The sequence below is a fragment of the Anolis carolinensis genome, unplaced genomic scaffold (assembly GCF_035594765.1).
Source record: "Anolis carolinensis isolate JA03-04 unplaced genomic scaffold, rAnoCar3.1.pri scaffold_15, whole genome shotgun sequence".
NCBI lineage: Eukaryota > Metazoa > Chordata > Lepidosauria > Squamata > Dactyloidae > Anolis > Anolis carolinensis.
In genome coordinates, this window is record NW_026943826.1 from 5,562,605 (window position 1) to 5,850,962 (window position 288,358).

Consider the following 288,358-nt stretch of genomic DNA (forward strand, 5'->3'; position numbering starts at 1 on the left):
TTAAAACAAAAATACAGGATAAAAATTGCATTTAAAACACATAAATGGCTGGATGGTCATCTATAGGGAGGGCTTTGATGGTGTCTTCCTTTATGGCAGAAGGGAGTTGGACTGGATGGCCCTTGAGTCCTTTCTAACCCTAGGGTTCTTCTATTATTATTATTGACACAAATTAAACAACAAATGAGATTATTATTATTATTATTATTATTATTATTATTATTATTATTATTATTATATTGAATGGTGCCTTCCTTTATGGCAGAAGAGGGTTAGATGGGATGGCCCTTGGGTCCCTTATAACTCTAGGGTTCTATTATTATTATTATTATTATTATTATTATTATTGACATAAAGACAGTATGACACAGCAAATGAGAGATATATTATTATTGTTGTTGTGATTATTATTATTATTATTGTTACTAGCAACTCTAGAGTTCTATTATTATTACTCTTATTATATTGGATGGTGTCTTCCTTTATGGCAGAAGGGGGCTGAACTGGATGGCCCTTGAAGTCCCTTCCAATTCAATAATTATTATTATTGACACAAAGACACAGCAAAAGAGAGATATATTATTATAATTATTATATTATATTGTTGATATTATTATTGTTGTTGTTATATTAGATGGTGACTTCCTTTATGGCAGAAGAGGGTTAGACTGGATGGCCCTTGGGTCCCTTCTAACTCTAGGGTTCTATTATCATTATTATTATTATTATTATTGACACAAAGACAGAGTATGACACAGCAAATGAGATATATATTATTATATTATATTGTTGTTGGTATTATTATTGTTGTTGTTATTGTTTTTGTTACTATATTAGATGGTGTCTTCCTTTATGGCAGAAGAGGGTTAGACTTGGGGTCCCTTGGGGTCCCTTCCAATTCTAGAGTGTTATTATTATTATTATTGACATAAAGACAGTATGACACAGCAAATGAGATATATATTATTATTGTTGTTGTGATTATTATTATTATTATTGTTATATTGGATGGTGTCTTTCTTTCTGGCAGAAGAGGGTTGGACTGGATGGCCCTTGGGGTCCCTTCCAATTCTAGAGTGTTATTATTATTATTATTATTGACATAAAGACAGTATGACACAGCAAATGAGATATATATTATTATTGTTGTTGTGATTATTATTATTATTGTTATATTGGATGGTGTCTTCCTTTCTGGCAGAAGAGGGTTGGACTGGATGGCCCTTGGGGTCCCTTCCAATTCTAGAGTGTTATTATTATTATTATTGACATAAAGACAGTATGACACAGCAAATGAGATATATATTATTGTTGTTGTTGTGATTATTATTATTATTGTTATATTGGATGGTGTCTTCCTTTCTGGCAGAAGAGGGTTGGACTGGATGGCCCTTGGGGGTCCCTTCCAACTCTAGGGTTCTGTGAATGCCACATTTGTGATGAATACAATCGGGAATATTGATCGATTCTTGTGGTTCCGCACCTGGCAATCCTCCACCGCCGTCTTGAAGAACTTGTCCAGCAGGAGGTTCTGGAGGTCAGGGTTCCGGTCAAAAGCTTCCTTGATCTTTCCCAGGAACACACTGGAAGAAAGACACGCATGAGGAGAAGAGGCTCAGCCTGGGAAAGGTACGCGGGAACTGCAAAAGTGGCCTTTGTGCTCCTGGAATATATTCAAGACTTGCTTGACTGCAGAGAGTAGCATTCTCAGAACATCAGTAGAGCAGAAGCTGAGCATGCATTGTATTCTATTTTTGCACAGGTATTGTACTTGTTCTCCTCACCTTCGGATGATGCAGCCTCCCCTCCACATCAGGGCAATGGCTCCGTAATTCAGCGACCACCCAAACTCTTTGGCCGCTTGCCGAAGCAGCATGAAGCCCTGCGTGTAGGAAATGATCTTGGAGGCGTAGAGGGCCTACAAAGGAAGCCAATGTCAAGAACACATTGTCAAGCCTAAGCTCCTTGGACAAAAAGAAATGCCTGTCACATGTCATGGCTCAGCTTCCTTAGCCCGTCTCTTAAGATCCACATCAACACCTACCTCTATATACTTGAGTATAAGCTGATCCAAATATAAGCCGAGGCACCTAATTTTATCACAAAAAACTGGGATAACTTATTGACTCGAGTATAAGCCGAGGGCGGGAAATGCAGCAGTTACGGGTCAATTTCAAAATAAAAATAGATCCCAATAAAAATTCATTCATCGAGGCATCAGTAGGTTAAATGTTTTTGAATATTTATCGTATTTCAAAGAAAGCAATAAACTAGCTCTATAAGTGGAAAAGTATACAATACGGTATCAACAATAACCTAATAATAATAATAATAATAATAATAATAATAAACTTCATTTGGATCCCACCCTATCTCCCCATGGGGACTCAAGCCGGCTTCCAGCATAGAAACAAGCAAACATTCAATGCTTATATAAACAATGCAGAGCTAGATAATTATTATAATTATCTATAATTATAATTATATATTATAATTATAATTATCTATAATTATAGATACTAATTTCACATATGCATTTCCTCCTGAAACGTTTGCAAATCCCTCTGTGTGTGCATTTCCTACAATATTTGCAAGCCCTATATATATATATATATATATATATATATATATATATATCATATCATATCTATCTATATATTCATATCTATCTAGGAGCCTCCAGTGGCCTAGGGGATAAAAGCCTTGTGACTTGAAGGTTGGGTTGCTGACCTGAAAGCTGCCAGGTTCGAATCCCACCCGGGGAGAGCGCGAATGAGCTCCCTCTTTCAGCTCCAGCTCCATGCGGGGACATGAGAGAAGCCTCCCAAAGGATGGTAAAAACATCAAAACATCCGGGCGTCCCCTGGGCAACGTCCTTGCAGACGGCTAATTCTCTCACTCCAGAAGCAACTCCGGTTGCTCCTGACACAAAAAAAAATCTATCTAGACATGTCTATATATATTTGTGTGTTCATTTTCTCCCTGTAATATTTCCAAGCCCTATATATAGGTAGGTAAGAATATATTCATATCTATCCAGACATCTCTCTTTATATAGATATTTGCAGATACTTGCAAACATATGAGGGTAAATTCAAATATAAAAATAATGTATATGTATGGCTACAGATACACAAGTACATGGATCTATATGTATAAAGGATTTGCAAAGACCTGCAAACATATGAGGGGAAATTCATATATAAAAATAATGTATATGTATGGCTACAGATACACAAGTACATGGATCTATATGTATAAAGGATTTGCAAAGACCTGCAAACATATGAGGGGAAATTCATATATAAAAATAATGTATATGTATGGCTACAGATACACAAGTACATGGATCTATATGTATAAAGGATTTGCAAAGACCTGCAAACATATGAGGGTAAATTCATATATAAAAATAATGTATATGTATGGCTACAGATACACAGGTACATGTATCTATATGTATAAAGGATTTGCAAAGACCTGCAAACATGTGAGGGGAAATTCATATATAAAATTAATGTATATAGATAGATACACATATAAAGGTACATAGAGATGGCAAAAGCTTGCAAGGGGTTAATGCCTATATATCTGTAGGAGAGTTTAACAAATATCTCAGGGGAAAATGCTTTCATAAAATTAATGAATACATATTTTTCTTTTTCCTGACTTGCAAGGGTGTCTTTCTCTTTGCAAAACCTTCCCTTGATTAAGACTGAGGGAGGCTTTGCAAAAGAAAACACACTGATAAGGGAGGCGAAGAGAGAAATAGATCACATATTGCAAGCAATAGCGTGCGGGCTCCGTTGTCGGCCTTGACCCGATTATAAGCCGGGGGAGGCTTTTTCAGTTCATAAATAAGGGCTGAAAAACTCGGCTCATCTTCGAGTATATACGGTACTTAACCTTTCAGCAGATGTGTGTGGCCACATGTCCATTAGAACTGTATTTTCCAACCAGTAATGCACAATTGGGTTACAGACCATGCCTTTCTATCTAACAGTGCATTATCTACATAACAGTATACACTGCTGGCAAAAGATGCACACCCTTCCTGTGCTATTTGGGGAAACAAACGCAAAAAATAGATCCGGCAGGAGAGGCCCAACTCACTTTGCGGATGTCCTCCAGAAACGTGGCCTTCTTCCCGCTGAAGGCCGTCGTTTTGGGCCCGTTCAAGACTTTGCTCGCTTGCAAGCGTTCCTCTTTGAGGGAAGACAGGCATCGGGCAAAGACGGCCTCCCCTTCGGATAAAGAAGGACCCAACCACAGGAATCGTCAGTACAAGGAAATACACTTTCCTAATCCCACATAAATAGGCCCTATTGCAATGGTTCCCAAACTTATTTGGCCTGCCGTCCCCTTTTCAGAAAAAATATGACTCAGCATCCCCTGGAAAGGGGGCGTGGCTTAGAGGGGTGGGCGTGGCTCCTGCGCAAGAGGGCGGGGCTGAGCCTCTCCCCTAGTCCAAGATGCAGGGCTGGGAGGGGGAGGTGGGCGGGGCCACAAATGGGCGGCCAGCACTGGGATGGGCGGAGTTACAAGCTTTGAGGCAGGGCTGAGCTTCTATCCCTGTCCTGCGGTGCCTGCCAGGACACAGGGGGCGGGGCTAGAGGAGGGGGCGGGGCCTCTTCCCAAGTGTCTGACAGGGCTGAACCTCTATACCTCGTCCCCGTGTTCTAACAAGCCTCAGGCTCCTGGGAAGAGGCCCCGCTCCCGCCCCTAGCCCCGCCCTCTGTGTCCCAACAAGCACCTCAGGAGAAGTATAGAGGCTCAGCCCTGTCTCACGCTCTCGTGAAGAGGCCCCGCCCCTAGCCCCGCCCTCTGTGTCCCAACAAGCACTTCAGGAGAGGTATAGAGGCTCAGCCCTGTCTCACACACTTGGGAAGAAGCCCCGCCCACTCATCTAGCTCCGCCCCCTGTGTCCCAACAAGAACCTCAGGAGAGGTATAGAGGCTCAGCCCTGTCTCACGCTCTCGTGAAGAGGCCCCGCCCCTAGCCCCGCCCTCTGTGTCCCAACAAGCACCTCAGGAGAGGTATAGAGGCTCAGCCCTGTCTCACGCTCTCGTGAAGAGGCCCCGCCCCTAGCCCCGCCCTCTGTGTCCCAACAAGCACTTCAGGAGAGGTATAGAGGCTCAGCCCTGTCTCACGCTCTCGTGAAGAGGCCCCGCCCCTAGCCCCGCCCTCTGTGTCCCAACAAGCACTTCAGGAGAGGTATAGAGGCTCAGCCCTGTCTCACGCTCTCGTGAAGAGGCCCCGCCCCTAGCCCCGCCCTCTGTGTCCCAACAAGCACTTCAGGAGAGGTATAGAGGCTCAGCCCTGTCTCACACACTTGGGAAGAAGCCCCGCCCACTCATCTAGCTCCGCCCCCTGTGTCCCAACAAGAACCTCAGGAGAGGTATAGAGGCTCAGCCCTGTCTCACGCTCTCGTGAAGAGGCCCCGCCCCTAGCCCCGCCCTCTGTGTCCCAACAAGCACCTCAGGAGAGGTATAGAGGCTCAGCCCTGTCTCACGCTCTCGTGAAGAGGCCTCGCCCCTAGCCCCGCCCTCTGTGTCCCAACAAGCACCTCAGGAGAGGTATAGAAGCTCAGCCCTGTCTCACGCTCTCGTGAAGAGGCCCCGCCCCTAGCCCCGCCCTCTGTGTCCCAACAAGCACCTCAGGAGAGGTATAGAAGCTCAGCCCTGTCTCACGCTCTCGTGAAGAGGCCCCGCCCCTAGCCCCGCCCTCTGTGTCCCAACAAGCACTTCAGGAGAGGTATAGAGGCTCAGCCCTGTCTCACACACTTGGGAAGAAGCCCCGCCCACTCATCTAGCTCCGCCCCCTGTGTCCCAACAAGAACCTCAGGAGAGGTATAGAGGCTCAGCCCTGTCTCACGCTCTCGTGAAGAGGCCCCGCCCCTAGCCCCGCCCTCTGTGTCCCAACAAGCACCTCAGGAGAGGTATAGAGGCTCAGCCCTGTCTCACGCTCTCGTGAAGAGGCCTCGCCCCTAGCCCCGCCCTCTGTGTCCCAACAAGCACCTCAGGAGAGGTATAGAGGCTCAGCCCTGTCTCATGCTCTCGTGAAGAGGCCCCGCCCCTAGCCCCGCCCTCTGTGTCCCAACAAGCACCTCAGGAGAGGTATAGAAGCTCAGCCCTGTCTCACGCTCTCGTGAAGAGGCCCCGCCCCTAGCCCCGCCCTCTGTGTCCCAACAAGCACCTCAGGAGAGGTATAGAGGCTCAGCCCTGTCTCACGCTCTCGTGAAGAGGCCCCGCCCCTAGCCCCGCCCTCTGTGTCCCAACAAGCACCTCAGGAGAGGTATAGAGGCTCAGCCCTGTCTCACGCTCTCGTGAAGAGGCCCCGCCCCTAGCCCCGCCCTCTGTGTCCCAACAAGCACTTCAGGAGAGGTATAGAGGCTCAGCCCTGTCTCACGCTCTCGTGAAGAGGCCCCGCCCCTAGCCCCGCCCTCTGTGTCCCAACAAGCACTTCAGGAGAGGTATAGAGGCTCAGCCCTGTCTCACGCTCTCGTGAAGAGGCCCTGCCCCTAGCCCCGCCCTCTGTGTCCCAACAAGCACCTCAGGAGAGGTATAGAGGCTCAGCCCTGTCTCACGCTCTCGTGAAGAGGCCCCGCCCCTAGCCCCGCCCTCTGTGTCCCAACAAGCACTTCAGGAGAGGTATAGAGGCTCAGCCCTGTCTCACACACTTGGGAAGAAGCCCCGCCCACTCATCTAGCTCCGCCCCCTGTGTCCCAACAAGAACCTCAGGAGAGGTATAGAGGCTCAGCCCTGTCTCACGCTCTCGTGAAGAGGCCCCGCCCCTAGCCCCGCCCTCTGTGTCCCAACAAGCACCTCAGGAGAGGTATAGAGGCTCAGCCCTGTCTCACGCTCTCGTGAAGAGGCCTCGCCCCTAGCCCCGCCCTCTGTGTCCCAACAAGCACCTCAGGAGAGGTATAGAGGCTCAGCCCTGTCTCATGCTCTCGTGAAGAGGCCCCGCCCCTAGCCCCGCCCTCTGTGTCCCAACAAGCACCTCAGGAGAGGTATAGAAGCTCAGCCCTGTCTCACGCTCTCGTGAAGAGGCCCCGCCCCTAGCCCCGCCCTCTGTGTCCCAACAAGCACCTCAGGAGAGGTATAGAGGCTCAGCCCTGTCTCACGCTCTCGTGAAGAGGCCCCGCCCCTAGCCCCGCCCTCTGTGTCCCAACAAGCACCTCAGGAGAGGTATAGAGGCTCAGCCCTGTCTCACGCTCTCGTGAAGAGGCCCCGCCCCTAGCCCCGCCCTCTGTGTCCCAACAAGCACTTCAGGAGAGGTATAGAGGCTCAGCCCTGTCTCACGCTCTCGTGAAGAGGCCCCGCCCCTAGCCCCGCCCTCTGTGTCCCAACAAGCACTTCAGGAGAGGTATAGAGGCTCAGCCCTGTCTCACGCTCTCGTGAAGAGGCCCTGCCCCTAGCCCCGCCCTCTGTGTCCCAACAAGCACCTCAGGAGAGGTATAGAGGCTCAGCCCTGTCTCACGCTCTCGTGAAGAGGCCCCGCCCCTAGCCCCGCCCTCTGTGTCCCAACAAGCACTTCAGGAGAGGTATAGAGGCTCAGCCCTGTCTCACACACTTGGGAAGAAGCCCCGCCCACTCATCTAGCTCCGCCCCCTGTGTCCCAACAAGAACCTCAGGAGAGGTATAGAGGCTCAGCCCTGTCTCACGCTCTCGTGAAGAGGCCCCGCCCCTAGCCCCGCCCTCTGTGTCCCAACAAGCACCTCAGGAGAGGTATAGAGGCTCAGCCCTGTCTCACGCTCTCGTGAAGAGGCCTCGCCCCTAGCCCCGCCCTCTGTGTCCCAACAAGCACCTCAGGAGAGGTATAGAGGCTCAGCCCTGTCTCACGCTCTCGTGAAGAGGCCCCGCCCCTAGCCCCGCCCTCTGTGTCCCAACAAGCACCTCAGGAGAGGTATAGAAGCTCAGCCCTGTCTCACGCTCTCGTGAAGAGGCCCCGCCCCTAGCCCCGCCCTCTGTGTCCCAACAAGCACCTCAGGAGAGGTATAGAGGCTCAGCCCTGTCTCACGCTCTCGTGAAGAGGCCCCGCCCCTAGCCCCGCCCTCTGTGTCCCAACAAGCACCTCAGGAGAGGTATAGAGGCTCAGCCCTGTCTCACGCTCTCGTGAAGAGGCCCCGCCCCTAGCCCCGCCCTCTGTGTCCCAACAAGCACTTCAGGAGAGGTATAGAGGCTCAGCCCTGTCTCACGCTCTCGTGAAGAGGCCCCGCCCCTAGCCCCGCCCTCTGTGTCCCAACAAGCACTTCAGGAGAGGTATAGAGGCTCAGCCCTGTCTCACGCTCTCGTGAAGAGGCCCTGCCCCTAGCCCCGCCCTCTGTGTCCCAACAAGCACCTCAGGAGAGGTATAGAGGCTCAGCCCTGTCTCACGCTCTCGTGAAGAGGCCCCGCCCCTAGCCCCGCCCTCTGTGTCCCAACAAGCACTTCAGGAGAGGTATAGAGGCTCAGCCCTGTCTCACGCTCTCGTGAAGAGGCCCCGCCCCTAGCCCCGCCCTCTGTGTCCCAACAAGCACTTCAGGAGAGGTATAGAGGCTCAGCCCTGTCTCACGCTCTCGTGAAGAGGCCCCGCCCCTAGCCCTGCCCTCTGTGTCCCAACAAGCACCTCAGGAGAGGTATAGAGGCTCAGCCCTGTCTCACACACTTGGGAAGAAGCCCCGCCCACTCATCTAGCTCCGCCCCCTGTGTCCTAACAGGCGCCTCAGGTGCTCAGCCCTGTCTCCGGCACTTGGGAGGAGGCCCCGCCCCTCCCCTGGCCCCGCCCCTGACTCCTAATAGGTAGCACCCATTTTAGGAATCACTGAGATAGATTATTACTATTTATTATATTATGTCTTATTAGTATTATAATATACACACACACACACACACATGCACACAGGCTTTCCCCGAGCTTCAGGCAGCAAAACAAAACACCACAGAGGTGTTAACCCTTCCCTATGCTATCCAAAGATAGAAAGACAGATAGATATATTTGGTCCGAGTTACACTTAGAAAATGTCCCTGTTCCAGCTTACATACAAATTAAACGTAAGAACAAGCCTACAGAGCCTCTCTTGTTTGTAACTTCGGGACTGTCTGTTTGCTGAACTGATGATAGATAATCCAGTTGCAATGCCAAGCAGGCTCCTCTAAGAACACTGTGGGGCTTTTAAACAGGCATGCAACGGAATGAGTCACAACTGAGCAGCAGCACAAAAGAAACAAAGATAGAAGAGAGAGAGACAAGAAGAATAAACAAAGAAAAGGTCCCACCAATGACTCATATTATGGCACTCTCACTGGGCAGGTACAGAAAGCTCCCCTTGCAGGTACATAGCTCTTCCTCTGTCCCTCCTTACGCAACCCATTTCCTGAGAAGTACGAGTGACTCTGCTCTTTCAAGGCAGGATATTGCAAGTCATGCTGATCCAGACAAGGAAGCACGGATTTCTTAAAAGTTGGGCTATTTGCATAAGGATGTGTGTGTGGGTTGCTCAAGGCATCTTGATATTTCATAGTAGATAAATAAAACTATTCAGTGTCACAAGAAAGACTGCAGCATCTCTATCACTGATCCCCAAACTCCAGGTTGTTGGACTTCAACTCCCAGAAGCCTCAGCTATAAATAAACTTTTTGTTAATCTTAAAGATTGAAGTCTAGATCTTTTCTTCCTAAGCTCTACATTCTTCACAGCCTTCTGCAATGCTCTGCTTGCTGTGAGCTGAATGCTCAACTATAAGTATCCCTTTTTTGTATCTTTCCCTCCTAAGCTCTACATTCTTCACAGCCTTCTGCAATGCTCTGCTTGCTGTGAGCTGAATGCTCAACCATAAGTATCCCGTTTTTTGTATCTTTGCCTCCTTAGCTCTAAATTCTTTATAGCCACATGACACTTCACAATCTGCTTGCTGTGAGCTGAATGCTTAACTATAAGTATCCCGTTTTTGTATCTTTCCCTCCTAAGCTCTACATTCTTTACAGCCACATGGCACTTCATGCTCTGCTTGCTGTGAGCTGAATGCTTAACTATAAGTATCCCGTTTTTGTATCTTTCCCTCCTAAGCTCTACATTCTTTACAGCCACGTGGCACTTCATGCTCTGCTTGCTGTGAGCTGAATGCTCAACTATAACTATCCCGTTTTTGTATCTTTGCCTCCTAAGCTCTAAATTCTTTACAGCCACATGGCACTTCACACTCTGCTTGCTGTGAGCTGAATGCTCAACCATAAGTATCCTGCTTTTGTAGTTTTGCATGCTCTGCTGTATTTTTGGGATGTTTTTCCCTAATCTAATACAAAATCCCTAACTATTTGAAGAGCAAATAAATACCGATGAGAGTGACGGGGACCCCGTACTCCAAGGCCGAGATGGCCGTCCACTTCCCGGTGCCCTTCTGTCCGGCGCTGTCCCGGATTTTGGGGAGCAGGTGCTTCCCATCGGCGTCCCGGAACTTCAGGATGTTGGCAGTGATTTCAATGAGGAAGGAGTCCAGTTCAGTCTTATTCCAGTCCTCAAAGACCTGGAGATGAAGGAAAGGAAAGAGGTCATCCGATGCATAAGCTTTACCTGTGCTACAACTATTTTATTGACACCGGCATCTCATATATATATATATATATATATATATATATATATATATATATATATATCAAAATATATCTTTTTTTAATTTTTATTTTTTAAAACACAAATAATACATATTGTACACCTACAAAACATTTACAATTCCCACCACCAACACGAGGATTGTTTTCTTTTACATATTCATTTCTTTTTGAGATGATCTTTATATCTTTATCTTTATACATTCCCATCCTATATACTATATAACATTTGTATCTTATTTCTTATGGCTTGATCTCTGGATTGATTCATGATATAGTTCTTTACTCTTGTCCATCTTTCTTCCATTTCTCTCATTCTATCTTCATTGATTTTTAAAACATTTAATTTCACATTCATAATTTCAAATTCCATTTGCTCCACCATATACAGTAGAGCAGAGGTCCCCAAACTTTTTAAACAGGGGGCCAGTTCACGATCCTTCGGACTGTTGGAGGGCCGGACTATGGTTGGCCACTGAGCAATAATAACAACAACAACAACAACAATAAAAAAGAGGGTTGGAAGAGACCCTTTGGGCCATTGAGTCCAATTCCCTTCTGCCTTTGTGCACCGAAAGCACAAGCAAAGCACCCCTGACAGATGGCCACCCAGCCTCAATGTTAATAATAATAATAAGAATAAGAATAAAAGGCCACCCTACTGGGAAGTGCACGCATCATCCGAAAATACATCACACAGTCCTAGACACTTGGGAAGTGTTCAACTTGTGATTTTGTGATACGAAATCCAGCATATCTATCTTGTTTGCTGTGTCATACAATATAATATAATATAATATAATATAATATAATATAATATAATAATAATAATGGTTGGAAGAGAAGAAGAGACCCCTTGGGTCATCTAGCCCGGGCTGTGGCGCAGGTGGGAGAGCAAGCCAGCTGCAATCAGCTGCAATGAATCACTCTGACCAGGAGGTCATGAGTTCGAGGCCCGCTCGGAGCCTATGTTTGTCTTGTCTTTGTTCTATGTTAAAAGGCATTGAATGTGTGCCTATATGTGTAATGTGATCCGCCCTGAGTCCCCTTCAGGGTGAAAAGGGCGGAATATAAATGCTGTAAATAAATAAAATAAAATAGCCCAACCCCCTTCTGCCCTTGTGCCGTGGGGGCCGGATAAATGGCTTTGAAGGGCCGCATCTGGCCCCCGGGCCTTAGTTTGGGGACCCCTGCAGTAGAGTCTCACTTATCCAAGCTAAACAGCCCAGCATAAGCTTGGATAAGTGAATATCTTGGATAATAAGGAGGGATTAAGGAAAAGCCTATTAAATATCAAATTAGGTTATGATTTTACAAATTAAGCACCAAAACATCATGTTATACAACAAATTGGACAGAAAAAGTAGTTCAATACGCAGTAATGCTATGTAGTAATTACTGTATTTATGAATTTAGCACCAAAATATCACGATGTATTGAAAACATTGACTATAAAAATGCATTGGATAATCTAGAATGTTGGATAAGCAAGTGTTGGATAAGTAAGACTCTACTGTATTATTATTATTATTATTTCCTAGGTATCCTTTCAATCGAGAGGTTACCAGTTTGTTCTTCGATTAGGAAAACCATCCAAACCTTTCAGCAAAGCTCAGGATCCCAGCTTTGCCTCTTGGACATACCTTGGCCATCTCATCGTGGTCCATGCCCAGCACGTCTTTCATGAGGTGATAAGCCTCACAAATCAGTTGCATATCTCCATATTCAATCCCGTTGTGCACCATCTTCACAAAGTGTCCGGATCCTTCGTCCCCGACCTGTTGGGATCCCCAAAAAAGACAAAGGAATCCGTTACCTCCAACACAAAGCCTTCTCCTTTCCTCCACTGCTGGTCCAGGTCATTGTTTCCATTGCCAGCACTCCATAATAATATACATGTTCAGACAGAAAGAAAATATAGGTAGAAAGATTAGAAAAGAAGAATGGGAAGAAATATGGGGAAAAAACCTAAAATATAGCTGTGCAATAGATCTGAAGGAGAATTGGATCAAAATGGCCTATAGATGGCACATGACGCCACAAAAATTAGGAAAATGCTATAAAAATATTAAAAATAAATGTTGGAAATGTGAAGAAAAGGAGGGCACCTATTACCATATGTGGTGGGGATGCGAGAAAGCAAAAATTTATTGGAGAAAGATTCAGGAAGATTTAGAAAAAATATTAGAGGTAAAACTACCAATGAAACCAGAACTATGGCTATTAGGTATACATGAACAAAAACTAGAAAAGAATAAAGATAAACATCTATTCTTACTAACAACAGCAGCAAGAATCTGTCATGCAAAGTTATGGGGGAAAAACGAAATCCCAAAGAAAGAAGATTGGCAGGAAAAAATTCAAGAAATTAAAAACATGGATAGGCTTACTTTTCTACTCGCAAAAAGTAAGGGAAACCCAATAAAGGAGACAGATTGGGACAGTGTAACAAAATATTTAGGAGGAAAATAGAAGATAAAGATAAAACAAATAAGAGAATAAAATAATAATAACAACAATAAAGATTAGAAAAATAATAATAAATAGTAATTAAATTAAAAATAAAATAAAATAATAATAATAATAATAATAATAATAATAATAATAATAATAATATAGAGATAGGTCCAGATAAAGTAATAGAATAAACAAGAAGTAGTAGAGAAAGAGAAGGGAAACTATCACTGGAACAGGAAAGAGAGAAAGAAGACAAGGAGAAGGAGAGAAAAATGGAAGAAGAAAGAAAAGGAAGAAAACCTCCAAGAAGATGCCTGGAAGTCAAAACTATATAAATTCTTTTTTAATTGTGTTTTTTAAATCTTTTCTAACTGGACCCCCCCCCCCCCTTACTCACTTGCCACATTCCCCCTATTTTCATACCTAATACTATTTTATCTTTTTTTCCTCTTTTTCTCTCTCTCTTCTATCTTTTCTTTTTTATTTTTTCCTATTTTTTTTCCTTCCCCTCGTCGATTTATTCTTTTTTTAATGTGTATATTGAAAAAAGCTTTAATAAAGATTAAATTAAAAGAAAATAATATACACGTTGAGCCCCATTCTTCAGCAATACTGGGTGTTCATAACAAGCCCAACTTACCCAATCGCAACAGGGTTCTCCGGTCCCCACTTTGGCAGCGATGCTCTGAAATATCGTCTTGATGTGAGGCCTGAAAAAAAAAGGATATTTGAGGAAAGCGGAGGAGGAGCTACAAGGGAAGGGCTTTGAAGGCCAACAGAAAAGAGACGCTCACCAAGCCTCCTTGGCTCCTCCAGGCATCAGCGAAGGGCCGTATCGGGCCCCTTCTTCGCCGCCACTGACCCCGCTTCCCACAAACAAGATCCCCTTCTGCTTGAGGTCCTTGCAGCGTCTCTGGATGGAGAAAAGAGAGATAATGGCTATCCCAGAGAGCAAGGGCATGGGGCCAAAGTCATGTTATACCTCACCTCAAACCACAAGGAGAGGTGGGAAATACACAATTTAATTATTTTATTATGACACAGCAAACAACATAGATATGCTGGATTTCGTATCACAAAATCACAAGTCGGACACTTCCCAAGTGTCTAGGACTGTGTGATGTATTTTCGGATGATGCGTGCAGATCCCAGCAGGGTGGCCTTTTGCAGTTGGCAGATCGTGATTTTGTCAATGTCTATTGCTTCCAAATGCCGGCTGAGATCTTTTGGCACGGCACCCAGTGTGCCCATCACCACCGGGACCACCTGCACTGGTTTCTGCCAGAGTCTTTGAAGTTCAATCTTGAGGTCCTGATAGCGGCTGAGTTTTTCCTGTTGTTTTCGTCAATGCGACTGTCACCTGGGATGGCAACAACAATGATCCAAACCTTTTTCTTTTCCACAACTGTGATGTCTGGTGTGTTGTGTTCCAGGACTTTGTCAGTCTGGATTCGGAAGTCCCGTATCTTTGCGTGCTCACTTTCCAATACTTTTGCAGGTTTGTGATCCCACCAGTTCTTTGCTGCTGGGAGGTGGTACTTGAGGCATAAGTTCCAATGAATCATTTCGGCCACGTACTTGTGCCTCTGTTTGTAGTCTGTCTGTGCGATTTTCTTACAGCAGCTGAGGATATGATCTATGGTTTCGTCGGCTTCCTTGCACAGTCTGCTTTTTGGGTCATCAGCTGATTTTTCAATCTTGTCTTGAATTGCCTTTGTCCTGATGGCTTGCTCCTGGGCTGCAAGGATCAGGCCTTCTGTCTCCTTCTTCAGGGTCCCATTCGTGAGCCAGAGCCAGGTCTTCTCCTTATCAGCTTTTCCTTCAATTTTGTCAAGGAACTTTCCATGCAATGTTTTGTTGTGCCAGTTGTCAGCTCTAGTTTGTAGTGCGGCTTTCTTGTACTGATTTTTTGTCTGCTGTGCTTTGAGGAGTTTCTGATTTTTGACTTCAATCAAAGCAGGTTCTTCACTTTGCTTGACATATTCTGCCAGGGCATGTTCTTCTTCTTTGACTGCTTGTTTGACTTGTAAGAGTCCTCTGCCCCCTGATCTTCTAGGCAGATATAGCTGGTCAACATCACTGCGAGGGTGCAGTGAATGATGAATGGTCATGAGTTTTCTTGTTTTTCTGTCCAAATTGTCCAGTTCCGCCTGTGTCCAATTTATATTTATTATTATTATTATCATCATCTTAGGTATGAAGTAGGTGACGACGGAAATGGTACACATACCGTGCTGTCCCTGTACTCCGAATTCCCTCCGTCGATAATGATGTCTCCAGTGCTCAGCAGAGGCACCTGTCAAAGACCAGAAGAAGAGAGCTGGGTTTTTATTTATCTACTCACGTTTTGCTTTTGAACCGCTAGGTAGGCAGAAGCTGGGCTAAAGGCCAGGAGCTCACCCCGACCTAGACTTCTGATTGACAAGATTTACTGCAGCTGGTGGTTTAACCTGCTGTGCTAAAACCCAGCCCTCTTGTATCTCCTCGTGTCTGCACTGCATTTCATAAAGGAATGAAGAAGCAGGCCTCTCCTCACCAGTTTGTTGATGAAGTCGTCCACCGCGCTCCCGGCCTTCACCAGCAGAATGATCCTCCGGGGTTTCTTCAGCTTGGAGACCATTTCTTCCAGGGAATGAGCCCCAATCACTTTCGTCCCTTTGGCCTCATTCGCCAGGAAGTCATCGACTTTGGAGACGGTCCTGTTGAAAGCACAGACCTGGGAGAGGAAAAGGAGACCAAAGGAGCATTGTTTTGAAAGGTTCAAGGCAATTTCTTCAATGCAACCTGGGATTATTATTGACTTGAGTTTATTGATTTAGAGCAGTGATTCCCAAAGTGGGCGCTGGAGCGATCCAGGGGGGCAGTGATGGCACCTATTAGGAGATGGGGGCGGGGCCAGGGGAGGGGCGGGGCCTCTTCCCAAGTGCCAGAGATAGGGCTGAGCACCTGAGGCACCTGTTAAGACACACAGGGGGCGGAGTTAGAGGAGTGGGCGTGGCTTCTTCCCAAGAGCCTGAGACAGGGCTGAGCCTCTATACCTCTCCTGAGGCACTTGTTGGGACACAGAGGGCGGAGCTAGGGGTGGGGGCGGGGCCTCCTTCCAAGAGCCTGAGACAGGGCTGAGCATCTATATTTCTCCTGAGAGGCCTTTTAGGACTAAAGGGTGGGGCTAGGGGCAGGGGCGGGGCCTCTTCCCAAGAGCCTCTGTATACCTCTCCTGAGGCGCTTGTTGGGACACAGAGGGCAGAGCTAGGGAAGGGGGCGGGGCCTCCTTCCAAGAGCCTGAGACAGGGCTGAGCCTCTATGATTCTCCTGAGAGGCCTTTTAGGACTAAAGGGTGGGGCTTGGGGCGGGGCCTCTTCCCAAGAGTGCGAAACCTCTGTATACCTCCTCTGAGGTGGCTGTTAGATCACAGGGGCGGGGTATAGAGGTTCAGGCCCCGCCCCCTCCTCTAGCCCCGCCTCCTGTGTCCTAGCAGGTGCCGCAGGACAGGGATAGAAGCTCAGCCCTGCCTCAGAGCTCGTAACTCCACCCATCCCAGTCCTGGCCACCCATTTGTGGCCCCGCCCTCTTGAGCAGGAGCCACGCCCACCCATCTAAGCCACGCCCCCCTTTCCAGGGGGCACAGAATCATATTTTTTCTGGAAAGGGGGCGATAGGCCAAATAGGTTTGGGAACCACTGATTGAGAGTATTTATACCCTTGCCCTTCTCACCGCAAAGGGGACTCAGAGTGGCTCATAGAACACAAATACGGCAAAGTCAATGGCGATGATACAATGACCAGGACAGACAACACAGACAGAGGTACAGGCAGTTTTTCCCATCTTATTTCCGGCATCTTGGAGGCTGTGCTCAACTCCAGCCACAGGGGGGTTGTTGTCATTTCTTTTTCCATGCTGAGGAGCTTCCTCCCGATCGATGTCCTTAAGGGCGTCTTTATTACCTCTACTATTCTATGATTCTATGCTAAAAGCGGTACCTATTTATCTACTCGCATTGCTGCTTTCAACCTGCTAGGTGGGCAGGCGGGTGCTCACCATGACTCAAGCTTGAACTGCCAACCTTTCAATCAGCAGGATCTTTCTACAGCCCAGAAGTGCTAAGCCCGGCTGTTTGGGGATGATGGGAATCATTTCTAGCCTCTTTCACTCACCACAAAACCATGGTCGTTCATGTTTAGGATCAGGTTCTGGCCCATGACGGCCAATCCGATCAAGGCGATGTCTGCTCTGGAAAAGAGGACACAGAAAGGGGCATTTGCGAGTGGATTTGTTGCTCCATGAGATTTACGGAAAACATTATCACAAAGTGGCTCAAGCGAGTGAGTCCAACTACAGAGAAAGTCCAAGCAAAGAATATCTCTCCCAAGTCATTAGTCAATATTTTGCAATGTGCAATTCCCTTCCATCTAATTCCAAGATCCAACACCCAAACTTTCCTATTGGTTGTGCCAGCTCATGTCACATAAGGTCTGATGACATCCAAATAATTAGAAATGCAAAGAGAAAGTATCCGGAGAAAGTATGAGGTCAGGAAAGGAGGGCCTTGGACCAATGTGCATTGGTTTAATTTACAGACCACTCTTCTTCCGATACGGGACCCATGATGGCTCATAAGTTAAAACAAAGATGTAATTCAAACAATGGATCATAGAAATATATTTTTAAATAACTTTATAAACATTAATTAATTAAATTACGATGATGAAGATGAAAATGACCCTAATATCCGCAGGGATGTGTTCCCAAACTTTATGTGGATCTATGAAAACGTGGATAATAGCGAACCCTTTTGAAATGAAAGATTCCCTACCAAAGAATAACATAGAGTTGCGTTGGAGGATCCAGAAACTTAAGAAGCTGTAAGGCGAGGTGGTAATGAATACAATATTATTATTAGTATTATTGCTAGAATTTTCTGGGCGTTACAGCAGAGCATCCCAAAATATGAAAAAAAAAGGATACTTATAGTTGAGCATTCAGCTCACAGCAAGCAGAGCGTGAAGTGTCATGTGGTTGTAAAGAATTTAGTGCTTAGGAGGCAAATATACAAAAACAGGATACTTATAGTTGAACATTCAGCTCACAGCTAGCAGAGCGTGAAGTGCCAGGTGGCCGTAAAAATTTAGAGCTTAGGAGGCAAAGATACAAAAACGGGATACTTATAGTTGAGTATTCAGCTCACAGCAAGCAGAGCGTGAAGTGCCATGTGGCCATAAAGAATTTAGAGCTTAGGAGGCAAAAATGTGGAGTTCTGTCTTTAAAAGGTTTATTTACAAAAATAATATCTACTAGTATATATCTTAGTAGTAAAGAACTGGGTCCTAGCTACTCTATACTCCATAGCTACTGGGGTTCGAAAGAGAGGGGAAAATCTCCAAACACTACATCTCTCCAGACACACAAGCAGAGAGAGAACTCAAAACACAACACACACCAAGACACAGATGTAAAAGTAGAAGTCAAAGACAAAAAGCATGTACAGTAGAGTCTCACTTATCCAACGTTCTGGATTATCCAACACATTTTTGTAGTCAATGTTTTCAATACATCGTGATATTTTGGTGCTAAATTCGTAAATACAGTAATTACTACATAGCATTACTGTGTATTGAACTACTTTTTCTGTCAAATTTGTTGTTAAACAAGATGTTTTGGTGCTTAATTTGTAAAATCATAACCTAATTTGATGTTTAATAGGCTTTTCCTTAATCTCTCCTTATTATCCAACATATTCGCTTATCCAAAATTCTGCCGGCCTGTTTATGTTGGATAAGTGAGACTCTACTGTACTTGCAAAGTATCCATTTTACACAACCAATCTGAATGAAAACAGAAACAGAGAGGAGAGAAGAAATAGATACATTCCATTGTCATTCAGGAGACAGGAGGAAGCCTATTCTAAGATAACTTGTCCTCATTGAGGACTAGAGACGTGGGCAGCGTGAGGTTAAATTCCAACAATTATTACAACATATTTTGTTGAGTGTCGTACCGGATAGCAAACCCGGAACAGAAGACATTGTTTGTTGGGTAACAAATGCACCCAGGGCTTCTCAAGAAGGAGAAGGCGTGACTCTGGTTGCAAAAGGTCCTTCTCCTTTTACTACAGAAGCGTAGGCAACTTGATATCTTGCCACAGAGGATAATAGGGAAGTAAGCAGGATTATTACCTAATCCGGTGTGGTTCTATCTGTTTAACCTTATCAACCCAGGAGGAATGCCAAGGAGATGCCAGCGATGGACGTGGGATGGGATCGATAGGTTGCCAACGCTTTACGCAAGAAAAAGGACTTCCTCAAGCAACGGGAAAGAGAGAACCAACGACAAAAGGAGAACTCGAGAACCAGATTTAGACGGGGCCAAATGAGAAGGCTCCAAGAGATACAACCGATTAAATCAGCCCTGCTTTCCAAACATACCTTGCGAGATCCATCACACCACAACAAACCGCCTGACTTTCAGTTCAGTTCAGCAATTTATTACGGTCTATGACCAGAATATATAGAAATGGGCACAGGTGCCCGAAAAGGAGAATCGCAGTTCCCATAAAAGTCAGATAAAAGAACAAGTTAAAAACATGCTATAATAAAAACAAATTAAAAGCAGACTATTAGCAGGGTCAGCTAATAGTAAATATCGGTCCACCAAGAGGCTCTGGAGGGGGATAGAGGGAGCATTTGCAGTCTTTCAGTTATAACAGATTGCTCTGGCTACAGGCCCTGTGGGGTCAGTCATCGTCCGTCTGATGGAAATTGCTGCCGCACAGAACCTGGCGACACTATAGGTTATTGCAGAACAGGAGTCCGAGAGCAGCAGAGAGGTGTAGTATCTTTCAGTGCGGCCTGGATGTTTTAAAAGCCAAGGAGTGATGAAATTGATTCTAATATCTCTATAAAACATACACTGGAGGAGCACGTGCTCAGTAGTTTAACCGCCTGACTTAAGAGTCTATGTTTTGCAATTCAATTTAGTAGGACACTATACAGCCTGTTCTGCATCCACCCCATTCCATGTTTTCCACAATCCTGCTGAGTTGTGATTATCCCCAAACTGCGTATCTATCTATATATATATAAAAGGGTAATGAAATTTCGGCCTAGGACAAAACAACAAAATTACACATCCCAGAAACACTAAACTTGGCAACACAACCCCTCATCCATGCTTCTACGTTCATACAACAAAAAGAAAAGAAAAATAAAGTCCTAATTAGAGGGAGAGGAATAATTGTTTTTATCCAATTGCTGCCAGTTAGAAGGCTAAGCTCTGCCCACTTGGTCTCCTAGCAACCCACTCAGCCCAGGGGACAGGCAGAGTTAGGCCTCACTTAGGCCTCTTCCACACTGCCTATAAAATACAGATTATCTGATTTTAACTGGATTATATGGCAGTGCAGACTCAAGCCCTTTCACACAGCTATATAACCCATTTAGAATCCTATATTATCTGCTTTGAACTGGATTATCTTGACTCCACACTGCCATATAATCCACTTCAGTGTGCAGTTGGACACAACTGGATTTAATGTCAGGAGAAAACCTTTACCTTTTACTTTAACTACCACCAATTCTTCAATACTTTATTTCCCATACCACCAGACTTCGCTACAGCAACGCGTGGCCGGGCACAACCCCTCATCCATGCCTCTACGTTCATACAACAAAAAGCTCCAGCTAATCCAGAAAATGGCCAGGCTTTGAGGTTGCGAGGCTATTCACTGCTATTCCACCTGGCCAACAAAGGATTCCCATAAGCACAGGAGACAAGATGGAACTATCTTCCTTGATGATGGATCTGGACCAAACTTAGCATGCATACCCGATATTCCCAAATTTGAATACTGGTGGGTTTTGAAGGAAATTGGCCTGGACATTTTGGAGTTGTAGGTACTGGGATGTATAGTTCACCTGCAATCAATGAACACTCTGAACTCCACCAAAGATGGAATTGGACCAAACTTGGCACACAGAGACCCCATGACTTGCAAAAAATACTGGAGGTCTTTGGGGAAAATTCACCTTGATTTGGGAGAGTTGTACTCATAGTTCACCTACATCCAGAGAGCAAAAATGAGTCTGCACAAAAGAGCAGGGTTGAGACGGAGCCCAGGCTTGTAAGATCTCCGCACGACTCTCTATTGTACGTTCTATTTGATTTACCGTAAATCCGATGCCACCACTCCCAGAAGACGGGGTCACGGAAAGGGAATGGATCCAGAGCCCAACCCACCTTTAATCCAAGCCTTGGGCGGGGTGTTGATTTAGTTGTATAGCCAAAGGCCTGGCTATTCAATCAAAACAGGCCCTCAAACATGTACGGGCGGCACCGTGGTTGGTTTGCTTCGTTCTCCTTTTTGTCTTTCTTACCCCACCTTTAAGTTAAAAACACAACCCGCTCCCTCCCAAGTAAAGGTCTGTGCAAACTCCAACTCTGTTCTCCTATTTAAGGCTTTAAGCTAGGGCAAAATATGTCAGCTTTATTACTAGCAGTAGCAATATTTTAAATGAAAAGTGGCTTGCCATTGAGAGTTAAGACCTAAAGACCCTGGCTCCAGATCCCCTGGTTAGTACTAAGATGGGAAACTACCAACCAATCCCAGGGTCCGTAGGCTATATTTCAGAGGAAGGAACTGGCCAAACCAGCTTTCGGAGTCTTTCTGGCCTAAGAAAACCCTATGAAACATCAACAGGTGTCTTGAAGGCAGACCAAGATCTGATCCTGATCTTCTTTTCTCCAAATGCTGCTTCCAGTGAATGGGGAAAGAAAGGGCAGGCAGGTAATAAATGAACAATTGTTGTGGTTGTCATTAAGTGAGTCTCACATACTCCCTTCTTATTCCAATTATTATTATTATTTGAGGCTCACATACTTGCTCCTTTCTTACCCCAATCATCATCATCATCATCATCATCTAGGCTCACATACTTGCTCCTTTCTTACCCCAACCATCATCATCATCATCATCATCATCATCTAGGCTCACATACTTGCTCCTTTCTTACCCCAACCATCATCATCATCATCATCATCATCTAGGCTCACATACTTGCTCCTTTCTTACCTCAATCATCATCATCATCATCATCTAGGCTCACATACTTGCTCCCTTCTTACCCCAATCATCATCATCATCATCATCATCATCATCTAGGCTCACATACTTGCTCCTTTCTTACCCCAATCATCATCATCATCATCATCATCTAGGCTCACATACTTGCTCCTTTCTTACCTCAATCATCATCATCATCATCATCTAGGCTCACATACTTGCTCCCTTCTTACCCCAATCATCATCATCATCATCATCACCACCATCATCATCGAGGCTCACATACTTGCTCCCTTCTTATCCCAATCATCATCATCATCATCATCATCATCACCACCATCATCATCGAGGCTCACATACTTGCTCCCTTCTTACCCCAATCATCATCATCATCATCATCACCACCATCATCATCGAGGCTCACATACTTGCTCCCTTCTTATCCCAATCATCATCATCATCGAGGCTCACATACTTACTCCCTTCTTACCCCAATCATCATCGAGGCTCACATACTTACTCCATTATTATTATTATTATTATTATTATTATTATTATTATTATTATTATTATAGGCTCACATACTCCTGTCTTCCCTAAATTATTATTATTACTATCATAATCATCATTATTTCAGGCTCAGATACTTACTTCCTTCTTACTAAAATTATTATAATTATTATTATTATAGGTTCACATATTTACTCCCTTCTTACTCTTATTATCATCATCATCATCATCATCTTAGGCTCACATACTTACTCCATTATTATTATTATTATTATTATTATTATTATTATTGGTTTGCACTTATAATAATAATAATTTGAGTAAGAAGAGATTATCATCATCATCATCATCATCATCATCATCATCATCTCAGGCTCACATACTTACTCCATTATTATTATTGGCTCACAGACTTACTCTCTTCTTACTTATTATTATTATATCATCATCTGACGCTCACATACTTACATTATTATTATTATTATTATTATTATTATTATTAGAGGTTCATAGACTTCCTCCCTTCTTACTAAAATCATTATTATTAGAGGCTCACATATTTATTCTCTTGTTACTCGAATTATTATTATTATATCATCATCATCATCATCACCATCACCGGCTCACATACTTGCTCCTTTATATTATTATTATTATTATTATTATTATTATTATTTGAGGCTGACATACTTCTTATTCTTCTTATTATTATTATAAGCTCACATACTCCCTTCTTACTCAAATCATCATCATCTCAGGCTCGCAAACTTACTCCATTATTATTATTATTATTATTTGAGGCTCACATACTCCATTATTATTATTATTATTATTATTATTATTATTATTATTATTATTATTATTATTAGAAGCTCACATACTCCTTACTCAAATCATCATCATCGTCATCATCTCAGGCTCATATACTTACTCCATTATTATTATTATTATTATTATTATTATTATTATTATTATTATTGTTATATTATATTGTTATTATTATTTGAGGCTCACATACTCCATCATTATTATTATTATATTGTATGACACAGCAAACAAGATAGACATGCTGGATTTCGTATCACAAAATCACAAGTCGAACCCTTCCCAAGTGTCTAGGACTGTGTGATGTATTTTCGGATGATGTGCGCAGATCCCAGCAGGGTGGCCTTTTGCAGCTGGCAGATCGTAATTTTGTTAATGTTTCCAAATGCCAGCTGAGATCTTTTGGCACGGCACCCAGTGTGCCCATCACCACCGGGACCACCTGCACTGGTTTCAGCCAGAATCTTGAGGTCCTGATAGCGGCTGAGTTTTTCTTGTTGTTTTTCGTCAATGCGATATTATTATTATTATTATTATTATTATTATTATTATTATTATTATATTACTACTGTATTATTATTATTATTATTATTATTATTATTATTATTATTAGAGGCTCACATACTCCATTATTATTATTATCAGAAGCTCACATACTCCCTTCTTACTCAAATCATTATCATCGTCATCATCTCAGGCTCACATACTTACTCCATTATTATTATTATTATTATTATTATTATTATTATTATTATTATTATTATTATTATTATATTACTACTGTATTATTATTATTATTATTAGAGGCTCACATACTCCATTATTATTATTATCAGAAGCTCACATACTCCCTTCTTACTCAAATCATTATCATCGTCATCATCTCAGGCTCACATACTTACTCCATTATTATTATTATTATTATTATTATTATTATTATTATTATTATTATTATTATTATTATTATTATTATTATTGCCATCATGGTCACCTGAGGCTGACACATACTTACTCCCTTCTGACTCTAAAGAAGTTCCGCCTAAAGCGCCTCATTGCCCAGAAAGGGTATTTTCACACCCACCCACCCACCAGCCAAGGGCTCTGTAAACAAAGAGCCCTGGGGCGGGAGCGCGTTCCATGCCTGGGGGTTCCATGGGGCGCCTGGCCCTTCTCCAGCCCCCCGACCTCCCCTTTGGGGCGCCCTTGGGGCCACTTACTCTGCCATGGCGAAGAAGGGCTCCCTTTGGAATGACTCTGCAGAGAGAGGAACTTGTTTCCTGGTGTCTCGGGTGGAAAAGCTTCCCCTTCCTCCCAAGGCCAGCCCACGAAGCACAGCCCATGTGGGCTGATCTAGAGAGGCTCAGCCCCTTAAAGGCGCAGCCACCCTAGACTTCAGCTCCCACTCTCCCCCAAACAGAGGGGTTTCCCACTCTCTCATTGGGAGGGAGGGAGCTGCAGGGTTTCCCACTGGTTCATCTAATCTAGTGGATCCCAAACTTATTTGGCCTGCACCCCCTTTCCCTGGAAAGGGGGCGTGGCTTAGAGGGGTGGGCGTGGCTCCTACTCAAGACTGCAGGGCTGAGCCTCTCCCCTAGTCCAAGATGCAGGGCTGGGAGGGGGAGGTGGGCGGGGCCACAAATGGGTGGCCAGGACTGGGATGGGCGGAGTTACGAGCTCTGAGGCAGGGCTGAGCATCTATCCCTGTCTGACACAGGGGGTGGGGCCTCTTCCCAAGTGCCTGACGGGGCTGAACCCCTCTACCCCATCCCCGTGTTCTAACAAACACCTCAAGAGAGGCTCAGCCCTGTCTCGCGCTCTTGGGAAGAGGCCCCGCCTCGCCGCCAGCCCCGCCCTTTAGTCCTAAAAGGCCTCTCAGTAGAGGTATAGAGGCTCAGCCCTGTCTCACACTCTTGGGAAGAGGCTCCGCCCCACCCCCAGCCCCACCCTTTAGTCCTAAAAGGCTTCTTAGTAGAGGTATAGAGGCTCAGCCCTATCGGGCTCTTTGGAAGAGGCCCCGCCCCTAACCCCGCCCTTTAGTCGTAAAAGACCTCTCAGGAGAAGTATAGAGGCTCAGCCCTGTCTCGCACTCTTGGGAAGAGGCTCCTCCCCACCCCCAGCCCCGCCCTTTAGTCCTAAAAGGCCTCTCAGGAGAGGTATAGAGGCTCAGCCCTGTCTCGGGCTCTTGGAAAGAGGCCCCGCCCCTAGCCTGGCCCTTTAGTCCTAAAAGGCCTCAGGAGAGGTATAGAGGCTCAGCCCTGTCTCGGGCTCTTTGGAAGAGGCCCCGCCCCTAGCCCCACCCTTTAGTCCTAAAAGGCCTCTCAGGAGAGGTATAGAGGCTCAGCCCTGTCTCGTGCTCTTGGGAAGAGGCTTCGCCCCCGCCCTGCCCTTTAGTCCTAAAAGGTCTCCCAGTAGAGGTATAGAGGCTCAGCCCTGTCTCGGGCTCTTGGAAAGAGGCCCCGCCCCTAGCCTGGCCCTTTAGTCCTAAAAGGCCTCAGGAGAGGTATAGAGGCTCAGCCCTGTCTCGGGCTCTTGGAAAGAGGCCCCGCCCCTAGCCTGGCCCTTTAGTCCTAAAAGGCCTCAGGAGAGGTATAGAGGCTCAGCCCTGTCTCGGGCTCTTTGGAAGAGGCCCCGCCCCTAGCCCCACCCTTTAGTCCTAAAAGGCCTCTCAGGAGAAGTATAGAGGCTCAGCCCTGTCTCGTGCTCTTGGGAAGAGGCTTCGCCCCCTTCCCTAGCTCCGCCCTCTGTGTCCCAAAAAGACCCTTAGGAGAGGTATAGAAGATTCTCAGCCCTGTCTCCAGCACATGGGAAGAGGCCCCACCCCTCCCCTGGCCCTGCCCCGTGTCCTAATAGGTGCCATCACCGCCCCCCTGCATCACTCCAGTGCCCACCGGGGGGCAGTAGCAACCACTTTGGGAATCACTGATCTAATCCAAGCCTTGCTGAGGAAATCATGGAACAGGAGCAAAGAGAAGCTGTGCCATTGGGAGACCTTGGATGAACAAGACTCTTGCTCACAACCTCGAGGATGCCTGCCATAGATGTGGGCAGAACATCAGGAGAGAATACTTCTAGAACATGGCCATACAGCCCGGAAAACACACAACAACCCTGTGATCCTGGCCATGAAAGCCTTCAACAACACATCAAGACTGTTTCGGATGACCAAGTGCAAAATCCACAGACTCAATTGCCAGGATATGTATTTCCTGTGCATAAGAAAAGGTGTCTAATGGGCAAGTTTGCTCTGGATGCGTCATCGGCAGGATTCAGTTTGCTCTCTGGCTGTAAACTACAACTCCCATTATGGTGATTTAGTCTCCTCAAACCTCTCTAGTAGGTAGACTGAGTCATGGGGGTTTTGTATACCAAGTTTGGTCCAGGTCCATCATCGGTGGAGGCCACAGTATCCCTGGTTGTGGGTGAACTTGTTAGGGAAGTAAGGAGAGAATTCCAGGAGAGCAATGAAACAAGCCTTTTATCATCACAGATGATAATAAGGCAAAACAGCCGTAGGTACCCACATTTCATGGGTCCGTATCATGCAAATGACTGTCGCAACATATGCATAGCAAACAAAGAATTTTATATCTAAGCTTATCTAGAATTGACCAATGGCTGAGGATCTTCCTCACCTTCCATGCATACTTGGTAGAAGTGATGCCAATGACCTAACTTGTTTACTCTGAGCTTTCTTCTCTCTTTGGAACTTTCTGAAGGAAGGCACCAGCTCACAGGAAAAGGCCTATGTTGCACATACTACTTTAGTTCATAGTTTAGTGCTTATATTGTCTATATAAAGGCTATATGATATATGCAGAGGCAAAGCTATGTTAGGCAAAAGTTTACTATTTTTCTGGCTTATGGTCCCTACAATGTCGGTGAGGGTTTAATTGAGACTTACTCAGCTCTCTGTCTCAATGTCCCCTCCGTCGGCAATCTAGCAATCTACTTAGACACACGGACACACATGGAGATGTCTGCCGAGCCCGATGATTCAGAACGTTTATTGCTCAGTCATCAAATATTGGCATGTCAGGTATGCATGCCAAGTTTGGTCCAGATCCATCTTTCTTTGGTTTCACAGTGCTATTTGGATGTAGGTGAACTACAACTCTTCCAAATCAAGGTGAATTTTACTCAAAGACCTCCAGTATTATTTGCTGGTCTGTACCAAGTTAGGTCCAGGTCCAGGACCTGGGGTTCAGAGTGCTCTTTGATTGCAGGTGAACTTCAAATCCCAGTACCTACAACTCCCAAATGTCAAGGGCAATTCCCGTCAAAACCCACCAGTATTCAAAATTGGGCATATCGGGTATACATGTCAGGTTTGGTCCGGATCCATTGTTCTTTGGGTTCACAGTGCTCTCTGGATGTGAGTTACAACTCAAGGTGAATTGCTCCCGAACCTCTTGAGCATTTTTTGTTGGTCATGAGGGTCCACTGATGCTGATCTGTCTTGATGCAGAGTGCACTACAACTTCCATCATGTTGAGTCAGTCCCCCAAACACTTCCAGTATGTTCAGTTGTTGATCAGTTCTGCTCTGTTTGCTGTGTGCCATAGAAAAGGGTAGGAAAAGGTTCTGGGAGAGGCAGTGGGCGGGATCATGCAAATTCAATACCAATTAGGAGAGTAAGGAATACTGAGATGTCTGTGGTGGTGGAAAAACAGAAAATCTAGGATGTAATTGTCCCTGTATGAAAGCCTTCACTTGGGTGGTGGTCAGTCTTGTCTTTATGGAGGACACTGGCACGGTCAGCTGTGGCGCAGCTGGTTAATAGCCAGCTACAATAAATCACTATGAGTTTGAAGCCAGCCCAGGTCAGATTGAGCACAAGACCATTAAAATAGCCCTGCTCGTTGTTGATCTAAGCAACACGAAAGATAGTTGCATCTATCAAGTAGGAAATTTTGATACCGCTTATCCGGGGAGGGAAATTTAACTAATTTACTACATCATAAAAATAATCCAGCAGTATTTGGAATGGGGAAGTATCCATCAAGGACTCGGTGTCACAGTGGATGATGGAAGACTGCAACATAAAAAAAATACAACTTATATGTGTGTAGATATGAATCCTCCAATTGTGGTTGGATGGTGTAATGAAGTGTGATTTTTTTGGTTTACAGATGCCATGTTTAATTGTGTTTTAAAAGGGTCAATATTTCAGTTATTACATCTCTGCACTCAAGAGTTGGTTGCCATGGAGAAGTGGGCGGAGCCAACTGCCATTTTGGTGGAGAAGTGCAGGTTTGAAAAAGCAGTTAGTCTGTGCCCTGATGAGGTACAGGGAAGACTGACCCTCAGTTGAAGGGATCAGGGAGACTCAATTGATTAATTTTGAGTCAGTTTAAAATAAGTTTGGTGACTTATTTTAAGGTAATCTGTCTCCTGATGAGGAACAGATAATCTGTGATTGTAATTCACAGGGTGACTGCAGTTTAAAGCAGCAGAGAAAGAAGTGACATTTTAGGAAGTTTGAAACACCTCATTCTAGCTTTGCAACTGTTAATCAAAGTGCCTCTAAAGAGAAAGTTACTGTAACCATTAAGCTTTGCATCTGAATAAACGTGTTATTGTTCTTCAAACATCTCAGCTTCTGTCACATATATTACCATCAAGAGTAAACAAGAAGAAGGAAGAAAAAACAAAATGTAAAAGGTCTCCTCTCTGAGACAGTTGGTGGCTGCATCTTCCCATAGTGGAGTCAAGCGTTGATAATCCCCTTTACATCTGGTGATCGCATTATAAACATCTTTACATTTGGTGGCAGCATTTAAATAAAAACATCTTTATACTGGTGGCAGCGGTTATAATTATATATATATATACTAGCTGTGCCCGGCCACGTGTTGCTGTGGCGAAGTATGGCGGTATGGCAAATAAAGTATTGAGGAATTGGTGGTAGTTTAGGTAAAGGGTAAAGGTGTGGAGTCCAGATAATCCAGTTAAAGCAGATAATATAAGATTATATGGGTTATATAGCTGTATGGAAGGGCCTTGAGTCTACACTGCCATCTAATCTAGTTAAAATCTGATAATCTGTATTTTATAGGCAGTGTGGAAGAGGCCTAAGTGAGGCCTAACTGCCTGTCCCCTGGGTGAGTGGGTTGCTAGGAGACCAAGTGGGCGGAGCTTAGCCTTCTAACTGGCAGCAATTGGATAAAAACAATTATTCCTCTCCCTCTAATTTGGACTTTATTTTTCTTTTCTTTTTGTTGTATCAACCTAGAGGCGTGGATGATGGGTTGTGTTGTCAATTTTCGAGTTTGTGGGGTGTTTAGTTTTGTTGTTTTGGCAGTCGCCAGGATTCCATCACTCTTATATATATATATATATATATATAATGTAATATAATATAATTATATATAATAATTAAAAAATCATTCTCCACAGATGGCAATCCATGAAGCCAATAGTGACGGTTGATGGGCATTGTAGTCCAACACATTTCCCCCTGCTCCTGATGTAAATAAAGAGAGCAGACAGCACATTTACTTGGTAATGCACTGGTTTTTTAAATCTTTATTTGTTGTTTTGTTCGCCTCGTTCACTAACAGGTTTCGGTGGTGCCAGGTTACCATACACAGAGTTAGATTAAGAGTTATCGGCATTGCACACCTAAAGGCTATACAGCAAAATGGATCAGAATTAGTACAAATACATGAACTGTATTTACATTTTGTATACCCCAAGCTCCGAACGTCAGATATATATTTACAAAATAAAACATGGAAGGAGGGGAGGGCCGAGGGCGGGAAAGACGACAAAACCGATCGGGATGGAGGTGTGTTGCCTTCGCCAGAATGAGATCCTTTTTTTGGGAGAAAGCGGGATTCTGTTCGAGAAGGACATCAACGTTGTACATTTCGGGCAAAAGGATACGTGTGTTTGCGTGAGGAAAGAAACAACTTATTCAAAACGTGTGACCGACAAAAAGGAATGTAGAATGTGTGGAAATTAGGTTATTAATAAATAGGAGAATAAATAGGTTCTGAGTGTGTAATACTGAAAAGGAAAATATATTGTTTGGGACTTCCAGAGAGATACAAAAGCCTTCAACAAATGCCAAGGAGCACTTCAAGTATGATAGAACCAAGTTGGATCATCTGCTCTTGGAATTCAGAAACGCAACATGATAAAGTCAGTTTCTCAATGGCTGTTTATGTTCGAATGCGGAAGCACAAAAATCAAGATACATTCCTACCATGTCGAGAAAAAAAAATACATGGACACACACAGATTTAGGATGAGTCACAACGAAGAAGTAAAAAACGAACGTTACGTTCCGGATACATTCAACAAAACCCAGAGCAGCAAAATTAGTCTCCTTCCCAGTCTTTTTAACATCCAAAAAAGCAACGTAATCCAGGCAGTCGTCATGCCGGGGATCGTACCGCTTGGTGCATAGGAAGCATGAACCCCAACGGGATCCGGCCTTAGTGTGCAAGTAAAATATAAACGCATAAATATAGAAACATTTAGGTAATAAAGCAGCAGGAGAAGAATGTCTTTGCTTTGGAACGCCACTGGTTTGGGTCCCAGGAAAACGACTGATCCTATCTCTCCCCCTCTTCCCTTTAGGAACTCCATGAAACACTGGCCAGAAGAATTAAAGTGCAATGCTTAAACAAAAGAAGCGGGGGAGAGAGAGAAAGAAAAATGCATTAAGAGTTCAACAAGCTAATATTTTGGAAATTGCATCCCCATTGCCAATGCAATCTGCCTGGTTTCTGAAGATTCCCCTAGACTGAGAAAGCTACAAATCCGACATAGGAGGAAGCAATGCCAACTGACAAGCGGGCTTCAGGTTTGTGGTCCATGCTCCGTGGGTTGGCTGGCCCAGGGCATGGCAAGGAAGCTGCTTTCAGTGGCATGTTTTTGGTGGCAACCTAGGAGCTGACTGACTCCAGGTTGCCAACCAGCTATGCCCTGACAACCAGCTATGCCTTCAGAAGCAGATTCTCAGGAGGAAACCATGAAAATGAACAAAATCTGGCTACCAGTATTAAAAAAAACTCCAGAACAGTAAATAAGGAGCAGCACTCTGAAAACAGAATAATTCCAGACAGGGATCAATCGGGGCAGCTAACGACTCTGAACAAAGGATTCCCCCAGGCCGGGATGTGAGGCTGGGAAGGCCAGTTAGTGCTAACAAAGGGTTGTTGTATGTCTTCTGGGCTGTATTCTCTCCTGACATTTTGCCCACATCTATTGCAGGCATCCTCAGAGGTTGTGAGGTCCGTAGGTCCGTTGACACAGGGACTACGAATACACAACACTCACGGGCGCTTAACTCTGTGATGCATTCTAACTGCGACATAGGATTCCAGCCAGCCTTCCCATATACATATACCTCACAACCTCTGAGGATGCCTGCCACAGATGTGGGCGAAACGTCAGGAGAGGATACTTCTGGAACATGGCCACACAGCCCGAAAGACATACAACAACCCTGTGATCCCAGCCATGAAAGCCTTCGACAACACAATGTTGTGATAGGAGGGCAAGAAGGGAGCCATGGCTCTTAACCTAGGTATTCCCATACAGCCTGGGAAACATACAACAACCCTGTGATCCCGGCCATGAAAGCCTTTGACAACACAATGCTAACAAAGTTGATTAACTACAACATTCACACTGGCCTCCAACTGATAAGAGCTCTTCTCTCACCCAGGAACTTCCACAGATATATAAACCTTCCTTGCTTAGTTTCTTCATACCTCACAACCTCTGAGGATGCTTGCCATAGATGTGGGTGAAACGTCAGGAGAGAATGCTTCTGGAACATGGCCATACAGCCTGGGAAACATACAACAACCCTGTGATCCCGGCCATGAAAGCTTTCGACAACACAATGCTAACCAAGTTAACTACAACATTCACACTGGCCTCCAACTGACGAGTTCTTCTCTCACCCTGGACTTTCCACAGATATAAAAACCTTCCTTGCTTAGTTTCTCCATACCTCACAACCTCTGAGGATGCCTGCCATAGATGTGGGTGAAACGTCAGGAGAGAATGCTTCTGGAACATGGCCATACAACTCGGAAAACATACAGCAACCCCAGATTCTCAGCCCTCTCCTCAAATTGTATCATTTTGATTGGAATCACAGAGTACTTTAGGATGGAGTATTCCTACTTCGTTTTTTTGGCCGGGAGATGCATTTGGTCAATTATAATATTGGAACGGGCAACTGTAATGTCAAGGATTATAGTTAATCTTAAAACAATTCTGAAAACTATCACTCAACTCTAGAAACAATACGTCAAGAGCAAATTTCCGACCTGAGCTCCACATACAAACCGATCTGAGGAGACGTGAAATTGGTGACCTTTACATAATACACTGCTATTCATTCTGAATGATCCTCTTAAGAAGATACCCTTAATGCCCATACGTAACCTCTGTATTTATAGCCTGCTCCAGGGTAGTGTTCTTTCCAAAGCAAAGACGTTGCAAATGAGTTGCATTCCACGTTTTTCAAAATAGAATTAAAGAAAACCTAAAACACATACGGTTTTATCTTAGTGTGCACACAGTATTTCTCGGAAGAGCTCCTCCAGGGTTCTCTGGATTCGTACAAATGGTCTACCTTTGTTTTCACTCAAAGGTGAGTGACTTAGTATCTTAAATCCATCACTTAAATCCGTCACAAAATCCGCTTAGCTCCCGAACCTTGGTTTGTGCACAAAGACGCCGGCGGTGCATAGTGTGCCGATATGTACACAATTAGACGAGCACAAGGGACATAACAAAGCAAAAATACATGCACAAACCATGTCCCACGCCATGATTCCCTGATATAAGGACCCATCAAAAGTGTCAATCTGGATCCATGTCTTGTTTCTAAGGTGAATTGGGCGACCATCCTGACTGTGTTGCATTGCAAGCTCCCTAAAGTTTCCTGATAAAATATAGTTTCCCAGAACGAAGCAAGGCTGACATGTTAATGTCAACTCAGGGCTTCCATCCAATGAGTCCCTTTCTGGGTTGACCAAACTGGAGGAACCATCTGAGATACCTCTGAAGGAGATAAGACATCTGAGATCTCCTTTGGACACATGTGTCATGATCTCTAATCTTTGACATCTCCAGTCGGCTGACAAAGAACAGATGCCAGCCATAAAATGGGCCAGCCATAAAACCTCAATTACCCTCTGGTATGTGAGAGCCCTTATATAAATGGGCCAAAGAGTAGGTTCTGGTATTCGGTACAATAAAAATCTGTTGGAATCTACCAGCGTGTCTTGGTGCTTCAAGGGTCTTGGACAAATCTAATCCACTGTCATGATCTCCAATCTTTGACATCTCCAGTCGGCTGACAAAGAACAGATGCCAGCCATAAAACGGGCCAGCCATAAAACCTCATTTACCCTCTGGTATGGGAGAGCCCCTATATAAATGGGCCAAAGAGAAGGTTCTTGTATTCTGTACAATAAAACCTGTTGGAATCTACCAGCGTGTCTTGGTACTCTTTCCTTTGGAAGACTGACCCACAGCACAACTGGGAGCAAGAACCCGACAACATGAACCTGCGGCTGAAAATGCTCTTCCCAGATAACTTTTTCCACAAGACAAAGATGGTCCCTTTGAAGAATATGTAGACCTCACAGCCATGAGAAACTTTGATCCAGAAGTTCAGAAGGACAAGTTCGGATGAGGAGAGGTCAACTTCTAGACGCCATATAAAATACTTCCCTGCATTTTGAAACCTAGCACCTCAGGAGAAAGCGGTAGAATTCTGTTCCACCCGAGTTCGGGGAAATATTTTTCTCTGGAATAAACAACCATCCCCTCCAACAACTCAACTTGCAATCCTGATGTTCTTCGCCGCAAATGCTAGTTTATCATAATAATAAGCAAGAGTATTAAGGGAAACTTGACACAGAACGGGCAAGAATGAGATCTCTGGGTGAAGCCAACTATTTCATGCTTGTTATATGATACTAGTTGTGCCCGGCCACGCGTTGCTGTGGCGAAGTATGGTGAGACTGTACTGTATATTGATAATCTTATATTATCTTCTTAGAACTGGATTATATGAGGCCCCTTCTTCATAGCTGTATAAAATGCACACTGAAGTGGATTATATGGCAGTGTGGAGTCAAGATAACCCAGTTCAAAGCAGATAATATAAGATTATAAATGGGTTATATAGCTGGATGGAAGGGCCTTGAGTCTACACTGCCATATAATCCAGTGCAAATTAGATAATCTGTGGAAGAGGCCTAAGTCTGCCTGTCCCCTGGGCTGTGTCTTGTTACACAACTATCTGCACTTTCTGGAAGAGTTAGAAGGGAAGAGCTTCTCAAAGAGGGTTGAATCCAGGCTCTGCTTTCTTCTTACTATGGCTATTTACTTCTAGAAAAAAGCCCAGCTTCTGAGTGAAACTCCCCTCCGTGTCTCTCTGCCTGGATCCTGAAACTGTGCCTTGGCACCGGATGATTCAGAGATGTGGTTCTCCCCATCTTTTTTTGAGCATTGACCACTTTGTCCACTCTCCAACATTAGTACTAAAAGGGTTATGAATCTGTTTTTGGTCAACTTTAGATTCAGTTTGGTTATTTGGGGTGTTGATTCAGAAAATTGCATTGGATAGACCACATCAACTTTAGTTTCTGATACCGAACATATGCCATCCAGTAGTCGCCATCTGCTCACCTACAGAAAACCATATTTAATAATCTAGAGCTGATGTGGTCTATCCAATGCAATTTTCTAAATCTGCACCGCAAATAACCCCTTCGTGTCTTCCATGTGGCCACTTGGGGAGGAAGGAGGAGGAGAAGCAGCAGTCAGGAGGCTTGTCAAGCTTTTCGTGGGCAGTCAGCCTCTCCCAACCTGACATCCCTGATGCCTTGGCACTATAAGAGGGCTTCATGAGACCAGTCGTTCTCGTTGCAACGGTGTAGTAATGGTGAAGCCGCAGATCATATTTTAGTTCCTCAGGAACCACAAGTTGGGAACCACTGATTCAGAGGAACAACTAATAAAATGGTTTTGTATTGAGAAGCTATGGAGGAACTTTGTTGTGTCTAAATTGATTCAATGCAGATAGGGCAAGGACTGAGCATAGATAATTATCATTATCATACAGTAGAGTCTCACTTATCCAACACTCGCTTATCCAACGTTCTGGATCATCCAACACAGTTTTGTAGTCAATGTTTTCAATACATTGTGATATTTGGGTGCTAAATTCGTAAATACAGTAATTACTACAAAGCATTACTGCGTATTGAACTACTTTTTCTGTCAAACTTGTTGTATAACATGATTTTTTTTCGTGTCAGGAGCAACCTGAGTTGCTTCTGGTGTGAGAGAATTGGCTGTCTGCAAGGACGTTGCTCAGGGGACGCCCGAATGTTTTGATGTTTTCACCATCCTTGTGAGACGCATGGAGCTGGAGCTGATAGAGGGAGCTCATCCGTGCTCTTCCCCAGTGGGATTCAAACCTGGCAGCCTTCAGGTCAGCAACCCAACCTTCAAGTCACAAGGCTTTTATCCCCTAAGCCACTGGAGGCTCCATTGGATATGCTGGTTAAGACTGCTGGGAGTCATAGGCCAAGATGTCTGCAGCGCTAGCCCTGTCGGCCCTTTCTTAGAGTTAACCTCACCAACCTTCCCATTAAAATGAACCAAGGGGACCAGTCGTAAAATTCGTAAATACAGTAATTACTACATAGCATTACTGCGAATTGAACTACTTTTTCTGTCAAATTTGTTGCATAACATGATGTTTTGGTGCTTAATTTGTAAAATCATAACCTAATTTGAAGTTTAATAGGTTTTTCCTTAATCCAACATATTCGCTTATCCAACGTTCTGCCGGCCCGTTTATGTTGGATAAGTGAGACAGTACTGTATTAATAATTATATGAGCTGCAGCAAAATTGACAATTCCCTTTTTGCAATGGCAACACCCTAAAACAGAGAGCAGCCGAAAAAGTAATCCAACATTGTGTTGTGGAGGAGACCATCCAAATTCATCGTTCAGAGGAAGAATAGTGGAGGCTCCTTCTTTGGAGGCTTTTAAGCAGAGGCTGTCTGGCCATCTGTCGGGGGTGCTTTGAATGCGATTTCCTGCTTCTTAGCAGGGGGTTGGACTGGATGGCCCTTGAGGTCTCTTCCAACTCTACTATTCTATGATTCTATGATTCTATGAATAGAGGGATCTTGGTCATACTCGACTGATGAGAGATTTTTAGCAGCCCAAACGCAAGAAACGTCAACTTGTGAGCAGCAATCAAGTCACTTTCCAGATCAAATATCCAAAAGACATAGACAAAAACACATAATCAACATTGATGCGACCAGGTGAGAGACAGAGCGTCCCGAGAAATAAAAAGAAAACAAAAGTGTTTTTCCCTTCTGTTAAAAAATAATAATCGTGCATATAAATCCGATCTCCACCCCGACCCCCTTGGTTTCTTTCTCCAGTTTGGCCACATGCTATTATTAGAGGTAAAAAAAAATGGAAATCATCATCATTAGACGAAGAAAGTGAGAAGGCGGGAAGAGAAGAGGGGGAGAACAATGGGGTTAAGTGCCGAAGAGGAGGAGACGGTGGACGACTGGGGGGCAAGGGAGGGCGAGCCACAGGATTACATACGAGAAAAGAGAGAGGGAGTCAAGAGTATCACAGAGAGATGAGAGGTAACACTTTTATCTATATCAGATGGCGTGTTAGAAGGGGCAGGAAAATAGAGAGGGAAAGCCCCAAAAGTGGACTCAGTACTTCAGCGGTCCTGAGCGCCTTCGGGCCAATTTGGACCTGTAGAGGAGGAAGAAGAAGAGGAGGGTCAGGGCGAGAGCACCGCCTTCAGCAATTCCCTTTTCCCACCAGGCCTCATACTCTCCCCTAGTCCAAGATGCAGGGCTGCGAGGGGGAGGTGGACCGGGCCACAAATGGGTGGTCAGGACTGGGATGGGCAGAGTTACGAGCTCTGAGGTAGGGCTGAGCTTCTATCCCTGTCCTGGGCACAGGGGGCGGGGCCTCTTCCCAAGTGCCTGACAGGGCTGAACCTCTACACCCCACCCCCGTGTTCTAACAAGCGCCTCAGGAGAGGTATAGAGGCTCAGTCCTGTCTCACTCTTGGGAAGAGGCCCCGACCCCACCTCTCGCCCCACCCTTTAGTCTTAAAAGGCCACTCAGGAAAAGTATAGAGGCTCAGCCCTGTCTGGCGCTCTTGGAAGAGGCCCCGCCCCCACCCCTAGCCCCGCCCTTTAGTCCTAAAAGGCCTCTCAGGAGAAGTATAGAGGCTCAGCCCTGTCTCAGGCTCTTGAGAAGAGGCCCCGCCCCTAGCCCCGCCCTTTAGTCCTAAAAGGCCTCTCAGGAGAAGTATAGAGGCTCAGCCCTGTCTCGCGCTCTTGAGAAGAGGCCCCGCCCCTAGCCCCGCCCTTTAGTCCTAAAAGGCCTCTCAGGAGAAGTATAGAGGCTCAGCCCTGTCTCCGGCTCTTGGAAGGAGGCCCCGCCCCCTTCCCTAGCTCCGCCCTCTGTGTCCCAAAAAGCGCCACAGGAGAGGTATAGATTCTCAGTCCTATCTCGGGCTCTTGGGTAAAAGCCACACCCATTCCTCTAGCTCTGCCCTGTGTCCTAAAAGGCGCCTCAGGGGCTCAGCCCTGTCTCCAGCACTTGGGAAGAGGCCCCACCCCTCCTCTGGCCCTGCCCCCGTGTCCTAATAGGTGCCTCAGGAGAGAGGTAGAGGTTCAACCCTGTCTCGCGCTCTTGGAAGCAGAATTCATAAATCAATTTTTCTAAATCTTTTTTCTTTTATACTTTCACTGCCCCCTTACAGTTATTCATCGTTCCCAAATGCACCTATGGCCATCACCGCCCCCCTGGATCGCTGCAGCGCCCACTAGGTAGCGGTAGCACCCACTTTGGGAATCACTGGACTAGAAGGTTAGTAATAAGTCACTTCCTGACCCAAAAATTACCCTTCCAAAAACAACTAGGGAACACTAGTGCAATCTGAGAGAGCCGGGCTGTGGCGCAGCTGGTTAGTAGCCAGCTGCAATAAATCACTACCGACCAAGAGGTCATGAGTTCGAAGCCAGCATGGTTGGACCATTAATAGCCTAGCTTGCTATGCAGATCAAGAGACAGTTGCAACTGTCGAGTAGAAAATGTAGGTACCACTTTATGCTGGGAGGCTAATTTAACTAATCGATGACACCATAAAACCTTCCAGCAGTGTGCGGAAGAATGAGGACTCAGTGTCACAAGTGGATGGTGAAGCAGCAGCTCCCCCTGTGGCCGGAATCAAGCAACTCTCATGAAGCTGGAAAATGTTAAATTCCCTCTGTGTCTGTCTATATATGTCGTATGTCTAATAAGGGCGTTGAATGTTTGCAATGTATATGGGCATTGTGATCCGCCCTGAGTCCCCATCGGGGTGAGAAAGAAAGGTGGAATATAAATACTATAAATAAAAAAATAAAAAATGTTTTTAAACAAAAACTTTCAAGAAATTTCCAATTTATGTGTGTGAGAGCCAGTGGCAATACACATTCTTCCTGTCGCTTCCTCGGACTACTGGCTTCCTTTTGGCCACTTCCCTCCTAGGAGAGGAGAAAAAACCCAACCTGCCGCCTTCCTAAATATCTGCATTTCCCCACTACGTTCTTCCATTTCTTCTCAGCTCAGCTTCCCATTAACCAAGCCAAACCAAGATGGCAATTCTAGCCCAGCCTAGGAGATCATCTTGTGCTGCTTACCGTATCGTGCCGGCGAGAAGCGGGTTGAAGGCGTAGAGCCAGTCGTTCATGTCTTTGTCATTGATGGCTTGGAGGAGGACTCCTCGGTGTCTGGTACACACGGCAAAGGTGTTGGGTGTCTAGAATGTCAGCAACCGCAAAGAGAACATCAGGCTTAAACCTCGACTTAAAGAAGCAATCAAAAACATCCAGAGAAGGCTAGATAATGAGGCAAATGGGCTCTTCCTTCCCTCTATGTTTCTATCTATCTATCCATCCATCCATTTAGAGTGGTTGCAACTGATGGAAAATTGCATTGAATAGTTTCTGACACAGACATACACCATCCAGTAGTTGCCACCTGCTTGTTAGTGTTTTTGTTGTTTCAGTGTGAAATGTTCAATCGATTGTTGCTGTTGGATTGTGTATATGTGTTCCGGCAAGCATTCCAGAAGTCCAGGAGTTAATTACAGCCAGCCCTGATTGATTGCCTGGAGGGCCAATGGGTCAAGACTTCCGTTGTTGTTGTTATTATTATTATTATTATTATTATTATTAAACTTTATTTGTACCCCGCTAGCATCTCCCGAAGGACTCGATGCGGCTTACAAAGGCCAAGGCCTCAACACACAATATAACAATACAAACAAAGGCAAATTAAAAGAATTAAAACAGTATAAACCACAAGCAATAACAATACGCTAATACACAATAGGACTGGGCCGGGCCAGAGTAATGGGTACAAGATTAAAAGTGCTGATGTGACAGGTGATATATAAGGCTTATATATAAGGCTTTCAGCTACCTGGACGGAACATTCTTCACGAACTGTGGAATGCAAGGAGGTGCCTGCTAGCAGTGATAACGGACTCATTGCCACACAGAGATTATGACGAGACTTTTGCATCGAATGTTAGTTGCATAACATTGAGAACTTTGTTGACGATAGCTGCTTCTAGGAATATGAATGTTAAACATATTCATGTTTAACATTCATATTCCTAGAAGCAGCTATCGTCAACAGGACTCGCCAAGCCGAGAGGACGCACCAAGTTTTGCCCTTGCCGAGGCAACATGTGTCCAGAGAGTGACGGTATTTAGTGTTGTATATAACTTGTAAATAAAGCCTTTAGAACTGCTGGGATAAGCAGATAATTAATGAGTGATCTGACTGATGAGCAGAAGGTGAGGCCTGACTCATCAATCGGTCAGAGTGATGATTCCTTGCCACTGCTTGCCACAGAAAACTGTATTTAATAATCTAGAGCTGATGTGGTCTATCCCATGCAATTTTCTGAATCAGCACCCCAAATAACCCCAGGAACAGGCCAAAAAACAAAGACACCAAGGTGCCTCCGCTTTCAGATTTCACTTAGAATGGCTCCACTCAAGGGGAGGGAGGAGGAGGAGGAGGAGAAGCAGCAGACAGGAGGCTTGTTGTTGTGCCTTTTGTGGGTAGTCAGCCTCTCCCCTCTTGACATTCCTGTTACCTCGGCACTATAAGAGAGTTTCGCGAGACCAGTCGCTCTCGTTGCAATGGTGTAGTAACAGTGAGGTCGTGGACCGTATTTTAGTTCTTGGGGATCATTGGTGGTCCATGGATCACAGATTGGGAACTACTGATCGACATTATTGATCTACTCTGTCTATCTATCAAAGTGCAAATGACCTTCACAGTGGCCTGACAATCTATGTGCCTATCCATCTGTCTATCTGGAGCAGGAGCAACTGCAACTGACCTTCACCATGGCCTGCTGGTCCTCGCTGTACTCCACCTGAGCGGTGGAGAGGTTGATGATCCCTCTTTCCACGGGGTCCTTGTCACTGTTGTAGATGAAAACGTAGGGGCGGCGGACCACCACAAAGTGCTTGGCCCACGACGGAGAGAGGGGCTCCTTGAAGTGCAAGTAGCCTTTCTTGGAGACCACGGAGCTGGAGGAGGCAAAGCACAAGGAGGAGGAAAAGACATTCAGGACAGAGGTCCAAACTGGGAATTGCAGTTAAAACAAAGGAGAGTGAAAGATGTAGAAAAAGCTCTAATAAAGTCAGTTGACAATGCAGCCCTATGTGGGAAATGATTTTGAGGCATGTCTTCAATGCCCTCTGGTGGCAAATTATTTATGAATAATACATATTTAGAAAAATCTTGGCTAGTTGAAAATATTTGTGCAGCACAAAACTGGAACCCTTAACAGTGTAAATATTATAATATATTGTATATACATGTAATATTAATAATAATATTATGATGTAATACAATGTAATAATAATTATAATTCACTATTATAATTGTATCTCAGACGGCATTTGGAAACAATAGACATTGACAAAATCACGATCTGCCAACTGCAAAAGGCCACCCTACTGGGATCTGCACGCATCATCCGAAAATACATCACACAGTCCTAGTCACTTGTGATTTTGTGAAACGAAATCCAGCATGTCTATCTTGTTTGCTGTGTCATACAATAAAATAATAATAATCATCATCATCATCATTTAGATCTGCTATGTGAACGTTACCTTGACTGATTGGTTGTTGTTGTTGTTGTTGGTGTTATCATCATCATCATCATCATCATCATCATTATTCAGATCTGCTATGTAATTGTTACCTTCACTGATTGGCAATTGTCCCAAAGTTTGGCCAATTTCATCAATGAATTTATTAATTAAGGTGAAGTTTTGGGGAGAAAAAACAAATCCTTGCAAACAAATAATGCGAACTTGGGGAGCTCACCCAGGTCGGATTTCCTCAATGTCAGGAACCAGGTTCAGGAACTCGTTTTTGCCGGCCCTGGCCAAATAAGAGGCTTCAACCGGTGGCATCAACTGGAACGGCTCTCCTTCCGGACCAGGACTAGAAGTGCGGGAATTTGCTTCAGGGGTCCTTAAGATTAATAGAAAGAGAGAAGAAAATCAATCCTAAGAGAGAGGAAGCCATGCGCATCATCTGGACATCATGCTCTGTATTGACCCAGATTGCTGCACAGACAAATAAATAAACCAGAGTGCGATCTCCCAATTTCTTGACATATTTTGTTCCAAAGTTTTCTTTCCCACAAAACTCACTTCTGATCCACAGAGTTGCACCTGGAATCCGCCAACGAGGGGCAGGTCGAGGAGGGCGTGAGGGTGGCGCTGCTGAAACTGGACACCGATGGGTCCCTCCCGATGGGAGAGATATCAGAGAGCTAAAAGGACGAAAGAGATTATTATTATTATTATTATTATTATTATTATTATTATTATTATTAACTACATTTATATCCCGCTCTTCTCACCACGAAGGGGACTCAAAGCGGCTTACAAATCAAATGAACATCTATATATATGAAATAGTGATGGAATCCCGGCGACCGACAAAACAACAAAACTAAAGGCCCCCCAACCTTGAAAATTGACAGCACAACCCCTCATCCACGCCTCTAGGTTGATACAACAAAAAGAAAAGAAAAATAAAGTCCTAATTAGAGGGAGAGGAATAATTGTTTTTATCCAATTGCTGCCAGTTAGAAGGCTAAGCTCTGCCCACTTGGTCTCCTACCAACCCGCTCAGCCCAGGGACAGGCAGAGTTAGGCCTCACTTAGGCCTCTTCCACACTGCCTATAAAATACATAGACCCCCTCTACCCTCACCACTTTCACAGTACACAAACAACCAAATGCATACTAAACATAAAGACAACCATACAACAGACATTCAATACCACCACTACCTCAACCATTTCTCACCAACACCACCAGACAACGCCACAGCAACGCGTGGCCGGGCACAGCTAGTACAATATATTATTAGCATAGCACCATATAACCATTAAATATATTAAATAATATATAATTAGTATTATTATATTGTATTATTAGTAGTAAAATATTGTATTCCATTATAATATTATTATCAAGATTGGAAGTGACCAAAGTGAGAGACAGTTTTGGAAAACAGCACCTTGCAGAGCAGGCAAACAAACCACCCCAAACACAAGTACAAACTGGGCTTCCCCTTCAGATATTTCATATTTACCTTACAATCACTGATGCTGTTGTAGACCTGGTTATAGTCACGGTTGAACGTGTGAGTAAGAAGCTGCAGGCACTGAAAATGACAAAAAAACAAGTTATTATTGTTATTGTTGCTATTATTTACTAAATTACCGTATATACTTGAGTATAAGCCGACCCAAATATAAGCCGAGGCACCTAATTTTACCACAAAAACTGGGAAAACTTATTGACTCGAGTATAAGCCGAGGGTGGGAAATGCAGCAGCTACGGGTCAATTTCAAAAACCCAATAAATATTAATAAAATTGCATTATTTGAGGCATCAGTAGGTGAAATGTTTTTGAATATTTATATAAAACTGTAATTTAAGGTAATAAGACTTTAATAAGATAAGACTGAATACCTATATACTCAAGTATAAGCTGACCTGAATAGAAGAAGGCCAGGACCCTCACTCGAGTATAAGCCGAGGGGAGCTTTTTCAGCCCTAAAAAAGGGCTGAAACACTAGGCTTATACTCAAGTATATACAGTACTATGATTATGATTATTTATTGAGCTGCTTTGAGCCTCATTCCAACCTAGTTGGAAACTAAAGGCAGCACATATTATTATTATTATTATTATTATTATTATTATTATTATTATTATTATTATTATTATTATTATCTATATATATAAAAGAGTGATGGCATCACGGCAACCCACAAAACAACAAAACTACAGGCCCCCCAACCTCGAAATTTGACAACACAACCCATCATCCACGCCTCTAGGTTGATACAACAAAAAGAAAAGAAAAATAAAGTCCTAATTAGAGAGAGAGGAATAATTGCTTTTATCCAATTGCTGCCAGTTAGAAGGCTAAGCTCCTCCAACTTGGTCTCCTAGCAACCCAATAAAAAATAAAAAACACTAAAAAATAATTAAAAACACTAAAAATTAATACAATAAAATACTATAATAAAAGAAAATAACTAAAAATAATACAAGAAAATAATAAAATATAATAAATAAAAAGATAACTTACAATAAAATTAATAAAAAATACAAATAACATCAAATAAAAATTACACAACAATTTTTAACCAATACCACCACCGCTTTGCCACAGCAACGCGTGGCCGGGCACAGCTAGTTATATACATAACAAGATTTGTACGCAGCAAACAACATCACGATGCTGGCTATTGTATTCAATCACACGTCGGATACTTCCCAAGTGTCTAGAACTGTGTGACGTATCAGCTAATAGTAATAATAATAATAATAATAATAATTATTATTATTATTATTATTATGGTTTTTAATAATCTATCCTGTATTTATTACGATTTTACCATTTATATGTTTTAAATGCAATTTTTTATCCTGTATTTTTGTTTTAATTGATATATTGTATTACTGTTTTATCTTTTTATAGTGTGATTTGTATTATGTTGCCTATATTTCGTCCTATGTTGTTTGGGCCTCTGCCCCATGTAAGCTGCCCCGAGTCCCCACGGGGAGATGGTGGCGGGGTATAAATAAAGTTTTATTATTATTATTATTACGGCCATGAAAGCCTTCGACAACACAATAATTGTAATAATAATAATAATAACTATTATTGTGTTGTCAAAGGCCAGAATCACTGGGTTGCTGTGAGTTTTCCAGGCTGTTTGGCCAGGTTCTAGATGTGGGCGAAACATCAGGAGAGAATACTTCTGGAAAATGGCCATGCAGCCCCGAAAACTCACAGCAACCCATTATCATTATCATCATCATCATCATCATCACCATCATCATCATCATCTTCTGCTTTGTCTCTCACAGAACAACAACTCTTTATTGATTAGTCAATTTTGACCATATCAAAACATGTGAAACATACAAAACGTACACACTTACCCATACATACAGTAAAACCATGTAAAACCATGTATAGATACAAAGCGTCCCGGCCTACTAACCTACCAACCCACTCCTAGGTAGTTGTGCAAATACAGAATAAAAAGATTAAAGTTAAAATTAATTATTCCCTTAAGGTAAGGTTTAAGCGGGGGCAAAGGTAAGTAAAACTAGTGGCTTGTCCATAGTAAATTTTAAATTTGGATTTTGTTATTGGCATTAATATCACAGCTCTTCTCGCGGATGGCCAGGGTTTTTTGCATTAAAAGGGTCAGTTTTAAAATAGAACTTTTATCTGAACCCTGTAGAAGGATGTGCGATTACTCCTTATTTTCTAAATGAGGATGGTTCTCCAGCAGAGGCTCTAAATAGAAAGATCGAATCCTGTTGTAATAGGGGCATTTTAAGAAAAAGTGTTCTGAGTCCTCCACTTCTGCATCTGCCTCACGGCACCCACAGGTTCTCTTCGTATAGGGGATATTCTGATATCTACCTAGCTTAGACTTAATGTCGAGTGCTTTGTCTCTCTAAAAAGAGATGCAAAGCTTGTAAAAGAGACCCAAAGCACAGAAGAAAAGTAAGAGATGAACAAGAGCTTCTGTGTATGCAGGTGGGCTGGTGTCATTTAGCTTTCTCCCTAATCTTCAGCTAGCCCTAATACTATAATGTGACTGGGATTTTTTCTTCCAGCTCAAACAAAACCGATATGTCTTGGTGGTCCCTTCCAACTCTACTTTTCCTTGTACAGTTGCCATGAGAAAAAAAAACCTTGGTCTAGATGGAAATGTGTATCACACGTTTGTTTGGGGGGATTTTCTGCTGTAGTTCTGTACCTTGGTGGCCAACTCTTTCTCTCGATCCACCAGGCTCTCGATGTCCGTCGAGTCGTAGCCGCTGCTCTCACTGGGCGTGATGGCGCTCTCAAAGGTGGTGGAGGAGATCTGGGAGGAGATGCTGGTGGAGGTGCTGAGGGTCCCGCTGCTGAGGCTCGGGGACAGTGAGTCACTCAAGGACTTGGGGAGGCTGTCCCCGAGCTTCTCGCGCAGCAGCAAGAAGTGGCGAGTCTTCTCGACCTAAGCGAGAAAGAAATGACGTCACAAATGCCCTCAATGAGATATAACCCAGGGCAGGGGGAATCTTTTTATCCCACCCGCTGCTCCAAATTTGTAAAGAAACTGCCACCAATTTGGAAAGATGCAGCCACCAAAGACACAGGGAGATGTTTACTTTTACTTTAAAGGGTAGCGTAACTTGGTTTAGAGTATATGCGACAGAGGCTTAGATGTTGGAAGAACAATAACAAGTTTATTCAGGCACAGAGCTTAGTGGTTACAATGTTGTTTCTCACTTAGATATTCTTATTAACAGTTACAATTCTAGAATGAGATGAATCAACTCTCACAAAAGAAGTATCACTTCTTTTACTTAAAGTAGTTAAAACTTCTTCCTCTGCTCCTTTTCAACTGTTACTTCAATGGATCTCTGTGAGTCCAGCTGGGATTGGTTCCCAAAGTCTGAAACTTGGACTATCCGGTGACTTCAAACCACAGTCACCCCTGTGATATACTATCACAGATTCTCTGTGCCTTTCCAGGACACAGACTACATTAAATAAGTCACCAAACTTATTTAAAACCAACTCAAAATGAACAATTGAGTCTCCTTGATCCCATCAACCTAGAATCAATCTTCCCTGTGCCTCATCAGAGCACAGACTGACTTTCTTTTTTAAACTCTGCACTTTCTTCCACTAAACGGCAGTTGGCTCCGCCTACTTCTCCATGGCAACCAGCCTCTGAGTGCTGAGATGCAATAACTGTAATACTTACCCTTTTAAAACATAAACACACAATTAAACATAACATCTGTAAACCAAAATTTGTACTTCATTACACCCAGGTGCCCACCTCATGGAGTAGCTCCAGTTTTTCCAGTTCCCACTGGTGCTCCAGAATGAGGCTGTCCCCTCGGGGCCTCCAGCCCGCCAGGTTCTCCTCTCCCCGGACGTAGGCCACGGAAGTGTCCAAGACTTTTCTCCTTCGCCTCTGCATCCCTGAAACGCAAACCAAGGAACAGGGCTCGAGATCAACAGCCGTGATCTATGTCAGCTAACAGGAGGGGCAGCTCCCTGTTCACTCCCTTCAAGCCCACTTTGGACTCCCATCACTTCTCGGCCACCTCTGTGATTTCCAGAAGATAAAGAGCACCATATTGTGAGATGTCATTTGTTGGCTTAGAGGGATGGAAGAGAGCATCATGTCTCCTTCCAAGCCAAAAAAGAGCTGCATCTTTAGGACAATACAAATTTAGTATATATAATTATAGATCTAGAATTATAGATCTATATCTAGCGCTGCTTTGTTTATATAGACATTGAATGTTTGGCTGTTACTATTTTGGAAGCCGGCCTAAGTTCCCATGGAGAGATACATAGGGCAGGATACAAAGGAATTATTATTAATAATTAATAATAATATTGTTGTTGCTGTTGTTGTTTTATTATTATTATTTTATTGTTTATACTATATTGTTTTTGTTGACCCTACTTTTTATTACAGAGCTAGTTTACTGTTTTTCTTTGAAATATGGTAAATATTCAAGAACATTTAACCTATTGATGCTTCAATTAATGTAATTTTATTGGCATCTATTTTTATTTTGAAATTTACCAGTAGCTGCTGCATTTCCCACCCTTGGCTTATACTCAAGTCAGTAAGTTTTTTGTGGTAAAATTAAGTGCCTCGACTTAATCGGCTTATAATCGAGTACGTATAATATATTTATTTATACCCTGCTTTATCTCTCCTGAAGGAGACTCAAAGCAACTTAACATAAAAGCATTCACATACTATTTAAAAATACAATTATGCAAACATTAAAACAGAATTACATATAAACAGTATTTAAAATTTCAGATAAAATCCATTAATACAGTAGAGTCTAACTTATCCAACATAAACGAGCCGGCAGAACATTGGATAAGCAAATATTTTGGATAATAAGGAGAGATTAAGAAAAAGCCTATTAAACATCAAATTAGGTTATGATTTTACAACTTAAGCATCAAAACATCATGTTATACAACAAATTTGACAGAAAAAGTAGTTCATTACACATTCATGCTATGTAGTCATTACTGTATTTACGAATTTAGCAACAAAATATCACAATGCATTGAAAATATTGACTACAGAAATGCGTTGGATAATCCAGAACATTGGATAAGTGAGACTCTACTGTACTTGTAAATAAATTGTGAAGTAGTTTAGATTGAGATATAATGACTGCTCCAAGATTCTTTTTAATAATATTATTATTATTATTATTATTATAAATAAATTTATAAATTTATATAATAATATAAAATTATTATTACAATATTTAATATAATAATTAATATAATAATAATAATAATTGATTGCCCATCTCTGCTTATGGCTTGAGGTGGGAAACAACACATCATAATAAAAGATAATCCAAGTGAGGACTTTAACCCAGTTCTCCTCAGTCCTATCCACCATTCTAAGCATTGTGCTGGCTCTTGTTTATGAACATTACTTTGCATTTATGTGAAAGTGCACAACACGGCTGCTCACCTGGGCTCCCCGTATCTGACATTTTGCACAAGCTCAGCTCATAGATGCCAGTTATGCGGTTGCTGTTTCCGGAAAGGCAGACAGAGAACACAAAATAAGTAACAAGGACAAAACAAGAAAATAAGTAAATTCACCAAACTCAGAAGAAAAAGGCTTTTGGAATCACGTGTCAATCTTTTACTTGAAGATGACTGAATCAGGGACTTTCTGCAAGCAAGGTCTCTGAGCCATGGATGCCACTCTAAAGGTGCCCTACTTCCAATTCAAATAATAGTTTGAAACTTCCCTTTTCTGTCATCTGCATGCACCAGGCAAAATAATAATAATAATAATAATAATAATAATAATAATAATAATAATAATAATAAGTCCTAGACACTTGGGAAGTGTTCAACTTTTGTGATTTTGTGATACGAAATACAGCATATCTATCTTGTTTGCTATGTCATACAATATAATAATAATAGTAATAATAATAATAATAATAATAATAATAATAATAATAATAATAATAATAACTACAAACTAGAGCTGACAGCTGGCACAACAAAACATTGCATGGAAAGTTCCTTGAAAAATTCAAGGAAAAGCTGACAAGGAGAAGACCTGGTTCTGGCTCACAAATGGGACCCTGAAGAAGGAGACAGAAAGCCTGATCCTGCAGCCCAGGAGCAAGCCATCAGAACAAAGGCAATTAAGGCCAAGATCGAACAATCAGCTGATGACCCAAAATGCAGACTGTGCAAGGAAGCTGACAAAACCATTGATCATATCCTTAGCTGCTGTAAGAAAATTGCACAGACAGACTACAAACAGAGGCACAACTATGTGGCCCAAATGATTCATTGGAACTTATGCCCCAAGTACCACCTCCCAGCAGAAAAGAACTGGTGGGATCACAAACCTGCAAAAGTATTGGAAAATGAGCATGCAAAGATACTGTGGGACTTCCGAAATCAGACTGACAAAGTTCTGGAACACAACACACCAGATATCACAGTTGTGGAAAAGAAAAAGGTTTGGATCATTGATGTTGCCATCCCAGATGACAGTCGCATTGACAAAAAACAACAGGAAAAACTCAGCCATTATCAGGACCTCCAGATTGAACTTCAAAGACTCTGGCAGAAACCAGTACAGGTGGTCCCGGTGGTGATGGGCACACTGGGTGCCGTGCCAAAAGATCTCAGCCGACATTTGGAAACAATAGACATTGACAACATTACAATCTGCAACTGCAAAAGGTCACCCTATTGGGATCTGCGTGCATCATCCGAAAATACATCACACAGTCCTAGACACTTGGGAAGTGTTCGACTTGTGATTTTGTGATACAAAATCTGTTAATGTGGGATTTGTGTACTAGTAGTGTTTAAATGAAATTTGTGTCTGGCATGTATTGCATACAGGTTGCATCATCCAGAGTATGCTATAGTCTGTAAAGAGTTAATGACTGAGAAGCTGTGTTGACCTTGATGAGTGGCTGGAACCTTGGGAGTATCCAGACTCAAGTGTGTTTGTACATTACTGATTGCAGTCAGTTGAGATCTTGCTCTGTTCTGAGTTGTGTCTGCTTAGAGTGAAAGCCAAGCCTGTGTTCGTCTGCAAATTCTGTTTTGTCTTACATAGTAAAACTTTGTATATACTTTTTAACATCGTTTCTGACGTCTCTTCGTTTCTGCGCTCCATTGACAACATACAACTGCTGCTACGCTGCGAATTACTCAGCATATCTATCTTGTTTGCTGTGTCATACAATAAAATAACAATTTTATTCTTATATGCCGCCATCATCTCCCCAAAGGGACTCAGGGAGGCTCACACGGGGCCGAGACCAACAAAACATGGGTTACATGAATTCAAACAATACTTGAATTAAAACAATATAAACCAAATAAATATACAACAGGCAAGAAAAAAACGACTTACGAATCTGGGGATTTGGAGTAACCGCTGCCGAAGAGGCTGCGCAGGGAGCGAGGGGGCGAGATCTTGGCGTCTCGCGAGTAGAAGACCATGCAGATGTCCTTGGTGATCACCGCCGGCTGGATGCAGTGGTCCAGCTGAAACAAAGAAGGTGCCAGGTATTTATCAGTCACTTCTTTTGGTTAATCCAATGGACGAACAAGTGAGTATTTGATGCCTCTCACAAGTCTGGGTTGAGTCTGACAACCCCAAGAGTTGTAAACGTCCTTTTTTGTTTCAGGACGTTTGGGGCCAGGAGATGCACACTGACCTCGAGATAAGCCGAGAGGGTCATGTAGATCTTCTCGCCGTAAGGGGTCACCCGGTTCAGGAGAAGGGAGTTGTGGAGGGAGCTGTCCCAGACGGCCTCGAAGCGGTAGAACGTCCTGAAGGGAGCAGGAGACATACCTCAGGCCCAGACAACACACTCCTGGCCCAAGGAGCATTTCCAGGACCCCAGTTTATCAAATCACAGGGAGGGAAAAGTTTTGTGGCTGCAAAAAAGCCCCACCGGAACCACAGAACCTGGGGGAATCCTTTGTTGGGCGGTTAGCTGAAAAGAACTCTTGTCTTTTTGAGGCATGTGTGAATGCTGCAATTAATCACCTTGATTAGCACTGAAATGCCTTGTAGCTTCAAGGCCTAGCCGATTCCTGCCTGGGAGAATCCTTTGTTAGATGGCGTCAGCTGGCCCTGATTGTTTCTGATCTGAAATTCCCCTGTTTTCAGAGTGTTTTTCTTTATTTGCTGTTCTGATTTTAGAGGGTTTTTTTGTTGGATTATGGTTGTATGTGTATAAAATGTAAATCAAGTGTTTCTGCTGTTTTGCAAGAGTGTGTTTCAGTAATGAAACAGTTAACAGCAAGTTAGTTTTGACTGACAGCCTGTTGTGACTGCTGTTGACCTATCAGGCATGATTTCCGGCCTTGGAGGTCAGGGACTTCCTTCGGACTGAGGAATGTGTTTCTTATCTCTGTGTGTGTTGAGCTGGTGCTTGCCGAGGTGAGAGGCTGAAGAGAAATGCCAGCTCAGAGAGATGGCTTTTGCTGTGGTTTGTAAATATGTATTATAGTTATTGAAATAAATGTTTGGACTTTAGAGATGTCTTTGAGTCTGACATTGAACACAGGAATTGGTGTGGCAAATGACTGCAACCAATTCATCAGGGTGCTGGTGTGCAGAAGATCGATGGTGTTTGAAGAAACCCACCCGGCACGCACCCTGACCTCCACACCGACATTTTTTAATCCTGGTAGCCAGATTTTGTTCATTTTCATGTTTTTCTTCCTTTCTGTCGAAAGGAAGAAACCACCTCCCAACAAACCCCTCCCGACAAACAATTCCCCCAGGCAGGAATCAGCCAGGCCTTGAAGTTGCAAGGCTTTTCAATGCTAATCAGGGTGATTAATTCTGTATTATGTATATGTACTGATTGTTTTTATGATGTGTAAACCGCTCTGAGTCCTTATCGGAGATAGAGCAGTGTCATGGAACCCAGTTACAGGGCTTTGGTAATTCAGCCCTGTAACTGGGAGTCATAACATAAACAATCCCAGGAGCACCTGGCAGAAGAAGATAGAATATGCCTGGGAACTTGGGGCCGAAAGTATAAACAACTATAATTGGTCTAGTGTGTGAAAATGGTAGTAATGTGATATTGGGGGTGGGACTTGATGATGATATTTACGTGTGGTGTTACGTGGCATCAAAAGTTATAAAAATAGTTGTATGTAAACATTGGGTCATTCCTGACTTTTCCAAAGTCATGTGTTCTTCAATAAAGATTGGATTTGAGAGCAGCCATCTCTGATCTGCGTTCAGACTGATCCTTTGAAGTGAGCAGGACAATTAAGTCAGGAATCCAGTTCTCACCCTCCTGCAAATTTGCAGTGAAGTGATAATGAGCAGGGAAGGAGATCAAAGCCATGACGGAGCAAAGGGGCCTCCGCTAGGAGCTCTGCCGTTGGCAGAAGAGACATTGCAAGCCATAGCTTCCTCTACGGGGTACCCCAAGCCGGACGGCGTGACCCAGAGGATTCCCAGAGGGGGAAGAGGCGTTCCGGCGGCGGCAGAAACCAGTTGGGGATCTGGAGGAAGCATGCCGGAGACCGTGGCCCTGCGGTTATCCATCCTGGAAACTCACTTATCCAGGCTGTCGGATACCGTGGGGAGAATAGTGCCAATATTGGAAGAGAATCTCCAAAAAGAGCACATCCGATATGGCGCCGAGAGAGAGCCAAGCAAAGGAGGCGATTGGAGCCAGAGGGGACAGCGAGCTTCAACGCAGAGTCCCGCGGCGGCAAGGGACGAGGGAGACGAGGAATACTGGCAGGAGCTGGAGTTCCGAGACAGAATGGCGCGCGAAGTGGAGCGCCAGCGAGCTCTGGGAACTCTGAGGCCGCCATCTCCAACAGAGCTCCCAACCCCCCGAATGGGCGTCGGGGTGGAAAGGCCACTGGGGCCAGGGATCGGGTCCAGTGGATTTGCAGACGAAGGCGGAGAGGAGCGGGGGATCCAGGAAGAGGAGGAGGATGTGCCGTACGACGAGGAAAGGCGAGATGAGGGGGCTACAGCGAGGCCAGTATGCGGATGGGCGGAAGGGCCGACAGCGGCGGCAGACTTTCGGGAGCCGCGCAGAATGACCACCGGAGTGGGGCGCGGCGTGTTCCAAGGAGCCACCCGAGGAAACCTGATGCAACCCTTCCCCATGCCTCCCAGACAGCATCAACGGGCCGCAGAATGGATGCCAAGAAGAGAAGATCTCAAACTGGAATACGGAGGGGAATCAGATGAACTGAACTTTTTTCTAATTAGCATCAGAGGATACATGGAAGACAATGCACACACATTCCCCTCCGAAGCAAGCAGAGTTCGAGCCATCGGCAACACACTAAAGCGAGGAGCAGCCAGCTGGTACGTGCAACTCCATGCCAGACACGACCCATGCCTGAGGTCAGTGCCCCGCTTCCTCGCCGCACTGGAAAACCGATTCAGAGACCGGCTAGAGCAATTGAGGGCTCGAGACCAGCTGAAAGGAATAAAGCAGAGGGACAAAACAGTGCCCGAGTACGCAGAGGAATTCCTACACCTCGCGGAAAGGGTACCAGAGTGGTCTGAAGTGACCAAAGTGGAGTTATTTAAAGAGGGACTACGCCCCGAGATTTTCAGCTGGGCAGCGCACAGAGATGACCCCGAAACGCTCCAGGGATGGATTCAACTAGCGGGGCGCGTTGAATCCACCCTAGCCCAAGTAAAGCGCTTCAGGAGCAGCGGCGGCCAGCAAAGACCGGTGGCGAGAGGTCGAGGAGAAACGAGGAAGCAGGAAAGACCTGGAGGGAGGCCGGGGATTCCCTCCAGAGGAGACGACAACAAACCTAAACCGGGATGCTTTGTATGTGGGAAGACGGGCCATCGAGCAGCAGAATGCTGGGCACGGAAGGGGGAGCCGCCAAAACCCTCAAAGCCCAAGCCAGCAACCGGGAGGCGTGCGGAGGAGGAGGTGCAAGCCCCAGAATCTTCAGAAAAATTGGTGAGTCGGGACAAACGCATGATAGTAGTGCCAATCTGCCTCTCGGGGCTAGAGGATCGGGCCACCTGCAAGGCATTTGTGGATTGTGGTTGTTCCAGGAATATTATAACTCCAGAGTTAGCAGGAGCGTTGAAATGCCAGCAGATGGCGCTTGACTCCCCAATTGCATTTTCGCAGCTAGACGGATCAGTTGCTACTGGGGAAGTATCTACAAAGGAAATACGGGAGGTCCCATGTAAAATAGGCAAATGGGAAGGAAGAATATCCTTTGTGATAGCCCCTATTGCCACATACCACGTAATATTAGGGATACCATGGCTCGAACATGCAAATCCCGAAGTAGATTGGAGAGGAAAGAGCCTAGCATTTAAAGAACAGCAGACGCAATGGGAGATAAGCAAGATTGCAGAAGAGGAGGACGAGGGAGATGAAGAAGGTGAAATAGACCCACTGCTATTGCCACCTGAATACAGAGACTTTGTGGATGTGTTCAATCAGAAAGAGGCAAGTAAATTACCTCCCAAAAGGAATATAGAAGTAGAAATTGAAATAACCCCCGGAGCAAACTTACCAAAACCAAAAGTGTATCCCATGTCTGTGCAGGAGAAGGAGGAATTGAGGAAATACATTGATAAAAACCTGGCGCGGGGCTTCATTAAGCCATCCAATTCTCCTCTCGGGGCCCCAGTGTTATTCAGGAGAAAGAAAGACAACTCCCTAAGATTGTGCATTGATTATCGAAATTTGAATGCAATTACTAAGGACAATAAATACCCTATGCCCTTAGTAAAGGATTTAATTACCGTATTGAAAAAAGGGAGCATATTTACTAAACTTGATTTAATTGAAGCATATCATAAATTAAGGATCAAACCGGAAGATACTTGGAAAACTGCATTTTCCTGCGCATTCGGCCATTTTGAATATAAAATTTTACCTTTCGGTTTAAAAAATGGAGGCGGGTGCTTTATGCAGCTTATAAATGAAATATTGCACCCATTGTTGTACAGAGGGGTATTCATATTTCTTGATGATATCTTGATTGTGACTGAAGATAAGGAAAAGCACGTGAAATTGGTCCGGGAAGTTTTGCAGAGACTAAGAGAAGCAAAGCTGTACGCAAAACTGTCCAAATGTGAATTTAATAAAACTCAAATTGACTTTCTGGGGTATCGGATATCTCCAGAAGGGTTAGCTATGGATCCAGCTAAAGTATCAGATGTAAAAGAATGGGGAGTGCCTCAAACAAGGAGGCAATTGCAATCGTTTCTGGGGTTTGCAAATTTTTATAGATCCTTCATAAAAGGCTTCGCGCAAATAACTGCACCCCTTACTGAACTTTTAAAAACAAAAGGGAAAGGAGAGACAGCAAAAGTAAAAGCTCCTGGCGCCAAACTAAGTTGGACGCCAGAATGCCAAAAGGCATTTGAAACCCTAAAAGAATGCTTCACAGAAGGACCCATTCTAAAACACCCCGATATCAGGAGCCCTTTCATAATCCATTGCGATGCCTCAGACTGTGCGTATGGGGCAGTACTATTGCAAAAGGATCAAAATGGGAACTTAAAACCCTGTGGATATTTGTCCCGGAAGTTCAGCGAAACTGAAAAATGTTGGCCGATATGGGAAAAAGAGGCACTAGCCATATTAAAAGCCTTAGAATGCTGGCGACACTTTCTCGAAGGAAGCGGAATCCCATTTGAAATTTGGTCTGACCATAAGAACCTCCAGTATTTAAAGTCCCCTCGAAAATTGTCCCCCAAACAGATTAGATGGGCACAATACTTCAGCAGGTTCGATTTCCAATTAAAGTTTTTTCAGGGGAAGCAGAATGTCTTGGCAGATGCTCTTTCACGCATGCCTCAACACGAAGGAATACCCACAGCAAAAGAGGGAACAATATTCTCTGACAAACAATGGGGTTTAGCTGTCAGAACAAGAGCACAAACCCAAAAGGAGAACACTGCTATGGTTGAACTCGACGGAAAAGATAATTGGGGAAACGAGCTGAAACAGTCTTATGAAGGAGACCAGTGGATCGCATCCAATGCAGAACAGGGGGAGCAGAAGGGGGGATTTTGGTTTGTGAACAAGAAACTGTATATCCCAGCAACATTAAGGATCAAGATTTTGCATCGTTTTCACAACAACCAGAGCGCTGGTCATACAGGAATTACAAAAACAACAAAAGCAATAGCAAAACATTGCTGGTGGCCAGGGATGAGGAAGGACATAAAAAATTATGTTGTTCAATGTGATGATTGTGCCAGAAATAAATCGAGAGGAGGGAAGCCAATGGGATTATTACAAACAGTAGCAGAACCTACCAGACCTTGGGAATGTGTAGCTATGGACTTTGTGGGGGAACTACCGGTTAGCAAAGGACATCGTTATATTTGGACAGTATTAGACCTGTTTTCTAAACAGGCCCACTTTATAGCACTGACGAAACTACCATCAGCCGAGAAACTAGCTGAATTGTACATAAACCACATTTACAAACTGCATGGATGTCCCAGTAGAGTGGTCAGTGACAGAGGAGTACAATTCACAGCAAAATTTTGGGAAAAATTCCTGGAAATGCTAGGAGCAGAAAGGAGTTTAAGTTCTGCTTTTCACCCCATGACAAATGGGGCGGTAGAACGTACTCAGCAGACACTTGGGCAGTTCCTTCGAATGTACTCTAACATGAGACAAAATGACTGGTCTCGGTGGTTGGCTTTTGCAGAACTAGCTTTTAATTCGACTATACATTCAGCAACAAATAAAACCCCCTTTGAAGTAGTTTACGGGTATGAAATACAGCCTCTGCCCCAGCTGCCGAGATGGACAGAGAATGAGGGAACAGAGGCAGGGAAATGGAAAGCGCAAATGATGGAATGCTGGAGTCAAGTGACTGCATCCTTAAAAGAAGCACATAAAAAGTATAAAGTATTCGCAGACAGAAAGAGGGTGGAAGGTGATAAATTGGAGAAAGGAGATTTAGTGTGGCTAAGTACCCAAAACATCAAACTGGGGCTACCTTCGAAAAAATTGGGCCCTAAATATATTGGACCATTTAGAATACAGGGTGTTATCAACGAGGTGACTTTCCAGTTGGCATTGCCAAAAAGCTTAGGGAAAATACACCCTGTATTCCATCGTAGCTTACTGAAAAAATACATGGGTACTTTGGACAAAATGGACACATAGAATTATTGTTTTGTTTCAGGCTTGTGATGAGAGAAGAACCGAAGAGGAGGACGAAGAAAAGGAGGGCACCATGTCATGGAACCCAGTTACAGGGCTTTGGTAATTCAGCCCTGTAACTGGGAGTCATAACATAAACAATCCCAGGAGCACCTGGCAGAAGAAGATAGAATATGCCTGGGAACTTGGGGCCGAAAGTATAAACAACTATAATTGGTCTAGTGTGTGAAAATGGTAGTAATGTGATATTGGGGGTGGGACTTGATGATGATATTTACGTGTGGTGTTACGTGGCATCAAAAGTTATAAAAATAGTTGTATGTAAACATTGGGTCATTCCTGACTTTTCCAAAGTCATGTGTTCTTCAATAAAGATTGGATTTGAGAGCAGCCATCTCTGATCTGCGTTCAGACTGATCCTTTGAAGTGAGCAGGACAGAGCAGTATGTTGTTTTTGTTGGTTGTTGTTTATTTATTTATTTATTTATTACAATATTTATATTCCACCCTTCTCACCCAATAGGGGACTCAGGGCAGCCTACAATAAAACACATATATAAATTGTACAATACATTGTAAATCAATTTAAAAGTTATTAAATTACATCAGACATTCATAAAAACACTTATAAAATACAGATGGGCATGTTCGAATCTAAAAGACTGGGTCTGTCAATTGAGTTCCAGCGTACATACAGTAGAGTCTTGCTTATCCAACATAAACGGGCCGGCAGAACATTGGATAAGCGAATATATTGGATAATAAGGAGAGATTAAGGAGAAGCCTATTAAACATCAAATTAGGTTATGAGGTTACAAATTAAGCACCAAAACATCATGTTATACAACAAATTTGACAGAAAAAGTAGTTCAATATGCAGTAATGCTAAGTAGTAATCACTGTATTTATTAATTTAGCACCAAAATATCACAATGTATTGAAAACAAAAATGTGTTGGATAATCCAGAATGTTGGATAAGTGAATGTTGGATAAGTGAGACTCCACTATAATAGTAATTAGTGCTGCTAATTGTTATTCGAAAGCCTGGCCCCACAACCAAGTTTTGACTTTCCTACGGAAAGATAGGAGGGAGGGAGCCTGCCTGACTTTACTGGGGAGGGCGTTGTTGTTGTTGTTGTTGTTGTTATTGCAGCATTCATACTTGCCTCTAACAGACAAAGAGTTCTTTCTCCCACCCTTGACATCGTTCCACAGATATATAAACCTCCCTTACTTAGTTTCCAACAGTCCTCACAACCTCTGAGGATGCCTGCCATAGATGTGGGTGAAATGTCAGGAGGGAATGCTTCTGGAATATGACCATACAGCCCAGAAAACTCACAGGAACTAAGTGGCTGACATTCTGGAGTAAGGAATGTAAGAGGTGGCAACCACTTTCTACACCAGTGATGGGCAACTTTTTGCACTTGGTGTGTCGAAATTCGTCAAAAAACAATAGGGTTGCAGGGCTGCTGTGAGTTTTCTGGGCTGTATGGCTATGCTCTAGAACAATGATGGGCAACCTTTTGCGCTTGGTGTGTCAAAATTCACTAAAAAACCTACCATGACTTGGGTGGTGTGTCACCTTGAGAAAAAACCATAATTTCGCAATATGTATAGTTTAAATAACAAAAATGTATAATTGTAATATATAACTGTATTTAATAAATCAAAAACTATTTACTACCATGATCTCCATGTACAACAATCTATGGTACTTCTTGCATTTTAAGCTTCACAAAGTTTCCACACTGATTTCTCTCTATTCTAGTTTCAATATAGTCATGAATAATGAATAATATAATGATATAATATAATAGTAATAATATGATATTATACTACAATAAAAGGTAAAGGTTTCCCCTTACGTTAAGTCCAGTCATGTCTGACTCTGGGGGTTGGTGCTTATCTCCATTTCTAAGCCAAAGAGCCGGCGTTGTCGGTAGACACCTCCAAGGTCATGTGGCCATTGGCATGACTGCATGGAACGCCATTACCTTCCCGCCTGAGCGGTACCTATTGATCTACTCACATAGGCATGTTTTCAAACTGCTAGGTTGGCAGGAGCTGGAGCTAACAGCAGCCGCTCATGCCGCTCCCGGGGATTGAACCTGGGACCTTTTGGCCTCCAGCTCAGTGCTTTAACGCACTTCGCCACCAGGGCTCCTATACTACAATAATAATAGAATAATAATAGAATGATATAATTATAATATGATATAATAGAATGATATAAAATATATTAATAGGATAATATAATAATAGGATATAATAATAATATCTCTCTATATAAATGTGCTGTTCATTTGTAGGATGGAGTAAACAAAAAAACAACTGGATGAAATGACACCAAATTTGGCCAGAAAACACTTAACAACCCAAGAGGTGACCACCGCGTGTCAGCAAAAATGGCTAGACGTGTCAGTGCTGACACGCGTGTCACAGGTTCGCTATCACTATTCTACACAAACCAGAGTCCTTTCCTGCATAGAATGGCTGTCACAAGGGACTAAGAAAGGGGTAAGTCTTGTTCCACATACAAGTAGATTTTTCTCACAAAGAACTGTTTCCTGACATGCTGAAAGTCCCATGTTCTTAACCAGAGCAGAGGACTCTTCAACCACATATCAAAAGTATATTTTACGACATCTCTAACTAAGCACATTGCAAGAACAAAGCACAAGGAGGAGGCAGAAGGGTTGCAGGAAAAGGAGAGAGAAGACACAACACAAATACCACCAAGGCATTCAACTCAGACCGCTAAACCCTCCTGAACGACAATACCGCCTAAGATTTTGCTTCTGAGTGCAAAGTGAATCAAATTTCAGGCATAAAGACCGTATCCTGGTGCAAAAAGAATGAACTCTTGGATAAACAAAGATGTCTATTCTAAACAATGTAATGAGCTATACAAAACACAATATACCGTAAGACTGAGCATTGATTCTGTGAATGTAATATGTATATGATGCTCTAATAAACATATTGTGTACTACTTATGTTTTGAACTATTATTGTGTTTTGTATAGCTCATTACATTGCAAAAAGAATGAAAACAGGAATATATTCTGAGCACCTGAACCGAAAGGAGTCAGTTTCTGACACTTGTGATTAAAACCACAAAGAGAGAGGAGAAGCCTAGCAAAACTCACAACGTCAAGACATTATGGCAGGAACAAAGCAAAGGAGCACAGGGAACATAAGAAGGAAGAGAGGGGTGAGTTGTGCTTGTGTTCCTTAGAACAGAGCGACAAACTCCAAGGAATAGGAAAGGATCTGCTAAGGACTCATGGTTAGGGAAATGACATAAAGTATTCCGAGCCAGAATCTTTATGCGCAAAGGAGCAAACTGAAAAATACCTAGGCATATCCTTATCAAGGAAGAGCCTGTGAAGACATAGAAAGCGTTCATTAGTGCAGCCCAAAAGCCAGAAACAACCGAGAGGAAAAAGAAAAAGACAAAGAGCAAACAAACGGAACAGCCAAGCAGCAACCCAAAAAGCACATTGGCACTGAGCGCACAAGACACATTTATTCACACACACACCCTGCAAGATGTGCATACCATTACTGGCATTAACATTAAATAAATACAATTTTTCAAACACAGAGGTGGATTTCCGACTATTGATGGTATATTTATTTGCTGCCATTTTGGGAAACCCTTGAAGCCTCGCATGTGTATTCTTAGGGGCAGAAAACTGCCTCCACTTGGTCCTCCTTCCAAAAGTTTCAAAAGTTTGCCACTGCAATAGACTTAACAGGGCTACTATTCTGGAAATTGTGGCTACTGCTCTGGATATTGCCAGCCAGGTCACCATAATAGTAATATACTGTATATACTCGAGTGTAAGCCTACTTTTCCAGCCCTTTCTTTAAGACTGAAAAAGCCCCCCTCGGCTTATACTCGGGTGAGGGTCCTGGTTGGCTTATATTTGGCTCAGCTTATACTCAAGAATATGTGGTATATTTATTATTTTTCTCTATTATTATTGATAATATTACATTTATTATTTTTCTCTATTATTGTTGCTATTATTACATTTATTTTACTCTATTATTATTATTATTATTATTATTATTATTATTATTATTATTATTATTATTACTTTTTATTCTGTATTTGCACAAATACCTAGGCCTGTAGGCCGGGATGCTTTGTATCTATACACGGTTTTACTGTATGTATGGTAAGTGTGTACGTTTTGTATGTTTCACATGTTTTGATATGGTCAAAATTGACTAATCAATAAAGAGTTGTTGTTGTTGTATTATTATTACATTTATTGTTTCACTCTGATCTTATTATTATTATTGCATTTATTATTTTACTCTATTTATTATTACATGTATTATTTTTCTGTATTTATCATTATTTTATTGTATGACACAGCAATTACTGTGTTTATCATTATTTTATTGTATGACACAGCAATGGATTTCATATCACAAAATCAGAAGTCGAACACTTCCTAAGTGTCTAGGACTGTGTGATGTATTTTCGGATGATGCGTGCAGATCCCAGCAGGGTGGCCTTTTGCAGTTGGCAGATCATAATTTTGTCAATGTTTATTGTTTCCAAATGCCGGCTGAGATCTTTTGGCACGGCACCCAATGTGCCCATCACCACCGGGACCACCTGCACTGGTTTCTGCCAGAGTCTTTGCAGTTCAATCTTGAGGTCCTGATAGCGGCTGAGTTTTTCCTGTTGTTTTTCGTCAATGCGACTGTCACCTGGGATGGCGACATCAATGATCCAAACCTTTTTCTTTTCCACAACTGTGATGTCTGGTGTGTTGTGTTCCAGAACTTTGTCAGTCTGGATTCGGAAGTCCCACAGTATTATTATTATTATTATTATTATTATTATTACATGCATTATTTTACTCTATTATTATTAAAAGGATACATAAGCACATTTACATTGAAGAAGATGAGAATAGTGATTTGATCAGAGTTGGACAATCTTATTTGAGCTTTGTGTAAATATTCAAAAACATTTAACCTACTGATGCCCCAATTAATGAAATTTTATTGGAATCTATTTTTATTTCTGAATTTTACCACCCTCGGCTTATACTGGAGTCAATGTTTTCCCAGGTTTTTTTGTGGTAAAATTAGGTGCCTCGGCTTATATTCTCAAGTATAAGCTGATCCAAATATAAGCCAACCAGGACCCTCACCCGAGTATAAGCCGAGGGGGGCTTTTTCAGTCTCAAAAAAAGGGCTGAAAAACTAGGCTTATACTCGAGTATATACAGTATATATAACTTGTAAGCCACCCTAAGTCTCCTTCGGGATGCGAAGGGCGAGATATAAGTGTTGCTAATAAATACATAAATAATAATACAGTAGAGTTCCGGTTATTCGACATAAACGGGCGGGCCAAATGTCGAATAACTGGTATCTGACAGATAATAGGGAGGCCCTATTATCCAGCAAGCCGGTTGTAGGAAGTGCCCCGTGCACGTTGCTAGGTAGATAGCAAGCTACCTAGCAACGCGCAGGAGCGCTTCTGCCCTGCCTCTTGGGAGGCGCCCGTGCGCGTTGCTAGGTAGATAACAAGCTATCTAACAACACTCAGGGGTGCCTCCTAAGCCGAGTGCTCACTGCTCCACCCGTTGGGAAGCGCCCGTGCGTGTTGCTAGGTAGCTTGCTATCTACCTAGCAACGTGCACAGGCGCCTCCCAAGGGGCAGAGCAGCGAACACTCGGCTTAGCGAAGCGCCTGTGCGTGTTGCTAGGTAGCTTGCTATCTACCTAGCAACGCATACGGGCACTTCTCTGCTCGCCGCCCTGCCTCTTTGGGAGGTGCCTGTGCACGTTGCTAGGTAGATAGCAAGCTACCTAGCAACGTGCATGAGCACCTCCCAAGGGGCCTGGGACGTCGGATAATACGGAGTGTCGGTTAACCAGAAGTCGGTTAACCGGAACTCTACTGTAATAATAATAATAATAATAATAATAATAATAATAATTATTATTATTATTATTATTATTATTATTATACTGTACCCCTTAAATTTAAATTCCAATTTGCTTAGATCTAGAGTTGGCTGCCCATATGCTTTAAGAGTACTGTTTTGCCCAAGTCATACATTCCAGCACCCATCCCAACCTTCAGAGACTTTGGACCATGAGTCCTACTGGCTCAATGGACCATGTCCGTGGATGATAGGGGATGTAGTGCAGGATTGCCTGGCAGCAAAGGTCATCGTTGGACATCCTTACCTGTTAGAGCTGTGTGAAATCCTCAGGTATTTCGCAGAGATGATATTCAGAGACAAGATGGCATCCACGGCGCCTTCATCCACTTCTGCTTTGTTTCTGATGCGCCCTGAAAGAGTGGAGAGTCAGCTTGTTTTTCCTTAGAATGTGTTAGATTGGAAATGAGACTTGTTGCGGTGAGAGGAACAGGGAAGTCGGAAAGGCTTTCATGGCTGGAACCACTGGATTGCTGTGAGTTTTCCAGGATGTATGGCCATGTTCCAGAAGCATTCTCTCCTGACATTTCGCCCACATCTATGGCAGGCATCCTCAGAGGTTGTGAGGTCTGTTGAAAACTACGCAAGTGGGGTTTACATATCTGTGGAATAATGTCCAGGGTGGGAGAAAGAACTCTTGTCTGTTGGGGGGAAGTGTGAATGTTGCCATAGGCCAGCTTGATTAGCACTGAATGGCCTTGCAAATTTAAAGCCTGGCTGCTTCCTGCCTGGGGGAATCCTTTGTTGGGAGGTGTTAACTGGTCCTCATTGATTGAAGCTGCAAGGTTCAAGTATTTTATATTGTATTGTTTTAAATTTATTTATTGTACTCTGCTAAATTGTTTAACTGTTTTAATTGCTTATGATTTATCTTTTTTGTCCTGTATATTGGCATTGAATTTTGCCAAATTGTGAGCCACCTGAGTCCCTTCGGGTGAGAAGGGCGGCATAGAAATGATGGAAATAAATAAATAAGGCTATTCAATGTCATTCAATGGCCAATTGCAACATTCACACTTGCCTCACAACCTCTGGGGATGCCTGCCATAGATGTGGGAGAAACGTCAGGAGAGAATACTTCTAGAACATGGCCATACAGCCCGGAAAACATACAACAACCCTGTGATCCGGGCCATGAAAGCCTTTGACAACACATTCACACTTGCCTCAGGCAGACAAGAGTTCTTTCTACCACCCTGGACATTCCACAGATATATAAACCCAATCCTCAGAGGTTGTGAGGTCTGGATTTCCTGAGGCAGGAAGCAGCCAGACTTTGCAGGTACAAGGCCATTCATTGCTAATCAAGGTGGCCAACTGCAACATTCACACTTGCCTCCAACAGGCAAAATGTTCTTTCTCCCACCCTGAACATTTCATTGATATAGAACCAACACTTCTCTAGTTTCCAACAGACCACCCAACCTCAGAGGATGCCTGCCATAGATGTGGGCTAAACGTCAGGAGAGAATGCTTCTGGAACATGGCCATAGCCCGGAAAACTCACAGCAACCCAAGGAGAAAATACTTACCAACCACCAGCTCTCTCACATCTTTCCAGTGCAGCTCGTTTCCTTTCTCGTGGATAATTGTGACGGTGATCCTGCGCTGTATTCCCTGAAAATATAAGCACAACAAAGCTTTCATTTCATCTCCAAAGAGTTCCGACTCCGTTTACAAAACCAGCTTCTTCCCTGTGAACCCAGTCAAATCCACCATTGGATATTTTTCTTGCTAACTCTTGGAGATACTGTCATACCTGATGAAGCAGGAACGTTCCTTGGCAAGGCAAACCACTGGTGTGGTCAACTATAGCCGGAATGTATCTGCGGAGAGGAAGGTATAATATCCACGTTAGACAGCAAAGGGATGGAAGTAATCGTGACAATGATTAAGGATCCTGTCTTCCAGAGTTTAGGGCAGCAACGCTCGAAAGAGAAGACCATAAAACAGTGATTCCCAAAGTGGATGCTACCGCCCCCTGGTGGACGCTGCAGTGATCCAGGGGGGCGGTGATGGCACCTATTAGGGGGCGGGGCCTGGGGAGGGGAGGGGACTCTTACCAAGAGCCTGAGACAGGGCTGAGAATCTATACATCTCCTGAGGTGCCTGTTAGGACACAGTGGGCGGAGCTAGGGAAGGGGGCGGGGCCTCCTTCCAAGAGCCTGAGACAGGGCTGAGCCTCTATCCTTCTCCTAAGTGGCATTTTAGGACTAAAGGGCGGGGCTGGGGTGAGGGCGGGGCCTCTTCCCAAGAGCCTGAGACAGAGCTGAGCCTCTATACATCTCCTGAGAGGCCTTTTAGGACTAAAGGGCGGGGCTAGGGGTGGGGGCGGGGCCTCTTCCAAGAGCAAGAGACAGGGCTGAGCCTCTATACCTCTACTGAGAGGCCTTTTAGGACTAAAGGGTGGGGCTGGGGTGGGGGTGGGGCTTCTTCCCAAGCGCCCGAGACAGGGCTGAGCCTCTATACCTCTCCTGAGAGGCCTTTTAGGACTAAAGGGCGGGGCTAGGGGTGGGGGCGGGGCCTCTTCCCAAGAGTGCGAGACAGGGCTGAGCCTCTGTATACCTCCCCTGAGGTGTTTGTTAGAACACGGGGACGAGGTATAGAGGTTCCGCCCCATCAGGCACTTGGAAAGAGGCCCCGCCCTCTCCTCTAGCCCCGCCCCCTGTGTCCTGGCAGGTACCGCAGGACAGGGATAGAAGCTCAGCCCTGCCTCAGAGCTCGTAACTCCGCCCATCCCAGTCCTGGCCACCCATTTGTGGCCCCGCCCACCTCCCCCTCCCCATCCCAGCCCTGCATCTTGGACTAGGGGAGAGGCTCAGCCACACCCTCTTGAGCAGGAGCCACACCCCTCTAAGCCACACACCCCTTTCTAGGGGGCGCTGAGTAATATTTTTTCTGGAAAGGGGGTGGTAGGCCAAATAAGTTTGGGAACCACTGATCTAAAGCGTGACATGCCTTCAAACTGTTTGAAGACAGCCCTCACATCTTCCCTTCTCATAAGCTAAATTTACCGTCCCCAAAGGATTTGATGTCAAGATCTCTCATCAGTATATCTGTTCCTCAAATCTCCCAAAACCAGAGTCTTTTCCCCTTAAAGGGAGATTGGGGCCTCCAGTGGGATCACAACATCATCTGACAAAAGTACTGCATTTCTCATTTATAAATATATAATATACTAGCTGTACCCGGCCACGTGTTGCTGTGGTGAAGTATGGTGATATGGGAAATAAAGTATTGAGGTATTGGTAGGTAGTTAAGGTAAAGGGTAAAGGTTTTCCCCTGACGGAGCTTAGCCTTCTAACTGGCAGCAATTGGATAAAAACAATTATTCTTCTCCCTCTAATTAGGAATTTATTTTTCTTTTCTTTTTGTTGTATCAACGTAGAGGCATGGATGAGGGGTTGTGCTGCCAAGTTTAGTGTTTTTGGAATGTGTAGTTTTCTTGTTTTGTCCTAGGCCGAAATTTCATTACCCATATATATATATATATATATATATATATATATATAGATAGATAGATAGATAGATTGTATATACAAATAATATTGATAATAATATTATCATGTAATACAATATCATACTACTAATAATATAATAATATTAATTATATAATTTATATTAAATGTACTACTAATAATATTACCATATAATGATATAGTACAATATAGTAATAATAATAATAATAATAATAATAATAATAATAATAATAATAATAATAATAATTTTATTCTTATACCCCGCCCCATCTCCCCGAAGGGACTCGGGGCGGCTTACATGGGGCCAAACCCGAACAGAACAATATAAAAACAAAACAATAAAACCAATCAATCAGACAATAAAAGTAAGTCATAAAAAACCACATACAAGATAAAGAGTTAAAATCATGGCTTGGGTTTATATTGTGCTATGCTAATAATATATTGTATGTACATTTGATTTGTAAGCCGCTCTGAGTCCCCTCCAGGGTGAGAAGAGCGGGATATGAATGTAGTAAATAAATATTATATTATACATATATACATATATTATACATATATATATATATATATATATACACACACACACACAATAATTTTAAATATATAATATATTGTATATACATACAATATTGATAATAATATAATGTAATACAATATTATACTAATAATCATGCAATATAATAATACAGTATAATAATATTAATTATATATTATATATTAAATGTAATATAACTAGAAGAACATTTTATTGATTAGCCCTTAGGCCATAACAAAGTACCAAGACAAACAACCAGGCTCGAAAAGACCTGGTATGTAATATTACTAATAATATTACCATATAATGATATAGTACAATATAGTAATGTAATGCTTATATTGTGCTATGCTAATAATATATTGTATGTTCATTTGATTTGTAAGCAGCTCTGAGTCCCCTCCAGGGTGAGAAGAGCGGGATATAAATGTAGTAAATAAATAAATAAATAAATAAATAAATAAATAAAATATTCGTAGAACATCCCAAAATATATACGAAGGAAACGAGGTTGAACTTACTCCCCAGTTGGCTCCAATTCACTGATCTCAAACCAAACCAGAAGGTCGTATTTGGTCACGCTCTGCCCTAAGCTGTGCTTGCTTAACGTGTTCAGCTTGGTCGCTGGAACTGTAAGAGGAAGAAAAGGCCAACTTATAAAAAGACAACGTAGGATGCACAAAAACGTACCACAAAACTATCACAAGAGGACTAGAAGGGCCTCAAACTTTAGGACTTTTTCTTTTCTTTTTGTTGTATCAACCTAGAGGCGTGGATGATGGATTGTGTTGTCAAATTTCGAGGTTGGGGGGCCTGTAGTTTTGTGGGTCGCCGTGATGCCATCATTCATTTATATAGATAGATAGATTGATTACAGTTCCAAAGCTGAGTTCCTAGATGATCGTTTACTGCAGACACTTTGTTTTGAAGCTGCTAACCCCAGTTACCTGGACTGGATGAATCGTGACACAATTGAATATAGGTAATTCACTGGCCAACACACATGTTGGTGCCTCAAATGTTAGACCTGTTGCTGGGCATATTTAACCCGCTGATTCCAAAAATGGTGCCAGCTTCCCACATTAGTTCTTGTTTTAGAACAATGATGGGCAACCTTTTGTGCTTGGTGTGTCAAAATTCACCAAAAAACCTAGCATGACTTGGGTGGTGTGTCACTTCGAGAAGAAAACCATAATTTCACAATATATATAGTTTAAATAACAAAAATATATAATTGTAATATATAACTGTATTTAATAAATCAAAAACTATTTACTACCATTGTTTCCATGTACAACAATCTATGGTACCTCTTGCAATTTCCACGCTGATTTCTCTCTATTGTAGTCTCAATGTAGTCATGAATAATGAATAATATAATAATAATATAATAGTAATAATATAATAATATACTACAATAATAATAGAATAATAGAATGATACATACATATATGTGTGTGTGTGTGTGTGTGTGTGTGTGTGTAATGTGCATAATTCCCATGGAGTAAACAACAAAAACACTGGACCAAATCACACCAAATTTGGCAACAAAAGACATTAGTCATCCAATCAATCTGCATGCGGCAGCGTGTCAGCAAAAATGGCTAGGCGTGTCAGTGCTGACACAAGTGTCATAGGTTGGCCATCACTGTTTTAGAACCATACCATAACCATATTGAAGAAACTAGACCTGATTTGGTCTACCTAATGTAATTATTTTTAATTTTCTATGTTAATGTGTATAATTTTGTACTTTTATTTTGATGTGTTTTATTCTGTTTATTGTATTACCTGGGCTTGGCCCCATGTAAGCTGCCCCAAGTCCCTTCGGGGAGGTGGAGGCAGGGTACAAAAATAAAGTTATTATGATATATAATAATAATAATAATAATAATAATAATAATAATAATAACAACAACAACAACAACAATAATCTTCTTCTTCTTTTAGGAAGCAGCTGAAGACCTGGCTGTGGGACCAAGCATTTGGCCCATCCTAAGATATGAGTTGATATGACCTGATAGATCCTGTGAATTAATATTAAGTCGAACACAGACTGGCCCTGACTTTGGCTCAAAACTTCCCCTGTTGAGCCAAACCGGTCACATGGTTTTAAGTTTTACTTTGATTTGGATATCGGCTTTTATTTGTGTTTTATGTTTGGTTTTTACTACATGTTGTTGGGTCCCCCTGGGGTAGAATAACGATATATAAAAATAAATAAACAAATAAATAAATAAATATTATTATTATTATCTGAATCTGGCCCCCAAATAACTCCAGGAACAAGCCTAAAAAGCAGGATACCGAGATTTTATTGTTGTTGGACATATAAAATAAATAAATAAATAAATTATTATTATTATTATTATCATTATCATTTGAATCTGGCACCCAAATAACCCCAGGAACAGGCCTAAAAAGCACAACATATAAAATAAATTAATAATAATAATAATGTTATTATTATTATTATTATTATTATTATCATCATCATCATCATCATCATCTGAATCTGGCCCCCAAATAACCCCAGGAACAGGCCTAAAAAGCAGGATACCGAGATTTTATTGTTGTTGGACATATAAAATAAATAAATAAATTAATTAATAATAATAATAATAATAATAATAATAATAATTATTATTATTATTATTATCATCATTTGAATCTGGCCCCCAAATAACCCCAGGAACAGGCCTAAAAAGCACAACATATAAAATAAATTAATAATAATAATAATAATAATTGTTATTATTATTATTATCATCATCATCATCTGAATCTGAATCTGGCCCCCAAATAACCCCAGGAATAGGCTTAAAAAGCAGGATACTGAGATTTTATTGTTGTTGGGTTGTGATATTTATAAAATCCTAGAGTTGGAAGAGACCCCAAGGGCCATCCAGTCCAACCCTCTTGTACCTGAGGGACACCATTCAAGCACCCCCAACAGATGGCCATCCAGCCTCTGTTTAAAAGACTACAAAGAAGGAGCTTCCACCAGACTGCGAGGCAGTGAGTTTGACTCTTGAGCAGCTCTTACACTCAGGAAGTCCTTGGAATCTCCTTTCCTGCAATATGAACCCATTCCTTGTTTATTAGGACAAGACATGACCTGACTGGGGCCAGGGCTGAGCCCGAGGAAGGGGTGGCAGGGGTTGTTCCTACATCTATGACAGACGGAAGGTGGCTACTAACCATCTCGCTTGGGGAACCGCTCAGTCTGACAGCTGGGGATTGGCAGAAAGAGGAATGGAGGCAGCTGGTCGGCCCCGTCCTGGAAGGCTGCCACGGCCGAGGAGGCCAGCACGTTGGCGTGCTCCGAGAAGGTGTCCAAGACATGCACGTTTACATAGCCAGACATGAGATACCTGATCAACTCAATTTTTCTCTCATGGTCTGGAGAAAGGGAGCGGAAGGACCAATGGGCAGAGGAGGGGAGTATGAGGCAAGCAGGCAATGGATGGCAAGGCAAGGAGGGGCGTTTCGAAAGGGGATCAACCGAGGAGGTGGGAGAAAAGAAGGGGGAAAGAAACAGAAGAGTTCATCATGCGCCATTGAAAATGAGACAAAACGAAAATCCAGGGATCGTTGCGGCAAGCTTTGGGGAGGGGAGTGTCATGAGTGTTAACTGGAAATGGATTGACACCGTTTAAGTAGGACAGAGCTCCCCGAGAACCAGACCGAATCGTTTACTACGATCAGGACAGCTGCAACCTCTCATCCAACCCCATGAAGCAACTTCCTATAAAATAGTTTTCGACTCTAGGAGATGCAGAGAGATGTTGCAGTCCTAGAATCAATCACAGAGTGGCTTAGAATAATAGAATCCTAGAGTTGGAAGAGACCTCATGGGCCCTCCAGTCCAACCCCATTCTGCCAAGAAGCAGGAAAATCACATTCAAAGCACCCCCAACAGATGGCCATCCAGCCTCTGTTTCAAAGCCTCCAAAGAAGGAGCCTCCACACACTCCGGGGCAGAGAGAAAGTTCCACTGCTGAACAGATCTCTCACACTGAGGAAGTTCTTCCTTATGTTCAGGTGGAATCTCCTTTCTTTCCTCCTCCCTGTGACTTCCCCTCACATCTTGATCCATGGTCCTCATCATGTCTCCTCTCAGCCTTCTCTTCTGCAGGCTAAACATGGCCAGCTCTTTCAGCCGCTCCTCACACGGCATGATCTCCAGACCCTTGATCAGGGGTCCCCAAACTTTTTAAACAGGGGGCCAGTTCACGATCCTTCGGACCGTTGGAGGGCTGGACTATAGTTGGCCACCAAGCAATAATAATAATAATAATAATAATAATAATAATAATAATAATAATAATAATAATAATAATAATAAATCACACGGTCCTAGACACTTGGGAAGTGTTCGACTTGTGATTTTGTGATATGAAATCCAGCATATCTATCTTGTTTGCTGTGTCATACAATAATAATAATAATAATAATAATAATAATAATAATAATAATAATAATAATAAATAACAATAATAATAATAAAAAAGAGCTTTGGAAGAGAGCCTTTGGGCCATTTAGTCCAACCCCCTTCTGCTTTTGTGCACTGAAAGCACAAGCAAAGCACCCCTGACAGATGGCCACTCAGCCTCAATGTTAATAGTAATCATAATAATAAATACATCACACAGTCCTAGACACTTGGGAACTGTTCGACTTGTGATTTTGTTATACGAAATCCAGCACATCTATCTTGTTTGCTGTTTCATACAATAAAATAATAATAATAATAATAATAATAATAATAATAATAATAATAATAATAATAATGAATACTAAAAACAACAACAGTAATAATAATAATAAAAAAGAGGGTTGGGCCATTGAGTCCAATCCCCTTCTGCCTTTGTGCACCAAAAGCACAAGCAAAGCACCCCTGACAGATGGCCACCCAGCCTCAATGTTAATAATAATAATAATAATAATAATAATAATAATAATAATAATGTGATTTTGTGATACGAAATCCAGCATATCTATCTTGTTTGCTCTGTCATACAATATAATAATAATAATATTATTATTATTAATAATAATAATAATAATAATAATAATAATAATAATAATAATAATAATAATAATGGTTTTAAGAGAAGAAGAGGCCCCTTGGGTCATTTAGTCCAACCCCCTTCTGCCCTTGTGCTGTGGGAGCCGGATAAATAGCTTCGATGGGCCGCATCCGGCCCCCGGGCCTTCGTTTGGGGAACCCTGCCCTTGATCCTTTGAGTTGCCCTCCTCTGGACACATTCCAGCTTAGAGTCAACATCTCCCTTAAATTGTGGTGCACAGAACAGAATGGCTATTAAAAGCCACACAGGGATGTTTTTCCTTTCATACTAAGCTGAGAAGACAATCTTAGGAAAACAGTTGCATAGTTTCTCTTTGCTTCCAATTTCAATGTATGTAACAGGGAGGAAAGATGTTCCTACCTGGCTTTGAGAGCGGCATGGGAGGAGGGAAGTATCGCCGAGAAGGCTGCGGAGGGCTGCAGAAGGAAAAGGAGTTATTCCACTGGTGAGATTGCAACTTCTAGCTTGCATTTTTACAGAAGTACAACACAAATGAAATAATAATTTAATCCAGCACTGTGGAAGGTGCAGTTTATATTTGTGACCTCTCAAGGACAACTGATTGGGTAGCATGTGAACAGAGTATTGCACTTTCATTGGATCCAACATGGTTCTATACACATTCTGCTTTCATCAGCCTTAAACAGGGACCAAAGTGGACAATATGTGAGCAAATGCTGCGTTTAAAAACTGTCTGAGCGATGTGTGATATTATTTTACTTCCACCTGACTCAAAAGAGGCCCATATTCTGGTACCTGTTGAGATCCTGTCCTTGAAGATGGAGCGGATGTTGCTGATAGTGCCCAAAGACTTCAAACACTATAGGCTTTGTCTTAATGTATTCCACGAACGATTCTGTCACTTCCACAGAAATCTAACAGAGGAGAAAAGGGAGATCCCATCAGTCTGCTTGAGAAAACAATCTGCAACACTAACCAAATTACTGCTCATGTCTTGAAATTATTGCTCATTGTATATACACATAATATTGATAATATTATAATGTAATACAATATAATAATAATCTATATATACAAAAGAGCGATGGCATCACGGCGACCCACAAAACAACAAAACTACAGGCCCCCCAACCTCGAAATTTGACAACACAACCCATCATCCACGCCTCTAGGTTGATACAACAAAAAGAAAAGAAAAATAAAGTCCTAATTAGAGAGAGAGGAATAATTGCTTTTATCCAATTGCTGCCAGTTAGAAGGCTAAGCTCCTCCAACTTGGTCTCCTAGCAACCCAAAAATAATAATAATAAAAAACACTAAAAAATTACTACAATAAAATAATATAATAACAGAAAATAACTAAAAATAATACAAGAAAATAATAAAATATAATAAATAAAAATATAACTTACAATAAAATTAATACAAAAATGCAAATAACGTCAAATAAAAATTACACAACAATTTTTAACCAATACCACCACCACTTTGCCACAGCAACGCGTGGCCGGGCACAGCTAGTACACTATAATTGTATATTATACATTACATGTAATATTACTAATAATATTGCAATATAGTGGTATAGTACAATATATAGTCATATATAATGCTTATATTGTGCTATGCTAATAATATATTGTATATAGATATAATATTGATGCTAATAATATTATAATGTAACTAGCTGTGCCCGGCCACGCGTTGCTGTGGCGAAGTATGGTGGTATGGAAATAAAATATTGAGGAATTGGTGGTAGTTAAGGTAAAGGGTAAAGGTGTGGAGTCCGGATAATCCAGTTAAAGCAGATAATATAAAATTATAAATGGGTTATATAGCTGTGTGGAAGGGCCTTGAGTCTACACTGCCATCTAATCCAATTCAAATCTGATAATCTGTATTTTCTGGCAGTGTGGAAGGGGCCTAAGTGAGGCCTAACTCTGCCTGTCCCCTGGGTGAGTGGGTTGCTAGGAGACCAAGTGGGCGGAGCTTAGCCTTCTAACTGGCAGCAATTGGATAAAAACAATTATTCCTCTCCCTCTAATTAGGACTTTATTTTTCTTTTCTTTTTGTTGTATCAACCTAGAGGAGTGGATGATGGGTTGTGTTGTCAATTTTCGAGGTTGTGGGGTGTTTAGTTTTGTTGTTTTGCCGGTCGCCAGGATTTCATCACTCTTTTATATATATATACACTATTATAACTGTATATTTATATTACATGTAATATTACTAACAATATTGCAATATAATGTTATAGTACAATATAGTAATATATAATGCTAATATTGTGCTATGCTAATAATATAATATATTGTATGTACATATAACTTGTAAGCCACCCTGAGTCCCCTTTGTGGTGAGAAGAGTGGGATATAAATGACACTAATAAATAAATGTCCACCACTTTCCCCCATTTTCTTAAAAAACACTTCAAAGCCATTGGTGAGAAGGAGTTTCTCCAAAATAGGTAGCATTCAGTTTCACTTACATTCTGGACATGATAGAAACCCAGAGGTGTCCCACGGCCGTTGTTTTTGAGGGGTTCCGTAGAGAATGCTTCATCATGTCTATGCAGAAAGCTACGGCAACAAGTAAAAGAAATCACCATCAGAAACCTTTCTCTCTTTGGACCTAAGTATTTTTGTGCAATGGATCTGGTGATGCCTATGGAGCCCTTTGTGGATGGCAAGCAATTCTAGCCGAGGGTCTAATAATTACGGTAATTTCAAAGTTCCAAGGAAACTAAACAATATCTTGAGATCTCAGCAACAACTTAAAGTGATTTGATGTTTGAAAGCAGCACCGGAGCAATGCAGATTCTCATTGCAGTTACGTACTTGAACTGGCAGAAGATGTCTGCATATTCCGGAAGGATCCCACTGGCTTGGAGCACAGTCACACGGAATGTGAAGACGCTGCCCAGCTTCAGGTGGTCTCCAACCTCTTCGGTGAAGCCTTCCAGGGCTGTCTTGCCATCCATCAAGGTGCCAGACTTGAGGTCTGCGATAAAGAAAGCAGGAAATAGAATTGTTCCATGAAGATAGGACATCTTGAGACTTTCCAGTATTTTATAGGCAGTGTGGAAGAGGCCTAAGTGAGGCCTAACTCTGCCTGGATTCAAGGAAAAGCTGATAAGGAGAAGACCTGGCTATGGCTCACGAATGGGACCCTGAAGAAGGAGACAGAAGGCCTGATCCCTGCAGCCCACTACTTCCGTCTAGCTCAACACCAAGCTTTTCTTTACCTATTTTAAGAAACCTCATAACATGAAGACTCTGTGCTTTCATGTTATTTTCTTTTCCTTTCTTCTCCCCATTTCTTTTTGTGTTCTTTTTATACTCAAGGCCGGAGGGCAGTGATGTTGTTACATAAGCGGCTCTCAAGAGTCTTTCTAGTTGTACGGAAGTATACATCTCGAAACTGAATAGTAAATCTTTCTGATGTACCCTGCCGCTGTAAAATGCATACACCAAACACAGGGTACAAATATCAACATACAGTGGGAGTAGAAGGCAAACCCAAAATTCATGGTTCAACCAGTTCCATATTGAAATTTGGGACCACCTAATAATAATAATAATAATAATAATAATAATAATAATAATAATAATAAGCAAGCTCAATGGAGGCAACACTATCAAGGCCATAAACACCTGGGCCATACCTGTCGTAAGATATACTGCTGGCATCATAAACTGGACACAGGCGGAACTGGACAATTTGGACAGAAAAACAAGAAAACTCATGACCATTCATCATTCACTGCACCCTCGCAGTGATGTTGACCGGCTATATCTGCCTAGAAGATCAGGGGGCAGAGGACTCATACAAGTAAAACAAGCAATCAAAGAAGAAGAACATGCCCTGGCAGAATATGTAAAGCAAAGTGAAGAACCTGCTTTGATGGAAGTCAAAAATCAGAAACTCCTCAAAGCACAGCAGACAAAAAACCAGTACAAGAAAACCGCACTACAAACTAGAGCTGACAGCTGGCACAACAAAATACTGCATGGAAAGTTCCTTGACAAAACTGAAGGAAAAGCTGATAAGCAGTAGACCTGGCTGTGGCTCACGAATGGGACCCTGAAGAAGGAGACAGAAGGCCTGATCCTTGCAGCCCAGGAGCAAGACATCAGGACAAAGGCCATTCAGGCCAAGATCGAAAAATCAGCTCATGACCCAAAATGCAGACTGTGCAAGGAAACCGACGAAACCATTGATCACATCCTCAGCTGCTGTAAGAAAATCGCACAGACAGACTACAAACAGAGGCACAACTATGTGGCCCAAATGATTCATTGGAACTTATGCCTCAAGTACCACCTCCCAGCAGCAAAGAACTGGTGGGATCACAAACCTGCAAAAGTATTGGAGAATGAGCACGCAAAGATACTGTGGGACTTCCGAATTCAGACTGACAAAGTTCTGGAACACAACACACCAGACATCACAGTGTGGAAAGGAAAAGGGTTTGGATCATTGATGTTGCCATCCCAGGTGAGAGTCGCATTGACAAAAAACATCAGGAAAAACTCAGGACCTCAAGATTGAACTTCAAAGACTGGCAGAAACCAGTGCAGGTGGTCCCGGTGGTGATGGGCACACTGGGTTCCGTGCCAAATGATCTCAGCCGGCATTTGAAAACAATAGATATTGACAAAATTACGATCTGCTAACTGCAGAAGGCCACCCTGCTGGGATCTGCACGCATCATCCGAAAATACATCACACAGTCCTAGACACTTGGGAAGTGTTCGACTTGTGAACACTTGTGACTTGTGATTTTGTGATATGAAATCCAGCATATCTATCTTGTTTGCTGTGTCATAATAAAATAATAATAATAATAACAATAATAATAATAATAATAACAACTTTATATTTGTACCCCACCTCCATCTCCCCAAAGGGACTCGGGGCAGCTAACATGGGTCCAAGCCCAAACAATTACAGTAAAGCAAAATAAAATGCATACAAGACACGCAACAGCACACGGTAAAAATAATGATACAATAACATAGTAAACACAGCAGAATTGTCCAAACACAAATCAAAAACATGAACGGCACTGCAGACTAATTCCACCAGAGAAGTCAGCCATAGCACAGCACATGACGAATCAACCTGAACACAGCATATTATTTGAGAACACAGAAATGCTGGACCACTCTCACAACCACCATGGCAGACGACACAGAGAAGCCACTGAAATCCACAAGCATGTGGACAATTTCAACAGAAGGGAGGAAACCATGAAAATGAACAAATTATGACTACCAATATTAAAAAAAACTCTAAAATCAGGACAGTAACACTCAGAAAACAGGGAAATTCCAGACAGGAAACAATCAGGGCCAGGTAACACCTCCCAACAAAGGATTCCCCCAAGCAGGAAGCAGCCAGGCTTTGGAGCTGCAAGGCCATTCAATGCTAATCAAGGTAGCCTATTACAACATTCATATTTGCCTCCACCCTCCAACAGACCTCACAACCTCTGAGGATGCTTGCCATAGATGTGGGCAAAACATCAGGAGAGAATGCTTCTGGAACATGGCTATATAGACCGAAAAACTCACAGCAACCCAGTTCCACATTGTTTACATACCCAAGTCAGTCATTGGATTGATTTCTTCAGGAGGCGTGATGACTTCCGAGCTCTGCCCCTGTCCTTCCACGATTCTCAGTTCCTCCAATGACAATCCAGAATGGGTCATCGCAACGGAGGAGAAGTTACTCTAAAATAAAGAAAGGATCTATGAGTTGAGCTTCCTGTTCTCTTCCTATGGTAGAAACTACAGTAGAGTCTCACTTATCCAAGCTAAACGGGCCGGCAGAAGCTTGGATAAGCGAAAATTTTGGATAATAAGGAGGGATTAAGGAGAAGCCTATTAAACATCAAATTAGGTTATAATTTTACAAATTAAGCACCAATGTGACGGCGCGAGTGGCGTCATCTATATGTCAAACTGTAAGTTGCAAGATTTGAATTGTTGTACAATGCCTGATTTTGCCTTTACCCTGTAAATGTAGTTGGATTGATTGGTGATTCATAGTTGTCAATCAATGTTGTTTGCACCAGTTATATTGCTCCCTCAGCTCAATTGTTTGACTCCACCCTTTCCTGGAGTAGGACAGTGTTTCCTTTTTCATTCCACCATCAAGCTTTCTATCAGATGGACCTGAGAGAGGGACTTGGCTCTAAAAGCCCTTGATTAAGTTACCTCTCAGCACCAGTTCTGAGGTTCTTACCCTTGAGACTTATGCTTCATGTTCAGGGCCAACCTGGACGACGTTGAGGAGTCTCAAGCGCCTTCAAATCAGTTCTTTGGCATCAGAGGAAGACTGTGTCTTCAAACATAGACCATTTGGACTGAGGCTGAGGATTGCTCCGGCATTCACAGCCATTGAGAAAGAGGGACCTGGAAAAGCTTCTCAGCTGCAAAGCTCCTTGGACTTAAGACAACCAAAGACTGTAATGTATACTTTCTGTACTGGTACAGCTGTACCAGAACCTTCTACTTTCTTTATTGCTGCAAATGTTTGCATTCATAGGACAGGCCACCTGTCAATCACCATTAAGTTTGGTTCCGCCCCTTGTTCAGGGCTCTGGGAGGGAAGGAGCCATTTTTAAGTTAGTCTCACTTAGGAAGCTCAGCTATAGGACGTAGACCAGCTCGTCCCGTAGAAAAGCTTCATATTTCAAGAACACCAGGAATATAGACAGTCCGGGGATACAGAACAGCAGCACAGAAACATCTGCAAGGCTTGGCTGGTAGGTTCACTCGACACCCAGACGCATTTGGAGTCGGCAGTGGGTCCCAGATCAGCTAGGCCCAGATAATAGACAGCCTGGGAGAGGTTATAAGAGGGTTTTCACAGTTATTCAAAGCCAATCGCCTGTCCCTTGGGGACAAGACTCCTTGAAGATTTATTATTTGTTCGTCAATAAAGACTTTGTTATTTCTTTAAAGACTCAAAGGCCATCCTTTCAAGGAAATCCTCAACAACCTTTCTTTAGGCACCTTGGCTTCCCACTGGACGTAAAGTGTACGTCCTATATAATAGACAATCAGTTACAGGCCCAGCGCGTGACAGAACACTTTCTTTTACCCCTTTGAAACTTCCAGCTTATTGGGATAACCTTTTGTGAACAATAAAACCAGTTTTGAGTTATCTACAGTGTTTTGGTCCTTGGGAGTTCCAGTTTCCCTAAAGGAGGGCAAGAAGCAATCCCCTGGGGAAAGATGTCATGTCCATGCCTCTTTCGCTAAGAGTTATAGCCCCAGGCACGATGGCACACCAAAACATCATGTTCTACAACAAATTTGACAGAAAAATAGTTCAATATGCAGTAATGTTATGTTGTAATTACTGTAGTTACTAGGCATGTCCGATCGATGAAAAAAACGTTTCAATTCTCGTTTCTAAAGTAGGGGGCGCTGGCGCTTCGATATAGAAAGTATTTCCGATTTTTTCACCCAAAAGTTTCGGATATTTCCGAAAATTCATAATGATTCTAAATGTTTCTAAATTGACGGACGCGCATGCGCAATCACCAAAAAAAAAAAAGGAACCCGAGGGGGGGACGGACTTTTACAGGGCTCTCCCGCCCTCATTTCTTGAGCTATCCTCATCAAATTTGCAATGCCCTTGCAAATTGTGCAAAGATACTATGAAAACTAGAAATTCCCTTGCTATATTTGTAAGCAAGAAGGACACTGGAAATCAATGGTGTCTCTGGCTATGTAATCCCACAAGCCTCAACCCAATGCCTTCAATGGACCAAGCAATGCCCTGGCAAGGAGTGCAAAGATACTTTGAAAACTAGAAATTCCCTTGCTAAGAGAAAGAGCCAGCAACAAAACCCTTTGCGTCCATCATGGAAACATCTGATTGGCCAGGGAGCGGCAGCCCTGTTAGGCTGAGCTAAGCTCCCATTCAAGGTAGGTTGCAGAAACAAAAACAATTTTTAAAATATTTTAAAAAATATATTTAAAAAATGGGGGGGGGGGGGGGAATTAACGAAACATTAAGAGACAATTAGAGAATGGGCCAAGAATGGTTCGAATTACATTGCTGGTTGCGCTGTGAGACAATGTCTCGGAATGCGTATCAAAAAGCGAGAACAATCCGAAATAATTCCAATATACGATTCAAAACAATTTTTTGGACATGTCTAGTAGTTACGAATTTAGCACCAAAATATCACGATATATTGAAAACATTGACTACAAAAATGGCTTGGATCATCCAGAACCTTGGATAAGTGAGACTCTAACTGTAGTTGATACAGGTTGAATGCTGAGTTGAAGTTACCTTATTAAAATACTCGTTATCGAAAGAGATCTTGGCCGTTCCAGACTGCCGGACGCCAGATCCATAGTCAGGGGCTTCCTCGTCAGCTTTAATTTAAAAGAAAATGAGTAAAATAAATGTGAGAAAGCACTCCAAGGAACAACTGGGCCTCAAACCAACCAAATTCAAACCTGTAATAAAGGGTTAGGATGGTTCGGACCCACTTACCGGCAATGGCTTGGACGGCGACACGGAGAAATCCACGCACTTCTCCTTTCTCGCTGACCACGGCCACTCGATGGATGAGTGGCACGGGATAAAGGAGGTTGCTCAAGTACACAAAGGCCCTGGCGGAGGGAGCAAAAAGTGGGTGACAAGATCACAACCAAGTACAAGTATTCAACTTTTCATTGGCTCACTAAATAGGCCTAAGACTTTGGACTCAGACATCTCACACTGGATTATTGGCACCACTTGCATACTCAACCTGCAGCTAAGATTTGTAGAAGAGCATCTAAGCTCAACAGAAGCGAGCTCAGCTCTCATGATGTTGGTTTATCCAAGATGGTTTCTGAAATGGAACACAGCTATTGACGTGGTTCGGCGCATCTCTAACAAGTCAGCTCCGTGGTTGACAAGGGCCATTTAGAAATGCCTCAAGGAAACTAAATGAAGGATGTTATAGGCAAGCATTAAGAATTGTCAGTTTTTCTTCACAATATGTTCTGAGCAGGCATTTTTGAAGGTAGTCAAGACTCGAGTATATACTCGAGTATAAGCCTAGTTTTTTCAGCCTTTTTTTAGGACTGAAAAAACCCTCCTTGGCTTATATATATATGGTATATTTATTATTTTTCTCTATTATTATTGGTATTGTTACATTTATTATTTTACTCTATTATTGTTGTTACTTTTACATTTATTTAACTCTATTTTTATTATTATAAATACATTATTTTACTCTATTTATTATTATATTTATTATTTTGCTGCATTTATTATTATTACTACAGTAGAGTCTCACTTATCCAAGCTAAAGTCTTTGCAAATCCTATATACATATAGATATCTAGAGATTTCCATGTAAGGTAGAGTCTCACTTATCCAAGCTAAACGGGCCGGCAGAAGCTTGGATAAGCGAATACACAGGCATTTCCCCCTGCATGCCTTTGCAATCTCTATGTACCTAAATATTTGTATCTATCTATATACATAAATTTTATATATGAATTTCCCCCTCATACGTTTGCAAGTCTTTGCAAATCCTATATACATATAGATATCTAGAGATTTCCATGTACAGTAGAGTCTCACTTATCCAAGCTAAACGGGTCGGCAGAAACTTGGAAAAGCGAATATCTTGGATAATAAGGAGGGATTAAGGAAAAGCCTATTAAACATCAAATTAGGTTATGATTTTACAAATTAAGCACCAAAACATCATGCTCTACAACAAATTTGACATAAAAAGTAGTTCAATATGCAGTAATGCTATGTAGTAATTACTGTATTTACGAATTTAGCAACAAAATATCACAATGTATTGAAAACATTGACTACAAAAATGCGTTGGATAATCCAGAATGTTGGATAAGCGAGTGTTGGATAAGTGAGACTCTACTGTACCTAAATATCTGTATCTATCTATATACATTAATTTTATATATGAATTCCCCCCCCCCCCCCATATGTTTGCAAGTCTTTGCAAATCCTATATACATATAGATATCTAGAGATTTCCATGTACAGTAGAGTCTCACTTGTCCAAGATAAACAGGCCGGCAGAAGCTTGGATAAGCAAATATCTTGGATAATAAGGAGCAACTAAGGAAAAGCCTATTAAACATCAAATTAGGTTATGATTTTACAAATTAAGCACCAAAACATCATGCTATACAACAAATTTGACAGAAAAAGTAGTTCAATACACAGTAATGTTATGTTGTAATTACAGTATTTACAAATTTAGCACCAGAATATCATGATATATTGAAAACATTGACTACAAAAATGTGTTGGATAATCCAGAACGTTGGATAAGCGAGTGTTGGATAAGTGAAACTCTACTTTATATGGTATATTTATTGTTTTTCTCTATTATTATTGGTATTGTTACATTTATTATTTTACTCTATTATTGTTGTTACTTTTGCATTTATTTAACTCTATTTTATTATTATTAATACATTTATTATTTTACTCTATTTATTATTACATTTATTATTTTGCTGCATTTATTATTATTACTATTATATTTATTATTTCACTGTTATTATTAAAAGGATACATAAGCACATTTACATTGAAGAAGATGATAATAATGATTTGATCAGAGTTGGACAGTCTTATCTTAAATTTGAGCTTGATGTAAATATTCAAAAACATTTAACCTACTGATGCCTCAATTAATGGAATTTTATTGGTATCTCGGCTTATACTGGAGTCAATGTTTTCCCAGTTTTTTTGTGGTAAAATTAGGTACCTCGGCTTATATTCGGGTCGGCTTATACTCGAGTATATACGGTAAAATTCAATAACGTGTTGTCGAAGGCTTTCATGGCCAGAATCACTGGGTTGCTGTGAGTTTTCCAGGCTGCATGGCTATGTTCCAGAAGCATTATCTCCTGATGTTTCGCCCACATCCATGGCAGGCATCCTCAGAGGTTGTGAGGTCTATTGGAAACTAGGTAAGTGGGGTTTCTATATCTGTGGAATAATGTCCAGAGTGGGAGAAATAGCTCTTGCCTGTTAGAGGCAAGTGTGAATGTTGCCAGTGGCCAGCTTGATTAGCAATGAATAGCCTTGCAGCTTCAAAGCCTGGCTGCTTCCTCCCTGGGGGAATCCTTCGTTGAGAGGTGTTAGCTGGCTCTGATTGTAAAGCAAAAAAGGTAAAGGTTTTCCCTGACGCTAAGTTCAGTCATGTCTGACTCTGGAGGTTGGTGCTCATCTCCATTTCTAAGCCAAAGAGCCGGCGTTGTCTGTAGACACCTCCAAAGTCATGTGGCCAGCATGACTGCATGGAACACCAATACCTTCCCACTGGAGCGATACCTATTGATCTACTCACACTGGCATGTTTTCAAACTGCTAGTTTGGCAGAAGCTGGGGCTAAAAGCGGGCGCTCACTCCGCTCCATGGATTTGAACCTGGAACCTTTCGGTTTACAAGTTCAGCAGCTCAGCGCTTTACCACACTGAACCATCAGAGGCTGATTATAAATAAATTTTAAAAGTAAATAAAGTAAATACTTTACAATAAATTGTAAAGTAAATAAGAACAACACTCAGAAAACAGGGAAATTCCAGGAAGGATACAATCAGGGCCAGCTAACACCTCCCAACAAAAGATTCCCCCAGGCAGGAAGCAGACAGGCTTTGAAGCTGCAAGGCCATTCAATGCTAATCAAGGTGAACAATGGCAACATTCACTCTTGCCTCTAACAGACAAAGAGTTCTTTCTCCCACCTTGCACATTACTCCACAGATATATAAACCCCACTTGCCTAGATGTGGGTGAAATGTCAGGAGATAATGCTTCTGGAACATAGCCATAGAGATCGCAAAATTCACAGCAACACAGTTTCAATAATGTTGCCCAAGTTGGGGACGTTTATGAGTTCACATGATATGACATAACATGTATTTCATATTTTGAAGGTACAAGGAAGACAGAGTTGTACAGAATTAATCTGCAAGAAGCAAGAGAGCAACTATTAATTAACTTTTGTTTCAATTTGTCCAAAAGAAATTTAAATTTTTAAGCAGTATGGATTAATATCAAATTGCCATTTCCATCTCCGGTCATTATTTTACCAGGACTGACAGGAGGAGGCTTCTGTGTCACAAAGGACTAAACCTATCCATGTGCGGACATGCCTGCTCAGAAAATATGGCCGGGTATTTTGCGAGAAATTACAGACTACAAAGATTTATTTTCCCCTCGCCCCACTAGATGGATGTTTCCTGAAATGAAGAGGAGTTGAGTGATGTAAAACACAAGCTGAAGTTATTAAATGTGCATTAACACAAATGTTGACAAAATGGCAAAATGTTCATTAACACAAAATGTTGACCAAAAAAAAATATGTATTAAGAAAGCACTAGCAACAACAGCAAAATGAAAACATGAACACAATCAGCAACAAATCAGTTCACAAATACAGCAACGGGGATCTACTTTTTTTCAGTCTGCTCGGAAAAGAGAAAATAATGTATTGTCGGCGATTCCAGAAGGAAATAAGTATAGTCAAAGGCTTTCATGGCCAGAATCACTGTGAGTTTTCCAGGCTGTATGGCCATGTTCCAGAAGCATTTTGTCCTGACATTTCACCCACATCTATGGCAGGCATCCTCAGAGGTTGTGAGGTCTGGATTCCCCCAGGCAGGAAGGCTATTCAATGCTAATCAAGGTGGCCAATAGCAACATTCACACTTGCCTCAAGCAGACAAGAGTTCTTTCTCCAATCCTGGACATATATCAACCCCACTTGCCTAATTTCCAAAAGGCCTCACAACCTCTGAGGATGCCTGCCATAGATGTGGGAGAAACATCAGGAGAGAATGCTTCTGGAATATGGCCAGACAGCCTGGAAAACTCACAACAACCCAGAAATATTTATAAATATGAAAAATGATCGAACGGGTCTGAAAATCAACATCTCCCCTTAACTCTTTGCCACTAACTGCCTCCAGATACAGAAAGTCTTACAACTTCAGCGAATTATTATTATTATTATTATTGTTGTTGTTGTTGTTGTTGTTGTTGTTGTTATTGTTGTTGTATGACACAGCAAACAAGATAGATATGCTGGATTTCGTATCAAAAAATCACAAGTCGAACACTTCCCAAGTGTCTAGGAATGTGTGATGTATTATTATTATTATTATTATTATTATTATTATTATTATTATTATTATTATTTTATTGTATGACACAGCAAACAAGATAGACATGCTGGATTTCATATTATTATTATTATTATTATTATTATTATTATTATTATTATTATTATTATTATTGCTTCCAAACACTTTGAGATCCTGGGTGCAATACCATTAAAGAGCTGGCGTTGTCCGTAGACACCTCCAAAGTCATGTGGCCGGCATGACTGCATGGAGCGCCGGTACCTTCCCGCCGGAGCGGTAACTATTTCTCTACTCACACTCTGGGGGTTGGTGCTCATCTCCATTTCTAAGCCGAAGAGCTGGCATTGTCCGTAGACTCCTCCAAGGTCATGTGGCCATTGGCATGACTGCATGGAGCGCCGTTACCTTCCCACTGGAGCGGTACCTATTGATCTACTCACATCTATTCCCATCCCAATTTGCACTTCCAAGAATTTGCAGTCACCTCGTGTTTACAATATTTATATGGTGCACCTTACCCAGTCTACTTCTACAACCTCTCCGTTTTAATCCATGTTTTTATTAGTTCTTGTCATTTGTTTTTATTGGCTAATGTTTAAATTTTTATAATTGTGCATGTTTTTTGTCTATTGTTGTGTTTTATATTGCTATTGTTTTTATTCGGGCTTGGCCCCATGTAAGCTGCCCTGAGTCCCCTTTGGGGAGATAGAGGTGGGGTATAAAAATAAAGTTATTATTATTGTCATTATTATTATTATTTTATTATGGAACAGCAAACAAGATAGATATGCTGGATTTCATATCACAAAATCACAAGTTGAACACTTCCCAAGCATTTAGGACTGTGTGATGTATTATTATTATTATTATTATTATTATTATTATTATTATTATTATTATTTTATTATGACACAGCAAACAAGATAGATATGCTGGATTTCGTATCACACAATCACAAGTCGAACACTTCCCAAGTGTCTAGGACTGTGTGATGTATTATTATTATTATTATTATTATTATTATTATTATTATTATTAATATGACACAGCAAACAAGATAGATATGCTGGATTTTGTATCACAAAATCACAAGTCGAACACTTCCCAAGTGTCTAGGACTTATTTATTATTATTATTATTATTATTATTATTATTATTATTATTTTATTGTATGACACAGCAAACAAGATAGATATGCTGGATTTCGTATCACAGAATCACAAGTCGAACACTTCCCAAGTGTCTAGGACTGTGTGATGTATTATTATTATTATTATTATTATTATTATTATTATTATTATTTTATTATGACACAGCAAACAAGATAGACATGCTGGATTTCATATCACAAAATCACAAGTCGAACCCGTCCCAAGTGTGTAGGACTGTGTGATGTATTTTCGGATGATGCGTGCAGATCCCAGTCGGGTGGCCTTTTGCAGTTGGCAGATCGTAATTTTGTCAATGTCTATTGTTTCTAAATGCTGGCTGAGATCTTTTGGAAGGGCAGCCAGTGTGCCGATCACCACCGGGACCACCTGCACTGGTTTCTGCCAGAGTCTTTGAATTATTATTATTATTATTATTATTATTATTATTATTATTATTGGCATGTTTTCAAACTGCTAGGTTGGCAGAAGCTGGGGTTAACTCCGCTCCCTGGATTCGAACCTGCGACCTTTCAGTCCGCAAGTTCAGCAGCTTAGCGGTTTAACATGCTGCTCCACCTCCATATATTTTCAGCATTTACTGAAAATAAACCAGCATTTGCAAGGCTTGCTAAACAGATTTTGCTTTTTTTTGTGTGTGTGGAGTAGAGATCAAGCATTTTCTGCAAACACTGAATGTGTAAACACCTAAAACAGCCACTAGCTGGCATTCAGAAAACCAACTAAGATAGCACAGAATTCCGAAGATTATTTACAACATAACTTGAAGCAGCCATTCTATTGCTCATGGAAGGAGTAAGGATTTGGGATTTCTGCAAGGGAGCACAACAGCAGACTGAAAAAGGTAAAGGGAAGCTATATTAGCAGAAAGATTGGTGAGGTGAACGTCCACAAATAAAATAAAAACAAAACCAAAGACAGAAATAAAAATTTAATATCAAAAATTTATGTCGGAACGGAATGACAAACAGAACTCAAGAAAATGATCATGACGGCTTTTTGTGGGTTCTTGAGATAAACGCAACATCAGGGGCCGGGGTTTCCAAATGGGAAAAAGTGCTGCAAACTTCCCATTCTCCTGATTCTGGTTCTCTTCTTCCTCACTTAGGATCCTACGTAGTTAAAGCAATACTATTCCGCTTTAAATGCTTGACTTTGCACTGATTCCCAAAATACCTCCCTAAACTACACATCCCAGGAATCACAAGATGTAGCCATAGTTAGCCATCTCCATTTAACTGCTTTACTGTCAGACTCCCAGCCTTTGCCCTAAATTTGGGACTTTTTTTGTAATGGGGAGATCGGTGGTATTAGTTTTTCTTCATACTTGGTCCAGATTTCTAATATATTTTTTAAAAAGGGGTTCCCTATTTTATTATACCACTAGCTTTGCCCGGCCATGCATTTCTGTGGCTTATGCTTTCAGAGTGTTGTTCTTTATTTACTGTCCTGATTTTAGAGATTATATTGTTCTGTATTATTATATCACAGTAATTATTACATATTATATTTATAATCTTATATTATCTGCTTAGAACTGGATTATATGAGGCCCCTTCTACACAGCTGGATAAAATGCACACTGAAGTGGATTATATGGCAGTGTGGACTCAAGATTATCCAGTTCAAAGCAGATAATATAAGATTATAAATGAGTTATATGGCTGCCTGGAAGGGCCTTGAGTCTACACTGCTATATAATCCAGTTCAAATCAGATAATCTGTATCTTATAGGCAGTGTGGAAGAGGCCTAAGTGAGGCCTAACTCTGCCTGTCCCCTAGGCCAAGTGGGTTGCTAGGAGACCAAGTGGCCGGAGCTTAGCCTTCTAACTGGCAACAATTGGCTAAAAACAATTATTCCTCTCCCTCTAATTAGGGTTTTCTTTTTCTTTTCTTTTTGTTGTATGAACGTAGAGGCATGGATGAGGGGTTGTGCTGCCAAGTTTAGTGTTTCTGGGATGTGTCTCTTTGCTGTTTTGTCCTAGGCCGAAATTTCATTACCCTTTTATATATATAGATTTCTTCTCCAAATTCCTGATTTTCCCTATGAAGAAAATGCTTTTCCGTACTGACTGTGTAGAATAAGTAAAAAATACCTACTTCTGCACCAATGAGACCCATCCATTCTGCCAACTGGAGCAATGTGCAGGAATTAAATCCATTTAAATTTATAAACGTCCTTTGGGGAGTATTCATTTATGCTGCTCCAAAGACAGATTTACTGCAGGCTGTATACCCAGGGTGGGTACATTTTATACTGAAATGGCACAAATAAATTACTAAAACTTAGTAGATGCTGGCATTGGAACAACTTGAATTATTTATGTCACTTTTGCTGGAAATGAGAAGGAAGTACAAGAAGTACCAGTACTGTAATCATGGACTGCCATAAATTATGTGGGTACTTCTGACATCTTTCACAAAGTATTTCCCATACTCAAGAGCCACACGGACTAGAAACATGGCTTCTTCTTCTTCTTCTTCTTCTTCTTATTATTATTATTATTATCTATATATATAAAAGAGTGATGGAATCCTGGCGACAACAAAACTAAACACCCCACAACCTCGAAAATTGACAACACAACCCATCATCCACACCTCTAGGTTGATACAACAAAAAGAAAAGAAAAATAAAGTCCTAATTAGAGGGAGAGGAATAATTGTTTTTATCCAATTGCTGCCAGTTAGAAGGCTAAGCTCCGCCCACTTGGTCTCCTAGCAACCCACTCACCTCACCCAGGCGACAGGCAGAGTTAGGCCTCACTTAGGCCTCTTCCACACTGCCTATAAAATACAGATTATCAGATTTTTACTGGATTAGATGGCAGTGTAGACTCAAGGCCCTTCCACACAGCTATATAACCCATATAATCTTATATTATCTGCTTTAACTGGATTATCTGGACTCCACACCTTTACCCTTTACCTTAACTACCACCAATTCCTCAATACTTTATTTCCCATACCACCATACTTTGCCACAGCAAAGCGTGGCCAGGCACAGCTAGTTATGTTATAAAGGCCTAAAATATTTGTTTCATCTTTCTATACTCTGCCGCACAATTGCAGAAGCACAGAACATAGAGAAATGCCTCAAAATGGGGCAAAAATTTGTGTCCAGAGGGGAATCTTTGGCCCTTTAGCAATTTCAGACTATAATACCTACAATCCCTTACCACTGGATTTTTTTTTCGTATCAGGAGTAACTAGAGTTGTTTCTGGAGTGAGAGAAGTGGCCGTCTGCAAGGACGTTGCCCAGGAGACGCCCAGATGTTTTGATGTTTTTACCATCCTTGTGGGAGGCCGAATGGAGCTGGAGCTGATAGACGGAGCTCATCCACGCTCTCCCCGGGTGGGATTCGAACCTGGCAGCCTTCAGGTCAGCAACCCAACCTTCAAGTCACAAGGCTTTTATCCCCCAGGCCACCGGAGGCTCCATTGAATATGCTGGTTAAGACTGCTGGGAGTCATAGGCCAAAATGTTTGCAGCGCTAGCCCTGTCAGCCCTTTCTTAGAGTTAACCTCACCAACCTTCCCACTAAAATGAACCAAGGGGACCGGTCGTAAAACGGGTGGTGCCCACCGTTGAAGAGGTCCGAATCCCGGGTGGGATTCGAACCTGGCAGCCTTCAGGTCAGCAACCCAACCTTAAAGTCACAAGGCTTTTATCCCCTAGGCCACCAGAGGCTCCATTGGATATGCTGGTTAAGACTGCTGGGAGTCATAGGCCAAAATGTCTGCAGCGCTAGCCCTGTCGGCCCTTTCTTAGAGTTAACCTCACCAACCTTCCCACTAAAATGAACCAAGGGGACCGGTCGTAAAACGGGTCGTGCCCATCGTTGAAGAGGTCCGACCCCTCCTCGGTCCCAGCGTCAGAGCCCGTGTCGTCCACAAAGGCCTCGTCGTCAAAGTCCTCCATCTCGTCCTGCTGCTCGTCGGCCAGTTCGGTGATGTCGGAGTCGGCCGTGGAGAAGGTGGGGGACGGCGTGCGGTCCGCCAGGCGCTCGTTGACGCAGCCGTGGAAAATGGGGGAGCTGGGTATATACATCGGTGAACGGAACACGTTTGGTTAAGACGGCAAGGGTGGAGGGAGAAAGAAAGAAAGAAAGGACAGGCTTCGCGGGACAAACTGACGCTCATTTCCGAGCCCATGTAAAAGGAATGGAGAGGCATTGGGAAGAGAAAGACTTCAGAGAGAAGCAGGGAAGCATTCAATAGGAAGCATACACGGGGCTGATGTGTATTGTTCTTTATAGGTCATTGCAAGAGGCTCATTACAACACCTTTCAGTTTCTACCTGAAGATCATAAGACTTTTGACATTCTAGTGAATGAGAGCAGACTGAAGTTGCTGCATTCTGGAATCTACAATACTGTTTATTTCTTAATACTGTTAAGGTTTAATTCTATTTTAATGTTTGTATATGTTTAGGTCCTGGTTTTTATTGTGAGCCGCTGAGTAGCAGGTTACAAATAATAACAATAATGTGTTGCTGAAGGTGGCTTGCTGTGAATTTTCCGGGCTGCATGGCCATGTTCCAGAAGCATTTTCACTTGACGTTTTGCTCACATCTATGGCAAAAACTTGGTGGTTCGAGCAGGTCTTTGAACAAGATTAGTTTCAGTGTGCAACAAAGCAGACCCTGCTCTGTACACTATTTACCTCTTGGCCCTACAATATGCTGCATAAGTTGATTATTACAGTGTGAATTAGTTCATCTGTATTAAAACATCAATGAAATTGAAATATTTTTAAAAGAGAGAAATGCTCTGCTATTTCACTTGTGAGATTTTCAATTCAATTTTAAGAAGCTTTGCTTCGCCATTTTATGCATGCTTGCCTTTAGAAAATGTACATACAAGATTGGCCCAAAGATAAATGACATAGTAAGAATTTCTAGAAAGATGGCTGTCAATTATTAAAGGCCGGGCTGTGGCGCAGGCTGGAGAGCAAGCCAGCTGCAACCAGCTGCAATGAATCACTCTGGTCATGAGTTCGAGGCCTGCTCAGAGCCTATGTTTGTCTTGTCTTTGTTATATGTTAAAAGGCATTGAATGTGATCTGCCCTTAGTCCCCTTTGGGATGAGAAGGGCGGAATATAAATCCTGTAAATTAATAATATTACAATATATAATAATAAAATTAATAATATTACAATATATATAGTACAATATGGTAATTTATTGGTAATAATACTGGTGATTTATTATATGGTAATTTATTGCCAGTATTGTGCTATGCTAATAATATAATATTGTATGTAAATTTAATTTGTAAGCCGCTCTGAGTTTCCTTCGGGGTGAGAAGGGCGGGATATAAATGGATTAAATAAAATAAATAAATAAATAAATAAATAATCTACCCCTTAACCTCACCCTGAGGTTCCCGATCCCTTGATGAAACGTTTTGACTGTAGCTATGTCTATTTTAACTGAATTGTTTTGCCTTTTTTATTATGTGTTTATTACGTTTGCAGTGTTTCAAGTTGTTGTATGTTGTTTTGACAATTTACTGTTTTTGCATATATGTTGGAAACCGCTCTGAGTCCTCTTGAGGAGATAGAGCAGTATATAAATAAAGCATTATTATTATTATTATTATTATTATTATTATTATTATTATTATTATTATTATTATTATGGCAGCAATCCTCAGAGGTTGTGAGGTCTGCTGGAAACTAGTAGGGTTTATATATCTGTGGAAGAAGAACTCTTGTCTGTTTGAGAAAAGGTTTTTTTGTGTATCAGGAGTAACTTAAGAAACTACAAATCACTTCTGGTGTGACAGAATGGGCCATCTGCAAGGACGTTACCCAGGACGTTTTACCATCCTTGTGAGAGGCTTCTCTCATGACAGAGAGAGCTCACCCGCCCTCCTCGGATTCAAACCGCCGACCTGTTGGTCAGCAGTCCTGCCGGCACAAGGGTTTAACCTGAATGTTACAATTAGCCACCATGATTAGAATCGAGTGGCCTTGCAGCTTCAAAGCCTGCCTGGGGGAATCCTTTGTCAGGAGGTGTTAGCTCTAACAACCACCGTGTCAGACTGCGCAGAGAAACCATTGAAATCCACAAGCATTTGGACAATTTCAACAGAATGGAGGAAACAATGAAAAGGAACAAAATCTGGCTACCAGGACAGTAAATAATGAACAACACTCAAAAACAGGAGAATTCTAAACAAGAAACAATCAGGGCCAGCTAACACATCCCAACAAAGGATTCCCCCAGGCAGGAAGCAGCCAAGCGGTGAGGCTGCAAGGCTATTCAATGCTAATCAAGGTGGCCAATTGCAACATTCACACTTGCCTCCAACAGGCAAGAGTTCTTTCTCCCGCCCTGGACATTATTCCACAGATATATAAACCCCACTTGCCTAGTTTCCAACAGACTTCACAACCTCTAAGGTTGCCTGCCATAGATGTGGGCAAAACGTCAGAAGAGAATGCTTCGGAACATGGCCATGCAGCCAGGAAAACTCACAGCAACCCAATAACAATAATACCATATTTCTTCAATTGTAAGATGTCATCGATGGTAAGACACACACCATACCACAAACAAAAATATATAAGATACACCTACATAATGTGTTATTATGTTGTTATGAAATGTATGTGTTGTTTTTATGATTGGAAACTGCCCTGAGTCCCATCCGGGAGATAGGGTGGTATATAAATTAAGTTTTTATTATTACTGTATTATTATTATTATACACCTGTGATTCTAAGATGAACCCTGTTTTTAGATCTATATATATAAAAGGGTAATGAAATTTCGGCCTAGGACAAAACAACAAAACTACACATCCCAGAAACACTAAACTTGGCAGCACAACCCCTCATCCATGCCACCACGTTCATACAACAAAAAGAAAAGAAAAATAAAGTCCTAATTAGAGGGAGAGGAATAATTGTTTTTATCCAATTGCTGTCAGTTAGAAGGCTAAGCTCCGGCCACTTGGTCTCCTAGCAACCCACTCAGCCCAGGGGACAGGCAGAGTTAGGCCTCACTTAGGCCTCTTCCACACTGACTATAAAATACAGATTATCAGATTTTAACTGGATTATATGGCAGTGTAGACTCAAGGCCCTTCCACACAGCTATATAACCCATTTATAATGGACTTAATGTAAGGTAAAACCTTTACCCTTTACCTTAACTACCACCAATTCCTCATTTCAGTAGAGTCTCACTTATCCAACACTCGCTTATCCAACGTTCTGGATTATCCAACGCATTTTTGTAGTCAATGTTTTCAATACATCGTGATATTTTGGTGCTAAATTCGTAAATACAGTAATTACTACATAGCATTACTGAGTATTGAACTACTTTTTCTGCCAAATTTGTTGTATAACCTGATGTTTTGGTGCTTAATTTGTAAAATCATAACCTAATTTGATGTGTAGTAGGCTTTTCCTTAATCCCTCCTTATTATCCAACATAATTGCTTATCCAATGTTCTGCCAGCCCGTTTATGCTGGATAAGTGAGACTCTACTGTATTATTATTATACACCTGTGATTCTAAGATGAACCCTATTTTTAGAGATACTTATATAGGGGGAAAGTGCATCTTACAATTGAAGAAATACCACAACAGCAACAACAATAGCAGTAGTAGTATCATGTTTCAAGCTCCAGTTATGTACTAAACTAGAATGAATATCAGAGAGAAGACAACTGTGTATATTCAGAAAATTACAGGCAAACACAAAACTTTCTATATTTTTTTCAAATTCCGCACAGATTTTCTATCTAACTCATCTGCTGAGATTGGTAGATTGACTGTCAGAAAACCAAGCGTGGCATTAAAACCTCATTTTAAACCCATCCTTTCTTTCTCTCAGGAAAAGCGGCGTTTCAAGCACCTAATCGGCAAAAGGAAACAGAAAACACAGAGACAAAAAACCGCAAGACCATTCATGCCCGGCTGCAGGAATGGTTTGCCGTGAATGGAGCAAAACATCGGTCTTCAGATCCGCAATGAATGGGAGAGGTGGAATGGCCAAACAGGGGAGGTTCTCTTTCCCAGACTCTCCAAAAGCAGCCCCTTGACTCAGAGGGACTCAAAACGCTTTCGCTCCACAATGGCACACACATCATAAAAATGTCAGGATGGATCTGTCACTCTCCTGAATTACTGAACTGAAAACGGATAACCCAGCAATTCTTCCATTGGGCATCATAGCTGTGCGCTTACAATACTGATGTAAAGCAGGCTGTTCGTTCTCACCTACCTCCCAACTAGCTTGAACCAGTGGAAACGGTCGTAGAAGGGGTCGCTGCCCGTCATGGTGCTCTCGCCATCCTCGGAGGCGCTGGAGGCCATTTCTCCGGCTCGGTCATACATCTCCCGCATCAACTCCAACCGCTGTCTACAGAGCAGTAAAAAAATGATTGCAAAACAATGTCAACCCTGAGCCAGAGAAATGGGGTTCACTTCTTGAGAGTGGGAAGGGCCCATTTGCATACATAGATGGGTAGATGGAGAGATATTATAGATAGATGACAGACAGACAGACAGATATTATAGATAGATGAGAGATAGATAGATAGATAGATATTATAGATGACAGACAGATAGATAGATAGATTGATAGATAGATGGATAGATAGATGGATAGATATTATAGATAGATGACAGACAGACAGACAGACAGATAGATATTATAGATAGATGACAGACAGACAGACAGAAGACAGACAGATAGATAGGGTCCCAAAGTGTTGGAATTTAATTCTCAGAGAGTAATGTAAAGTAGGGTGGAGGAAAGCCTTGAGCTCATTGGAGGGAAAGGTTATAGATAGATAGATATTATAGATAAATGACAGATAGATAGATAGATATTATAGATAGATGATGATAGATAGATAGATAGATGATAGATAGATACATACATACATAGATGGGTAGATGGATGGAAAGATATTATAGATAAATGACAGATAGATAGATAGATAGATAGATAGATAGATAGATAGATAGATAGATAGATGATAGATAGATACATACATAGATGGGTAGATGGAGAGATATTATAGATAGATGACAGACAGATAGATATTATAGATATATGATAGATAGATAGATAGATAGATAGATAGATAGATAGATAGATAGAAGGATGGATAGATATTATAGATAGATGACAGATGGATCGATAGATATTATAGATAGATGACAGATACAGTAGAGTCTCACTTATCCAAGCTAAATGGGTCGGCAGAAGCTTGGATAAGCGAATATCTTGGATAATAAGGAGGGGTTAAGGAAAAGCCTATTAAACATCAAATTAGGTTAGGATTTTACAAATTAAGCACCAATACATCATGTTATACAACAAATTTGACAGAAAAAATAGTTCAATACGCAATAATGTTATGTTGTAATTACTGTATTTACGAATTAAGCACCAAAATATCACGATATATTGAAAACATTACTACAAAATTGGCTTGGATAATCCAGAAACTTGGATAAGCGAGGCTTGGATAAGTGAGACTCTACTGGAGATAGATAGATAGATACATAGATGGGTAGATGGATAGATGGAGATATATTATAGATAGATGACAGACAGACAGATATTATAGATAGATGAGAGATAGATAGATAGATAGATAGATAGATAGATAGATAGAGTGGGAAGGGCCCATTTGCATACATAGATGGGTAGATGGAGATATATTATAGATAGATGACAGACAGACAGATAGATAATATAGATAGATGACAGACAGACAGACAGACAGACAGACAGACAGACAGATAGGATCCCAAAATGTTGGAATTTAATTCTCAGAGAGCAATGTAAAGGAGGGTGGAGGAAAGCCTTGAGCTCATTGGAGGGAAAGGTTATAGATAGATAGATAGATAGATAGATAGATAGATAGATAGATGGATAGATATTACAAATAGATGACAGATAGACAGACAGACAGACAGACAGATAGATAGATTTAAAAGGTAAAGGTTTTCCCCTGACGTTAAGGGGATGGATAGATACATACATACATAGATGGGTAGATGGATAGATATTATAGGAAATTACATTTATAACTCAGGAACAGAAAACATGGTATAGACACCACCAAGGCACATCTAGACTGACCCGCTTCTTCTGGGCAGAAAAGCACTATCCAAACTCTCCTGACGTCCATTTGCTATGCCTATTTTTACAGTTTTGTTTTCAGAGCACCCCATCCAGCAGAATCAAAACACAAAGGGTAAGAGAAGAGACGGTAATGGGTTTTCAAATAAAATACAATCTCGATGCTTCTTTGCCAAATGATCTCTACGTACTTGAGCTTCTCCAGAGACCAGTAATGAGTGGCTCCATTCTTCAGGTCCTGGACTTCCACGGCTACAACTGTCCGAGGGAAGGGCCGGCGGTCATTTCGAGTCTTCTCTGTCTCGGGCGGCAGGAGCTCCGGAGGCAACGGGGAGTAGAGTGTGTCCGTCAGCAGGACAAACTGGAACTGGACCTGGCAGGCGAAGAGGAAGAGATTTTATCAGGATCCAAACCATTACAAGATCTATGAATGGCTGCCCAAGAGGAGAAGTGGCTTCCAGGCTTCCACGAGGCAATCAATTTTAAATGAAAGACTGTAAAAGTATTTCCTAAGTTGGTATCTTCTAGTTGCGTTGTGACTGCAACTCCTAGAATTCCCAGCCAGACTTCTGAACATGGAGATGCCACAAAAGCCATCAAGGTCCAGGTGTTTGGGACTCCAACTCCTAGCTTGTCCAATGGTCAGGAATTCTGGGAGCTAAAAGCCAAAACGCCCGGAGAACCAAAGGTCAGTCACCATTGATTTAGGTGTTTCTTCTCCTATGGAAAAAATAAGAGCTGGGAGGAAGATACCCATGTTTGCAATGAGATTTTGTTTACAAGTGACCAGACTCCACCCAAACAGAGAACTGCACACACAAGAGCCTTTGTACTTGTGTGTGCAGTTGTTGTGTTGTTGTTTCGGGCTTGTCCCTGTTGTGAGTCACCCCGAGTCCCTTCAGGGAGATGAGGCAGGATATAAAAATAAAATTATTATTATTATTATTATTATTATTATTATTATTATTATTATTATTATTATTATTATTATTTTATGACACAGCAAACAAGATAGACATGCTGGATTTCATATTACAAAATCTCAAGTCAAACTCTTCCCAAGTGTCTAGGACTGTGTGATGTATTTTCGGATGATGCACGCAGATCCCAGTCGGGTGGCCTTTTTCAGTTGGCAGATCGTAATTTTGTCAATGCCTATTGTTTCCAAATGCCGGCTGAGATCTTTTGGCACGGCACCCAATGTGCCGATCACCACCAGGACCACCTGCACTGGTTTCTGCCAGAGTCTCTGAAGTTCAATCTTGAGGTCCTGATAGTGGCTGAGTTTTTCCTGTTGTTTTTCGGCAATGTGACTGTCACCTGGAATGGCGACATCAATGATCCAAACCTTTCTCTTTTCCACAACTGTGATGTCTGGTGTGTTGTGTTCCAGAACTTTGTCAGTCTGGATTCGGAAGTCCCACAGTATCTTTGTCTGCTCATTTTCCAATACTCTTGCAGGTTTGTGATCCCACCAGTTCTTTACTGCTGGGAGGTGGTACTTGAGGCATAAGTTCCAATGGATCATTTGGGCCACATAGTTGTGCCTCTGTTTGTAGTCTGTCTGTGCGATTTTCTTACAGCAGCTGAGGAGATGATCAATGGTTTCGTCGGTTTCCTTGCACAGTCTGCATTTTGGGTCAACAGCTGATTTTTCGATCTTGGCCTCGATGGCCTTTGTTCTGATGTCTTGCTCCTGGGCTGCAAGGATCAGGCCTTCTGTCTCCTTCTTCAGGGTCCCATTCGTGAGCCAGAGCCAGGTCTTCTCCTTATCAGCTTTTCCTTCAATTTTGTCAAGGAACTTTCCATGCAATGTTTTGTTGTGCCAGCTGTCAGCTCTAGTTTGTAGTGTGGCTTTCTTGTACTGGTTTTTTGTCTGCTGTGCTTTGAGGAGTTTCTGATTTTTGACTTCAATCAGAGCAGGTTTTTATTATTTTATTTTATATTATTATTATTATTATTATTATTATTATTATTATTATTATTATTATTATTATTATTATTATTATTTGTACTTCTTATACACTGCATCCGAGGAATGATCACAACAATGTATACCAGAAGCAGAGCTTAATCAAAGCCTTTTGCAGCAGAACAACAGTTCTATGGCACCTTAAAGACTAATGGTGGGCAACTATACAAGGGCCAAGAGACAGATTTGCACCCTTTTCTCCCCTTACAGTAAGTCCAGTTAATTATGTCCACTATTTTAGGGTGCTTTTTACTTTTCAAAGCATAAGAACCTCCCCTCAATTTCTAATCAATCTCGTCTTATAAGGCTTGTCTTATATATGTCTGTTATGCTTGGGTAGCCCCATGTAAGCTGCCCCGAGTCCCTTCGGGGACATGGTGGCAGGGTATAAAAATAAAATAATAATAATAATAATAATAATAATTATTATTATTATTATTATCATCATCATCATTCACCTCTAGATGAAAGGGGCATTCTATCATGGTAGCCCAGATGAAAGTGTCCATACTGTGTGCTTCAAATGCTCCCTACCTTCTTTTTCAGCTCTACGCTGATGGCGTTGCCTTCCTTCAGGTAGACCGCATTGCCCCACAGTTGATCCCGTAAGGAGGTGAACTGGTGAAACTTCCATTTCCGGAAAGCCCATTGGGCAAGTTCGTACTCGTGCTGAGTCCAGGGTACTATGGGAAAAGAAGATTTTTGTTCCCCTAAGGCAGTGGTTCCCAACCTTTTTTTGACCAGGGACCACTCTACAATATTAGTACCAAAAAGGTTACAAATCAGTTTATGGTCAACTTTAGATTCAGTTTGGTTATCTGGGGTGCTGAGTCAGAAAATTACATTGGATAGACCACATCAGCTCTAGTTTCTGATACGTAACAGTTGCCATCCAGTAGCTGGCATCTGCTCGCCCACAGAAAACTGTATTGAATAATCTGGAGTGGATGTGGTCTATCCAATACATTTTTTTTAATCCCAGTTAAAGGTAAAGGTTTCCCCTGACGTTAAGTCCAGTCGTGTCCGACTCTGGGGGTTGGTGCTCATCTCCATTTCTAAGCCGAAGAGCCAGCGTTGTCCGTAGACACTTCCAAGGTCATGTGGCCGGCATGACTGCATGGAGTGCCATTACCTTCCCGCCAGAGCGGTACCTATTGATCTACTCACATTGGCATGTTTTCGAACTGCTAGGTTGGCAGGAGCTGGGGCTCACTGCGGGTGCTCATTCCGCTCCCTGCATTTGAACCTGGCACCTTTTGGTCCGCAAGTTCAGCAGCTCAGGGCTTTAACACACTGTGCCACCGGGGCCCCAGAAACAGGCCTAAAAACAAAGATACCAAGATACCCCACCCCTGCTTCCAGGTGCCACATGGTACGGCTCCACTCACGGGGAGGGAGGAGGAGGAGAAGCAGCAGTCAGGAGGCTTGTTGTTGGGACTTTCGTGGATAGTCAGCCTCTCCCCTCCCTCCATGCCCATTGCCTCGGCACTATAAGAGTGTCTTGCAAGAATCATAGAGTTGGAAGAGACCTCATGGGCCATCCAGTCCAACCCCCTGCCAAGTAGCAGGAAATCGCGTTCAAAGCACCCCCGACAGATGGCCATCCAGCCTCTGCTTAAAAGCCTCCAAAGGAGCCTCCACCACAGGGCAGAGAGTTCCACTGCTGAACAGCTCTCACAAGACCAGTTGCTCTTATTGCAACGCTGTAGTAACGGTGAAACCACAGACCACAGTGCCCTAGGGACTGTGATTTATTTTTATTTTTGCCTTATGTCTGGGCATCTTTTCTCTGCCTCACAGTGAGGTATATTTCCAGACTGCTTCAAATGCACCCAGTACTCACCCTCTTCCTCTTCTTCCTCCTCCTCTTCCTCTGTGGTCTCAGCAGCCAAAGACCGAGTCTCCACCTGCTTCTGCAAGGCCTGGAGCTTACTCTCGTAATCCTGAAGGAGACAGAGGAGAGACCGTATAGAAAAGACAGACGGAGGACAGAGAGAGGGGGAAAGTTGACAGGCGGAGGAACATAGAAAATACGTGTGACAAACGGAGAGAGAGCGGTCACGGGAAAATCCGTTCCGAGAAACCAAATCAGGTCCCACAGCAGTGCAAGACTTGAAACAGAGACTCTCTTACACTACGACTCCCAAAATCTCTTACTGTTTATATCCTGGCTGGAGCTCCTGGAAGCTGAAATGGAAATATTTAGTGGGCCAAGGCTTCCCTAACCACTCCCACGAAGGAATTTTGGTTTGTGCAGTAAGATGCATTTAAACACAAGTAAATCTGGGTTGCTGTGAGTTTTCTGGCCTGTCTGGCCATGTTTTAGAAGCATTGTCTCCTGACGTTTCGCCCACATCTATGGCAGGTATCTTCAGAGGTTGTGAGGGCTGTTGGAAACTAGGCAAGTGGGGTTTATATATATCTGTGTTGGAGAAAGAATTTTGTTGAAAGCAAGTGTGAATGTTGCCATTGGCCAACTTGATTCCCCCAGGCAGGAAGCAGCCAGGCTTTGAAGCTGCAAGGCTATTCAATGCTAATTAAGATGGCCAATTGCAACACCCACACTTGCCTCCAACAGACAAGAGTTCTTTCTCCCACCCTGGATATGATTCCACAGATACAGTAGTCTCACTTATAAAAGCTATAAACGGGCCACCAGAAGCTTGGATGAAGCTGGAAAAATGTTTAAAAAATGCCTCTGAGTCTGTCTATTGTATGTTGTTTGTCTGTTGGCATTGAATGTTTGCCATATATGTGTTCATTGTAATCCGCCCTGAGTCCACTTCGGGGTGAGAAGGGCGGAATATAAATACTGTAAATAAAAAGGAGGGATTAAGGAAAAGCCTATTAAACATCAAATTAGGTTATGATTTTACAAAGTAAGCACCAAAACATCATGTTATAAAACAAATTGGACAGAAAAAGTAGTTCAATATGCAGTAATGTTATGTTGTAATTACTGTATTTACGAATTTAGCACCAAAATATCACGATATATTGAAAACATTGACTACAAAAATGGCTTGGATAATCCAGAAGCTTGGATAAGCGAGGCTTGGATAAGTGAGACTCTACTGTATATATAAACCCCACTTACCTCGTTTCCAACAGACTTCACAATCTCTAAGATGCCTGTCATAGATGCGGGCAAAACGTCAGGAGAGAATGCTTCTGGAACATGGCCAGACAGCCTGAATAAGTGAGACTCTACTGTATATATAAACCCCACTTGCCTAGTTTCCAACAGACTTCACAATCTCTGAGATGCCTGCCATAGATGTGGGCAAAACGTCAGGAGAGAATGCTTTTGGAACATGGCCAGACAGCCTGAATGAGACTCTACTGTATATATAAACCCCACTTGCCTAGTTTCCAACAGACTTCACAATCTCTGAGATGCCTGCCATAGATGCGGGCAAAACGTCAGGAGAGAATGCTTTTGGAACATGGCTATACCGCCCGGAAAACTCACAGCAACCCAGTGATTCCACCCATGAAAGCCTTCGACAACACAAAGGAGTAAACAACACTACAGCTCCCATCATCCCCAGGAAGCATGGCCAAAGGCAGCACTACTGGAGAAGGATAATTTATTACAATCAACAGATCAGACAAAAAGCACTACTTGAGATGGGATCTGTAGTCCAGTATGTCTGAAAGGTAGCTGCTTTGGTCTAAAGAAACATGCCACGTCTGAATATCTCCAAACAATTTCTGCAACAAGGGCCGAAATGCAAATGCAAAAGGAGCACGGCCGCAGAACATTTTGGAAAAATCTACATGACTTTGAAAGAACAGCATTCTTCTGATATTTCCATTTTCCCTCATGGAAAGAAGGGGTGTATTTTTTTGCACACAGCGCCTCAGGCATCAGCTCCATTGATCCCAGTCTCTTTCATGAGCCATGAAATCGGCACACACTGATTTTTCCAAAAGACTTAATAAATCAAAGGTTTAAAGAATGAAGTGAGTTGTAGCCGTGAAAAGCTTAATGTGCGTGTAAGTATTAAATCTCCCTTGATTGCGATTCAGAAATTGCTCCAAGGCTATTCATAACCAAACTGAGGGTTGTCAGGAAGGAGGTTTCATTTACCAGCCCCACCTCAACATTTGGACAATGAAAAGAAACTGTCGGTTGAAATATATATACTTGTTTCTTGGCAACGCTGCACAGTTCATGCTTCCGGCTGCGTGATTTTTCTGGAGTTTGTGCGGTTCGGCATAGGTCGCACCCCCTAAAGTTATTGCCAGGAGGCCAAAAAACTGTTAATGTGGGATTTGTGTATAGGTAGTGTTTAAATGAAATTTGTGTCTAGAATGTATTGCATCATCCAGGAAATGCTATAGTGTGTAAAGAGTTAAGTTGGTAAGAAGCTGTATTGACCTTGGATATGTGGCTGGAGCCAGATAGTAGTGTCCAGACTACAAGTGTGTTTGTATATAGCTGATTGCATCAGATGAGATCTTTTTCTGCCTGCTGAGAAGATCTGTGCTGAAGTCTTATGTCTATTGTCTGCAAGTCTGTTTGTCCAGTAAAACTTTGTAAATACTTTTTACTTCGTCTCTGATCGTCCCTTCGTTCTGCGCTCAACTGACATCATACATCTGCTGCTACACTGCGTGCATTACTCTGACAAAAACTCCTTCATTAAAGGTCCTAATATTGTATTTAAGATTATTAAGCTTTCTGCTTTGAAAGGTTTCAATGGAACCCAAGATAGAATCTCAATATTCAGGATCTGTAAGGAGACACATGCCTTTCAACCTGAGCCCAAATCCAATGTTTCTTTTGATGCTAACCAATATCTTCTTGTGTACCCCTACTATTAAAAAAGACCCCTAAAAACACTTTCCTTAATCTGTTTTGGACTATTTTGTAGATTTATTACTTAGTCAATGTATAGCACTTCATTGTATCTATAACGATAATCTTGATGTACAGATCCCATAGCCAGATCAACTCATTTTTATGAACTTACAATTTTATATAATCATCGTCTGTAATGAATTGTCACATCAAAGAGTACACAAAATTCTCTCTCTCTCTCCTAGATCTTAGTTGACTATATGGAGGGAGGATTTTAATGGAGAAGCAAGGACTACACAGAATTTGACCACCTCGACCTACCACCATGGTTGCAGTGAATCAACCAGCTGCTGAGATGCTCAGATTTGGTCAAACATCTCTCAAGACACTCACATTTGGTCAACCAGCCCTAGAGATGCTCACTTTGGTCAACTAGCTCTTGAGATGCTCACATTTGGTCAACCAGCTCTTGAGACTCTCACATTTGGTCAACCGGCACTTGAAATGCCCACCTTTGGTCAACCGGCTCTTGAGATGCTCACATTTGGTCAACTAGCTCTTGAGACGCTCACATTTGGTCAACTAGCTCTTGAGACTCTCACATTTGGTCAACCAGCACTTGAAATGCCCACATTTGTCAACCGGCTCTTGAGATGCTCACATTTGGTCAACTAGCTCTTGAGATGCTCACATTTGGTCAACCAGCACTTGAAATGCCCACATTTGGTCAACTAGCTCTTGAGATGCTTACATTTGGGCAACAGGTTCTTGAGATGTTCACATTTGGTCAACCAGCTCTTGAGATGCTTACATTTGGGCAACAGGTTCTTGAGATGTTCACATTTGGTCAACCAGCTCTTGAGATGCTCACATTTGGTCAACCAGCCCTAGAGATGCTCACATTTGGTCAAACAGCTCTTGAGACACTCACATTTGGTCAACCAGCCCTAGAGATGTTCACATTTGGTCAACCAACTCTTGAGATGCCCACCTTTGGTCAACCGGCTCTTGAGACGCTCACATTTGGTCAACTAGCTCTTGAGACGCTCACATTTGGTCAACAGGCTCTTGAGATACTCTCATTTGGTCAACTGGCCCTAGAGATGCTCATATTTGATAAACCAGCTCTTGAGACGCTCACATTTGGTCTAGTAATCAAGCACCCCCTGGATGTCTTGTGGGCTCCCCCAAAAGCAGAAGTGGTCAGAGGTCCACTCTTCATTTTGAGAACAATGTGAGTTCAAAATAAGGTATGGGTACTGAACATAGTTTTAATCAGTATTTCTTATGAGGGATGGGTCACGTGTGACAAAAATGCCCTTTGGTGCCTGCGTGTCGCTTGTGTACCACATGGTTCCTATCTGTGGAGCAGCGGTTAGAATACCTGCCAAAGAAATCACCTCTTGATCCCCGGTGAGCTTGGGAGAGTCCCTGCTGACCTCTAAGCCTAACCTACAGCTATGAAAATAATAAAAATTGGGAGAAAGAAAACCACATACCATATGTCACCTTGAGCCCTTGGAAGAAATGGCAATTTGTAAATATGGCAATATTAATGTTTGTCTATTGCAGTGGTTCTCAACCTGGGGTCCCCAGATATTTTTGGCCTTCAACTCCCAGAAGTCCGAACAGTTGGTAAACTGGCTGGGATTTCTGGGAGTAGGCCAAAAACATCTGGGGACCCCAGGTTGAGAACCACTGGTCTAACTGAGACAGTCTACCAACAGGCTATGTGGTGTTGAGGGCAAAAGAGATCTACCTAACTTGGCAGGTCTTGAAGGAAGAGGTATTTCTGGAAGATGATTCTATGAAAAACAACCTTGAGGGCTCTTTCTGGGATAGAACACCTATTGCCTTCTATAGTTGTGTTGGTCGGGAATGACAAACCATGTAGTCCCAACATAACATAAATCTTCAGTCAGATCCAGAAAGCCTTGAAAATCTTCAGTGGTTCTCTTCCTGAGTCCTAGAGCCAAAGATACGAGGGCTATCCAGAAAGTAGGTTACGTTTTGGATTTTTAAAAGGACAAAGTACAGTAGAGTCTCACTTATCCAAGCTTCGCTTATCCAAGCCTCTGGATTATCCAAGCCATTTTTGTAGTCAATGTTTTCAATATACAGTAGAGTCTCACTTATCCAAGCTTCGCTTATCCAAGCCTCTGGATTATCCAAGCCATTTTTGTAGTCAATGTTTTCAATATACAGTAGAGTCTCACTTATCCAAGCTAAATGGGCCGGCAGAAGCTTGGATAAGCGAATATCTTGGATAATAAGGAGGGATTAAGGAAAAGCCTATTAAACATCAAATTAGGTTATGATTTTACAAATTAAGCACCAAAACCTCATGTTATACAACAAATTTTTACAGAAAAAGTAGTTCAATACGCAGTAATGTTATGTTGTAATTACTGTATTTACGAATTTAGAACCAAAATATCACGATATATTGAAAACATTGACTACAAAAATGGCTTGGATTATCCAGAGGCTTGGATTAGCGAGGCTTGGATTAGTGAGACTCTACTGTATCATGATATTTTGGTGCTAAATCCGTAAATACAGTAATTACAACATAACATTACTGTGTATTGAACTATTTTTTCTGTCAATTTTGTTGTAAAACATGATGTTTTGGTGCTTAATTTGTAAAATCCTAACCTAATTTGATGTTCAATAGGCTTTTCCTTAATCCCTCTTTATTATCCAAGATATTCGCTTATCTAAGCTTCTGCTGGCCCGTTTAGCTTGGATAAGTGAGACTCTACTGTATAGGAGAAATCATTTACCATATGCAGCTGAAAGACACATCCCAAAACTACAATCTCATGTAATCCCCATTGAAATTTAGCCACGTTTCTTATAGATAAATGAGTTTGAAAAGTACTGCACCAGTAAATTCCTTGCTTGTGTCCTCAGCTCTTCCCCCTTCTCCCTTCCTGCAGCGTAGCCAAAACGCTGCACTGCCAGCCACGCCCCCATTGTTGGAAACGGAGGAGAGAGGTGGCAAATTTACTGGGGCAGTACTTTTCAAACTCATTTATCTATAAGAAACGTGGCTAAATTTCAATGGGGATTACATGAGATTGTAGTATTGGAATGTGTCTTCCAGCTGCATATGGTAAATGATTTATCCTATACTTTGTCCTTTTTAAAATCCAAAATGTAACCTACTTTCTGGATAGCCCTCGTATGATTCATCTTATGGCAGGTGACTTCATGAGTCAACATGGACTTTCTTTCTACTCATCTTATATCTATTGCCAATCAAAATTGTTGGGTAATGCTATGGAGAGGAAAAAGGATCGCAATATATCTCTATTCAGTGGCTTCGTGCCATTTTGTTTCATGAGAAAAGCCAGTGGCCCCTTGGGCATGCAAGGTCCTGCTCCACACAGAAGAGCAGACGAGAGACTTACAAGAGTATTTCATCCTTTATTGAAAGCACTTGTTAAAATGCACAGGCAGTTCTGCTTTCCACAAAAGGCAGTCTTACTAAAAAAAACAAACAAATATGGTCAATGCCACTTTTTAAAAAAAGAATAATAAAATGAACAAGTTCTAAAATCCCATCGTTTCACTAGAAGAGTCAATTCCTCCTTTACAGTAATTTCTGAACAGATTTTGCACATGGAAACTCTCGGAATAAGGCAGTCTTTCAAAAACACTTTCTCCGATGATACACAGAAGTGGGGAAAGCACAGAAGTGAATGGAAAGAAAGATCTGCTTGAATAGTTCTCCAAAGACACATCACATTTCTCTCTCCAAAACTGACAGATCGATTGCTTGATTGACCCCAGGAAGAAAATGGTCAAGAGGAAGGCAGATGGGAGCAAATGTTTTCAAAAATCACATTGTCACTCCCTGCACCATCAGGATCAAGTATGCCACTGATTCAAATGAATTCTTAATAAAACACAGCATCTGGCACACTAGGTTGTGACCAGTCCTTAAGAAGGTTATTTTCTGAAACAAGAACTTCTAGATCACGTCAAACAGACCTTTGCCCTACAAGATGCAAATATGAAGCATCTTCTTCCTTGGATAAAGTAAAAGTAAAGGTTTCCCCTGACATTAAGTCCAGTCATGTCTGATTCTGGGGGTTGGTGCTCATCTCCATTTCTAAGTTGAAGAGCTGGCGTTGTCCATAGACACCTCCAAGGTCATGTGGCCGGCATTACTGCATAGAGCGCTGTTACCTTCCTGCCGGAGCGGAACCTATTCATCTACTCACAATCTGGGGGTTGGTGCTCATCTCCATTTCTAAGCCGAAGAGCCGGCGTTGTCCGTAGACACCTCCAAGGTCATGTGGCCACTGGCATGACTGCATGGAGCGCCGTTACCTTCCTGCCGGAGCGGTACCTATTGATCTACTCACATTGGCATTTTTTCGAACTGCTAGTTTGGCAGATGCTGGAGCTAACATCGGCCGCTCACAGCGCTCCCGGGGTTTGAATCTGGGACCTTTCGGTCTGCAAGTTCAGCAGCTCAGTGCTTTAACACACTTCCTTTGCTAGTGAAACAATATATTTCAGCAACTATACACATAATAAAAGTGAAAATCTGTCTATGTGTATGTGGCGGAAGTGTCCACTTCCACAGATAGCCTCCCGCCTCCACAAACAGCTACAACTCACAGTGCTGAGGAGCCATCAAATGCACTCCCTCCAGTTACACTATAAGGTACAGCGAGCACCATAAACATGTAGCCCAAACCTGTCAATGTCCTCCGCAAACACTACGGCCCACCACCCAAGGAATGTAAAATTGGGGACAATCTAGGAAACATGTAAAATTCATAGATTGTATGTGTCTCCTCCACTAAATGTTCTTTACTCTCCCCACTGGTGTGGAATTTGCATGATCCCGCCCACTGCCTCTCCCTTAACCTTTTCCTTCTCTTTTCAACTCTGTCTGCATAACAAACAGAGCAGAACTGAGCAGCAACTGAACATACTGGAGGAGTATGTGGACTGAGTTCACATATAGTTCACCCTGCATCAAGTCAGAGCACTGACAATGGACCTGGACCACATTTGGCACACAGACCCCGCATGACCAGGTTTTCGGGGAAATCACCTTGATTTATAGTTCACTTGCAATCAAAGAGCAATCTGGACCCACCAACAATGGCCCTGGACCTCACTTGGCACACAGAACTATGACCAACAAAAAAAAATGCAGGAGGGCTTTGGGGGAAAATCATCTTGATTTATAGGAATTATAGTTCATCTACCGTGAATGCGAACAATAGATCTGCACCAAATTTGGCACGCTTACCCAATATGCCCACATTTTAATACTGGTGGATTTGGAATGGAATTGGCCTTGACATTTGTTAGTTGTAGGTATTGGGAATTATAATTCACCTGCAAACAAGGAGCACGCCGAACCGATGATGGACCGGGACCTAACTTGGCACACAGAACCCCCATGACCAACTGAACGTAATGGAGAGATTTGATGGGACTGACCCACCATGGTGGGAGTTGTAATTCATCCTGCAATGATGCATCTAGAGCAAACTTGCCAAACATGACGAACTTTAAATGTTCATGGAGTTTCAGGGGATTAACCTGGCATGATGTGAGTTGTAGTATACCCACAACCTTATGCATTTTGTAAAATAAAAAATGACATCTTCTAATAACCCAGGTAAGCCAGGATTATGAACACATTAAACTGATGCCCAGTTTTGAAATCCTCCCTCTTCTCTTGACTCAAGTACAACCCTTGCTTCTTCAAAACAAAATCAAGGCAGACTTTTGTCTACAGAAAGAGTTAAGTGTTAAGACGTTACATATTTTCATGAGAAAATTCTCCAGTTGATATTTCACTTCTGGTGAGGGCATAGACTTGGTAAAGAGTTGAGATCGCACATTGTGAAATCAACTCGACAAAAGTCATGGAAACTGAAGAGAACAAAAAGGACTAATGAAGAATCATGGCTATACACACAAAAATGTAAACTGGATGAAGTGCTAGCAACATCTCCACGGCACCAATCTAGGAAGCCTAAATTGTCTGGGAATCTGCTGTCAATTATTAGTGTTGGACTAAATTATTATGAGTTTTCCAGGCTGTATGGCCATGTACCAGAAGCATTCTCTCTTCACATTTTGCCCACATCTATGGCAGGCATCCTCAGAGGTTGTAATGCCTATCATAGATGTGGGCGAAACGTCAGACTGGAAACTCCATACAGCCTGGAAAATTCACAGCAACCCAGTGATTCTGGCCATGAAAGCCTTCAACACTAAATTATTAGTGTTGAGGCATGGGTGACCTTAGTCAAGCCATATTCAGCCTCAGAGGAAGGCAATGGTAAACTGCCTCTCAATAAAGTTGGCCAAGAAAAGCCTAAGAGAAGGCACTATAAGTCAATGGAGTCAAACTAAAGGCACACATCAGCAGTCCCCATGAAATGATTGCCAAGGTTCCTTGGGAGTTACACTGAATTCAAGTCTGTTTCCCCCACATGCAGAATAACAAGTAAAATATCTCACTGGTATCTGTTTAAAAAATAAAATAAAACACACAGAAATCAGAGAACTGAAATCCTTTAGGTGCATTAAACTAAAGGCAACATATAAAGCTGGGACCACAACTTCATTTAGACAGCTTTCGGTGGTCGTTGCAACTTTTCACACTCATTCTTAACAAAGGAAGCAAACAGGTTTGCTTTTTCAAAAGAAGGCACAGATGACGTTTTATTAATATCTACGCATGTTAATATTGATATCTCAATTTGGGGAAAGAAAGGTCAGAAATGAGCGACGTCTTATCAGCTCAAGCCCAAATGATTTATGGATGACTGAAAACATGATGGAAAACCCAACTGGAATCCCAGTAACTTTTGACTAGTAACGGGAAATTGATCAGTTTGGCTTGTTTATGTATTAAGACATTACAAACCTCACTGTCCTGAGTATCAAGAAATTTGCAAATGTGAGCATGCTTCTTCAAAAATAAACCGAAAGGCCTTATCCCCAACTATTACAGTAGAGTCTTGCTTATCCAACGTAAAAGGGCCGGCAGAATGTTGGATAAGTGAATATGTTGGATAATAAGGAGAGATTAAGGAAAAGCCTATTAAACATTAAATTAGGTTATGATTTTACAAATTAAGCACCAAAACATCATGTTATACAACAAATTTGACAGAAAAAGTAGTTCTGCACCAAAAACTACTAAAAGTAGTTAGCACCAAAAAATCATGATGTATTGAAAACATTGACTACAAAAATGTGTTGGATAATCCAGAACGTTGGATAAGCGAGTGTTGGATAAGTGAGACTCTACTGTAATGAACTTTCTCAGAGAAGCCGCTGTCCACCATTTTCAGCACTGACACAACTGAATAAGAGGGATTCGAATTCTTAATTCCAAAAAAATTAAGTACAGTAGAGGAGTCTCGCTTATCCAACATTCTGGATTATCCAATGCATTTTTGGAGTCAATGTTTTCAATATATCGTGATATTTTGGTGCTAAATTCATAAATACAGTAATTACTACATAGCATTACTGCGTATTGAACTACTTTTCCGGCCAAATTTGTTGTCTAACATATTGTTTTGGTGCTTCATTTGTAAAATCATAACCTAATTTGATGTTTAATATGCTTTTTCTTAATGCCTCCTTATTATCCAACATATTTGCTTATCCAACTTTCTGCCAGCCCGTTTATGTTGGATAAGTGAGACTCTACTGTACTATAAACTTAGATGAGTGAATACATCAGTGTGGCTTTGAGTCTAGCTTTTTTCCCCTCCATCTCAAATATGAAGAACCTCTGCACATTCCACTAAATTGTTACTAAAAAATTAACGAAAATGAAACTTTAATCCATGCCTAACTACGGACCAACTCAAAACGTACAGGCAACGTTTTACAGTCAAAAGATGATTGGTTTTCTTGTTGATTGTCCAAAGGGCAACAGAAATATGGAGAATGGATATCCCATGTAATAAAAACAAAAAGTATCCCCAAACGTCCTCCTCAAGCCTGAAACAAGCATCATCAACAATCACAACTCCACAGGTTGAACATTTTTCACAGGCAAGAATAGGTAAATATAAAATGCCGGCCTTGTGCTTTGCATACAAATCACTCAGTTGTCTCTGAAAAGGGATCACCAGGGTAAAGAGCTCCCGTTTTCCAGAATGAGGGATCTTCTGAATCCAGTGTCTCAAACAGTTGTTTCTCTGCTGGCTTTGAGGTTAGGTGCAGAGAACTGTCGCCTCATCCGCGGAGGGGTCACAAACTGGTTATAGTGGTTGGGCTGCTCCGCCTGCCTCGCACGATCGCCCGCAGCACCGTTGGTCTCCATGTTTGGGCCGTAATTGCAATAGGAGTGGCGGTGCTGATGCATATGACGCTTCTGCTGAAACGTCTGGAGATCTTGGCTTGGGTGTCCACCACCACCACTGAACGAGGACAACGATTCGGAGGAGTCAGACACCTGACGGCGGGGGCCTTTCTGCTGGTTGTTGAGGGAGTTGCTCCTCCAGCGGAGTGGAGCTGGTGGTTCTGGCTGCGGAGGCGGTGCATTCAAGGGCTGCCTTTTGATCTGGATATTCTCTTGGCCCTGCATATACCAAAGCTCCTTGGGAACGTGAGGTTTCCCGGCCACGTCTTTGTTCTCCTCTGGCGGCTCTTTCTTCTCTTCCTCCTTCGGAATCCGCACCTCAATGATCTCATCCTCGGTGATGATGATGTGTGTTCCAGGACTCCAGGAGTTCCGATGTTTGGGGTTGCTCTTAAACGGGAAGCGCGGCTTGCGGTTCTCAGGCGGGATGAACCGGTGAGGCATGTTCTGTCGGCGAAGCTGTTTGGTGATTTCTTGCTGCTGCAGGTTCTTAAAGCGGATTTGCTCTTGCCGCATCCAGTGCATCCGCCCTCGCCTGAAGGCAGGGTCTTCCTCCATTAACTGGGAAACACGGTTGTCTTTGGCGGGCGGACCGTTTCCATCATTTTTCACATTCCCTTTTGCTTCTGCCACACAAGCAGGATGAGGCTCTTCCGTCTTTGGGGCTACTGTGGCCGCCTGAGCCTTGGGTTCCTGAGAGCTCATCAGGGGCAACACCTTTTCCATTTTGAGCATTTTGTTTCGGAGGACTTTTATCTCCTCATCCTTCATGTTGTTTTGTTTCTTCACTTCATGTAAGATGTCTTCGAGCTTGTCGATGTGCACCTTAAGGTCATCTACATCAGCAACGCCCTTCCCGTTGAGCAGAACGTCTTCTAACTTCTCATCGCCGACCCCCACCGTGTCCCAGACGTCTCGAGCAACGGCTCGCCATGAATCGCGTTCGTTGGGGTCCTTCTTCCCATACAGGCCGCAAAGCTCTTTCATTTTCACAATGGCCAAGGCCTCGATCTCCTGCCGGGTGTGCCGAAAGTCGTTGAGGGCAACCTCATAGCAGATCTCCTTCACGGCCTGGATCTTCAAGTCAGAGACCGTAACCCAGCGGGAGTCTTTGCTAAGGCGCCGACGCTGAGGGATCTGATACATTTTGATGGGCTCTCGCTTCTTGCCACTGCTGGGGAGGCCACATTTTTTAACAATGGTTTGCAACTTGCTGGGGGGCAGCTTCTCTCTCAGGGAAGTGATCAGTCTCCAGCTCTCTTCGCAAGACCGCTTGTCCGAATCATCCCCACTATCAGAGTCTGCGTCCTTTGGAAAACAGAAAAATCGAGAAGTGGCCCCAAAATAACTAAAATTAAAACCGGGGAAATGAAGGGAAATACTGAACAAATGGAAAACATAAATATTCAAAAAGCACAACTGAAAAGCTAAGTGGCAAGGAAAGAATCAAACAGAACAAATGCTAACTTAAGGTTCCAGACTTAAGCTTCTAGGATAAAGAGCTCTTTTTATCTTTGGAGTCCTTCAGTTGTTTTCTTTAATCCATCCACAGCTAACTTTCATGGCACACTTCATTAATTGTTCTAGAATATTCCAAGATTTGGCATAATCCATATGAAACGATTAGGATGAAACAAAATCAAGTACCTGGTAGGAAGGTGGAAGGAATACTTGACTCGTGCTACAAAGGAGTGCAAGAAACCCAGCCACGCTTTTTTTTGGTCTTGGTTACTTCTTGCATTATTCCAGTAAAACAAAGTCTTCCCTCCGTAACGAGTGCACCCAACAATCATTGCAGGTTAAATCACATTAACACTGGTTAGTAACACATGGTGCAGGGATGTTCAGGTTTATGGTCCGTTCTACTAAGAAAGCAGCCAAAAGAAGTGTTAGAAGGTGAGAGAGAAATCAAGTCAGCAACAGCCACTAGGAAAGTGTTAGAAGTAAGGAGAACGTTTACAGTTCCAAGAGCAAATCGCTACAAAGCAATAGGACTAGCCGAGGCATTCCCTAGGGATCTTTACTTTCCATTGGCCGCTGACAATTCTGACTGAAAGCTACCTAAGATCATTAGAATAAGTAATCTTAACGACCCAGTAGACTTTTGAAAGACATTTTATAGCTCTCCTAGGAGCCTTTTCAGGTAAAATACAATAAAATACAATAATTAATAATAATTAAATTAATAAATAATATTTATTTGAATACAATAAAAGTCATGCGATTTTAGGAATGTTTTCCAAATACAGTAGAGTCTCACTTATCCAACATAAACGGGCCGGCAGAATGTTGGATAAGTGAATATGTTGGATAATAAGGAGGGGTTAAGGAAAAGCCTATTAAACATCAAATTGGGGTATGATTTTACAAATTAAGCACCAAAACATCATGTTATACAACAAATTTGACAGAAAAAGTAGTTCAATACACAGTAATGCTATGTAGTAATTACTGTATTTACGAATTTAGCACCAAAATATCACGATGTATTGAAAACATTGACTACAAAAATGCATTGGATAATCCAGAACGTTGGATAAGCGAGTGTTGGATAAGTGAGACTCTACTGTACATTTCAAAACAAATCTCTTCAACCAACTCCAAGAATCATGCTGGCTTATTTGCGTTAGCTCCTCTGCTAATTGGCAGTGGTGCAATGGGTTAAACCCTTGTGCCGGCTGAACTGCTGATCTGAAGGTTGCTGGTTTGAATCCGCAAGATGGGGTGAGCTCCTGTCTGTCAGCTCTAGCTTGCGTGGACATGAGAGAAGGATCCCAGTAACACATTCGGGCGTCCTCTGGGCAACGTCTATGTAGACAGTCAATTTTCTCACACCAGAAGCAACTTGCAATTTATTCTCAAGTTGCTTCTGACATGATAAAAATACTCCAGTATAACAGAATAGTGCTTCTGGATCAAAACCCATTATCTTGGAATTTCAGGCAATGCCTTCTAATTGACTTTGGGGCCTTTCACTCCACCCACTCACCACAAAATCTGTACAATATGTTGCCTTGGAATTTCCCAAGGTGGACGAAGTATGGATTTGAAAGATACAAGTCCACTGAACTGCAGTGGAAATGGAAGATACCCAAGTGGGACACACTGCATGCTAAATATAAGAAAGAAAGAAATGCAAGATCTGATCCCAACTCTTCTGACCACAAAAATGTGAACATCTCTAGTGGCAAGGAACTTGATCTCATTCAATTCTTGGGGAATGACGACAGGAGCAAATGCAAAACGTGAGGAAACTACATAGAAGGCCTTATTCCGACCCACTTTCCAGGACACACCCGGTCCCAATTAATTCCCAGTCTGCTCTCCAGATTAGCCTCTAATCCTACATAACCACCTCTATGTCAGGTCAAGCCCAAATCTGGGACATTCAATTAATACCCATAGTATTAATCCACTGGCCCTGCTTGATCTGCCTTCCTCAGCATTCATATATTCTTATCTGAGCATCTCCCTCCTGCTTTTTTTGCCTTGGCTCCTCAAACCCTCTTCCCATCACAGAGGGACTTCCAACAGCTCTTGTTCTCATTTGAAGGTCTGCTGAATCGTAATCCTATAAAATGGGGTGGGCAAGAGCAATGGGAGCCAATGGTTACCTCCAGCAAGCCACACCAGCTGAGAATCACTTCTGATTCCAAGGTCCAGTTTCCAGCAAGGCTGTTTCGGGAACGTGTGTAATGATATAATATTTTTCTGGAGTTTGGGGCAACGGTTCCTCTCAAATGTATAAGAATTGAGATCACAAGGGCTTTGAATGAAGTTTTAATGACGGCTGAGGACACACAAACAATCCTAGCGGACATGTAGGCTGCAGCAGCAGCAGTTGGAAATAGTAACCTCTCAAGCCTTTCACTATTTATTTGTTAACATATATATTTGCTAACCTGTATTCTGTGTATGTTGATTTACCAGTATAACTGTATCTCTCTGGTGTGGGAGGGGTTATAGACATGTGATTGTACTGAGCATGTTCAGACTCAGGACTCCATTTTGTAGTCAGTTTGCATCATACCTCGGTGGAGGTGGATGCATGTCTGCGTTACACCTTGGTGGATGCATGTCTGCTTTACACCTTGGTGGAGGTGGATGCATGTCTGCTTTACACCTTGGTGAAGGTGGATGCATGTCTGCTTTACACCTCGGTGGAGGTGGATGCATGTCTGCTTTACACCTCGGTAGAGGTGGATGCATGTCTGCTTTACACCTCGGTGGAGGTGGATGCATGTCTGCTTTACACCTCGGTGGATGCATGTCTGCTTTACACCTCGGTGGAGGTGGATGCATGTCTGCTTTACATCTCGGTGGATGCATGTCTGCTTTACACCTCGGTGGATGCATGTCTGCTTTACACCTCGGTGGATGCATGTCTGCTTTACACCTCGGTGGATGCATGTCTGCTTTACACCTTGATGGAGGTGGATGCATGTCTGCTGTACTCCTTAGTGCAGGTGGATGTATGTCTGCTTTACATCTCATGGAGGTTGCTGTTTGGACTTCAGTAGCAACGTATGAATTGAGTATACTATACTTAAAGTGTGCATAGACCTGGTGTGTCATATACTTAAAGAGTATACCTAAAGACTACTGATTAAGAATGATACCCTATGTACAACACACAGAAAACAACATTCTATGTATAACTGAATTTTAATAAGAAATGTGCTTGTATGATGAATTAATACAAGATGTTTGTGAGTAAACAAGATATGTTATTTTTCAAAGAAGACCTTGTTTGTTTGTTTTTTTAATCTCTGAGTGCATATTTTAAACTAAGAGGTTTCAAGGGAGTGTATATCTTTAGGCCAACTGCGACTATAATTTCATCTTCAAAGAAACAACCATCCTCTGCTAACCAAATCTATTTTTGTACTGGCATGTCTTTGTCCTTGGCAGTTCAAAGACATGGTTCTTCAGACTAACAGATAAGTAACCTGTGTGCCATTACATGAATGCTTATGAATATCACTTGTTCAAAGGGTTGACTTCTAACAAGGTCATGCTTTTCTTGACTAGTGGTTTTCAAATGGTGGTCTCCACATGTTCATGGGGATTCACATTTGCCAAACAGATATGACATCATTTTTTCTTTTCAATAAGGTTATGATTGACATTTATTTTCAAAGAGATATGTGCAGAGACTGGATGCAATTTTTTTTCAAATAGCATCATCCCCACCCATGATCTAAAAGAAAGAAGGAATGGCTTTATTGTCAGAGCTGGAGATTGCATCATGCACTGTCTGCTGTCCACTATGCGAGTGTGTAAAGAGTTAACTGTGTATTGCATCAGACAGCAGAGGTGGTTATAAATAGCTCCCTGTGTTATCTGTTCTCTCCTCTCTGCTCTCTGCACTCTGTCTGTATATATTGTCTTAAGAGTTTTCCGTTTGTCAGTAAATCTTTTGTAGAAAGCCAAACAGGCTTAAGCCTCTTTATTGGTGCCAGTGATTCTTCGTTGATCTTCTGCTGCATGTGTGTTTATCCAAATTGCGCGCTCTGACATTTATAGCTGAGACTTCTGTGTCTTTTTTTATAGCAAACAAAGTCATGATAATTTTTGTCTTTTTCGCATTACCAAAATCAGAGTCTTTCTTTTCTGCAACAACTATCTGCATTAGACCAAAACTCTTATCAGCTGGTGGGGATTATGGGAATTGTAATCCAATGCATCTAAAGGATGAGAGTTTGAAGGCGGCTATTCTAGCGCCCAAATCATCACATGGTCAATTTGTCAATAAACCTAGAATATGCACCATCATCATTATCCCTTGCTAATATTTCAGACCATGCAGGGCAGGGCAGAGAGGGTAAGTCATGCATAGTTGCAGCAATCCTTTTTAAAGACATCACAGGCACATCGAAATCCCTCCTCAGAAACACAGAATTAGTACTTGGTGATCATCCAAAACCAAACCATGCCAAAGCCTTCATGGCAATCCTTAAGTTGAAAGACCAAACAGAGGATAAAGGGAGGGGAGGAATACAATACAACATACAACAGTAAACTAAGAGATTGTTCAACTGTGGGCCCAAACCTGCCACAATTTCTCCCCATTGACCATGCTGACTGTGGATTTTAGGAGCCAAAGAACAAAATATCTGGCTAACATCTGTGTCATGGGATCTGTCCAACTTAAAGCCATAAAAGGGCTTCAAATGAATATATCTCCTGTCCTCAAGATTCAGGGAAGACGGAAAGGGACATTTGCAAAAACAAATATGGATACCTACCAGTCTCTGTTGCTCCAGTAAGAGATCTGCTTCTTCTTTTTCCTTCTTGTACAGAATCTCCATTTCTTGAAGTCTGAAGAAAGAGGGAGAAGACAGGGATCATGATGGGGATAATAATAATAATAATAATAATATAAAACTTTATTTATATACCGCCCTATTTCCCGAATGGGACTCAGAGCGATTTACAGTCATAAAAGTAAACACAAACATTACATACACATTATTAAACAAAGTAATACAATTATAACAATAAATCACACAGATCAAGGGGACGGGAACCATAAAACCAATATATTAAAATGTATCATTTTAGGCTACGGAAATCTTGTGCAATAGAAATGGGACCCGTAATTAGGAAGAGTAGGAACAGATTAAGAATGCCACAGACAGTGAAACCTATACACAGAATAAAAGTGAAAATATGTCAATGGCCCTCCCTCCAATGACACTGCAGGTTATAGAGAGCGCCGTGTGTAAGAGCGCTGCCAATGTCCTCCACAAACACCATCCTGCCCACCACCCAAGGGAATGCTTTCCTATAGGGACACTTTCATCCTAGATTTCGTGTATTTCCTCCACCACAGACATTCCAGTTATAGAGCGCGCCATGAACATGTCAAAGAGCGCTGCCAATGTCCTCCACAAACACCATCCTGCCCACCACCCAAGGGAGTGCTTTCCTATAGGGACACTTTCATCCTAGATTTCGTGTATTTCCTCCACCACAGACATCCTAGTTATAGAGCGCGCCATGAACATGTCCAAGATCTCTGCCAATGTCCTCCACAAACACCATCCTGCCCACCACCCAAGGGAAAGCTTTCCTACAGAAACACTTTCATCCTAGATTTCGTGGATTTCCTCCACCACAGACATCCCAGTTATAGAGCGCGCCATGAACATGTCAAAGAGCGCTGCCAATGTCCTCCACAAACGGCCAGGCTTTGAAGCAGTGAGGCTATTCACTGAAATTCCAATTAGCCACAGCAACGCGTGGCAGGGCACAGCTAGTAATATATTAATATATAATACTAATATTATGCTATATTAATAATATAATATATTGTTTATACATACAGTAGAGTCTCACTTATCCAAGCCTCGCTTATCCAAGCCTCTGGATAATCCAAGCCATTTTTGTAGTCAATGTTTTCAATATATCGTGATATTTTGGTGATAAATTCGTAAATACAGTAATTACAACATAACATTACTGCCTATTGAACTACTTTTTCTGTCAAATTTGTTGTATAACATGTTTTGGTGCTTAATTCGTAAAATCATAACCTAATTTGATGTTTAATAGGCTTTTCCTTAATCCCTCCTTATTATCCAAGATATTCGCTTATCCAAGCTTCTGCCGGCCCGTTTAGCTTGGATAAGTGAGACTCTACTGTATATTGATAATAATATTATAATGTAATACAATATACTGTATAATGATAATACACTATTATAATTGTACATTATATATTACACTAGCTGCTTAGAACTGGATTTTATGAGGCCCCTTCTACACAGCTGGATAAAATGCACATTGAAGTGGATTATATGGCAGTGTGGAGTCAAGATAATCCAGGTCAAAGCAGATAATAAAACTGCCTATACAATACAAATTATCTGATTTTAACTGGATTATATGGCAGTGCAGACTCAAGGCCCTTCCACACAGCTATATAACTCATTTATAATCTTATATTATCTGCTTTGAACTGGATTATCTGGACTCCACTCTGCCATATAATCCACTTCAGTGTGCATTTTATACAGCTGTGTAGAAGGGGCCTCATATAATCCAGTTCTAAGCAGATAATATAAGATACTTTATTTCTCATACCACCATACTTCGCCATAGCAACGCGTGGCCGGATATAGCTAGTCTATATATATATATAAAAGAGTGATGGCATCACGGCAGCGGACAAAACAACAAAAGTAAACACCCCACAACCTCGAAAATTGACATCACAACCCCCCATCCACGCCTCTAGGTTGATACAACAAAAAGAAAACAAAAATAAAGTCCTAATTAGAGGGAGAGGAATCATTGTTTTTATCCAATTGCTGCCAGTTAGAAGGCTAAGCTCCGCCCACTTGGTCTCCTAGCAACCCATTCAGCCCAGGGGACCCTTTACCTTAATTACCACCAATTCCTCAATACTTTATTTCCCATACCACCATACTTCGCCACAGCAACCCGTGGCCGGGCACAGCTAGTATATAAAAAACGTTACCGTTTTTCCATTTCTTGCTTCATGTCAATCCCTTGTTTCTCCAGTAATTCCCTCTGGGCAAAAGTCCAGTCCACTGGCTCCGACGGAGTCTCCGCAGACGGAGTCTTCTCCCTTTCGGCCCGAGCTTGTTCAGGGTGGTTGAAACGGAAGACGTGGTTTTTGCCCATAATAATACGATTTCCTGGATGGGAAATAAAAAGGCAATGACAGAAGGGTTTGTAAGAACTCAGGAGAGCCTTCCCCTGCTTTTCAACTCTTTCCAGCAATGGGATCCAAAGCTGTGATTCTCACCTGAGCGTAGCTGAACTGGCTGCACCACCCTCTTGCCATTGACGTAGGTTTCTGATCGTTCGCACGGCTCCAGCGTAACGATAACTAGGAAAGGAAAGGGCCTTGTGTCAGTAAAGGAGAAAAGGAAGGAAATACATCAAGAGGTCTTTGGGGTATCAATGAGACTGTGGAATAATGTTGTAGAAAGAACCAGAGAGAAGTCTGCCATGGGAAGGTCAAGGGTAACCATGAACCACCCTGGGCCAGAGTGAAGAAGACATCATTCCACCATGTCTCCTATGTCAATATAATAATATATAATACTAATATTATGCTATACTAATAATATAATATATTGTTTATACATATATGGATAATATTATAATGTGATACAATATAATAATGACAATACACTATTGTAATTGTACATTATATATTACACTAGCTGCTTAGAACTGGATTTTGTGAGGCCCCTTCTACACGGCTGGATAAAATGCACATTGAAGTGGATTATATGGCAGTGTGGAGTCCAGATAATCCAGGTCAAAGCAGATAATATAAGATTATAAATGGGTTATATAGCTGTGTGGAAGGGCCTTGAGTCTACACTGCCATATAATCCAGTTCAAATAAGATAATCTGTATTTTATAGGCAGTGTGGAAGAGGCCGAAGTGAGGCCTAACTCTGCCTGTCCCCTCATTCATGAGAAGATGGAAGCTGTGAGCTGATACATTATTGCCATTAACAAAATCCAAACTTACTACAAATTTACTATGAACAAGACACTTGTTTTACTTACCCCTGTCCTCGTTTAAACCTTACCTTAGGAAATTACTAATTTTAACCTTTTTACTCTGTATTTGTCTAGGAGCGGGTTATTAGGCCGCAGGTCGGGATGTTTTGTATCCTTACATGGTTTTATTGTATGTATGCATAAGTGTGTACGCATTGTATGTTTTACATGTTTTGATATGGTCAAAAGTGACTAATCAATAAAGAATTGTTGTTGTTGCCTGTCCCCTGGGCTGAGTGGGTTGCTAGGAGACCAAGTGGGCGGAGCTTAGCCTTCTAACTGGCAGCAATTGGATAAAAACAATTATTCCTCTCCCTCTAATTAGGACTTTATTTTTCTTTTCTTTTTGTTGTATGAACGTAGAGGCATGGATGAGGGGTTGCGCTGCCAAGTTTAGTGTTTCTGGGATGTGTAGTTTTGTTGTTTTGTCCTAGGCCGAAATTTCATTACCCTTTTATATATATATAGATGTAATATTACTAACAACATTGCAATATAATGGTATAGTACAATACAGTAATAAATAATACTCATATTGTGCTATGCTAGGCTGGAGAGCAAGCCAGCTGCAACCAGCGGCAATGAATCACTCTGGCCAGGAGGTCATGAGTTCAAGGCCCGCTCGGAGCCTATGTTTGTCTTGTCTTTGTTCTATGTTAAAAGGCATTGAATGTTTGCCTATATGTGTAATGTGATCCGCCCTGAGTCCCCTTCGGGGTGAGAAGGGCGAGATATAAATGACGCAAATAAATAAAATAAATACCAGGAGAAAACTCAGTTGCTCAGAGGAAGACTCCCTATTCTGCAAGCAGAAGCTTTCTGGTCCAGTCCCCATTCTCTCCAATATAATTTTAAGGTCTCGAAGTGCTAACATGGGAAACAAACACTAAAGGGCAAAGAGGTCCTTGGTTTTATTGTTTTTTTGATCTTGTTTAATGTAGTGTATATTTTCTTTTATTGTGTTGTTTAATGTGCTATGATTTGTTGTTCTATTATATTTTGTTATATTGTATTGTTCTGGGCATGGTCCCATGTAAGCCGCCCCGAGTCCCCGTTGGGGAGATGGTGGCGGGGTATAAATAAAGTTTATTATTATTATTATTATTATTATTATTATTATTATTATTATTGAAGCAGGAAGCTCACCATTGCCATTATTGTTCCTCTCGCTCCGGAATATGCAGTGCTCTTCCTTAATGTGGGCCCCACTCAGCACGATGTCTTGACGCCGTTCTGCATCAGCCTGGCCTACCCTGCATTCAACAAAGAGCATTTCCAACATTTTAGAAACAAATATATGGGTTGCTTTGAATTTTCTCGCCTATATGGCCATGTTCTAGAAGCATTATCTCCTGATGTGTTGTCGAAGGCTTTCATGGCCAGAATCACAAGGTTGTTGTGTGTTTTCTGGGCTGTATGGCCATGTTCCGGAAGCATTCTCTCCTGACGTTTCACCCACATCTATGGCAGGCATCCTCAGAGGTTGTGAGGTCTGTTGGAAACACTCTCTCTCTCTCTCTCTCTCTCTCTCTCTCTCCCTCTCTCCTGTGTATGTGTGTGTGTGTGTGTGTGTGTGTGTGTATACACACACACACACACACACACACATACAGTAGAGTCTCACTTATCCAAGCCTCGCCTGGATTATCCAAGCCATTTTTGTAGTCAATGTTTTCAATATATTGTGATATTTAGGTGCTAAATTCGTAAATAAAGTACAGTAGAGTCTCACTTATCCAACGTAAACGGGCCGGCAGAAGCTTGGATAAGCGAATATCTTGGATAATAAGGAGGGATTAAGGAAAAGCCTGTTAAAAATCAAATTAGATTATGATTTTACAAATTATGCACCAAAACAACATGTTATACAACAAATTTGACAGAAAAAGTAGTTCAATGCACAGTAATGTTATGTTGTAATTACTGTATTTACAAATTTAGCACCAAAATATCACGATATATTGAAAACATTGACTACAAAAATGCCTTGGATTATCCAGAGGCTTGGACAAGTGAGGCTTGGATAAGTGAGACTCTACTGTATACTGTATGTGTATGTGAGATATATATATATATATATATATATACACACACACACACACACACACACACACACACACACATACACTAGCTGTGCCCGGCCACGCGTTGCTGTGTCTGAGTCTGGTGGTGTTGGTCAGTCTACATTAGGTTGTATTGATGCTGTGACCTCCACCCTTCTTTATACTCACATTAGTAGTAGTATTTGAAGTCTGTTACTTTCTTCAATTTTTGTGTTGATTGATAATTGCTTGAGATCCCTGTTGTCTTTGGTTTGTTGTTAGTTGTAATGTCTGATTCTGCTGAGTGCGGTTTATATTTTTATTGTGGTACAATAGTCTTTTTTTTTTGACTGTGTAGGTGTTTATTATTATTGTTGTTGTAGTGGTCATGAAGGTTGGATAAGTTAGATGCTACTGTATTGTTTTTTGGAGGCTCAGTGTAGCACTGACTGGCCTGTCAGCCTCAGTGCCTGGCTGTTTCTTGCCTGTGATGGTGTTGATTCTTATTGTTGTTGTTGTTGTCATTGTTATTATTGTAATTGTTTTTTGGAGGCCAAGTGTGAATGTAGGGATTTGGGAGGTGGATGAGTTGTGTTGTCAAATTTTGTATTTGTTATAGTCACAATGCGTTGTTGTGAGTTTTGTGGGTCCGGATTGTGGTTTTGTGGTGTGGTTGTGTTGTTACAACCGGGAGGGAAGGTTTTTGCGTTGTGTTGTCAAGTTTTATATTTCTGGGGCGTTTAGTTGTGTGCCACGTTTCGTATTTCTGGGGCGTTTAGTTGTGTTGTTATAGTCACGATGCGTTGTTGTGAGTTTTATGGGTCCGGATTGTGGTTTTGTGGTGTGGCTGTGTTGTTACAACTGGGAGACAAGGCTTTTGCATTGTGTTGCCAAGTTTTGTATTTCTGGGACGTTTAGTTGTGTTGTTATCGCATGATGCGTTGTTGTGAGTTTTGTGGGTCTGGATTGTGGTTTTGTGGTGTGGTTGTGTTGTTGTAACCTGGAGGCAAGCCTTTTTCATTGTGTTGCCAAATTTCGTATTTCTGGGATGTTTAGTTTTGTTGTTATAGTCACTGCGCAAACAACTTTATCATTTTATATATATATATATATATATATATATATATATCTATCTATCTATCTATCTATCTATCTATCTATCTGTGGAATAATGTCCAGGGTGGGAGAAAGAAAAATAAACCCCACTTGCCTAGTTTCCAACAGACCTCACAACCTCTGAAGATGCCTGCCATAGATGTGGACAAAACGTCAGGAGAAAATGCTTCTGGAAAATGGCCATACAGTCCGAAAAACTCACAGCAACCCTGTGATTCCATGAAAGACTTCGACAACACCACAAACATAGAATCTGCAATAAACTGGCTTCAGCACTGAGGGAGAAAACCACAGTTTGCAACTGTCAAGCTGGGAAAATGTATATACACACACACAAACACCATGCAGGGCAGAGCAGAGAAAAATCCTTTTTTAAAGACATCACGGGTGAGAAATCCTTGGGCACATCACTGCATTTGACTAGTAGCTATTGCTTGAGTATGTTTTAATGTATTATATGTTTTATGATTTTATGTTTATATGTTTTAAATGTATTTATGTGATTGTATTATATTGTGTATTTCTGGGCTTGGTTCCTATGTGAGCCGCCCCGAGTCTCTTCGAGGAGATGGGATGGGATATAAGAATAAAGTTGTTGTTATTATTATTTAAAACACAACAAGATGAGTCCACAGCAGACACTCTGCTGGCTGTTGTGTTGTTGTTGTTGTTGTTGTTATTTTATTATGACACAGCAAACATGATAGATATGCTGGATTTTGTTTCACAAAATCACAAGTTGAACACTTTCCAAGTGTCTAGGACTGTGTGATATTATTATTATTATTATTATTATTATTATTATTATTATTATTATTATTATTATTAGCTGTGCCCTGCCACGCGTTGCTGTGGCCAATTGGAATTGCACTGAATAGCCTCACTGCTTGAAAGCCTGGCCGTTTTCTACATAGGGTATCCTTGCCAGGCCAGGTTGAATGAGATGGAGTAGCCTCGTGGTTTCCAAAGTCTGGCTTTGAAGCTGCAAGGCTGTTCAGTGTTAATGAAGGTGGTTGATATATGTGTGGAATAACGTGCAGTGTGGTAGAAAGAACTGTTGTCTGGTTGAGGCAGGTGTTGCCATGGGTCTCCTTGATTAGCATTGAATAGTCCTGCAGCTTCAAGGTCTGCCTGGTTAGTACTTGGAAGAATCCTTTACTGGGACGTGTTAGCTGGGTGTGATTATTTAAGTTGTTTAGCATTGAGTGGTCTTGTAGCTTCCAAGCCTGGCTGCTTCCTGTGTGAGGGAATCCTTTGTTGGGAGGTGTTAGCTGGGCCTGGTTGTTTCCTGTGTGGAATTCCCCTGTGTTCTGAGTGTTGTTATTTATTTAGTGTCCTGATTTTAGAGATTATATTGTTGTGTATTGTTATTAGAGCACAGTAATTATACATTATATTGATAATGTTATATGATTTGTCTGGAACAAAATTATATGAGGCCCCTTCTACACAATTGTTTAAAATTCACACTGAAGTGGTGTTTTTGTGTGTGTGTGTGTTTTTGTTTTTTGCTGTGGCCTAGGAGGCAGCCTGGCTTTGAAGCTGCAAGGCTGTTTAGTGTCAATCAAGGTGGGTCACAAAGGAGTTTTGGGGTTTTTTTTGGCCCCATGGAGGTTAGGGATGTTTGGTTTGTTTGTAAGAACATAGAGATGTGGATGAGGAGTTGTGTTGTCAATTTTCTAGGTTGGGGGTCTTTAGTTTTGTTGTTTTGCCCGGTGGAGCAATGCCATTCTCCTTTTATATATATAGATCATCATCATCATCATCATCATCATCATCATCATCATCATCATCATCATCCCTCCTAGGGATCTTGATGTGCCCAAATCCTACAAAAACAAAAATGATCCTTTGGACCTAGAATTTATTTCTTATTAAAATATCGCATGTAGTGGAGCTAGTCCTCCTTCTTCTTCCCAGAAAACCCAGATATGAACTTCTTTCAAGAAATATAAAAAGTCAATTCAGACTGAGCATCCCTTATATCTTGGAGATGGCACTGCTACTCCAGAGCTTAGGACACAATGGAGCAACAATTCAAATTACAGCAATAGATATTCCATCTAAACATTGGGAAGAACTGGCTTGCTGTGAGTTTTCCAGACTGTATGGCCATGTTCCAGAAGCATATTCCAGCCCGGAAAACTCACAGCAACTCTATGATTCCAGCCATGAAAGCCTTCAACAACATATCAGGAAGAACATACTGATGGTGAGAGCTGTTTGACGGAGGAATCTGCAGTCTGAGAGTCTGACACAAAACTGCCATGACTTGACGTGGATGTTAAGAGTGACACTGTATCACTTCAGGCATCCTGACATGCACTAAGGCAGCCCACACCTTCCTTACCTGGTTATACCATCTTTGATGTAGTAAAGGAGGCACTCCGACATGAGGGGGTCTTCATTGAGGTTTACAAGATGAGGGGTCTGAAAAGAGAATTGTGATTTGTTTAAAGCAAACGATCTCTTCTCCCGGCATCACAAAGGGAACCAATGCATTCAGAGGCTCAAACACAGCTCCAAGTGTATCCTTTTCCTCCCAGGAAAAATTGCCTCTTGAATAAACAAACATTATTCCAGTACAGAATGAACCCAAATTCACAATATATCTAAGCAAAGAGACGGTACATCCCTCCACATGTTTTTGGACTTTAAATTCTTATCAATCTTATGCAGTAGCAGCTAGTAATGAAAGGACCAAGGCATTGACATCTCCAGCCCATCCCCTGTTCAGGTATCAGCCAGCACACCGATGCCTTAAATCAATAAATAGTTTTCTAAGATCCACAGAGATTCTCGCAGGAACACTTCAGCAAGCGAGAGTCCAAAAGTGGCAGGCTAAAACCCGGAACCTCAATCAGTGGCTGACGCCGGATGAGAGACTCCCTCCTGGGTAGACAGAAGACTGGGCAACTTGAGCAGATTGCGCTCTGGCATCACGAGATGCAGAGCCAACCTTAAGAAATGGGGCCACAAAGTGGAGTCCACGACATGCAAGTGTGGAAAAAAGCAAGCCACAGACCACCTATTACAATGTAGTCTGAGCCCTGCCATATGAACTATGGAGGGCCTTCTTACAGCAACACCAGAGGCACTCCAAGTGGCCAGCTACTGGTCAAAGGACATTAATGATAATAATAATAATAATAATAATAATAATAATAATAATAATAATAATAATAAACAACGTTATTTGTATTCCACCCTATCTCCCTGAGGGGACTCAGGGCGGATTCCAACATACAATGGCAAACATTTAAACATTCATTTAGTATAATGGCAAGTTGTTGTTGTGTTTTTTTTAAAATAAACAATTTTTTGTTTTCAAATATATTACAACTTGTACCCTTGGTTTATTTATTTATTTATTTATTTGCAACATTTCTACCCTGCCCTTCTCACCCGAGGGGACTCAGGGCGGCTTACAACAACCGGCAAAATTCAATGCCAAACCGATCAATAAAACAGCAACACATTTAAAACCATTAACAACTATTCATAAAATACAACACATAAAATACATTAGTCAGCTAAAACATATAGTTACTTAAAACCACTTTTCCACGGAACCATTGCACATAAACCTAAGTTCAGACCATGTAAATATATTGCTTATTCATTAAATGCTTGCGCACAAAGCATTCTGACATGATAAATAATGCAGAGATTAAAGATATGGGAGCTGCAGTATAGCAACATGTGGAAAGACATACAGTCCCTACACCTGATCAATTTCATCAGTCAGATATTACATTCAAAAGTTTGATCGTGATCGGCAACTAGGAGCACTGTGGGTAAAATCAGGCCATTTTTTCATTTTGAGTAAATATGTCAACATCGCAGGCTTCCAAAACCTACAAAAGGAAAATCTAGAGTTCTAAAGAGGTAACTATCTACATGTAGGAAACACGCTCAATAAAGCCTAGAGCTACGACAATCGCTAAACCAACCTTCTTTGGTGAAAAGACACCACTGGAATCGGCAAACAAGTCACAGGGCCTTGGAGTGAAAATCTAGCCAATGGAATGATGGCAGGAATAGATGAGAGGAAAAGCAAAGCATCAGAATAAAAACAAAAGGAAGTTGGAGTCGATACTCATGCCAGGAGCTCTAGATTGTGAACTATGGCTTCAATAGGTCAGACCAGCAAATTGTGAATTGGGGAAGAGAAGAGAAAGCTAGAAGAACTGCAAGGAGAATTACAGTAGAGTTCCGGTTAACCGACACTCCGTATTATCCAACGTCCCAGGCCCCTTGGGAGGCGCTCATGCACGTTGCTAGGTAGCTTGCTATCTACCTAGCAACGCGCACAGGCACCTCCCAAGAGGCAGGGCGGCGAGCAGAGAAGTGCCCGTGTGCGTTGCTAGGTAGATAGCAAGCTACCTAGCAACGCGCACGGGTGCTTCGCTAAGCCGAGTGTTCGCTGCTCTGCCCTTTGGGAGGCGCCTGTGGGCATTGCTAGGTAGATAGCAAGCTACCTAGCAACACGCACGGGTGCTTCCTAAGGGGCGGAGCAGTGCGCACTCAGCTTAGGAGGCACCCCTGAGCGTTGTTAGGTAGCTTGTTATCTACCTAGCAACGTGCACAGGGCACTTCCTTCAACCGGCTTGCTGGATAATAGGGCCTCCCTACTATCCGTCAGATCCAGTTATTCGACATTCGGCCCGCCCATTTATGTCGAATAACCGGAACTCTACTGTAAAGCAATTAAATAAGCGAAAGGATGATCAGAGGCTGCAAATGTGAGCACCTCTGAAAGCAAACCCAAGACTATTTCAACCACTAAACTAAGCCTTTTTGGTGAAAATGCCCCAGTGGCATCAGTAAATATATCATTAAGCCTTGCAGTGAAAATCTAGCCAAGGGAATGGCAGTGAGTATAGGCACAAGGAAAAGAAGAAAATAATAATAGATAAAAGTAAAGTATCCCCTCCTAATGAATACAGTGTCAGAAAGGATTTTCTACCTTCTGTCCGACACTAACCCTGCAGTTACTCATAAGGTGGCCCTTTTTGCCCTGTCCGCCCAGAAAATCTGGGCAAAACTGATCTCCGATGTCGCGGGTGACTGTGCCGGGGATGCTTTTAACTAATAGTGGTTTTTTATATCCAAGGTGTTCCCTGCTTGGGTTTTAATAATGCTGTACTTACTTGGTTTTATCTTGTTTTTAATAATGTTGGTGCTAATCCATGAAATATGTAGTATTTGAAGGGTATATCCTGACATTGATATTTGCAGCATTTTAATGTTTTCATGATTTATATAGGGTTTTAATGGCATGTTTTATATTGTATTTGATGGTCTGACTTTTGTGTATTTGTTTGTTTGGCTTGCATGCAAAAAACCTATGGTCTAAGCCAGGGGTCCTCAAACTTTTTAAGTGGAGGGCCGATTCACAGTCCCCCAGACTGTTGGGGGGCTGGACTATGATGAAATAGTACAAAATTAGGATTGTTGTTGTTGTGTGCCTTCAAGTCATTTCAGACTTAGGTCAACCCTAAATCTAAAGTTTAAGACAGAGGCCAGGTCAATGACCTTGGAGGGCCTTAGTTTGGGGACCCCTGATCTAGACGATCTCATAAGACCATAGCTAAGCAAAGAGACCTCCAAAGAACATCTAGATGGTCTCATAACACCATAGGTAAGGAAAGGGACCCTCAAAGGCCATCTTGACAGTCTCATAGGACCATAGGTAAGGAAAATGACCTCCAAAAGCCATCTAGATGGTCTCATAAGCAAAGAAACCTTCAAAGACCATCTAGACGATCTCATAAGACCATAGGTAAGCAAAGAGACCTCCAAAGACCATCTAGATGGTCTCATCATGCCATAGATAAGGAAAGGGACCCTCAAAGACCATCTAGATGATCTCATAAGACCATAGGTAAGCAAAGAGACCTCCAAAGACCATCTAGATGGTCTCATCATGCCATAGATAAGGAAAGGGACCCTCAAAGACCATCTAGACAATCTCATAAGACCATAGGTAAGCAAAGAGACCTCCAAAGATCATCTAGATGGTCTCATCATGCCATAGATAAGGAAAGGGACCCTCAAAGACCTTCTAGATGATCTCATAAGACCATAGGTAAGCAAAGAGACCTCCAAAGAACATCTAGATGGTCTCATCATGCCATAGATAAGGAAAGGGACCCTCAAAGACCATCTAGACAATCTCATAAGACCATAGGTAAGCAAAGAGCTCCAAAGACCATCTAGATGGTCTCATCATGCCATAGATAAGGGAAGGAGCCCTCAAAGACCATCTAGACAATCTCATAAGACCATAGATAAGCAAAGAGACCTCCAAAGACCATCTAGATGGTCTCATCATGCCATAGATAAGGAAAGGGACCCTCAAAGACCATCTAGACGATCTCATAAGACCATAGGTAAGCAAAGAGACCTCCAAAGACCATCTAGATGGTCTCATCATGCCATAGATAAGGGAAGGGACCCTCAAAGACCATCTAGACGATCTCATAAGACCATAGGTAAGCAAAGAGACCTCCAAAGACCATCTAGATCTCATAAGATCTCATAAGACCATAGGTAAGCAAAGAGACCTCCAAAAACCAGGTAGACTTGGGTCAACCCTAAGTCTAAAGTTTAGGCCAGAGGCCAGGTAAATGACCTTGAAGGGCAGCATCCGGCCCATGGACCTTAGTTTGGGGACCCCTGGTCTAAGCATTAAATACATTTGGATTTGGATAGGTAAAAGTAAAGGTTTCCCCTGACATTAAGTCCAGTCATGTCTGACTCTGGGGGTTGGTGCCCATTTCCATTTCTAAGCCAAAGAGCCGGCGTTGTCCGTAGACACCTCCAAGGTCATGTGGCCATTGGCATGACTGCATGGAGCGCCGTTACCTTCCCGCCGGAGCGGTACCTATTGATCTACTCACATTGGCATGTTTTCAAACTGCTAGGTTGGCAGGAGCTGGAGCTAACAGCGGCCGCTCCCGCCGCTCCCGGGGTTTGAACCTGGGACCTTTCAGTCTCCAGCTCAGTGCTTTAATGCACTTCACCAATCTATATATATAAAAGGGTAATGAAATTTCGGCCTAGGACAAAACAACAAAACTACACATCCCAGAAACACTAAACTTGGCAGCACAACCCCTCATCCATGCCTCTACGTTCATACAACAAAAAGGAAAGAAAAATAAAGTCCTAATTAGAGGGAGAGGAATGATTGTTTTTATTCCAATTGCTGCCAGTTAGAAGGCTAAGCTCCGCCCACTTGGTCTCCTAGCAACCCACTCAGCCCAGGGGACAGGCAGAGTTAGGCCTCACTTAGGCCTCTTCCACACTGCTTATAAAATACAGATTATCAGATTTTAACTGGATTATATGGCAGTGTAGACTCAAGGCCCTTTCACACAGCTATATTACCCATTTATAATGGACTTAATGTAAGGTAAAACCTTTACCCTTTACCTTAACTACCACCAATTCCTCAATACTTTATTTCCCATACCACCATACTTCGCCACAGCAACGCGTGGCCGGGCACAGCTAGTAATAATATAAAATAATAAAACTTCATTTATATACCGCCCTATCTCCTCAAAGGACTCAGGGTGGTTTCCAATACCACAGCAAACATACAGCAGTTAAAACCATACAGTACTCAGAACATTATAATAAAAATAAAACTAAGCAAAGCTGAACACCAACACTTAAGTCTTATACCAATAATTACGGCTCACGAACTAAGGTTGCAGTATATCTGTAGCTATACACACTGCACAATACAAAGCTACGAGAATTTCAAGGAACAGAGGGCTAAAGAAGAAGGGAAAGGGTAATAATCACAGGCTTTCACTATCATCAGGATTATAGGTAAGGAAGAGGGAAACGTTCCTATTTTCTATTTCCATTTCGGCACCAACCTGGTCCACAGCAAACACATCAAAAGCCTCATCAAACAGAGCGGAAGAATTCCGAGGAAAGATCTTTACGGAGGTGATGCAGAATGTGAGACAAAGAGAAGGGAGGAAAGAGAGTGTATGGCAAGGCTTATGGCAAGGGAAGAAGCTTTGGAGGATGACTTGACAGGTATACATGGCACTGGTCTTGGTTCCCCAAAAAAGAGAGTCATCTGACCACACTGGCAAAAACTTGGTTAAAGCTCAGTGAAAAGGGTATCTGGACCAAGAAATGAGGGCATGGCAAAAGAAGAACTTGGCAATATTGGTGCCTTCTATCTGTTTTCGACTACAACTCCCATATTTCCGAACTGCTTGCACTGATACTTGTGAGACTTGCAGCTCAAAACATCCCAAAAGCACCATGTTGCCTATCTCCAGATGAAGGACATATGATACAAACAACAATACCTGTGCATTGTTGACTGTATTTATTTATTTATAGCATTTATATTCCGCCCTTCTCACCCGGAAGGGGACTCAGGGCGGATCACATTACACATATAGGCAAACACAGGGCAGGGCTGTGACGCAGCTGGCTAGTAACCAGCTGCTATAAATCACTACTGACCGAGAGGTCATGAGTTCGAAGCCCGGGTCGGGTTAAGCCTCCGACCATTAATAGCCCCAGCTTGCTGTTGACCTATGCAGCCCCGAGAGACAGTTGCATCTGTCAATTAGGGAAATTTAGGGACGCTTTATGCGGGAGGCTAATTTACAACACCATAAAAAACTGCCAGCAAAACACGAGGAAAGGAATGAGGAAGTACAGCCACTACTGGACGGTGAAGCAACAGCTGGAATCGTGAAGCTGGAAAAATGTTTAAAATGCCTCTGAGTCTGTCTAATGTATGTTGTTTGTCTGTTGGCATTGAATGTTTGCCATATATGTGTTCATTGTAATCCGCCCTGAGTCCCCTTCGGGGTGAGAAGGGTGGAATATAAACAAATAAATAAATAAAACATTCAATGCCTTTTAACATAGAACAAAGACAAACATAGGCTCCAAGCGGGCCTCGAACTCATGACCTCCTGGTCACAGTGATTCATTGCAGTGATTCATTGCAGCTGCTCTCCAGCCTGCGCCACAGCCCGAATGGCTCCAAAAAAGCTTTGAGATTACCGTATAATAATAATAATAATAATAATAATAATAATAATAATAATAACAAATTTATTCTTATACCCCGCCCCATCTCCCCGGAGGGACTCAGGCGGCTTACATGGGGCCAAGCCCGGACGTAACAATATAAAAGCGAACAATGCAATAAAACCAACAATCAACGATAAACAACAATATTGATAAAAACAGTCATAAAAAGTCAGCATACAAAATAGATATTAAAAAACACGAATTGAATTTACGAATCTGGGCCAAGGTGCAAAATATGTCGAGGTCATCAGGGAGCTGGCGTAGTCATTAAAGTGCTAAGTGTAATACTGAGAAGCACCGTATGTGCTCTTACCATAAACAGTTCCAGAATAATGCTATTTTCACATTTTTGAAAATCCATTAATAGCGTAGAACCCCCCCTTGACGTTCATCGATGCCAATTATTGCCTGTCTTGATAAAACTATTAAACACTGCATACCTTTTTAGGTGAGAAGACGCCTAGCGTTCCTCCATCTTCTCGTATGGCAACTCCCATCTCGGCCAGCAAGGCTTCTCTGCAGAGAAAAGAAGAAGAAGAATGAATTGAAATATATTCCGTTTCAATACATTTGGAGAAGGAAAGCCATGACTGAAGAACCTGAAATATTCTGACTTCTATATTAAAGACTTGTATCCTAAACCATTCTCCTTCTCTACCATTATTTACGGTATTTATTTATTTATTTGCTATTTATTTATTTATTAATCTTGGATGATTAATTCTTTCAATCTTTTTCTCATGGGGCCATTAATTACAATGTGAAAAGGTGACAGAATTCCCAAGCATTATGGGTAGACCCCAGCCAACCTGACCTGCACCCTTCAGAGCTTCCAAAGAGGTTGCTACGACATCCTACAGCAGCTCTTTTGCTCTCACTTTTCTGTTGCTAATGCCAATATTTCAGTTAGGATTTACAACAAACTGTGTGTGATTATTTCGGGAGATGCCTAACCTCTCCATCCTAATGGCCTCCGTCTTGCGCAGTTTCTCCTCCCATGTCTCATTCAGCTCCGCAATGATTTTCTCAGATTCCTGAAACAAAGGCAATGGAATTAGTGATTTATTTGGGGGGGGATATCAAAAGACCTCATATCCCATTAGGACATTTGAAATGAGGAACTAACTTTTTTTTGGCCAAAAGCCAATGGTGTTAAAATGGCAGCCAAAGAAGCTTAAACCCTGAAATCCTGGATCCAATTATCTACTCAGCCAATGAGTCACTTCTGGCCACTTTGCAAGATGTACCTGTGTTTAAAAAGCCCGAAGGAGCTGCAAGCAGGACAGTGAATAAACAACAACACTCAGAAAACAGGGGAAGTTCAGACAGGAAACAATCAGGGCCAGTTAACACCTTCCAAAAAAGGATTCCCCCAGGCAGAAAGCAGATAGGCTTTGAAGCTACAAGACTATTCAATGCTAATCAAGCTGGACAAATGTGGAAGATGGGGAAGTACTCCATCAAGGACTCGGTGTCACAGTGGATGATGCGGCAGCAGCTCCCCCTGTGGCTGGAATTGAGCATGCCCTCATGAAGCCAGAAGCTAGGAAATGTTGAGCCCGGGACAAGGCTGAGAATCTATACCTCTCCTGAGGCACTTGTTGGGACACACAGGGCGGAGCTAGGGGAGGGGGCGGAGCCTCTTCCCAAGAGCCTGAGACAGGGCTGAGTCTCTATACCTCTCCTGAGAGGCCTTTTAGGACTAAAGGGCGGAGCTAGGGGAGGGGACGGAGCCTCTTCCCAAGAGCCTGAGACAGGGCTGAGCCTCTATACCTCTCCTGAGAGGCCTTTTAGGACTAAAGGGCGGAGCTAGGGGTGGGGGCGGGGCCTCTTCCCAAGAGCCTGAGATAGGGCTGAGAATCTATACCTCTCCTGAGAGGCCTTTTAGGAGTAAAGGCTGAGGCTAGGGGTGGGGGCGAGGCCACTTCCCAAGAGCCCGAGACAGGGCTGAGCCTCTATACCTCTCCTGAGAGGCCTTTTAGGAGTAAAGGCTGAGGCTAGGGGTGGGGGCGAGGCCACTTCCCAAGAGCCCGAGACAGGGCTGAGCCTCTATACCTCTCCTGAGAGGCCTTTTAGGAGTAAAGGCTGAGGCTAGGGGTGGGGGCGAGGCCACTTCCCAAGAGCCCGAGACAGGGCTGAGCCTTTATACCTCTCCTGAGAGGCTTTTTAGGAGTAAAGGCTGAGGCTAGGGGTGGGGGCGAGGCCACTTCCCAAGAGCCCGAGACAGGGCTGAGCCTCTATACCTCTCCTGAGAGGCCTTTTAGGAGTAAAGGCTGAGGCTAGGGGTGGGGGCGAGGCCACTTCCCAAGAGCCCGAGACAGGGCTGAGCCTCTATACCTCTCCTGAGAGGCCTTTTAGGAGTAAAGGCTGAGGCTAGGGGTGGGGGCGAGGCCACTTCCCAAGAGCCCGAGACAGGGCTGAGCCTCTATACCTCTCCTGAGAGGCCTTTTAGGAGTAAAGGCTGAGGCTAGGGGTGGGGGCGAGGCCACTTCCCAAGAGCCCGAGACAGGGCTGAGCCTCTATACCTCTCCTGAGAGGCCTTTTAGGAGTAAAGGCTGAGGCTAGGGGTGGGGGCGAGGCCACTTCCCAAGAGCCCGAGACAGGGCTGAGCCTCTATACCTCTCCTGAGAGGCTTTTTAGGAGTAAAGAGTGAGGCTAGGGGTGGGGGCGAGGCCACTTCCCAAGAGCCCGAGACAGGGCTGAGCCTTTATACCTCTCCTGAGAGGCTTTTTAGGAGTAAAGGGCGGGGCTGGGGCAGGGACGGAGCCTCCTCCTAAGAGCCCGAGACAGGGCTGAGCCTCTATACCTCTCCTGAGAGGCTTTTTAGGAGTAAAGGGCGGGGCTGGGGCAGGGACGGAGCCTCCTCCTAAGAGCCCGAGACAGGGCTGAGCCTCTATACCTCTCCTGAGAGGCTTTTTAGGAGTAAAGGGCGGGGCTGGGGCAGGGACGGAGCCTCCTCCTAAGAGCCCGAGACAGGGCTGAGCCTCTATACCTCTCCTGAGAGGCTTTTTAGGAGTAAAGGGCGGGGCTGGGGCAGGGACGGAGCCTCCTTCTAAGAGCCCGAGACAGGGCTGAGCCTCTATACCTCTCCTGAGAGGCTTTTTAGGAGTAAAGGGCGGGGCTGGGGCAGGGACGGAGCCTCCTTCTAAGAGCCCGAGACAGGGCTGAGCCTCTATACCTCTCCTGAGAGGCTTTTTAGGAGTAAAGGGCGGGGCTGGGGCAGGGACGGAGCCTCCTTCTAAGAGCCCGAGACAGGGCTGAGCCTCTATACCTCTCCTGAGAGGCTTTTTAGGAGTAAAGGGCGGGGCTGGGGCAGGGACGGAGCCTCCTTCTAAGAGCCCGAGACAGGGCTGAGCCTCTATACCTCTCCTGAGAGGCTTTTTAGGAGTAAAGGGCGGGGCTGGGGCAGGGACGGAGCCTCCTTCTAAGAGCCCGAGACAGGGCTGAGCCTCTATACCTCTCCTGAGAGGCTTTTTAGGAGTAAAGGGCGGGGCTGGGGCAGGGACGGAGCCTCCTTCTAAGAGCCCGAGACAGGGCTGAGCCTCTATACCTCTCCTGAGAGGCTTTTTAGGAGTAAAGGGCGGGGCTGGGGCAGGGACGGAGCCTCCTTCTAAGAGCCCGAGACAGGGCTGAGCCTCTATACCTCTCCTGAGAGGCTTTTTAGGAGTAAAGGGCGGGGCTGGGGCAGGGACGGAGCCTCCTTCTAAGAGCCCGAGACAGGGCTGAGCCTCTATACCTCTCCTGAGAGGCTTTTTAGGAGTAAAGGGCGGGGCTGGGGCAGGGACGGAGCCTCCTTCTAAGAGCCCGAGACAGGGCTGAGCCTCTATACCTCTCCTGAGAGGCTTTTTAGGAGTAAAGGGCGGGGCTGGGGCAGGGACGGAGCCTCTTTCTAAGAGCCCGAGACAGGGCTGAGCCTCTATACTTCTCCTGAGAGGCCTTTTAGGACTAAAGGGCGGGGCTGGGGCTGGGGCGGGGCCTCTTCCCAAGAGCCTGAGACAGGGCTGAGCCTCTTCTGAGAGGCCTTTTAGGACAAAAGGGCGGGGTCCCACCCACCTCCCCTGCCCACCTCCCCCTCCCAGCCCTGCATCTTGGACAAGGGGAGAGGTTCAGTCCTGCCCTCTTGAGCAGGAGCCACGTCCACCTCTCTAAGACACACACCCCCTTTCCAGGGGGCGCTGAGTCATAGTTTTTCTGGAAACGGGGTGGCAGGCCAAATAAGTTTGGGAACCCTTGGTCTAATGTCATTGAATGTTTGCCATATATATGTACATTGTGATCCGCCCTGAGTCCCCTTCGGGGTGAGAAGGGCAGAATATAAATACTGTAAATAAATAAATAAATAAATAAATTCACACTTGCCTCAAACAGACAAGAGTTCTTTCTCCCACCCTGGACATTATTCCACAGGTATATAAAACTCCCTTTCCTAGTTTCCAGCAGACCTCACAACTTCTGAGGATGCCTGCCATAGATGTGGGTGAAACGTCAGGAGAGAATTGTTATTTTTTGATTTTATGTGATTATATTGGGCTTGTTCCCCCTTTGAGCCGCCCCGAGTCCCCAGCTGGGGAGATAGAGGTGGCATACAAAAATAAATTTATTATTATTATTATTTTATTATGACACAGCAAACAAGGTAGATATGCTAGATTTCGTATCACAAAATCACAAGTCGAACACTTCCCAAGTGTCTAGGACTGTGTGATGTATTTTCGGATGATGCGTGCAGATCCCAGTAGGGTGGCCTTTTGCAGGTGGCAGATCGTTATTCTTATTATTATTTTATTATGACACAGAAAACAAGATAGATATGTTGGATTTCGTATCACAAAATCACAAGTCGAACCCTTCCCAAGTGTCTAGGACTGTGTGATGTATTTTCGGATGATGCGTGCAGATCCCAGTAGGGTGGCCTTTTGCAGTTGGCAGATCGTTATTATTATTATTATTTTATTATGACACAGAAAACAAGATAGATATGTTGGATTTCGTATCACAAAATCACAAGTCGAACCCTTCCCAAGTGTCTAGGACTGTGTGATGTATTTTCGGATGATGCGTGCAGATCCCAGTAGGGTGGCCTTTTGCAGTTGGCAGATCGTTATTATTATTATTATTATTATTATTATTATTATTATTATTATTATTACTATTATTATTATTATTATTATTATTATTATTATTATTATTTTATTATGACACAGAAAACAAGGTAGATATCCTGGATTTCGTATCACAAAATCACAAGTCGAACACTTCCCAAGTGTCTAGGACTGTGTGATGTATTTTCGGATGATGCGTGCAGATGCCAGTAGGGTGGCCTTTTGCAGTTGGCAGATTGTTATTATTATTATTATTATTATTATTATTATTATTATTATTATTATTTTATTATGATACAGCAAACAAGATAGATATGCTGGATTTTGTATTATTATTATTATTATTATTATTATTATTATTATTATTATTATTATTATTATTATTATTATTATTGCTTCTAGAACATGGCCATACAGCCCCGAAAACTCACAGCAGCCCTGCAACCCTATTGTTTTTCATCTGTCCTCCAAAAATATGCCAGAAAGTCGTAGGATATGGGCATTCTTTAACATTCTTTAACAAAGCTTTTGATACTCTTCTTTTGATTCCCTAGGAACTGACCTACAATTGTCCATAACACTGCCCTCTTTCCAGAGGTTGTTGGATTGCAACCGCCACAAACCTCAGAAAATACCAGATGATGATGATGATCATCATCATCATCATTTAATTACTTATTAATTGCCCTCCATCCAAGATGCTTTAGGCGATTTACAAGATAAAATTGTAAAGGATAAAAATACATACATACAAATATTCGATGTTTAATTGTTGCTGGAATGATCTATCTGTCCATTCCATAATAGTCCCATTGTTGTTGTCTTGCCATTTTATACCGCACTTTATTGTCCATTCAACTGTGAAATTTCCTTCCCCATTTCGTAACACTCTGCATTTCGCCTGGGATCTACGATTTAGTCTCCTGTTTTTAACACTGTATCCTGCTTGTTGATTTTAATGATTGTTTTTATGGATGTTGATGTTTTATACTGGGATAATTGTTTTATTGCTTTGTTATTGTTATTTGTTTGTTTTATTGGGCTAGGCCCCATGTAAGTCCACCGAGTCCCTTCGGGGAGATGGGGTGGGGTATAAAAATAAAGTTATTATTATTATTATTATTATTATTATTAATATTGATAAAATTAACATAGATTAAAAGCTCTAGTAAAGAGCCAGGTCTTGAGTGCTAGGGTAAAAGGCCCTATGATCATGGGATTCGCACTCCAACTTTCCCTGCAAGGAGACAGAGCAAAAGGCAAGTAAGCTTTCTAGAATGGTCTCCTCATCCTCTCCCAGGAGGATTTTGCTGAAGAGTTCCCTTCTTAAAACTCATAAAACAAGGGCCCCTTTGTTCCCCAGCGAAGAGGAGGGGGAGAAAGCTTTTCTCCCACTCTGGATACGCTTTTGAATGGACAAACAACAGGGTTGTTTCTCAGCCGTCTGACGGAGATGCACAAGAAGTGTGCGACAAGGGCCAAGAAGATAAAAAGATCAAGGGAGGGAGAAAGAGACCACATGCTCTGGAAAGGACTCTCTCTCATGCTGCCACCACGATGGAAGTGGAGCAGATATGCTCATTTATTCATTCATTCATTAATTTGGAGTTTTAAAGGAGCTTGACCAATTCCAAGCACCATCCATCAGTGACAGAAAAAAGGCAGTATTTCATTTCACAAGATGAGCAGCCTGCTCCGTTTTGAGCCCAACTCAGAGGGAGGCGGTAAAAGCTTTGGCAAAGCCAAATACTGATGTCCTTTTGTCACTGTGTCCTTTTGATGCTCTTCAGCATGCGGATTCGGAACAAAGGCCTTCCTTGTCTCCAGATGTAACAGAGCATTGTGTACGCTTCACATCTGAATCTCTGCAATGTGACTCTTGAGACGCTGCCTTAAATGTGGGATGTCCAGCTAGGTCTGAACATAACCATTAAATGTCCAGGCCTTCCAGCTAGGCCTGGGCTTCAATACACATAATAAAAGTGAAAATCTGTATGTGTGTATGTGGCCAGTAAATTCCCTGCTTGTGTCCTCAGCTCTTCCCCCTTCTCCCTTCCTGCAACGTAGCCAAAACGCTGCGCTGCCAGCCACGCCCCCATTGTTGGAAACGGAGGAGAGAGGTGGCAAATTTACTGGGGCAGTACTTTTCAAACTCATTTATCTATAAGAAACGTGGCTAAATTTCAATGGGGATTACATGAGATTGTAGTTTTGGGATGTGTCTTTCAGCTGCATATGGTAAATGATTTATCCTATACTTTGATCTTTTTAAAATCCAAAACGTAGCCTACTTTCTGGATAGCCCTTGTACAAATAGCCTCCCGCCTCCACAAACAGTGCTGAGGAGCCACCAAAAGCACTCCCTCCAAAGACATTTCAGGTTATAGTGAGCGCCATGAACATGAAGTTCAAACTTTGCCAATATCCTCCTCAAACACTACGGTCCACCACCCAAGGAATGCTTTCATTCGGGGACAATTTCCACCTAAACTTTATGTGTTTCTACCACTACAGGCAGGCATCCCAGTGTTGCTTACTCTCCCCATTGGTGTGGAATTTGCATGATCCCGCCCACTGCCTCTTCCTTAACCCTTTCCTTTTCTTTTCAACACTGTCTGCATAACAAACAGAGCAGAACTGAGAAGCAACTAAACATACTGGAGGAGTTTGGAGGATTGACTCCACATGACAGAAATTGTAGTTCATCCTGCATCGATCCCTATTGACAATGGACCTGGATGACATTTGGCACACAGAACCCCCATGACCAGGTTCTGGGGGGAATTTATCTTGATTTATAGCCATTGTAAGTACAGTAGAGTCTCACTTATCCAACATAAATGGGCCGGCAGAATGTTGGATAAGCCAATATGTTGGATAATAAGGAGGCATTAAGGAAAAGCCTATTAAACATCAAATTAGGTTATGATTTTACAAATTAAGCATCAAAACATCATGTTATACAACAAATTTGACAGAAAAAGTAGTTCAATATGCAGTAATGCTACGTAGTAACTACCATATTTACAAATTTAGCACCAAAATATCACGATATATTGAAAACATTGACTACAAAAATGCGTTGGATAATCCAGAATGTTGGATAAGTGAGACTTTACTGTACTGGGATTTATAGTTCACCTACAATCAAAGAGTACTCTGGACTTCACCAATGATAGCTCTGGACCTAACTTAGCACACAGAATTCCCTGGACCAAAAAAATGCAGGAGGGCTTTGGAGGAAATTCACCTTGATTTATAGAAATTATACTTCACCTACATCCAAATGTAAACAACAATGGATCTCCAACAAATTTGGCATTCATACACAATATGCCCAAATTTGAATACTGGTAGATTTGGAGTGGAATTGGCCTTGACATTTGTTAATTGTAGGTACTGGGAGTTATAATTCACCTGCAATCAAGGAGCACTCCAAACCCCACCAATGATGGACCTGCACATAACTTGGCGCACAGAACCTCCATGACAAACTGAACATACTGGAGGGATTTGATGGGATTGACCCACCATGGTGAGAGTTGTAATTCATCCTACATCTGGAGAGGACACTGAACCCCACCGATTATACGTCTGAGGCACATCTTCCCAACATGACAAAACTTTAAATCTTGATAAGAGTTTCAGGGGTTTAATCTGGCATGATGTGAGTTGTAGCACACCCAAAACCTTGTGCATTTTGTAAAATATAAAATAACTTCTTCTAATAACCAGGGCGGGTACTCAAGCTAGTTAACAATTAAAATAAACTTTCATTTTCCTTTGTGCAGCTTGCAAACCAGTTAAATAGTCCCATTCCATTTACATTCCTACTTGAACAACCTTGACCATGGCTGTTGTATGTTTTCCAGGCTGTATGGCCATGTTCCAGAAGCATTCTCTCCTGACGTTTCGCCCACATCTATGGCAGGCATCCTCACAACCTCTCAACAAAGGATTCCCCCAGGTAGGAAGCAGCCAGGCATTGAAGTTGCAAGGCTATTCAATGCTAATCAAAGTGGGAAATTGCTACATTCACACTTGTCTCAAACAGACAAGAGTTCTTTCTCCCACCCTGAACATTCCATAGATATATAAAACACACTTGTCTAGTTTCCAACAGACCTCACAACCTCTGAGGATGCCTGCCATAGATGTGGGTGAAATGTCAGGAGAGAATGCTTCTGGAACATGGCGAGACAGCCCGGAAAATTCACAGCAACCAAGTGATTCCCGTCATGAAAGCCTTAGACAACACAGTGTTGTCTTCCTTTCTCTCCTGATGTTTCACCCACATCTATGGCAGGCATCCTCACAACCTCTGAGGATGCCTGCCATAGATGTGGGTGAAACGTCAGGATAGAATGCTTCTGGAACATGGCCAGACAGCCCGGAAAATTCACAGCAACCAAGTGATTCCCGTCATGAAAGCCTTAGGCAACACAGTGTTGTTGTCCTTTCTCTCCTGACGTTTCACTCACATCTATGGCAGGCATCCTCACAACCTCTGAAGATGCCTGCCATAGATGTGGGCGAAATGTCAGGAGAGAATGCTTCTGGAACATGGCCAGACAGCCCGGAAAACATACAACAACCCTGTGATCCCGGCCATGAAAGCCTTCGACAAAAACAAACCTTGACCATGACCCAATAAAAGGCTACCTAAATAGGCAGGGATTGAAACTTCTGTCTCACAAATGTGAAAGAGAGAGAAGATTCTTTGAACCTAATCCATGATTTTAACATTTTATCTTGTATGTGGTTTTTATGACTTGCTTTTATTGTCTGATTATTAGTTTCATTGGTTTTATTGTCTTGTTTTTATTGTTCTGTTCGGGCTTGGCCCCATGTAAGCCGCCCGGAGTCCCTTCGGGGAGCTGGGGCGGGGTATAAGAATAAAATTATTATTATTATTATTATTATTAAGAGGAGGATAAAGAAGTTACTTGCGATCTCCATACCTTCAAGCGTTCGATGGCTTCCTCTCCTCCGGGAGTGGACATGATCCGTTCTTGGATACTGGAGACAGACGTCAAGCCCACCTGACTATTGAGAGAGCAGGAAGATGGGGACGTGGTGAGGGAGCCCATGGATGCTGTGGAAAAATGGCCAGGACGTTGATTCTCGGAGGCTAGCAAGTATCTGTGCTTATTGTTCTGGAAATCTTTCAGATCTGGGAGGGAGAGAGATAGAGACAGAGGGGAAGGCGGAAAGAAAAGGGCAGGAAAGGCAAGGATAAAGGAGAAGAAGAAAGGGAAAGAAGAAGCAGAGGGAGAAGACACCGGTATAAGAGGAGAGCACACAAGCAGCAACAGAGACAGGTTAAGTAATACTAGATGGCAGTTCTGAAACACACTTCCTTCCATGTCTGAAGGTCAGCTAGGACAGGGTTGAGCTGGGGGCCTTCCTTGCCAGATTTGTGGCATTTGGTCCAGTGGTTTTGTTGTTAACTCGGTCTTAATTATGCACAGAACATATATATGAAGATAAGGTGCTTGGTTTTCTACACTTTCCATGCTACTGATTTTTTGTGTTGGTGTATTGTGGCCAAATTTGGTGGCATTTGATCCTAATTATGCACAGAACATATATATGAAGATACTAGCGGTGCCCGGCCACGTGTTGCTGTGGCAAAGTGGTGGTGGTACTGGTTAAAAATTGTTGTGTAATTTTTATTTGACGTTATTTGTATTTTTTAAATTAATTTTATTGTAAGTTATCTTTTTATTTATTATATTTTATTATTGTATTGTATTAATTTTTAGTGTCTTAAATTATTTTTTAGTGTTTTTTATTATTTTTTATTGGGTTGCTAGGAGACCAAGTTGGAGGAGCTTAGCCTTCTAACTGGCAGCAATTGGATAAAAGCAATTATTCCTCTCTCTCTAATTAGGACTTTATTTTTCTTTTCTTTTTGTTGTATCAACCTAGAGGCGTGGATGATGGGTTGTGTTGTCAAATTTCGAGGTTGGGGGGCCTGTAGTTTTGTTGTTTTGTGGGTCGCCGTGATGCCATCACTCTTTTATATATATAGAAGGTGCTTGGTTTTCTACACTTTCCATGCTACTGATTTTTTGTGTTGGTGTATTGTGGCCAAATTTGGTGGCATTTGGTCCAGCGGTTTTGTTGTTAACTCGGTCCTAATTATGCACAGAACATATATATGAAGATAAGGTGCTTGGTTTTCTACACTTTCCATGCTACTGATTTTTTGTGTTTGTGTATTGTGGCCAAATTTGCTGGCATGTGGTCCAGTGGTTTTGTTGTTAACTCAGTCCTAACTATGCACAGAACATATATATGAAGATAAGATGCTTGGTTTTCTACACTTTCCATGCTACTGATTTTTTGTGTTGGTGTATTGTGGCCAAATTTGCTGGCATGTGGTCCAGTGGTTTTGTTGTTAACTCAGTCCTAACTATGCACAGAACATATATATGAAGATAAGGTGCTTGGTTTTCTACACTTTCCATGCTACTGATTTTACCTCCGTACCCTAAAGCCACCAGATATCTTCTGATCTTAAAAGAATGAGCCCTGGTTAGTACTTGGATGGGAGACTACCAAGGAATCCCAAGCTGCATTTTAGAGGAAGGAACTGGCAAAACCAGCTTTTTGCACCCGGGCTGTTTTGCGGGTTTTTAATAAACACTAAAATGATAGTAGGTAAAAAAGGTAAAGGTTTCCCCTAACGTTAAGTCCAGGGGTTGGTGCTATCTCCATTTCTAAGCCGAAGAGCCGGTGTTGTCCATAGACACCTCCAAGGTCATGTGGCCATTGGCATGACTGCATGGAGTGCCGTTACCTTCCCGACGGAGAGGTACCTATTGATCTACTCACATTGGCATGTTTTCAAACTGCTAGGTTGGTAGGAGCTGGAGCTAACAGCGGGCGCTCCCGTCGCTCCCGGGGTTTGAACTTGGGACCTTTCGGTCTCCAGCTCAGTGCTTTAACACACTTCGCCACCGGGGCTCCTATAATATGATAGTATAAATCATAAAATAATATTATAAATCTCTCTTTCTACTTCCTTCCGAAGGAGAAGTCTAAGGAAGGGAGAGAAAAGGAAGCCGAAGCAGCTTTGTTTTCGCCTCACAACGCAACGGTAGCAGCGGGAGTGCGCATGCGCATGCTTGAGAGGCGAAGAGGGGACAGAGACATTACTTGCAAACAATACAATATAGCGTCCCTACTTCGCGGATTTTCACTTTTTGCGAGTGGTCCTGAACATACCCTGTTTCCCCAAAAATAAGACATCCCCGAAAAATAAGACCTAGTCGAAGTTTTGCTGAATTGCTAAATATAAGCACATCTTTGGGAGCAAAAATTAATATAAGACACTGTCTTATTTTTGGGGAAACACGGTAATTCTTTGCCTAAAGAAAACCCTATTAGAGATTCATGGGGCCACCATAAGTCAACAAGTGGTGTGAAGACACACACGTCTTGTAATTAATAATAAAAATAATAAATAATTAATCTAAGTCATTAATGTAAGAGCTACAACAGAACTTAGGGGCATTATGATTGTAGCACGATATTTATTTATTTATTTATTTATTTATTTATTTATTTGCTACATTTATATGCCGCCCTTGTCACCCCGAAGGGGACTCAGGGCAGTTTACATGTACATACAATATATTATATTATTAGCATAGCACAATATGAGTATTATTTATTACTATATTGTACTATACCATTATATTGCAATATTGTTAGTAATATTACATGTAATATATAATGTACAATTATAAGTGTATTATCATTATTATATTGTATTACATTATAATATTATTATCAATATATGTATAAACAATAATTTACATACAATATTATATTATTAGCATAGTACAATACTGGTAATAAAATAAGGACAACTTCACCCTCTTTTGTGATGTAATTGTTTTCTAGTTATAGAATTATGTTTTTGGAAAAGCGTATGTGTTACTCGGCTACAGAAATCTCCCAACGCAAGAACTATGCATTGATCATTTCCTTGGTCTAGGCTTCCAAAGGCTCAGGATCTAATAGAGGTGTGCATCTCCTAAGTGCCCAGAAGTGATGTTTCATACATTGGTTTAAAAACTGCCATCTGCGAACACAGAAGAGAGCAAGGAGGATGGGGAGAAGTTAGGTCATGAAGGAGCCGTCGAGATGCGCTAAGCGGACAGAGCGAGGATGGAGTTTTGCCAGGCGCTTCTCATGCAATCGCAAAAGAGAGGCTGGAACTTGCAATGCTTGCCACGGCTGCTGCACAATTTGTTCTCGGCATCATCGCAGCCTCGCGGCTATGCATGCCTCGCTCTCAGAGAGACGCCACAGCAATCAAGTCAGGGGTTAAAAGCTGCCAAAGCTGGAAGCGGCATTTGGAGGCAAGTATTATGGCCAGAAGCAGGAGCCGGACAAGAGAATGCCATGCCGACAGGTATCCCATTTCAAGGAAATCCCAGACAGATCTCTCTTTCACTTGGACTAATAATCCCAATTAGCAGCCAAGTTTCAGACAGTGACACTCAACTATTCCACCTTGCCATTGTTCTTGCACCCTATTCTAATGGAATGAGCAACCCAATACATTTACATTGGGTAGAAAAAGAAACCTTTTACACAACAACACCAAGTTTATGTAACTATTGCATCCCAAGTAAATCCATGTTTTGGAGATATGTACTTTTCAAGGATCTGTTTTACACACAATCTGTTCCCTTTAACTGTATGTTTTTACTGCCAGTCAAAACTATATTGGATTTTACTCTTTGGACTATTGCTGTATAGTACTTTTTGTCCCTCAAAAGAGACATACATTCTCTTAATAATAAATAAGCCATTGGCCTGGTCATAAAGAGGCCAGACAGACAAATACAATAGCAAAATATATGTCTGAGTTGCTGTGAGTTTTCTGGCCTGTATGGCGGTATTCCGGAAGCATTCTGTCAGGCATCCTTGGAGGTTGTGAGGTCTGTTGGAAACTTGGCAAGTGTTAGATGTGGGTGAAACATCAGGAGAGAATAGATGTGGGTGAAACGTCAGGAGAGAATGCTTCTGGAACATGGCCATACAGCCTGTAGAATTCACAGCAACCCAGTGATTCCGGCTATTAAAACCTTCGACAACAACATATATGTTGTTTTTCAAGGCTCCTGAAATACAGGGCTATGTGTACGCCTTTGCTAGATAATAAAATACAGTAGAGTCTCACTTATCCAAGCTTCGCTTATCCAAGCTTATGGATTATCCAACGCATTTTTGTAGTCAATGTTTTCAATACAGTAGAGTCTCACTTATCCAAGACTCGCTTATCCAACGTTCTGGATTATCCAACGCATTTTTGTAGTCAATGTTTTCAATATATCGTGATATTTTGGTGCTAAATTTGTAAATACAGTAATTACAATATAACATTACTGTGTATTGAACTACTTTTTCTGTCAAATTTGTTGTACAACATGATGTTTTGGTGCTTAATTTCTAAAATCATAACCTACTTTGATGTTTAATAGGCTTTTCCTTAATCCCTCCTTATTATCCAAGATAATCGCTTATCCAAGCTTCTGTCGGCCCGTTTAGCTTGGATAAGTGAGACTCTACTGTATATGTCGTTTTTCAAGGCTCATGTCGTCCTCAAATGCAGGGCTATGTGTATGCTTTTGCTAAACTGATAAATTGGCACAAAGGCAATGTAAACACCAGGCTCAGAAAAGCTGGATCCTGCACATTTTTGTCCAAGCAAAACCCAAACGGAATTTAAAACAACTCTCCTTGTTTTTCACCCAGTCTTGCGGTACATTCGGTAATTTTTCTTTTATGTCAAGTTTTGGTTTCTTGCTTTGCCAACAAAACCTCTTGAGTGGCTTTGGTTTCATGAAACTTTCTTGGACCCCAAAGCTTGAACAAAAGGCTCTGTCTGAAATTTCGCTTCAAGGGAAAGGCACAAAAAGCTCCGCTTGAAAAGCCGAAGTTAGAAGGGCTACAAGCAATCTCCCGATACACACATTTGCCTCCACTTCCAGGGAAATCTTCGAAGGGGTCAACTTGAAGGAGGAAGTTTAAAGAAGGAAGATACAAGAAGGGCAAAAATGTTGAGGATCAATAGTTGACAGAGGAAGGGAAGAAAAGTCCTCGCTCTGGATATATTTCCCCCCATCCAAAAAAATCATTCTCAGTGATACACAACAAGTAGATCTAATAAATCACAGCACAGCAGAAAAACCTCTTCGAACAGAATCTTTCATCCAGCCATTCTTTTCGGGGCAAAGGCACACTGTGCATACAAATGACACTCTTTTAAAACAATAATCAAGGCAGGAATGTGGCAGCCAAACCCAAAATTCACTCTTCATTTTATAAAATTCAGAACATATTAACATATATAGAAAAAAAGGAAGCGCAGAATTTTTTCTACATAAGAAAGGCAGTTAAATTCACATACAGCCCCAATGTTTTAAAGTGGTCCCCTGCTGTGCTAAGATCAAATTCACACATTCCAGTGGAAGTGTGGTTGCCAAATCCCGGGCTGAATCCCACGGTGCTCCAGTAACATTTGAATGGCAACAGGAAGGAGGAGGATCAGGCAAGTTTCCGCATCAGAGAAGCAGCTTCCTCTTATTCTCAGGTGTTAGCAGAGCAGTGGAGATCCAGCCTCAAAAAATATTGCAACCACACCATTGATATAGAAAAGAGACATAATATCACAGCTCATTGCAACTATATACTGTATATTTTCTGTAAACCGCTCTGAGCCAAATTGGGAGTAGCGGTATACAAGTCTAATAAATAAATAAATACATACATTTGTGTCAGGAGTGACTTGAGAAACTGCAAGTCACTTCTAGTGTGAGATACCGTATATACTCAAGTATAAGCCAACCCGAATATAAGCTGAGGCACCTAATTTTACCACAAAAATCCTGGGAAAACATTGACTCCAGTATAAGCCGAGAGTGGTAAATTTCAAAAATAAAAATAGATACTAATAAAATTGCATTAACTGAGGCATCAGCAGGTTAAATATTTTTTGAATATTTACATAAAACTGTCCGACTCTGATTAAATCATTACTCTCATCTTCTTCAATGTAAATGTTCTTATGTATCCTTTTAATAATAATAGAGTAAAATAATACATGTAGTGATAATAATAATAATAATAATAATAATAATAATAATAATAAATACAGGAAAATAATCCATCTAGTAATAAAGTAAAATAATATAATAATAATAATATCAGAGTGAAATAATAAAAGCATTAATAATAATAATAAAAATAGAGTAAAATAAATGTAATAGTAGCAACAATAGAGAAAAATAAGAAATGTAATACAGTAGAGTCACTTATCCAAGCCTCGCTTATCCAAGCCTCTGGATAATCCAAGCCATTTTTGTAGTCAATGTTTTCAATATATCATGATATTTTGGTGCTAAATTCGTAAATACAGTAATTGCTACGTAGCATTACTGCGTATTGAACGACTTTTTCTGTCAAATTTGTTGTATAACATGATGTTTTGGTGCTTAATTTGTAAAATCATAACCTAATTTGATGTTTAATAGGCTTTTCCTTAATGCCTCCTTATTATCCAACATATTCGCTTATCCAAGCTTCTGCTGGCCCGTTGGATAAGCTTGGATAAGTGAGACTCTACTGTAATACCAATAATAATAGAGAAAAATAATAAATGTACCATATATTCTTGAGTATAAGCTGACCCAAATATAAGCCAACCAGGACCCTCACCCGAGTATAAGCCGAGGGGGGCTTTTTCAGTCTTAAAAAAGGGGCTGAAAAACTAGGCTTATACTTGAGTATATACAGTATATTTTTCATGGGCAATGTCCTTGCAGACGGCCAATTCTCTCACACCAGAAATGACTTGCAGTTTCTCAAGTTGTTCCTGATACACACAAAAATTACTAGTCTCTGAAAAACTTTATATTTCAGAGATGAGTAATGAAAAATCAGTAAGTTTTATACCGGTCACAGAAGAAGGCAATTGGTTCCCCAATGATTTGCGGTCCCTTCTGAACATTCCAACAAGATTAGATTCCCACCATTGTTCAATCTCGAAGTAAACCAACTTGGAACCTTAGATTAATCAATTTCTGCCTCTCTCTTTTTCTCTCACGCCTTCAAATCCATCCAAGAGCCTGGTTTTTTGCTCAGCTCTGAAGCCAGGGTAAGATGTTTATCTCCACCAGCAAGGCCAAGACACGACGTGATTTAATCTACTTACTGTCAATAATATCGCCAAGCCCTTGAGCGCGGAGTAGGTCCTTGAGTCGGGTGACTTCCTCCTTCAGCTCCCGCACTAATTTGGCATTGGGATCCTCATTGATAACAGCATTGCATTTGATCTGCTTTGCCCGGTCGGCATATCTGGAAAGAGAAAGGACACCAGGGCAACTCAGAATCTGCTTCCCAATTCACTCTTCTGCCGCCATCTTCACGAGAAAGAGAAAGCGCCAATACTTTTGCGTCATTCTCATTACCTTAAAGTGCTTAAAGTTTCATCATAGTTTATGTCCGCTGGACTCAGAGCAGCCACCATTGCAGTCCTTGAATTGCCACCTACAGAGGAGAAGCAGGTTAAATGTTAAACACAACTTTGTAGCCTTGGCTTCCTAAGGTCCGAATGAACAAATGCATCAGCAATCCACAAGAAAATAACACATTAAGGATTGGATATTGAAAATACTAGACATCATGAATATGGATAACTTAATACATTGCCTTAAAAGATATCAAGGCATACCAAAGAAATCAGCTGACTGGACTCTTTTGAAAGAATATTTAAAAGAAGAAAAGAAGAAAAGTAGATACCCAACCATAAAAAATAGCATGAGCAAATGGGAGGTTATGTTTCTTTAAAAAAAAGAAATGTATCTATATATATAAAAGGATAAAAAAAAATTCGGCCTAGGACAAAACAACAAAACTACACATCCCAGAAACACTAAACTTGGCAACACAACCCCTCATCCATGCCTCTACGTTCATACAACAAAAATAAAATAAAAATAAAGTCCTAATTAGAGGGAGAGGAATAATTGTTTTTATCCAATTGCTGCCAGTTAGAAGGCTAAACTCCGCCCACTTGGTCTCCTAGCAACCCACTCAGCTTAGGGGAAGGCAGAGTTAGGCCTCACTTAGGCCTCTTCCACACTGCCTATAAAATACAGATTATCTGATTTGAACTGGATTATATGGCAGTGTAGACTCAAGGCCCTTCCACACAGCTATATAACCCATTTATAATGGACTTAATGTCAGGGGAAAACCTTTACCCTTTACCTTAACTACCACCAATTCCTCAATACTTTATTTCCCATACCACCATACTTTGCCACAGCAACGTGTGGCCAGGCACAGCTAATATTTCTATATAAATATATGGACACTCTTAAACCTACGTAGTAATTACCGTATTTACGAATTTAGCACCAAAATATCACGATGTATTGAAAACATTGACTACAAAAATGCGTTGGATAATCCAGAATGTTGGATAAGTGAGACTCTACTGTAGTTAAAGAGCACATTCTAAGGATTATTTCTGCTTTTGATTTATTAAAATATTCCCACCCAAACCCAAGTAATGAAGGAGGAGGTATTACTTTTCATTCACCCCTTGTATTCAGTGGAAACCGATCTAAGGAAACATAATCAATGTAAATAATTACGCGTGTTCTTTGCATCAGCTTACCTAGGTTTTCCCGAAGCAGCCAGGTCAGTACAGAATCCCTGTATGGAATAAAGTCAGTCTTCTTTTTCTTCTTACTCTGCAAAAGGTGATTTAGAACTTAAGAGAATGCCATCACAGAATCTGCATAAAATTATGCACCGTGACTTTTTGACTGCAACCAGTCACTAAATAAATGGTACTTGCCGTCTACATGTCCCACCCAGATTAAGATAGAGAAAAAGCTGATATCTCAAATGCATGTGTATTTTTATAAATGATGTCTTAATACAGCTGCATTATAGCATGGGAAACCTTTGCATTTTAGTTGTGTTTGCACTCAACCTGAGCCGCCTTCAGTCCCATTTCAAGAGTGGCGAGGCAAGCATGGAACTATTTATGTATTTATTTACAGTATTTATATTCCGCCCTTCTTTCTCACCCCGAAGGGGACTCAGGGCAGATTACAATGAACACATATATGGCAAACATTCAATGCCAACAGACAAACAACATATATAGACAGACACAGAGGCATTTAACATTTTTTCCAGCTTCACGATTCCGGCCACAAGGGGAGCTGTTGCTTCACTGTCCACTAGTGGCTGTACTTCCTCGTTCCTTTCCTTGTGTTTTGCTGGAAGTTTTATGATGTTGTAAATTAGTTAAATTAGCCTCCCGCATAAAGCGTACCTAAATTTACCTAATTGACAGATGCAACTGTCTTTCGGGGCTGCATAGGTCAACAGCAAGCCGGGCTATTTAATGGCTATTTAATGGTCGGGGGCTTAACCCGACCCGGGCTTCGAACTCATGACCTCTCGGTCAGTAGTGTCTTTCGGGGCTGCATAGGTCAACAGCAAGCCGGGCTATTTAATGGCTATTTAATGGCTATTTAATGGTTGGGGGCTTAACCCGACCCGGGCTTCGAACTCATGACCTCTCGGTCAGTAGTGATTTATTGCAGCTGGTTACTAGCCAGCTGCCCCACAGCCCGGTTAACTACATTAACACGCTGCTCTTTCTATTTTGGCCTATTCTGATTTACAGTCCACAAAGGTACAGCCTGAGGATAACATGGCCATCTCAGCGAAAACCAGGCGGATAATATCCTCAAGGCAACTTGAGTTGCTCCTGACCTTTACCACAAGCTCTAAGCCAAGCGCATTTGGAATGCGGCAGAAGGATTAGATCAATGGAATTGTTTTATTTAGACGTTAATTTTCCACAAGCAAGGGAAAGGTGCACCATCAGCGATGTTATATCTGAGCTGGCTGGCCACTGACGTTTTTTAAAACTTGATGGAAAGGGCTGCTAGACAGACAGATGGAAAAGCACTTGGACAAAGATTACTGAGAAAAGACACGAGCTAGGTCAGAAAAGGACGGAAAGTGTTTCGCTTACAGAATTAGACGCAAAAGCACTCCTTGCCATGGAAAGGTCCGCCGACGCCACCCACCCGGCCTGTAATCTTCCTCCCGGTCGCACGATCAGGAGGATTTAGGAACCGTTTGTGTGAAAAGCAATGTAATGAAAGTCTAGGAAGCCATCTCCAAGAGTTTTAGAATGGTGCCACAGCCAGAGGTGAAATTGCACCTGACTCCTAGGCCCAATAGTACTATAAATATTGGGATGAAACAGGACAGGAAGCAGTTGCTCTTTGATAGGACCCTAATAATAATAATAGTAATAATAATAATCTTTATACCCCGCCACCATCTCCCCAACGGGGACTCGGGGCAGCTTACATATTGACAGAATATAAAAAGAGCAACAAATCATAACACATAACATATTTCTCTCCAAATAAGGTAAACATTTTCCCCTGACGTTCAGTCCAGCTGTGTTCGACTCTGGGGGTTGGTGCTCATTTCCATTTCTAAGCCAAAGAGCCGGCATTGTCCACAGACACCTCCAAGGTCATGTGGTTGGCATGACTGCATGGAGCGCCGCTACCTTCCCTATTGATCTACTCACATTTGCATGTTTTCAAACTGCTAGCTTGGCAGAAGCTGGGGCTATCAGCGGGATTCCCGGATTCGAACCTGCAACCTTTTGGTCCGCAAGTTTAGCAGCTCAGCGCTTTAACACGCTGTGCCACCGAGGGCTCCAAATACATCCCCTTTAAAAGCAGGCCAATGCTATGCCTATTTTTTAAACTGGGGAAGGTAAAGTAGGAATTGGTGGTTACTTCTAGAGCAAGATACAGTAGAGTCTCACTTATCCAACATAAACGGGCTGGCAGAATATTGGATAAGCGAATATGTTGGCTAATAAGGAGGCATTAAGGAAAAGACTATTAAACATCAAATTAGGTTATGATTTTACAAATGAAGCACCAAAACATCATGTTAGACAACAAATTTGGCAGAAAAAGTAGTTCAATAGGCAGTAATGCTATGTAGTAATTACTGTATTTAGGAATTTAGCACCAAAATATCACGATATATTGAAATCATTGACTCCAAAAATGCGTTGGATAATCCAGAACGTTGGATAAGCGAGTGTTGGATAAGTGAGACTCTACTGTACTTTCATTCTGGTGCCCTCCAAAAATAAATAATAGTAATAATAATAATAATAGGCCGGGCTGTGGCGCAGGCTGGAAAGCAAGCCAGCTGCAACAAATCACTCTGACCAAGAGGTCATGAGTTCGAGGCCGGCCCATGCCTGCGTCTTGTCTCTGTCTCTGTTCTATGTTATGGCATTGAATGTTTGCCTTTATGTGTGCAATGTGATCCGCCCTAAGTCCCCTTCGGGGTGAGAAGGGCGGAATATAAATGCTGTAAATAAATAAATAATAAATAATAATAACTTTATTTTTGTATCCCGCCCCATCTCCCCAAAGGGACTCAGGGCGGCTCACATGGGGACCAAGCCCAACAACATACAATAAAATACCGTGCTATAAAATACAGAGTATACCGTGTTTCCCTGAAAATAAGACAGTGTCTTATATTAATTTTTGCTCCCAAAGATGTGCTAGGTCTTATTTTCAGGGGATGTCTTACTTTTCCATGAAGAAGAATTCACATTTATTGTTGAACAAAAAAATGAACATTTATTATATACTGTACAGTAGTTATCATCACAAACCAGCATAACCAGACAAACTGTGAATCCTATCAAGAATTTCTTGTTACTACCATTATTTCCATGTACAACTGGTATGTACATTTACCGATCCTGCATGCTCTGGTGTTCTGTTTGGCAGGTGGCTGGGCATGCTTCTAAACAAAAACTCTGCTAGGTCTTACTTTCAGGGGAGGCCTTATATTTAGCAATTCAGCAAAACTTCTACTAGGTCTTATTTTTCAGGGCTGTCTTATTTTCGGGGAAACAGGGTAAAATACAACAATATAAAATACATAACAATCACAACAGATTAATATATCAACTCTAAAACACAGCTTCACAGAATAAAAAAAGCCATTGAACAAAGGCAATATCAGGAAGAAGCCTGTTTCAGAATGGCATGCCTTATCAAAAAGCTTATTTTAATCACATCTAATGGATATTTCCTTCAAGGATTCAAGAATGATGCTGCAAACCAAACCATTGGCTGGGCTTGTTCATTTTATTTGAAAGCCAAAGGTAGGAGAGAGGAATGCTGTGAAGACACTGGTAATAAAATGTTCTATTTCTAAACTAAAGAACCATGATAGTGACACCAGGAGCAGGAATCCAGGGCTTACTTTTGGGTCCTTAATTTCTTTGTTTAATGCTGATGTTAACCAGCCCATGGTCCCTTGGATAGGAGACCAATGCAAATGGCAAATTAGAGAGAAACAGAATGGGCAAGTGGATACATGATTGTGGCACGTGAGACAGAAAACCCCACAAACACCTCTTTCCCCCTTCTCTGGCAACATTATTGAACCATAGAGTGGGTCATCCAGTCCAACCCCCTGCCAAGAAGCAGGAAAATCACATTCAAAGCATCCACAACAGATGGCCATCCAATCTTTGTTTAAAAGCCTAAGAAGAAACCTCCACAACACTGTTATTTTTGTTTTTATACAGAAATAAAAACACTTTGCTGTCTGTCCTCTCGTAACATCTCATAAAGTCACTAGCTGTGCCCGGCCACGCGTTGCTGTGGCGAAGTATGGTAATATGGGAAATAAAGTATTGAGGAATTGGTGGTAGTTAAGGTAAAGGGTAAATGTTTTCCCCTGACTCTGGGGGCTGGTGCTCATCTCCATTTCTAAGCCAAAGAGGCGGTGTTGTCCGTAGACTCCTCCAAGGTCATGTGGGATGACTGCATGGAGCGGTGTTACCTTCCCGCTGGAGCAGTACCTATTGATGCACTCATATTTGCATGTTTTTGAACTTCTGGGTTGGCAGAAGCTGCGGCTAACAGTGAGGGCTCACCCTGGTCCCCCAATACAAACCTGCGGCCTTTTGGTCCAGAAGTTCAGCAGCTCAGCGCTTTAACACACTGCGCCATCAGGGGATATTATTTCCTAAAGGTTGTGAATATACAATATTTCTGATTGTTTTTTTTGTCTGTTGGAGGCAAGTATGAATGCTGCAATTAGGGAAAATGATTAGGATGTAATGGCCTTGCAGCTTTAAAGCCTAAGTCTGCCTGTCCCCTGGGCTGAGTTGGTTGCTAGGAGACCAAGTGGGCAGGGATTAGTCCTCTAACTGGCAGCAATTGGATAAAAACAATTATTCCTTTCCCTCTAATTAGGACTTTATTTTTCTTTTCTTTTTGTTGTATCAACCTAGAGGCGTGGATGATGGGTTGTGTTGTCAAATTTCGAGGTTGGGGGGCCTGTAGTTTTGTTGGTCGCCGTGACGCCATCACTCATTTATATATATAGATAGAATAGAATTGGAAGAGACCACATAGGCCATCTAGTCCAACGCTCTGCCATGCAGGAAAAGTACAATCAAAGTACAATCTGAGCCTGAATATATTGCATAAGATTTCCCTAGCCTAAAATGATACATTTTAATATATTGGGTTTATGGTTCCCGTCCCCTTGATCTGGTCATGTAAGTGTGATTTATTGTTATAATTGTATTATTTTACTTTGTTTAATAATATGTATTATGTTGTTATGTAATGTTTGAGTTGCATCCGGGAGATAGGGCGGTATATAAATAAAGTTTTATTATTATTTATTAATATGCTGTTGCCTTCTAACCCAGTGGCAGTTCTATTATGTGGATCCCTGCTCCTGGTGCCTCCTAGTCTAATGATCCGTCATTGCCTACAGATTAGCAAGTTCTAGTTCTACTTTCCCCGTCGTACCTTGCTGGTGCAATTATCCTACATTTGGGAGCATTAAGGAAAGAAAGAAGAGAAGGTAAGTGGAGAGGTGAAGGAAACACACGAATTTCATTGAGACTTTATGAGTTTAAAGATATACCCGCAACATTACCAAATCAAGTTAAGTGCTTGCTCCGAAAATCAAAAAAATTATAGGAAGCAAAAATGGCCTGATTGTAGAGCAAGAGCAAGAGGCTGTAACATAGTTCGGCCATAAGGATGTGGCTGGACTACCATTCCCACTGGCCTCGGCCATACTCATGAGGGATGATGGGAACTGTAATTCAACACCATCAGAGGGCAACAAGATTCCCAGACCTGGGCTCACCATGAAAACATAAATCTTCCTACCAAAGGTGTTAGAAGAGCTATAGCAGTGGAAAAATAATATCTACAAAGACAATCATATCCTGCCACACTCTTCTAAGGTAGCTACACTTTCCATGTTATTAGCCAAAGACATTAGGACTTACCACTTCTGCCAAGGCGGAAATGACTTTTCCCAGGGTGGTGAGGGACTTGTTGATATTTGCTCCTTCCTGGGAAGAGAAAGAGAGTTTTGCCATTAAAGCGGTGCTACGTATCATCTATAGGGACATCTATGAAAAGTAATAATTCCAACTGGAGAGCATTAAGGACTCTACTTAAATGCAGGCCCAAAACTAATGCCTGTGATGTGGGTTTTCCAAGGGATTCATTGTATTGCTGATTCATTCTGGATGAGGATCCAAAAGTAAGGGCTTAACATTATTATTATTATTTTATTATGACACAGCAAACAAGATAGGTACGCTGGATTTCGTATCACAAAATCACAAGTCGAACACTTCCCAAATGTTTAGGACTGGGTGATGCATTATTATTATTATTATTATTATTATTATTATTATTATTATTATTATTATATTTATTTATGCTCTGGGTTTTCTCTGCCAAAGCAGACTCAGTGCCTAACATTAAAAACCATAACAATGTATGAATTTAAAACTAACACATATAAACATTAAAACAAAATGAAACATTGATACAGTAGAATCTCACTTATCCAACATAAACGGGCCGGCAGAACATTGGATAAGCAAATATGTTGGATAATAAGGAGAAATTAAGGAAAAGCCTATTAAACATCAAATTAGATTACGATTTTACAAATTAAGCACCAAAACATCATGTTTTACTACAAATTTGACAGAAAAAGTAGTTTTATACGCAGTAATGCTATGTAATAATTACTGTACAGTAGAGTCTCACTTATCCAAGCCTCGCTTAACTAAGCTTCTGGATAATCCAAGCCATTTTTGTAGTCAATGTTTTCAATATATCGTGATATTTTGGTGCTAACTTCGTAAATACAGTAATTACAACATATCATTACTGCATATTGAAATACTTTTTCTTTCAATTTTCTGCCGGCCCGTTTAGCTTGGATATGTGAGACTCTACTGTATTTACAAATTTAGCACCAAAACATCACATTGTATTGAAAACATTGACTACAAAAACACTGACTACTAAAAGGCAGACTGCGTTGGATGATCCAGAGTGTTGGATAAGCAAATGTTGGATAAGTGAGACTCTACTGTATATTTAAAAATACATAATTAATATTTAAAAATACATGGAACAAACAGGATAATAAATGTTAATTTAAATCACAGCAGGGGCAAAACTACTATGTAGTCCTTTCACTCAGAAGTGATAATACAGTAGATAAGGCACTAGAATTGGATCCCTAGTGTGTTAAAAAAAACACTAGCAAATGTATCCAAGGGGCTTCTTAATAGTGAATCAGAGCTATGGTCAGTTTAGGTCAGTACAATCCCATACTGAATCCTTTTAACAGGAAAATACCAGAGACTGAACCTGAACCTAAGAATTTCTGTCTGTGGAGAAGGTAAAATAACCCACTACTGAGCGAGGGTCTCTCCTCAACGTACCTTCAATCGGGTCCCTTTGGCACCAGTCGAGTCGGCCCTTTCGCTCCCTGCCAGATCCACAAGGCTGATCTTGCTCACCTAGAAAGAGGGTGGTCAAACAATCCATAACTGCTTCCCAAAGGATCCAGCCGTCCCCAAAAGATGCATATAGAAACCAAACAAAGAACTACGCGGTAAATACGGTTTCCATCCTACATCCAAAGTCATTGAGTGCACAACATCACAGATCTTACCTCTCCTAACATTACATTTTGCTCTTTATTTCCTCATATGTACTTAATATTTTCCTCCTGGTCCTTCCTATCTACTCTTCTAATTGCAGTTTAGTTATTATTCAATTCCATACCCACAATATTTTTTCAAATGCTTTTATCATCATGTTGTAGAAAGGCTTTCATGGCCAAAATCAGTGGGTTGCTGTGAGTTTTCTGGGCTGTATGGCCATGTCCCAGAAGCATTTTTTTAATACTAATTTTTCCTTTTTTATTACTGCTGAATACCCGTGGGGGTGTGGCATAGCAAGGTGTTTTGGGCTAAGTAGTTTGTGCCTGATACCTGCTCCTAATATTAAGTGGACATTTTCACTGGTGGGCGGATACTTGCATGTATAATTTTGGTTAAAATTAACAGAAAGTTTAAGACCAAAAATTTATGTTTTTGGGGAATTTTAATTTCCCATCGTGGCATTTTCAGCGCTGTGCTTTGATTTATAAGCTACAATAACATGTATATAATATTTTATAAATAAAAAAATGTTGGCGGTTTTGTTCTAACAGAACTAATGTTTTTTTTAAAAATAATAGTATATAATTATGTTTAAAAATTAATAAATGTAATTAAAAATTTAGCTATAAACTCACTTACAATCCGGTAAAGTGCTAGAAGAAGTTGTAGCGTTTCCAATAGTTTATCAATCTAACCAAATCTCGACTTTTGGGGTTTGGCAAGAAAGTAAACTTGATTAAATGGATAGTTATTGGTGTAGGGTTTTTTAATCTGGTCATTGTGAGGCCTGTTTTCGGAGGTTTAAATAAAAAACAGGTCAATCCTTTAAAAAATTTATGTCTAACAAGCATTAATTAAATAATACCATGTATCTTTAAGTGGATCAAACATCATCATAATTAGCATAATTAGAGGAACATATGGTCAACAAGGAACATAAGTCCCATGAGACTACAACCAGAGGCCTTGAAAATCGATCCTGAAATTTCACTCGCATCTATGGCAGGCATCCTCAGAGGTTGTGAGGTCTGTTGGACACTAGGCAAGAGGGTTTATATATCTGTGAAAGTCCAGGGTGGGAAAAGAACTCCTGTCTGCCTGAGGCAAGTGTGAATGTTGCAATTGATCACCTTGATTAGCACTGAAAAGCCTGGCTGCTTCCTGCCTGGGGGAATCCTTTGTAGAGAGGTGTTAGCTGGCTCTGATTGTTTCTTACAGAGCAACAGATATCTATATATCGCTGTATAAGTGTTAAGTTGTTCTGTAACTTAATCAATTATGACACTGATTTATACAATGCATATATTACTAGCTGTGCCCGGCCACGCGTTGCTGTGGCGAAGTATGGTGGTATGGGAATTATAGTATTGAGGAATTGGTGGTAGTTAAGGTAAAAGGTAAAGGTTTTCCCCTGACATTAAGTCCATTATAAATGGATTATATAGCTGTGTGGAAGGGACTTGAGTCTACACTGCCATATAATCCAGTTCAAATCAGATAATCTGTATTTTATAGGCAGTGTGGAAGAGGCCTAAGTGAGGCCTAACTCTGCCTGTCCCCTGGGCTGAGTGGGTTGCTAGGAGACCAAGTGGGCGGAGCTTAGCCTTCTAACTGGCAGCAATTGGATAAAAACAATTCTTCCTCTCCCTCTAATTAGGACTTAATTTTTCTTTTCTTTTTGTTGTATGAAGGCATGGATGAGGGGTTGTACTGCCAAGTTTAGTGTTTCTAGGCTGTATAGTTTTGTTGTTTTGTCCTAGGCCGAAATTTCATTACCCCTTTATATATATAGATGTACAGTAAGATTATTATTAGTATTGATACCATGGGCAAAATACATAACTAGCCCTGATTGTTTCTCGTCTGGAATTCCCCTGTTTTCAGAGTGTTGTTCTTTATTTACTGTCCTGATTTTAGAGTATTTTTAATACTGGTAGCCAGATTTTGTTCATTTTCATGGTTTCCTCCTTTCTGGTGAAATTGTCCACATGCTGATGGATTTCAATGGCTTCTCTGTGTAGCCTGACATGGTGGTTGTTAGAGCAGTCCAGCACTTCTGTGTTCTCACATTTATTTATTTATTTATATCACTTTTACCCCGCCTTTCTCCCCGAGGGGACTCAAAGCGGCTTACAATAAATAGGGCAAAAATTCAATGCCTAAAAACAACGTAAAAACAACAAATCATATAAAACAATCTACAAAACAACAATTTATTTACAGCATTTATATTCCGCCCTTCTCACCACGAAGGGGACTCAGGGCGGATCACATTACACATATAGGCAAACATTCAATGCCTTTTAACATAGAACAAAGACAAACAAACATAGGCTCCGAGCGGGCCTCGAACTCATGACCTCCTGGTCAGAGTGATTCATTGCAGTTAATTGCAGCTGGCTTGCTCTCCCGCCTGCGCCACATTCTTAAAATTTTATATAATGTGATTTTATTTTGTAATGGTATCTGTTTTATATGAATTGTTGTTTTGTAGATTGTTTTATATGAATTGTTGTTTTTACATAGTTTTTAGGCATTGAATTTTTGCCATTTACTGTAAGCCGCTTTGAGTCTCCTCGGAGAGAAAGGCGGGGTAAAAGTGATGTACATAAATAAATAAACATGTCCAAGATTAGATTAAATAATATGCTGTGTCTAGTTTCCAACAGACCTCACAATCTCTGAGGATGCCTGCCATAGTTGTGGGCAAAATGTGAAGAGAGAATGCTTCTGAAACATGGCCATACCGCCCATAAAACTCACAGCAACCCAGTAGGAAAAAAATCAATTGTGTAATAGACAACTCTGAACTTTCCCTTTTCTTTTGATTTCCCCAAAAGGAGATATTAAGCCCAGAAACTTTCTCCCAGCTCCCTTTTGACATGCAAATCCCATCCTAATGTTTTAAACCTTGCTCACTGCTGGCTCCAAATAAACTAGGTCTACAGGGAGGATGCAAAAGAGGAGAGAGTTAATGAGGCGGGAATTAGTTAAGGCTTGCCAAGCAGAAACACTGAGGCTTCTGTGCCCAGGGAGGGAGGTTTCCTCAGCCTCTCATTATGTTACACTAGAGTTGTTCTTCCTCGCTTCCATCCCCATTGTTGGCATTCTCCTCCTGGCTCCCAATGTAGAACGATTCTCAAGAAGTGCGGGAACAAGGGGAGGGGGGAGGAGCATCCTTTTTTGGGACTGTGGCCTGGCTTCTGTCCTGTTTCAGAAACCGCTGTACTGACAACATGACAGGAAAATGCTACGACATCCACCCTTGGCTTACAGGGCCCAATGAGATTTGTTATTTTTTTTCTTTTTTTAAATAACTAGTTGTGCCCGGCCACGCGTTGCTGTGGTGAAGTATGGTGGTATGGGAAATAAAGTATTGATGTGGGCGAAACGTCAGGAGAGAATACTTCTGGAACATGGCCACACAGCCCGAAAGACATACAACAACCCTGTGATCCCGGCCATGAAAGCCTTCGACAACATATTGAGGAATTGGTGGTAGTTAAGGTAAAGGGTAAAGATTTTCCCCTGATATTAAGTCCATTATAAATGGGTTATATAGCTGCGTGGAAGAGCCTTGAGTCTACACTGCCATATAATCCAGTTCAAATCAGATAATCTGTATTTTATAGGCAGTGTGGAAGAGGCCTGAGGCCTAACTCTGCCTGTCCCCTAAGCTGAGTAAATTGCTAGGAGACCAAGTGGGTGGAGCTTAGCCTTCTAATTGGCAGCAATTGAAATAAAAACAACTATTCCTCTCCCTCTAATTAGGACTTTATTTTTCTTTTCTTTTTGTTGTATGAACGTAGAGGCATGGATGAGGGGTTGTGCTGCCAAGTTTAGTGTTTCTGGGATGTGTAGTTTTGTTGTTTTGTCCTAGGCCGAAATTTCATTATCCTTTTATATATATAGATATCTTTATTAAAGATTTTATATATTGAAAATAAAGAAAAGAAAGAAAAATATATATATATACCTTAGTAAGAAAATAATATTTTCACATCGAAAGTGGGAGAACATTTGTTGTTATTAGAAAGTAGGAAAAAAGAGTAAAGAGGAGAGAAAACAGGGGGGGGGGGGGAAAGAAAGAAAGAAAGAAAAGAAAAAATTAATAAAAATTAAAAATAGAGTAAACGAGAAAAATAAAAATAGTAATATTATAAAATTTAAAAAAAATTGTTGATTTCCATCTTCCTTTAACTGGTTCTGAAAAAATTCTGAATGTCAGTCAAGTCCATATCCCCTTCGTCCTCATCAGATTCTAAGATTGTATTTATTCAGCAGATAGGATTAAATTTCATTTGTTTTACCAGGTCCCAGTTAGTTTCTTTCTTAGGCAGGCCTTGACTTGGAGATAATCAGTAAGTGAGCCTATCCCATGTTCATCACGTCCATGACTTTAATCAGCCATTCATCCTTATTTGGGATCTCTGTTTATCTCCACCGCCTGGCATATGTTATTCTCGCCGCAATAACCAGATAGTTGAACAGAATCTCTTTGTCTTTGTCATATTCTATATCTAACATTCCGAGTAGAATGTACTCAGGTTCTCTTCTGATTTTTATCTTTAGAATTGATTGTATGGCTTCATTTACCTCTTTTGGACAAGTCCACCATAAGTGAAAAAACGTACCCGTTTGATGCTCACACTTTCAGCATTTATCTGAGGAGTTTTTATAACATTTCGAAATTTTATAGGGGGTTATATACATCTATATTGCATTTTTAACCAATTCTCGCGCATATCATACGCATAAATATACCTAAGGCCCTGGTTCCATATCTTCTCCCAACTTTTCAATTGAATCGGATGACCCACATTTTGGGCCCATTTCACCATGCATTCCTTTATCTGCTCCATTTCCGTATCCCACTCTAGTAATTTTTTATATAATTTCGTAATTAATTTATGCTCAGTCTTCATTATATTGTCCCAAAAACCATTTCTGTCAGCGAAACCTGTTTCTTTATCTTGCCTAAAGAGGTCATATGCCTGTCTATAATGGAACCAAGAACATTTCGGAAACAAAAGTTTAATATCTTTTTCCTCTTTTAAATCAAATTTCCTATTTTGTTTAATTAATAGGTCCTCATAAGTAGGCCATATTCGCCAACCCAAATAACAATGAGATTTGTTATTTGGCAGTTGGGTGACAAATGAAACCCAATGGTATTTCCCCCTCTCCAATCCCAGGGAATCTTACCTTCTCAGTGGAAAGGTCGGTTTCGGGATCGTGTTTCTTTTGCGTGAACACAATCGTGAACACAGCATGAGAACGGCTGCTGGTTTCGTTCATGTTGGTCGCCGCCACCGTCCTTTGAAAGTGGAGAAAGAAAAAGAGAGAGAATGTGTTGACGAAGGCGCTCATGGCCAGAATCACAGGGTTGTTGTATGTTTTCCGGGCTGTATGGTCATGTTCCAGAAGTATTCTCTCCTGATGTTTCGCCCACACCTATGGCAGCCATGCTCAGAGGTTGTGAGGTATTACAACCTCTGAGGATGCCTGCCATAGATGTGGGCATACCCTGTTTCCCCGAAAATAAGACAGTGTCTTATATTAATTTTTGCTCCCAAAGATGTGCTAGGTCTTATTTTCAGGGGATGTCTTATTTTTCCACAAAGAAGAATTCACATTTATGGTTGAATTTTTAAAAAATGAAAATGTACAGTAGTTGTCATCACAAACCAGCATAGCCAAACTGTGAATCCTTTCAAGAATTTCTATATTATATTTTATTGCTATACTGTTTTTAAATTAAAAGGTAAAAGTAAAGGTTTCCCAAGATGTTAATAACTGTTTTAAATTTCTGTTTGTATGTAAATTTATGTTGTTGTTGTTTGGCTTGTCCCTGTGTAAGCTGCCCTGAGTCCCTTCTGGGAGATGGAGGTGGGATACAAGAATAAAGTTATTATTATATTATTATTATTTCTTGTTACTACCTTTATTTCCATGTACAACAATCTATGGTATGTACATTTACCGATCCTGCATGCTTCCAAACAAAAACTTTACTAGGTCTTACTTTCGGGGGAGGCCTTATATTTAGCAATTCAGCAAAATCTCTACTAAGTCTTATTTTCTGGGGATGTCTTATTTTCAGGGAAACAGAGTAGATGTGGGATGCCTGCCATAGATGTGGGCGAAACGTCAGGAGAGAATACTTCTGGAACATGGCCATCCAGCCCGGAAAACACACAACAACCCAGAGAGAGAGAGAAGTTCCCTCTTGGACTAGAAAATAGAGAGGAAACCCAACAGCAAGGTGGCTTTTAGGAGTTGGCATCTTATTCAGTAGTTGGTCCAAAATTGATGTTCCTTCTGCCTCTCTGGTCTGGAACCTGGGCTAAGCCAGAACTGGATCATAACTTATTAGTTCCTTTGCCCAAGATTTAAGTTACATTACAACTCCTTTGTAAAAGGACAGCAATTTCAGAGGCCTTAGGACACAGGTGGACTGCTATGGCCCTCCGTATATATTGGAAATAGCAACCTCCCAAGCCTCTCACTATTTGTTAATGTATATATTTGCCAGCCTGTATTCTATCTATATGTTGATTTGCCAGTTTGACTGTATCTCTTTGGTATGGGAAGGACTATAGACATGTGATTGTACTGAGCATGTTCAGACTCAGGACTCCATTTTGGGTTTTTTTTACTCATTATTTTTTATTTTGTAAAGAAACATAATACATCGAAAGTGGTGGAACAATATATTGATAGGAAAGTGAGGGAGGTGAAAGGGTTCTGAAAACCAGTGAAGAGAGAAAAAAAAGGGAAAAAAAGAAAAAAAGAAAGAAAAAAAATTGGTTCACTTCCCATCTTGACCTCGGAGTTTTCTCTTTTGTTAATTACAACAAAATTAAAAGAATTTTGGAAGACAATACATCAAATAACACAGGAAATCATAGGAATCAAATTTAAATTAGAACCTGAAATGTATTTACTAAGCTTTACAAATTCAAAATTTTTAAAAAATGAGGACAGAATATTTTTCTACATAAGCACAGCGGCCAGACTAACAATAGCAAAAGTCTGGAAAGGGAAAAAACTTCCTACTCCCGAGGAATGGTTAATCAGAATCTTGGACATGATACAAATGGATAAGCTAACACAAAAAATAAGAGAGGGTAAAAATAAAACAGACTGGACAAACTTCATAAAATTCTTGATAAAAAGAAGAATGGACTTCATGATAGACTTATCTACAATATAAAACGGTTTAAGCGAAAAGGACTCCATTTTGTAGTCAGCTTTTGTTTCAGACCTCAGCGGAGGTGGATGCATGTATGTTTCTGTTTGGGCTTCAATACAGAAACATGCTTATGGACTTCAGTGAGTACAAGTATACTTAAAGACTATGGACAGAATGATACCCTGTGTACTGAAGACAGAGAAGCTACATCATATCTGTAATTAAACTTCAGTAAGAAATGTGTCTGTATGGCGAATTAAAACAAGGTATGTTATTTTTCAAAGAAAACTTTGTTTTTTTTATCTCTGAGTGCATATTTTAAACTAAAAGATTTTTAAAGGGAGTGTATATGTTTTGGGCAATTACAATTGCAATTCCAAGTTCACTTTATCACGAACAATGACCAGCTCATAAGAAGAGGGACACAGTCCCGCACAGCACATCAGGTCTAAGGGTTGCGAAATTTAAAACTACAATTTCAACTTCAAAGAAACAGCCACCCTCTGTTAACCAAATATATTTTTATAGTGGCATGTCTTTGGCTTTGGCAGTTCAAAGACATGGTTGTTCAGCTTAACAGCTGAGTTACTTGTGTGCCACTACGTAAATAAATAAATAAATAAATAAATAAATAAATGCTTTGAATATCACTTGTTCAAAGAGTTGATTTACAATATGGTCATGCTTTTCTTGACTACTGGTTTTCAAGGTGGTCTGCCACATATTCATGGAGATTCACATTTGCCAAACGGATATGACACCATTGTTTTCCTTTCCAACAAGGTTATGATTGCCATTTATTCCCAAAAGGATATATGCCCAGAGACTGGGTACAGTTATTTTCCAATAGTAGAATGAATGGCAGTGGATAATGAGAACTGCAACCTAGCATATACTTGCTAGGTTGCAGTTCTCATTATCCACTGCCATTTACTTCACTGCCTAAGGCTGATAATGCAGTCGAACAGCAACCATAGGTTGTTCAGCCCAAGTTATCTGCAAAGAACAACATTCCACATGATCCTTTTTTTCTTAGACATGGATGGAGCCCTAGCTTCATGTTCCATTGCCAGAGATGTGAGAGTATTATAGTAGTAGGATTTCCTGCTTCTTGGCAGGGGGTTGGACTGGATGGCCCATGAGGTTTCTTACAACTCTATGATTCTAGGGTCTTCTTAATAGTGGCACTCTGATCTGATGCAAACACGTTACATTTACAAAGGTATTTCAATGCCAGGTGCAAACTAAAGGTGGGAAAAGTTATTTCTGGTTTATAATTCCCAGATTTCCTGGGCCAATATGTGTGATTCTGGAAGTTGCAGCTCTGAAGAGGAAGCTTTCCACGCTCTCATGAAAGACATTTTTCCAGCAGGAGGGATTAACCCACATATTTAGTTTTTGGGTGAGCTTCTGTTCTGTCACTTGATCTGTCACTCTACTTTTGCTCTAATTTAGCAACTTATTTTAATTCTCAGTTTTCACTGCTACAGGGTTAGCTTTCTCCCCCATGAATTCGCTTTCAAGGAAAGTAGCATGCAATTTCCTTTTAAACGGTTTTAAAGGAGGCCAATTAAAAATAATATCAAAAATTTCTTAGTCAGCACAGCTGTTGGCAGCTGTCACAGGTGTGAAACCCAAGCTGTTTTGTGACGCCTCTGAATCAGAGAGAAACCAACCTCGCCTTGTTCCCGGCGTCCATGAGATCCGCAATGTCAGTGTAAGAAGTGACAGCGAGTTTAGAGAGATCCTCCACATAGGGTCCGAGGAGAGGGTGCTCTCGGACACGCAAGTTCCCCTTGTTCTTCGGATTCAGCAAATCTCGGACTCGCTCGCAGTAGATTTCCATATAACTGACCTGTAGGCAAATGCAGATCCAAAAACTGTTCAGAATTTCAGTTGGGAAGGAACGCACGCAACAAACACAGCAAGGTTTACATTGTTCGAAATAAACAAAAGCTTATTTTATTTTAAACTTGTGCATATATCCAGCATTGACCAGGTTTTGTTGGGTAAGTCAATTGTATTTTTGTAAACTCTTTTATATAGATTAAGAATTGGAAAACATCTGGGGTGTTTATACATATTATTTTGGTATAACAATCATAGTTAGTATTAGTATGTGCCTATGTTTATGTTTAGAAATTGACAAATGGATAGGCCTTGAACTGAAGCAGGGCCAAGCAAGTAATTGAGATTAAAAGAGACAGCCATATATCCACAACATACCGTAGAAGATTCTGAGAATTACAGTAAGAAGAAAATTACCATACATCAAAAGACTGTTTAAGATCTAACATAAATATCCACAACCTGAAGGACTTCCCGAAACGAGGCATTGTACCCGAGATTACTTGTTGTTGCATCATTTTGTTTGTATACACACAATAGTTGTGGACTGTTTTCCATTAAGATTGATGTATGCTTTACTTTATATGTTACATAATAAGGTTGTATAATTGTACTTGTATATCCAGTGTAAGGGAGATGAGGATAGTTGATGCATACATCTATGGCTAAGCTACATTGGCACCAAGCTGGCAAATAACTGTATATTTTTTATTTTATTTTAAGTGTACCAGATGTATGTTGTATTTCATGTTTGTATTGTCTGTGCTTGATAAGGCCAACTGGCTAATCAATAAATGGTTGTTGTACTTGTATATATACCATATTTGTGGACTGTTTTCGGTTGGAGATTGATGTGTGTTTTGCTTTATATGTTACAAAACAAGATAGTACCCAGTTGGGACTGTAAAGAAAATACTTAACAATACTAGCATACTATAATACACACGTTTAAACCTGCATGAGAGTATATACATTTAAGTTGGTTTTTTATATATATACCATTCTTATAGCATTTTGTTGGGAAAGTGCCTGCCTAATAATAATAATAATAAGAAGAAGAAGAAGAAGAAATCCAGCATATCTATCTTGTTTGCTGTGTCATACAATAAAATAATAATAATAACAACAACAACAACTTTATTTATACCCCGCTCCATCTCCCGAAGGACTCGGGGCGGCTTACACTGGGACAAGCCCAAAACTGTATTACATCAATAAAAACAGTAACACAATAAAATCACAATATTATAACACATCTTACAAAAGTTAAAATAACTAAAAACATAGACAGTAATTCCAATCTGTGGTCAAGCACCATAGGCCATGGGCCATTTTAAGGGTACTGAAAAGAACTATGTTATCCCTTCTCCAGCACTGAAAAGACCTACTTTCTCCCTTCCCCAGCTCTGAAAAGACCTACATTCTCCCTTTCTCAGCTCTGAAAAGGCCTACGTTCTCCCTTCTCTAGCTCTGAAAAGAACGATGTTCTTCCATCTTCAACATTAAAAAGGCCTACATTCTCCAGTTCTGCAAAGATCTACATTAGCCCTTTTCCAGCTTTAAAAAGACCTACTTTCTCCCTTCTCCAGCTCTGAAAAGACCTACGTTCTCCATTCTCCAGCTCTGAAAAGACCTACTTTCTCCCTCCTCCAGCTCTGAAAAGACCTACATTCTCCCTTTCTCAGCTCTGAAAAGGCCTACGTTCTCCCTTCTCTAGCTCTGAAAAGAACTATGTTCTTCCATCTTCAACATTAAAAAGGCCTACATTCTCCAGTTCGGAAAAGATCTACATTCTCCCTTCTCCAGCTTTAAAAAGACCTACTTTCTCCCTTTCCCAGCTCTGAAAAGGCCGATGTTCTCCCTTCTCTAGCTCTGAAAAGAACTATGTTCTTCCATCTTCAACATTGAAAAGGCCTACATTCTCCAGTTCTGCAAAGATCTACATTAGCCCTTCTCCAGCTTTAAAAAGACCTACTTTCTCCCTTCTCCAGCTCTGAAAAGACCTACGTTCTCCATTCTCCAGCTCTGAAAAGACCTACTTTCTCCCTCCTCCAGCACTGCAAAGGCCTACGTTCTCCCTTCCCCAGCTCTGAGAAGCCCTACCTCACAATGTATCTATGGCAATATGGCTCCTTTTGTGGCTCTTTCCTTTCTTCCTCCCTTCCCATCATACACAGATCACTTTGCTACTGACATCACAGTATGCCACTTCCTCTAGTAACAGCCAACTTCTCACCTAACAACAGCCAAAGCAGTGACATAATAGAGGGTCACTTCACCCAACAGCCTTTTTGTACAGGCAAATGTACATTCATACATACATACCTTGACTTTTATATAGAGAGATATCTAATTAATTTATATCTTTCCTTTTTCACTGCACAAGACCAAAGGTGCTTTACAATCAAATGTAAAACAGAGTACTACTAAATCTCTTGCCAGTGCGGTATAGTGGCATAATATAATTTGAGTCTCGGACTAGGATTACTTCATGGCTATCTGTTTACTGGGCATGAGCCTTCTCCGAAAGCTGGGAAGCAGTTAGCCATATCATCACAAAAAGACAAGACACTGATTTTTCTGCTGCATTCTAAGTTCTCCAAACCAAGATCGAGCTCTCTTTCAGCCCTGTGACAAATCTCTGTGGGCTTAGAAGCATCCCATCTGTCTGTCAAGGAAGGAGGCCCGACAAAACATATGGAACAAATGTGTGCAGCAACAGGCTATTTTTATATATAGGCAGTATTTTAATCGTTCACCAACTATGGACACACATCCTCCTCAATGTGGACTTGGCCAAGAGCCTGGAAGTTGAGGGTTGAGTGAACAGGAAAAACTCCTTTGTTCATGCATTATGTGGACTTCTGGTCACCCGCATTCATTATGCTATATTATGTACACCTGCATTTAGTCTTTTAAGACTTTCTATTACCGCATCGATAGCATAGAGCAAAAGGTGGCAATACAGCATACCCTGCAAAGCACCTAAAGTCAGTCATTCATTCAGCCAGAACTTGCAATGTTCCTTTTTGGAAAAATAAATAGGTTTCCTATTACTCATTATAATGTTTAACAAGAGATTTGTTGTTGTTGTTACTGACAAAGTAACCCATTACATTGTTCACTGCACTGCTTGCAGGGAAACACTTAGGATTTATAATAACAGGGGTCCCCAAACTAAGGCCCGGGGGCCACATGTGGCCCATCGAAGCCATTTATCCTGCCCCCATGACACAAAGGCAGAAGGGGTTGGGCTAAATGACCCAAGGGTTCTCTTCTTTTCTTCCAGTTGTTGTTGTTGTTGTCGTCGTCGTTGTTGTTGTTATTATTATGATTATGATTATGATTATTATTATTATTATTATTACTACTACTACTACTAACATTGAGGCAGGGAGGCCATCTGTCAGGGGTGCTTTGCTTGTGCTTTTGGTGCCCAAAGGCAGAAGGGGATTGGACTCAATGGCCCAAAGGGTCTCTTCCAACCCTTATTATTATTATTATTATTATTATTATTATTATTATTATTATTATTATTATTATTATTTTATTATGACACAGCAAACAAGATAGATATGCTGGATTTCATATCACAAAATCACAAGTCGAACACTTCCCAAGTGTCTAGGACTGTGTGATGTATTTTCGGATGATGTGCGCAGATCCCAGCAGGGTGGCCTTTTGCAGCTGGCAGATCGTAATTTTGTCAATGTCTATTGTTTCCAAATGCCGGCTGAGATCTTTTGGCACGGCACCCAATGTGCCCATCACCACCGGGACCACCTGCACTGGTTTCTGCCAGAGTCTTTGCAGTTCAATCTTGAGGTCCTGATAGCGGCTGAGTTTTTCCTGTTGTTTTTCGTCAATGTGACTGTCACCTGGGATGGCGACATCAATGATCCAAACCTTTTTGTTTTCCAGAACTGTGATATTATTATTATTATTATTATTATTATTATTATTATTATTATTATTATTATTATTATTATTGCTTGGTAGCCAACTATAGTCCGGCTCTCCAACGGTCAGAAGGATCGTGAACTGGCCCCCAGTTTAAAAAGTTTGGGGACCCCTGATAATAAAATATTATAAAGTTTTGTAAAAGAATCTCAAAAAATGCATCTTGAAATGCCTTCATTCCCTTTAAATACAATAATAATGATCACAACAGCAACAACAGAAGAGCAGGTGGGAAAAGAAGCAGGACAGACCAAAAATTAGGTCAGAGATTTGCAATTGGATTCACTTCAAAGATGGAAGGTTGGAAAATACTGGTAAATAAATCGCTGGTGGCCATATTGGTTCATGTCTAGCAATGTATTCTAGGACAAAGAACCATGGCCAGGCTCCTTTTCCAAATCACATAGGCTGGACAACTCAGTGATAAGCAGTTTCCTGAGACAGTCTAGATTAGAAGCACAAAGAAACATGACAGCACACACAAACACACACAGTATTCTCTTACCTCCACTGAGTAAGACATTTCCGCGTTGCTGTTGTCATTGATCTTCTCAAACAGCTCCTCGCAGAGCTATATAAAGAGATTAAGAGAACATCAAACTACAACCATGTAAATAACAAAAACGGTGACAGGACGCCGGTGACATTTAATCTACTCTGTTCTTAGTGCTGTTCCAAATACAGGGAGTAAAAAGGACATTAATTCATTCCCATTCACCCAAAACTCATTAGACAACCAATCCATTTGGCCTGGAGACAGTCATCAACTGTACCTAAAGTCAACTAATGTTAATCTGCGCTATTCTGGGCCCAGGGGTAGGAGAAATTCAAAACAGAAGTGACAGACCATACAAATTGAAATAAGAAATGTGGGCTACAACTCCCAGAGGGGCTCTGTTATATTAAATCTTCTCTCCTCCAGCTGCAAAACATTGCAGTCCCAGCTTAGTGTTCAAAGCATCTTTAGGAGGTTAGCTGTTTGTTTGGGAAAGGCTCCCCTGGCTAGGATTTTCAAGAAATATAAACGCAATCTGGGGGTTTACACAACCTTATTAACCCTCAATTCCTCATGGTCTCGGTAGTTGCTAAATGTAACGGGCTGCAATAGAAGAGCTGGAATCAAGCTGTCAGAAATATTCCTCAAAGCCAAGCACTTCCAGGCTGAACTCACCTGTGGGATGATGCCGGCCTGGTTCTCCTCCTGCTTCCCCATCATAGTATAGGATTTCCCAGCTCCAGTTTGGCCGTAAGCAAAGATACACACATTGTAGCCCTCAAAGGCATGCTGCAACATCTCCTTCCCAATATCATTGTACACTTGGCTCTGGGATGCAAAGCAAGGGTCATCAGACTGGGGGGAAATAAAAGAAGATGCGGTCAGTACTGACCCTTTCAGGAAGGAAATTACAAGTGAGGTCTTCTCTTCAGGCTATAGAATGACTTCGTAGAATCATAGAAGTCCTCGTGGGCCATCCAGTTCAACCCCCTGCCAAGAAGTTGGAAAATCGCATTCAAAGCACCCCAACAGATGGCCATCCAGCCTCTGTTTCGAAGCCTTCAAAGAAGGAGCTTCCACCACACTCCAGGGCAGAGAGTTCCACTGCTGAACAGCTCACTCTCACAGTTAGGAAGTTTTTTCTAATGTTCAGGTGGAATCTCCTTTCCTGTAGTTTGAAGCCATTGTTCCATGTCCTAGTCTCCAGGACAGTAGAAAACAAGCTTGTTCCCTCCTTCCTGTGACTTCCCCATACAACTTTGATACATTTATTTATTTATTTATTTATTTATTTACTACATTTATATGCTGCCCTTCTCACCCCGAAGGTGACTCAGAGCGGCTTACAAATTAAATTTACATACAATATTATATTATTATCATAGTACAATACTGGTAATTACTACAGTAGAGTCTCACTTATCCAAGCCTCACTTATCCAAGCTTCTGGATTATCCAAGCCATTTTTGTAGTCAATGTTTTCAATATATCGTGATATTTTGGTGCTAAATTCGTAAATACAGTAATTACAACATAACATTACTGTGTATTGAACTACTTTTTCTGTCAAATTTGTAGTTTTGGTGCTTAATTTGTAAAATCATAACCTAATTTGATGTTTAATAGGCTTTTCCTTAATCCCTCCTTATTATCCAAGATATTCGCTTATCCAAGGTTCTGCCGGCCATTTAGCTTGAATAAGTGAGACTCTACTGTATATTGTACTGTATCAATATATTTATTTATTTATTTATTATTTAAACTTATATGCCGCCACTCCCCTAGGGCTCGGGGCGGCTTACAAGAAAGGCTAAAATCTAACTATTTAAAAACATCTTTAAAATATCTTTAAAAAACATCTTTAAAACACTCCCCCAGGGCTCGGAGTGGCTTACAAAAACAGCTAAAATGTAAGCAATTTAAAAACAGCAATAGCGGAGATATTGTAATATTATTAATATTACATGTAATATATAATATATAATTAATATTATTATATTGTATTATTAATATATTGTATTACAATATTTTGAATATTATATGTATTATATATATATATATATATATATAATACATATAATATATATATATATATATATATATATATATATATATATATATATATATATAGGCCCTCATGAATCCTCCCAGCCTTCTGTTGTAGAGGCTAAACATGCTCAGCTCTTTAAGTCACTCCTCATAGGGCTTGTTCTTCAGACCCTTAATCATTTGAGTCGCCCTCCTCTGGACACATTCCAGCTTGTCAATTGTGGTGTCCAAACAAAGTCTATAGCTTCCATCGTCGAAATACGTTTTTTTCTGCATTTTTAAGTGTGTATCACAGGGATCTAGACGACCACTTCCAGTTTCAGCCCTGACACACTGCCAAGCTGTGAAAATGAACAAGCTGGTTCAGCTGTCCAAAGTTGACCTCCTTATTGCTTTATGTAAAGGATCTCACTCATTTGAAATAGCATCCAAGAACCTTAGCGCTATCAGATGTCTTTTGCAAATTAGCAGGACTGCAAGAAAGAAAACAGAAGCCCGAATCACTTACACTTCTATTTAGTTCACCTCTCTGAACAAAGCTAGACAATCTCAGGATTCAAACCTGGGATTTCTAAATTTCAGAAGTTTTTACTCATAACTCATGAAAAATCTGCAGTGCCAATGCTACTAAAATACTTCCAGGTAGAGAGCAGGGAAGAAAAAATTGTGCCAGGTGGTTGCAAAAAAGGAGTGTCTTTGTTAACTGAAGCCTACCAAGGGAGTTAAAAGGAGATCCTTAGTGCGGCAGACTCCAATTTAAAGGGTAATTGTGTTTTGCCATTTCACTTTAAAATCAAAAAGGGCACAAGTACAAAGAAGAAACAGTGTTGTTTTGATTTTTTTAAAAGAGGGCTTTCAACCATGACATAATCTGAAGCATCAGCTGACAAGCAGAAATTTTTCCGTTCAAGGAATAAATGGACCAGATTAACTCTAAACAAGATGACTGTCCTGCAGTGCTCTCTGTGGCAAACCAAGTTACAACTCAGTTAAGACAAGGAGGCAGTATTTGGGGGGGGCAGGTAAAGTAGAGAGAACACATAAACTGAGTCCAATTTTACCTTGGTGGGGCAAGTTCATATGGGAATATTTATTAATATTTACAAATTCCACCACAAAACACCAGCCTCTTTAAGGCAACCATTTATTTATTTATTTATTTATTTCATAATATTTAATAAATATTATATTTATTATTTAACACCACTTTCCCAATAACCTAATAAAAGTTGGTAGGTAGAGAATATTATACGGTGGTGATCATCTTCAGACCCAACTCAGGAATTCATAGCAAAGCTGAGATGGACACCAGGAACTTATCTAGCTACTCTTGGCCATTACAAACCAATTTGCCTTTCATCAGCTGATTTTTGCAAACATCAGTGAAACGAGCTTAAGTACTACAACTAAAGGTGAAAACAATTCAGTGTTGCAGTGTGTGCTATTTTAACTGTTGTAGAATTGGATTCTAGAGCTGGTTTCAGGAGTTTTGAAAAGGAATTTGAATGTGTTTTTAAAATGGTTTTATCTTTGCCTCGTTTCAATCAGTTTCCATTTGTTGTAGGTTGGGAGGAAATACAGAAATATGACAGAGAGGTAGATAAATAGAAGGGATAGATAGATGATGAAATAGATGATAGATAGATGACAGATAGTTTTAGCCAATAACTCCCATCAGATTTATCCAAGATGGCACACAATGCACAACAAAACTCAGCCTAACATATTTCTGTACAAAACCACCCTAAATTCAATGGGTCGTTGAGCTTAGGACGGACCTTAGAAATCCTTGAGAAGTTGGATGGCAGATTATATTTTAATTATATATTTAAATATATAATTATTTTAATTATATATTTAATTATATATTATTAAAGGACCCTGCCCAAACTCTGGCCTTGGTTTGCTTGGTCCCCACTAAGACAATGTTGCCCAAGGGATCAATGACTGTTTTGCTGTTTGATAAATGCAGATAGTAACGCTTCTGGGTTTTTTTTCTATTGGATTGATTAACTCAACAGAACAGAGCAGTGACTTCATGGATTCAGAATGCAAATGTTGAAGGAAACTTTTTAAAAAATGTTATACTTGCTTTCCTCTGAACACAAGACTTGCCTGCCTGCTCCATACTTTCCATTTCTGGACAAACCAAATTATTCAAGCTTGTATGTGCTGGGAATTTGAAGACACCATTTTCACCCACAATGTAACTTTAAGAAGCTGAGAAGCAACAACATCAAAGCCTAACAATTACAGGAAATCAGTAAAAGCCTCAAATTCAGCTTCCCCTTAGAGATGGGGGGGAAACATAGCTTAGAGGAAGCGGGGTGAGTATTGTACAATGTTCCCAGTGGGAATAAGAAAAATGCTGCCTTGCCCTCCCAATAAACCAGGAGATTACGACTCATCTTGTACTGAGCCATAGCCACTCCTAAAGGATTTTCCTTTATGAACATTTCACAAAAACATTAACAGCAGGAAAATGTTTGCTGTTTGAATTCCATTCTGTAGCTGCTTGGGCCAATCCGGCTGTTCTATCACTTTGCACACACTTGTTCTTCACGGAGTGGAATGTGATCTTGCTGATCCCATGATGGAAAATGCACTTAAACGAGCCAATATGGAGCTTCGAAGGCTAAAACCACAATACATTACAGGAGTAAGCAGCTGCTTGGAAAAGACATTCAGTTCCCAACTGGTCAAGTGTAAACTCCAGTTGCAGAAAGAGTTTGCTACACAATGCAAGACAATATGCTCTTACCGAGGTATGGGACCAATAGGAGTAGTCGAAGCTGAAGGATTTTGGTGGTTCCTTAGGGTTCTTTGGGTTGAGAATACCTAGAAGAAATAGAAAAACACATTCATGACTCAAGAGCTCAAGGAAAAGGCAGGAACAAGAGTGAGAGAATGTATAAAAACAAATCCCAACCGTAGATGCACTGGCTAGGGTACTCCTTCTTTTACCAAATTAGCACCCCAGAATATAAGAAACAGATAAAATGGCATCTTATCTATTTTGGGAAACATTTGGGAACATAATCAAACTGAGAGAATTCTAATATTTAACCTGCCAGATGTTTCAGCCAACTCCTATTTACCCCCATGCCATCACAGCCAAAAATAACAGACAGTGGGATGCATCCAAAGCATGAGGATGGCAAAAGGTTTTTCAGATCTGAATACCATAAAAATGAGCAAATGTTGGTAGGAAATAATTTTAAATAAAGAATACTTAGAATCCAACATCAACACATAATTATATCAAGGTAAAATTGCAACATAAAGTGGGGAAGGGGCTTCACTCCTTTTATCACTTAAACGTATTTTGTTTGCTTTGCTTTGTTTGTTTTTCTTAGAGGATATTTACAGACTCATGATTTAGATATGCTTGCACCACAAACCAAGAGATTGTAACATTTTGGAGGCATTTGAAAACAAATGTACCATAATTGAAAAGCAACTATTTTGGTTAGTTTTTAATAACAAAAAGTAACCTTCGTTTAAAAAAACCTGTAATCAAACACCTATTGAGTTGAGGCACTATCTGACAACGCACAGCCAGCCTTATGTACAACCAACCATGACTGGAAAACATTTTAAAAATCTAAAATGCAAGCCTTGATTCTGCCATTGTGTACAATGGGACTTGAGCTTCCATGTATGCGTCCTTTCTTGGGAAAGGCACATCTGGCCATAGTGGATCATTCTTTAAGTTACAGAAATCAAGGAACACGAATCAAGAAACATGAAAGGCACTGAAGACTAATTCTACCAAAAGTCAGCCATAGCAGAGCACTTGATGAAGCAACCTGGACACAGCATATGATCTGAGAACACGGAAATACTGGACCACTCTAACAACCAATATGTGAGACTACATAGAAAAGCCATTGAAATCCACAAACAGGTGGACAATTTCAACAGAAAGGAGGAAACCATAAAAATGAACAAAATCTGGCTACCAGTTTTAAATAAATTCTAGAATCAGGACAGTGAATAAAGAACAACACTCAGAAAGCAGGGGAATTCCAGACAGGAAACAATCAGGGCCAGCTAACACCTCCCAACAAAGGTTTTCCCCAGCCGGGAAATAGCCAGGCTTTGAAGCTGCAAGGCCATTCAATGCTAATCAAGCTGGCCAACTGAAACATTCATACTTGCCTCAAACAGACAATGAGTTCTTTCTCACACCCTGAACATTCCACAGATACTTAAACCCCACTTGCCTAGATTCCAACAGACCTCAAACCTCTGAGGATATAGATGTCATAGATGTGGGAGAAACGTCAAGAGAGAATGCTTCTGGAACATGGCCATAAAGACCGGAAAACTCACAGCAACCCAGTGATTCCGGACATGAAAGCCTTCAACAACGTATTTCTGATTTCTTGCTTACAGAACTTATGGCATTTCACTTAAAAACTGTCTTCTAGACCATCTTGAGCTCCAAATCAGACAGGACACAGCTTAGTTTAAAGATATAAATGGTGGAAAGTTATTCTATTGAAACTGGGTCCATTTTGGAGAATGAGAGGACCCAAAAATGTTTACAAGTGCCAACATATAAATGTGATTTCATACAATGGGATCCTAAAGAAGCAAGAAGGTGGTCTTTGAAACAGATCAAGGAAAGGTAAGGCTTTAAGCAAAAGAAAACACACTTGCAGTGTAAGAAAGTCACAGCAAGCACACACACACAGAGAGGCATTAAAAATAGGTCATCTTGCCTTTGGACAAGCGAGAATTTCTGGATGAGGGAGAGAGGCAAAGAGGTGGTGCTTCCTTTGAACTAAAATTAAACCCCTCCCTCACCCACACACAAAAGCCAGAGGCACACCAACCATGAAAAGCTCAAGGGCTCCTGGGAATTGCACAGCGGGCCCATTCAAGCCTATTTTGAAGCGTGTATTACAGTATAAAGATAAGAAAGACCCTGGCCTACAGATTTGCTTTCAAAAGGCTCACAAAAGCCTGGGGGAGGCACTTAAAAGGACCTGGGAAAGGGCTTAGCGGCACTGGGGCAACATATAAAAAATCTCTCCTATAAATAAATATATGCCTGGAGCCTACATGACGTGATCAAGAGAAACGACATTTTAGCTAAAGTAGAAAGTTCCAAACACTTGCACTTTTATTGGGAGATCCATTCCTGCTGGGGGGGAAAAACCCTCTATGTCTATGAGAATATGTGGCTCTTTCACCTTCTGACCTTCCAATGAACGTTCCACATGACTCCATTTTCTGGCTGGTCACTAACCAGTCACAAAAGCTTCTCTTTTCCCTCTCTTCCTTTTATGACACGGCTTCTGCAAACAATAAAATCCACACACCAGCTTGTTTAAACTCTCCACCAAGTTATGAAAGAGAAAAATGGAAGCTAGGCAAAACGGCAGCAGAGAAACAGTCAGGCCGCAAATCTATCCAGGCAGACATTCACCCTTCACCTGTTTAATGAAGTTTGTGGCAGAAAAATGAAATTTCTGGGGTGCAACAAGTACCTTCACATTAAATAGTACACAATGACACAGGAACAGACACTTTCAAACCAGGAACAGAATGCTATCATTGCTGTAGTTAGTAAGACTTTGCTGTATAGCCATCTATGCAGTGGTTGGGCAAAAGAACAACCTTGGCTGACTAGTGCTACCCCGTGTTTCCCCGAAAATAAGACAGTGTCTTATATTATTTTTTGCTCCCAAAGATGTGCTAGGTCTTATTTTCAGGGGATGTCTTATTTTTCCATGAAGAAGAATTCACATTTATTGTTGAACAAAAACATGAACATTTATTATATGCTGTACAGTAGTTGTCATCACAAACCAACATAACCAAACCAGATAAATTGTGACTCCTGTCAATAATTTCTTGTTACTATCATTATTTCCATGTACAACTGGTATGTACATTTACCAATCTTGCATGCTCTGGTGTTTTGTTTGGCGGGTGCCGAGCATGCTTCCAAACAAAAACTTTGCTAGGACTTACTTTCGGGGGAGGTCTTATATTTACCAATCCAGCAAAACCACTGCTAGGTCTTTTTTTGGGGGGATGTCATATTTTCGGGGAAACAGGGTATTACATGCATCACACTCACAATCCACTATATCTGAAAATTTCCACCAATGCTATCTTCTTAAAAAGAACTGCTGTTATAGGTTTGGGAATGAGGACAGGAACCGTGGCCCCCGTTTTGTGCACAGACTGACTACAAATAGCAACGGTTGCTATTCCACATCTCCTCTCCTATTCTCTGTTTAATGGATCTGCCTTCTGCTGACACTCTTAATTTATAAAGGCTGACAAGCAGGCCAAGCCAAAGATTGATATCACTTACATGAGGACAACATCATATAGGGGAGCAGACATGCAGCTCTGGGTAGCAACAGGAATGTCAACAAAAGCCGTGAAATCAAAATAGAATTGGTGAGCCACGGAAATCCCATCCACTGTAACTGGCTAAATAACAAGATATGCACCCTCATACACTCTGACCAGCAGTAAGAATAAGAATATAGTAAATGAATCCATTTTCTACAAGGTGGGCCTCCTTCACCACTTCTGCTTTTAGCCTATTCCCTTGAGCAGGCCATGAAGTGCAACCACAAAGTGGTTGAAGAGATGCAAAACAGAAGCAACATGGAATGTTATTAATCAAGAACAGAGAGATGAATGAGTTGGTTGTCTCAGCTGGCAGATGCAATGAGGCTGGCCTTATGCCCCTTAAACTATCCATCTGCCTTTAAATGGGATAGCAAATGCTAGCTCCTCACCAGTATTGAAGAAACAGTCAACTGCTAGCTCTTTTACTTTTGTCACATTCAAGTTAATTTATACTCCAAGTCAGCTGATGAGAATCAAAAGGCATTTGGTTTACATCCTGTGGACTCCTTAGGATATCATGGCTGAATTTGCTTTCATATAATGAAAGAGCACAACCAGACTTCCTTCCTCATAACCCTTACAAGACAAGAGAATCACTGTGAAAGATGCCCTTGGATGTATGTTACTCTGGAAATGATTTATCTGATCTCTATGGCTGGCCAACACAGAATCCTGAGTATCAAGGCTTCAAGTCAAACCATTTCTATCAAGTTAATAGGTAGGTTCTTTCTAATGTTAAACAGCTTGACTTGAGGCAACCTAATCTACGTGGACAGCATTGGCTTCGCTGTATACCGATTCCTTGCCTCGGGGCAATACGTTTGACATGGAGATATGAGAAAATACAAATAGGTTACAGGCATACAGTGCTCACAGTATATCATCTTTCACATGGTAGACAAGACATTTGAGGGTACACATTTAGCGATCAAACTAGCTGTGCCCGGCCACGCGTTGCTGTGGCGTTGTCTGGTGGTGTTGGTGAGAACTTGTTGAGGTAGTGATGGTATTGCATGTCTGTTGTATGGTTGTCTTTATGTTTAGTATGCATTTGGTTGTTTGTGTATTGTGAAAGTGGTGAGGGTAGAGGGGGTCTATGTCCCTGTGTAGTACTGTATAGTATTTATACGTTGTGTGGAAGGGCCTTGAGTCTACACTGCCATATAATCCAGTTAAAATCTGATAATCTGTATTTTATAGGCAGTGTGGAAGAGGCCTGAGGCCTAACTGTGCCTGTCCCCTGGGCTGAGTAGGAGACTCAGTGGGCAGAGCTTAGCTTTCTAACTGGCAGCAATTGGATAAAAAGCAATTATTCCTCTCCCTCTAATTAGGACTTAGTTTTTCTTTTCTTTTTGTTGTATGAACGTAGTGGCATGGATGAGGGGTTGTGTTGCCAAGTTTAGTATTTCTGGGATGTGTAGTTTTGTTGTTTTGTCCTAGGCTGAAATTTTTTCATCCTTTTATATATATAGATGGGAAGACACAGCACATATAGAGTGAAATATTCATCCATGCAGCTACTTGAGTATCTTAATAGAGCTGCAAAGACATCTCAAGAAAATATCCACTTCTCCCTCTGATATGGAATTTACTTTCTGACACTTGAGCAATAATATGTATAAGAGCCCTTCCTCTGAAATCCAAAATATCCAAAATATTAGAAAAGATATGCAAGGGAAGCCTGCCACAGTTCTCCAAACAAGCAACCTGCTTCCAAAAAGATATGCTCCTGAAGACCTCTGAAGTTGGACCTTCTTACCTCAGTTTGCTGTGGCAATCTTAATTTGGAGAAAACCGGTTTTACAGCACAATCTTGATGAATACAGCTATACGTATAAATAGGAATGCTCCCTAAAACGCAGCCACTTGCAAAGCTACAGCAAACCTTGGAAGGCAGTTATTCTCAGCTTGCCACTTCTATGGCAACAGCCTTGAGTCTTTTCATTGAGAAAACCATCAAATTGAAGGTGCATCTATTTTCACAAGGTAGTAGCATGGATTAAAATATTTTAGGTATCCCAGGCTGCCACCCTTCATTAATTACACTGGTGAGAGAAAACAAACAAACAAAAACAGCCAACACTTAATATCACAACTGACATAATCCACAACTACTCTATGCAGCACAAAATATCCCAGGGATATTTCTTTTAGTAACTGGACTTTCAAGTGAATTCTTTGTTTGAAGGAGGCTGAGAATCACAGTTATTCCCACCCCACTTAGGTTTCTACAACTAGGATGCACACTACTCCAGTCTAATAATTTAATTACAAAGGAAAGAGGCAACTAGGAAGAGAATCGCAGCAAGGGCCCACATTAACTGCTCATTTGTCAACAGAATACACATGTTTATTTGATATTTCGAAGAGCCCAATGTGGAAATTAGCACTCCTGTTTGCAAACCAACCCGTGCATGTATTGTGTGTTAGCTATAATTAGTTTCCATCACAGTGGCACTAACAGCAACTTGAAGCACTATGGTTAACCCCAGCCACCTGCTTTAGAGAATTCCATGACTTTACCAGGCGGCCTTTCCAGCCGCCGAATTTACCACTGTAGATGCCCCTTGGCAGCAGCATAGGCTCACCATTTGTCAATGTGAATGGAATTTCATTGTCTATAGGACAAAGTCCTTTGGGCTTTCTTGCCTGTTATGTTGGCATAGAACAATCTCTTTAGCGCACTGGATGGACTTGTTTAGCATTGTTCAGATACGTAAGTCCAATGAAGGAACAGCGTGAGCTTTAACACAAAGCAGAATGAGGTAGTTGACTCAAGAAGCAGATTTTGAGTGTCAATGGAGAACAAATTTCTATTTCTATTTAATTTCTATTCTTACTGCTGGGGATTAAGAGGTGATTTTGGGATGTTCTAAATAGCTGGTTTTGAGCACTAGGCACCTTTACTTGAATAGTGTGTGTACATATTATTTTCTGCTCTCCTTTAGACTGAAAAATATTGCAGGCAGAGAAGTAAAAGGGAGCATGTTACTACATTCAATACATTTAAAGGTCTTTTTTTCTTTTTTTAAATATATTTTTATTGAAGTTTTATTTATTATTTATTTATTTACATCACTTTTACCCCGCCTTTCTCTCCGAGGAGACTCAAAGCGGCTTTTTAAAAAAATATTTTTATTGAAGTTTTACCTTATAAGATAGAGTAAATTAATATCAAAAGAGTGAGAACATTTGATTGTATAGAAAGTAGGAAAACTGCGATTAAAAAAGGATCAAAAAGGGAGAGAAAAACCAAAAACCAAAAACAAAGCTAAAGTATGTATGTACCCTGTTTCCCCTAAAATAAGACATGCCCAAAAAATAAGACCGAGTGGAGGTTTTACTGAATGGCTAAATATAAGGCCTCCCCTGAAAGTAAGGCCTAGCAAAGTTTTTGTTTGGAAGCATGCCCACCAAACAGAACACCAGATCAGTAAATGTATGTACCATAGATTGTAGTACATGGAAATATTAGTAGTTACAAGAAATTCTTGATAGGATTCACAGTTTGTCTGGTTATGCTGGTTTATGATGACAACTACTGTACAGTATATAATAAATGTTCATTTTTTGTCCAACAATAAATGTGAATTTTTCTTCATGGAAAAATAAGACATCCCCTGAAAATAAGACCTAGAGCATCTTTGGGAGCAAAAATTAATATAAGACACTGTCTTATTTTCGGGGAAACACGGTGTGTGTGTGTGTGTGTGTATATATACACACACACACACACACACACACACACACACACACATACACCTGAACAAATGGCGATATAAACATGCAAGAGTACTTGGTAAAGAAACACACCAAAAAGCAAAAAAAACATTAGCACTGGCTTTAAACACTTCGAGTAAAATCGCTAGGTTAGAAGCAGCTGACATTGGTAATGTTCTAACAAAGAACTGCCAAAAACTGTTAAAGTTAAACTAAACAGTCATTGTTATTCCAGTACCACAGTTGGAAAATATAATAATAATAATAATAATAATAATAATAATAATAATAATAATAGTCAGGATTTCCAAGCAGTATGTCATCATTTGGTTAACAGAGAGATATGATAACAGAGAGTTAACAGAGCATTTATGATAAGTCAATATTTCATTAAGGCTAGTAATAAATCATGTTCTTACTCCTAGAATAGTATATTTTTGCTTTTTAGTACATTAAAAATACATTAAAAAGTAAAAGGGAGCATGCTACTACATTCAATACATTTAAAGGTCTTTTTAAAACTACAGCCATCAGCTTCAGTAACTTCACAACACAGATCCATCATCTGTCTCCCATAGCATTGTTCTGTTTAAGAGTATTTGACTATACATTGCTAAGTCAAAGGGGGTGTTTTGTGTGACCTGTCCTTGAAAAGCATTAATAACCTTGGTTTGGCGATAGGAACAGGTAAAGTTTTTCCTGTGACATTAAATCCAATTGTGTCCGACTCTAGGGGTTGGTGCTCATCTCCATTTCTAAGCCAAAGAGCCGGCGTTGTCCGTAGACTCCTCCAAGGTCATGAGGCCGGCATGACTGCATGGAGCACCGTTACCTTCCCACCGGAGCAGTACCTATTGATGTACTCACATTGGCATGTTTTCAAACTGCTAGGTTGGCAGAAGCTGGATCTACCAGCGGGCGCTCACCTCGCTTCCTAGATTCGAACCTGCGACCTTTCAGTCAGCAAGTTCAGCAGCTAAGCGTTTTAACACACTGTGCTGCCAGGGGCTCCAAAGTGGCAATAGGATTGAGAATTCAGATAAAAGATAGCAGCGCCTTGTCTACCAGCTCAGGTGAAATACTAGCTGTTTGGTTCCTTCCTTCCTTCCTTCCTTACTTCCTTCCTATATTTTTTTACCATTCCAGCTGCCTTCCAAAGAGGAAGAGATGGACAAGACAACAATCTGGCTCCTCCCCTTCCTGACCTGTTTCCACTTGAACTGGTCATTAAAAGAATAAGGATACAAATGTGAAGAAATGCTGCCGACATTTGCTTGTTTCCCTCCTACTAGCCCATTCCAAGCCTGTGGGCATAAACTGGCTTGTTTTCCCATATACCATTTGTATTAATTTGATCTATACCTTATCTTCCTCCCAAGAAAGAGGCTCAATGTGGCTTACAATATAAAAAAAACAAACAAGTACAACTAAAGTATAAAATGGCTGCAAGCAGAAAAGATTTGAAACACAAGTTTGAAAAACCATGCCAGTAAAAAAAAAAACATACCACCCACTTCTTCCCATGCTAAGCAAATTCAGTTGCCAAGGAAAAAAAATATATTTGCCTGCCAGCAGAAAGACAAAAACAACGTATGGCTGCTTTGTAGATTTCAGGCTCTTTGTAAGTGATAAACAGTGAATGTAATGATGTGGAACATCAGGTTGAATAGGTTAACTAGGCAAATAATAGGTTAGAAAGGCAAAGTTTCTGACATATTCAAATTTCAAAATTGCTTTTGGGTTGCTAGGAGTTTTCCAGGTTGTATGGCCATGTTCCAGAAGCATTCTCTTCTGACGTTTCACTCACATCTATGGCAGGCATCCTCAGAGATTGTGAGGTTTGCTGGAAATGAGGCAAGTGGGGTTTATATATCCAGGGTGGGAGAAAGAACTCTTGTCTGTTTGAGACAAGTGTGAATGTTGCCATGGTCCATCTTGATTAGCCTTCATGGCCTTGCAGCTTCAAAGCTTGGCTGCTTCCTGCCTGGGGGAATCCTTTGTTGGGAGGTGTTAGCTGGCCCTGATTGTTTCTTGTCTGAAATTTCCGTTTTTTGGGTGTTGCTTATTATTTACTGTCCTGATTCTAGAATTTTTTAAATACTGGTATCCAGATTCTGTTCATTTTCATGGTTTCCTCCTTTCTGTTGAAATTGTCCACATGCTTGTGGATTTCAATGGCTTCTCAGTGTAGCCTGACATGGTGGTGGATAGAGTGGTCCAGCATTACTGTGTTCTTAAATAATATGCTGTGTCCAGGTTGGTTGCTATTATCTTGCTTAATTTTGCAACTGATCTACCATATCTTCTATTTCTGTACAAGAGTGGGCCCTCCAAGACTACCGTGTTTTCCCAAAAATAAGACAGTGTCTTATATTAATTTTTGCTCCTAAAGATGTGCTAGGTCTTATTTTCAGGGGATGTCTTATTTTTCCATGAAGAAAAATTCACATTTATTGTTGAACAAAAAATGAACATTTATTATATACTGTACAGTAGTTGTCATCACAAACCAACATAACCAGACAAACTTTGAATCCTATCATGAATTTCTTGTTACTACCATTATTTCCATGTACAACTGGTATGTACATTTACCAATTCTGCTTGCTCTGGTGTTCTGTTTCGCAGGCGCTGGGCATGCTTCCAAACAAAAATGTTGCTAGGTCTTACTTTTAGGAGAGGTCTTATATTTAGCAATTCAGCAAAACTTCTACTAGGTCTCATTTTTCAGGGATGTCTTATTTTCGGGGAAACAGGGTAGTAGTAAAATACACACAAACACAGAGCCATATCAATGGATTCTGCATCTACAATTCATCCATCCACAACCTGAAAGGTAATCTTTACAGGTCATCTCATTGAGGAACCTTGAGATCAGAAAGCCTTCAGGGCAGGACAGGTTAATTTCCTGCCTTAAACACAGTTCAGCACTACTATAACCCTTCCTCAACTAGCTCACCAGAGCCCCAGTGTCTGATAATACCACCTTTTCTATTGAAAGCAAATATCTATAAACGAAATACTCATAAAACGTTCTGGACAGTAATCCTTAAACTATCTTTCCTAAATGGCCAAAAATATGCTCTCCCTTGAATCTGTTTCCCAACCATCTTAAGTAAACAGTAGACACGGTGCAAGACGTGCACACCAAGCCATTTCCAGCCACTAAATTATGCAGAGTTTGATTTAAATTTTTAATCAAGCTGCCTCACTCTTGCGTAAGGAAGTGCCCTGGATTCTTAAGGAAGCCCTGCTTTTTGCTCAAGGAAAAAGAAAACACGGATCAGCAAGCTGAACCAGAACGCAGCCCTGTCTGAAAAATGGCCATACCCCTTAATTGGTTTAATCCAGCTTTCAGTTTGGGGAGAAGATAATGTTTTAACAGCTTTTGAAGACATAACCTAGTGAAAACAACCTACATTTAAATCCTTCTTCAAACAGGAGGTCAGTATGAGATTCACCACATATATGTCTCTCAGTATGGATAATGGAAGTGCTGGCCTATTTGACAGCACTATAACAAGACCTTTAATATATACTTCTTGCCTATTAAAACTGTACGAGTATATTTTCCATAAAACCTGCATGTGTACATGGGTAAGTACAATATAATAGGCCAGGAAAAGAAACATGCTGAACTGTAACACAAAATGTCCTTCACTGTTTTAACTCCTAGCTATGGTTAATGGGAGTTAGTGTTTAACAACATCTGCAAAGGGAAAGACATGCTCACAACTTTACAACATTTAAGTTGACTTAACTCTTATGTGTTGTTTTGAACTACCATGAAGTCAAATCAAGTCCCACGATCAAAGAAAGACTAGAAAGATACAGGTACTCCCTGTGGGGAAACCAGGTTCAAATGTTCGATAAATATGATAGTCACCAGTATACTGCATCCGAGATTCCAGGAGGTAATTCTTTTTAATATTAAGTACAGATTACGCTGAAGACAAGGAGTATTAGACAAATCACATAACTTTTGAATATTCACAACAGATCTAAAAATGCCAAATCACATTCTATATTGAGAGAAAGGAAGGCAACACTGTGTTGTCTAAGACTTTCATGACGGGAATCACTGGGTTGCTGTGAATTTTCCAGGCTGTCTGGCCATGTTCCAGAAGCATTCTCTCCTGACATTTCACCCACATCTATGGCAGGCATCCTCAGAGGTTGTGAGGTCTGTTGGAAACTAGACAAGTGTGTTTTATATATCTATGGAATGTTCAGGGTGGGAGAAAGAACTCTTGTCTGTTTGAGACAAGTGTGAATGTTGCAATTTCCCACCTTGGTTAGCATTGAATAGCCTTGCAGCTTCAAAGCCTGGCTGCTTCCTACCTGGGGGAATCCTTTGTTGGGAGCTGTTAACTAGCCCTGATTGTTTCTTGTCTGGAATTCCCCTGCCTTCTGAGTGTTTTTCCAACTTCCCTGTTAAGAATATAAGTATAATATAATGTGCTTCCAGATTTGTTTTATCTACTCGGTCATCTCATCGACATATAAAATTTATAACTACTCATCTGTGTAACTTAGTAGATTTAGTCAGCCTTCAATAAATAGACTTAACTAAAAAAAATAACTAAAAAGTCTTGGATACCTTACAATAATCCAATTAAAATAATCTGTAGGCAGAGCTCATATTACACCAGAACACATGGAGAGAAATGGACATTTGCTTATAATCAAGCTGTCTGGGTATTTTTCAAGTCATCCAAAGGAAAGGGAAATGGAGGGACAGACAGACACACAGGGCTTAGACTGGAATTCATCCAGATTTACTCCATTGCTTTAGGAATTCCAGATCTGTACCAGGAGGGGAGAGCGGGAGGGAGCAGAATGGGAGGAGAAGAAAAGCCAGAAGCTGCTGGAAAAGCTCTCATCCTCAGCTGCTCTCACAGATCCAGTTGCTATAAATACCAACCCTGCAGCTGCCATTTCAGGAGGACAACATGCTCGCCTGTGGCTGTTCAGATGAACTACCAATGAAAGCCAAGGCCCCATTGCCATCTGAACCCATTTCAGCCACATTGGAGGGGTTGGCAAGCAAGAGTCCTCTGGAAATTCTTTGACTGCAACTACCATAAATCCCATTCAATATGCCCAACCATTGGGCTTTTTAAAACTTGGGCATATCTATATCACTTTTCCTCATACAGTTTAACAACAATAACAAGATTTTGATTCAAAGCATTCATTGAAATTACTAAAATAAGTAGATTAGTAATGGGAGCTGTTTTCCAAAGACATTTTTAGAGGACCAAGACTTTCAGAGGACTTTTCAAAGGCAAGGAATATTTGGAAATAGCTTTGCCAGTTCCTTCCTATGAAATATACAGCCCATACATAGAAGAGAGAAGTCCAGTCTTCAATTTCTCATGCTGAAGAGCTTTGCAAACAACCAACAGGACACTAAAGGTTTGCTTTTGAATGTGTGATGAGAGTTCAGCTTTTAAACAGATGAGTATCAGCACAGGATTCAGCTATCACTGCAGCAATTATCCTGGATTTGAAACCCTGTCAGCACACACTATGAGATCAAAACAACTCTGAAGAGCAGCAAACCATTCAAGAATTTGTCTGTTTACAAGGCAGTATGAGCGTGTTTTCTCCAGCTTTGTAAAAACAGAAGAGATCAAGTACATATGGTAAACTATTTAGAATGCAGAAATGAAACATGAAGTGATGTATGCAAGACACGTTCTCATCCCCATAACTTTTTCAGTAGTTCTCGACCTGTGGGTCCCCAGGTGTTTTGGCCTACAATTCCTAGAAATCCTAGCCAGCTGTTAAGATTTCTGGGAGATGAAGGCCAAAACATCTGGGGACACACAGGTTGAGAACCACTGCTTTATCTAGAGAAGCCAGGACAAAGTATATCACTAAGCAACTGCCTCACACAGAAAATGCTACCGAGCATGGATGCCAGACCTTTAATGTCCAAGTTAAGAAATCAACCAAAATTCTATAACTGAAAGGCTTACTAATTACCAAGCAATATTCCTCTTCTTCATAGGAGAGCCATTGGTTCATCTAGGACCAATGCAATGGTCTGCAGGGACTAGTCAATAATAAAATAATAAAATAAAAACACACACAATAATTTCCCACCAAAATCATGAATTGACAATATGGCCGCCAATCTCATGGACCTTCTTGACTCTGCCACTAATGGATCAACAGGACAATAAGGCCGCCGTTTTCCAAAATTCCAATCATGTTTTAGGATCTTTTCGTTCTGTTCCCTTTCTGACCTGCATCGATTTTTGCACCAAAAACAAAAAAAACCAAACTGGGCAGTTTCAGTTTCTGATATTTCACTCCTATGCACACTAAGGTAACAAACTGTTGTTTGGTTGCTGACGGATGTTACTATTTATTGTTATAATGTTATTGTTTTTATTCTGTATGCATTCTGAATTGCATTTTTATATAATTTACATTTTAATTGTGTTGCTGGGCCTTGCCCCACGTGAACCGTCCCGAGTCCCCTAGGGGAGATGGAGGCAGGATACAAAAATAAAGTTGTTGTTATAATTATTATTATTATTAGTCAGCCCTCTCTGTTGGGTTTTAATCACAGGCCTCTCCTGCCCCTTTTTAAAAGATGCAAAGAACGAACATTACAAAATAACTGTTAATTTCCAGTTTCCCAACACATATTCACAACTCTTTCCTCAATAGGTAGAAAACCCCAATTTATAAATCAGATCACTAATGATGTGTGTGGGTTCACATGCACATACACATAGTACAACATAATTGAGAGTCATTTCTCACAAGATAAAGTCTGTAGTGACTATCATTCATTCAGACTTTTAATGAAGCCTTTTTTATCATGTATACACACTCTTAAAAGCCAAAAGACCCAGGACTGCTTGTTTCCTGCTGGCATCAAAGGGTGCTCACCAATGCGTCCAGAAGACAGGAGCTGAATTCAAAACGATCTTGACAGACTAGAGAGATGGGCCGAAACTAACAAAATTAAGTTCAACAGGGACAAATGCAAGGTACTTCACTTTGGCAGAAAAAATGGAATGCAAAGAATGGGGAACGCTTGGCTCGACAGCAGTACGTGTGAAAAAGATCTTAGAGTCCTTGTGGACAACAAGTTAAACATGAGCCAACAATGTGATGCGGCAGCTAAGGAAGCCAACAGGATTCTTGCCTGCATAAATAGCATCTAGATCCAGGGAAGTTATGCTACCCCTCTATTCTATTCTGCCTTGGTCAGACCACACCTGGAATACTGTGTCCAATTCTGGGCACCACAATGGAAGGGAGATGTTGACAAGCTGGAAAGCGTCCAGAGGAGGGCAACTAAAATGATTAAGGGTCTGGAGAACAAGCCCTATGAGGAGAGGCTTAAAGAACTGGGCATGTTTAGCCTGCAGAAGAGAAGGCTGAGAGGAGACATGATAGCCATGTACAAATACATGAGGGGAAGTCATAGGGAGGAGGGAGCAGGCTTGTTTTCTGCTGCCCTAGAGACTAGGACGCGGATCAATGGCTTCAAACTACAGGAAAGGAGATTCCATCTGAACATCAGGAAGAACTTCCTCACTGTGAGGGCTGTTCGGCAGTGGAACTCTCTGCCCTGGAGTGCGGTGGAGGCTCCTTCTTTGGAGGCTTTTAAACAGAGGCTGGATGGCCATCTGTCGGGGGTGCTTTGAATGCGATTTCCTGCTTCTTAGCAGGGGGTTGGAGGTCTCTTCCAACTCTACTATTCTATGATTCTATGTGCTGAAGACAGCAAGTCATAACTAAGGCTCGAAGCGGAGGAGGCATTCAGGTGAAGGAACCTTCCCACTTCTGTTAAGTTCGCCAAGCTATCAAAGCACTCCAAACTATTGGCTTCATCCAAGTAGGAAGATGAAACCTTGCTATTTGAAGCAATGTACTTGTGGGGATTGCTGGCTTGGGCAGGACTAAATTAGAACTTTCCCTTCCTCCCGCTGCCTGCCTCGTAGGACTGGAGGGAACAAGGAGCAGCTGCAGTCCCAAAGTGTCCCCTGCTGTTTCTGGCAACTCTGACCCTCAGCAAAATTGAAATACTGTAAGTCTCCAATGGGTGGGGGGGGGGGGGGACTTCCCTATCACCAGTGAGCCAAAACCAACCTCACGTAAGCAGGATAGGAAAGGCAAAAAGCTATTAACCATTGCTGTTAATATATCCCATGTAATGTCAGCATTATTAGCTAAGAAGAGGAAGAATCATGACATTAACTGTACTGATACTAGCATTTTTGCTGGTTATTACTGTCCATATTGTCAATTACGTTACTGGGTTGCTGTGCATTTTCCGGGCTGTATGGCCATGTTCTAGAAGCATTCTCTCCTGATGTTTCACCCACATCTGTGGCAGGCATCCTCAGAGATTGTGAAGTATATTGGAAAACTAAGCAAGGGAGGTCTTCCAAAATACCTCACAACCTCTGAGGATGGCTGCCACAGATGTGGGCGAAACGTCAGGAGAGAATGCTTCTGGAACAAGGCCAGACGGCCCAGAAAATGCACAACAACCAGTTATTCTGGCCATGAAAGCCTTCAACAACACATTGAACTATGTTACTGCAGTTTGTGTGACACAATTCTGTTAGAAGACAGGATAAAAACATATTGTCTTGCACTTGCTAGTACAGTAGAGTCTCACTTATCCTACGTTCTGGATTATCCAACGCATTTTTGTAGTCGATGTTATCTATAAATCATGATATTTTGGTGCTAAATTTGTAAATACAGTAATTACTACATAGCATTATTTCATATTGAACTACTTTTTCTGTCAAATTTGTTGTATAACATGATGTTTTGGTGCTTAATTTGTAAAATCATAACCTAATTTGGTTTTTAATAGGCTTCTCCTTAATCTCTCCTTATTATCCAACATATTCGCTTATCCAATGTTCTGCCGGCCCGTTTATGTTGGATAAGTGAGACTCTACTGTACTAAGTCTATCATTTATAAGAGGAGAAGAAGAAATGACAACAGAGTGAATCTACACAATACACCATACAATAGATGGAAGTTTTTTTAGTTTTAATTATTATTATTATGTCGTCTTTTTTTCTTTGCCTTTGGTTGTTTTTTGTGTATCTCACTTTATGCTTGTTCTTCTTTTCCTTTTTCCCCGATTCACTTCCCAGCCCTTTTGTTATGTATGTCACAATTGGGATAAATGTTGAATTCAATAAAAATTATTTTTTAAAAAATAAGAGAGAGGGTCTTCTTGGTGGCTGCTCCCAGACTTTGGATTTTCCCTTCTAAGCCTCGCAGGATGACTCTGTCCTTGTTCTCACCAGGACAAGTTAAAACATTCTTATGTAATCAGGATTTAGCAACTGAACGAAATGGGCTTTGAACCATTGTATCGCTTATTATGGTTGAAAGTAAGCTGGCATTCCAACTCCAAAAGTGCTTGTAGCCTTTCCAGAGTTCAGGAAGCCCATCCTCCTAAACCGCAATCTGTTAACGGTAGCATCTGTGCCCATGATAGTGACAGATGGGGTCGTTCCGCTGCTTAAGCAATGAGATAAAGGAATTTGGGATCCCTGAAATCTCATTGCTAAAGCCATTGAAAATGGAAATTGTGTATTAAAAATGCAAAACAGCAGATACTTTAAAACAAACAGCCAGCTACAATGTGGCAAAAAACTGAAGAAATGTTGATGGGTGACCTTTGTAGGAATGACTCTAGACCAAGAATGGGCAAACTTCGGTCCTCGAGGTGTTTTGGACTTCAACTCCCACAATTCCTAACAGCCAGTAGGCTGAAGTCCAAAACACCTGGAGGACTGAAGTTTGTCCATGCCTGCTCTAGACCAAAGTTATGAGGATCAGGCTTGTTGTGTGTTTTCTGGTCTCTATGGCCATGTTCCAGAAGCATTCTCTCCTGGCGTTTCACTCACATCTATGGCAGGCATCCTCAGAGGTTGTGAGGATCCCTTTCTGGTGTTATTGGGAGATAAAGTGGGAATGGTTTCCCCACAGTTAGAAGAAATAACTCCCTGCAGGAAAAGGATAAACCATGTTTTACTAGCTCAGATACAAAAAATGGGGACAGCAACCATAGAATTATAGGGTTGGAAGAAACCTTGTGGGCCATTCAATCCAACCCCCTACCAAGAAAAAGGAAAATCGCATTCAAAGCACCCCCAACAGATGGCCATCCAACCAAAGCATCAAACTGTTATCAATAGATGGTTTTTGCAAAACGGTGCTGCAACAAAATCCTCAGGAACAAAGATTAATTAAATGTAGTCATCATCTGCAAAAACAACCTAAAAATACTAATTCTTCCAACCCTGCCAACCGTTCGCAAGAACTGCCTCTGGGCAATCCAGATGAGCCTCGATCCTCTTTTCTAGCTGTAATGAGCTACTTATGGTTTCAGAAAGTTCAGGAGCAGGCAAAGCAGTTTGAAAATACCTTAGCTCTGCCTGTTTATAGGTGCAAATTTATTGTTAGTGATTTTTTTTCTTTTTATAATCCATCTTCTCCTAGAGGTTTGGAAAATTTCTGGCCCTTACAGCCCAAAATTAACTTTCCCTAGATCTGTCCCAGCTCCCATTTCTAGAATCTTTGTCATGTAGGAGCTTATCTCCATGTAACATCTGCAATTGGCTCTGACCGCCCCATGAGCAGCCTCGGACGGCTGCCAACATACCAGCTTCGTAATGCAGTCAGGACATGTGACTTCAGCCGGACTGCAGGATTTCAGTTCTATCACACACACAAAATCTGATCAGAAAAATGAAAGCAGGCAGAACCCCATGCACTGGAAAACGACAGCCTCTGTGCAACCCAATAGTCATGGAAGTTGAAACATGTGAAGAGATAAAAGCCAGATGTTTCATCAAAACCAGCCGCTATAATGCATTGGAAACAGTTTTTAAAAATGCAAAAGGCACCACCCTCTTTCCAGATAGCACAAAGGGAAACCATAGGCCCCAGCAACTCCCAATGATTGAAATCCAAGCATATTTGCAAGAGGAGGCAACTTCCTTTCTTGGTCAAAAGCCAAGGGCTCCCTGCAGATTTCAATGGATATTTGTATTCAGTAAGATATAAGATCACCACAAAATCTGATGAGTGAAGAGATCTTAACCAAATGGTCTAAAAATTGTCTGGAATGTCATTCTATATTTCCTGGGAAAAGAAGAGTGGGCATTCTTGGCCTTTTGCACACACTAGATTTTCCAGGATAATCAGGGCCAGTTAACACCTCTCAACAAAGGATTCCCCCAGGCAGGAAGCAGGCAGACTTTGAAGCTGCCAGGCTATTCAATGCTAATTAAGGTGGCCAATTGCAACATTCACACTTGCCTCGGACAAGAGTTCTTTCTCCCACCCTGGACCTTATTCCACAGATAAATAAACCTTACTATTGGTAGTTTCCAACAGACCTCACAACCTCTGAGGATGCCTGCTATAGATGTGGGCAAAATGTCAGAAGAGAATGCTTCTGGAACATGACCAGATGACAGCCTGGAAAACTCACAGCAACCCAGTGATTCCAGCTATGAAAGCCTTCTAAAACACATTTTTCTAGGATAGTTTTCCACCTAACCTTTTAAAAGGCTGGAAAGAATTTTTACTGAACTCTGATTAGCTTTCTCTTTCAAAATGAGATTACAACCCATTACCTATTTGTCTATGTACCTGTCAAATGGAACTAGCCAACCAAACTGTAGTAAAATAAAACACTCTCCTAAAATAGTGAACTACAACTTCTATAATTTCCAACCAAAGGCCATGCTGGCTGGAGCTAATGGGAGATGTAATTTAACTCAGTTGGAGACTAAGAACATGTACAAAATTGAAAAAGACTTAATCAGACTTTCATCTAATTCAACAACAAATAAGGAAAGCAAAACAGTGGCCTACAGATTGGAAACACACAATATACTTTCCAATCACTAAAAAAGGACACACCAGTGACTGCAATAACCTATAGGACCATTGTATTAATCTCCCCTGCAGGCAAAGTGATGCTCAAAATTCTACATTTAAGATTTTTAAAATATACATGGAGTGACAAATGCTAGCTGTCCAAGCTGAGATCAGGAAAGGAAGAGGCACTAGGAATCATATTGCAAATACATGATCGATAATGGAGTACGCCAAATAATTTCTGAATTCTTTTCAGGAAAGAGGGTGGTCTACAAATAAAGTTTTATTATTTATTATTATAATTTTAAAAGAAAACCAGTCCATGATTTATAGATTATAGCAAAGTTTTTAATTTAAAAGGTCATTAATGAATGAATGAAACTTAATTTATAGCCAGCCCTATCTTCCCGAAGGGACTCAGGACAGCTTACAACAAAATAAACAGTGAACATTCAATGCCAACAATACATAAACAAATCAAAAACAATAAATTATGAAACAACTTAGTAACAAGACAATACATTGCACAATCCACATAATTATATTACATCCCTAAAATCTCGTTAAAAGTCTCTAAAATTCAGCTAAAATAGTTGAAAGGGAGATGATGAACAGTTATGCTTTTCAATACCTATCTGTTTAACTTGTATATTGAACATATCATACATACAAGCAGTAGAAGATTAGGAGGAAAGAGTCATGGCAGTTGGACAAATGAATGGGTCCTAGAGCAAATCAAAACTTGACCTCTCCCAAAAAGCCAAGATGAATAAATTGAGATTGGTGGACTTTGACCATATTTCAGGGAGGTAGTATTCACCAGAAAAGACAACAATGCCTGGTAAGATAAAAGGTGGTAGGAGAAGAGGAAGACCACATTCTAGATGGACAGACTCAATCTGTTCATTTCAAATATGCCCTGCTCTCTATGTCAGCTACAAGCAATACCAAGACAGATGATTTCTGTCAGACGCATCGACATACATATTTCTTTATAAGCCATCATTTGATATCAGGTTTAAAGGATCTTTTAAGAGGAGTTAAAATTCTCAAATCTCTCTCTGGAAAAGCATCCCCCTCCCATTTCCCTTTCTACCATGTGTTTCCGTTAACTTCTTTTGAGAACTCCACTTTTTCTGCACATTCCTGGCATACTTCCCACCTAACAACAGAGGAGAGGCGTCCTCCCTCAGACAACCAAAAGTTCTGGGATGTCTCTAAGGCTATTTTCCCACAGTTATTAATGGTCCAAGTGACTTAAGTCTGACCACCTGCCAATTCAATTTGCTTTTGTCTGTCTGGAGACCTTTACCAAAACAGCATGGATCAGTAGGTCCCCCGCCCCACACAAAAAAAACAAGGAAATATTTTTCTGGAACTCAAAACTCTCTTTCCAAAGCATCTACCTTGAAAACTAGTTCTAACAAATAATTTTACCTTTATGCTGATTTCAGCAGACAAAATTATAAATGAAGCAAGTTATGCTAGGTATAAATTTGACACTGAATTTTAATATACAAATATATAAAAATGCATTTCTTGTCTGGAATTCTCCTGTCTTTTGAGCGTTGCTCTTTATTTACTGTTCTGATTTTACAGGGTTTTTTTTGTTCATTTTCATAGTTTCCTCCTTTCTGTTGAAATTTGTTTCCAGACAAGAAGCAATCAGGGACAGTTAACACCTCCCAAGAAAGGATTCCCCCAGGCAGGAAGCAGTCAGGCTTTGAAGCTGCCAAGCTATGCAATGCTAATCAAGCTGGCCAATTGCAACATTCACACTTGCTTCGGGCAGACAAGAATTCTTTCTCCCACCCTAACATTCCATAGATATATAAACCCCACTTGCCTAGTTTCCAACAGACCTTACAACCTCTGAGGACGCCTGCCATAGATGTGGGAAAAATGTCGGGGAGAGAATGCTTCTGGAACATGGCCATACAGTCCAGAAAGCTCACAGCAACACAACTTACAATGATTTAAAATCCTAGTACAACTACAAAAAAAACTATTCCTACAAGAGTTAAATTACAATTACAGTAGAGTCTCACTTATCCAACATAAACGGGCCGGCAGAACGTTGGATAAGCGAATATGTTGGACAATAAGGAGGGATTAAGGAAAAGCCTATTAAACATCAAATTAGGTTATGATTTTACAAATTAAGCACCAAAACATCATGTTATACAACAAATTTGACAGAAAAAATAGTTCAATATGCAGTAATTCTATGTAGAAATTACTGTATTTATGAATTTGGCACCAAAATATCACGATGTATTAAAAACATTGACTACAAAAATGCGTTGGATAATCCAGAATGTTGGATAAGCGAGTCTTGGATAAGCGAGACTCTACTGTATATCAGATTTTTATTTTAAAAGCCCAGGATTGCCAACTTTTATTGGACTGCACTATTGCTGGACTTTTTTTTACCTCAAGTAGGATACTGGAATGCTAGTCTAAGATTCCAAGTTCTCCAGTAGAAAAAGTGCATAATGTAATCCTTAACAATAATTATTAAAAAAAACTCTCAGAAGCTTGGGGAAAGCCATCAATGGGCACAGAGATAGACACAAGCCATCCTGACACTGTCAAAGAAGAACTCATTCAGAAATCACCATGCAGAGTTGTCAAGCATCAGGAAGTCCCAAATCACATGCAACTCCAACTCATCTCCAGAGGAGTCTAAGTCAGCAAAAATGCAGATGGGCAGGATATACTGCCTGTAGAAGTCAAGTGCAAAAAGACGAGGTCACAAGACTCCCATAAAGAGAGAAGGAAGGAAAACAGGAGTTCTCTGAGTGAGAACAATGACATCACTGGAAAAACATAATGAGAAAAAAAAACCTCTTTCAACTTACTGGTTGAGTTGCCTTGCATTTGGATGATGCATTTGGACTCCTTGCCGGTTTCTCGGGAGTTGAAGGGTCGAACCCGGACGGCCACCTTGACAGAAGCGCCTGACATTTTGGCAGCTTCTTGTGCGTACTCCAGAAACTAGGTACCAGAGACTTCCACAGTGGTTTCCTCCCTCTTCTAGGGTTACCTTTTAGAGGGAAGAGGCACAGAATTCAGTGATTGCAAAATAAATATGTGATAGACCAATGGCTGTTATAATAACCACACATGTCTGAGCTCCTATATACACAAACTGACACTGTTTTTGACTTCAACGAGAGTAAGCGTAGCAATGTTCCCCCTCCCACCTTGCCGATCTCTTGTTAAATAACAGCTTCGGAAAGAGACATTGTTTCCAGCCCCACCCCCGGGAGGAAAAAAATGGAGCCTGCATCACTGACATCACTTGTGACTCAGAGCGCTTTAGCAGGATGGCTGTTCGTTCTTTGTGTTGTTTGCTTCCTTTATTGCTGCATCTCGTAAGCTGGGGGGCAGGGGGGTGCTACACGCACCTCCAGGGATCTCCTCAATGCATGGTGGAAATAGAGAAGGCTACACAATAACCTTTATGGAAAACAGCTCCTCCACTGCCTGATTCTCTAGAGAAAGAGGAGGTGCAGCGTCTTATATTAAAGATTTCTACTCCATTACATTTTCAACCTCTGCAGCTGCATGTACACACAGCTGGTAACCCAATCGCTGGCTCCTATTTCTAAGCAGCTATTCAAAATTAATTCTCACTTGGAGAGACAAGATACTAGCTATGCTGGGTGACTGAAGGCATCTTCTCAAATACATTTGAGAATGTGTTATTCTGAAACAGCTAGGATGCAGAATGGAAGAGACCATTTGTGCCCTTCTTCAAATCACCCACCAAACATCATTGTTGTTCTTTTCTATTCTGTACAACTCTTTCTTTGGCTGGAGAACAAAACACCTAGAGGACCAAAGACTGAGACCCACCACAAAAAAGTTGGGACAGAAAGATCAGTGTACAAAGATATTTAGTACAAAGAAAATTAGGTTTCTCTTTTCCCCGCTCTCATCCTGAAACCTTCACTGGCATCAAAACCTACTTCAGAGAATTTCCCAGCCCTCTAGAATAATATGGGTTGATTTTCCTGCTCATGTGATATTAGGTTGCCTGGCCACGATTATTTAGCACTTTATTGATTTTAAATTGTGTAACTACCTCTACCACGCTGAAGTTTTTCCTCTGGGCCCAGCTCCGCGTTTTTAGCCCTGTTTTTAACCATTTTATGCCGTGGGCTGACTTTTATAACTGTTCATTGATGTTATGTTTTTAATGATATGACATTGTTTTATTGCTGACCTTGTTTTATTGTTGTTATTGTATTGTTGTCGGGCATGGCCCCATGTAAGCCGCTCCGAGTCCCTTCGGGGAGATGGGGTGGGATATAAAAATAAAGTTATTATTATTATTATTATTATTATTATTATTATTATTATTATTATTATTCAGGTAGAAGCAGTATGACATACCAGTTGATCCTGGATAAGGTCTTTTTTTATGGCCAACAAGAATCAAGACAAATCTCCAGCTTGCAATTTTCTTATAACGTAATCAATGCAAGAATGAGATACTCGAGCCAGGGTCCCTATTCTTCAGCATGATGTGCACCAGTACAGTTATGCTGGATACCAAAACAATGGCCACAGATGTCCTGGCCTTGGAATCATCCATTGTTCAGTGTCAGATCTCAACAGGGAGAGGTGGACTATGTGCGTGTTTGAGGAATGACACAAAGGAACACACCCGTTTATAGATTCACAGAATCATAGAATAATAGAGTTGGAAGAGACCACATGGGTCATCTAGTCCACCCCCTGCCATGCAGGAAAGGCACTATCAAAGTATCCCTGACATATGGTCATCCAGCCTCTGTTTAAAAGTTTCCAAGGAAGGTGCCTCCACCACACTCTGAGACAGAGAGTTCCACTGTTGAACAGCTCGTATGGTCAGGAAGTTCTTCCTAATGTTCAGGTGGAATCTCCTTTCCTGTTATTTGAACCCACTGCTCCTAGTCCTAGTTTCAAGGGCAGCAGAAAACAAGCCTGCTCCCTCTCCCTCATCACACTCTTTCACATATTTATATATGGCTATCATGTCTCCTCTCAACCTGTTCTGTAGGCCAAAGATACCCAAGTTCTCTAAGACACTCCTCATGTGGCATGGTCTTCAGACCTTTGATCATTTTAGTCACCCTCCTCCGGACACTTTTCAGATTAGAGTCAATATCTCTTTTGAATTGTGGTGCCCAGAATTGGACACAGTATTCCAGGTGAGGTCTAACCAAAACAAATTACTAAGGATGGACTTCCCTCGATCTAGACACTAGACTCCTTTGGATGCAGCCCAAAATCCCATTGGCTCTTTTAGCTGCTGCATCACATTGCTGACTCATGTTCAACTTGTTGTTCATGAAGACTCCAAGATCTTTCTCACACGGACTGTTGTCAAGCATCACCCATTTTTTCTGCCTAAGTGGAGTATCTTACATTTGTCCTTGTTGAAATTCATTTTGTTAGTTTTGGCCAGTCAGCTCTCTAATCTGTTAAGGTCATTTTGAATTCTGATTCTGTCCTCTGGAGTATTAGCTATTGCTCCTAATTTGGTGTCACCTGCAAACTTGATCAGCACGCCCTCTAAATCTTTGTCCAAGTCATTAATAAAGATGTTGAACAGTACTGGGTCCAGGACCAACACCCACTACATGGCACTCCACTAGTTACTTCTTCTAGAATGAAGAGGAACCATTACTGAGCACCCTTTGGGTTCGGTCGCTTAACCAATTACAGATCCATCTAATAGTAGTACTGCCTAGCCCACATTTGACTAATTTGCTTGCAAGAAGGTCATGGGGGATTTTATCAAAGGCCTTATTGAAATCCACAGCATTCCCTGCATCTACACTTACACTTTACTTAATGCAGCATTTTAACATGATCAATTCTGCTACTTTGGAATAGCACCGAAATCACTTTGGGTAAATGAACTGAAAGCTTCTAATAATATTTGAGAGGGCACGTTAAGTACTTTTGAGTCCTCTACTTAAGTGGTCTTTGGGAGTTTCTTACATCAGAAAGATACATTCTGAGGCTGTGAATGCACAATAAGGAAATCAAAAACTCTTTTTCCAGTACAAAGGATCATCTCTATCCAAAAAGCCTGAAATGTAAGAGTAAAGTTGGGTGCCACGTCAGTTGTGAATTCTGCAGAACTGAAGGGAATCACAACAGAGAAGCTGCAGCTAATAAACTGGGCTAGACTTTCCTCCAATTTAATATCCTGTTACAATCCACAAGATGCAGATGTTTATACTGGACCCCACATGTGAGAGGTGGGCAGTCTGTTTTCTGCCAAAGCCGAATTAATAAGTGAAATATAAGACAGGGAACACACTAACACTCTACTTTAGCTTCAATGAGCAAGATATGACTCAACAGGCACACTGGCAAATAATAATTCAATGTTTCATTCTTTTGAACAAGCCTTCCTTAAGAGGCTCATGTACTGGCATCAGAAATGCTGCTCAATTCCAGTGCTGATGATGAAACCACTGAAAAATGGAGGACAGTGCTGGACAGAGTGTTCTGGGTTCTTGTGAAAAGGAAAGAGGGAGTCAGAAAGAAAGAAAGGAGATCGCTCCGAAACCAGCCATTCTGACTGTTAGGATCATTCCTCAGCAAGATACTGCCTCTTGCCCACTCACAGAAAGAAACCACAAATATCCATAACAACAACAAGAGCAAGAACATAGGATGCTAAGAAAGATTCATGGAAGTGAACAATTGAAAATGTGTGGTCCTCCAGATATGGTATGTCTCGAAGGTTAAAACTTTTTAAAACCAAAGAGAAGAGCAGCATATGTTAACTTTGTCTTCTGAGACTGAGAATGTGTGATTTACTCACATTTACTCATTGAGTTTCAATGACTGTGTGAGGATTTGAATCCCCAATCTCCCAGAATCCAAACTATTATAGCACACTGGGCCCCTCTGTCCCAGCTGTGCACAAAGGCAAGTAAGCTAGCAACAGGGAAATGGGGATGCTAATTTTTGTTGACTCACCTACAGAGTTGCCATAAGCAAACCAGAAAAATGAAGCCAATCAATTAGCATCCAATTCACATTTAGCACAGAAACTAGCAGTTTAGGGCTCTTTTAACTCAATAGAAAACCTGTTCTCTAAGCTATGAAATTCAAGCTTCTCTTTGGTTAGCTTCTGCCTGGAGTGGAAGAACTCTTGAGGACTTCCTGCTTGACTAGAACTGCAGATCCCTCAACTGCTCTAAATAGTTATTACCAGTAAGCATTATCCAATCTTCAGTAAGCCTCAGCCTTTACTCTCTGCATTTTTTCCTAGTGTATTTTCCACTTAAGTCACCTCTGACAAATGCTTGTCATCCCCAGCAAATACAATTCAAGATTGAAAAATAGACCTTGCATAAAATACACACAAATGTTTTAGATTCACCTAACATAACAAAAAGGATGGCTTAAATATCTGACAGGCACCAAATCCAATCATACATACATACACACATACACACGGTATTGTGTCACGACATGCTAGTCACCTTAAGTTCATACAGGGAGGAAGGATAAACAACAACAACAACAAAAATGCTAAATAATGCCGGCTCTGGTTAATACTTGGATGGCTTTAGGTATCTTGATGTCCTCCTCTAGATGCATCTAGAGGAAGGAAACTGAAAAATTACCTTTTATCTTACAAAACCATGCGAAATTCATTGAGTCAACACAACATGGTTGTGCAAATAAAGATAAATAAACATGGCTCCCCCCCCCCAAATGAGAAATCTGTCACCCCAAACCATTTCTTCCTCAATCTCTACACAACATTTACAAATTATAAAGGGAAAAATAAAAGAAACAAAGAGATGGAATTACTAGGGAAGGCTGGGATACCTTGAGAGACTTTCACAATAGCAAACCAAAATAACCTAAGGCTGTATATAGCAGGGAGGGGAAGACTCATGACGTCCAATGCTCCACCCTAGAAAAGGGACCACAAGAGACCCTGCCATGAAAATAAGAGCAAGCATCAGCAATTAAATAAATACCTTCCTGAATTTCAGCAAGCAACTGCACCAAACAACCAATTCCAAATCATTCGTTCTCATCCTTCGGCCCCGTCCCTGGCGAAGCCGAGGAGGACTGTCAGCTCATCATCTCAATATGGCTGCCCCGGTAATTGTGCTGTGCTGGATACAGAGGAAAGGAGGGGGAAGCACACCCGCACCAGCCGGAATGGCAACTGTTTACATAGGCAGAGAGGCCTAAAATGAGAGGCAGGAACAAAAACACACTACCCCCAATTCACTGCCATGGGAAACCCACAAAAAGGGTGGAGTAATGAAGGAGAGACTGGAGGGGGGTTCAGTTTCCAACCCCACCCTGATGGACAAATGGAAAAGGGTGTCTAGGAAGAAAGGATGAGAACAGAAGATAACAAGGATCTAAAAAGCCAGGCGAAGATACTGCAAAATCACGAAGGGTATATTTTGTGGATGGTTGCTGGGAATCTATGGTTAGGATAGGATTCAGAGATATCAAACAAATCTCTTGGAAGAAATAACTCAATTTTCCTGAAATCTCATATAGAATTCAATCTATCTTTAGCGAACACCACTGAAGTTTTCTATGACAGGCACACAGCTATACCAACCTGGATCAATAGGCAAGAAAAGGAAGTAACGGGGTGAGGTAGGGTTGAAGGATGAAGACTGTGTTGGGATGTGTTTTAAGCCAGGATTCTTAAAAGCAGGATGTCATGAGATCAAGCTACTATGTTCTCTGCCATTGTCAGGGAAAAATACACACATAACCATTTGACATACACATCATTCATATATATACACACACACACACACACACACACACACATACATACACCTAAGTATAATCCTTAATATAGAGCCCGGAAGACTCACAGCAACCCGATAATCCATATATTTTGCACCATCGGTTTATATATACATGCATACGCAACACTGGCCCTAACATTACCAGTGACACATCCTCAAGAGATTCCAGCCCCACCTTCTAATGACTTGACTGGTTGTAATTTTAAATCCAAGAGCCCCTGAGGATTTCTGATAGTTTTAATATTAAGGCTCCAAAACACAAAGATGGATATGCCTGCTTAGGTATACCACGGACAGTATGGAGCAAACCAAAGTCAATGGGGCTTACTCCTCAGTAAAACAGAAAAAAGACTGTGTATATGAAGCTCTGCTTTGATGTTATTGTATAAAACCACAATGAGGAAACAGTTTTTAAAAATACAGATACATTATTGATACACTGAATATTCTTTCATGATTGCTACTAAATAACATTTCATTTCATATCAACTGTTTATAAGGTTAAAGCCCTTCTAATGAAAAGGAAACATGCAGTTATTGCTAAACAAACAAGTCAATAGCACACTGGATAATAACATCTTCCTTTCTTCTCCTCTGCTCTGGGTATAGAACTCTGGGGCCATGAAATATCCTATTCATTATGATCCTTATTTTAAGAAGTCACCTAGGGTCACATGCACTATTTGAACAGATGGATACAGACAGAAGGCAGGATGGAGGCCTTTCGTGCAGAATCTCAACCTTGTCCCTTTGTTTTGTAGGAGAAAAGATCAGCCAACGAAGGGAGAGATGAATTTTGCAGCTTGTCTCTTGCTTACTCATCTCCAAGAGGGTTCAGACTGAATTAACAAATAGATTAGTGAGAACGCCTTAACACAAATACATTAAAATATGAGTATTATTTTTATATTCCTATGTTTATGCATTTGCTCTGTTTAAATTGTACTGTGTCATGCCTGCGGTTAGCAACTTAGATTCCTTATATCAGGAGAAAGGTGGGATAAAATAAGATCAATTCAGGGGGTGCTGTGGTTTTTACCTTTGTTTTAATGGTTTTTAACTGGGAATTTTAAAATACTGTTTCTATTGAATCCTGTTTTAATGTTTATATATTTTAAATGGTTATGCTGATGCTTTTATGTTAAGCCACTTTGACCCCCATCAGGGGAGATAAAGTGGGGTATAAATAAATACAACAATAATAATAAGGTCAATAAATAAAATAAATAAAGTGGACAAGGGGAGAAAGAGCGAGATAAGAGGACAACTGCCATCTTGCCTTTATCCATCTGGCCCAAAAGGCCACCCTTCTCACCCCAAAGGGGACTCAGGGCCGTTTACAAGTATATATACATACAATATATTATATTATACGACTATTTAACAATATTATATTCTTGTATATTATATACCATATACAGTAGAGTCTCACTTATTCAACATTCTGGATTATCCAACGCATTTTTGTAGTCAATGTTTTCAATATATCATGATATTTTTGTGCTAAATTTGTAAATACAGTAATTACTACTTAGCATTACTGCATATTGAACTACTTTTTCTGTCAAATTTGTTGTATAACATGATGTTTTGGTTCTTAATTTGTAAAATCATAACGTAATTTGATGTTTAATAGGCTTCTCCTTAACATCTCCTTGTTATCCAACGTATTCGCTTATCCAATGTTCTTCTGGCCCGTTTATGTTGGATAAGTGAGACTCTATTGTATATATACATACAATATATTATACGACTATATTGCAATATTATATTATTGTATATTATATTGTATATTATATACTATATATATACAGTAGAGTCTCACTTATCCAACATAAACGGGCCAGCATAATGTTGGATAAGCGAATATGTTGGATAATAAGGAGAGATTAAGGAAAAGCCTATTAAACATTAAATTAGGTTATGATTTTACAAATTAAGCACCAAAACATCATGTTATACAACAAATTTGACAGAAAAAGTAGTTCAATATGCAGTAATGCTATGCAGTAATTACCATATTTACGAATTTAGCACCAAAATATCACAATGTATTGAAAACATTGACTACAAAAATGTGTTGGATAATCCAGAATGTTGGATAAGCGAGTGTTGGATAAGTGAGACTCTACTGTATTATTATATATTATTACTAGCTGTGCCCTGCCACGCGTTGCTGTGGCCCATTGGAACTGCACTGAATAGCTCCAGTTTTTGGGTTTTTTTAGGCCCTGTGGAGGTTTGTGACGTGATATTTTGTGGTTTCAACCTCGAGCCGTGGATAATGGATTGTGTTGTGAAATTTCGAGGTTGGGGGGTGTTTAGTTTTGTTGTTTTGCTCGGTGCCAGGATTCCATCACTCTTTTATATATATATAAGATAAGATATATACATAATAATATTATTAGCATATATACTGCAATGAGGATGGGCAAATGGGAAGGAAATAGGGTTCACAAATAGGCCATCTTCTCTGTATCTCTTCCTAGCCTTCACCCATCCCCAATATTCCCCCCATATTGACTATTGAGAATAGATAGATGGATGGATGCAGAAAGAGCCAAAGGGAGGTGGAAGGGGAGGCGCCTCCAAGCGCAGGCCCCGCCCCCCTCCTGCCCCGCCCCCGCTCAGGAGTAGGGTCACGTGACGGCTCCCCTCACGGCCCCCTCCCACCGCTGTCGCCCGCTCCCCATTTTTACCTCAGCGCTGTTCCACCGGCGGCGTTGAATCACCAGCCCCTCCGGGAGCGGTAAGCAGCCACGAAGCCAGCGGGGTAAAAGCCGCCGAGCCCCATTACGGAGCTCCCCCGAGCCGGCGAAGTACTACGAAAGGCGAGAGGAGCAGAAGCTCCGACCCCAACGCCTGACAGGAGCGACACTGAGGAGAAAAGGAGTCTCAACCCCGTCCCACACATAAGCCCCGCCCCTTTCTCCCTACTGCCCAATCAGACGTCGTACTGCTTCCAAATGGAGCCACCGGATAGGTGAGCTCTCTGTGTCAATCGAAAAATCTAAGAAGGGGAGGGGAAGGAAGCTTCATATGTCAATCACGGCTCAGCGCTGGACCAATCCAATTAATGGAAAACGCCGGTGGGTGGGAGGGCCCCCGGTGAGCAGCCAATCAGCGTTCGAAAAAGGGGTTCTCATCCTAAGGATGCTATTCAGGGACTCTTTAACCAGCCCAGCTGGGCGGAGGGATACGTTATAGTGCTGCATCTGAAAAGAAAGGCCTAAAACACCTGACAGATCCTTCCGCGGTGAAGAGATATAAAAGGCGGAGCTGAGGCGATTCTGAAGAGTTCCTTGTGTTCAAGGAAGAGGTTAAGAGGGCCTCGGGTTTACACTGCCTGCCTTTGCTAGGCTTCCTAAACCTTTTCAGGATGGGACATATAGTTCACCTGCAATCTATGAGCACTCTGAACCCCACCAGAAATGGACCTGGAACTCACTTGGCACACAGAACAAAAAATACTGGAGGTTGTTGTATGTTTTCCGGGCTGTATGGCCATGTTCTGGAAGCATTCTCTCCTGATGTTTCGCCCACATCTATGGCAGGCATCCTCAGAGGTTGTGAGGTAATACTGGAGGTTTTTGGAGGGCTGTAGTTCACCTACATCCACATGCTAGTATATAATAAAGTATTACTAGATTATAATAAATTACAATATAATAATATATGTAATAGTATTTGATAAATAATAACTATTAGAGTAGTCTCACTTATCCAACATTAACGGGCTGGCAGAACGTTGGATAAGTGAATATCTTGGATAATAAGGAGGGATTAAGGAGAAGCCTATTAAACATCAAATTAAGTTGTGATTTTACAAATTAAGCACCAGAAGATCATGTTATACAACAAATTGGACAGAAAAAGTAGTTCAATACTCAGTAATGCTACGTAGTAATTACTGTATTTACGAATTTCGCACTAAAATATCATATATTGAAAACATTGACTACAAAAATGTGTTGGATAATCCAGAATGTTGGATAAGCGAGACTCTACTGTAATAGAAATAAATGTAATAATAATATAATAGTAATAATAATATAGTAATGATAGTAATATAGGATTATAATAGCAAATAAAAATAAAAATAATAGTAATAATAGAAATACAGAGAGGCTTATAAATTATATGTACAAACAATATATTGTTATCCAGAACGTTGGATAAGCGAGTGTTGGATAAGTGAGACTCTACTGTATTATAAATTATTATTACTATTATTATGGAGCCCCTGGTGGCGCAATGGGTTAAACCCTTGTGCCGACAGGACTGATGACTTGAAGGTTGGGTTGCTCATCTGAAGGTTGCCGGTTCGAATCCAACCTGGGGAGAGCACAGATGAGCTCCCTCTGTCAGCTCCAGCTCCATGCGGGGACATGAGAGAAGCCTCCCACAAGGATGGAAAAAACATCAAAACATCCAGGGCAACGTCCTTGTAGACGGCCAATTATTTCACACATGCGACTTGGCAGTTTCTCAAGTTGCTCCTGACGCAAAAAAGAGATACTATTATAGTGCTTTTTCCTCTTAAATAGATCAATGGTAAAATCAATACAATATGCAATTTAAAAGCTAAAGCCATAAACACTAAAATACAATTGAACTTAGAATTATCTCAAAGTAAATACTTTAAGCCTAAAGATTATAATAAACAACAAAACAGAATTAAGCCGAAAACTATCAAAAATGGATTATCGCGTATACTCGAATATAAGCCAACCCAAATATAAGCCAAGGCATCTAATTTTACCACAAAAAATTGGGAAATCATTGACCCAAGTACAAGCCGAGGGTGGGAAATTTCAGAAATAAAAATAGATACCAAAAATTGCATTAATTAAGGCATCAGTAGGTTCAATGTTTTTAAATACAGTAGAGTCTCACTTATCCAAGCCTCTTCTGGATTATCCAAGCCATTTTTGTAGTCAATGTTTTCAATATATCGTGATATTTTGGTGCTAAATTCGTAAATACAGTAATTACTATGTAGCATTACTGTGTATTGAACTACTTTTTCTGTCAAATTTGTTGTATAACATGATGTTTTGGTGCTTAATTTGTATAATGATTACCTAATTTGATGTTTAATCGGCTTTTCCTGAATCCCTCATTATCCAAGATATTTGCTTATCCAAGGTTCTGCCAGCCCGTTTAGCTTGGATAAGTGAGACTCTACTGTATTTACATCAAGCTCTAATTTAAGATAAGACTGTCTAACTCTGATTAAATCATTATTCTCATCTTCTTCAATGTAAATGTGCTTATGGATCCTTTTAATAATAGAGTAAAATAATACATGTAATAATAATAATAAATACAGGAAAATAATACATGTAATAGAGTAAAATAATAAATGTAATAATAAGATCAGAGTGAAATAAATGTATTAATAATAAAAATAAAAAATAGAGTAAAATAAATGTAATAGTAGCAACAATAATAGAGTAAAATAAATGTAATAATAGCAACAATAATAGAGTGCAATAATAAATGTAATAGCAATAAGAGTAAAATAATAAATGTAATAATACCAATAATAGAGAAAAATAATAAATGTACCATATATTCTCGAGTATAAACTGACCCAAATCTAAGCCAACCAGGATCCTCACCCGAGTATAAGCTAAGGGGGGCTTTTTTAGTCCTAAAAAAAGGGCTGGAAAACTAGGCTTATACTCGAGTATACACAATATTTTAAACCTAAAGACAATGAACGCTACAACAGAATGAAACCTACACTATCTCAAAGTGAACAATTCCAACCAATGATCTCTCATCCCAAGAAACTATAATAAAAACGACCCAGTCAGGAAGATTCTTGTGAATGTGTATCACCATTTATTATTGTTCAAGAATCAGGAACTGAACAGAGGACGCTGTCAGTGGAAAAAAAAGAAAAAGAAAAAACTGATTTTCTTTTCAGGCTTAATTATTATTTTAAAACACTGTGGTTTCAAATCCTGTTTTAAAAACGAAATTCAAGTATCGTTAAGCAGGGGGCAGTCAGTCATACAAAAATGTTTCCGTCCTTTTTATAGAGTTTCTATTTATTTTCTTTAAAAAAAGCAAGTCTACGTATTATTATTTTTATTTTATTTTTAATGTTTTTTTTTTCTGCACCCTTTTTGCTTTGGTAAGGCCAAGCCATGGATACAAAACGTGGTACGCGCAACGTAAAAATGCATCCCCCTGCCCTTTTGGATTGGTAGGCGCCGAGAAGAAAAAGACTCCGGACCCTGATTCAGATCTCTGGCTTTAAAAGGATGTTCTATGTATATATATATATATATATATGTATAGCTCTCTTTCTCCATATATATACCTTTTTTTTTTTGAAGCCCTGGGATTCCGTAGCTGTTTTGAGTACGTTTCAAGGCTTTAAAGAGAAAGGAAAGACCACCCAAAACAACCACGATCCAGAGTGAGGCAAAGGGGGGACAACTTGAAAGCCCGTCTGCCCAAAACAAAATTTACTATCGCGAGCCACTCTTCTCAAGTACGGCCTACCAAATAAAAAATAAATGAATATGTTTAATAGAAAAATATGATCTCCCCCCCTCCCCAAACCCCCTTGTTGCAGGCACACTCATCTGTTCAAGGTTATGTTCTCTTGGGGTCAGAGAAGGGTTTGTTTTTTTGTCGTAGCGGGAAGGTTTTCTTCGCATTGAGAAAAGAAAAGGAGACGGTGCAGGAGGGGAAGGGGGGAGAAACCAAAGGGCCAGGGGACGGCTTTAGCAGCAAAAATGTCTCGAGGTTTCAATCACAATCAAATTAACGGAGATATTAACGGGGGGAAGGGACAAGGGTTCGCTGCCTTGATCCGTAGAGGCCTTTCGCTAAAAAAGAACAAGAAAGAAAGATTTCAGCCAGACGAACCCCAACATTGAGACGGCGGAGGAGTTTGCTTCCAAACAACTTCCTAAAACTTTGCCCCCCTCCCCACAATGCAAACGACTGTGGGTTTGGAGTTTTTTTTTATCACTTAAATATATGTACAAGAATTAAGCTGCGGTTGGTTTGTGTGTGATAATTTTTTTTGTTTTCCTTTTTTGTTTTTGCCGCTGTTCTTCTCCTCTTTTGTCCGCATGCGTCCGGATTCCTCGGCGGCAGCAGGCACTGAGTGAGCTCCGCTTCCAAAGCAGCTTCCGCGTCGTCCCACGGCCTCCTCGGCGGAAAGGCCCCCCCTCGCTTTCCGGCCCGTCATGCCCTGCTCTTCCCAGGGGGCCGTGCCACGGCTGCTCCGCCATTTGGGGGGGGGAGGGTCTCAGTGGTCAGAGTTCTGCTTGTCTCGCATCCAGGCTTGGATCTGCTCTTTCAGCTCCGGGACTGGAAGAAACAAGGGCACAGGTCAGCCTTCCCATCTATCTATCAGAACAATGGCTTTAAACTACAGGAAAGGAGATTCCACCTGAACATTAGGAAGAATTTCAGCTGTTCAGCAGTGGGACTCTCTGCCCCGGAGTGTGGTGGAGGCTCCTTCTTTGGAGGCTTTGAAACAGAGGCTGGATGGCCATCTGTTGGGGGTGCTTTGAATGCGATTTTCCTGCTTCTTGGCAGAATGGGGTTGCATTCGGTAACCCATGAGGTCTCTTCCAACTCCATCTATCTATCTATCTATCTATCTATAAGTATACTGTAAGTATGTACAGTAGAGTCTCGCTTATCCAAGGTTCTGGATTATCCAAGGCATTTTTGTCCAGAATCCAGAACGTTGGATAAGTGAATGTTGGATAAGTGAGACTCTACTGTACCGTAATTACAACATAACACTATTGCATATTGAACTACTTTTCTGTCCAATTTGTTGTATAACATGATGTTTTGGTGCTTAATTTGTAAAATCATAACCTAATTGAGGGTGAATCCAGCAACGACGGAGATCCTATGGCTGGGCCGACCGGGCAGTGGGGATATCCAGTTGCCAACCCTGGATGGCGAAGTGCTACGCCCGTCTTTACTGGTAAAGAGTCTGGGAGTCCTCTTGGACCCTTCATTGACGATGGAGGCCCAGGTCCCCGCCGTTACCAAAACTGCCTTTTTTCATCTTCGACAGGCTAATCAAACATGTCTCAGAATTGCTCTCTAACAGTAACTAGAAAGTATTTCCAGCTGCAGAAAGCTCTGCAACTCAACTTGGTTTGAGAATCATAAATGTCCAAATTCCCTTAACACAGCTCTCTACCTGGTTCCAGCATGTTCTCTGTTAGCGTTTGCCGGTTGAAGGGATCCGTGGAGGAGTTGAGGAGGTGCCGGAGGATGATGGATCGGTCCATGATGGTCCCCGAGGGCAACCTCACCGGGTCCGTCATCAGCGTGTCCATGAGTGGATCTGGAGAGAGGGAAGGAGTCAATGACAGACTGCAAAGGTACCTTTGCAAAACGTAAAACGTGCTCCAACTACTGAAAGAGAAACATGTCAACGGAACACCCCCCCCTTAGAAAGCAACTTGCCTCTGAACTCATCCGGTGCATCGCTGTAGTCGATTTCGGCCCTGGCGTTCTTGGCCACAATCTCCTCAACCTTCTCGGCCAGCAGCTTGAATTTCTCGATCGCTATTGTCGACTTGATGCCAGCTTTCCTCATCTTTGAAATCACCTCCTCAAAGAGCTCCTTGCTGTAGGATCTCTGCAAAACCATAAGTGCCAATAAGATGATCAGAACCGACCAGGGAAGGGCAGAAACCGGTTCTGGGTTCGAGGTGGAACAGTTAAACCTAGTGCTCAAACTGACCCCTTATTGCCGTGTGCCTTTTCTGACTTAATGGCGACACTCTGGCAAACCTATCACAGGGTTTTGTGATAGGTGCCTTCCTTTAATTATTACTGCCAGGTTCGAATCCCACCCGGGGAGAGCGCGGATGAGCTCCCTCTGTCAGCTCCAGCTCCATGCAGGGACATGAGAGAAGCCTCCCACAAGGATCAAAACATCCGGGCGTACCCTGGGCAATGTCCTTGCAGATGGCCAATTCTCTTACACCAGAAGCGACTTGCAGTTTCTCAAGTCACTCCTGACACGAGAATATATATATATATATATATATATATATATATATATATATATATTCATTATATCGGTGAATTTTACCTCTGTGTATCTTGTTATGTTTAATAGTGTTTTGTTTTATCTCTGTTTCATTCTTGTTGTAATATATTAATAAATTGCTACTATTTTTTTTTTTTTGTTTAAAGCTATGGACAATGCGGTTGCTGTTGCCCGCTTTTGGTCTAAAACTACAGTAGAGTCTCACTTATCCAAGCCTCTGGATAATCCAAGCCATTTTTGTAGTCAATGTTTTCAATACATCATGATATTTTGGTGCTAAATTCGTAAATACAGTAATTACAACATAACATTACTGCATATTGAACTACTTTTTCTGTCAAATTTGTTGTATAACATGTTTTGGTGCTTAATTTGTAAAATCATAACCTAATTTGATGTTTAATAGGCTTTTCCTTAATCCCTTCTTATTATCCAAGATATTCGCTTATCCAAGCTTCTGCCGGCCCGTTTATCTTGGATAAATGAGACTCTACTGTATTATATTATATTATATTTATTTGCGACAAATATGCTGGCCCATTTACCTTCGATAAGTGAGACTCTACTGTGTGTGTGTGTGTGTGTGTGTGTGTGTGTGTGTGTGTGTGTGTATATATATATATATATATATATATATATATATACATACATACTAGCTGTGCCCGGCCACGCGTTGCTGTGGCCTTGTCTGGTGGTGTTGGTCAGTCTACATTAGGTTGTATTGATGCTGTGACCTCCACCTTCTTTATACTCACATTAGTAGTAGTATTTGAAGTCTGTTACCTTCTTCAATTTTTGTGTTGATTGATAATTGCTTGAGATCCCTGTTGTCTTTGGTTTGTTGTTAGTTGTAATGTCTGATTCTGCTGAGTGCGGTTTATATTTTTATTGTGGTACAATAGTCCTTTTTTTGTTTTGCCTGTGTAGCTGTTTATTATTATTTGGTGTTGTTGTGGTCATGAAGGTTGGATAGGTTAGATGCTACTGTATTGTTTTTTGGAGGCCCAGTGTAGCACTGACTGGCCTCTCAGCCTCAGTGCCTGGCTGTTTCTTGCCTGTGATGGTGTTGATTCTTATTGTTGTTGTTGTTGTCATTGTTATTATTGTAATTGTTTTTTTGGAGGCCAAGTGTGAATGTAGGGATTGGGGAGGTGGATGAGTTGTGTTGTCAAATTTTGTATTTGTTATAGTCACAATGCGTTGTTGTGAGTTTTGTGGGTCCGGATTGTGGTTTTGTGGTGTGGTTGTGTTGCTACAACTGGGAGGCAAGGCTTTTGCATTGTTTTGCCAAGTTTTGTGTTTCTGGGGCGTTTAGTTGTGTTGTTATAGTCATGATGCGTTGTTGTGAGTTTTGTGTGTCCGGATTGTGGTTTTGTGGTGTGGTTGTGTTGTTACAACCGGGAGGCAAGGCTTTTGCGTTGTGTTGTCAAGTTTTATATTTCTGGGGTGTTTAGTTGTGTGTCAAGTTTCGTATTTCTGGGGCGTTTAGTTGTGTTGTTATAGTCACGATGCGTTGTTGTGAGTTTTATGGGTCCGGATTGTGGTTTTGTGGTGTGGTTGTGTTGTTACAACCGGGAGTCAAGGCTTTTGTGTTGTGTTGCCAAGTTTTGTATTTCTGGGGCGTTTAGTTGTGTTGTTATCGCATGATGCGTCGTTGTGAGTTTTGTGGGTCCGGATTGTGGTTTCGTGGTGTGGTTGTGTTGTTGTAACCTGGAGGCAAGGCTTTTGCATTGTGTTGCCAAATTTCGTATTTCTGGGATGTTTAGTTTTGTTGTTATAGTCACTGCGCAAACAACTTTATCATTTTATATATATAGATATATATACACACACACACACACACACACACACTAGCTATGCCTGGCCACGCGTTGCTGTGGCGAAGTATGATGGTATGGGAAATAAAGTATTGAGGAATTGGTGGTAGTTAAGGTAAAGGGTAAAGGTTTTCTCCTGACATTAAGTTCAGTCATGTCTGACTTTGGGGGTTAGTGCTCATAAAGCAGATAATATAAGATTATAAATGGGTTATATAGCTGTGTGGAAAGGCCTTGAGTCTATACTGCCATATAATCCAGTTCAAATCTGATAATCTATTTTATAGGCAGTGTGGAAGAGGCCTAAATGAAGCCTAACTCTGCCTGTCCCCTGGGCTGAGTCGGTTGCTAGGAGACCAAGTGGGCGGAGCTTAGCCTTCTAACTGGCAGCAATTGGATAAAAACAATTATTCCTCTCCCTCTAATTAGGACTTTATATTTCTTTTCTTTTTGTTGGATGAATGTAGAGGCATGGATGAGGGGTTCTGCTGACAAGTTTAGTGTTTCTGGGATGTGTAGTTTTGTTGTTTTGTCCTAGGCTGAAATTTCATTACCCTTTTATATATATAGATATGTGTGTGTGTGTGTGTGTATGTATGTATGTGTATATATTACTGCATTATATCGGTGAATTTTACCTCTGTGTATCTTGTTATATTTTAATAGTGTTTTGTTTTATTTCTCTGTTTCATTCTTGTTGTAATACAATAGAGTCTCACTTATCCAACATAAACGGGCCGGCAGAACGTTAGATAAGCGAATATGTTGGATAATAAGGAGGGATTAAGGAAAAGCCTTAAACATCAAATTAGGTTATGATTTTACAAATTAAGCACCAAAACATCAACCACCTAAACTGGGCTCTACAGGCCAATGGATACTCCACCACAGACATCAGAAGAGCTGCAAGGCCAAGAACAAGCCATGAGAGTCAAGACAAAGATCCACCCAGAGGAAAGGTGTCCTTACCATACATCAAGGGAACTACTGACCGCATAGGGAAGCTGATGAAGAAGCACAACCTACAAACTATCTACAGACCCACGAAGAAAATCCAACAAATGCTACGGTCAGCGAAGGACAAGAGGGATCCTCTCTCTTCTGCAGGAGTCTACCGGATACCATGCAGCTGTGGACAAGTCTACATAGGGACCACCAAACGCAGCGCCCAAACAAGAGTCAAAGAACATGAAAGGCACTGCAGACTAATTCAACCAGAGAAATCAGCCATAGCAGAGCATTTGATGAACCAGCCTGGACACAGAATACTATTTGAGAACACAAAAATGCTGGACCATTCTAACAACTATCATGTCAGACTACACAGAGAAGCCATTGAAATCCACAAGCATGTGGACAACTTCAACAGAAAGGAAGAAACCATGAAAATGAACAAAATCTGGCTACCAGTATTACAAAACTCAAAAATCAGAACAGTAAATAAAAAGCAATACTCTGAAAACAGAGGGTTTCCAGACATGAATCAACCAAGGGCAGTTAACGACTCTAAACAAAGGATGCCCCAGAGGCAGGAAGAAGACAGCAGATAAGCTTTTCAATGCTAATTTAAGTGATTAACTACACTACATTCATACTGACCTCTCTCACCCTAGACTTTCCACAGATATATATTAACCTCTTTGCTTAGTTTTCTCCATACCTCACAACCTCTGAGGATGCCTGCCATAGATGTGGGCGAAACGTCAGGAGAGAATGCTTCTGGAACATGGCCACACAGCCCGAAAGACATACAACAACCCAATAAGAATAATGTAACAATATGGTATTGTTACATTATTCTTATTATATTTAGGTAAAGGTAAAGGTTTCCCCTGACGTTAAGTCCAGTCATGTCTGACTCTGGGGGTTGGTGCTCATCTCCATTTCTAAGCCAAAGAGCCGGCGTTGTCCGTAGACAGCTTCAAGGTAATGGCCAGCATGACTGCATGGAGCGCCGTTATATTATTATAATACAATATATAATAATTTATAATATAATATGTTATATATTATATATAATAATAATATAATAATATATAGTATTATATTATTGTTTTTATTATTCCTCTGAGAATATTGCAATACAAATATAAAAATAAAATTAAAGCATATAAGGACCATTTCTACAGTTTTGAGGAGAGAGAAACCAGCTGCATTCACCAAGCAAAATGTACCTTTGCCAAATATCTCTGTCGGCTGGTAGAAAGCTATGAGATTTTTGTAGGTCTTATCCATCCCATATACTTAAGACATAAATCCCTGCCCAAAGCAGTTTGTTCCCACATAACTGGCAGCCAGGAGAGCATGGCCAGCCAAACCCTACTTGATCTGACACCAGGAGATGATTCCTACATTCCTAAAACGAGCCTGTTGGGAAGTGTAGCAGGATGCACACCCCGATATGTCAAGACTGAAACTCTCTTCTTGCCCCATGAACTACAACAAATGCCTGCAGCAGGGGAGTCATAGTGTGCCAATCCAATGCAACGTCACTGCAGGAAGGCAGCTCTCCAAGTGAACAAGGCACTGGCAATGAGGGACAGAGGGAAGGGCAGCCTTGAAACATTAGGAGCCAAAACATCCAACATCTGGTCGAAGTTAGTTGATATTTTAATTATGGCAGCATAAGGATTTGCAGAGGAGAGCTTCGGTTACTCCAGAGTGACATCTAGACCAGGGGTCCCCAAACTAAGGCCCGGGGGCCGGATGCGGCCCTCCAAGGTCATTTACCTGGCCCCCCCCTTCATTTATAATATAATATTTTTATATCAGTTTTAATAATATAATATATTGTATATACATATGATATTGATAATAATATCATTTTATACAATATAATACTAATAATATTACCATATAATAATATTTATTATATGTTATATATTACATATAATATAGTATACTGGTATAGTTCAATATAGTAATATATAATGCTAATATTGTGCTATGCTAATAATATAATATATTGTATGTACATACAGCTGCTCTGAGTTCCCTTCGGGGTGAGAAGGGCAGGATATAAATGTAGTAAATAAATGTAGTAAATGAATGAATAAATAATTTTGGACTTAGGCTCGCCCAAAGTCTGAAATGACTTGAAGGCACACAACAACAACAACAACAACAATCCTAATTAACTAGACTATCTCATTGGCCAGTAGCAAGCCCACACTTTCCATTGAAATCCTGATGGGTTTATGTTGGTTTAAAATATTGTATTGTTTTTTCATTGTTGTTGTTGTTGCACTACAAATAAGACATGTGCAGTATGCATAGGAATTTGTTTTGTTTTTTTCAAATGATAATTCGGCCCTCCACAGTCTGAAGGATTGTGGACCGGCCCTCTGCTTCAAAAGTTTGGGGACCCCTGCTCCAGAGTGACATCTAGACCTTTGGTTCAATAATAATAATAATAACTTTATTTTTATACCCCGCCCCATCTCCCCGAAGGGACTCGGGGCGGCTTACATGGGGCCTAACCCGATAAAACAAACAAATAACAATCAAGCGCTCTCTTGCAAACCAATAAGCTCTGTCTTGACACACAGAAGCCGAAAATCAATGCCTCTGGTAGCCTTTTCCCACCTTTGCTTTGCCACACAGAAACCCGATACAAATTTATCTGCAGTGCAGAGAAATGATCGATGCAAAGCAAGGAGGCAATGTTCATGGCATTCTGCCCAGCACTTTCCTTGGGACCTCAAATTACTTGACGTTTTTGCGACTCAAGTGAGAATCTGCCTGCTTTTCAGAGCTTGAGCCATTTTTTTCCTTCAGTGAATTCACCTGTAAACAAACCAAATATGGATTTTTCCCTGCAATGCTTTTCCCCACCTGGTCGTCGGCTATTTGTTTTGCGAAGCGAGCACAGTCCAGCTGCAGGTAGATGTCCGTCAGTTGGTCCAGGAGTTTCTTTGGTTCGAAGCCGTACTTCTCGGGGTTTTCGACCTTCAGGTCGCGGCACTTGGGGCCACACAGCTGCTGGAGGTTGAAGTTCAGCATCGCGGCCAAGCGCGGCCCAAGTTCCTGGAAAGATCACGGAGGACGGATTGCGTTTGCCACAAATGCAAAGAGCATTAGAGAGACAAAGCCAATTTATCTCTTTGTTCTGCACAGGCTGTATGGTGATCTCAATCTATTTTAAGAGATTACAAATAGTGGGGAGTTTCTGCCCTGGATCCAGTTCTGACTAACCCATGTTTGAAAGGATGGAGATCAAATTATGTATATCACAATCCGAAAAACTTTACCTGCAGCTAAATCTCACTGCGTTCAATGGGACTCCATATTTCTTCAGTTAACTATGAATAGTTTTTAAATTGGAATTAAGGTTTTTGGAATGTTTCATTTTAATACTGTTCACGTTTACTTCCATTTTAATGTTCATATATTTTCAGATTTATTGGTTTTATTATGAGCTGCCTTGAGTCTCTCCTTTTTAGAGAAAAACAGGATATCTATAGACAAAATAAAAGTGAAAATTTGTATGTGTGTGTGTGGCTGGAGTGTCCATTTACATAAACCACAGACATCCCAGTGAACATGTCCAAGAGCCCTGCCAATGTCCTCCACAAACACCATCCTGGCCACCACCCAAGTGAAGGCTTTCATTTGGGGACCATTTCATCCTAGATTTTCTGTCTTTCCTCCACCACAGACATCCCAGTGAACATGTCCAATAACCCTGCCAATGTCCTCCACAAACACCATACTTGCCCACCACCCAAGTGAAGGCTTTCATACGGGGACCATTTCATCCTAGATTTTCTGTCTTTCCTCCACCACAGACATCCCAGTGTTTCTGACTCTTTTCATTGGTGTGGAATTTGCATGACCCTGCCCACTGCCTCTCCCGCAACCCTTTCCTGTTCTTTTCTATGGCACATAGCAAACAGGGGAATTCATCAGCAACTGAACATACTAGACAGGTTTGGGGAGAATTCACCATGATTTATAGGAGTTTTAGGAACTGGGATGTATAGTTCACCTACAATCTAAGAGCACTCTGAACTCCACCAATGATGGACCTGGAACTAACTTGGCGCAAAGAACCCCCACGACCAACAAAAAATACTGGAGGTCTTTGGGGAAAATTCACCTTGATTTGGGGGAATTGAAAATTGACTTTTTCAAATAATCCGGGCAATGCTGGGCACCCAAGCTAGTAATAAATAATAATAATGTGTTGTCGAAGGCTTTCATGGCCAGGATCACAGGGTTGTTGTATGTATTCCAGGCTGTATGGCCATGTTCTGGAATACATAAAACAACCCCAATAATAATAATAATAATAATCCTTGCAGCCCAGGAACAAGCCATCAGAACAAATGCAATTAAGGCCAAGATCGAAAAATCCAGACTGTGCAAGGAAACCGACGAAACCATTGATCATATCCTCAGCTGCTGTAAGAAAATCGCACTGACAGACTACAAACAGAGGCACAACTATGTGGCCCAAATGATTCACTGGAACTTATGCCTCAAGTCCCACCTCCCAGCAGCAAAGAACTGGTGGGATCACAAACCTGCAAAAGTATTGGAAAATGAGCACGCAAAGATACTGTGGGACTTCCGAATCCAGACTGACAAAGTTCTGGAACACAACACACCAGACATCACAGTTGTGGAAAGGAAAAAGGTTTGGATCATTGATGTTGCCATCCCAGGTGACAGTCGCATTGACGAAAAACAACAGGAAAAACTCAGCCGCTATCAGGACCTCAAGATTGAACTTCAAATACTCTGGCAGAAACCAGTGCAGGTGGTCCCGGTGGTGATGGGCACATTGGGTGCCGTGCTCTAATTTCGCACTCTAATTTCAGTACCAGCACTACGAATACATTTGATACACCTGCAATTCTAAGATACACCCAATTTTTAGAGATGTTTATATAAAGGAAAAAAGTGCATCTTAGTATTGAAGGCCAAATCACCTGGGGACCCACAGTTTGAGGACCACTGATCTACCGAGTGTCTACTCACAGGTCTGAGGAAGGGCTTCTGAACTTGCTTGGTGAGAATATGGAACATGTCCACGGTTTCGGTGGCCAGGGCCAGATAAGACCGTGACACCCGCTCATCCTGCACCAGCTGAGACTGCCGGGCCTGTTGCTGGTCCTTTAGAGAGAGAAAAAGAGAGAGAGAATGTATACTTCAACATTGAATGAGCAAACAACAAAGGCATCTATTATTATTATTATTATTATTATTATTACATTTATTATTTCACTCTGATATTACAATAGAGTCTCACTTATCCAACACTCGCTTATCCAACGTTCTGGATTACCCAACGCATTTTTGTAGTCAATGTTTTCAATACATCATGATATTTTGATGCTAAATTCGTAAATACAGTAATTACTACATAACATTACTGTGTATTGAACTACTTTTTCTGCCAAATTTGTTGTATAACATGATGTTTTGGTGCTTAATTTGTAAAATCACAACCTAATTTGATGTTTAATAGGCTTTTCCTTAATCCCTCCTTATTATCCAAGATATTCGCTCATCCAAGCTTCTGCCGGCCCGTTTAGCTTGGATAAGTGAGACTCTACTGTATTTTACTCTATTTTTATTATTATTATTAATCCATTTATTACTTCACTCTGATATTATTATTGCATTTATTATTTTACTCTATTATTACATGTATTATTTTACTCTTATTATTATTATTATTATTACATGTATTATTTTACTCTATTATTATTAAAAGGATACATAAGCACATTGACACTGAAGATGAGAATCATGATTTGATCAGAGCTGGACAGTCTTATCTTAAATTTGAGCTTTATGTAAATATTCAAAAACATTTAACCTACTGATGCCTCAATTAATGAAATTTTATTGGTATCTGTGTGTTGTCGAAGGCTTTCATGGCCGGGATCACAGGGTTGTTGTATATCTTTCGGGCTGTATGGCCATATTCCAGAAGTATTCTCTCCTGACGTTTCGCCCACATCTATGGCAGGCATCCTCAGAGGTTATGAGGTATGGATTTATTGGTATCTATTTTTATTTCTGAAATTTACCCCCCTCGGCTTTTACTGGAGTCAATGTTTTCCCAGTTTTTTGTTGTTGTTGTTGTTAAAATTAGGTGCCTCGGCTTATATTCGGGTTGGCTTATACTCGAATATATATGGTTATCAATTTGTCCAATAATGAAGCTATGGTGACCAATGTGGAATTTTACTTCTTTCTTTTCGCTACATATCTAAAGCATCCCTCAGTGAAATAGTACAACTAAGATTAGGGACTTGGTTGGCCGTTCTTGAATCTCAAGAGCGAGGAGGACGAAGAAGTTCTTCCTCACCCGGGGCAATAGATCCCAGTGTTCCTTGTTCCTCATCTCCTCCTGCACTTCGTGGATGCGCTTCAGGGACTCCAAACTCTCGTCCAGCAGGAACGTCGTGTCGTTGATCAACATGTTAATATAACGGACAAACTGCTTGCCTGAGCTGGAGGTTCAATGGAAAAAAAGACAAAGATACAACAGTTAAGATGGTTGCTAACAAAGAGGCAGAACTTGGGGAACTCCCTGGGAGAGACAGACTGAGGTATTGGTGTTGGATTATGGTTGTATGTGTATGAAATGTAAATCAAGTGTTTCTGCTGTTTTGCAAGAGTGTGTGTTTCAGTAATGAAACAGTTAACAGCAGGCTAGTTTGACTGACAGCCTGTTGTGATTGCTATGACCTATCGGGCATGATTTCCGGTCTTGGAAGTCGGGAACTTCCTTCGGGCTGAGGAATGTGTTTCTTATCTCTGTGTGTGTTGAGCTGGTGCTTGCCGAGGCGAGAAGCTGAAGAGAAATGCCAGCTCACAGCGATGGCTTTTGCTGTGCTTTGTAAATCTATATATATAAAAGAGTGATGGCATCAGGGCAGCGGACAAAACAACAAAACTACAGGCCCCCCAACCTCGAAATTTGACAACACAACCCATCATTCACGGCTCTAGGTTGATACAACAAAAAGAAAAGAAAAATAAAGTCCTAATTACAGGGAGAGGAATAATAGTTTTTATCCAATTGCTGCCAGTTAGAAGGCTAAGCTCCACGCACTTGGTCTCCTAGCAACTTACTCAGCCCAGGGGACAGGCACAGTTAGGCCTCACTTAGGCCTCTTCCACAGATTATCAGATTTTAACTGGATTATATGGCAGTGTAGACTCAAGCTATATAACCCATTTATAATCTTATATTATCTGCTTTGAACTGGATTATCTTGACTCCACACTGCCATATAATCCACTTCAGTGTGCATACTAAACATAAAGACAACCATACAACAGACATTCAAAACCACCACTACCTCAACAATTTCTCACCAACACCACCAGACAACGCCACAGCAACGTGTGGCCGGGCACAGCTAGTATGTATTATAAATATTAAAATAAATGTTTGGACTTCAGACTACGGATGTGTTTGAGTCTGACATTTGAACAGAGGAACTGGTGAGGCAGACGATTGCAACCAATTCATCAGGGTGCTGGAGAAGATGATTGACGGTGTGTGAAGAAACCCACCCGGCACGCACCCTGACTTCACGCTGTCAATTGGTTTATTTCTCAGCCTCGGTTTCCCCTCTTGCAAATGAGGGGCTGCTGTTTTGAGAAATGCATAAAGAAAAGCACTTGCAAGCTTCAAGACTCACTTGAACTCCTCCATGAAAGTGCCATGGTGAGCGATGTTCTGCCAGAGACTTTTGAAGATGGTGCTGATATGGTAGCGGATTGTGAATTTGTCATAGAACTCACTGGTGGCCCCGGTGTGCTCAACATCTGGGGAAGAAAGAAAAAGAAAGAAAGAAAGAAAGAAAAAAAGAAAGAAAGAAAGAAAGAAAGAAAGAAAGAAAGAAAGAAAGAAAGAAGAAAGAGAAAATTATAGCCCATTAAAATTAGATCCATAGAGAAGCAAGTGGGGTTCAGGATGGGAGAAAGAACTCTTGTCTGTTGGAGGCAAGTGTGAGTGTTGCATCTGAATGCCTTGATTAGCACTGAATGGCCTTGCAGCTTCAAAGCCTGGCTGCTTCCTGCCTGAGCAAATCCCCCGTTGGGAGGTGTTAGCTGGCCCTGAACGTTTCCCCCATTTTATGAGTGTTGCTCTCCATTAACTGTCCTGATTTTAGAGTATACCATGTAACTGTGGACAAGTCTACACAGGGACCACCAAACACAGCATTGGCCTAACACAAATCAAGGACCACGAAAGGCACTGCGAACTAATTCAACCAGAGAAGTCAGCCATAGCAGAGCACCTGATGAACCAACCTGAACACAGCATATTGTTAGAGAACACAGAAATGCTGGACCACTCTCACAACCACCATGTCAGACGACACAGAGAAGCCACTGAAATCCGCAAGCATGTGGACACTTTCAACAGAAAGGAGGAAGCCAGGAAAATGAACACAATCTGACTACCAGTATTTTAAAAAAACTCTAAAATCAGGACAGTAAATAGGGAACAAAAGCCAGACATCAGGGGAATTTCAGGCGGTGGACTTGCCCAGAAATGAAAAAAATTTGGAAAATTATACATGAGGAAATTCAGAAAATATTACAAAAATCATTCCCAATGAAGCCAGAATCTTATTTACTCGGACTAACGGAGAATACAATAAATTTCGATCAGAACGAGGATATCATATTCACCTATGCAGTGACAGCTGCAAGAATAACCTTTGCGAAACATTGGAAACAACAAGAACTCCCTACAAAACAACAACAGTTGGAGAAATTGGATGATATACATGATATGGATAAATTAACATACTTAATGAAAGTAAGTAGAGGAAACGTAATAAAACGAACAGACTGGGAAAAATATGAAGAATAGAAGAAAAAAGTTAAAATAAGCAAAAGGAGAAACCTAAGAAAGGATATTTGGAACTACAGTAGAGTCTCACTTATCCAACATAAACGGGCCAGCAGAATGTTGGATAAGCGAATGTTGGATAATAAGGAGGGATTAAGGAAAAACCTATTAAACACCAAATTAGGTTATATGATTTTACAAATTAAGCACCAAAACATCATGTTATACAACAAATTCGACAGAAAAAAGTTGTTCAATACGCAGTAATGTTATGTTGTAATTACTGTATTTACGAATTTAGCACCAAAATATCATGATGTATTGAAAACATTGACTACAAAAATAGCTTGGATTATCCAGAACGTTGGATAAGCGAGGCTTGGATAAGTGAGACTCTACTGTACTTAATGAAAGTAAGTAGAGGAAACGTAATAAAACAGACTGGGAAAGATATGAAGAATATAAGAAAAAGTTAAAATAAGCAAAAGGAGAAACCCGAGAAAGGATATTTGGAACTAGTCCAGATTATAAAAGGAACAAGCAAGAAATGAAAATCAAGTCACAAAGGACAGAAAGCGGAAGACCAAACAGAACTTTTTTTTTATTTCCTACCATCCTGTTTAACCCTTTTCTTCTCTTTTTTTTTCCTTTCCCAAATTTCTCACTTATCCCATCCTTTTTAATGTATATACACGGAAGAAAATTTGAATAAAAATTACAGTAGAGTTCCGGTTATTCGACATAAATGGGTGGGCCGAATGTCGAATAACTGGATCTGACGGATAATAGGGAGGCCCTATTATCCAGCAAGCCGGTTGAATAAAGTGCCCGGTGCACGTTGCTAGGTAGATAGCAAGCTACCTAGCAACGTGCAGGAGCGCTTCTGCCCCGTCTCTTGGGAGGCGCCCATGCGCGTTGCTAGGTAGATAACAAGCTACCTAACAACACTCAGGGGTGCTTCCTAAGCCGAGTGCTCACCGCTCCGCCCCTTGGGAAGCGCCCGTGCGTGTTGCTAGGTAGCTTGCTATCTACCTAGCAACGTGCACAGGCGCCTCCTAAGGGGCAGAGCAGCGAACACTCGGGTTAGCGAAGCGCCCGTGCGTGTTGCTAGGTAGCTTGCTATCTACCTAGCAACGCACACGGGCGCTTCTCTGCTCGCCGCCCTGCCTCTTGGGAGGTGCCTGTGCGCGTTGCTAGGTAGATAGCAAGCTACCTAGCAACGTGCATGAGCACCTCCCAAGGGGCCTGGGATGTCGGATAATACGGAGTGTCAGTTAACTGGAAGTCGGTTAACCAGAACTCTACTGTAATAAAAAAATAAAGAACAAAAGCCAGAAATCAGGGGAATTCCAGACAGGAAATAATCAGGGCCAGCTAACACCTCCCAACAAAGGATTCACCCAGGCAGGAAGCAGGTAGGCTTTGAAGCTGCAAGGCCATTCAATGCTAATCAAGGTGGCCAATAAGAACTCTGCTCCACGTGACAATTAGAAATTATTTTCTGTTATCTTTTAAGATTATTGTTGTTGTTGTCAAGAGCTGACCTGTATAAAACTTCATCAGGGAGGGCACCAGCAACTTGGTGGAAAGCGGGTGGTTCTCGATCATCTCGAAGAACTTCTGCGTCCGCGGCTGGACGGCCGGGTTGGTCATGAACATCACCTCCACCAGCTTGGCCACCAAATAGGGGTTCCGGATGTAGTTCTGGTTGCAGAGCATCACCACGAGGAAGGTCACCACGTCCTGAGTGCAGGGCTCATAAAGTACCTGAGGCGAATATCTGCAGGCGGGGAGAAGGAAGGAACGGACATAGAGAAAACTATCATAGGGGTCAGAGTCAAGCTTTAAAACTCACAAAAGACTATTGAAAGAACTACACTTCTATCTCTCTCTCTTTCTCTCTGCAGGCATCTTGTCTCTCTCCATGCTCACAGGAGAACGACACAACGAAAGACCCAGAGGCCTACCATGTGGCTAGAAACTTTGAATACAAAGAAAAATAGTGATGTAGGATGAGTGAATACAGAGTGGGACAGACATAGAAGGAATGAGGAAGAAAGGGTTTTTCCTGCCTATCTATTTCCTTGATGAGGACTATAAACTTGTGCAGGATGTGATCGAGTTCCAACACAACTTTTCTAGTTTTCATACAGCTCAAAAAGGCTACAGTTTAATCCCTGGCACACATTAAAAGCTTCTCTGCCCTTTAGGCACCTTAAAGAAGAACAAGGGCTTATCTCAAAATGAGACTTCTAAAAAATTAAAACTTACTGAACAATAAAAAACAAGAACTCCGCAACATCCTCCACGTAGAACTCAGGCAACGCTGCAAACACTTTCGGGACGTCTAGGTTTAAAGGCAGCTTGATGCTGTAGACAGGAAGAGGGGAGAAATTGGTTACTTAATATATTATTATTATTATTATTATTATTATTATTATTATTATTATTATTATTATTATTATTACTATCGTTGTATGACACAGCAAACAAGATAGATATGCTGGATTTAGTTTCACAAAATCACAAGTCGAACACTTCCCAAGTGTCTAGGACTGTATGATGTATTTTCGGATGATGCGTGCAGATCCCAGCAGGGTGGCCTTTTGCTGTTGGCAGATCGTAATTTTGTCAATGTCTATTGTTTCCAAATGCCGGCTGAGATCTTTTGGCACGGCACCCAGTGTACCCATCACCACTGGGACCACCTGCATTGGTTTCTGCCAGAGTCTTTGAAGTTCAATCTTGGGGTCCTGAGAGCGGCTGAGTTTTTCTTGTTGTTTTTCATCAATGCGACTGTCACCTGGGATGGCAACATCAATGATCCAAACCTTTTTCTTCTCTACAACCATGAGGTCTGGTCTGTTGTGTTCCAAAACTTTGTCAGTCTGGATTCGGAAGTCCCACAGTATCTTTGCATGCTCATTTTCCAATACTTTTGCAGGTTTGTGATCCCACCAGTTCTTTGCTGCTGGGAGGTGGTACTTGAGGCATAAGTTCCAATGAATCATTTGGGCCACATAGTTGTGCCTCTGTTTGTAGTCTGTCTGTGCAATTTTCTTACAGCAGCTGAGGATATGATCAATGGTTTCGTCGGTTTCCTTGCAGAGTCTGCACTTTGGGTCATCAGCTGATTTTTCGATCTTGGCCTGAATTGCCTTTGTCCTGATGTCTTGCTCCTGGGCTGCAAGGATCAGGCCTTCTGTCTCCTTCTTCAGGGTCCCATTCGTGAGCCAGAGCCAGGTCTTCTCCTTATCAGCTTTTCCTTCCATTTTGTCAAGGAACTTTCCATGCAATGTTTTGTTGTGACAGCTGTCAGCTCTAGTTTGTAGTGCGGTTTTCTTGTACTGATTCTTTGTCTGCTGTGCTTTGAGGAGTTTCTGATTTTTGACTTCAATCAAAGCAGGTTCTTCACTTTGCTTTACATATTCTGCCAGGGCATGTTCTTCTTCTTTGACTGCTTGTTTTACTTGTAAGAGTCCTCTGCCCCCTGATCTTCTAGGCAGATATAGCCGGTCAACATCACTGCGAGGGTGCAGGGAATGATGAATGGTCATGAGTTTTCTTGTTTTTCTGTCCAAATTGTCCAGTTCTGCCTGTGTCCAGTTTATGATGCCAGCAGTATATCTTATGACAGGTATGGCCCAGGTGTTTATGGCCTTGATGGTGTTGCCTCCATTGAGCTTGCTTTTGAGAATTTTTCTGACCCTTTGTGTGTATTCGTTACTGACCACAGTTTTCACATGTTCATGCTTGATGTTGTCCAGCTGTAATATGTCCAGATATTTATAGGCCTCTGGCTGGTGACACTTTATTGTTTGGCCATTAGGCATATTGATGCCCTCACTTTCAATGATTTTTCCCTTCTTCAATGCCACTGTCGAACATTTGTCCAAACCAAACTCCATGCTGATATCAGTGCTAAAAATTCGGACAGTGTTGGTCAGAGACTGGATTTCAGTTTCCGTTTTCCCATATAGCTTCAGGTCATCCATGTACATTATTATTATTACATTTATTATCTCACTTTATTATTATTAAGAGGATACATAAGCACATTTACATTGAAGAAGATGAAAATAATGATTTAATCAGAGTTGAACAGTCATATCTTAAATTAAAGTTTGATGTAAAGATTTAAAAATATTTACTGATGCCACAATTAATGTAATTTTATTGGACTCTCGGCTTATACTGGAGTCAATATTTTTCCAGTTTTTTGTGGTAAAATTAGGTGCCGGCTTATACTCAAGTATATACGGTACAATTAACCAAAATTATTACTATCCTAAAGTCATGGTGAGTTTTAAATTACAGATAATTAAAAAACAAGCCGTGGATTAGCGGAGGCACTCACTCGGGGTAGGCAGGGTCCAGGATCCGCAGCAAGAGCTGGATCACTATGCTGTAGAAATTGAGGCACCTCCGCAAGAAATTCTCGTCTAAGAGACCGGCATCGGCACAGGCTTTACACCGCACCAGCTTCTGCAGGAGGAGGTTTTGCAAAAGGTCAGCAAAAGCACAAATCAAGTACAGATTCCGAGACTACAAATTCACCCTCTGCATGAAAACACGGCCAACCTTGAGCTGTGTTTTGCAGCGTTTCAGCATCTCTCGATGCCTTGTGGCCAGAGGAGAATCCTTCCACTGGCTTTCGTTGTTTTTCAAATCCTCCACGGTCCTATAAAAAAAAAGTCAAACACACATAAAAAATGTAGCACAAGTTTAAAAGAGTAAAAACGTAAATAATGAAATGCATCTATCGTGAAGAGGATACTGTATATACAAACCGGGCTGTGGCGCAGGCTGGTGAGCAGCCTGCTGCAATAAATCACTCTGACCATGAGGTCATGAGTTCGAGGCCAGCCCGTGGCGGGGTGAGCACCCGTCAATTAAAAATAAAAAATAGCCCCTGCTCGTTGCTGACCTAGCAACCCGAAAGATAGTTGCATCTATCAAGTAGGAAATAAGGTACCGGAAAAGAAAGAACTAAAGGTATAACAAGTGATATTTACAAATTGCTAATAGATAAAGAGCAGGAGCAGGATCGCCTTAAAGAAATGTGGGAGTTAGATTGCAATAAGGAAATACACCCTCAAATCTGGAAAGAAATGTAGAATATGCGTATATTAAAAAACATGTCTATAAGAATAAAAGAGAATTATTATAAAGTGGTTTGGAGATGGTACCTCACACCAATTAGATTAAATCAAATTGATAAGAAATACTCTAAGCAGTGCTGGAGGGGCTGTCAGGAAATCGGTAGATATATACATATGTGGTGGTACTGTAAATATGTTCAAAAATTTTGGGAGAATGTTTTTAAAGAAATAAAGGGAATCACCAAAACAGAAATAATAGGAACGCCTGAAATAGCACTGTTGCCATTTATGGATAATATTCAAATATCAAAAGAGTTAAAGGAACTAATCGCCAACTTGGTAACAGCAGCAAGATTGTTAATAGCCAAAAAATGGAAAGGAAGGGAGGAGTGCCAATTGGAAGAATGGTATAAGGAGATTTGGGATATTGCAATAAATGATAAATTGACATGTAATATTAAAATTAAAAGAGGGTTATTAAAAAAGGATGATTTTGGGAAGGTATGGGGCAAACTTATAGAGTTTGTATACGTAGAAGGGGAAAAACCTGTAAAAGAAACAATGGAATTTTGGAAATAAATATTGTAATTGGCTGGTCTGGGGTGAAGGGTAACAAAAGGTAAATAATATGAGTATGTAATATAGTTAGAGAGTGAAAATACCATAGGAGCTATGATATACATAACTCTGTATAAGAATGTATAAGTTTTAAGTACTGAATATGTAAAATTCAAATTTTTTCAATAATTTAAATAAAAAACTGGGAAAAAAGGAAATAAGGTACCACTTATAAAGTGGGGAGGCAAATTTAACTAATTTATGACGTTGGAGTGAGGAAGTGCCGTCACAGTGGATGATGAAGCAGCTGCTCCCCCCTGTGGCCAGAATTGAACATCCCCCCAAAGAGATGGTTAAATTGCCTCTGTGTCTGTCTCTGTCTCGGTTCTATGTGTATATGGGCATTGAATGTTTGCCCTATATGTATATAATGTGATCCGCCCTGAGTCCCCTTCGGGGTGAGAAAGAAGGGCGGAATATAATTACTGTAAATAAATAAATAAATACATAATAAACCACGTTTCTTATCGTGTTTACCTGTTCAGCTCCCGGATGGCCCGCAGTCTGCGGATGTAGCGGCGGCAGCTTGGGAGGATGGAGAGATGGTGCGCGTGGAGGGTCAGGAAGAAGCATTCGGTTGGGAATTTGGGCTCAGAGAAAACAGACAGGTCTCTCGCTGGGGAAACCAAGAGGATAAAAACAAAAAGTCAGGTCGACAGGATGCATTCGTACACACAGAGGGAGCCTCCTCAGGGTTTTGCAATTCGCCTTTTTATCTCAAGGATGTTTATATTTGATCACCGGAGAGACAGAAGGAGGAAGGACATTTGGAACATCCATAGAATCCTAGGGCCATCCAGTCCAATCTCATTCTGACATGCAGACAAAGCACAATCAGAACCCTCCTGACAGATGGCCACCCAGCTCTGCTGAAAATCTTCAAGAGAAGTAAAATTCTACCACTATCATCAAAGATGATGATGATGGTTATTATTATTATTATTACTGTATATACTCGAGTATAAGCCTAGTTTTTCAGCCCTTTTTTTAAGACTAAAAAAGCCCCCCTCGGCTTATACTCGGGTGAGGGTCCTGCTTGGCTTATATTTGGGTCAGCTTATAGTCGAGAATATATGGTACATTTATTATTTTTCTCTATTATTATTGGTATTATTACATTTCTTATTTTTCTCTATTATGGTTGCTACTATAATAATAATAATAAAACTTTATTTATACCCCACCACCATCTCCCCAATGGGGACTCGGGGCGGCTTACATGAGGCCATGCCCAAGACAATACAATAAACCATAACATAATACAATTAAATAGTACATTACATAAAATAAACAGTACAACATAAGATCAAAACAGCAATATAACACGAGCGGGCCGCATGAATACTACATTTAAAAACTAGATTAAAAATTAAAACTCTGGGTGAGAAAGGGATCAGAATAAAACCTCGAGGGACGGGACATCAGATAGTGAACCAGTCTAGAGGATATTACATTTATTTTACTCTATTTTTATTATTATTAATAATACATTTATTATTTCACTCTGATCTTATTATTGTTATTATATGTATTATTTTACTCTCTTATTATTAAAAGGATACATAAGCACATTTACATTGAAGATGAGAATAATTATTTGATCAGAGTTGGAGAGTCTTATCTTATATTTGAGCTTTATGTAAATATTCAAAAACATTTAACCTACTGATGCCTCAATTAATGTAATTTTATTGGCATCTATTTTTATTTCTGAAATTTACCACCCTCAGCTTATACTGCAGTCAATGTCTTCCCAGTTTTTTTGTAGTAAAAAATGTGTAGTAAAATTAGGTGCCTCAGCTTATATTCGGGTCAGCTTATACTCGAGTATATACGGTATTATTATTATTGAATCCTAGAGTTGGAAGAGTCCCCAAGGGCTATCCAGTCCTAACAGATGGCCATCAAGCTCTGCTGAAAAGCCTCTACAGAAGGAGACTCCATCATCATCATCATCATCATCATCAAATATTATTATTATTATTATTATTGAATCCTAGATTTGGAAGATTCCCCAAGGGCCATCCACTCCAACTCCCTTCTGCCATGCAGGAAAAGCACAATCAAAGCCGCCATCCAGCTCTGCTGAAAAACCTCTAGAGAAGGAGACTCCATCATCATCATCATCATCATCGAATATTATTATTATTATTGAATCCTAGAGTGGGAAGATTCCCAAAGGGCCATCAACTCCAACACCCTACTGCCATGCAGGAAAAGCACAATCAAAGCCCTCCTAGCGGATGGCCATACAGCTTTGCTGAAAAACCACCAGAGAAGGAAACTACAGGGCAAAGTATCCCAAATTAGGTGCAATTTGAATCCATTTAAGCTTGGGTACTATTTGCCAAACCATTCCTGAACTTTTTTTTTGTATGGATACCAAAAGCAAAGTGGCTAAAGATGACAACAGGTGTGCAACTCACACAGCTCCGTCACCCAGCCGCTGACCTCCTCCATGGTGGCCTTCACCCGCGTTTCATCAGCCGGGAGCACAATGCGGCACCGAGGGTGAAAGATGTAGGACGGGTCGACCGTCTCCAGCTTGATCTTGGTGCTGAGCTGCTGCAGGACCCACAGGAAGTTGAGCATGAAGCCGTCGGTCGATACCAACCGATCATCCGTCTGAGGGGCCGAGAAAGGAAGGACAGAACCATCAAAACACAGAAAACCTCAAGAAGGAACTCAAGGCCCACTACAGTGAGAACTGGGCAAAGTTCTAACTAGTATTTATGTATTAGAGCAGGGGTCCTCAAACTTTTTAAGTGGAGGGCCGATTCACAGTCTCTCAGACGGTTGGGGGGCCAGACCATGATGAAATAGTAAAAAATAAGGATTGTTGTTGTGTGCCTTCAAGTCATTTCAGACTTAGGTCAATCCGAACATAAGACCATAGGTAAACAAAGAGACCTCCAAAGACCATCTAGATGGTCTCATAGGACCATAGGTAAGGAGAGTGACCTCCAAAAGCCATCTAGATGGTCTCATAAGGCCATCAAAAGACCATAAATAAGGGAAAGGACCTCAAAGATCATCTAGATGGTCTCATAAGACCATAGGTAAGGAAAGGGACCCTCAAAGGGCATCTAGACAATCTCATAAAACTACAGGTAAGGAAAGGGACCCTCAAAGGCTATCTAGATGGTCTCATAGTGACCTCCAAAAGCCATCTAGATGATCTCATCAGGCCATCAGAAGACCATAAATAAGGAAAGGGACCTTCAAAGACCATCTAGATGGTTTCATAAGACCATAGGTAAGGAAAGGGCCCCCCAAAGGATAACTAGACAATCTCATAAAACCATAGGTAAGGAAAAAGATCCTCAAAGGCCATCTAAACAGTCTCATAGGACCATAGGTAAGTAAAGTGACCTCCAAAAGCCACCTAGACGGTCTCATAAGGCCATAGCTAAGCAAAGAGACCTTCAAAGACCATCTAGATAATCTCATAAGACCATAGGTAAGCAAAGAGACCTCCAAAGACCAGTTAGACTTAGGTCAACCCTAAGTCTAAAGTTTAGGACAGGGGCCAGGTCAATGACCTTGGAGGGCCTTAGTTTGGGGACCCCTGTATTAGAGCAATGGGTAGAACTTCACCTGCATTTGGGCCTTCTTCATGTTGACGTTGACCACGGTGGCCATATAACTCAGAGTGGCCTCCCGAGTTTCTCCGTTGAGTAAGAGACTATGGAGGATCTTGAACAGCTCTTGCTGAAATGGTAGACAAAGAGAAAGATGAAACTGAGGAGACGCTAAACAGGCCTTAGCATGGTTGAGCATCATCATCAATAATAATAATAATAATAATAATAATAATAATAATAATAATAATAATAATATAGTAATGATAGTAATAAATATATGATGATTATAATAGTAAATAGAAATATAAATAGTAATAAAAGAAACAAATAATAGAAATAAATGTAATAATAATATAGTAATGATAGTAATAAATATTTGATGATGATTATAATAAGGTAAAGGTAAAGGTTTCCCCTGACGTTAAGTCCAGTCATGTCTGACTCTGGGGGTTGGTGCTCATCTCCATTTCTAAGCCGAAGAGCCAGCATTGTCCATAAACACCTCCAAGGTCATGTAATAATAATTTAATAAAATATATATTTATTTACTACACTTATATCCCACCCTCCTCACCACAAAGGGGCCTCAGAGCGGCTTACAAATTACAGTAATAGAAATAAATAAATAATAGAAATAAATGTAATAATATAATAATAGTAATAATAATATAGTAATGATAGTAATAAATATATGATGATTATTATAATAGCAATTAAAAATTAAAGTAATAGTAATAATAGAAATAAATGTTATATATATATATATATATATATATATATATATATATATATATATATATACACACACACACACACACACATATATATACTACACTTATATCCCACCCTCCTCATCCCAAAGGGGACTCAGAGCAGCTTACAAATTATATGTACAAATTATATGTATTATATTATTAGCACAGCACAATTTTAGCATTATATGTTAATATGTTGTACTATGCAACTATAATGTAATATTATTAGTAATATTACAAGTAATATATAATTAATATTAAAATGTATATGCATGTATGTGGCTGGGCAGCCCACTTATACAGACAAGCTCTCACTTCCACATAACTTCCATAACTTCCCCCTCCCTCCAATGACACTGCAGGTTATAGTGAGCACCGTAAAAATGTCCAAGACCCCGGCCAATGTCCTCCACAAACACCATACTGCCCACTACCCAAGTGAAGGCTTTCAGAGAGGAATCATTTCATCCTAGATGTCCACCACAGACATCCCAGTGTTTCTGACTCTCTCCATTGGTGTGGAATTTGCATGACTCCATTCACTGCCTCTCCCTTAACCCGTTCCTATTCTTTCCTATGGCACACACCACACAGACGAATTGATCAGCAACTGCACATACTAGAGAGGTTTGGGGAGAATCCACCATGATTTATAGGAGTTGTAGGTACTAGGATGTATAGTTCACCTGCAATCTAAGAGCACTCTGAACTCCACCAGTGATGAACCTGGAACTGACTCAGCCCACTTACCCTGGCAGACTCCAGGTAATGCTGCAAGGACTGGCTGACCACTCGGGTGTTTTCCAGGGTGATGGCAGGCCCCGAGAAATACTTTTCAACCACTCTGGGCTGCCAGGAGGAAAGGAAAAGACAAACCAGTCAACAACCAAGACAGGTGAACTAGAATTATAATTAATTGGTAAATAATAAATAAATAGCAACACCGTGTGCGATGAATGTCTCCAAAAAGATGGGAAGGGGCTCGGGTTTGCTCCTTCCATCTTTAGCCAAAGAGATTTCAAGAAGCAGAACTGGAAAACTACTTTGAGACATTTGAGGGGTTCTCTGGGAATGATGGGTCTGGGAGTGAGATGGAGAGTGCTGACTGGACTCAAGTTAATGTGGATGATGAGCCAGCTCATGGGGCTGCATCAGGGGATTGGCAAGCCTCTCATACTCCTGGGACATGGGGAGATCTAAGTCTTGAACAGAGATGGAGGGACTGGAGGAATGAGAGGCAAGGTCCACAAGTGAGATCAAGATCAGCTGCGGATTATGAGGACAGGGTGGAGGCCTCATCAGCATAAGTAAGTCAAAAGTGGAGTTTTAGGAGCTATTGCCTTGCAGAAGGCAAGGTGTCATTTTGGGGACATTGCTTTGTCGCTGCCTGTTCTCCTTGGGTCCTGGCTGTACAGCTTCCTGATAATCCGGATTGAATCCTGCTTCGGTGTTCCTGGCTTCTGACTCCTGTTCGGCTCCTGACAACGACGTTTCTAGTTTGGCGTTTGCTTCAGCGTTCCTGCTCCAGCGTTTTGAGTTTGGCGTTTGCTTCAGCGTTCCTGCTCCGGCGTTTCCAGTTTGGCATTTGCTTTGGCGTTCCTGCTCCTGCGTTTCCAGTTTGGTGTTTGTTTTGGCGTTCCTGCTCTGGCGTTTCCAGTTTGGCGTTTGCTTTAGCGTTCCTGTTTCGGCGTTTCCAGTTTGGCATTTGCTTTGGCGTTCCTGCTCCGGCGTTTCCAGTTTGGCATTTGCGTTGGCGTTCCTGCTCCGGCGTTTCCAGTTTGGCGTTTGCTTTAGCGTTCCTGTTTCGGCGTTTCCAGTTTGGCATTTGCTTTGGCGTTCCTGCTCCGGCGTTTCCAGTTTGGCATTTGCGTTGGCGTTCCTGCTCCGGCGTTTCCAGTTTGGCGTTTGCTTTAGCGTTCCTGTTTCGGCGTTTCCAGTTTGGCATTTGCTTTGGCGTTCCTGCTCCGGCGTTTCCAGTTTGGCATTTGCGTTGGCGTTCCTGCTCCGGTGTTTCGAGTTTGGCGTTTGCTTCAGCGTTCCTGCTCCGGCGTTTCCAGTTTGGCGTTTGCTTCAGCGTTCCTGCTCCGGCGTTTCCAGTTTGGCGTTTGCTTCAGCGTTCCTGTTCTGGCGTTTCCAGTTTGGCGCTTGCTTCAGCGTTCCTGCTTCAGCCTTTCCAGCTTGCTGCTTGCCTTGGTGTCCCTGCTTTGGCGCTCCTGCTTTGGCGTTTCTACTTCAGCGTTTCTGGCTACTGAACCTGGTTTGACTCCTGACTACGTTGTGCTTGCTCCTGGCTTGGCGTCTCTAGTTTCCTTCTTTGGTCTTTTGACACTCGGCCTGGCTTTCGACTACGCTTCTGTTTGCTGCCTCTTGGGAGCGTTTAGCTCCTCTTTAGCCCTTTGAGCCACAGCATGACGTGGCGTCAGCTTTGGAGGCGTTTGATGCGGATTATCAAGCCAGATAACCCAGATTATCCTTTTGTTCTTGCTTTTTGACTTCTTTTGAACTAAGACTTTTACCTTTTAAAAGTAACACTGCAGTTAAGTGTTTTTTGAATTTAAAACATCATTTAATAAACATTTAAGAACTTTTATTGTGTTCGGCTCTTTAAGAGGCGACAGGGGGCTCCTTATAATATAAGATGATCCATTTGTCTGATTTGGTCAATTTCACATTAAAATATTTGAACATACATTTACACTTACATCGTCTTCGGCAAAGACAGAGAGACTGAAGAAAGCTCCCAGGTAGGACAGTCTTTGTAGTTCCCGGCCCGTTCCGGGGCTCAGGGACTTTGGCAGCCAGAGAGGCAAAGAGACAACCTAAAAAGACAGGAAAACATCAGAAGGGAAACCAAGAAGGGCATCGGATGTTTTGATTTGTCCTGAGGCATCCTACAAACACCACAAAACAGAACAAATCAAGTCAAATCAGAAACAGGGGATTCGCAGCCGTTTCCCACTTACCAAGCTACACACAGGGTGAGACTTCCCAAACTTGATTTCACAGAGTTCGCCTAAAGCCTGGATAGAAACAAAAAGGAATAAATAATTCAACTTTCTATTCTTTTTTTCCCCTCTTGAATAACAGATTCTCCCGCTCTGGTCCCTAAAGTCCACTTTTGCAGCCCTCGATAGTCTCACAAATGCACAAGACTGTCATCTTCTCCAAAGATTCATTCTTTTGTCTGACAATTGAAACCTTTTCCTGAAGAACTCTCTAAAAATTGTCATTTTCTGGTTGGAGATCAGCCTCAAATGACAGCCAAATATCACTTCCTGCATGCTACAGTGATGCAGCCCAATGGGGACATGCAACGGCAAAATAATATTTATTTTTTAGAATTACTTGTACAATAGAGTCTCACTTATCCAAGCTAAACGGGCCGGCAGAACCTTGGATAAGCAAATATCTTGGATAATAAGGAGGGATTAAGGAAAAGCCTATTAAACATCAAATTAGGTTATGATTTTACAAATTAAGCACCAAAACATCATGTTATACAACAAATTTGACAGAAAAGGTAGTTCAATACGCAGTAATGTTATGTTGTAATTACTGTATTTACGAATTTAGCACCAAAATATCATGATATATTGAAAACTTTGACTACAAAAATGTCTTGGATAATCCAGAACCTTGGATAAGCGAGTCTTGGATAAGTGAGACTCTACTGTACATACAATATATTATATTATTAGTATAGCACAATATAAGCACCATATAAGCATTATATATTATTATATTTTACTGTACTACTATATTGCAATATTATTAGTAATATTGCATGTAATATAAATATACAATTATAATAGTGTATTACTATTATTATTATTTTACTGTATTTACAAATTTAGCACCAAAATATCATGATATATTGAAAACATTGAGTACAAAAATGCCTTGAATAATCCAGAACCTTGGATAAGCGAGTCTTGGATAAGTGAGATTCTACTGTACATAAAATATATTATATTATTACTTACTTACTTACTTTTACTTATTAGTATAATAATATGATACTATTATAATATTATAATAATATTATAAAATATTTTAATATCATATTATTAGTATAGCACAATATAAGCACTATATAAGCATTATATATTATTATATTGTACTATACGACTATATTGCAATATTATTAGTAATATTGCATGTAATATAAATATACAATTATAATAGTTTCTTATTATTATTCTTATTATTATTATTATTACACTGTATTTACGAATTTAGCACCAAAATATCATGATATATTGAAAACATTGACTACAAAAATGCCTTGGATAATCTAGAACCTTGGATAAGCGAGTCTTGGATAAGTGAGACTCTACTGTACATACAATGTATTATATTATTAGTATAGCACAATATAAGCATCATATAAGCATTATATATTATTATATTGTACTATACGACTATATTGCATCATTATTAGTAATATTGCATGTAATATATACAATTATAATAGTGTATTATTATTATTATTATTATTATTATTACACTGTATGCATCTAGAACAAACTTGCCAAACATGACAAACATTAACCACTGATGAAATTTCAGGGGGTTAACCTGCCATGACGTGAGTTGTAGTTCACCCACAGCCTTATGCATTTTGTAAAATAAAAAGATTACTTCTTCAAATAACCCGGGCAACAACAGGTAACCAAGCTAATTTAAAAATAAAGCCTTAAAACCAATTAAAAACCTATTCATAGCTAAAACCATCTCTATGGACATCCGGACCAGCATTAACTTCACATAGTGGCCAACCAGAGGCCTTCTTTGACCGAAGAATCTATCTGTATACCAAAAGTGGCTACTGTATACAGAAACTCAAATGATGAGAAATTATGAGACGAGACGCTTGTATTTGTGCCCTTCCTTAAAAACTTGTTGTTTTCCCGAAGACTTCGCTTTTAAACCATCAAAGCAACTCCTTGCTCTGTTTGGTGCCCAGCGAACAGAACTCTGCAGTGGCCACTGATGTGAATACATCCCTTGTCTTCTTTGTACCAAAGGCTTTGTCTTACAATTAAGAGCAGAATTGCATTGGACAAATGTCAAGAATTCAGAACAAAAGGAACTTGATCAACATCTTCCAACAGTTTCGGGTGGAATTAAATAAAGGGAATGACAAAAAGACAGTCATGGAGAATGTGCCATGCCTTTGACATCATTACGGACAGTAGTTGCACTTGCCTCTCAACCCACAACTTTTGCAAACTCTATACAATGGTAAATAGTAATACAGTAGAGTTCCGGTTATTCAACATAAACGGGCGGGCCGAATGTCGAATAACTGGATCTGACGGATAATAGGGAAGCCCTATTATCCAGCAAGCCGGTTGAAGGAAGTGTCCCATGCACGTTGCTAGGTAGATAGCAAGCTACCTAGCAACGTGCAGGAGCGCTTCTGCTCCGCCTCTTGGGAGGCGCCCATGCACGTTGCTAGGTAGATAACAAGCTACCTAACAACACTCAGGGGTGCTTCCTAAGCCGAGTGCTCACCGCTCCGCCCCTTGGGAAGCGCCCGTGCACGTTGCTAGGTAGCTTGCTATCTACCTAGCAACGCGCACAGGCGCCTCCCAAGGGGCAGAGCAGCGAGCACTCAGGTTAGCGAAGCGCCTGTGCGCGTTGCTAGGTAGCTTGCTATCTACCTAGCAACGCACATGGGCGCTTCTCTGCTCGCCGCCTTGCCTCTTGGGAGGTGCCTGTGCGCGTTGCTAGGTAGATAGCAAGCTACCTAGCAATGTGCATGAGCGCCTCCCAAGGGGCCTGGGACGTTGGATAATACGGAGTGTCGGTTAACCGGAACTCTACTGTATTTATTAACATTTAGCATTCATACAGCACTCACTGAGATTCACTTTCTTGTCAAAACTAGCAGCTTAATCCCTGTGTGAACTGCTTGCTACTGTCAAGATTTTTCTGTGTTAGCGAAAACTACCCAAACAAAAATACAAACACAGGATACTTATAGTTGAGCATTTGGCTCACAGCAGGCAGAGCGTAAAGTGCCATGTGGCTGCAAAGAATTTAGAGCTTAGGAGGCAAAGATCCAGAGTTCTGTCTGGAGTTAATTACACGCCAGCCCTGACTGATTGCCTGCAGGGCCAATGGGTCAAGACTTCCGTTGTGGACGGAACATTCGTCATGAACTGTGGAATGTTGGGAGGTTATTGCTAGGACTGGTAACAGACTCGGCTTGCTGAGAGGACGCGCCATGCTTTCTCCTTGCCGAGGGAACAAGAGTCCTGACAGTGATAGTGTTTAGAGTTGTATATAGTTTGTAAATAAAGTATAGTACCGCTGGGATCAGCAGATAATTTACGACTGAGGTGTCGTTTGTCGGTGCTTAAGTGGTCTGACTGGTGAGAAGAAGGTGAGACCTGACTCATAAATAAATCAGGGTGATGATTAATTAACCCTGACATAAAGAACTAGGTCTGAGCTACTCTAACACCCATCACTTCTAAGGTTTCAAAGAGAGGGGAGAAAACATCAATCACTACATCTCTTCTGACACATGAACAGAGAGAGTTCTCAATACATACAGCACACACCAAGATGCAAAAGTAGAAGTCAGAAGTAAGGCTTTCAGTAGAAAAGTTCCATTCTACACAACTAATCAGAATGAGAGCAGAAACAGAGAGGAGAGCGCAAATAGTTACATTCCAACTGTCATACAAGGGAATCCCTCAGTCTATTCTAAAGCTAACTAACTACTCCTCATTGAGGACTGGAGACTTGGGCAGTGTAGGGTTGAATTCCAACAGCTACCAGCAGACAATCACAGAGAGATCATAATTTTTTAAATGCTACTTACCATAAGGGGGTATTTAAAGTTGTCACTATCAAGGGAACATTCTTTCGAAGCAAGAGCCAGGCCTTGTAAAATGGGGATAAATATCTGTTTTTAAAAAGAAAAGATAAGAATTCTTATGTTCTTCCTTTCAGTAGGCAAGGCCAATTTCTAAAAGGAGAGGCTAGAACCAGTAGCCCTGTGTGTTAAAACAGATGCACTTTAATGGGTTTTGTGTTCTGGAATTTCTGGAGTATAATTACTTTCAAAGTAAGTACTACACCAATGATGGGCAAGCTTTTGCGCTTGGTGTGTCAAAATTCACCAAAAAAACCTAGCATGACTTGGGTGGTGTGTCACTTTGAGAAAAAACCCCCATAATTTTGCAATATGTATAGTTTAAATAACAAAAATGTATAATTGTAATATATAATTGTATATAATAAATCAAAAACTATTTACTAGCCTTATTTCCATGTACAACGATCTATGGTACCTCTTGCAGCTTCCACACTGATTTCTCTCTATTGTAGTTTCAATGTAGTCATGAATAATGAATAATATAATAGGAATATGATAATATACTACAATAATAATAGAATAATAATAGAATGATATTATATATATATATATATATATATATATATATATATATATATATATATAAAAATGAGTGATGGCATCACGGCGACCAACAAAACTACAGGCCCCCCAACCTAGAAATTTGACAACACAACCCATCATCCACGCCTCTAGGTTGATACAACAAAAAGAAAAGTCAAGTCCTAATTAGAGGGAAAGGAATAATTGTTTTTATCCAATTGCTGCCAGTTAGAGGACTAATCTCTGCCCACTTGGTCTCCTAGCAACCCACTCAGCCCAGGGGACAGGCCGAGTTAGGCCTCACTTAGGCCTCTTCCACAGATTATCTGATTTGCACTGGATTATATGGCAGTGTAGACTCAAGGCCCTTCCACACAGCTATATAACCCATTTATAATGGACTTAATGAGTAAACACAGATGTCTATTCTAAACAATGTAATGAACTGTATAACACAATAGTGGTTCAACACTTAAGTAGTACACAATATGTATATTGGAGCATCATATACATATTCTGTGAATGTTATATGTATATGATGCTCCAATATACATATTGTGTACTACTTATGTGTTGAACCACTATTGTGTTATACAGTTCATTACATAATGGACTTAATGCCAGGGGAAAACCTTTACCCTTTACCTTAACTACCACCAATTCCTCAAAACTTTATTTCCCATACCACCAGACTTCGCCACAGCAACGTGTGGCCGGGCACAGCTAGTATGTGTGTGTATGTGTGTGTGTGTGTGTGTGTGTATATATATATATATATAATAATTCCAATGGAGTAAACAACAAAACCACTGGACCAAATCACACCAAATTTGGCACAAAAGACATAGTCATCCAATCAATCTGCAGACAGCAGCATGTCAGCAAAAATGGCTAGGCGTGTCAGTGCTGACACGCGTGTCATAGGTTGGCCATCACTGTATTACACAATTAACCAGGAAATAACACTTTCAAACCAGGAACAGAAAAAAATTCAAATTATGTTATGTAGAGCAGAGATAGAGCTCCCTGCCTTAGAATCATAGAATCTTAGAGTTGGAAGAGATCTCCAGGGCCATCCAGTTCAATCCCATTCTGCCACGTAGGAAGACACAATCAAAACCCTCCCATCAGATACCCATCCAGCATCTGCTCTAAAAGCTTTTCTCTGTTATGGACCAGGGCTGGTAAGAGAGGATAGATCGCTGACCTGCTTGAAAACCTCTTCGTCTTGATGGGTCGTTCTCACCAGCTCTTGGATGAAGCCGAAAGGCAGATTCCGACAGAGCATATATGGGACTAGAAGTGACTGCTGCTGTAGTGACCTTTATGGACAAAAGGAGGAACAAATAAGGAGCAAGAAAACAAAAAGACCTTCATGGAGAGGAACATTTCCTTTAAAGAGTGAGTGGGACACAGCTCAATGTAAGTGTCCACAGCACTGGGTTGAAAACAAGGCAAATTTTGGAGTGGAAGACACAAGATAGTCTGCCTCACTACTTTTAACTGGTCTGACAGTCCTATCCATAGAACGCGAAAATATGGTATTTTATATATAGTGACAGGACGTGACGTCACTTTGATCAAGACATATTCTAAGTAAAGGATAGGAGTCTAAGGGTTGTATATTATATATTACATGTAATATTACTAATAATATTGCAGTATAGTGGCATAATATAATATAATTTATAATACAAATATTGTTATGCTAAAACAGTAGAGTCTCATTTATCCAAGCCTCGCTTATCCAAGCCTCTGGATAATCCAAGCCATTTTTGTAGTCAATGTTTTCAATATATCATGATATTTTGGTGCTAAATTCGTAAATACAGTAATTACAACATAACATCACTGCGTATTGAACTACTTTTTCTGTCAAATTTGTTGTATAACATGAAGTTTTGGTGCTTAATTTGTAAAATCATAACCTAATTTGATGTTTAATAGGCTTTTCCTTAATCCCTCATTATTATCCAAGATATTCGCTTCCAAGCTTCTGCCAGCCCGTTTAGCTTGGATAAGTGAGACTCTACTGTAATATAATATATTGTACGTACATATAATATTGAACATAATATTGTAATACAATATAATTGCTAATATTACAGTCTATATATATAAAAGAATAAAAAAAAAATTCGGCCTAGGACAAAACAACAAAACTACACATCCCAGAAACACTAAACTTAGCAACACAACCCCTCATCCATGCCTCTACGTTCATACAACAAAAAGAAAAGAAAAATAAAGTCCTAATTAGAGGGAGGGGAATAATTGTTTTTATCCAATTGCTGCCAGTTAGAAGGCTAAGCTCCGCCCACTTGGTCTCCTAGCAACCCACTCAGCCCAGGGGACAGGCAGAGTTAGGCCTCACTTAGGCCTCTTTCACACTGCCTATAAAATACAGATTATCTGATTTGAACTGGATTATATGGCAGTGTAGATTCAAGGCCCTTCCACACAGCTATATAACCCATTTATAATGGACTTAATGTCAGGGGAAAACCTTTACCCTTGACCTTAACTACCACCAATTCCTCAATACTTTATTTCCCATACCACTATACTTCGCCACAGCAACGCGTGGCCGGGCACAGCTAGTATAATATAAAATTACATATTACATATGACATGTAGTATTACTAATAATATTGCAGTATAGTGGTATAGTACAATATAGTAATATATAATATTATATTGTGCTATGCTAATAATATAATATAATATATTGTATCTACATGTAACTTGTAAACCGCCCTGAGTCCCCTTCGGGGTGAGAAGGGCAGGATATAATTGTCGTAAATAAATAGGGGTTGCTGATGCCCTTTGTGGGAAGCTTTTTTATGAATTTTATTATTATTATTATTATTATTATTATTATTATTATTATTATTCTGGGTGTTAGGAGAAGCTACCTCAAAACAGCAGAGCATCCAAAAATATGCAAACACAAGATACTTATAGTTGAGCATACAGCTCACAACAAGCAGAGCATGAAGTGCCATGTGGTTGTAAAGAATTTAGATCTTAGGAGGCCAACATGCAGACATCACAAAATATTTACAAAAATAATATCTACATTTCTTAATAGTAAAGAACTGGGTTCTAGCTACTCTAAACACCATCTCTTCTAGGGTTCAAAAGAGAAGAAAAAATCTCCAGGCATTACATCCCGCTTGACACACAAGCAGAGAGAGGTCTCAATACACGCAGACCACACAGCTTGTCACTCAAATCAAAACCAATATTGAAGGCACAACAATAACAACACCCAGCCACTCACCTCGGTTGTGTAAGTGACCCTTGGAGCACCAAAGCAGCGTGGGAAATGCACTGGGATCGGATGTTGCTCAGCAACTGGCTCACCATTGGCTGGCTACACATCTGATGGAAATACGGGACAGTTTACTTAATTCGTGTCAAAAGCATTGCATAAATAAGTACAAAACTAATAAAATAGAGGGAGCCCAAGCAGCTAAATAATTTTAGATCAAAAACAGGCAACACTTGTAAAGAAGTGTGTTTTTATTTTGATTTATAGATGTCATGTTTAATTTCGTTTTAAAAGTCAGATTTAACTATGTTTAAAAGGATAAGTATTAGTCACCAGTGCGTGGGGGATGGTAACCAGCTCAGCATTCTAAAGTAGGTTGCCATAGTAACGAGGGCAGAGCCAACTACCGTTTGAAGAAAAAGGAGGGAATGTTTTAAAAAAACAGTTTAGTCTGTGATTTTAGTCACAGGGAAGACACTGGTTCCAGGTTAGGGAAACCAGGGGAACTCAGATCTCTAGTGGTGTTTAAGCAAGTTAGGTGACTTGTTTAGGTTTATTTGTAGAGTCTGAGTAGGAAGGGAAAGCAATCCCAGTTAGATCCAAAGTGATCAGTTAATAACTTTGCAACCATTATCTAAGTGCCTTTAAAGAAGTTACTGTAACCACTAAGCTCTGTGCCTGAAATAAACTTGTTTTTGTTCTTCAATATCCAAGTCTCTGTCACCTATATTCAAAACTAAGTAACGCTACCATCTAATGTGAATAAGAATAAGGAAGAATAAAAAAAAAATGCTCTCTGACACATCTCCACAGCACTGTCTGTAGCTTTAAACAATTCTTCCTCTGTGCATGATGGGCAAGCATACAGATGCAGTTGTTTATTCTGCTCCAGTCGTACAAGGTGGAGGATTCTCCTAGTTAGTGCCATTTTGCCAGATTGTCTCACCAGACAGTGAGGAGGAGGAACGGAGGAGCAAAACGTCTCGAGCTAAAGAAAAGCCAATGAACGAGGCACTACCTTTGGCGCTTTCCGCTCTTCAATCCCCACCCGGTCGAAGCACTCAATGAGGTAGTTCAGCATCTCCGTCTCCTTGCACGTCTCGATGGTGAAATGGTCGCTGCACGAGTCGGAGACGCTGCCGCCTCCTCCTCCTCCTCCAGAGCCTCCTCCGCTTTGGAAAGAAAACAACAAGAAGGCGATGAATTCAAGACTCAAAGAGAGACATGCTCAGGAGTCGCACGGAAACCAAGTGTCCATCCATGAAGGGCCGAGGATGTAAGAGAACTCATCACAGAGCAGGGCCAATCCACACAACAAGCGTATTAGTTTCCCTCCTAAGGTCAGTACAGTTCTTACCGCTGGTGTATTCCAAGCTCACGTGTCTCCCTTCCTCCCCATATCCTCACAACCGTTTTGGGAGGTATAGTGGGATTGGTCCAACTTCCCTCTGGGGGTTTCATGCTTCAAGTCCCGGTCTAACACCCTAAAACACATGTGTCAAACTTAAGGCCCACAAGTCAACTCTGGCCCACCATATCATTATGTGTGCCTCCAGAGGCTGGACTACAACTCCTATATTCCTCATCATGAGGCATCAAGTTGTGATACAGGAACATCGGTAGGGTTTGAATTCAGATGTGATGTCTAATATTAAAATGTCCTGTAACCTTTCCCCCATCCCAGAGCCACACGTGTCGTTGGACTACAATTCCCATTATCCCCAGATTATCAAACGTGATGGGAGTTGTCATTCAATGACATATGGGTAGCCTAACTGGGGACCCAAATTAGGTATCTGGGTTCTCATAGAAGTTGAGGAAGCAAGAAGCCACCTTTGCTCTCTTGCTTCAGGTAAGCCTTATCTTAGATTGCACTAGAAAGCTGGGTATGTGCTTGACTCCTGGAGTTTAAGGCTCTCCTGGGGGTACCAGTAAGCTGTGTGAGGGTTTGTTTTGTTTTGAAGTAAAGGCTAGGCACTTCAGCCAGAAGTTGATTGACAGCTTGTTTCCTGTTGTTGGAGGGCCAGCAGTTAAGTGAGTGATTGCTCCCTGTTCCTTTTAATTGACAGTTTCTGGCCAGCAGTTAAGTTGATTGGCTTGCGTGTTCCAATGAAGATGGTAAATATGGAAAGGATTAAAAATGAATTAAGAGGAAGAGACTTTGAGTGGTACAAGTATTTACAATTGGGGAAATGGTCAATTGACTTAAGAAAAAAGTATAATGGGGGTAGGGAATATACAAAAATAGAAAAGATGATAATTCAAAGGGAGACTAAAGAAGAGAATGTAGCATTAAAAGGTACAGTAAGCAATATTTATAAACTACTACTAACGGACGAACAGGAACAAGTTCATTTGAAGGAAATATGGGAAGTAGATTTGGGGGAAAAATTGAATAATCAAGAATGGGGAAGGATATGGAGTATGAGACTATTAAAAAATATGTCCAATAGAATTAAGGAAAATTATTACAAAATGGTATGGAGGTGGTACCTAACTCCCATCAGATTAAATCAGATAGATAAAAAAATACACAAATCTGTGCTGGAGAGGCTGTCAGGAAATAGGGTTATATCTTCATATGTGGTGGTCATGTAAAATTATACAAAAATTTTGGGAAATGATATTTAAAGAAATAAGAGCAATAATAAAAATAGAAATAATGAATACATGTAAATCAGCATTTTTACTTATGCATGATAATATCCTCTCACAAGAGGAGAAAGAATTGGTTTCTAATTTGATAACTGCAGCAAAATTGTTAATAGCAAGACTGGAAATAAAAAAAAGAAATCCAAGAAGAATGGTACAGGGAAATTTGGAACATAGCAATTAATGATAAGCTGACTTGCAATATTAAAATTAAAAAGGGAATATCGAAACAAACAGATTTTTGGAAAATATGGAGAAAGTTTATTGAGTATATTTTTAATGAGGGAAAGGGGTATAAGCCAGCAACAGAGACAATGAAATTTTGGACTTGTGAAACAGTATGAATTGGTTGGTCCTGGTGAAGGTGGGACAAAATAAGGGGAAGGCAAGAGGGGGAAAAGGTATAACAATAATAACGATGATGATAATAATAATAATAATAATAATAATACAACGGGAAAAACTCAGCCGCTATCAAGATCTCAAGATTGAACTTCAAAGACTCTGGCAGAAACCAGTGCAGGTGGTCCCGGTGGTGATCGGCGCATTGGGTGCAGTGCCAAAAGATCTCAGCTGGCATTTGGAAACAATATACATTGACAAAATCACGATCTGCCAACTGCAAAAGGCCACCCGACTGGGGTCTGCACGCATCATCCGAAAATACATCACACAGTCCTAGACACTTGGGAAAGGTTCGACTTGTGATTTTGTGATACGACATCCAGCATATCGATCTTGTTTACTGTGTCATGATAAAATAATAATAAATAAAACATGTATAAGTAGATAAAAGAGTGTCATAGTGTGTGTGTGTGTGTGTGTGTGTGTTTGTGTGTGTATATATATATATATATATATATACACACACACACACACACACACACACACACACACACTATGTATATATATGTAGTAAAGTTGTAATGGAAAAATCTAAAACTGATAAGAAATATGCATAAAGATGTTTTGATTCTGATTTTTCTTTATTGTTGGATTGCATACAATGTGATCTGTCTGGGATACTGTAAAATGAGGAAAGAATGTATACTTATACATTTTGAATTATAAATTAATAATAATAATATTGAAAATAAAACATGTATAGGTAGATGAAGGGTGTGTAGTGGAGAGATGTATAGTGAAGTTGTAATGGAAAAGTTAAAAGACTGATGGGAAATATGCTTGGGGATGTTCTTGATTTTTTTATTATTATTTTTTGCTGTCAGATTGTATGCAGAATGGGGTTGGACTGGATGGCCCGCAGGGTCTCTTCCAACTTTATGATTCTATGAAAAGTTAAAGAGCACTGACCAAAATTATATTTGGCTCTCTTATCAGCCCATAGATTCAACGGCCCTTTGAAGGCAACCATAAAGCAGATGTGAACCTCCATGAAAATGAGTTGGACACTCCTGCCCTAAAAGCCAGAGAGGGAAATCTTTGGACCCTGAGGAGAAGAGCAATGGGGAGGATAAGAGGTATAGACAATAAGTCACATGAGTCAAAGTTGGAGAAGACTGGAGCCACTCTTCAAAAATCTCAAGATTTATCTTATGGAGGAAGGAGATGTCTTGTTCTCTGCATAAGATGAAATCTAATGTTTTAAGTTACCGGAGGATAGTTTCAATGGAACACCAGGAGACAGAGAAAGAGCTTTCACGATGGAACCAAGTCTTCTTCTTTAGATGTTCTTCAAAAAGAGGGATGTTCTACACTGAACCTAGGGGCTCTCTCGCAATTCTAGGACGCTAACTCAATGCGTCAAAAAGAACTAGTTCCAGTGCTATCATTCCGAACACCATTCATTCCACCAGCCTTTTCCCATAACAGCGGAAAATCTCAGCCAGTTCTCCCAGTACAAAAACACAGAAAGGGAAGAAAAGCATGGTTAATGGGGAGAAATGTGAACATGCAGGTTAAGATTGCCTGTGATGATGATGATGATGATGATGCATGTCTTGGAAGGAGCGCAAAGAGGACACAAGTGCGTGTTAGTAGTGGGAGGTGTTTAGAGCATCCACCACACTTTTTGCCAAAATACCTGGACCCAAACTGGACACCAGAAAAATCCTCCTCTTCCTCCTCCTCCTCCTCCTCCTCGTCCTCCTTTTCTTCATCAGAACTGTCCCCAGAGACATCGGAAACGGCAAGGAGGAGGGAGAAAGGGTTCTCGTACAGACTATTGCAACAAAAGCAAAGACGGACTGGTGATTGTGAGAGAGATGAAGGGGAAAAGGAAGCTGGGGAAGAGCAAGGTTCTCATCTTGCCAACTGAATGCTCACTGCAAGCACACGGCACACCAAGAAGACCCGAAAGAAGAACGCCATTAACACAGAAATCAGTTTCAAAGCAGGGAACTTCTCCGGTAGAGACTAGGAGGCAGAGGAGACCTTTTATGGCACAGAAGCTATACTGTTCAAATCATTTTTAAAGATAAATAAGCTATTCTGACAGTGACCTCAAACCCAACTATTTTTAGTCTGAAGGAAGTCAACTCTTCTTCTCCAGCCCTAAAGATTTTTTAACAAGTTTTGTTATTCCTTCTTCAATGGTTCATCATCATCTTGGGTTCATCCTGAGTCATCATCAGCCCCAAAGAACACTTTTTAAAGAAGAAGTGAGCAAATGAAGCTCACCGCTGTCCTCAGAATATCTCCCCCATTTGCTACTACTACCCTGTTTCCCCGATAATAAGACAGGGTCTTATATTAATCTTTGCTCCCAAAGATGCACTAGGTCTTATTTTCAGGGGATGTCTTATTTTTCCATGAAGAAGAGCTCACATTTATTGTTGAACAACAAAATGAACATCTATATATATAAAAGGGTAATGAAATTTCGGCCTAGGACAAAACAACAAAACTGCACATCCCAGAAACACTAAACTTGGCAGCACAATCCCTCATCCACGCCTCTACGTTCATACAACAAAAAGAAAAGAAAAATAAAGTCCTAATTAGAGGGAGAGGAATAATTGTTTTTATCCAATTAGTTTTTATCCAGTTAGAAGGCTAAGCTCCGCCCACTTGGTCTCCTAGCAACACACTCAGCCCAGGGGACAGGCAGAGTTAGGCCTCACTTAGGCCTCTTCCACACTGAGAAGGAAGTGAAGCAGTGTGTATTACCAAAGTCATTATTATTACTATCATTACTAAAAGGTCGCAGGTTTGAATTGAGGGAGCGGAGAGAGCCCCCACTGTTAGCCACAGCTTCTGCCAACCCTAAAGTTCAAAAACATGCAAATGAGAGTAGATGAATAGGTACTGCTCTGGAGGAAAGGTAATGGCGCTCCATGCGGTCATGCCACATGACCTTGGAGGAGTCTAAGGACAACGCCAGCTCTCGGCTTAGAAATGGAGATGAGCACCAACCCCCAGAGTCAGACACGACTAGACTTAATGTCAGGGGAAAACCTTTACCCTTTTCCTTAACTACCACCAATTCCTCAATACTTTATTTCCCATACCACCATACTTCGCCACAGCAACGCGTGGCCGGGCACAGCTAGTTTATTATATACTGTAAAGTAGTTGTCATCTCAAACCAGCATAACCAGACAAACTGTTAATCCTATCAAGAATTTCTTGTTACTACCACTATTTCCATGTACAACAATCTATGGTACCTCTTGCAGTTTAGGTTTCACAAGGTTTCCACACTGATTTCTCTCTATTCTAGTTTGAATGTAGTCATGAATAATATAATATACTATAATAAAATAATAATATGATAATATAATAGAATAATAATATGATATACAATATATTAATGGGATAATATAATAATAGCATATAATAATAACAGAATATGATGATAATAATATGGTATTAATAGGATAATATAATAATGGGATATAATAACAGAATAGCACAATAATATAATAATATAGTAGAGTCTCACTTATCCAACGTAAACAGGCCAGCAGAATGTTGGATAAGCGAATATGTTGGATAATAAGGAGGCATTAAGGAAAAGCCTATTAAACATCAAATTAGGTTATGATTTTACAAATTAAGCACCAAAACATCATGTTAGACAACAAATTTGGCAGAAAAAGTAGTTCAATACGCAGTAATACTATGTAGTAATTACTGTATTTATGAATTTAGCACCAAAATATTATGATATATTGAAAACATTGACTATAAAAATGCACTGGATAATCCAGAACGTTGGATAAGCGAGTGTTGGATAAGTGAGACTCTACTGTACTATTATTACTACTACTTTTATTATTGTTGTTGTTATTATTATTTATATAGGAATCTCTAGGTCCTCCACTATGATTCTATGGCTACCTTTTGCAAGAGGTTGACCATAAAGCAGCATGAGAAGACCTATTGGGGCCGGGCTGTGGCGCAGGCTGGTAAACAGCTGCTGCAATAAATCACTCTGACCATGAGGTCATGAGTTCGAGGCCAGCCCATGGCGGGGTGAGCACCTGTCAATTAAAATTAAAAAAAATATAGCCCCTGCTCATTGCTGACCTAGCAACCCGAAAGATAGTTGCATCTATCAAGTAGGAAATAAGGTACCACTTATAAAAGTGGGGAGGCAAGTTTAACTAATTTACAACGTTGGAATGAGGAAGTGAGGAAGTGCCATCAGAGTGGATGATGAAGCAGCTGCTCCCCCCTGTGGCCAGAATCGAACATCCCCGCAGGAGAAAATTAAATTGCCTCTGCGTCTGTCTGTCTGTTGTCTCTGTCTCGGTTCGATGTGTTTATGGGCATTGAATGTTTGTCCTATATGTACATAATGTGATCCGCCCTGAGTCCCCTTCGGGGTGAGAAAGAAGGGCGGAATATAAATACTGTAAATAAAAAAATAAATAGAATATTTTCATCAAATCTGCAAAAGTCAAACCCACAAATGAGGAGGGTGACAGAACACAGTCTTCTCTTGGGAAGCATCAGGCAGGAGAAATAGCAATCAATGGCATAAAAAAACAAAATGCTATGCCTGAAAACGATAGGTCCACCCAGACACCAAGAACAATTATTGTTAAGCAGTCAATGCTTCTCAAACCTCAAGCAAATAGGGACACCATCGTCCCCCTACCTCCAAACCAAAGTCTATATTGTATTTCTTTAATTCCAAGGCATGCTGCAAATCAGAAGCTCAATCAGTGGCTGAAACCAAATGAGAAACTCCCTCCTGGGCACACAGAAAACTGGGTGACTTCAAAGGCGTTGAACAGACTGTGCTCTGGCACAAGATGCAGAGCAAATCCTAAGAAATGGGGTTACAAAGTGGAGTCCACAACATGCGTGTGTGGAGAATAGCAAACCATAGACCACTTACTCTAATGAAACCTGACACATGCACCATGGAGGACCTTCTCACAGCGACACCACAGGCACTCCAAGTAGCCAGCTTCTGGTCAAAGTAAATCTAGTATAGTTGTTAACTTTGTTTGTTACCCCCCAATTTGCTTCTGACACGATAAATAAAATAAAATTGCAAGACATACTTTTCCCCCTATATATACTGTATTATACTCGAGTATAAGCCGACCCGAATATAAGCTGAGGCACCTAATTTTACAACAAAAAACTGGGATAAATTATTGTCCCGAGTATAAGGTGAGGGTGGGAAATAAAGCAGTTAACTACTGGTAAAATTAAAAATAAAAATAGATACCAATGAAATTACATTAATTGAGGCATCAGTAGGTAAAATAATGTATATATATATATGGATACAGATACACAGGTACATGGATCTATATGTATATAGGATTTGCAAAGTCCTGCAAACATATGAGGGGAAAATTCATATATAAAATTAATGTAGATAGATAGATAGATAGATAGATAGATAGATAGATAGATAGATAGATAGAGATATATAAGTATACTAGCTGTGCCCGGCCACGCGTTGCTGTGGCGAAGTATGGTGGTATGGGAAAGAAAGTATTGAGGAATTGGTGGTAGTTAAGGTAAAGGGTAAAGGTTTTACCTTACATTAAGTCCATTAGAAATGGGTTCTATAGCTGTGTGGAAGGGCCTTGAGTCTACACTGCCATATAATCCAGTTAAAATCAGATAATCTGTATTTTATAGGGAGTGTGGAAGAGGCCTAAGTGAGGCCTAACTCTGCCTGTCCCCTGGGCTGAGTGGGTTGCTAGGAGACCAAGTGGGCGGAGCTTAGCCTTCTAACTGGCAGCAATTAGATAATAATAATAATAATAAAAATTTATTTATACCCCGCCACCATCTCCCCAGCGGGGACTCGGGGCGGCTAACATGGGGCCATGCCCAGAGCAACACAATATAATAAAATATAAAAACAGCATATCATAGCATAATTAAAAGTAATACAATAGATAATAATAAACATCACATCAAGGAATAAAGAAACAGTAAAACAAGAGCAGGCCGCATGAACACAAAGATAAAACCCGGAGTGAGAGGGACAGAAGGGTACTCCAATGTGGACAGGGACATACTCTCCCTCTAATTAGGATTTTATATTTCTTTTCTTTTTGTTGTATGAACGTAGAGGCATGGATGAGGGGTTGTGCTGTCAAGTTTAGTGTTTCTGGGATGTGTAGTTTTGTTGTTTTGTCCTAGGCTGAAATTTCATTACCCTTTTATATATATAGATAGGGAATGCAAATGCATGCGTGAGGTTGATGCCTATATATCTGTAGGAGAGTTTAACAAATATTTCAGGGGGAAATGCTTTTATAAGATTAATGGATATATATTTTTCTCCTTCCTGACTTGCAAAGACATATTTCCCTTTTCAAAACACTCTCTTGTTTCAGAGCAAGGGAGGCTTTGGAAAACACACTGATAAGGGAGGATAAGGGAGAAATCTTAGGGAGGCTTTTTCAGCTCAAAAAAGGGGGGTGAAAAACTTGGCTTATCTTTGAGTATATACCGTATATAAACATCTCTAAAAATGGGGTGCATCTTAGATGCATCTTTTGTATTTTTGTGGTGGTGGTGGTTCTGAAAGTAAGGGGCGTCTCACAATCGACAGTGTCTTACAATTGAAGAAATATGACGTTTCCACAAGAAACCAGAATGCTACAGGATTCAGAAGGTCTCATCTGCAAGTCAGTATATTAATCAGAATCGCCACCGCAAAGGACACCTGATTAAAACGGGAGTTAGTTCCACCAACGTATTTGCAACACGCTAAAGTCACAGCACACATGAAGGCCGCAAACGCTTCACAATACCTAGACGGCGTCCTGCTCAGGAGGGACGAGCGCCTGCCCAGAGCGGCGAAAAGAGGCAGAGCCATAGGGACCGGCCTCATCCGGGGGGAAGCGGCCAGCAATCCTGGAGGGCTTACGGTGGGAGGAGTTGGGGAGCGGGAGAGCATGGAAGTGCTTGCCACCGCGGCCGGAGGAGGAGGAGCCGGCAAGGCCCCAGGGTGAGCCACGGTGTAGGGGCGGTACCTGGGGGAGGAGGGCTGAGCACTCGGAGGGCCGGCCAGAGTGAGGTGAGGGCCGGCCGAAAGAGGGGAAACCGGGGCAGGGCTGGCAGGAACCGCGAGACAGGAGCCAGCCGAAGAAGGCGCGGAGCTTGGGGAAATGAAAACAGGAGCAGGGCTAGTTGCGTAGAGACTGAGAGGTTTGGTGGAAAGAAAAGAAACAGAGAGAGGAGAATCAGCAAAGAGAAAGATGTAAAGACAGAGACAGTAACTCAGGATTTTCCCTTCATCACCATACAGAAGCTCAGACATTACATTAGAGCAGGGGTCCCCAAACTAAGGCCCGGGGGCCGGATGCGGCCCTCCAAGGTAATTTACCTGGCCCCCGCCCTCATTTATAATATAATATTTTATATCAGTTTTAATAATATAATATATTGTATATACATATAATATTGATAATAATATTATCATTTTATACAATACAATACTAACAATAATATCATATAATAATATTAATTATATGTTATATATTACATATAATATTACAGTACAGTGGTATAGTTCAATATAGTATAATGCTAATATTGTGCTATGCTAATAATACAATATATTGTATGCGCATACAGCTGCTCTGAGTTCCCTTCAGGGTGAAAAGGGTGGGATATAAATGTAGTAAATAAATGTAGTAAATGATTTTGGTCTTAAATAAATAATTTTGGACTTAGGCTCGCCCAAAGTCTGAAATGACTTGAAGACACACAACAACAACAACAATCCTAATTAACCTGACTATCTCATTGGCCAGAAGCAGGCCCACACTTCCTATTGAAATCCTGATAGGTTTATGTTGGCTAAAATTATTTTCATTTTTAAATATTGTATTTTTTTCATTGTTATTGTTGTTGTTTTGCACTACAAATAAGATATGTGCAGTGTGCATAGGAATTTGTTTGGGTTTTTTTTTCCCCAAATGATAATTCGGCCCCTCAACAGTCTGAAGGATTGTGGACCGGCCCTCTGCTTTAAAAGTTTGAGGACCCCTGCATTAGAGTTTCACTTATCAAAGATAAACGGGCCAGCAGAACATTGGATAAGTGAAAATCTTGGATAATAAGGAGGGATTAAGAAAAAATCCTATTAAACATAAGGTAAAGGTTTCCCCTGACGTTAAGTCCAGTCGTGTCTGACTCTGGGGGTTGGTGCTCATCTCCATTTCTAAGCCCAAGAGCTGGCGTCATGTGGCCGGCATGACTTCCTGCAGACACTGCAGTCAAGTGTCTTTGAGCCTAATTTTGTGTTGCAATAAACCTTTTGTTAGACTAAGCATTGTGTGTGTGGCTCTTTAAGGCTCCTGTGTCTCGACATCTCCTGTATCCATGTAACAATAATAGAGAATACTCATATTATGTTATACTAAAAATATAATATATTGTGTATATATATATATATTGATAATATCATAATGTAATATAATATAATAATACACTATTGTAATTGTATATTTATATTACATGTAATATTACTAATAATATTGCAATATAGCGGTATAGTACAATATAGTAATATATAACGCTTATATTGTGCTATACTAATAATATAATGAGCCCAGGTGGCGGAGTGTGTAAAAGCACTGAGCTGGAGACCGAAAGGTCCCAGGTTCAAGCCCCGGGAGCGGCGGGAGCGGCCGGTGTTAGCTCCAGCTCCTGCCAACCTAGCAGATTGAAAACATGCCAATGTGAGTAGATCAATACGTACTGTTCCAGCGGGAAGGTAACGGGGCTCCATGCAGTCATGCCAGTGGCCACATGACCTTGGAGATGTCTACAGACACCGGCTTAGTAATGGAGATGAGCACAAACCCCCAGAGTCAGACATGACTGGACTTAACGTCAGGGGAAAACCTTTACCTTTAATAATATAATATATTGTATGTATATATAACTTGTAAGCCGCCTTGAGTCCCCTTCGGGGTGAGAAGGGCGGGATATAAATGCCACAAATAAATAAATAAATAAATTTCCTGTCCAGGAATTTTAAGCATCCCTGCTTTCATAGGAAAGATCAAAAAGTTGTTGTGTACAAAATTTTGGGAAGAGGAGGGTTATAACAGGGAGGTTCTACTGAGTAAACAGTAAAGAGAAGCACAGTTCAGAGAGATGCCTGCTCCCTCCAAGCATCCCATTCTCCATCGCCTTTACCTGGAATTCTGAATTCATGAATGAATAAATAAATAAATATAGACCTCAGGTGGCCCGACATCTGGACTTACCTTGACAAGGAGCTGGAGCCGAAGGAGCCCACGTTGCAGAAGATGGGGCTGGTGCCTGGATTGGAGCCCATGTTGAGAACCAGGCTTCTATCGGGCGACCGGGCCGCGGCCGCAATGGGCTGCGACGTGGCAGTCAAGCTGGCAAAGGGGTTTTCCTCCCTCGCCTGGGTCGACATCATCAGTACTTCCATCAGGATCTGCCCAATCAGATCTTTGAAGTCCGAAAAGACTTGCGGAGAGACAGAGAGAGAAAGCGCATGATGTAAGGGCCTGCTTTTTGGACCGTAATCCCCTCAGAACCCCCCAGAATCAATGCTGCCTGGGAAACTGTCATGAGTGGATTGAATGAAACTGTATGATTTGGCTAAAGGCCTATTAAGGCTTGCCAAGGCTGAATAATAATAATAATAATAATAATAATAATAACAACAACAACAACAACAACAACAACAACTTTATTTTTATACCCCGCCCCATCTCCCCGAAGGGACTCGGGGCGGCTTACATGGGGCCTTGCCCGATAAAACAATCAAATATCAAAACACAGCAATAAAACAGTTATCCAATAAAAACATCAATTACAGTAAAAACAATCGTTAAAATCAGCATAAAACATACAATATTAACACTGGAGACTAATTCATAGAACCCAGGCAAAGTGCAACATATGCCGAAATGGGCCGAAATGGGGAAGGTAATTTCACAGTTGAAATGGACAAAGTGCAATATAGCATTGGCAACACCTCGAGAATGGGGCTATTCTAAAATGGGCAGATAGATCAGTCCGACACCAAATTAAGTATCAAAGGCCTTTTGGAAGAGCCAGGTTTTTAAGCTCCTACGGAAGGAGAGAAGGGTAGGGGCCTGCCTGATCTCTCTAGGGAGCGAGTTCCAAAGCCGGGGGGCCACGACGGAGAAGGCCCTCTCTCTCGTCCCCACCAACCGCGACTGCGAGGGTGGTGGGAGCGAGAGAAGGGCCTCCCCCGACGAGCGAAGAGAACGTGTGGGTTCGTAAGGGGAGATGCGGTCTCTAAGGTAGGTGGGTCCCAAACCGTTTAGGGCTTTGTAGGTGATAACCTGCACCTTGAATTGGGCCCGGAAAGTAAATGGCAGCCAGTGAAGCTCCTTAAACAGAGGCGTTGAACGCGCCCTGTAATTCGCTCCGGTTAGAAGCCTGGCTGCCGATCGCTGTACTAGTTGTAATTTCCGGGCCGTCTTCAAAGGCAGCCGCACGTAGAGCGCATTGCAATAGTCCAGTCTAGAGGTAATTAAGGCATGGACCACCATGGTCAGATCAGACTTCTCGAGGTATGGTCGCAGCTGGCGCACAAGTTTTAGTTGTGCAAAGGCCCTCCTGGCCACGGCCGACACCTGAGCCTCAAGCGTTAGCCCCGAATCCAGGAGGACCCCCAAGCTGCGGACCTGCGCCTTCAGGGGGAGTGCGACCCCGTCAAGCACAGGTTGCCACCCAATACCCCAATCAGATGTACGACTGACCTGGAGGACCTCTGTCTTGTCGGGATTAAGTCTCAGTTTGTTCACCCTCATCCAGGCCAACACAGCGGCCAGACACTGGTCCAGAATCCAAGGGGCTTCCTTGGATTTAGGTGGAAAAGAGTAGTAGAGTTGGGCGTCATCTGCATAGAGATGGCACCGTACTCCAAAACTCCGGATGACCTCTCCCAGCAGTTTCATGTAGATGTTGAAAAGCATGGGGGACAAAATAGAACCTTGCGAGACCCCACAGGTCAATGGCCAGAGGTCTGAGCAGGTGTCCCCCAGCTTCACTAACTGGGAACGACCCACTGGAGTGCAGTACCCCCAAGGCCCATCCCAGAGAGCCACCCCAGAAGGATACCATGGTTGATGGTATCGAAAGCCACTGAGATGTCCAAGAGAACCAGCAGGGTCACACTCCCCCTGTCCAGTTCCCTGCGGAGGTCATCCACCAAGGCGACCAAAGCCATCTCGGTACTGAACCCAGGCCTGAAGCCAGACTGCGATTGGTCCAGAAAATCTGTATTTTCCAAGAATCCCTGGAGCTGAGAGGCAACCACCCGCTCCAAGACCTTGCCCAAGAACGGTAGGTTAGAGATTGGCCTGTAGTTACACGGATTGGTCGGATCCAATGAGGCCTTCTTCAGAATAGGCCTTACCACTGCTTGTTTTAGGCTAGATGGAAATTTGCCCTGCCCCAAAGAGGCATTAATTATTGCCACAAACCAATCAACTAACCCACCACTGGCCTGTTTAAAAGCCAAGATGGGCAGGGATCTAGGGCACAGGTAGTCACCCTCACCGCTCCAAGAATCTTGTCCACATCATCAGGTTGCACAAACTGAAACGAATCCCACAAGATCGAACCTTGAAGACCTTGAAAAGAAATTTGGGACCTGGAAAGCTGCATTATGGAGAAACAAAGGAGGTGAACATTTAATTACCGCATATACTCAAGTATACGCTGACCTGACTATAAGCCGAGGGACCTAATTTTACCAAAACAACTGGGAAAACTTACTGACTTGAGTATAAGCCTAGGGTGGGAAAAGCAGCAGCTACTGGTAAATTTCAAAGTAAAGATACCAATAAAATTATATTGAGGCATCAGTAGGTTAAATGTTTTGAGATATTTACCATATTCGCCTTGAACTTCTACAGATACATTTATTTATTTATTTACATCACTTTTACCCCGCCTTTCTCCCTGAGGGGACTCAAAGCGGCTTACATTGAATAGGAAAAAATTCAATGCAGCGCAGCAGTAGTTGGATTCAGTGGAATGCAGAACAAAGTGACATCCAGAGACTTTGGTAAAACTATATACAAGTTTTACTGTAAGCAGCAATAATCAAGACAAAGAGACTTGCAGACAAACACAGGACTCTCACTCTAGGCAGACAGAAACAGAACTGATGCAATCAGTAATGCATACACACTTGTGTCTGGACACTCCCCAGTTCCAGCCACACATCAAGGTCATCACAGCTTCTCAGTAATTAACTCTTTACAGACTATAGTACACTCTGGATGATGCAATCAGTATGCAATACTGGGAAGACACAAATTTCATTTCAAACCCTATCAATACACAAATCCCACATTAACAATTCCCCCTCTTTAAATGTAATTTTGTCTTCCTAAATATATACATCATCTAAGCACATATGAATCAATTTATTGTACATTCATTACATTCAATTGTTTTCTTAATTCTACATGTTTGTGGATTGGCAAAGGCTTTGTCAGAATATCTGCCACATTGGACTCGGTAGGACAATATTGTAACTTCTCCATATTATCATCAATCATTTGCTTTACTATAGGATATCTAACCACTATATGCTTGGTTCTGTTTTTTAGATTTTCAGTTTCTGTCATGGCGATACAAATCCCACATTAACAAAAACAATGTAAAAACAACCATTCATATAAAACAGATACCATTGCAAAATAAAATCTATCTATATAAAAGGGTAATGAAATTTCGGCCTAGGACAAAACAACAAAACTACACATTGCAGAAACACTAAACTTGGCAGCACAACCCCTCATCCATGCCTCTACCTTCATACAACAAAAAGAAAAGAAAAATAAAGTCCTAATTAGAGGGAGAGGAATAATTGTTTTTATCCAATTGCTGCCAGTTAGAAGGCTAAGCTCCACCCACTTGGTCTCCTAACAACCCACTCAGCCCAGGGGACAGGCAGAGTTAGGCCTCACTTAGGCCTCTTCCACAGATTATCTAATTTGCACTGGATTATATGGCAGTGTAGACTCAAGGCCCTTCCACACAGCTATATAACCCATTTATAATGGACTTAATGTCAGGGGAAAACCTTTACCCTTTACCGTAACTACCACCAATTCCTCAATACTTTTATTTCCCATACCACCATACTTCGCCACAGCAATGCGTGGCCGGGCACAGCTAGTCACATTATATAAAATTTTAAGCATGTCCAAGATTAGAATCAATTCATCCAGAATCCCAATAAATCTTTGTACAGGTCATATAAACCCCACTTGCCTCATTTCCAACAGACCTCACAACCTCTGAAGATGCCTGCCACAGACGTAGGTGAAACATCAGGAGAGAATGCTTCTGAGCCCAAAAAACTCACAGCAACCTTATTTGTGGCATAGTTGTTTGAAGCGTTCCACAATCAAGGCCTATGGGTTGCTCTGTAAAGGCTCTTTTTCTATATTCAGCTCACTTTCTCAGCCCACAGTGCTTGGGTTTCTTACCATCTTTTGGGTTCTGCTTAAACTGCTCCGAAAGCGAAGTGAGGAAAATGACGTCTCTGTCCCTGTCCTTCCAAGAGACCCGGAAGATCTTGCAGACGAGCTGTAAGGCTTGTTCCTCCGAGATTTCAGATCCCGAAGGAGGTTCCTTTAACGCAGGAAAAAGTAGAGGGAAACGATTGAATTGTTTGCTTTGTCCACCCAAATCCAACCTAAGTATTATGCACTGCAAAGCCCATCATCCCTTGGAGGTACAGCTCACCAATAATGGGGGAGACTGACATTTACTACTGGGTTTCTAAGGCTGGATCTATATATCCCATATCTGCTCCCAGATTATCTGTTTATCTGGCAGTGTAGATGCATATAATCCAGTTCAAAGCAGATAATCTGGGATCAGATCCTGGAATATAGGGTAGTGTAGATCCAGCCGTAGTCGTTTAACTATTTCTTTTAAGACAGTGCATAGATATAAGACCAAAAGTAGGGGAAATCATTTGCATTGGGCTAGAGATGCAACCAAAATATTTTTCCTCTTCAAACTACAAATTATTCATTTTACGATTCCCAATATTAGCATCTAATAATAATAATAATAATAACTTTATTTATATACTGCTCCATTTCCTTAAGAGGACTCAGGGCGATTTCCAACAAGTGTACAAAAACATTCAATTGTCAGAAACATCATACAACAATTTGTGTTTACATTGTTGTTTATTTTGTGCAATTATGTCATTGGGCTCTGCCCGATGTAAGCTGCCCTGAGCCACCGCGGGGAGATGGTGGCGGCATATAAATAAAGTATTATTATTATTATAACTTCCAACAAGTGTACAAAAACATTCAATTGTCGGAAACATCATACAACAACTTGTGTTTATGTTGTTGTTTATTTTGTGCAATTATGTCGTCGGGCTCCACCCGATGTAAGCTGGCCTGAGTCACCGCGGGGAGATGGTGGCGGCATATAAATAAAGTATTATTATTATTATAACTTCCAACAAGTGTACAAAAACATTCAATTGTCAGAAACATCATACAACAACTTGTGTTTATGTTGTTGTTTATTTTGTGCAATTACGTCATCGGGCTCTACCCCGCTGCCCTGAGTTACCTCGGGGAGATGGTGGCGGTATATAAATAAAGTATTATTATTATTATAACTTAAACATAGTAAACAAATAAAACAACATCATTGGAACAGAGCCAAAACAATTATATTAAATTGGACACAGTTACATATCCAAATGCACACAGGCCTGGTTTAGAGAGGATTGGCCCAGGATTCTGGGAATTCTGGAAATCTTGCCTTGGAAATGTGTGCGTTTATAAGGCTGATGGTGTATTTTGCGGGGAAACTAGTTAAGGATTTTCCCCTGACATTAAGACTAATTGTGTCCAACTCTGGGGGTTGGTGCTCATCTCTATTTCTCAGCCAAAGAGCCGGCATTGTCCATAGACGCCTCTAAGGTCATGTGGCTGGCATGACCCAAAACCCTATGTGCTTTTTAAAAATATCAACAGGTGAAATGTATAAATAAATATATACAAACACACTTTGGTCAATATAATTTAACACTCCTTCTACCATATACATATTCTAATTTATCTCACCCACCTTATCAGTAAGGCTCCTTTTCTCTCTTCGGTCATTCTCATCGACCTCCATGTTTTCGATTCCCGAATCTACATCCACCTGGGACATACTGTGAAAAATACAATAGAGAATCTCTGGACACTTTCAAGGGGTTGTCTTATACAAATTGCTCACTTTCTTAATTCTCTTCCTCTAAAATGAATCATAAAGACAGATTAAATAAGCCCATTAAAAAGATAAAGGTTTCTCCTGACGTTAAGTCCAGCCGTGACCGACTCTGGGGGTTGGTGTTCATCTAAGCCGAAGAGCCGGCGTTGTCCATAGACATCTCCAAGGTCATGTGGCCGGCATGGAGCGCCGTTACCTTCCTGCCGAAGCAGTACCTATTGCTCTACTCACATTTGCATGTTTTCGAACTGCTAGGTTGGCAGGAGCTGGGGCTAACAGCGGGCGCTCATTCCGCTCCCGGGATTTGAACCTGGGACCTTTTGGTCCGCAATTTCAGCAGCTCAGGGCTTTAACACACTGTGCCACCAGGGGCCCACAAATAGCCCATGAGTCTTAAAGAAATAGTGGAGACAGATAAATTTTTCTCTCTACTCAACAAGTTATACACAGAATCAAAAGTCCAAACTTGTATTCATAATATACAACTAACAAGTTTACCTCTTGCTTTGAACCAGAGACCAGAAAGAGTTCTGTTTACCTTTTCTCGCAAGATACGCTGTCAATGTCCATGCTTTGCGACCGGGAGAGAGACTGAGACTGTGTTTCAAGGCTGTTTGATGGAGAACTACTGAGAGAACTGACGCCTTCACTGCTCTGGCTTCGGTGGGCGACACCTTTGGAAAAGACAACAAAAAGACAGAATATATTTTTCTTCTGCATATCCTTCCCACACACAGCAGAAGATACAGGATACAGATATCCTACAGAAGTAGGATATAATATATTATCTGATTTCATTTTCTAAATATTCTCCATTGATGTGATTGTATCTTTTGCAAGAGGGGTAAGTAGTGGCAATCGTAAACCTTAAAGCAAACTAGTCTGATAACTGCCATAATAATTCTATCTTCAGAATAAATAAATATGCTTGTATCTTAGTTTTATTACTAATGCTTAATACTGTTTTAATATTTGCATATTTGTATATTTTAAATTATATTGTAATGTTTTTAATGTTAGCTACTTTGAGTCTCCTTATGGAGAGAGTAAGTGGGATATAAATGATGATGATAAGAAGAAGAAGAAGAAGAAGAAGAAGAAGAAGAAGAAGAAGAAGAAGAAGAAGAAGAAGAAGAAGAAGAACATGCCCTGGCAGAATATGTAAAGCAAAGTGAAGAACCTGCTTTGATTGAAGTCAAAAATCAGAAACTCCTCAAAGCACAGCAGACAAAAAACCAGTACAAGAAAACCGCACTACAAACTAGAGCTGACAGCTGGCACAACAAAACATTGCATGGAAAGTTCCTTGACAAAATTGAAGGAAAAACTGATAAGGAGAAGACCTGGCTCTGGCTCACGAATGGGACCCTGAAGAAGGAGACAGAAGGCCTGATCCTTGCAGCCCAGGAGCAAGACATCAGGACAAAGGCAATTCAGGCCAAGATCGAAAAATCTGCTGATGACCCAAAATGCAGACTGTGCAAGGAAACCGACGAAACCATTGATCATATCCTCAGCTGCTGTAACGACTCTGAGTGCCGTGCCAAAAGATCTCAGCCGGCATTTGGAAACAATAGACATTGACAAAATTACGATCTGCCAGTTGCAAAAGGCCACCCTGCTGGGATCTGCGCGCATCATCCGAAAATACATCACACAGTCCTAGACACTTGGGAAGTGTTCGACTTGTGATTTTGTGATACAAAATCCAGCATGTCTATCTTGTTTGCTGTGTCATAATAATATAATAATAATAACACAAGAGAATGCTACAACATGAAGGCAAAACACAGGAAGGAGAGAGGAAGGGTGAAGGATTTAAGGAAAATGGAGGAAGCAAAGCAAGGTCCACAAAGAAAATGCAACCACAGACAACGTCGGGTATATACACTAGTCTATACACATAATAAAAGTGAAAATCTGTATGTGTATATGTGGCAGAAGTGTCCGCTTACACAGACAGCCTGCCACCTTCACAAACTGCTTTTTCACAGTGCTGAGGAACCACCAAAGCCCTCCCTCCACTGACATTGCAGGTTACAGCGAGCGCCACATCCCAGTGTTCCTTTCTCTCTCCACTTGTGTGGAATTTGCATGACCCCGCCCACTGCCTCTCCCATAACTCTTTCCTATGTCACCCAGCAACTGAACATACTAGAGAGAGAGGTTTGAGGATAATTCACCATGATTTAGTGTAGGGACTGGGATGTACAGTTCACCAGAAATCTAAGAGGACTCTGAACCCTACCAACAATAGGCCTGGAACTAACGGCACACAGACCCAACATTGCCAACTATGCATACAAGTGGGGTTTGGGAGTGATTGTCCTTGACATCTGGGAGATGTAGTTCCCCAATATCCAGAGACCACTGAACACAGCTGATGACAGATCTGGAACAAACCTGGCACACAGACTGAACATAGCCAACTGTGCATACAGGCCTGGTTTGGGGAGAACTGAACCAGAATTCTGGGAATTGTAGTTCACCCACTGTGATGTCTCATGGGCCTTGTAGTCCCGTTCCTAGTGCTATTGAGGCAGACGAGGAGGAAAACATGGGATTTCCACCGGTTCAGTTTGAAACGGAGCCTCTCCACCTGGAGGATGTTTGTCCTCAGGAAGTTACCCAAACAAGCTTTGGGCAGAATTCTCCCCCGTTTTCCCGAAAGGACAATTATAATAGAGATAGAGGAGTCAGGGAGGCTAATCGCCGGAGTCTCAGAATCGCTGCCAAACAACTAGCTGATTAAGTCTGCTTCCCTTGGGAAATTCTAAGGAGTCATGCATCTGGACAGAGTTGGGTTTCACTTCTTGTTCTCCAGGGAAAGTGTTCTGTTGGCGGGAAAACAAGACCCTATATAGGGGTTTTGCCGCAAGGGGAACCTTGCGGAGTCAATTGATCAACCTGAGAGAGAGATCGTGTATTCCTTGTTCCCTGCTTCCCGGATCTAGTTCCAAGTCTTGCCTTGTCTCACGTTTTGCCACGGACCTTGTTTCATGCTTCAAGTTGCCACGTTTCAAGTCTTTGATCCAGCCAAGAATCAAGCTCATGATCCAGCCTTGTTGTCAAGCTTCAATGGACTAAAAGACCTTGTCATCTCCCCACACTATTGCTTGGCAAAGTGTGTGTTTCGGTTAATGGATTATAACTTTGGACTCTAATATCTTATATTGGACAATATTTTCCTGGACTATATTTGGCCTTTCCTGAAAGGTCTGCTTCTGAACTATATTCTACACTTGTTTTTATTGACTTTATATATTTCTTTAATAAAGATATTAGATAGAATCTGGTCTCTGCGCATGGTTATTGGTGCTCTGCAGCCTGGGTCCTGACACCCACATCCTTGTGTATTTTCTAATGGGAGCATGCGTAGAAGACGAAATCAAAGACTGGTTTTTATAATAGACTAGCTGTTCCCGGGGACGCGTTGCTGTGGCGAAGTATGGTGGTATGGGAAATAAAGTACTGAGGTGGTAGTTAAGGTAAGGGGTAAAGGTGTATATTTTCTTTTACTGTGTTGTTTAATGTGCTATGATTTGTTGTTCTATTATATTTTGTTATGGTGTATTGTTCTGGGCATGGCCCCATGTAAGCCGCTCCGAGTCCCCGTTGGGGAGATGGTGGCGGAGTATAAATAAAGTTTATTATTATTATTATTTATTAAAGGTGCCGGCCTGTTTATGTTGGATAAGTGAGACTCTACTGTATCTTTATAATCTTATATTATCTGCTTAGAACTGGATTATATGAGGCCCCTTTTACACAGCTGTATAAAATGCACACTGAAGTGGATTATATGGCAGTGTGAAGTCAAGATAATCCAGTTCAAAGCAGATAATATAAGATTATAAATGGGTTATATAGCTGTGTGGAAGGGCTTTGAGTCTACACTGCCATATAATCCAATTCAAATCTGATAATCTGTATTTTATAGGCAGTGTGGAAGAGGCCTAAGTGAGGCCTAACTCTGCCTGTCCCCTGGGCTGAGTAGGTTGCTAGGAGACCAAGTGGGCGGAGCTTAGCCTTCTAACTGGCAGCAATTGGATAAAAACAATTATTCCTCTCCCTCTAATTAGGACTTTATTTTTCTTTTCTTTTTGTTGTATCAACCCAGAGGCGTGGATGAGGGGTTGTGCTATCAATTTTTGAGATTGTGGGGTGTTTTGTCCGCTGCCGTGATTCCATCACTCTTTTATATATATAGATAGATAGTGTTACTAATTAACTAAATGATATTCCCAGGCACCAATGGGAATCCAAGCCATTTTTAAATAAACACAGGCGTGCATAAATGCTACTCCATGCTCAAGACAAAAGACATTCTGTATATCCATTCAAGAACCATGTATTTGGGATTGTTCTAGTCCTGTTTTAAACATTTTTCTACAGCTGATTTTATTTCCTACCTGATGCACCAATGGGCGAGGTAGCGGGGGTCATGGGGTGGACATTCAGCCCAAGGCTCTGGGGCGCCACAGGGGGTGGGGCGGCTACGGGTGGCCCCGGCGGGTTCTCTCTCTGCGGAGACGTCAGTGGGGTGGTGGGCTGGGAAGACGGCCCGCCAGCAAGCCGAGCAAGGCGCCGTCGCCGGATCTGGAAAACAACCAAACAAACCCAGGAGTCAAACCCATCGGTTCTGTGAGTTTTAGGACCTGCACTGAATCAGGAGAAGCAAAGCAATATTAAGATATCAAGTCAAGTCAAACACAAACAGTCAGGGTAACTACTTAGAAAATGAAAAAAAATTAAAAACACTTACCATATATACTCGAGTATAAGCTGACACGAATATAAACCGAGGCACCAAATTTTACCACCAAAAAAAACTGGGAAAACACTGTCTCAAGTATAAGCCGAGGGGTAAATTTCAGAAATAAAAATAGATACCAATAAAATTACATTAATTGAGGCATCAGTAGGTTAAATGTTTTTGAATATTTACATCAAGCTCAAATTTAAGATAAGACTGTCCAGCTCTGATTAAATCATTATTCTCATCTTCTTCAATGTAAATGTGCTTATGTATCCTTTTAATAACAATAGAGTAAAATAATACATGTAATAATAATAATAAAAGTAATAATAATAATAAATACAGGAAAATAATACATGTAATAATAAGATCAGAGTGAAATAATAAATGTATTAATAATATTAATAGAGTAAAATAAATGTAATACAATAGAGTCTCACTTATCCAAGATAAACGGGCTGGCAGAAGTTTGGATAAGCGAATATGTTGGATTATAAGGAGAGATTAAGGAAAAGCCTATTAAACATCAAATTAGGTTATGATTTTACAAATTAAGCACCAAAACATCATGTTCTACAACAAATTTGTCAGAAAATGTAGTTTAATATGTAGTAATGTTATGTTGTAATTACTATATTTACAAATTTAGCACCAAAATATCACGATATATTGAAAACAATGACTACAAAAATGGCTTGGATAATCCAGAGGCTTGGATAAGTGAGACTCTACTGTAATAATAAGATCAGAGTGAAATAATAAATGTATTAATAATATTAATAGAGTAAAATAAATGTAATACAGTAAAGTCTCACTTATCCAAGCTAAACGGGCCGGCAGAAGCTTGGATAAGCGAATATGTTGGATTATAAGGAGAGATTAAGGAAAAGCCTATTAAACATCAAATTAGGTTATGATTTTACAAATTAAGCACCAAAACATCATGTTCTACAACAAATTTGTCAGAAAATGTAGTTTAATATGTAGTAATGTTATGTTGTAATTACTATATTTACAAATTTAGCACCAAAATATCACGATATATTGAAAACAATGACTACAAAAATGGCTTGGATAATCTAGAGGCTTGGATAAGCGAGGCTTGGATAAGTGAGACTCTACTGTATTAGCAACAATGATAGAGAAAAATAATAAATGTACCATATATTCTCGAGTATAAGCTGACCCAAATATAAGCCAACCAGGACCCTCACCCGAGTATAAGCTGAGGGAGGCTTTTTCAGTCTTTAAAAAAGGTCTGAAAAACTAGGCTTATACTCAAGCATATACAGTAATAAAAAATCAGTAACTGTACTCAGCTTCTTCTGACTCCTTCAGTAGTAATCTAACTTCAACACCAGATGCTGGGATCTGTAGTCTGACAATATTTGGAGGGCTTACCTCTATATATTGAAGGGTGTTTCAAAGAATAGGAAGGCAACAATTCCTAAAGGGGCCCGGGCTGTGGCGCAGGCTGTTGAGCAGCAATGCTGCTGCCAGCTGCAACAAATCACTCTGACCAAGAGGTCATGAGTTCGAGGCCAGCTCGGAGCCCCGCGTTTGTCTTGTCTTTGTTCTATGTTAAGGCATTGAATGTTTGCCTTATATGTGTAATGTGATCCGCTCTGAGTCCCCTTCGAGGTGAGAAAGAAGGGCGGAATATAAATACTGTAAATAGATAAATAAATAAAGGTCTCCAGTCTTGTGGTTCGATATTCTGGATACACTGGGCCCAATTCCCACAATACATTGAGGTAGGCCTCCCAAGCTACAACTCCCAGCATCTCTCAGCACTGACTACACTGCCAAGGACGACAGTCCAACAATCCCTGGAAAGTGGCATTCTTCCCAACTATGTATTGTAACTCACCAGGCCCATTTTAAAGGCATTTGTGGCACTTTCCTTCTTCTATGCTTTCATTTGAAATTACTGAAAACGCGACACTCTTTGCCATCAAGGGTAAGTCAGCAAACTCTCATATTCTAGCACTTTCCCACCTGAACTTCAATTATTTTCCCAGGAAGTTCCCAAAGGACATTTTCTTGGAAGCTGATATACATCACTGGGATGGTGTTGATTCCTCTGCTCAGATGGGGAACTATAATTAGAAGCGGGGCAAGGTTCTCCCCATCGCCTTGAACCGCATTCCCAGAACACTATCCTCAGTCTTTCTCTGATCCTTTTTGCTAGCTTGTTTATACAAACCAGGAATTCACCTTTGCCAAATGGTCATTACACCTCAATGCCAGATAATTAACTTTTAACAACTTTTAAGCTCCAACTCCAAATCCATTGCTTGTGAAACTGCAATGGACTAAAATAACACAGCATTTTGAGAAGGTCACTGAAATGCAAATAGGAAACAAATGAGCAAAGACACATTCATTATATGCACACAGTTCTTTCTGAACCGATGTTTGTTTGCGATATCTGGGTTTTCAAGACATAGTTATAAATCTCCAATTTGTTTCTATTCCGATGTCTAAGCTGATATCGATAGCCTTATGTTATGTGACCAGGACCAAAAGGAGTTGTTAAAATACGTAAGGGCAAATTGTAGGGGTGATACGGAAACGTAATATTATTTAGTTTTATTATTTATATTATTATTTTATTATCTATATTATCTAGTTTTATTATATTTATTTACTGTATTGATATACTGCATATACTTGAGTATAAGCCTAGTTTTTCAGCCCTTTTTTAAAACTAAAAAAGCCCCCCTCGGCTTATACTCGGGTGAGGGTCCTATTTGGGTCAGCTTATACTCGAGAATATATGGTACAGTAGAGTCTCACTTATCCAACATAAACGGGCCGGCAGAATGTTGGATAAGCGAATATGTTGGATAATAAGGAGGCATTAAGGAAAAGCCTATTAAACATCAAATTAGGTTATAATTTTACAAATTAAGCACCAAAACATCATGTTAGACAACAAATTTGGCAGAAAAGGTAGTTCAATACACAGTAATGTTATGTTGTAATTACTGTATTTATGAATTTAGCACCAAAATATTACAATATTTTATTTATTACAATATTTATATCCCGCCCTTCTCACCCAACAGGGGACTCATGATATATTGAAAACATTGACTACAAAAATGCGTTGGATAATCCAGAACGTTGGATAAGCGAATCTTGGATAAGTGAGACTCTACTGTATCTATATTATCTAGTTTTATTATATTTATTTACTGTATTGATATACTGTATATACTTGAGTATAAGCCTAGTTTTTCAGCCCTTTTTTAAGACTAAAAAAGCCCCCCTTGGCTTATACTTGGGTGAGGGTCCTGGTTGGCTTATATTTGGGTCAGCTTATACTCGAGAATATATGGTACAGTAGAGTCTAACTTATCCAACATAAACGGGCCGGCAGAATGTTGGATAAGTGAATATGTTGGATAATAAGGAGAGATTAAGAAAAAGCCTATTAAACATCAAAATAGATTATGATTTTACAAATTAAGCACCAAAACATCATCTTATACAACAAATTTGACAGAAAAAGTAGTTCAATATGCAGTAATGCTATGTAGTAATTACTGTATTTACGAATTTAGGACCAAAATATCATGATATATTGAAAACATTGACTACAAAAATGCGTTGGATAATACAGAACGTTGGATAAGTGAGTGTTATTAATAATACATTTATTATTTTCACTCTGATATTATTATTATTATTGCATTTATTATTTTACTCTATTATTACTTGTATTATTTTCCTGTATTTTTTATTATTATTATTATTATTATTATTATTACATGTATTATTTTACTCTATTATTATTAAAAGGATACACAAGCTCATTTACATTGAAGAAGATGAGAATAATGATTTAATCAGAGTTGGACAGTCTTATCTTAAATTTGAGCTTTATGTAAATATTCAAAAACATTTAACCTACTGATGCCTCAATTAATGTCATTTTATTGGTATCTATTTTTATTTCTGAAATTGACCACCCTTGGCTTATACTGGAGTCAATGTTTTTCCAGTTTTTTGTGGTAAAATTATATTCGGGTCGGCTTATACCCGAGTATATACAGTAAGTGTATTATTCAAGTTTATATATGATGTGTAAGCATGTTTTATCAAGCCTTTTTGATAGTGATATGGCCTAAGGGCTAATCAATAAAATTACTACTACTACAACACTGCCAACCTAGCAGTTCGAAAACATGCAAATGTGAGTAGATCAATAGGTACCGCTCCGGCGGGAAGGTAACGGCGCTCCGTGCAGTCATGCCGGCCACATGACCTTGGAGGTGTCTACGGACAATGTCGGCTCTTCGGCTTAGATATGGAGATGAGCACCAACCCCAAAAATCAGACATGACTAGACTTAACGTCAGGGGAAAACCTTTACCTTTACCTACAACACTTAAGGACAGGATATAAATATTTTGAAATCAGAAGCTCTCTTAGAATGAAGTAAAAGAGCCAGGAAACTAACATCAAATAGTTGGGGGACCTGGAGAATTAGTCCCATGTATTATTCCACTATTTGTTTAGATAAATTAATGGCTTGCAATTACATGGGAAGCTTTTATTTGTCTTTATAGGTTCTCAAGTCTTTCTTTGCAGCCTTCTCTCCTCCCTCCATAACACTTGCACTTCTCCCTCCTCCTATTTCCAATGTCTAGCAATGGCATTTCTCCATAAACAGAAGGCTACTGTCACTATGGCTGCTTCAGTAGGAAGCCAAGAGCAGATGCTGAGCTGCGTAACTGATAAACCATAGTAGCAGATGCCTCGGCCCATTGCAAGACACACGCCGTCTCACAAAAATCGTTCACCAGCTCAGTCCAGCCTAAGCAAAGCCAACAAAATGGCTCTCATCCCTTTGTGGAATTCCGGAATTGCTCTACCAATCTTTCTATTTATTTAAAAATGCCAGTAACTCGTACTTTTTCCCTCCACCTCATACTTGGCCTCAACACAAGTCCCTGAATGTCACAGAAGGTGACAAGAACGGAAGAATAGATTTATTGAATGAGATATAAAAGATCTATGGCCAGGGAGGGGAATATAAAATCTGAGGGAATTTAAGCCATCAAAGGAGCAACAGTAATTTTTTGTCCAAGGGGAAAAACAACTGGAAGCTTTGGTGAATAAAAAAACTCAGCATTCTTGTGATGACTGAAATGTTTTAAAGAGAATTCTTTACTCACTTCAAATGAATAATTTGCCCCCAGTGGTGCAATGGGTTAAACTCTTGTGCCGGCAGGACTCCTGACCGCAAGGTCGGTGGTTTGAATCTGGGGAGAGGGGTGAGCTCCCATCTGTCAGCTCCAGCTTCCCATGCAGGGACATGTGACAAGTCTCCCACAGGATGGTAAAACATCCAGACGTCCCCTGGGCAACGTCCTTGCAGACGGCCAATTCTCTCTCACACCAGAAGCGACTTGCAGTTTTTCAAGTCACACCTGACACACACACACAAACTTCAAATGTCATGAACAACCACAATTAAATACAGTAAAGTCTCACTTATCCAACATAAACGGGTCGAAAGAATGTTGGATAATAAGGAGGGATCAAGGAAAAGTCTATTAAACATCAAATTAGGTTATGATTTTACAAATTTAGCACTAAAACATCATGCTATACAGCAAATTTGACAGAAAAAGTAGTTCAATAGGCAGTAATGCTATGTAGTAATTACTGTATTTACGAATTTAGCACTAAAATATCACAATGTATTGAAAACATTGACTACAAAAATGCATTGGATAATCCAGAACGTTGGATAAGCGAATGTTGGATAAGTGAGACTCTACTGTACTGACATTAAATACATTATTTAAATCCAAGAGTCATTTGTGCATCTAGTGGTCATCGCAATCTTCAAGAAGGGAGAAAATCAAGGCCTTCATCTCTTAAAATTATTCAGTATTTTCAACACTGTGTTAAGTTACAGGAGAGTCTCACTTATCCGAGCCTCGCTTATCCAAGCTTCTGGATTATCCAACGCATTTTTTGTAGTCAATGTTTCCAATATATCATGATATTTTGGTGCTAAATTCATAAATACAGTAATTACAATACAACAGTACTGCGTATTGAACTACCTTTTCTGTCAAATTTGTTGTATAATGATGTATGATGTTTTGGTGCTTGATTTGTAAAATCATAACCTAATTTGATGTTTAATAGACTTCTTCTTAATCCCTCCTTATTATCCAAGATATTCGCTTATCCAAGCTTCTGCCGGCCCGTTTAGCTTGGATTAGTGAGACTCTACTGTATATATCCCCAGTCTGTAATTCTGTGACTGTATCTATAAAAGAAAAATGTTATTCTACTTATTTTAAAAAATCCCTAGTTCCTGTTTTAATTAGCCTCCATCTCCTCGGATGGCAAAAACCTAAAACACCTCTTCCCATGGATCAAGCTGCGGCTTTGACATGAAAGGACAACTTTTACACATTTCAGTTCCCTCAAAAAATACAATTTTATGTATTTGATTTTTCCTACCATACCATCCCTACTAAAAAAAAAAAGATGAATATGACTTTAGTCATCATTTCAAATTTGCTCAAAACTTACAGTAGTGCACCAGTGGACCAGATCAAAGACCATTTTGTTCACACAGCGGTGAACCAGTTCCAGAAATAGGACAATGTGCCAGAACATCATGTTCTTTTCACCTGTGGTCCCCAGCAACTAGTATTCCAAGGAACACGTGAAGATAAAATCACTGTTGACAGATTAAGGCATCTTATACTCAGTTCCAGAAGAAGGCAGAGGCAAGCCAAGCTCCTTTTCTTAGTGTGGAAATACAGGAAGTGTAGACTACCTGAGGCAGGGATTGCCTTTTCCCCTGAATATCCAAGAACAGTCCAGCCTGCCTTTCCTAACTACGTAAGGAGCACTCCAAAGCCATGTGCCTTCCTATTGCGACATCCATGCCTTACTAAATCATCACGTTAATCTTGCATAACAACATCACCATAATGTTTTGGAATATATCAAATGACTTGGCATAAGGATGTCAGCTTATAGGCAATAGCAGGGGTCCCCAAACTAAGGCCCGGGGGCCGGATGCGGCCCTCCAAGGTCATTGACCTGGCCCCCGCCCTCAGTTTTAGACTTAGGCTCGCCCAAAGTCCAAAATGACTTGAAGACATAACAACAACAATCCTACTTAGCTTGACTATCTCATTGGCCAGAAGCAGGCCCACACTTCCCATTGAAATCCTGATAGGTTTACACAGTATGTTGGTTAAAATTATTTTTATTTTTAAATACTAGCTGTGCCCGGCCACGTGTTGCTGTGGCGAAGTATGGTGGTATGGGAAATAAAGTATTGAGGAATTGGTGGTAGTTAAGGTAAAGGGTAAAGGTTTTCTCCTGACATTAAGTCCAGTTGTCTCCGACTGCACACTGAAGTGGATTATATGGCAGTGTGGAGTCAAGATAACCCAGTTCAAAGCAGATAATATAATATTATAAATGGGTTATATAGCTGTGTGGAACGGCCTTGAGTCTACCTTGCCATATAATCCAGTTCAAATCTGATAATCTGTATTTTATAGGAAGTGGGGAATAGGCCTAAGTGAGGCCTAACTCTGCCTGTCCCCTGGGCTGAGTGGGTTGCTAGGAGACCAAGTGGGCAGAGCTTAGCCTTTTAACTGGCAGCAATTGGATGAAAGCAATTATTCCTCTCCCTCTAATTAGGATTTTATTTGTATTTTTTGTTGTATGAACGTAGAGGCATGGATGAGGGATTGTGCTGCCAAGTTTAGTGTTTCTGGGTTGTGTAGTTTTGTTGTTTTGTCCTAGGCCGAAATTTCATTACCCTTTTATATATATAGATTGTATTGTTCTTTAATTTACTAATACTGTGCAATCCTAATAATATAATATATTGTGTATACATATAATATTGATAATAATCTTATAATGTAATACAATATAATATTTATTTATTTATTTATTACAGTATTTCTACCCCTCCCTTCTCACCCAATAGGGGACTCAGGGTGGCTAATAATAATAATAATAAAATATAATAATATTGTGTAATATAATAATATTAATTGCATAGGTAAAGGTAAATGTAAAGGTTCTCCCCTGACGTTAAGTCCATTCGTGTCCGACTCTGGGGGTTGGTGCTCATCTCCATTTCTAAGTCAAAGAGCCGGCGTTGTCTGTAGACACCTCCAAGGTCATGTGGCCATGGGCATGACTACATGGAACGCCGTTACCTTCCCGCCGGAGCGGTACCTATTGATCTACTCACATTTTGAATTGCAAGGTTGGCAGAAGCTGGAGCTTAACAGCAGGCGCTCACTCCGCTCCCGGGATTTGAACCTGGGACCTTTCGGTCTGCAAGTTCAGCAGCTCAGTGTGTTAATTGCATATTATATATTAAATGTAATATTACTAATATTACAGTACAGTGGTATAGTACAATATAGTAATATATGATGCTAATGTTGTGTTATGCTAATAAGATAATATATTGTATGTACATATAACTTGTAAGCTGCTCTTAGTCCCCTTCAGGGTGAGAGAGGGTGGGGTATAAATGTAGTAAATAAATAAATAAATAAATGATGTTGTTGGGGGGGTTGCACTACAAATAAGACATGTGCAGTGTGCATAGGAATTTCTTTGTCTTTTTTTTCAAATGATAATTCAGCCCCTCAACAGTCTGAGTGGCCATGAACCGGCCCTCCACTTAAAAAGTTTGGGGACCCCTGGGCAATAGGATATCTAAACTGAAGCCCAAAACACCTGGAGGATTAGAGTTTGGGAATCACTAACTGAAATACTGTATATTTACCAAGCATGTAGAGATCTCTGCAAAAGCTATTTCAGTAGCCTTGTTTTTCTACCTTTGGCACCATCAGAAAAACTCACAACTTCACCATCCACCCATGACTGCAGATCACTTATGAACCGGTTAAAAACTCCAGGTTCTACAAAGGCCATGGCTAACCCCTTTCATACATTTTGGAAGGTTATTCCATCAAACAAAGATTTCTTTTGTGCTGAAATATCTTGGTTTTTTTTTTTTTTTTACAAACGAACTTTCATAACCATTGATGGCCAGAATTCTGGAACTGGAATTCTGCATTATCTCAGACATTATGGCTATAGCATCTCCAAACAGAGAGAGTCCTGGCACAATCCCCGACAGATGCCCATCTAGACCAGGACCACACATAATGGTGAAGCAGGTTATGGTTTACTGAGTTTTCTGCTACTGTATTTTTTAATGTCCAAACCCAATTAACTATTATTTATTTATCAGCTACAATCTTCAATCAGAAGTCACAATTTATTTGTGGCTTAGAATTTGTTCACTTGTTCAGACTATCCTTTTTGTCTCTTCTTAATGTCCTTTCTTCTGTTTCTGATTTGCCAGATAACATGCAAATTAGACAAAATATAATTGTCACTAACCTAGAATTGGTACTAATCATTTGGATATCCAGGAACATTAACCTGATATTGGAAACATATCTATAAGGTAAAGGTTTTCCCCTGGAATGTAATCTAATAACATAAACTATAAGACAGTATTTCCTATATATTTATTTATTTACATCACTTTTACCCCGCCTTTCTCTCCGAGGAGACTCAAAGCGGCTTACAGTAAATAGGCAAAAATTCAATGCCTAAAAACAATATAAAAACAACAATTCATATAAAACAATCTACAAAACAACAGCTCATATAAAACAGATACCATTACAGAATAAATGCTATATATATATATATATATATATATATATATATATATATACACACACACACACACACACACACACACACACACACACACACATATCACTTATCCAACACTCACTTATCCAACGTTCTGGATTATCCAACGCATTTTTGTAGTCAATGTTTTCAATATATCATAATATTTTGGTGCTAAATTCATAAATACAGTAATTACTACATAGCATTACTGCGTATTGAACTACCTTTTCTGTCAAATTTGTTGTATAACATATTTTGGTACTTAATTTGTAAAATCATAACCTAATTTGATGTTTAATAGGCTTTTCCTTAATCTCTCCTTATTATCCAACATATTTGCTTATCCAACATTCTGCTGGCCCGTTTAGCTTGGATAAGTGAGACTCTACTGTATAAGACAGTATTTCTTATATATACTATAGTCATAGAACATTCAATATACAGACAAGGATTATAGAGATTCAAAATATACTAAATGCTTCAAAATACACATCTCTAAACCAAAATATAATCAATGTGTTACAAACACACATACATTAATAGAAAGCAGAACTCTTATATTAAGGGTTTGTGAGTCCAATGACAACCAGAGTTCATGAGGAAGACTACACAGTCGAAACCAGTCGTGGATGGTGACAAACCTTGGATTTATTTAGAACATTTTTTTAAAAAAAATTTTTATTAACATATAGGTTGGATTTACAATTAGTGATTTATACAGTCTTCCATGTGGAACATGAACTCTGATTGTCATTGGACTCACAAACCTTTAATATAAGAGTTCTGCTTTCTGTGAATGTATGTCTGTAACACATTGTTTATATTTTGGTTTAGAGATGTGTATTTTGAAGCATTTAGTATATTTTGAATCTCTAAAATCCTTGTCTGTATATTGAATGTTCTATGACTATAGCATATATAGGAAATACTGTCTTATAGTTTATATTATAAGATTACATTCCTGGTTATAGTGGCCTCTTGCCTTTGCATCTCTTTTAAGGTTTTCCCCTGACATTAACTCCAGTCATGTCCGACTCTAGGAGTTGGTGCTCATCTCCATTTCTAAGCCGAAGAGCTGGCGTTGTTCGTAGACACCTCCAAGGTCATGTGGCCAGCATGACTGCATGGAGCGCCATTACCTTCCCACCGGAGCGGTACCTATTGATCTACTCACATTTGCATGTTTTCAAACTGCTAGGTTGGCAGAAGCTGGGGCTAAAAGCGGGTGTTCCCTCCGATCCCCAGATTCGAACCTGTGATATTTCAGTATGTAAGTTCAGCAGCTCAGCACTTTAACACGCTGCTCCACTGGGGGCTCATCATATCTATATGGTCATTCTATTAACCCCAAATGAGAAATCAACCTTTCAAATTATGCTCAGCTCTTTATGGAAATATATTCCAGAGATCAATTTTTTATTATTAGTATGATTAGTATGTGTTGGCGAAGGCTTTCATGGCCGGAATCACTGGGTTGTTGTGAGTTTTCCGAGCAGTATGGCTATGTTCCAGAAGAACATGGGCATACAGCCTGGAAAACTCACAACAACCTAGTATTAGAATGATTCACATTGTATCTTTAATAAGAGGAAAATAAAAAAGGGAATAAAGCAACACAGAAGTATCACCATGTGCTGACAGAGAACATGTACATGGTTTGTGACTTCAAAAATATGCAAGTTTTAAAAGTGGAAACTATGGCCACTGGCTATGCGGGTTAGGCAAGTTAGGTGATATGGTTTAGCACATTTGGAACGTGACAGGTCAGGAAAGGCTCATATAAACAATGCACAAGGTCTGAGTAAGACACAGGAAATCCTATTAGTAAGACAGGAAGCATTTTCAAGAGCACCTCGCTACCATAGCAGCGAAATGTACAACCATAGCAATGTAACCGTAGTATCATGTGTTATATTGCTGTCTCATCTGGCAAAAACTGCAACTTAATCCATGGGCAAGAGCTGAGTAAACACAACATCTTCTCACTATACCTGGTATAATGAAAAGCAGCACAGTAGATTAGTTAGCCTGATGAACTAGGGCTGAAAGAGAAAACTTTAAACTCCACGAAGCTGAGGCCCCTTCCACACAGCTAAATAAAATCCCATATTATCTGCTTTAAACTGGAATATATGGCAATGTGGACTCAGATAATCCAGTTCAAAGCAGATACTCTGAGATTTTCTGCCTTGATATTCTAGGTTATATGGCTGTGGAAGGGCCCTGAGTGACCTTGGTCAATTATTGTCTCTTTACCTAATATATCTCACATAGTTGTTACAAGGATTAGGATAAAGAGGATCGTCTTTAGGTCCTGAGAGGAAAAGAGAAATGTGCAATGCAATAAAGAAATAGGCTGCATACATATTGTAAAGGAAGAGGCCAATTATTTCCCATACCTCAGTGACATTTTTGCAACAGATGCTTCAGAAAGAGGACAGAACACAGAAATGTAATTACAGTAGAGTCTCGCTTATCCAACGTAAATGGGCCAGCAAAATGTTGGATAAGCGAATATGTTGGATAATAAGGAGAGATTAAGTAAAAGCCTTTTAAACATTAAATTAGGTTATGATTTTACAAATTAAGCACCAAAACATCATGTTATATAACAAGTTTGACATAAAAAGTAGTTCAATAAACAGTAATGCTATGTAGTAATTACTGTATTTACGAATTTAGCACCAAAATATCATGATGTATTAAAACATTGACTACAAAAATGTGTTGGATAATCCAGAACATTGGATAAGCGAGTGTTGGATAAGTGAGACTCTACTGTACTTCTTAATATTCATAAGCATACAGAATTCCCTCAGACACAAAGGAACAACACAGCCAATTTTAGACTCTCATTAGACCAAGGAGAATGTGTGAGATTTTCTTGAGTTCCCTCAACAGAGGTAAACACACAACTGTTTACAAAAGGAAGAACTGAGATAACCCCACCCCTGACATAATTACAGTCTTGTTAAGTAAGCCAAGGTGTGTCCCAAAAAAAGGGCATGGGGGAAAATATTTTTTCCCTAAAGCAGCAAAACATGAATTTAGATGTGGAAAAATCAGTAATACCTGTTATTTGCTTTTGGAAGCAAACATTGCACCCAAAACACCTTTTCAAAATGTAAGTGCAGACACTCTGGGCCCTTCCACACAACCCTATATCTCACATTTTCTGCTTTGAACTGAAATATATGGCAGTACAGACTCAGATAACCCAGTTCGAAGCAGATATTGTAGGATTTTCTGCCTTGATATTCTGCAATATAGGGCAGTGTGGAAGGACTCTCTGAGAACAGTTTATCTGTAACACACCTTCCACAATATCCCCCAGTGAGTTCAACAAACCCCATACTCACCTCATCAGCGCTCAGCTCCTCCATTGTTTTCCTCTTAATGGTGAAAGGCGTCTGGGGGAAGGGGAGGCTCCGTACTTCCCTTAAAGGGCCTCCTTGAAGAACAGAGTCTCTGTGGGAATCCCTGTCCTGTTGCCTCTCTCTTTCCCAAGGGGGTGCCTCAGAGTTGCATAGTCAGGAGTTAAGAGCAAGACCACAGAAGACACTTCAAGCAGCTCCCTTCTCTCCGTTTAGCCAGAGAGCATCGACAACAAACAAACAAACACACAAACAACTTTGTTTGGTAGTCAAACCTTCAGGCCTTCCTGTACCTCCTGCTTTGAAAGCCTCTTTTTATAGGCACTTAAAACCCTAAAGTAGTGGCTCTGCTTTCTGCACAATCCAGGCTACTTTTCTGGTCTATTTTAACTGTTTCCTAGACAAGAGAGACACAAGTAGCCTCAGGTGGGTTTCAGAAACTATACTTTTCTAAACTGTACAGCAGAAATCCTCCTTGTTGTCTCACCAGAAGCTGGCCCAAGTAGCCTCAGATGGGTTTCAGAGAAACTACTCGGTTTGATAAAGTGTAAAAAAAATCCTCCTTGTTGTATCACCAGAAGGCGATTGCAAAGCGGAAAAACTTCTCCACAATCCAGGCTACTATTTTAACAGTTTCTTAAACGACAGAGACCTAAGTGGCCTCAGATGGGTTTCAGAAACTACTTGGTTTGACAGTGTAAAAAATCCTCCTTGTTGTATTCCCAGAAGGCAATTGCAAAGCGGAAATCCTTCTCCACAATCCAGGCTACTTTTCTGGCCTATTTTAACAGTTTCTTAAACGACAGAGACCTAAGTGGCCTCAGATGGGTTTCAGAAACTACTTGGTTTGATAGTGTAAAAAATCCTGCTTGTTGTATCCCCAGAAGGCGATTGCAAAGCGGAAAAAACTTCTCCACAATCCAGGCTACTTTTCTGGCCTATTTTAACAGTTTCTTAAACAACAGAGACCTAAGTGGCCTCAGATGGGTTTCAGAAACTTGGTTTGATAGTGTAAAAAATCCTCCTTGTTGTATCACCAGAAGCGGAAAAACTTCTCCACAATCCAGGCTACTTTCCTGGCCTATTTTAACAGTAAATGACAGAGACCTATGTGGCCTCTGGTGGGTTTCAGAAACTACTTTTCTAAAGCGTAAAGCTGAAATCCTCCTGGTTTTCTTACCAGAAGGCGAATACAAAGCGGAAATCCTCCTGTCTGTGAGAAACCCTTACGCTATGGGATAGGCCCAATGTCCTTTCAGACCCCAAGTTTCAGACAGGGCGCCTTCTTCCACAGAGACAATGCCTCTCTGAATAGGGCAGATATGAATATATATCAGAGGCCCATATAGAGACAACACCTACAGGCCTGCCTCCACCCACAGCAATGATATTTCACACTATACTGGAGTCCCATGTACTAGAGTCCCAGCTTGACTCGGGATTCAGTGTCCCAGTTGAACTGGAAATGCAATGCCCTGGAGTCCCAGTTTGTGGGAGAGCCAATGTCTTGGGGATTCAACTCGAGGCCCACCTTCCCAGTTTCCCTCAGGAGCGACCCCTCGACGCCGCCTGGAGCAGCTGAGGGAAGACTAGGCCGCGACGCCTGCCGCCTCCGCGCCCCTCAGACCGGCCCCCTTCCGCGCCCGCCAGCCCCGCGCTCCTCCTCGGCTTCTCCTCCGCCTTCCCTTCGCCTTCCTTCTCCTCACAGAGATTATTCATCAAAACAAGGAGGCGGCGGCGGCGGCCATCTTGACGTCGGATCACGTGAGGCGCGCGGAGCGTCAAAGCGTCAAAGAGGGCGCGCGCCAATCATTGGGAGATATCAACGCACCAATCAGGGCAGAAGGTGCTCATGCTGTCCAATAGGGGTGGTTCGTTAGGAGGCAGGCTCCGCCCACGTCTCCTCCTCCAACTCCAAGACGGGAGGGAGGAGGAGCCTGGCTGAGCCATAGCAACAGGGGCGGGGCCAGGTGGGGGCGGGGCTTCGTCTGGCGGGAAAAGGAAATGGGGCGGGGCTTGTGCTTTTGGGGAGAAATAGGAGATCTACACAGCCATAGAAGCCAGGAAAGCAAAACAGATCATTCACAATCTATGGAGCCTCCGGTGGCCTAGGGGATTAAAGCCTTGTGACTTGAAGGTTGGGTTGCGGACCTGAAGGCTGCCAGGTTCGAATCCCACCCGGGGAGAGAGCGGATGAGCTCCCTCTGTCAGCTCCAGCTCCATGCGGGGACATGAGAGAAGCCTCCCACAAGGATGGTAAAACATCAAAACATCTGGGCAATGTACCCTGGGCAACATCCTTGCAGACGGCCAATTCTCTCACTCCAGAAGCAACTCCGGTTGCTCCTGACACGAAAAAAAAAAAATCACAATCTGCTTTGAACTGGGTTATGACTCCATACATCCTGAGGAGTGAGGTTGAATGGGCCTTAAGAAGCATTGCTAATAACAAGGCAGCAGGAGAGGACAGGCTTCCAGCTGAACTATTTAAAGTCTTGAAAGATGATGCTATCAAGGTGATGCATGCCAAAGGTAAAGGTTTATCCAGTCGTGTCCGACTCTGGGGGTTGGTGCTCATCTCCATTTCTTTTTTTATATAATTATTAAAGATTTTATATATTGAAAATAAAGAAGAAGAAAAATATCTTAGTAAAAAGATCGATAGTGGGGGAACACTTGTTGTTATTAGAAAGTAGGAAAAAAGAGTAAAGAGGAGAGAGAAAGAAAAAAAATTAATAATAAATACAGTAGAGTCTCACTTATCCAATACTCGCTTATCCAACATTCTGGATTATCCAACATATTTTTGTAGTCAATGTTTTCAATATATCGTGATATTTTGGTGCTAAATTCGTAAATACAGTAATTACTATGTAGCATTACTGCATATTGAACTACTTTTTCTGTCAAATTTGTTGTATAACATGATGTTTTGGTGCTTCATTTGTAAAATTATAACTTAATTTGATGTTTAATAGGCTTCTCCTTAATCTCTCCTTATTATCCAACATATTCGCTTATCCAACGTTCTGCCGGCCCATTTATGTTGGATAAGTGAGACTCTACTGTAATAATAATAATAATAATCTTTATTTATATACCGCCCTATCTCCCGGATGGGACTCAGGGCGGTTTCCAGTCATAAAAACAACACAGACTTGTTTGCAGCTTAATAAACTTTTTCCATGTTTATATGAAAAGGCTAATTAGGAAATGACATTTATAACCCAGGAACAAAAATCGTGTTACAATTCTTAAAGTCAGGTTCATGATTGTGTTGTCGAAGGCTTTCATGGCCGGAATCGCAGGGTTGTTGTGTATTTTCCGGGCTGTATGGCCATGTTCCAAAAGCACCCTCTCCCGACGTCTCACCCACATCTATGGCAGGCATCCTCAGAGGTTGTAATAATAAGAAAAAAATAAAAATAGTGATATATAAAATACAAAATTGTTGACTTCCATCTTCCTTTAACTGGTTCTGAAAAAATTCTGAAAGTCAGTCAGATCCGTATCCCCTTCGTCCTCATCAGTTTCTAAGATTGTATTTATTCAGCAGATAGGATTAAATTTCATTTGTTTTAAATAGTCCTTTACCAGGTCCCAGACCTTAGGCAGACCCTGACTTGGAGATAACCAGTAAGTGAGCCTCATCTCCATTTCTAAGCCGAAGAGCCGGCATTGTCCGTAGACACCTCCAAGGTCATGACTGCATGGAGCGCCGTTACCTTCCCGCTGGAGCGGTACCTATTGATCTACTCACATTGGCATGTTTTCGAACTGCTAGGTTGGCAGGAGCTGGGGCTAACAGCAGGCGCTCACTCCACTCCCGGGATTTGAACCTGGGACCTTTTGATCCGCAAGTTCAGCAGCTCACGCTTTAACAGGAGCCCCCAGATGGTGTAGTGGACTAAGTGACTTGAAGGTTGGGATGCTGGCCTGAAGGCTGCCAGGTTCGAATCCCACCCGGGGAGAGATGAGCTCCCTATATCAGCTCCAGTTCCATGCGGGGACATGAGAGAAGCCTCCCACAAGGATGGTAAAAACATCAAAACAACCGGGTGTCCCCTGGGCAACGTCCTTGCAGACAGCCAATTCTCTCACTCCAGAAGCAACTCAAGTTGCTCCTGACATAGAAAAAAAAAGCACTTTAACACACTGTGCCACCCGGGGCCCCAAGGCATGCCATATGCCAGCAAATACGGAAAACACAAGAATGGCCATCAGACTGAGAAAAAATCAACTTATATGGACTAAAACAGGGGTCCCCAAACTAAGGCCCATTAAAGCCATTTATCTGGCCCCCGCCTCCTCCCTCGCCTGGTGTGTGCCTTCCAGAGCTTTGCTTGTTTATAATGGTATTTTAATTACTATTTAATTA

At 41.2% G+C, this 288,358-nt stretch overlaps 4 protein-coding genes and 1 long non-coding RNA gene across 17 annotated transcripts in view; 2 read left to right on the forward strand and 3 right to left on the reverse strand.

Annotated features, from left to right (window-relative positions):
• Positions 1–24,814, reverse strand: part of pgd (phosphogluconate dehydrogenase) — a 26,230-nt gene extending 1,416 nt beyond the window's left edge. Inside the window, exons 1-11 of the mRNA XM_062966027.1 lie at positions 24,659–24,814; positions 17,206–17,281; positions 15,587–15,766; positions 15,281–15,346; positions 13,845–13,963; positions 13,691–13,760; positions 12,237–12,371; positions 10,319–10,508; positions 4,114–4,244; positions 1,785–1,918; positions 1,484–1,583 (exon numbers count right to left, since the gene is read on the reverse strand). Coding sequence (XP_062822097.1) covers positions 1,484–1,583; positions 1,785–1,918; positions 4,114–4,244; positions 10,319–10,508; positions 12,237–12,371; positions 13,691–13,760; positions 13,845–13,963; positions 15,281–15,346; positions 15,587–15,766; positions 17,206–17,281; positions 24,659–24,666 — 1,209 coding nt within the window. The 5' untranslated portion in view covers positions 24,667–24,814. The remainder of the gene's footprint in view (positions 1–1,483; positions 1,584–1,784; positions 1,919–4,113; positions 4,245–10,318; positions 10,509–12,236; positions 12,372–13,690; positions 13,761–13,844; positions 13,964–15,280; positions 15,347–15,586; positions 15,767–17,205; positions 17,282–24,658) is intronic.
• A 12,283-nt stretch (positions 24,815–37,097) lies between these two features.
• kif1b (kinesin family member 1B) lies at positions 37,098–209,222 on the reverse strand. 11 transcript variants are annotated; one of them, XM_062966020.1, is made up of 49 exons: positions 209,037–209,220; positions 200,389–200,573; positions 178,295–178,371; positions 174,160–174,339; positions 173,494–173,559; positions 168,857–169,035; positions 165,191–165,302; positions 159,761–159,838; positions 158,297–158,362; positions 157,806–157,823; positions 152,567–152,642; positions 151,353–151,431; positions 151,097–151,239; positions 148,857–148,895; positions 143,823–143,956; positions 134,714–134,793; positions 134,200–134,275; positions 127,026–127,105; positions 122,664–122,770; positions 120,745–120,828; positions 120,454–120,634; positions 118,217–118,289; positions 100,637–100,736; positions 99,328–99,476; positions 97,013–97,194; positions 94,947–95,084; positions 90,491–90,739; positions 80,897–81,015; positions 80,690–80,775; positions 77,979–78,108; positions 75,211–75,373; positions 74,862–74,952; positions 73,169–73,287; positions 72,773–72,828; positions 67,841–67,949; positions 65,062–65,128; positions 64,835–64,919; positions 63,550–63,655; positions 50,872–50,986; positions 50,565–50,698; positions 48,636–48,697; positions 46,947–47,092; positions 45,873–46,112; positions 43,171–43,242; positions 42,219–42,340; positions 41,887–42,036; positions 40,886–41,078; positions 39,168–39,286; positions 37,098–37,221 (listed from the first exon to the last, which is right to left on the reverse strand). In XM_062966020.1, exons 2-49 carry the CDS (start codon positions 200,492–200,494, stop codon positions 37,179–37,181), a joined length of 5,379 nt encoding a protein of 1,792 aa, XP_062822090.1. In that variant the 5' UTR covers positions 200,495–200,573; positions 209,037–209,220; the 3' UTR covers positions 37,098–37,178. The 11 variants fall into 11 exon arrangements, with proteins under 11 accessions (XP_062822090.1, XP_062822085.1, XP_062822086.1 ...); XM_062966015.1 differs by having other exon boundaries at positions 143,823–144,034; XM_062966016.1 differs by lacking the exon at positions 209,037–209,220 and adding an exon at positions 205,534–206,464 and having other exon boundaries at positions 143,823–144,034.
• A 2,942-nt stretch (positions 209,223–212,164) lies between these two features.
• ube4b (ubiquitination factor E4B) lies at positions 212,165–285,760 on the reverse strand. 2 transcript variants are annotated; one of them, XM_008122520.2, is made up of 29 exons: positions 283,966–285,760; positions 270,525–270,711; positions 266,651–266,786; positions 265,966–266,053; positions 264,348–264,492; positions 260,103–260,331; positions 257,634–258,023; positions 252,482–252,619; positions 248,804–248,957; positions 247,795–247,895; positions 245,719–245,833; positions 243,933–244,016; positions 240,061–240,117; positions 239,800–239,916; positions 237,848–237,946; positions 236,356–236,469; positions 235,185–235,383; positions 233,236–233,374; positions 231,620–231,719; positions 231,396–231,523; positions 229,310–229,408; positions 228,583–228,818; positions 225,876–226,002; positions 224,531–224,675; positions 223,192–223,326; positions 221,044–221,235; positions 214,801–214,975; positions 214,532–214,678; positions 212,165–213,675 (listed from the first exon to the last, which is right to left on the reverse strand). In XM_008122520.2, the coding sequence occupies exons 1-29, from the start codon at positions 283,987–283,989 to the stop codon at positions 213,614–213,616; spliced, it is 4,062 nt and encodes a 1,353-aa protein (XP_008120727.1). In that variant the 5' UTR covers positions 283,990–285,760; the 3' UTR covers positions 212,165–213,613. The 2 variants fall into 2 exon arrangements, with proteins under 2 accessions (XP_008120727.1, XP_008120728.1); XM_008122521.3 differs by lacking the exons at positions 252,482–252,619; positions 257,634–258,023 and having other exon boundaries at positions 283,966–285,758.
• LOC134294538 (uncharacterized) lies at positions 248,957–253,158 on the forward strand. Its single transcript, XR_010001401.1, has 2 exons — positions 248,957–249,125; positions 251,779–253,158. It is a non-coding gene; the product is annotated as an uncharacterized LOC134294538 (long non-coding RNA).
• Positions 285,761–285,992: 232 nt separating the features above from the next.
• Positions 285,993–288,358, forward strand: part of LOC134294530 (uncharacterized) — a 74,599-nt gene continuing 72,233 nt past the window's right edge. The window contains exon 1 of one of the 2 annotated variants that reach the window (XM_062966001.1): positions 285,993–286,512. The gene's annotated coding sequence lies outside the window, so the exon portion shown is untranslated. The remainder of the gene's footprint in view (positions 286,513–288,358) is intronic. The other variant, XM_062966003.1, reaches the window with a different exon arrangement.

Coding starts and splice junctions, on each gene's coding strand:
- kif1b (XM_062966015.1), bottom strand. CDS start 200,494: ATGTCAGGCGCTTCTGTCAAGGTGGCCGTCCGGGTTCGACCCTTCAAC. Junction 159,839..165,190: donor CCGACCTTTCCACTGAGAAG/GTAAGATTCCCT, acceptor CCCTCTTTCTAG/GTGAGCAAGATCAGCCTTGT. Junction 46,113..46,946: donor AACTGGAGCTACTCCATGAG/GTGGGCACCTGG, acceptor TTTCTCGCTTAG/GTCGAGAAGACTCGCCACTT.
- ube4b (XM_008122520.2), bottom strand. CDS start 283,989: ATGGAGGAGCTGAGCGCTGATGAG. Junction 244,017..245,718: donor ACGAAGAGGTTTTCAAGCAG/GTCAGCGATCTA, acceptor TTTTAAAAACAG/ATATTTATCCCCATTTTACA. Junction 224,676..225,875: donor ACTTTCATGGAGGAGTTCAA/GTGAGTCTTGAA, acceptor TTGAACCTCCAG/CTCAGGCAAGCAGTTTGTCC.